At 47.7% G+C, this 246,267-nt stretch overlaps 50 protein-coding genes across 50 annotated transcripts; 27 read left to right on the top strand and 23 right to left on the bottom strand.

Moving 5' to 3' along the window:
* Positions 1 to 4,241: 4,241 nt before the first annotated feature.
* Positions 4,242 to 6,461, top strand: N7506_005379 (uncharacterized protein; the record flags this gene model as incomplete). The annotated part of the gene is made up of 6 exons (XM_056954673.1): positions 4,242 to 4,764; positions 4,820 to 4,936; positions 5,006 to 5,089; positions 5,148 to 5,192; positions 5,253 to 5,346; positions 5,396 to 6,461. The coding sequence occupies 6 exons, from the start codon at positions 4,242 to 4,244 to the stop codon at positions 6,459 to 6,461; spliced, it is 1,929 nt and encodes a 642-aa protein (XP_056813562.1).
* A 3,615-nt stretch (positions 6,462 to 10,076) lies between these two features.
* Positions 10,077 to 12,556, bottom strand: N7506_005378 (uncharacterized protein; the record flags this gene model as incomplete). Its single annotated transcript, XM_056954672.1, has 3 exons — positions 10,077 to 11,448; positions 11,509 to 12,200; positions 12,251 to 12,556. 3 exons carry the CDS (start codon positions 12,554 to 12,556, stop codon positions 10,077 to 10,079), a joined length of 2,370 nt encoding a protein of 789 aa, XP_056813561.1.
* Positions 12,557 to 16,297: 3,741 nt separating this feature from the next.
* N7506_005377 (uncharacterized protein) lies at positions 16,298 to 16,616 on the top strand (the record flags this gene model as incomplete). The annotated part of the gene is made up of 2 exons (XM_056954671.1): positions 16,298 to 16,306; positions 16,353 to 16,616. The coding sequence occupies 2 exons, from the start codon at positions 16,298 to 16,300 to the stop codon at positions 16,614 to 16,616; spliced, it is 273 nt and encodes a 90-aa protein (XP_056813560.1).
* A 60-nt stretch (positions 16,617 to 16,676) lies between these two features.
* On the top strand, positions 16,677 to 17,800 carry N7506_005376 (AAA family ATPase Rvb2/Reptin; the record flags this gene model as incomplete). Its single annotated transcript, XM_056954670.1, has 2 exons — positions 16,677 to 16,799; positions 16,871 to 17,800. 2 exons carry the CDS (start codon positions 16,677 to 16,679, stop codon positions 17,798 to 17,800), a joined length of 1,053 nt encoding a protein of 350 aa, XP_056813559.1.
* A 537-nt stretch (positions 17,801 to 18,337) lies between these two features.
* On the bottom strand, positions 18,338 to 19,272 carry N7506_005375 (Band 7 protein; the record flags this gene model as incomplete). Its single annotated transcript, XM_056954669.1, has 4 exons — positions 18,338 to 18,729; positions 18,778 to 18,875; positions 18,932 to 19,049; positions 19,098 to 19,272. 4 exons carry the CDS (start codon positions 19,270 to 19,272, stop codon positions 18,338 to 18,340), a joined length of 783 nt encoding a protein of 260 aa, XP_056813558.1.
* A 2,527-nt stretch (positions 19,273 to 21,799) lies between these two features.
* N7506_005374 (uncharacterized protein) lies at positions 21,800 to 22,701 on the top strand (the record flags this gene model as incomplete). Its single annotated transcript, XM_056954668.1, has 2 exons — positions 21,800 to 22,292; positions 22,313 to 22,701. 2 exons carry the CDS (start codon positions 21,800 to 21,802, stop codon positions 22,699 to 22,701), a joined length of 882 nt encoding a protein of 293 aa, XP_056813557.1.
* Positions 22,702 to 29,280: 6,579 nt separating this feature from the next.
* N7506_005373 (uncharacterized protein) lies at positions 29,281 to 32,660 on the bottom strand (the record flags this gene model as incomplete). The annotated part of the gene is made up of 3 exons (XM_056954667.1): positions 29,281 to 32,056; positions 32,104 to 32,369; positions 32,418 to 32,660. The coding sequence occupies 3 exons, from the start codon at positions 32,658 to 32,660 to the stop codon at positions 29,281 to 29,283; spliced, it is 3,285 nt and encodes a 1,094-aa protein (XP_056813556.1).
* Positions 32,661 to 34,162: 1,502 nt separating this feature from the next.
* On the top strand, positions 34,163 to 34,496 carry N7506_005372 (uncharacterized protein; the record flags this gene model as incomplete). Its single annotated transcript, XM_056954666.1, is given in 2 exon segments — positions 34,163 to 34,470; positions 34,481 to 34,496. 2 exon segments carry the CDS (start codon positions 34,163 to 34,165, stop codon positions 34,494 to 34,496), a joined length of 324 nt encoding a protein of 107 aa, XP_056813555.1.
* An 8,992-nt stretch (positions 34,497 to 43,488) lies between these two features.
* N7506_005371 (uncharacterized protein) lies at positions 43,489 to 45,128 on the top strand (the record flags this gene model as incomplete). The annotated part of the gene is made up of 2 exons (XM_056954665.1): positions 43,489 to 44,807; positions 44,870 to 45,128. Coding segments are annotated over 2 exons (1,578 nt in total), but the record flags the coding sequence as incomplete, so codon positions are not given.
* Positions 45,129 to 50,437: 5,309 nt separating this feature from the next.
* Positions 50,438 to 51,076, top strand: N7506_005370 (uncharacterized protein; the record flags this gene model as incomplete). The annotated part of the gene is made up of 1 exon (XM_056954664.1): positions 50,438 to 51,076. The coding sequence occupies one exon, from the start codon at positions 50,438 to 50,440 to the stop codon at positions 51,074 to 51,076; it is 639 nt and encodes a 212-aa protein (XP_056813553.1).
* A 5,429-nt stretch (positions 51,077 to 56,505) lies between these two features.
* N7506_005369 (uncharacterized protein) lies at positions 56,506 to 57,567 on the top strand (the record flags this gene model as incomplete). The annotated part of the gene is made up of 1 exon (XM_056954663.1): positions 56,506 to 57,567. One exon carries the CDS (start codon positions 56,506 to 56,508, stop codon positions 57,565 to 57,567), a length of 1,062 nt encoding a protein of 353 aa, XP_056813552.1.
* N7506_005368 (uncharacterized protein) lies at positions 57,564 to 58,320 on the top strand (the record flags this gene model as incomplete). Its single annotated transcript, XM_056954662.1, has 2 exons — positions 57,564 to 58,112; positions 58,261 to 58,320. 2 exons carry the CDS (start codon positions 57,564 to 57,566, stop codon positions 58,318 to 58,320), a joined length of 609 nt encoding a protein of 202 aa, XP_056813551.1.
* Positions 58,321 to 71,712: 13,392 nt separating this feature from the next.
* Positions 71,713 to 72,006, top strand: N7506_005367 (uncharacterized protein; the record flags this gene model as incomplete). The annotated part of the gene is made up of 1 exon (XM_056954661.1): positions 71,713 to 72,006. The coding sequence occupies one exon, from the start codon at positions 71,713 to 71,715 to the stop codon at positions 72,004 to 72,006; it is 294 nt and encodes a 97-aa protein (XP_056813550.1).
* Positions 72,007 to 72,066: 60 nt separating this feature from the next.
* Positions 72,067 to 72,517, top strand: N7506_005366 (uncharacterized protein; the record flags this gene model as incomplete). Its single annotated transcript, XM_056954660.1, has 2 exons — positions 72,067 to 72,173; positions 72,238 to 72,517. 2 exons carry the CDS (start codon positions 72,067 to 72,069, stop codon positions 72,515 to 72,517), a joined length of 387 nt encoding a protein of 128 aa, XP_056813549.1.
* A 7,285-nt stretch (positions 72,518 to 79,802) lies between these two features.
* On the bottom strand, positions 79,803 to 80,753 carry N7506_005365 (uncharacterized protein; the record flags this gene model as incomplete). Its single annotated transcript, XM_056954659.1, has 2 exons — positions 79,803 to 80,167; positions 80,228 to 80,753. The coding sequence occupies 2 exons, from the start codon at positions 80,751 to 80,753 to the stop codon at positions 79,803 to 79,805; spliced, it is 891 nt and encodes a 296-aa protein (XP_056813548.1).
* A 2,897-nt stretch (positions 80,754 to 83,650) lies between these two features.
* Positions 83,651 to 83,932, bottom strand: N7506_005364 (uncharacterized protein; the record flags this gene model as incomplete). The annotated part of the gene is made up of 1 exon (XM_056954658.1): positions 83,651 to 83,932. One exon carries the CDS (start codon positions 83,930 to 83,932, stop codon positions 83,651 to 83,653), a length of 282 nt encoding a protein of 93 aa, XP_056813547.1.
* A 2,061-nt stretch (positions 83,933 to 85,993) lies between these two features.
* On the bottom strand, positions 85,994 to 86,800 carry N7506_005363 (uncharacterized protein; the record flags this gene model as incomplete). The annotated part of the gene is made up of 1 exon (XM_056954657.1): positions 85,994 to 86,800. The coding sequence occupies one exon, from the start codon at positions 86,798 to 86,800 to the stop codon at positions 85,994 to 85,996; it is 807 nt and encodes a 268-aa protein (XP_056813546.1).
* A 448-nt stretch (positions 86,801 to 87,248) lies between these two features.
* N7506_005362 (hemolysin III family protein) lies at positions 87,249 to 88,237 on the top strand (the record flags this gene model as incomplete). The annotated part of the gene is made up of 3 exons (XM_056954656.1): positions 87,249 to 87,698; positions 87,763 to 87,993; positions 88,046 to 88,237. The coding sequence occupies 3 exons, from the start codon at positions 87,249 to 87,251 to the stop codon at positions 88,235 to 88,237; spliced, it is 873 nt and encodes a 290-aa protein (XP_056813545.1).
* An 838-nt stretch (positions 88,238 to 89,075) lies between these two features.
* On the top strand, positions 89,076 to 89,370 carry N7506_005361 (uncharacterized protein; the record flags this gene model as incomplete). Its single annotated transcript, XM_056954655.1, has 2 exons — positions 89,076 to 89,085; positions 89,165 to 89,370. 2 exons carry the CDS (start codon positions 89,076 to 89,078, stop codon positions 89,368 to 89,370), a joined length of 216 nt encoding a protein of 71 aa, XP_056813544.1.
* A 4,010-nt stretch (positions 89,371 to 93,380) lies between these two features.
* N7506_005360 (DUF3433 domain-containing protein) lies at positions 93,381 to 96,104 on the bottom strand (the record flags this gene model as incomplete). Its single annotated transcript, XM_056954654.1, has 1 exon — positions 93,381 to 96,104. The coding sequence occupies one exon, from the start codon at positions 96,102 to 96,104 to the stop codon at positions 93,381 to 93,383; it is 2,724 nt and encodes a 907-aa protein (XP_056813543.1).
* Positions 96,105 to 97,252: 1,148 nt separating this feature from the next.
* Positions 97,253 to 98,065, bottom strand: N7506_005359 (ribonuclease H family protein; the record flags this gene model as incomplete). The annotated part of the gene is made up of 1 exon (XM_056954653.1): positions 97,253 to 98,065. The coding sequence occupies one exon, from the start codon at positions 98,063 to 98,065 to the stop codon at positions 97,253 to 97,255; it is 813 nt and encodes a 270-aa protein (XP_056813542.1).
* Positions 98,066 to 102,246: 4,181 nt separating this feature from the next.
* Positions 102,247 to 103,395, bottom strand: N7506_005358 (Zn(II)2Cys6 transcription factor domain-containing protein; the record flags this gene model as incomplete). The annotated part of the gene is made up of 4 exons (XM_056954652.1): positions 102,247 to 102,507; positions 102,574 to 102,714; positions 102,768 to 103,280; positions 103,336 to 103,395. Coding segments are annotated over 4 exons (975 nt in total), but the record flags the coding sequence as incomplete, so codon positions are not given.
* Positions 103,396 to 111,768: 8,373 nt separating this feature from the next.
* Positions 111,769 to 112,834, bottom strand: N7506_005357 (uncharacterized protein; the record flags this gene model as incomplete). The annotated part of the gene is made up of 3 exons (XM_056954651.1): positions 111,769 to 111,904; positions 112,033 to 112,625; positions 112,775 to 112,834. 3 exons carry the CDS (start codon positions 112,832 to 112,834, stop codon positions 111,769 to 111,771), a joined length of 789 nt encoding a protein of 262 aa, XP_056813540.1.
* A 663-nt stretch (positions 112,835 to 113,497) lies between these two features.
* N7506_005356 (uncharacterized protein) lies at positions 113,498 to 114,663 on the top strand (the record flags this gene model as incomplete). The annotated part of the gene is made up of 2 exons (XM_056954650.1): positions 113,498 to 114,565; positions 114,619 to 114,663. 2 exons carry the CDS (start codon positions 113,498 to 113,500, stop codon positions 114,661 to 114,663), a joined length of 1,113 nt encoding a protein of 370 aa, XP_056813539.1.
* A 2,620-nt stretch (positions 114,664 to 117,283) lies between these two features.
* On the top strand, positions 117,284 to 117,609 carry N7506_005355 (uncharacterized protein; the record flags this gene model as incomplete). The annotated part of the gene is made up of 2 exons (XM_056954649.1): positions 117,284 to 117,539; positions 117,569 to 117,609. 2 exons carry the CDS (start codon positions 117,284 to 117,286, stop codon positions 117,607 to 117,609), a joined length of 297 nt encoding a protein of 98 aa, XP_056813538.1.
* Positions 117,610 to 118,577: 968 nt separating this feature from the next.
* N7506_005354 (uncharacterized protein) lies at positions 118,578 to 122,705 on the bottom strand (the record flags this gene model as incomplete). Its single annotated transcript, XM_056954648.1, has 4 exons — positions 118,578 to 120,738; positions 120,787 to 121,305; positions 121,358 to 122,572; positions 122,596 to 122,705. The coding sequence occupies 4 exons, from the start codon at positions 122,703 to 122,705 to the stop codon at positions 118,578 to 118,580; spliced, it is 4,005 nt and encodes a 1,334-aa protein (XP_056813537.1).
* Positions 122,706 to 133,776: 11,071 nt separating this feature from the next.
* On the top strand, positions 133,777 to 134,584 carry N7506_005353 (uncharacterized protein; the record flags this gene model as incomplete). Its single annotated transcript, XM_056954647.1, has 4 exons — positions 133,777 to 134,067; positions 134,249 to 134,296; positions 134,354 to 134,452; positions 134,552 to 134,584. 4 exons carry the CDS (start codon positions 133,777 to 133,779, stop codon positions 134,582 to 134,584), a joined length of 471 nt encoding a protein of 156 aa, XP_056813536.1.
* Positions 134,585 to 136,084: 1,500 nt separating this feature from the next.
* Positions 136,085 to 136,525, top strand: N7506_005352 (uncharacterized protein; the record flags this gene model as incomplete). Its single annotated transcript, XM_056954646.1, has 1 exon — positions 136,085 to 136,525. One exon carries the CDS (start codon positions 136,085 to 136,087, stop codon positions 136,523 to 136,525), a length of 441 nt encoding a protein of 146 aa, XP_056813535.1.
* Positions 136,526 to 137,719: 1,194 nt separating this feature from the next.
* N7506_005351 (uncharacterized protein) lies at positions 137,720 to 138,526 on the bottom strand (the record flags this gene model as incomplete). Its single annotated transcript, XM_056954645.1, has 2 exons — positions 137,720 to 138,201; positions 138,259 to 138,526. The coding sequence occupies 2 exons, from the start codon at positions 138,524 to 138,526 to the stop codon at positions 137,720 to 137,722; spliced, it is 750 nt and encodes a 249-aa protein (XP_056813534.1).
* A 1,824-nt stretch (positions 138,527 to 140,350) lies between these two features.
* Positions 140,351 to 140,864, bottom strand: N7506_005350 (uncharacterized protein; the record flags this gene model as incomplete). The annotated part of the gene is made up of 2 exons (XM_056954644.1): positions 140,351 to 140,700; positions 140,783 to 140,864. The coding sequence occupies 2 exons, from the start codon at positions 140,862 to 140,864 to the stop codon at positions 140,351 to 140,353; spliced, it is 432 nt and encodes a 143-aa protein (XP_056813533.1).
* Positions 140,865 to 146,896: 6,032 nt separating this feature from the next.
* Positions 146,897 to 148,126, top strand: N7506_005349 (uncharacterized protein; the record flags this gene model as incomplete). The annotated part of the gene is made up of 1 exon (XM_056954643.1): positions 146,897 to 148,126. One exon carries the CDS (start codon positions 146,897 to 146,899, stop codon positions 148,124 to 148,126), a length of 1,230 nt encoding a protein of 409 aa, XP_056813532.1.
* Positions 148,127 to 163,045: 14,919 nt separating this feature from the next.
* N7506_005348 (uncharacterized protein) lies at positions 163,046 to 163,432 on the top strand (the record flags this gene model as incomplete). The annotated part of the gene is made up of 2 exons (XM_056954642.1): positions 163,046 to 163,246; positions 163,328 to 163,432. The coding sequence occupies 2 exons, from the start codon at positions 163,046 to 163,048 to the stop codon at positions 163,430 to 163,432; spliced, it is 306 nt and encodes a 101-aa protein (XP_056813531.1).
* A 627-nt stretch (positions 163,433 to 164,059) lies between these two features.
* On the bottom strand, positions 164,060 to 164,924 carry N7506_005347 (uncharacterized protein; the record flags this gene model as incomplete). Its single annotated transcript, XM_056954641.1, has 2 exons — positions 164,060 to 164,680; positions 164,739 to 164,924. 2 exons carry the CDS (start codon positions 164,922 to 164,924, stop codon positions 164,060 to 164,062), a joined length of 807 nt encoding a protein of 268 aa, XP_056813530.1.
* Positions 164,925 to 165,628: 704 nt separating this feature from the next.
* N7506_005346 (uncharacterized protein) lies at positions 165,629 to 165,910 on the top strand (the record flags this gene model as incomplete). Its single annotated transcript, XM_056954640.1, has 1 exon — positions 165,629 to 165,910. One exon carries the CDS (start codon positions 165,629 to 165,631, stop codon positions 165,908 to 165,910), a length of 282 nt encoding a protein of 93 aa, XP_056813529.1.
* Positions 165,911 to 166,074: 164 nt separating this feature from the next.
* N7506_005345 (uncharacterized protein) lies at positions 166,075 to 167,776 on the bottom strand (the record flags this gene model as incomplete). Its single annotated transcript, XM_056954639.1, has 4 exons — positions 166,075 to 166,768; positions 166,826 to 166,947; positions 166,999 to 167,303; positions 167,368 to 167,776. 4 exons carry the CDS (start codon positions 167,774 to 167,776, stop codon positions 166,075 to 166,077), a joined length of 1,530 nt encoding a protein of 509 aa, XP_056813528.1.
* A 575-nt stretch (positions 167,777 to 168,351) lies between these two features.
* On the bottom strand, positions 168,352 to 170,422 carry N7506_005344 (catalase; the record flags this gene model as incomplete). The annotated part of the gene is made up of 10 exons (XM_056954638.1): positions 168,352 to 168,428; positions 168,484 to 168,912; positions 168,976 to 169,060; positions 169,114 to 169,401; positions 169,454 to 169,577; positions 169,676 to 169,800; positions 169,860 to 170,070; positions 170,119 to 170,142; positions 170,207 to 170,336; positions 170,389 to 170,422. 10 exons carry the CDS (start codon positions 170,420 to 170,422, stop codon positions 168,352 to 168,354), a joined length of 1,527 nt encoding a protein of 508 aa, XP_056813527.1.
* A 1,063-nt stretch (positions 170,423 to 171,485) lies between these two features.
* N7506_005343 (GMC family oxidoreductase) lies at positions 171,486 to 173,231 on the top strand (the record flags this gene model as incomplete). The annotated part of the gene is made up of 1 exon (XM_056954637.1): positions 171,486 to 173,231. The coding sequence occupies one exon, from the start codon at positions 171,486 to 171,488 to the stop codon at positions 173,229 to 173,231; it is 1,746 nt and encodes a 581-aa protein (XP_056813526.1).
* A 2,004-nt stretch (positions 173,232 to 175,235) lies between these two features.
* Positions 175,236 to 175,802, top strand: N7506_005342 (uncharacterized protein; the record flags this gene model as incomplete). Its single annotated transcript, XM_056954636.1, has 3 exons — positions 175,236 to 175,356; positions 175,432 to 175,670; positions 175,788 to 175,802. The coding sequence occupies 3 exons, from the start codon at positions 175,236 to 175,238 to the stop codon at positions 175,800 to 175,802; spliced, it is 375 nt and encodes a 124-aa protein (XP_056813525.1).
* A 7,672-nt stretch (positions 175,803 to 183,474) lies between these two features.
* On the bottom strand, positions 183,475 to 184,647 carry N7506_005341 (uncharacterized protein; the record flags this gene model as incomplete). Its single annotated transcript, XM_056954635.1, has 5 exons — positions 183,475 to 183,733; positions 183,794 to 183,957; positions 184,019 to 184,384; positions 184,434 to 184,558; positions 184,611 to 184,647. The coding sequence occupies 5 exons, from the start codon at positions 184,645 to 184,647 to the stop codon at positions 183,475 to 183,477; spliced, it is 951 nt and encodes a 316-aa protein (XP_056813524.1).
* A 1,981-nt stretch (positions 184,648 to 186,628) lies between these two features.
* N7506_005340 (uncharacterized protein) lies at positions 186,629 to 186,966 on the top strand (the record flags this gene model as incomplete). The annotated part of the gene is made up of 2 exons (XM_056954634.1): positions 186,629 to 186,824; positions 186,914 to 186,966. 2 exons carry the CDS (start codon positions 186,629 to 186,631, stop codon positions 186,964 to 186,966), a joined length of 249 nt encoding a protein of 82 aa, XP_056813523.1.
* A 420-nt stretch (positions 186,967 to 187,386) lies between these two features.
* N7506_005339 (ankyrin repeat domain-containing protein) lies at positions 187,387 to 189,249 on the bottom strand (the record flags this gene model as incomplete). Its single annotated transcript, XM_056954633.1, has 1 exon — positions 187,387 to 189,249. One exon carries the CDS (start codon positions 189,247 to 189,249, stop codon positions 187,387 to 187,389), a length of 1,863 nt encoding a protein of 620 aa, XP_056813522.1.
* Positions 189,250 to 190,724: 1,475 nt separating this feature from the next.
* N7506_005338 (uncharacterized protein) lies at positions 190,725 to 191,302 on the top strand (the record flags this gene model as incomplete). Its single annotated transcript, XM_056954632.1, has 2 exons — positions 190,725 to 190,896; positions 190,950 to 191,302. Coding segments are annotated over 2 exons (525 nt in total), but the record flags the coding sequence as incomplete, so codon positions are not given.
* Positions 191,303 to 194,186: 2,884 nt separating this feature from the next.
* Positions 194,187 to 195,548, bottom strand: N7506_005337 (uncharacterized protein; the record flags this gene model as incomplete). The annotated part of the gene is made up of 3 exons (XM_056954631.1): positions 194,187 to 195,314; positions 195,359 to 195,367; positions 195,444 to 195,548. 3 exons carry the CDS (start codon positions 195,546 to 195,548, stop codon positions 194,187 to 194,189), a joined length of 1,242 nt encoding a protein of 413 aa, XP_056813520.1.
* A 2,905-nt stretch (positions 195,549 to 198,453) lies between these two features.
* On the top strand, positions 198,454 to 199,257 carry N7506_005336 (ankyrin repeat domain-containing protein; the record flags this gene model as incomplete). Its single annotated transcript, XM_056954630.1, has 1 exon — positions 198,454 to 199,257. One exon carries the CDS (start codon positions 198,454 to 198,456, stop codon positions 199,255 to 199,257), a length of 804 nt encoding a protein of 267 aa, XP_056813519.1.
* A 569-nt stretch (positions 199,258 to 199,826) lies between these two features.
* N7506_005335 (uncharacterized protein) lies at positions 199,827 to 202,108 on the bottom strand (the record flags this gene model as incomplete). Its single annotated transcript, XM_056954629.1, has 2 exons — positions 199,827 to 201,209; positions 201,248 to 202,108. 2 exons carry the CDS (start codon positions 202,106 to 202,108, stop codon positions 199,827 to 199,829), a joined length of 2,244 nt encoding a protein of 747 aa, XP_056813518.1.
* A 1,765-nt stretch (positions 202,109 to 203,873) lies between these two features.
* On the bottom strand, positions 203,874 to 204,333 carry N7506_005334 (uncharacterized protein; the record flags this gene model as incomplete). Its single annotated transcript, XM_056954628.1, has 2 exons — positions 203,874 to 204,109; positions 204,162 to 204,333. 2 exons carry the CDS (start codon positions 204,331 to 204,333, stop codon positions 203,874 to 203,876), a joined length of 408 nt encoding a protein of 135 aa, XP_056813517.1.
* A 1,737-nt stretch (positions 204,334 to 206,070) lies between these two features.
* On the top strand, positions 206,071 to 207,858 carry N7506_005333 (ankyrin repeat domain-containing protein; the record flags this gene model as incomplete). Its single annotated transcript, XM_056954627.1, has 2 exons — positions 206,071 to 206,685; positions 206,836 to 207,858. The coding sequence occupies 2 exons, from the start codon at positions 206,071 to 206,073 to the stop codon at positions 207,856 to 207,858; spliced, it is 1,638 nt and encodes a 545-aa protein (XP_056813516.1).
* A 12,743-nt stretch (positions 207,859 to 220,601) lies between these two features.
* Positions 220,602 to 221,258, bottom strand: N7506_005332 (uncharacterized protein; the record flags this gene model as incomplete). The annotated part of the gene is made up of 1 exon (XM_056954626.1): positions 220,602 to 221,258. The coding sequence occupies one exon, from the start codon at positions 221,256 to 221,258 to the stop codon at positions 220,602 to 220,604; it is 657 nt and encodes a 218-aa protein (XP_056813515.1).
* Positions 221,259 to 225,338: 4,080 nt separating this feature from the next.
* N7506_005331 (uncharacterized protein) lies at positions 225,339 to 225,878 on the bottom strand (the record flags this gene model as incomplete). Its single annotated transcript, XM_056954625.1, has 1 exon — positions 225,339 to 225,878. One exon carries the CDS (start codon positions 225,876 to 225,878, stop codon positions 225,339 to 225,341), a length of 540 nt encoding a protein of 179 aa, XP_056813514.1.
* Positions 225,879 to 226,675: 797 nt separating this feature from the next.
* N7506_005330 (uncharacterized protein) lies at positions 226,676 to 227,171 on the top strand (the record flags this gene model as incomplete). Its single annotated transcript, XM_056954624.1, has 2 exons — positions 226,676 to 226,941; positions 227,006 to 227,171. The coding sequence occupies 2 exons, from the start codon at positions 226,676 to 226,678 to the stop codon at positions 227,169 to 227,171; spliced, it is 432 nt and encodes a 143-aa protein (XP_056813513.1).
* Between the last annotated feature and the right edge of the window lie 19,096 nt (positions 227,172 to 246,267).

Raw genomic sequence — 246,267 nt, 5'->3', positions numbered from 1 at the left:
TCTTAGTGGTAAAATACCACCCCTCAGTTCGACAAAATCTTAAGAGGCCATTGCTAGGCCTCGCCAAAACCCGCCCACCGCCCAAACCCGCCCGCGAAAACCCAGCCCATGGGCCGGGTTGGGTCTTAGTCAGCAAACCCGGGGGCGGGTTGTCATCCGGGAAACCCAACCCAAGACCCAAATGGGTACCCGCGATTACCCAAAAAAAGCAAAAAAAGCTGACTGATCATTTTACACTAAGTTATGCAGTAATTTTCGATTATCTAATTGTTTCGATGGCGTAACTACTAGCTTCTAGCTGAGAATATTTGGAAAGGAACATGAAGGGCTTGTAAAAATCAAATTGGCTAATTATTAAAGACTAGTATACCTCGTAACCTCGCAGTCTGCTGGAGGGCATTGTTACCCGACCAGAAGATCTCTTCTGGCTTCTATCACTCAATTGCATGATTGGAGGCGGAAGTAAATCTGCTTCGTCGTAATCAACCACGTCTTCCTCCATACTCTCTTCTTCTTGTTCAGGTTCGTGAATATGTCTGTGTATAGAGCTCCGGCCGGTCTCTACCACCGTACACTCCACTTGGTATGTCCCCTCTGGCTCAGAGTTACCCTCGAGATTCTCGCTCTCTTCAATCTCCTCATTGTCGCTGATCGGCTCTGCATCCTCTTCGATTGCCTTCAACGCTTCATCCTCTTCAAGTGCCTCTTGGCTCTCGCTCTCCAACGGTTTCTCCAGACGAATCAATTGCTGTCCCTCTAGTGTGAGCTTTTCTGAGCACATGTACATCATCAAGTCTTGAATAGTCCCTTCGTGAAGAGACCCTCGGCGATAATGACAAATGTCTCGTGCGCTATTGAAGAGCCTTTCTACACCCGCGCCGGTGGCAGGGACTGAAAGCAAGTCTCGTGCGAGCCGAGACAGCACTGGGAATTCGCGCTCGTGTTCTTTCCAATAAAGTCGCGGCGACACAGGGACATTGGCTATTCGAGGTCAGTCAGTTGTTCTAGTGTGTTGTACTGATTGCTCGTGCCTTCGCGAAGATACTGGTCCACTTCGTCATACTCTACTCCTTCATGGAAAATCGCTGCACCAGGTGGCTCGAGTAGCCGATCAAGCTCTGTGCTATGCGAATTGGAAGATCGCTGGACCGTACGGAATAGCAACTCGGGGTTCTGCTGCTGATACTGTGTGAAAGATGCTCTCAAATATTCACAGTACCTTTTTGACGTATCTTCATGGCAAGTTGAGTACTCTCGATCATCAAAAGCACTCAGTTTATACTGAGGGGCAAGTAATGTTCCAGTGCCATAGAGAAAACCGTGGTCGCGGTAGGTTTTTTCGTAGTACTCTTTCAGCTTCTGCCTCGCCACAAGCAACGCGCCATACATGTCTTTCTTCCAGGGTGTTGTCTTTCTCTTCAATCTTCGATTCGACCGTTCGATATGCTCCAGTAGTTTCCTATACACAAGGAACACACTATGGATTGTGACGTCTCTGGTCTTCATCAGAGCCATGGTGAACTGAAAAAACGGTTTGGTCAAATGAACGAGGTAGTCAATTTGCCTCCATTCAACGTCGGTAACCTTGAGCTGCGAGTATTCATGATCGCAGCAGTATTTGTCGATTACATTTCTCAGCCGGCGTGCTCGGCGAAGCATCAAAAAAGTTGAATTCCAGCGTGTCTGAACGTCATGTAACGGAAAAAGCCGAGTACCACCTGATTGGAGGCATAAAAAAGCATCACGCCGTTGTGGGCTTGCGTTGACAAAGATCGCAAAGGATCGAATCTAATGCTGTCAGTGCTCTGAGTATATTGAAAAAGTGAATATCTTGGCTCACCTTTGTCAGTGTATGAGCCACGTCTCCATAGTTGATCGAATCCTTCAACCCGTGGGCTTGGGTGTCGGACCAAAAGGCTCTGACTTCTTTATTCTTAGGTGCTGCCCTGATATGTCCCAGTAGCTGTTTCAGGCAAAGCTGGATCACATGAGCCATGCAGGGAACCCGGACTATTGATTCCCTGGAGCTAATAGCTCCGATAGAGAGCAGTCTCTCTTGCAAGGCGCGTATCATGGTGTCGTTGTTGGTAGCGTTGTCTGTAGTAACGCTAAAAATACGATCGAGAAGTTTTCGTTCCTCCAGTAACCGGTGCAAAACATCACTAAGGTTGTTGCCTGTATGAGGACCGTGCAACGGCTCAAAGCCGAGGAGCATTTCCCTATAGTTCCAATCTTTGTCGATGAAATAAACCGTGATTGCCATGAATGCCTGCTGAAATGGACTGGTCCAACAATCTAAAGCGAGGGAAACCTTGGCATCTTCAGGCAGATCTTGTAACTGTAACTCTTGCTGGCAATTGACTGCATCCCGGAGCCGCCTCCGCAGGGTCTTCGCTGACGGAAGTTCCAATTCTCCGGGACCAGAATATAAAAGGCTGAGTAGCCTCTGAAACACCGGGTTCTCCACCGTCTGGAAAGGCAAACGAAGACACGTAATTGTCTTCAATATCTGCTCCTCGATTTGAAATGTTGTCACTCTGTGGACACTGGGTGAGTCTCTCGTGAAATGGTTCTGCAAAGAATCCGAAATCAATGACTGATTAAATCCCTTTTTCTTCCCTTTACGACAAGTATTAGACTTTTTGTGTCTACTCATGGCGCTTGTCCCATTCCCTTTATACTGTGGATGATCAAGCACAGTGAGACAAGCCTGGCAGATGACTCGAGGACGCCCAGAATCAATATCAGCCACCTGGTCAAAGTGTTTCCACACATCAGCGTGACGCGATCCGGTGGACCATTTGATCTGGGATTGGCCTTCTCCGTTCAGCTTTTGGCCGTATTCTGTTTCCTTCCACCATTCAAGAAACTCTGTCTCTAGATGCGACTCGTACGCAATCCATTTCTTTCTGTGCTGAGGTCCCACACGTCGGAGTGTCGCTGGAGGTCTTCGAGTAGTTATGTCGTACGTTTTGCGGGGTCCTGTCAAAGGCTGCGGTCCATCTTAGTATACAAGTAGGTAGCGCCGCAACACTCAGAGGCTAGTGGAAAGGACCATTTTCTTACGGGGGATTGAATGTCAGAATCCAAGAAGCCGTCAGATGACGGCTCAATGGAGAGCAGTGGACTGAAAGGCCGATGTATTGATCGCGATGATGAGGAAGAAGACGCCATACTGAAGTAAAAGGCCACTGGTATTGGAAGAAGGGGGGATTTTTTTCATCTTGAGTACTTGATTGTGGATTTTGTTCCAGTCGCGTCGTGCGTTTGGATCTATCTATTCCTGAGTCGCGTAAAACCCGCGGGTACCCAAAACCCAACCCAACCCAACCCGCCCGGAGATGAATACGACTTTGGGAGGACACTGAGAAGGTCCAAAACACTGATTTTAAATGATCGAACTAAGGATAATATTTTTGAGCTCACTCGAAAGATTCTCAATTGATGAATTTACATAAAATCATCAATGTGGCCTGTAATCCCTTCAGATGTGTAAAGCAGGGCGATGGGGGCAGTGATCTACATTTAGAGAATATATATTTCCAGGTCGATGGCGTTCATAGTTTCAGTGTAATATCCACTCAAAAGCGTTACAGAAATAAATGACCAAAATTACACCAGATGACTAATCAAGTTTATCCACGATTTATGCATGTTTTTGGGTATTTTGGGCAACCCGCGGGTACCCGCCAAGAGCCCATGGGCGGGTTCATCAAGGCCAAAACCCGCGGTGGGTTGCCCATGGGCGGGTAAGGAAATTGAAAACCCAACCCAAACCCGCGTTTGGCGAGGTCTAGCCATTGCACGGACTTGGAGATATTCATGCGTATTTAGATCCTATAGCAAAATAAACGAATTCCTCTATGTTGATTCAGCATTTAATGTTTCGAAAATCAGGAATCAGTGAGAATGAAACATTTTACGACAGTAAAAACCTTCTTCTCTTCTACCGACAATTTGACCTCTTGGTAAGCATTTTGCTGTACCTAGGATTATCCTACTCGAAAAGGACTTAAGTAATAATGTGGTGAATTTGGTAGATACGCAGGTGTATTTACCCAGAATACCTTGATATCTTACGATATCAATATCAGATCTACCTCACTTCGGAAGGGCATATCATTATATGCCATCATGTCCTACAAAATTGCCAATTTCATAGGTTCTTTTCCAGTTTGGGAGTCTGATATGACCATTCTGGAACCCATACATAATTGGTCACTGAACTGTATCACATGATCATGGCACCCGTCAATGAAAGTCGTCCGCCGGAGATCGGTAAACGTCATCCCCACAAGATAGCCCCCAACTGCACCTCCGACAACATCTTTCCAATCGTTATGGCTAATCACTCGTTGGTATCCGTGGTGGCCATACTTCTGGCAATCATCGCAATCTATTACCAGAAGTATTCGAGTACTTTTTATTTAAGTCACGACCCTAAGGTAGTGGACTCCGCACGAGACATCACTTATCTTGGCAGTCTATCCCCTGCTGGAATTGAACATTTCCAGAACATCTTCTACGCAGAGGAACCCACGGGGCTGCGACGTTTCGCAGCGCCGGTTCCAATGAGACCAGCGAATGGGTCAGTCATTGATACCACCAGGGCTGGTGCCTGGTGCCCGCAAGGAATGGGGGACATACTTCCGTTCACGAGTAGTGTGACCAATATTAGCGAAAACTGTCTGAGCTTGAGAATTGCGAGACTAGCACGTACGCAGAAAGATGCGAAGCTTCCGGTCGCGGTTTGGATCCATGGGGGTAAGTCCACCGTTTGTGAGCGCGTTGACTGCTGAAGGCCCTAATGAGTGCACAGGTGGCCATGCTTTGGGCTCTGCGTCCGATGTTCTCTACGAGCCTGACGGCTTGGTAAAGCTGGCTGCTGCTGATGGGTTGCCTCTGGTATACGTGGGCATAAATTACCGCCTGGGCTGTACGTCATTCACAAGGGTCCATGGAATTGTGCGCACAGGCTGTGGACTACTTACTAATTCCAGTTTAGTATTTGGCTTTGCAACTGGCGAAGCATTTATTGAGAGGAAAGACACAAATGCAGGGCTTCGGGATCAGCGTGCTGCTTTGGAGTGTATGTATCTCGGAGCTCTTCGATCTCACCACGAAACGCTGAAACATCGAGGAACCAGGGGTTCGTGATAACATTGAGTCATTTGGCGGTGACCCTAACAGAGGTATACTCAACTATCGTGTCCTGGATTCAAGAACCAATTTGCTGATAGCCTATGGTGTAGTGACTGTTATCGGCCAAAGCGTAGGGGCTAGTGACATTGGTCTGCAGCTAACTGCCTTCGACGGCCATCAAGCTGTTCCATTTCAGCAAGCGGTGTAGGTAGGCAAAGGCCTGAAACTGTCCAATGCTGATCCGCGGCCTTAGAATGATGTCTGGTGGTCCAGGGCTGAACTTCAACAGCCAGCCAGACCTGGTTGCGAGTCACACGGCTGCCATTGCACAACAAGTAGGATGCGGCGGTGGCAAAGATTCGCAGACACTGAAATGTCTTCAGAGTGTTCCATTTGAACAACTGACCAATCTATCCGTGGCTGCATCTCGGGCAGCCCGTCCACCTTTCGGCGAAGCGTATTTCTACCCAACGATCGACGATGACTTCATTCAAGATAGGCCCTCGGAGTTGACACGTGCAGCAAAGTTTGCCAAGGAAGTACCTATTATAGCCTCCTGGGTGTCAAATGATGGCGCCTGGTACGCACTGCCGTCAATTACAACGGACGACGAAGTTCTGGCGAGTTTTGGACTATGGCTGCACAAGATTTCTGGATCCACGAAAGAGAAACTCCTACAACTGTATCCTCTGGAGGACTTTGAACACATGATCAAATCAGAGCACGAGGGACGACTTTCTCCGCAGTACTATCGCGCTGCACAGCTGAACCGCGACATCTGGTTCACCTGCCCTGTCCTTGACTTTACGTGGCAGTACGTCAAAAATGGGGGCGTGAAAGCCTCCCAGGTGCGGCTATATGAATTCAACGAAACCAGATACATGCCAGTCTTCGATTCCATGGGTGTATCGATGTGGGGTGTCGCTCACCTCAGCGATATCCCCTACCTATTCTACAACGACCACCTAGGGGCTGGGGCAGATAACTCGGACGCACAGCTTGCGTTGGCTAGATATTTCAGCCGGAAGATTAATCGGTTCGTGCACGGAACTCCTGGAGGGGCGGACGATAGGTTTCACTCATGGCCGCCTGCCTTCTCGAAAGACTTTTCAAAAGCCTCAACGGGGGACGTACCTAGTCATATCTCAGTGCAGCTTTTTGGTGGCCCTCATAGCTCGGAGTCCATTACATGTAGCGAAGGATCTGGGGCCGACATGGGCATCATCACCGACGCAGAGAATGCGCTTCATTGGGAAAAGTTGTTCAGTCGGTGTGCTTTTCTCAATGGAGAGCAATTTAGAGAAGAAGCAGGGGTGTGAATGAAAGTCCCCATTGAGGTCTCTCTGATAACAATGGTGCCGTGCAAACTACCTACTGAAGTGGGAAGAGCGCGCTGGCGGTCTGACATCGCAGACAAGACGACAGGGGTGTTCAGTGCTCGGCGGGGATCATGGGGAGAGAAGCAGGCCGACTGTACGACCAAAGTAGGAAAATATGCTGTTTCTCAGGTATGTGTAGGATGCTTGATTTCTACACTGTACGATCGAGAGCTAAAACTGCCATTCTGGACACTGTGGCGCACCTGAGGATGTGGCGCGGTTTCCCCATTACACTACTTACTCGCGCTACTCCCGCAACCTAAGTAAACATCGGACATATATCAGTCAGTTCGTAATGAAGCTCTCACAATCACGTCACATTCCTCTCATGGGTGTGCTTCTACTTAATGGCGTTTTTGATGTAACCTAGTTATAAAATACATGGACGAGGTGTAGAAATGGCAAAATCTTCTCGTGCCAGGGCAAAAAAAAAATATTTCACGGAGTTTCCAAGCCACTTAGTAAGAGCTAACGTTGAGCGAATTGGACCCAAGAGGACCGATCTTGGGCAAGTTGAGACAAGGATTTCAGGGAGATCGCCATGAATTGAGGGATTTAATCGCTATATTTACTTTTATATTATTACGCACACGCTAACTGGTTGTCATTAGGTTAAATGGAATCGGGTATACTGTCCGCCGTAGTCCCGCAGACTATCAGGTCTCAACGATCTGTCTCTCAACTGTACTGTTGCCTCACAGGCCTTACTACAGACCAAGTATCTTGAGGGTATCGAGGAACAATACCAGGTAGGGCGTCGAATAAATCTATACCAGGATATTGGTCGATTCGTAATGGTTGTCAAGTTATAATCAAGTAATCGAGTCTCTAAAGTTCCAAAAGTAATTATAAGTAACATATATAGATTGAAGATAAAGAATTAAACTAGATATATAAATAAGTATCCTTATATATCCAAACTTCTTCTTTCCTCTCGTAGGATAGATCCTATACTAGGATAAGTCCTATCCTACGATAAGATATGTCATATATAGTTCTAGACTACTCCCACGAACTACAGTACCTTACGTTAGATCCTATCGTAGGATATATTTAGTCACGTATACTAACAAGACGTTCCTACAATAGAACCCACCTTGCAACATAATACTTCCCACAACAAATCTAGTCGCAGGAACCGTGACATCGCAGAAATCTGCCGATCCTATGATGTCAAATACGTTCCACTAATCTTCCCGTTATTCCATATCGGAAAGGTACGACGAGAAGACCACGACTTTCTGATATTAGTCCACGTAACTATGGCTGACATAAAACTGATTGGCGCTCGATGGCCCATTATCAGGTTGCGTTCCCCGCAACTGATTGGTGACTGCATGTCCGTAACATATATTTGTCAACATTTATCTACTTTTTTATATACCTTTGTTATGAAATACGTATTCTAGACACCAAGTCGAGCCAATGATTTGGAATTTTGGAGGTGGATATAAAATGGTATTTCAGAATATATAGAACAAGTAACGAGTATGTACGTAACGAGTATATACGTAAGGTTTTGGATAAAGATCTATTAATAGCTTCAAGCAACATCTTGATCTGTAAATTTGCTCCCACGAAGGAGCAACACGAGTGAGCTTTTAGCTAGTCGATTTTAAGAACACATACTAAGGACCACTATTTTGTATGCTTGAATAATCTAAATACAAAATCAAACTCGCAGGTCTGTAGACTTCCGCACGACCCGGAAATGGGTCGAAGGTCCCGACCCAGCATCGGACCTAAGTTGGGTCCGGTGTCAAACCTTCCAACCCGGGCCCGCACTGGACTCTTTTTTTAGATTATATATTAATATCTATTTATTATATACCCACTTTTTTTAGCGAGGTAATAACCAGCTGTTTCTGGATGATCATTACATATTTAACTCATAAGGGAAGTAGACAACAGGTAAAAGTCGAATATCTTTGTCTTACCAGAACCGCCACAAGCGATACCTTCAATAATCCATTCACTTTGATAAAGAAAGACCTTCAATATCAGTTTCAAACAGATTGTGATATTTGAGCTATTGTAGAAGGTCATAAAAATACAAGATTTTTCATTCACTAGTACAGTAGAAATCGAAAGCAGATTGCCCCTCAAACACTCCTTTCTTTCTTTCCCGGCGCCCCACTAAGATCGCGCTAAACTGAATCGGGCTGGGGAAGTCCCAATACCTTTTTGTACTTTACAACGTAAATGTGTTTTTTTTTTCTTTTTTTCTGTGTGCTTCAAATTTTTATCAAAAAAAATTTCAGAGCTATTACAGAAAATAGACTGGAACTGGGCGGTGTATGAGCTTGAGGATTCAGCAAGGTAGAAAGGAAAGTCGACTTGTTGTGATAATGATTTTCCCGTGGAGATTCTGATAATCTGATTTCTTCGGGGATTCAAACAGTATTTTTAGCTCATCTTTGGAAGTAGTGACCGATGAAATACCCCTAATAACAGAATCTTCCACCTTCGACTGGACGCTTATTGGCGGCTGTAGTAGCTCACAGAAGCAGCTAATACATACTCCAAGGAGCTCATGTATAAGCCAAAATATAAATTGATGGGGCCCTATTTTACTCCCTCAAATCAAATACAAATTTTTGCTCCCAGGAGCCCCGAAACTTAATGTTTATCCTCTGCTGGCATTTCAAACCCGAAAAAACCCCCTTTACCATATTGGCATAGGGACATGAGACAAAGGCGTTCCATCTATAGATTGAGAACATATTGATGTGGGGTGCTAGTAAGAGCGGGCAACCCAAGAAGCCTAGACTTGCCTGCTGCGGAGACCCATTACTCCCAGTCTTGGAATCTACTGTACAGTAGTAGTAGTAGTAGTAGTTTCATTTACACTGACCCCTCGCAAAGCGATATGCAGTATACAGCGACTATATGTATCCATGTATGTACATGTAAAGTGTGCCACTTCCTGGAACGAACTTGGAGCCTCGCCAAGGCCTTTCGTGGCCTAATTGCCGTTAACATTGTCAAGCTGCCCTCGTGGCGCGCGACTGCGGAATCTTTGTGATGCCTCCGCGAAGTCCAATACAGCATCCACCGTCTTGGCTCGCGAGGCATGATATATCTGACCTCTCCTTTCTTCTTGAGAACCCCCTAGCAAGCTCGACACGTTATTAAACGCGTCGCCGACTTTCTCCCGTAATTCCTGCCGCAACTCCCTACTGTACAGTAGTTTTCAAAATCAGCTATACCACCGTACTTTCTCTTCTTGATTATCGGAAAAATAATTCCGAAGCATACTAACCCTTTTGAGTCGCCGCCCCAAATCATAGCAGAACGGCCATCGTAATTTTATGTATTGTCATCTATGCGTCATTGTCTCAGTATAGTAATATGACATGGAACAATCTGAAAATGGAACAGTAAAAAATAAGCTTGGAGGGAGCTCTGACCGCTCTCAAACCAGACATCAGTCAACTTCCATTGATTAAATATCTTTAATTGTCTTATAGTCTGGCGATCTGGCAATCTGGAAACGTTGCTAGCTAGTTCCCTCTCCCGTCAGCCATACGTTGCCTGTTTTCTCTCATTCTTTCTTTACCTGAGCAATTGTAGTAAGTCTTCCAGACTTGCATTTTCGGGGTCAGGAATGTAGTCGGACATGTCGATATCCGCCCTCAATGTGCCAACGGACGGTTCAATTAGATCGAAACTTTCAGTATACTCCGAGTGGTTGTCATGGCCACCGTTATTCCGATCGTACCCAAAGACCCCCGAACCAGCAAATTGAGAGTCAGAGACGTTGAGCTTGCTTCGACCCTGTCGATGGGTCTCATCATCGGGTACGTCCTGATGGGGCGTCCCAGATGGATCGTTCGCAGCGGCCAAATCACCCTGGTCGAAACACCTCGACTCTATACGTCGAACGCAGCTGTCGCATATTTCAAACGCCCGATGAGCGGAATCGTCCGTTCTTCCAAGATGGCACAGCCATGCCAAGCCTTTCTTGGTCGCGATACGAACAGCTTCATGATCGGCGGCTTCGGGACGCTCCATAAATTGTTCGCTACTCCAGTCGCTGGTTGAAATTGGGCTTTTCTGCATTTGCGATGAGCAGCCAAAGGAAAACTGAATAAGCAAGATAGTGATGGCTTGAACCAGAAAATGAAGAACGTTCCACCAAGGAGCAGAGCAAAGCCATTCTGAGACTGGTTCATTTGGGAAAATTTCAAGAATCGCAAAAGCCGATTGTAAGCAGGTTTTTTCAATATCTCTCCTCTGGCGAGAAAGACGACTCGTATCAGCGCTCTTGCCATCCTTTTTTCTTGTGAGACACGGCCTGTTGAGAATGATGCGAGAGCTGTAGTAATGCATAGCTAGAGAAATTCTAAAGGAATCCATGATGGGAAGGTTCGGGCTAGTGTCGAGTACCTCGAAGCTGAGACTATCCGGTAGACCAGAACGCCACTCGACCATCATGCTGTTGTAAAGATGGATACGTCTCTCGATGTCATCCAGTCCTCGCTTCACGGCATCGGTGCTGTAGACTTTGGTTGACGCGGTGTGCGATATAACAATCAAATCAGCGAGATAGAAGAAGTAGAGCTCGTTGGTCGCGTGCATTTCCTTAGTAACAGCTCGCTGAGCTTTGAGCTGCTCGAATTTCTGGTTCATTGTCCATTGCATAGGCGGGTTCTCAGAGGGCCGGTCTAGACGGGCGTTTGATGACTTATTGGTAAAAGGACTCATGTCTCCCGAGGCGAGAGGCGGGGGTGCTGAGAAGAAGCTGTTTCCTAAACCGGAGGCCCGCCCAGTCATAACAGAGAGAAGATTCTCTAGGATGAAAATAGACCACCAAAGCTTGTGCCGAGCTTCGAGAGCTTGCGCGTCTAACTTGTTATGTGAGGCTCGTAAGTGCAGACCCAGAGAGATGCTGGAGCGTGCCGCGGTGCCAATCATTTTCCACGCCCTACGGTCCGTCAGATGACTAATCCTGGTGTTCTGGTATATCTGTCAGCGTGCGACTCACCTGTTGACATGAGACGAGGTTAAAAGATAGAACGCCGCAAGTGTTTCAACCTGTACTTGCTGCAGGTCTTCATGGTCTTCTATCAAACTTTCAGATATGTTCAAAGTTTGTGCTCGAGAGAAGAATTGGTGACCCATGTCTGGAATATCTCGACCAGAAATCTGACAAAGCCTGTTGCTAATAGCGAAGATCAGGTTCAGCACAGCTAGCCATTTTCTTCCCGGATTTTTTGACCATTCGGAATAGAGTAAATTAAACTGGTCGATAAAAAGGTCCTGGCGAATTATAGGCAGAGACGGCTGGACACTGTCAAAATATAACCCCAGCAGCAATTGTGCCAGTGCTTTCGATGGCAGCTCATAGGAATTATTGACTTCGGAACCAGGATACTCGGCTGATTCGATATGATAATTGAAGGAAGCCATGGGAACAGACTCCGGGGGTGATAAGCTGCGTCTACCTTCCAATGCCTTTTCGTTGCCAGATCGATTACTAGCTTCTGTTTCCAGACCGCGCATCCAGGCAACCTCAGAGCTTTGACCTAGGTATCCGGTCGCTCTACTCTGTTTGCTCCTGTTTATGTCCTCATCTAGAACGTCGAGGTTGTCCAGTGAGCCAGCTGAAGAGGGCGAGGCGGCATTTGACGATATAGTTACACCTTCCTGTGGCGTAACCCTTTGAGACGAATGTCGCTATACTGCAAGTCAGTGTGAATGAACTGTAATTGTACCCTGAAACAAACCAATGCTTGCCCGATTTTCTTCGCCAAAGGAAGTTCAACTTCGTGAATTACCTCTCGAAGTAGTCCTTCATAAAGGTTCGCTTTCTGCTTTACACGCTCCAATTCTTTTTTATCCCTGTCTCTTTTCGGCTCAGAGTAAATGCAGAGTAACTCCTTGATGTCAGCACACTGGCCGCATTTCGGCCTACTGCCATCACATTTCCATTTGCGTATTCGGCACTGATCACAGGCGCGAGCTGTACGGCCAAATTTTCGACCTGCCTGTGGATCTGCCAAGCGGGGAATGGGAAGGCGATTGGACATCATTTGGCCATTGGAAAAATCAGATATTTTGTGTGTGTAGTGGCGTATACTCAGACTGAGCGTTGCGAAAGGTTTATACGGTCTCCTTCGCCGTCACTGAATTTACCAACCAAACCAGCCCGTAAGACTCACGTGGGCTTACGTCATAATTCGCCACCCCTCTTGTATAGTGCGGCACGTTGACTGCAGCTATATGCCATGAATTCGTTACTCTAGGCATGGCGACAAATCGGTCGGTAGGGGTAATTTCAGATACAGTAGATGATCCTAGAATGATATAAATCTTTGTTTGTCGAAAAAATGTTGGGTATTGCATACGAAGAATATCTATCTTCAACTGTGCCACTAGTCCTTTCCGTCATTTCGAGTTTAGCACGCGTAGATACTTCTGAATTGCCGCGGGCTTACGAAAACAATATAACTGGTCTCAAGGGCTATATAGATAGAGAGAGATTTCTCGGCTATACATTTGAGACGTAGTAAATAAGTGATGATTTGTGTCAACATCCCAACAAAAATCGGATGTAGCTTCAAGATAGGAAGCCTAGAAGCCATAACACTTGAAGTAATCTTAGATAATAGATTCTATATGTGTACGATAGCAGGGAAAGTAACTTTGCCTTAGATCGATGTACACCAGATAGCCTGCGTATTGCGGTTTCAGGTAAAATACATTATTTGTTTCCTTGAAATTGTATTATATTGTAAGGTAAATCAGCTAATTTGGAAAGCGGTTTAGAAAATGGGCCCCAAATAGCCCATCCTATCAGAACTCATGGCCGCCGTAACTACTTTCCAGAAATCAAGTCAAAAGAGTGCGATGGTATAACTGATTTCGAACATCACTGTACAAACAGTTTCTCTAGCCTGCATATCGCTTTGCGTAGTTGGATCCTAAACCATAGCCCACTAAGCTGAGTAAGGATTCGTATTTTGGTCCCTGGGTTTCGAGTAGTGACATTATGGCATTGCAAGCAGGGATTTGGTAAAGAGCGTAGTTTCTATCATTTTCAAAGAACTGCGATTGGCAGTTTGCTTCATTGCTCCGCCACAGCGGTATTTCCAGCCGTCTCCAAATCTTGCTCTGTGATTAAATGAGGGGCGGGGTAGTAGGAATTCTAAGATAGTTAGTCTTTATATCCAATGATTGATACCTGACGGCATACTAGTTGGGACCCAAGAAAGTCCCAAAATCCTGATGCGTCCGCTGAAAGGATGAACACTTGACCCGTCTCCCGTAGTCGTATTCCCAAGCAGACGTCTGCTTCACACATCCTACTATATTCACGTGCTTTCTTTATCAAATTGGACTTGCGACGGCATTGCTTTTGTCGCATTAATTTTCTCTTCGAAGAGGATCGCTGCGAAGTATTTTTTGGCGCCATGATACCTCGGGATATGTCTTGACGTTGTGGTTGTGAATTATTGGAAATTTGAGCAAGGAGGAGGCAAAGAAGCGGACTATACTATAGACTTCGCCTCTCTGGTAGCGATTTGTATTCTAAGAAGTCAGATGACGTTGATTCGAAAATAAGCGTGATTACAGTTCTCGAGGGAATTGAACACTGGTACGGTTCAACTGCTGGTTGAGGATTTGAAAAGGCTGCGTCCGTCAAATAATGCGTGGACCATTTTTTCACGATGTTTAAAGACAGGGTGGAGGCATCCCGTGTTTGAACATCGCCATGCCCACAGGATATTGGAAGCTTGAGAAATCGAGCAAGAGTTTCATGGTTGATTGGCTCATGATGAGTCGATGTAGAGAACCATCAACTTTGTAATGCTGATTTTCAATTTTCTAGAAGATGCACCAATACAGTATGTACTTTACAAGGACCGAAGTAAATGTACTCTCTAACAAGTATGAAGTCATGAAGCTTGAAACCTCCTCATGCATATTCCCGATACAACCATTTGTCTTTTCATATACGAATTAAAAGCCCATACGTAAAGTACTTTTCGAAATCAGCGATACCTGTACATTCTTCCTTCTTGGTTCCCGAGCAAGGATCCTACAAGCGCTAGTCCCAATGTGGAAAACCTGGGTGCCAATCCGCCCCTCAAACCGCTTACTTAGATAGGGATAGTATCTACAATACGATCCCGAACGTCGACAATGTAATTTACACGAAACTGCCTTACTTACCTATCACCCAGTGCTCCTCCCTTTCTTTGTGCGTAAACAACTATTCTTTCAACATCACACCGTCTATACTTTACCAAGAGCTGTCACAAGCCCAATTTAAATATTTGGCTCCGGGGCTTTCTGCTTCAAAGTTTGATCTCATTCGCGACATGATAGAGAGCCAGTCTTTTTCTACGTCTCAGAATGGCCGTTGAAGCAGCAGACAGCAAAGTTACGATCATTTATCTCCGCAGAAATTTACGGCAATTCGAACCATCTATGCGCAAAAAACTCGAATTGGCCGGAGACGAACGACACTGCATATTTTGTACAATAAATACTCTCATCACATGAAGTGAAGTCAGAGAACGAATGCATAACCTTCAATCAAGAATCAACGCGCTTTTCTGCGAAACAGCTGCTTTCCAAATACGCATCAATGGTCAGCATCTTATTAATCAACATGTCATTTCAACAAAGCCATTTATCGATACTGTTTTAAGTGAAGCGTACCTCATATAGGGGTGAGTCCCTCAGAACCCCTCAGATATCAAATCACGTCTGGTGACTGGACCAGGAAAAATCAAAACTCCGCCCCGATCGTTCGTCATATGCTTGAAGAAGTAACATCCCCCTGTGGCGCATTGATAGAAAATTGGCCGTGGGACTCTAGCTCTTCCACCGTCTGGACCTGATCTGCTGAATTGCATCCCGACCGCTATTTCTCCACCCCAACTCCGAAAACCGACCTACGCCTCGGTTATCCAAAATGCCCCCACATCTTTAGAGGAACCGACACCTATAAGTCAGAGTGAAATGATGGAGACTGAAGACTGTCAAGCGAGGCCCTCGATTATCCGATTATCGTGGCATGACCGATTATATATAGTCATGTTGGACACGCGCTCATTAGTGATGGAAGAGGCGGGGCTTATTTCTAAGCATATCAAGTAGCATTTACATCAAGTTCGTGAAAGGCTCGGATATCTCACAGCCATTGGTCTATGTCGATATCTGGCAATTGATGGAGAAGAACGGGCGTCGCGGATCAAGCTCACTTGCATGGAAAGGGCTATTGTCAGTCCAGCTCAATCGGGTGAAGCACTCCATTTGCAAGTAAATTGGGTTTTAGTAAGTGTAATCAGACCCAGAAATCAAGCTAGGTTTTGTTCCCTCTCAGATCTCAGTGGATTTCATGCTACTAAATTCAGTCAGCCACAGGCACCCTGCAAATTCTCGCGCTCCCCTTGATACAATGGTGAGTCACTGCGCCCGGGCGAAGCGGACATATCATATCGTTTAGCCACATAACCCTTGCAACAAACCCTTAAACTAAGGAGGAAAGGAACAGAGAGTCACACTCAGGAATTTGAGCCGCCGCCGACCGGACCAAGCAGGACTATGCGAGCCACCTAGTTTTGATCAATCTCCACGTTCGCCTGCCCCAAAAAAGCAAAATAACATTGATTTCTTTAGAACCTTAATCTACCGGGCGGTGACTGCACGCCGAACTGCGATCTGCCCTGTCTCATCCTCTTCGGATTTTTTGACCTCTGACGCAACTTCATCAACTTAATTTCCCTATCAGAAAGAAGGGACTTGCCTTAGATGGATTTTAAATGGACGTCGTGAGTTCTTATGTACCCATATTTCCCCTGTCGCTGATGCCAAAAGCCAATATCGATCGTCGCAGAAAGCAAGGAGCTCCGAGGACTAAACCTCATCGCCACCCATTCGCATGTCAGAGGTCTCGGTGTCGATCCGGACTCGCTCCAGCCTCTTACATTATCAGAGGGTTTAGTGGGCCAGGAGAAGGCCCGGAAGGCCGCAGCGGTAATTCTGCAGATGGTCAAAGAAGGCAAGATGGCTGGCTACGCCGTTCTGATCGCGGGACCTCCTAGCACAGGAAAGACAGCAATTGCAATGGGCATGGCATAATCTCTTGGAACGGATGTATCTTTCACAATTCTTTCTTCTTCTGAAATCTTCTCATTGCAAATGTCGAAAGCAGAAGCCTTGACCCAGGAGTTCCGGAAGTCCATTGGCGTGCGCATTAGGGAAGAAAGCGAAGTGATTGAGGGCGAAGTCGTTGAGATTCAAATCGACCGGAGTGCCACTGGCGTGAGTTTATACTCGATTTGGATAATCGGTGCCATTGTAACTGACCCCTACATGGCAATAAACAAGGAAAGCTCACGATCAAGACCACCGACATGGAAACAATTTACGAAATGGAAACTAAGATGATCGATTCCATGTCTAAGGAACGGTTAATTGCAGGGGAAGTCATTTCGATTCACAAGTCCTCGGGTAAGATCATAAAGCTCGGCCGGTCATACGCACGCTCTCAAGATTACGACGCAATAGGCGCCGAAACCAAGTTTGTCCCATGCCCCGAAGGCCGGGTCCAAATTCGCAGGGAAACTCTCCACACCGTTAGCCTTCATGAAATTGATGTGGTCAACTCATGTTCAAACGACTATCTAGCTCTCTTCTCTGGTAACACAGGCGAGATTCGGAGCGAAGTTCGGGAACAAACCAATATAACGCTGGCTGAGTTGGAAGACCAGGGCAAGGCAGAGATTATGCCCGGTGTGCTGTTCATTGACGAGGTACATATGCTCGATATTGAGTGTTTCTCCTACATCAACCGTGCTCTTGAAGCCAAGTTAGCCCCTATCGTCATTATGGCCAGTAATCGCGGCCAAGCACGTATCCGCGGAACTACCTATATCTCTCCTCACGGCCTACCTGTCGATTTCCTTGACCGGGTAGTGATCGTCAGCACGCAGTCATACTCGACTGACGAAATTCGTCAAATTCTAGCCATCCGAGCACAGGAAATAGAAATTGATCTTCCGCCTCATGCTCTAGAACTCCTCACCAAAATTGGTCAGGAGTCGAACCTACGATATGCTATCAACATCATTACTACGTCCCATCTTTTGAGCCAAAAACGCAATGCTAAGCAGGTCACTGTCGACGACGTGCAGAGCAGCTTCCGGTTGTTCTACGACCCAGCTCGGAGCGTGGATTTCTTGAAACAATATGAGGAGAGCTTAATTGGCGACCAGGGCTCTGTTAAAATCTCTACTGCCATCAATATTAATGCCATAATATAGTGAAAAAGCGCCCTGGTAGCCGACCAGTCTTTGCGGAGTTGTTCCCCTGAGAGAAAATAATATTTTCATTAAAACCATTCAAAAATTCAGAACCTAATATCCGTTCCCTAAGGTTAAGGCAAAGAGCTCCAGAGTGACTATTATAATTATTTTGATGGGTACAACCAGTTGAACGGAACGATGCAGCAAGTTTAATTTGCCGCCCCTCACCGCCCCACCGCGCCGGTCAGAGATAACGCAAAATTTCGTTGGGGTGTGTTGGAGACAGGAAATTGGAGTGTATTTAGTTCGGAACGCTGATCGGGCTACATTTTCGAAGTCAAGGCTCGGCGATGCTGTGTTTCAATCGCTTCAAGTTCAATCATCTAGATGCGATCGAAGATCAACTGGTAAATTTGGGTACTGAATGCTGTCGATTGGCAGACCACGGAACAGAGAATCGTTCTATTTATTTACAAAGATTACGCTCCGTTAGATATCAAATACTGTTGTTCTCGCCAAGCACTAAATATTATTAGTTGATACATCTACATAATGCTACCGGATCTGCATGGCCGGCGCTGAGGACAGAATATCGGCGGCCTGGCGCATTAACTTGGCAGACTCGACTTCGGCGTGTGGTAATGACCTTGCTCTCACCGATTCGCTTGGATTGCGCGGCCATGAAGAATGAATCTGCTGATTATGGCTGAAAAAAATGTCCTTGATGAGCATCGACTCGACCTTCACACCCCAGCCAGCAGCGACCTCTTCGATAATCTCGGACGTTGACTGGGCGATTTCCTCGCGGCGCTCGATCACATCCTGTAGCACGCGGGCACCAATCAAATGAATCACATGGCGCAGTGTAGTCTGGGTGTGCTCGACTCGTCGCACGTTGGTGATTCCGAAGGTGGCCTTGTGGGGAGAGACCACTTCGTAGTATGTGGCTAAGGTCAGATTGAGGGTGACGTTGTCCTTGGTCATGCAGACCTAACAGGACGTCTCGACGATCTGAATCTTGACATCGACGGTTGTGATATGTTCGCTGAGCAGGTTCACTTTGACCAGACCGGGATCGACCCATCGTTCGAAGCTATGGAGATCATATTAGTTGTGCGCGACACAGGGAGACAGACTGGAAAGCCTAACCGTCCGAGTCGTGAGACCAAGTCGACTGCACCTTGTTCGACAGGCTCGAAAGGGTTGGGGTAGCAGATACAGCAGGGAATAGCTCCGCAATAACCGATACATGCACCCATGCTGTGGACTATGGTGGTTAGAGAATGAATATCATGCGGATTTGGGTTTGACTTACTCAAACCGGCGAACCAGCCGTGCGCATCGGGATCGTTAAGATCGTGTTGGATTCTCTGTGCATACTTGGGCTGCAGTTCATTCGGACGGAGAGGTTGGACGTTGATGAGACGTTTCTGACGGATCTCGGCGTCCCCGGCCGGAGCCTTGCTGTTGCTTGCATTGTTTACAGACATGATAAGATAATGAGTCCTGGATACTTCAAAAGAGTTAAGCGAAGGGAGGGCAGGGGTAGATGGAATGAGGGGGTCGCAGGGTTTAAATGTAAACAGAAAACAGAGCTCTCGGGCAGCTGCACTTCTCCGCAGTGGGAGTCGTAGACTTATTGCTGTCTACTCTTTGACAATGTACTCATTAAATGCTCATTGGATTGATGATTCTAAGCCTCCCCTGGGGCAAGGCTGAGTCCGTCTTCAGGCGCACTGGTCCACATGCATTGCCGAGTAGCCGCGATCGTCATGGCTTGATTCAAATGATACGGGTTAATGTCTTCACTTACTATTTACATAGCTTCATGCACATGTCAACAACTAGAAATGCTAGATCCTTCCATTCCCATTCGGCCCTTGCGCCACATATCTGAACATTCTCCATGCAGCATGTCAAATGTGAGAGCTCAAGGCCTAGTTTATAGACGTCCACTATGTCTCTACCAAGGGACAATATTTGACTCAAGTCTATCGTGGCCATGCTAGAATCATAACATGAGCTAACGCGAGAACGAATACGTCCGTGGAAATGTGGCGAACCTTCTGGGCAACAAATCCTGGACAAATCAACTATCGACGGTTGATGAATTGGTAAGTTCTTGTACTTAGCAATGGATTATCACTAATCAGCTGCTCGTAGAGGAAAGATAGAGAACGTCAAGGTCCTCGTCGAGAATGGGGCGGACGCGAGATTTACGTGGTCAATCGTAAACTACGGGATCGCTGTCTTAGCTCAGGTTGTCAACTGTATGTTAGTTACCTAGGTTCTATCACCACCAAGCATACTGTAGTTGCTGTGGCAGGGAGTAATTGCCCCTGTGGATGCACGTTGTACCATGCACATTTTCTTCTACCATCTAAAACATTATTGAGAAGTATAAAGCGTGGTGAAGGACGATTATTATGATAAATCAGTCCAGTGACAGGAATATGGCATCCTGCACATACCTTCAATTAATACACTATTTTTTGAACAGGTATTTCCTTGGAATTTTATGCAAGCGTGCTGACAGGATGCCAGAGGAACAAGCACACACCAGAAGGAAAATCCTGCATAAGAAATGATCAGATGGCTTGACAAGGAGAGGACTAGAAGGGTGCAACTCACGCTAACCCCAGTTCATATCCCCAAAGCGAAAGTAAACGATGGCATGAATCAGTCCACCGCCAAGTGCGGGCTCTTCCATCCCACCATTTCCCGTGTGGGAGTACCTGAAATATAGGTCTGGTGCCTTCTGGGGGATTCTCTCCTGGTCGCCACTCGTAATAGTACTCACAGGACCCGACTGGAAGTGGCAAGTATTGGGCAGTGAGGGTAAAAGATGCGATCAAAATACCAGCAGTAATAATGCGGAAGATGGTCACTGCTATCCACCAAGATCTGCTTGTCCTCATTCTGATCTGGGGAATAAGCATCAAGACAGTCCATCCTACGCCTAAGCTACCCTGAGGCACCAGATTTGTCAGTATGTGGGTCAGTCATTAAACGAAAAACGAAGGGGACTGAACACACAGCGACAACAGGTGCGACCGCACTACTCCATATATACGGGCTGTACGGAGGCTGGAGAACTTTGGGATGATTTGCAAGTTCCCCACGGTATTTATTTCCTAGGTAGATCATAATAGGAAATCCGATAAGGAACACAAAAGGAAAAAGAAGTAACTCGAACAAAATCAGTGTGAGCTGCCAACCGCACTGTAGCCTTTCATTGCTCATCGTGGCTTGCAAATTATAATGATTTTCTACCTTATTGCTTCCTCTTTATATCTTGTCTGTCTAGAAGACGCCAAGAGCCATACCAAGACCGATCACCGAGTGTTGTCTCCACTATGGAAAGGGATCATCACTGAATACGAGGTCAACCAATTCCTAAGCGAACACAGTCACTTGTCTCCACAGAACCATGTTGCCTCGCAGCTGAAAGAAAGGAACAGGGATTTTGATTGTTAGCAATTGAATAGCTCTTCAGTCGCAGAGATTCAACCATTCTTAAGTATTGTGAGTCCAAGTACGGACCTTATTTAAGCTTAGGAATGTACCACAGCTATTTTGAAAACTTCGGAATAAATTTTGGTGGAGACACCAGGAAAAAAATCAGAAACATAAATTAGTAAGTTGTGATGGAAATAGCGTACATTTCCGTACGGAGCTCGAGGATCCTCATTCAAGTTTAACAAAATCCATCATCAAACGAGATCACCGAGTGCTTTGGCCTCGTATCCCTGACGGGAAGTGGACCAAGTGAACGACCAATTCTTGTCGTCGCCAAGTTATATTAAATAGGATCTAGTTTCCACTATGGTAGTAGCAGTTCGAATGACCACTCCCCATAACGACTGAGTCCCCGAACCCTTCGACCTCGAATAACTGTCTTCTTCACAGTATTTCACCACTGTTCACTCTATTCTCACCATTATCCAAGGGATGTACGAGAAAAGAAAAGCAATTGCTACCTCTATCCTTTTTTCGTGTTTCTGGTCCCGACCCGCTATGACTGCAACGACAAACTTGTCCAGCCCGGTTGGGATCGAGCTAGATGTCTTGTTCCCACGCAACACAACGTACAACAATATGACAACCCCGCCCGTTGTGTTTACCCTCCAAAATGCCCCCACGGCCGTCTTCTTCGAATACAGGATAAACTGGAAATTAAATAGTGACGACGCCTACTTCTTCCTGTCCAACAGTTTCGACGACAGCAACGGTGGCAAGAAATTTAATTATACCGCCGGCACAACCGCGCTCCTGGCAGACTCGGCATATTGGGGCGACAATCTGGATGCCGGCTCTTATACTCTCTCCTGGAGCTATACCACAACCACCTGCGACGATCGTGGCGACTCTACGCTCATTCAGACTAGCCATGTGGCGGCAGGAAACCTTTACTTCACCGTTGTAAATGATGGAAGTGGCTCAGATTTATCATTCAAGGAATGTCCCGATTACCTGGATAATGTCATGGCCAAAGCAGCTTCTCACTCGTGTCTATCACTCATTTCGAAGGGGGAGAGCCGCAGCCGTTCAACGCGAAACTGAACGAGAAGCAAGTGAAATGTCTAGACACATACTTTGATGGTCGGACGGATATGGATGCTTGTGAGGCTGGATTCGATGATATCAACACAGGGGACAAGGTAGAATGGAAATATGCAAATCAGGCGCGGAATACACACAGTCAAGCTGGGGACGTCAGCACGACATCTTCTGGAAGCAGCAGCAACAATATCTCCAGCTCTGCGGGCACGAGCAATTCGGGTCATAACTTGAATGGTGAAAGTGAGCCCAGCAAGGAATCGAATGACTCAGGTGACCGTTCACTGGGTATTGCCCATCGTCCAGGGTTGGGACTTGGGGTTGTAGCTTTGTTAGTGGCTGGGGTGGTTTTTTCATAAGGACATCTAAATGTCACGTTATAGTGGCTGAAGTTGACAACTAATTCAACTATCCTACGCTCAGATAACTCTTGACCTGGCGCGTATAGAAATATTCACAATGTAGCAATCTACTGAGTCTTAAGTCAAAGAGCTTCTTTTGAAAATAAGCTAATCTTTGTTGATTTGCTTCTCTCAATTGGCGTTTACATTTAATAACTCCCCCGGCAATTTTTGCGAGAAAGTTCCTTGTCGAAAAATGATCGTAACAGGGGCTGCGCAAATTCGCTATCGACCATCCAACCAATCGCTTCCGGTATTGAGCCATGACATCAGGTCGTACCCATACTATTGGTAATTAACATGCCCTTCATACTTTATCCGCTCGTCTAAAGTATTCCAGTAAAATCAATTTAGTACGATACAGTTGGTTGGGCCATTGTATATCGTTATATCTGGGTATCGCACTACAGTATTATAAATGTATATCTCTGGCTTAGATACAAATTTCTATAGGAAATAGCCCCTTTTATCCATCTGCTTTTGTGCTTTCAATTTCCTATCCTGCTTCAGCCTCTTATATCCATAGAGACTAGTTATTGACTGCGTTTCGCCTCGGTCCTGCTAATTGAGGCAAAAAATCATCATCCGCAGTCATCTGGGATCCGGCGTTGGTATGGTAACCCGCGAAAACTTAATAGTGGGTATATCTTTCATGGTGGACATCAAACATTTAAAAGCTCATGATTGTCCCATGGTGTACAGGTCCGCTCGAAATCAGTTTCACCATTTTATTCTCTGCGGTTGTTTCTTTTGTCTTGGCCAGGCCCACCTTGGCTTACATCTGGCCTCGCCCAGCCATAACTGTCGAATTGGAAAAAGGTAATAAATATATACTAGTCAAATAAGGCCTAGCGTCGATAAAAATAGAGGTTGTGAAGCAATCAAGGAGAACAAATTTGTGAAACTGATTTCGAGCGCGTGGGTATGCTATTATGCTTCTTTTGCACCAAAATATTGCCAGTGCAGCGCCGTCACTAGAAAGACCAAGCAGACATCATGGATAATGAGCTGTCGTAGGTACCAAAGAGGTCCAATACCCGAGACACAGAAGAACACAATGAACTGACATGGCAAACTGGTATTTTTATCTTAGATCCCCTTCTCGAGGAATCCATCAGCTGACAATATATCTCATGGAGGCAATGGATCGGCTGAAAAATTGCGTCGGATCGTTGGCAAGTTTGTCCACGGTAATCGCAGCCACACAAGCCAGGTTCTACGGCTGTCTGTTGACCAGTCCACTGGTTCTGTAGCTACAGAGGTAGCTACTTCTATTGCCAGCTCGAGAGGCTATAGGATGCCTTCAAACGCCATAAAGGCTGAAAATCAAGACCTGCCTCAACTGAACGCGAGAAAGGGAGCAGCCGAATCCTCGAACCTCTTACAAAAGCACCGTCGACACTCATACTCCGCCTCTCAAACACCGGGCTTCTCACAGCTGGCGACACAATTATCTCATCGAAAGAGTCCCCCAAGCCGTACAACAATCAGTAGGAAAATGGTTAGCGATACAATTCAATACCTACAAACGGTAGCGAAACCCCTCATTCTGCAACTTCCTTTCGGAGCTACTACAGCCGTTTGTTATAGAAACGTGCATTAGGACTAGTCACTGAGATAGTTGACCACATTTGCCTCGATAACACGATCTTAGGTGATTACAAGTGAGACTGGTCCAGAACATGCTGTATTGTTCGCAGACACAACGAATATAAGCTGATTTCCATGCTGTAACTCCTCTTCCAGTACGACGTCATTGTGATTTTTCTGCTTTTAAACAGTGCGAAGGATAGCTCCGAGTGGCCGATCCCTCACATTCTTCTTGCATTGTCCCATAGGCCTGCCAGACTGAGTCTGAAAGGGTGATTTCAGTCATCGAGTGCGCATATCAGCCTCTCCCGGGATAGTTCCAATGCCTGTTCGAAAAGGCGCAGCCTGGATAGCTGCTTGTCATGGTGAAGCTGAAGGCCGTCCCTCTCTTTTCTTAGGTGCGTACCAGTCTCCTTCAAAGCACGGTTGTCCTGCTTTAGCTTATGGGTAATTTTGTGTTTGGACACGCATGACTCCCATAATTGTTGATGAAGTCCGACAAGTCGAGTTGCTGGAAAGGCGAAATTGGGATCGTCGCGTTAGAGGCCTACTAGCAACTTCAGAATGGGTTGAAAGGCTCGGTCGCCAGGGTGTGTCTTGTTTCTGCTTCCTGTTGCGAAGTGGAGGGCTGCAATGGTCAGCAAAAGCATTTGAAGCCGAATCGTTTCCCTTAACAATGGGACATGGTCAGAGCTTTCCTGTGATTTGTCTTTCTCAACAAGGATGGGAAATTTACTGGGCTGCTGTTGCTCCTCTTTTCCCTGATCTGGGGAGATTCCCGCGACATCCATTTCGTTTGCTGGATGAAGTCAAGATCTGGACAATACCATTTCCACCAATCCTTGGTGTCTCTTATTGACTTTGCAAACACATGTGGCTATGGACTGAGTTTTACAATCACCACTACGGTCTGCTGACTTCTCGCGACAAAATTGTAGACGCTTTTCGATCATCCAACGTTGAATCGCTCACAGATGAGGTATCAGACCACGAAATACCAGCCTGCCATTGCGGATTGAATAGCAAACCAGTGCCTCGATTGCAGAGAGCCGTGAAGGATTCAATAGTCAGCCAACGTTTCTTGACCGACTCAGCATCCTTATCCTCAACACCACTCTTTACTCGTCTTTCTCGCTGAGAATCTAAAGGCATCAAGAAGGTCGCTGCAAAAAGTTGCAGGGCTCAGTTAAGAAGTTGTCACTCAATGCTTTCTACAAAGCAGCGCACTTACACGAAAGGACGAGCCGAGAAGCCTATAAATACATCCTCTACCTCTGGCATTTTCCTTTCCAATTCATTCCCCTCACTACACAAAGTCGGGGAGGGCTTGTCTGAGGCACTTGAAAAGGTGTTCCAGTTTGACCGAGTAGTGAAATCTCCACTGTGCTGACATTTATAGAATACGTCGTGGACCAGCAAGTCGAAAAATGCCTGGGAGAGACGTGCTTCCAGCAGGCCCTTTGTGCCATTCACGCTAGTCGATCAATAAAATGACTTTGGGGTTAACTGGACAAGGTGTCTATGAGAAAATGACTTCGCCACAGCAGCCGACTGAGCTGATCTACTGTACAGCCCTGTGTATCCCCGAGGAAACAGCGCCAATATCTGAGTCTTAGCCTGAGTTTTGTAAATTCTACTGACCCTGAAGACAATACGATTCCAATAGAACCGACATTCGACCACAATGCACGAGCGCAAGGACCGCAACTCTTTGCCGTTCTTCTTCATAGGCTTGGCCACCAGAATATGTGAGTAATGGAACAACTCGTCGATCTATAAGCTGATGAATGACAGTGAACCATTGAAATTGCACCAGAGTGGCCCCGAGGAGACAGCATCCCCTTTAGTGCCCTACACGCAGCCATGGCTTGCATAATATTTTTGGTCCGGTCGCTTCGGACCACGCAGCATACCCTAGGTAAAAGAGGAGCGGGCGGAATAAATGGTGCGAATACCCGGTTGCGAGCTTCGCTGCGTAGAAGCTTAAAACGTCCTTCGTTCCTGATAATGTGAGTGACTTATCGCCCTCTGCGGCGCTATATCCATTATTCGTGCAAATTTCTGTGCTCCAAAACAAAACTAACACCACTACTGATTTTCATGCCATTGTAGATAGGAGCAGCCCATCGCCGGATCCGAAATAAGACCAAGGCGTCACTAGGACGCGTGCTCCGTCGCGTCTTCCACGTCTTCCGCCCTCGACCTCACCACCTTCACACTGAACGGCTGAGTGTAAAAATCTCTCTCCGTCCGCATCGCGAGGTCTTATCCCATTACGACAGTACAATTGCCTGTCACAGGTAATTTACCACGCAACTTTGGCTCTCAGAAATTGCCCGGTACATCCAGCGCGGCTTATTCGAGGCGACAGCCGGGGGTGCGACGAATTGGATACAACAAAATGGCATGAAGGGTGACTGCATTGATGGAGACAACCGTAATTTATCTCTTCGGTAAGATATGACCACGAAGCTAATTGGTCGTATCGTCTTAAGTGAACATTCCGCGAACTTTATGAACAGATAAGCTAGGACAACTCGTCCAACTGGGTCAATCCTTGCTGACCGGGATCGTATAATAGGACACCCTGATATTCCCTCTACTCGAATTGAATGCGAAGGGAGCAAACTTCATGTCAGCTCGAGCTCGCCTATACCAATACGATCGCATGCTGTCTATCCGTTCCATATGGCTACTCGTGGCACCAACGATGAATCACCGAAAGGTCCATATCGTCTACCTCGGACCTTCTCCCAGTCTACTATGTACATTGGGTCATGTACTGATGTATTTACCCGATACAATTCCCAAACTCGAATGGGATTATAACACCGTGTGTCTCGGCATTCCAAAAGCTTGAACGAATAGCCCCTGGTGGATCGAAATTCTGGCGTCCAATGGGTGATCCTAATTTCCTTGGCTTGCATGTCGCATCTTTTCAAGCCACTTCGAAACACACCGAGGTATGTTGGTGGTTTTGTCTAGCTTGATGGAAGGTGATCCATAACTTCGCTGACAGCCAGATGGTCAGCCAAGTCTGTGTGCAAGGAGAAGGTGAGGCAAAGGTCCCGTTGTATTGAGCCCGCATATTAAATTTACTATATCAGCTACGAGCGAGTAAAAGAGACCGTCTAGTCCCGCTTCATAGCCGAGCCGACTCAAGAGCCATGAGCTACGAATCAGCGACCTTTACTGTCCTAACTGATCCTACTCCGCATTGCTGGACCGTTCGACGTATACGACGCAGCGGGAAGAGGACAACTGGACATACAGAAGGCTGCGCCGAGGGCGCTGTCAGACATCCTGTGGTGATTTTGGACAAATGTTGGGCAGTTTTGATGTCTTAGCACGCTCCTTTCTATCCAAGCCCGAGCAACATGTGCAAAGGTTATTTACCCTGGAGGTAACTGCAGCTAGAGCTTAGTCAAGTGGAACGTGTGTATCATTTTCTCACAGATATAGTCTTCTAACATATCGCGCGCAAGCAACTCTTTTCCAGGAAATGGCCGAGTTCTCCACGTCCCCTACCTCGACTGTCCTTAAGTGTCAATTATTTGTCAGACAAACTGCGCTTTGGACTGGTATATCACTTTTCAAGCAGATGCTTTGGGAAGGTGGCATTGATGTCCGTAACAACACCACCAGAACTATCCTGCTGCGCGACCTCTTTGACTATCTCCGACAACCTATGCTGGAGTTTCTACCCCTAATCAGCCTTCATGTGGTACCGTTCGGCGGGAATGGAATAGGGGCATATCTGTGGCTCCAAGCCATGTATATAATACCACAAAAGTCCGTCGTACATGTTGGTGAAATCGTCTTTACCCGATCTGGTCAAGATGGCGCTTGCTAGACCCCGATCTGGCTGCAACCGTGGTCCCTCGGCAGTAGAGCATGCTTGATCGCATAGACTCGAGTACTACGCCCAAAAAGCAGTGGCCGCAAATCTGAGTGCATTATTATTACTACATGGGCGATGTGCTCACATTATAAATCGTAGTTGTTGGCAGGGATTACTCACAGAGGTACGACGGTTCCGGTATGTAGAAGGAGCCGATTGGATGTTCTTGAGCCAAAGCCTTCATTTACTTAATTGTCTTTGATGCGAATTCATATTGACTATCGTCACCATTTTAGGATGTAGGCATTCTACCGTGGGGTGTTGAATATTTCTCGGGCGCACTAGTAAAGTTGCGACCCTCTTTTGTCGACAGTTGGCTACGGCTGGCCCACCTATGCAGATGAGGCCCGTGCCTGATTGGTGTCTAGCATGTCTGTAACAGGCACCCCTAAGTGGTCCACCCACCCACTAGGCGTCTAAGTAGACGGCAATATGGGACGTAGACTGTACGGTCTCAGCCCGTTTTCTTGCGGTCTCTCAGTCTGATCCGACCTCGATCTCCTTAAAGGGTTCGGCTCGCCATGGCGGTAGTGGTCGTAATTCAATTGTGTCCAGTTTGTCTTGTTGCTGTTTAGAGGTATGAGTTGACTTGTTATTTAAGCGGGACACATGAGCCTATATATATAGCAATGAGCAAAGTTGATTTCCGATCAACTTGGTCGTCCGTATAGACTACTCGGACTTAATTCCGACGGTGTGGCTTGGCTCCTGATCTGCGCCAGTTTTTTATCTCAACAGTATCCTCAACAGCTCTAACGAGGAATGGGTCAAGGGTCTGATCAAAGAAGATGCTTAACCTGCCTGATGAAATCTAATGTACATTTTACTACTGGTTGCCTGATCAGGTGACTTGATGGGCAATTTACATGGAATGTCTGACCGATGTTACAATGAAACTATACGCTAGAGCATAGAATTAGAATGAAGATTATGCATTGAAATCAAACTATTGGTATCGGTCTAAATGTTTCATAAAATCGAAGATCAACTATCTCCTAATGCAACGTATCGATAATCTATCCAAACAATGTCTCACTAAGTGCAATCTAAACCGTAGATTGCTCAACCTTCATACCACTAGCCTGGGCATCCGAGCGGTCCATGGTAGTGTATCGACTGAAGTCACTAAGACCCCGTTGCTCATCACCAGGCGTCTCACCCGCAGCCTCAGCCTTGCGAGCCTGACGACGGAAGTAAACCCGCTTGCACCACTTCCAACTCTCAATGCCAAGAAAGAAAAGGACAGTCTCAACAAACACAATACCCCATTCCCAGGAGATACTGCTATGCTTAAAGACCTTGTGGTTGATAACGGGGATATAAAGGATAGGGAATGCAAGAACAAATCCAGTCATGATGCCGAAGAAAAGGACCTTGTTGTGCCAGATATCATGCATCCACTGGGTAAAGCGACGCTTGGAGTCGGGCTGCATCTGGAAGAAGCTGCGGCGGAGGTTCATCATCTCCCAGGCGAGGAAAAGCGCGAACCAGGTCATGCAAGTGAAAGTTGTGGCGCGGGCACGGAAGACTGTGTCGCAGGTATGGGGTTTGGTCGGATCGTTGTATTTCGTGTTGCAGCCCGTGGCGAGGTTTCCGTCGCCCCAGCGGAACATGACAAGGGCAAATGCCGAGAGACAAAGGGCGGCCATCCAAGCTCCGTAAACCAAGGTGTCGATGATGATTTCCCAGGTGAAGATTCCTTGTTTCTGTAATACTGTTAGATTGACTCTAATTGTAGGGATAAGAGAACATAAACTTTGTGGGGGTCGGTCCATCACCTCTGGGGCGGCAGATTCCATTCCCAAGCCCATATCAGGAAGGCCGGAGGTAATCATGATAATCCAGATAATCTCAACAGGCGCGATGGGGAAGACAGACTGGTTGCTGTTATCCTTGAATGCCAAACCAATAAGCAAGGTGAGGGCCAGGGCAACGTTTTCAGCAAGAAGATGCAGAACGAACTTCTGGATGTTGTCGAAAATACGACGTCCTTCTTCGATACCGTTGATAATAGAGGCAAAGTTGTCGTCGGACAGCACCAATTCAGATGCATCCTTGGCAACATCAGACCCGTTCTGACCCATTGCAATACCGACATCAGCTCGCTTGAGCGATGGAGAGTCATTGACACCATCACCAGTCATAGCAACATACTTGCCACGACGGTGCAAAGCGTCAATCATGCGAACCTTGGTGTTAGGCGCACAGCGAGCAATAACCAATGGAAGAGTCGGCAAGTTGTCAATTTCATCTTCGGTCAACTTGTCAAACTCGGAAGCAGTCATCACCATCGCATCGGCGACGTCCTTGGCGATTGAATCCATGTTCGCAGGGATGATTCCAACCTGCGCTGCAATAGCACGAGCTGTTCCGGGGTGGTCACCGGTGACCATGTGGACGGAGATTCCAGCCTTGTAACATTGGCTGATGGCACCGGCTGTCTCGGGGCGAGGGGGGTCGTAGAGACCGATGAGACCATAGAATGACAAGTCCTTCTCAATCTCTTCTCTGGGAAGAGACCCAGCACCTTCGTTTGTACCAGTGTGCTCCCGGCCAGCCATGGCGAGAACTCGAAGACCTTCTTTAGCCAGGGCCTCCATGTTCTCCAGAATCTCACCCTTGGTTTCGTCGTCAATAGATACGGAGTTAGCGCCAGCCTTCCACTTGATCGTGGTACATGCCTCAAGAACCCGCTCAACGGCTCCCTTGGTGAATATCATCTCGCGAGTCTTCTCGGAGCTATCATTGCGCTTGGAGAAGATGACAGACATCTTCTTCACGCTCGAGTCGAATGGATACTCAGCCTTCTGCTGCCAGACAGGCTTGTCGCCCTTGGTCCAGCGGTCCAGACCCCAGTCAAATCGCGAGGCAAAGACTTGAATAGCGATATCTGTAGGTTCACCACGCGCTTGCCATCCTTCGTTGGCGGTTTGATGAATATGGGCCAAGTTAGCCATGGAAGCAACATCGAGATATTCCTTGAGGGCGTCATTGTCCTTCAGCAGGTCATCCGGGCTTGAAGGCTGGCCAGTAGACTTATCGTTAAGTCGAATGGGCTGCTCAGGTACTAAACTCAGATCACCTTCTTTGGGGTTAAGAGGATCATTCGAGGCGCCAGCTGAGTATGTTCCCACAGAAGGTATCCAAGCCTTCTTGGCCACCATGCGTCCTTGTGTGAGAGTGCCAGTCTTGTCGGAGCAGATATTAGTGACCGCACCGAGTGCTTCCAAAGAGTCCAATTTCCGGACAATGACGTGTCGTTTAACCATTTGCTTCGTTCCGACAGCCATGGTGATTGTCAATACAACAACCAAGCAAGCCGGAATCATAGCCAGACCAGTAGCGACGGCATAAATGATGACCTCGCTATCTCCGCGCCAATCGTTAGAACCAGCAACGACGATCGCAAAGATCACAGCAATGGCAAACAGCAATAAAGCAAGTTTAGACAACTTCCGTTGCAGCGGCGTACCAACATTAGTACCCAAAAACCGACCCATGGCATCGGTAGTAGTCAAAGTCCAAGCCAGGATATACCATCTCTTCTTGGTTTCTCCCTCAAGCCCACGCTTAACAGGGCGGCGCTTCGAGTCTGTTCCGCGCAGGGCCATGGCAATTGCTCCGATTTCGGTTCTCATACCGGTTCCAACGACAACACCACGGGCACGGCCGCGAGTCACAGTAGATGAGCTGTAGGCGATGTTGAGTCTGTCACCTGGACCGGTGTCGTTTTTGAATGTAGCATCAGCATCTTTTTGAACTGGGAGGGATTCGCCAGTAAGGAGGGCTTCGTCAGTTTCGAAGTTGAATGCTTCCACCAATCTGTTTTGGTTAGCTTCACCCATAGGGGGAAAAGGCTGAATTCATACCTGACATCAGTGGGAACTGTGTCTCCCGCTTTCAATTCAACCATATCACCAGGGACAATCTCGTTGGCTGGCACGGCGGATGTCTTTCCATCACGAGAGACAACGCCCGTTGGTGAACTAAGGGACCGTAGTGAGTCCATGGTCTTCTCTGCTGCGTAGTCCTGGTAAACGCCGACCACGAGGTTGAGGGCAATGACGGCAGCAATGAAACCGCCTTCGATCCAGGACTGGATGCCGAAACTGACAGCCATGGCGATAATAAGGACCTACACGTTGTTAGTTGGGAGTTTCCGATATTCCAACTGGTCACTTACCAGCATCATGGCATTGGCAATCTGTCGAATGACAATCTTGGCGAGGGAGACGCCTTCGTCTCCTTCCAACATGTTCTCGCCATACTTCTCCAAGCGAAGCTTGACTTCTCCTGAAGTCAATCCATCATCGGAGTTTGTACCCAATTCGCTGATGACATCTGTGTAGGTGAGACAGTGGGCAGGCTGGGACAGAGGCTGTTGGGTCTGATCACTCTGGCTTTTCTCAGCTCTATCCTGAGACATCGGGGTCCGGTCGTGTGTGATGAGTCTATAAGTCTCTTAAGCGTGGCGTCATGCAGAAGGTATCCGCAAGCGAATGAGAGTCCATAAAGAGCAGTTACTTCTTTTACGCGAGAGGAGTACAGAGTAAATTGCTTGAGTCCTTTTCCTTCTGTGGCGCCGGGGTGTTTCGGGGTACGAATAAGGTCCAGTCGGACCCGATGGCGAAAGACACCTGCAACCGGGTATCTCCTCCGGAGGTCGAAGTGGTTGCAAGTCTGGGGAACCGACCAATCTCCGATATCTCAGCCAATCACGCGCCGCAACCAAGTCTCGGTATCGAGCGGACTCTTGACGCTTTCAATTCGTCTTTGACTTTTGACCGACGATGACGACATGAATCTCGGCGTTGGCTCGGCGGCTGGCCACGCAAGGAACAGGGGGCGCTGATTGGTTGCGGGGTGCCAAGGGCCCCTCGGAGAGTTTGGGCGGAGGCTGGGCAGGCGGCGATTGGGCTGCAGTTCATCTATTTCCGTCGGGGCAACACGACTGGTCTTGGCGGGGAATGTCTTGGTCAGTCTTGGTTTCTTGGGGTTAAAGTCCGGGAAGGTGAGGTCCGAGAGTGCGTCCTTCGAATCTGCCTCGGTCTGCCGTTTGATTTTGGAGAGAGTATGGGTGTTTATATCTCAGCGCACGGCGGTGCTGCATAATACACCAGAGTGATCCGAATGTCACACCGTGCCCCTTGTCCCACACTCTCCAAAGCATTCCCATTGGGCCTATTGGGCAATACTTGAATCTGGTTGAATCATCGTGCTCTGAAACGAAGGAACGGAGTGGAACGGGTTACCAACCTCACGGCTGCGCAACGCCGACGTTGACGCTGCCATAAACACATCGAGAGACACACCCCCTACTCTCCCGCCAAGCCTCTCTCTCAGCCAAGCCTCTCTCTCATTGGTGTCAGTCGGCTCCCGGGTCACGTGCCCTTGATCGAACGAAGTGAGAGGAAGGAAAACGTCCTGCACGTGACAAAACCTGAACTTTTTGACGAACTGAGAGAGTGGTCAAATACCACTAGGACCCTTTGGGACGCTTATTCATCGATCACCCAATTCCCACTAGTATTTGTACGGTATTCCGGGCAGATTCGGAAGGACGGTGTTGTAACACGCCGAAGCTTATTTGTATAGACCCCTGAGATCGTTCAACCGATCTTTAAAACACCTACAATCAATCACCTGATTCTATTGGACATGTTCAGTACCAGCCAGTACATCAATTCCTCATCCTGACAGTTATGAGCCCGATCTGCCTGACTGTATAAAGGAGATATATCACCTACCTGCTCTGTATCTCGCAGTCAACGAATCCCCGAAGCACCCAACACGGTCGGATACCCCTGAACGCCCAGCCACCCCTTGTGAGCTCTTGCGTCCAGTGCACAGAAAATCCGGACCGACAAGCAGCCTTCGGAAACGTTTTATGAGGAGATTTTGAGTATCTGAGCTATATCTTGTGCGAAGATGTCCGATATCACGAGGGAAGATCTGATGCAAGTCCCGCTTGACCAGAAGCTTCAGTCGGAAGCGCAGTGGAGGGTCTGGATAGGCCATATCAAATCAGCGGCTGTTGCAGAAGATGTGTGGGATTACCTTGATCCTGAGAAGGCGGATGACGAAGTTCTGCAGGTGCCTGAGGCTCAGGAAGAGCCCTCGTTACCCCGGGATAACCGCCAGCGGGAGAGAGATATCATGGACCTAGAAGATGCGGAGCTCAAGAGATACACGTTCACTGTTCAAGCGTACGATCGCCGCGATCAGCGCAGACAGAGGTTATTAAAGACTATGTCACGATTAAACAGCCTCATCACCCGTTCGTTAGCCACGGATCATCACTACCTCGTCGTGGGCGAGGATTCACCGCGGAAGAAGTTGATGAAGCTATCCGAAACGTTTAAACCAAAGCCTCAGAATCGCCAGCAGCAACTTCGTCGTGCTTGGAGAGAGATGATCAGGCAGAGGCCTCAAGGGGATACTAACCACTGGTTGACCCAGTGGGTTAGCCTATTCGAAGAAGGCAAGATCGCGGGTATACCTGACTGCTCTAACGGAGACCATTTCGCGATACGAGACTTCTTGGACGCTATACAACCGGTTGATGATACTTGGTGCACAGCCTGGCGCGAAAAGCTCGCAGATCAGGAGAAATCTGTCACGTTTCATGAGGTTATAGCTAGCTACCGTAGCCGCCGGGGTGATCTCGCGATCTCCGGGGGACGGAAGCAGCCAAAGATAGCTCTGGCTTCGTTAAACGGTGAACCGGAGGCTAAGCCCGCGGAGAGGACCTACCGGAAGAAATGCCCGTGCGGTAACGCTCATCCTCAGCACCAGTACTCTACGTGCTTCTACCTCAATGAATCACTTCGACCGGAGGGCTGGAAGCCACGGGAGGGTACTCTTCAACGGATTCCTGAGTTTATCAAGCAGATGAGCCCTCAAGATCAAGAGAAGATCGCCAAAATACAGCAGAAGAAGGCTGAATCAGCTCACCTAGCTGGTACGGCACCGCCAGAGGGCCAGTCCCTAGCGTTCTTCGCTAACGATACTCGATCTATCGCTGCGTCAGAAGTGGACGATGAGCCACTCAAAGATAGCTGGATTCTTGATACCGGAGCCACCTGTCATATCTGCAACGATCTCGAGCAGTTCTTGACATACATGCCGCGAGAAAGCACCGTCAAGACCGGTCAAACAGTGACACCGATGATAGGCTATGGGCAGGTCAGGATCACCGGGAAACACCCTCGTACAGGCACTACGGTGTCTGTCACCCTAGACAACGTGTGGTACTCGCCCGGCTTCCATACAAGCTTGATCTCACTCTCTGTGATTGAGGATAAGGGCTTCTGCTTTAAATCTGATGAAAGAGCGATATTCAAAGCCAATGAAGCTGTTCTTAAGGTAGAGAGACATCACGGCCTATACACAGTCATCTACAACCCGAACCACCGAGCAGCGTTTTCCGTACGGCATTCGGAGAAGCCTCACCTCTCAGCAGCTTCAGCGAGGCGCTGGCATCGTCGGTTGGGCCACGCCTTTGACCAGAAGATTGAGAAGCTGCCGGAGATGGTTGATGGGGTCAAAATTGATAGAATCTGCGAAGATAATCATCACGATAATCCCGAGAAATGCGAAGTCTGTCAGCTAACAAAGTCTAAACGCCAAATCTCTCGAAGGACAACTGGCACACCGTACGGCAAGTATGGTCGTATCCACTTCGATCTCGTTCAAATTGACCCAGGGTATAACGGAGATCGCTGGATGACACACTTCTACCTCGAAGGCGTACGCCTCCACGCGGCCTATACCCATGAGAAGAAGAACGGCTGTCAAGATGCGGTTAGTCAGTTCGTCGCACTAGCTAAGAAGCAGTGGAATCTTCCGATACGTGCCTTCCGATATGATAACGAACGCTCTGCTGGGCGTACGGTGGAAGATTTCTTGTCAAATGAAGGCTTTATCATTGAGCATAGTGTAGTGGGCACCCCGGAACAGAACGGCTTCGCGGAGCGATCTGGGGGGGTGATAATCACCGTGGCTCGTACTCTAATAGCCGATGCAGGCCTCCCTAAGAATCTATGGCCTGAAGCTGTTAGAGCTGCTGTATGGATCATCAACAGATCGCCCACGAAGCTACCAGACGGCCGGTGGATAGTCCCTTACCAAGAGGCATTCTTCAATCAGCCACAACAGCGTGTCAACCTCGCAAACTTGAGGATCTTCGGTTGCCGAGCGTACGTGCGGAAGCAGGCTATTCCGAACGCCGCGAAGATGGAGCCACGCGCCGAGATAGGCTATCTCGTTGGCTATGAAGCCTCGAACATCTGGAGGGTGTGGTTTCCCCGCAGAGAAGCTGTACGATCAGTGCGAGATGTTGTTTTTGATGAGAACGTGTTCTTCAATGCTCGAGAGCTAGAGAAGGAGCCGGTCCGCGATATATTGGAGACCATGCCATGGGCTATTGGAGACGAGGATACTGACCAGGGCACCACTGAAATAAGCCTGGATATACCTCAACCAGTTGGAAACATCGCGGACTCACAGGGAACAGAGCCACAGAGCTTGACTAAGCCTTCCAAAGAGAAAATAGCCCCTTCGCAGCCAGCGGAGCCTCAGCAGATGATATCACCGTCGCCCACGCCGTCCGTTCAGCCAGTGCAGACCTCAAATCCTCGCACGGCACCAGAATCAATCCCAGGAGCCTTCCCGGCACCACCAGACCATGATTCTCAAGATCAACTCGCTGAACAGCTTCAGAGAGAGCTCTCGGCAGCCACACTTACCCGAGAGACTCGTACTGCGCCCAGGGATATAGTGGGAGATGTTTCGTCTCGCAACATCGTGTCGGGCTCACGCAAGCGAAGATCTAGAGATATCAGCAATTTAGCCTTCTCAGCGGACGACGAGGAAAATGAAGAGGGGGTACTCGCTGCCTTTGCAACCGGCCTCAATGGATCTCATTCACATACAAGAACACACCGCGATGAGCTACCTTCGGAGCCTCAGAATTGGCGAGAGATGATGAATCATCCATTCAACGAAGGCTTCTTAGCAGCTGCTGGCCTCGAGGTCAAAACAATTGAACGGAAGGGCACTTTTGAGGTCATACAGCGTCCGAACGACCGCAGCGTGCAGGTGCTCCCACTAAAGTGGGTCTTTAACTATAAGTTCGATAGTGATGGATATCTGGTGAAGCTGAAGGCGAGAATCTGTGTCCGAGGAGATCTTCAGAAGCTTTCTACGGAAGAAAAGTATTCAGCTACCCTCGCTGCCCGTACGGCCCGCGCCGTTCTCGCTCTGGTCGCTGCGTTTGACCTCGATACACACCAATTTGATGCTGTCAACGCCTTCCTTAACAGCACACTGGATGAAACAGTGATAACGGAGATGCCCGAGGGGTTTAGGCAGTCTGGATATTGCTGGAAGCTCCTCAGAGCTCTCTACGGCCTACGGAAATCCCCAAGGCTCTGGCAACGTGAGGCCACAAAGGTCTTGACTAAGCTAGGTCTCACAGTCGTTCAAGAAGATCTTTGTCTCTTCGCATCGGACGGCATCATCGTATTCTTCTATGTAGACGATATAATCATCGTCAATCACCCATCTCAGCGCCAGCGCGCGGCTGAGATCAAAGAGAAACTTAACAGCACATGGGAATTGAGAGACATGGGCGAAGCTGCGTGGTTCCTAGGGATCCGTATTGTCCGTGACAGACAGCAGATGGCCCTCTGGCTCTGTCAGGACTCATACATCTCCTCTATGGCAAGCAGATATCACCTGACCACCCATCGTCGCTTTGATACACCCCAGGCACCAGCTACGTTGAAGCCGTACGCTGGGCAGGCCACAAAGGAACAAATTCATGAGTACCAGGAGAAGGTGGGTTCCACACAGTATGCTACTACCATCACACGGCCAGATGCAGCCAAAGCCACCTCCACGTTAGCTCAGTTCCTCACGAACCCGGGACCGGAGCATCTCGAAGCGATCAACCGCGTGATATCCTACTTATACCACACACGTTTCCTCGCTCTCACCTATCGGCCGCGCCGATCCGATGATGATGAAGCCGTCACTTTCTTTAGTGATGCCTCGTTCGCCGATAACCCGGATCGGAAGAGCTCGGAGGGATATCTCTGCACAATCTTTGGCGGACCTGTTGACTGGAGGGCTGGTAAACAGCGTACGGTGACCACTAGTACTACCGAAGCGGAGCTGCTAGCGATCTCCGAGGCTGCGAGGACCATGAGCATGTGGAAACGTCTCTTTGAAGCTATTCGCTTTGATCCAAAGCACGAACTTGCTATCCGGTGCGATAACCAACAGACGATTCGGCTTCTCATCAAGGAAGCTCCTCAGCTGCGGACAAAGCTACGTCACGTTGATATCCACCACCATTGGCTCCGTCAGGAGGTCCAAGCAGGCAGGATTCTCATCAGATGGACCGAAACGAAAAGTATGGCTGCGGACGGACTCACTAAGCTACTGCCGCGCCAGAAGCACACAGAATTTATCCAATTGATGGGCATGGAGGATATTGGAAATCTGCTAGATTAGCAGAGGTTGTTGGGAATTGTGCAAACGCTGAGGGGGTGTGACGAACTGAGAGAGTGGTCAAATACCACTAGGACCCTTTGGGACGCTTATTCATCGATCACCCAATTCCCACTAGTATTTGTACGGTATTCCGGGCAGATTCGGAAGGACGGTGTTGTAACACGCCGAAGCTTATTTGTATAGACCCCTGAGATCGTTCAACCGATCTTTAAAACACCTACAATCAATCACCTGATTCTATTGGACATGTTCAGTACCAGCCAGTACATCAATTCCTCATCCTGACACTTTTTTATCGTGAATATCGTGAGATTGCCAGGACCCATACAAAAGTCGAGGCTAGAGTGGATTAACTCGTCGTGCTGCAGTGTTATTGGACGACTGCTCTCAGTGCTGTTGGTCAACTAAACTGTATGAAGATCATGAATCATCATCATTGATGTAATAGTTATAGCCCAAGAGATCCGTAAGTAGCTCCTGACGATGGGGCTATCGACATTCAGATCAGCCAATCAAAACTCTTACTTCCTGGAACGGAAGGTCACCTGGCCCGCATCAGGATTTAGCTAGGGCAGTTTTGTCATTGCCACCATTTGACAAATATCACGTGGTACTACCGAGTCTGGTATATTCCATGCGTAGGTGACTATAACACACATCTATTGGTATTTTAGATTGCTAGGGACTGTTAGTTACCCAATCAGTTCGATCGCACGCGACAATCGCTAGACGGAGGCAAAGCCGCAGGCTAGAGCCAAGTTAGGGGAGGCTTTAATCGTTGCTTTTACACTCCACCACCGCCGGGCAATATTGCTCCCACATTTGTTGTCCCGCGAAAGGCACCAATCGATGATGTCAAAGACGTTTACAATGTATATAAGACGGACTTAGCAGCCTATCTAAATAAATCCATGTCCAAATCGGAGTGGGCGGTACTGCTTCAGCGTGTTTCCAAAACCTTGTTGTATATTTTCTCTCATTTTCGGACGACGCAGAGTGGTACTTGTGAAGATTTTTCAACAAATTATTGCCATTTCCATTGCGGAATGGTTGGTTGCCATATACACCAGGTTGTCATTTATGTCTCCGCCTTGTTCCTCATATTCTTTCACACCCCATAAGTATAAGAACACTTGTAGCCTTTGTGTTCTCCAACCAATCCACGGTAGTAATGATGGCTGTTTCCACGCCAAATGTGGAGCTGCATGCTGCCAATAAAGTTCTCCAGGTCTCCTAACTCAGCTTACGCGGCGAGCACTCGAACGGACGCTTATATTGAACCGAAGTTTCCGTTGTGATCTGAAGCTGATGCAGATCAGGAACCAAGCCGCACCGTCGGAATTAACTCCAAGTTGCCTATACAGACGACCAAGTTGATTGGAAATCGCTCATTTTTGAATATATAGGCTCATGTGTCTGAAATAACAAGTCACTTCATGCCTCTGAACAACAACAGCGATAAATCACTCACATTATCAGGAAGAATGGATGTCTCAAGTTTCTATGCAGCGAAGCTCGCAATCGGATGTCCGGACCTGTTACTAGCCCGTTCCTTCTTCGCCTAGTGTACGCTGCGTGGTTTGAAGCGACGGGGCCTCGGCGCTCTTTGGTGCGATGTCACTAGTTCACTGTCATTCATTAGCTTGGGGATTCGCAACATAATCCATGACTCACATGCTCTGGTGGTCAAGTCTAGGGGCAAAGAGACGGCAAAGAGCTGTGGTCCTTGCCCTCGTGCATTGTGGTCGAATGTCCTCGGTTCTATTGAAATTGCATCGTCTTCAGGATCAGTTGAATTCAGACAAGTCAAGCTAAGATTTACATACCTACGACGTGGATATTCGAGCTTTCTCTTGGGAATGCACACACGGGCTGCACAGTAGATGAGCTCAGTCAGCTGCTGTGACGGAGACCTGGTCGCACGGACAATTGGACCAGCTAACTCAAAACTCGCATGTTTGATCGGCTGGGGTGAATGGCAGTGCATCTGGTGGGAATCATATTTCTTACGGGCACTGTCTGACTAGCTGGTCCACGATGTATTCTATAAATGTCAGGACTGTGGAAATCTCAGTACCGGGTCAGGGGGGAACTTATCAAGTGACTCAGACACAAGCCTGCTCGACTTTGCGTGGTCAAGTGAATAAATTGTAGAGCAAACAATTGGGGGTAGAGGACGTGGTTATAGGCTTCTCAGCTCGTCATTTCGCGTGAGTTCTCTGCTTGGTAGAACGCGTTGAGGGGCAAATTTCTTATATAAGAGGCCTGTTGAAACCCATGTCTTCTTTTACCACAGCTATTTGCAGCGACATTTTGATGCCCTTAGATCCTCAGCGAGAGAGACGAGTCGATTGGTGTTGAGAATAAGGATGCTAGGTCGGCCAAGAAACGCTGGCTCACTGTTGAATCCTTCGCGGCCCTCTGAATTTAGGCTTTGTGCGGGATATTCTGTCAGCGATGACAGGCTCACATTTCGTGTGCTGATCACCTCATCTATGAACGATTCAACGTTGAATAACTGAAAAACGCCTATGATTTCATATTGAGAAGTCATGCATTTTCTTTTTTTTTCCTAGCCTTGCTTTAGTGTTGTGTAGGTTGTGTTGAGCTGCGGGTCTGTCTGTCTAGACTGCAGATAGAGAGGCCACGGTCGAAGGTGCGGGTGCTCAACGCGTTGAAGCTTGGCTAATCGTTGTCCACCCTCGATTTTCGAACTTGTGACCATCAGACAGGAATGTTTTTTTGTAAAAATTTCATTTTTATTTTGATGACTGCAAGCTCTATGATGTGCCATTTGTTGATTTCTGAGGCTTTCAACGAAGGTGGAAGAAATCTCTAATTGATATATATATCTCAAAGAGCGTTCACATCTGGCCCCCAAAATCGTGAGGCTTGATCATTTACCGACCGACTAGTTGACCATTGCCCTTTGAGCAAGTGGACTGCCAACAGCCCACCGAAAAGCAATCAACCTGTAGCCAAAGGTCGACCGCACCAATTAAGAATAAAGACTCGTACATCGTCGAATGCGTCTGCATAGTCTATAAGAGGCACCAATGATCGATGAAAATAGTATTGCCCAGACTTATGACTTACTGCTGAAGACAAAATAAATACACAAAACAGCTCGACAGACTAGTAAATTAAAGGAGGTCAACAACCTAGTGAATTACCAATTACTAGCAAGAAAGACAACTCACTAGAAACTTCTAGCTATACCCCTTTGATAAGTGAAGTCAATCAACTCCTAATACTTTGCTGACCACCATAGCCCTCTTTATAGCAGGATAAAGATAAAAAATATACCCTAGCAACCGAGGCCTTTCAACCAATTCTAAAGATACTAGCAGACCTCGAACGCAACAATCCTAAATTCGCCTTTCCCGCAGCTCGACTTATCGAACGCTATAGACACTTATAGGAGTCTTGCGTGTCCAAGCACATCGATAACTAGAAGCTAGAGCAGAACAACCTTTTTTAAAGGAAGCTAGTACATACCTGAGAAAAAGGAGAGATGGTCTTAAGGTTCGCCACGATAGACAGCTATATCGACTATACTTTTTTAAGCAAGTACTAGAATCATCTCGAGAAGGACTGGTCAGGGTACTTGCTAACTGGAACCACCCTTCGAGCTTCGATCTGGTAGACTTATCGAACAATACAAGAGGAGAGTGAGTGATCGGCTATTCGGAGTTACCCTTGCTATTGCTTAGAAGCAGAGATACTACAATAAGGTTACAGCTAGAGCAGAACTAGAAAAAATTCCGATTGGTTAGCCATCACAATAATACACCGTATGTCGAAAGTAAAGGTTGAATAATAGACTTTGCAAGGTATTTACCCCAGAAAATCATGTGACGATGGTTCTGAGGATAAGCATGTCCATTGAGATCTGACGAACTGAGTGAGTGGTGAAATACCACTAGGGACCTTCGGAACAGGCTTATTCATCGTTCACCCAATTCTCCTAGTATTAGTATGGTATTCCGGGCAGACTCCTGGGATCGTTCAACTGGTCTTGGTTGTGTAATAGTGTTTGGTTTCCTTGCGATCGCGTCCATATTTTGAAGCTCTGCACGCTTAGAACATGACTCCATCGACATGAGAGTTAATCGTCCTGACTGCCCAACGTAATCATTAGAAGCAACTGCGCAGATAGTTTTCCGCTTTTAGGACGTGTATCTATATTAATTTCCCATCATAAGTTTAATCTAGTGCAGAGCACCGTAAGCTTAGCGAAATTTAGACGGATGCACAGAGCTAACGTTGCATGGAGATTGCAAACGTCATATCATAACTACCATGATCCTCACCAATAGCGTCGATTCTTGGCCATCGTTCGGTGAGGTCATCGGCGAAAGCTCGACAAACCTTCGCCACGCACTTAAAGATTAACCGTCAGGCAACGAATTAGATGGATTTCCGCAGTCCTATCCGTAAACAAGTGGCAGGCCACATAGTACGAGTGCCGTCACAAACTTCACAGAAGTTGAACCAAAATGGAGAAAGATTGCGAACGGTGACGTAGATGTGACAAGGTAGAGTTGCCGGCTCAATAGTTGTCGCGCTCTTACATGCTTCCCAAACTTTGTGCCTCATTATCATTATGTATGTAAAGTAAGTGAGACTCTCAAGTCCCTCACATATTAAATCTTGCTTCTCTATTTCCATACACTTCTTCGTACTAGCGATCCTAGAGTGCCTCTGCAGCTTTTGCAGAGCCCATGATCACAAAGATGCAAGTTCGCCGTCTACTTGTCTCTAACTCTCGTCGTTTTTCTTTTCCACCGGCGATCTTCCTTTCACTTCTGACCTTCTATTTTTCATTCCGGGTCAATACTTTGGAAGTTGATTCGCTCAACCATACGGGGCATTCAGTCTTCAGGGACTACACGGATAGGTCGCGCGTGGGTAGCGAGGCCACTTCTCTGCTCAACATCGCCGTTCTTGATACTCCACTCGGAGACGTTACCTATCACTCGCATTTCTGTGTTGCTTTCCGTACCTCAGATGAAAACCACTGGCTTAAGTTCACCTTAGAGCCCAGCCCTACTATTGTCTCAAATCCTGGCCAGGTGACTCATGTACAGGCTGACGGCACCACCAGGTCTATCAGAGCCATAAAGAGGTCTGAAATAAGTGCCTTCCAGGGGTCAGTGAGGGTCGACGGAACAGGCAATGGATGGAACATAGTTGGGTGGGCCAGGGTTCACTTTTGGAAGGATGGTCGTGACCTTCTATTTGAGGGCACTTACAGTGTCCAAGAAGTCATCCACGATATCAAGGTGCGGGTTGCAGGCATTGGCAATACATGCCAATCGGACTGTACCTTTGGTGAACCTGGACAGATATATAGCTATTCGGCTTCGGGGTCATATCGACCCTCTCGTCCCTCTCCTCCAGCCCAACGTTCAAATACCAACGCTGAAAGGTGTAAGTCACAGCCTCTGGGTACTCGCAGAGACAATCTGGAGATAGATACAACCTACAGAGATGTGCGTCGCCCCAGTTGCATAAGTCAAGGGGAAGGCGAATGTCATGAACCCATCCCGTCCCCACAAAGCATTTCCCGATGCGACTTCAGATCAACAATTGGGGATACCGTTGGATGCCCCTCGATGAATATGATTGCATCAGTAGGCATCGCCACCGACTGCTCGTACACGGCTTTGTTCAATTCTGTTGGCGACGTGGTACGTAATGTTGTCGGTATGATCAACAGCGCCTCGGAGGTGTTTGAACGTTCGTTCAACATTACGCTTAGACTGAGTGACTTGGAGGTCAGTGAGGGTACTTGTCCTACTCCGCAGCAGGACGCCAAAGATTGGAACATGCCATGCAGTAACGGGAGCCTTCTTGATAGGCTAGGTAATTTCTCCATTTGGCGTGCCACACGGGCAGATGAAAACGCATTCTGGACTTTGATTACGGGCTGCTCTGGTGCAGGAATTGGAGTCGCCTGGGTAGGACAACTTTGTAACACAGACTATGACCAGTCTCATGGTACAGGTGCTAATGTTGTGGTGGGCATGGGTCAGGCATGGCAAATCTTCGCGTACGTATTTATATTCTCTTTTTCTCCCGACGAATGTTCCTTGAATACTGATATTTGACAAGCCACGAAGCAGGCCACACTCTTGGAGCGGTACATGATTGTGAGGATGATGCCTGTCAGACGGACCCGAACAGATCATCTGCATGCTGCGCGTACTCGAAAACGACATGCAACGCCGGCGGGAGATACCTTATGACTCCTGTTTTCACCCAACAGACGAATAGATTCTCACCATGCTCTATTGGCAATGTGTGCGGGGCCCTTGGACGTGGGATCGTTAGGTCCGATTGCCTTGTTGACAGTGGTGGACCGGGGATCCCTGTCGGTGGGGGAAGCCATTCAAGGACAGATCCACGTAGGTCTTTGGTTGGTGGCCTCGCTATATGGCTAGGCATTTTGATATCATATTTGGCAGTATCTAGCATCTAACTACTTCGTTCTAAATGCTCGTTAATATTGTGATAAGTGTTGTGATATGAAGCTGGTGCAGATCAGGAACCAAGCCTTGCCGTCGGGATAAGTCCGAGTAGTCTATACGGATGACCCAGTTGATTGGAAGCCATCTTGGCTCATTGTTGCATATATAGGCTCATGCATCCCTCTGAAATTATAAGTCAATTCATACCTCTGAACTACAACAATCGCACCAGAGGGCCCCGAGGATACAACACCCCCGTTAGTGATCTGCACAAAGCCATTGCCTTCGCACTATTCTTGGCCCCGTCGCTTCAGACCACACTGTACTCACCAGCATCATCGCATTCGCAATTTCCTGGGATACTAATTTTCCAATCGAGAGTCTTTTGCTCTCATATAGACAGTTATGCCCGTAAGTTTCCAGACGTGAGCGAGCCTCACCGTTGGCCAGCCCGTCTTCTGCATCGGTCGAAAGTTGTTCTAAGAGTGCGGTGTAAGTCAAGTAGTGAGGAGGCTGGCTCAGTTCTGGTCCTCTCGACATTTCGGGCTCTTGGCGTGAACCATCCACTGTTAGCCGGCTTATTGCGAGAATTTGTAAGATGAATGATTGCTTTTCCGTGACAGCTAATCGTAAATCCCCGCATTGTAGGCCTCAAGGTGAAAGAATCCTGTATGCCCTGCAACAAAAAAAGGTAATTTCATGCCAAGGCTAATCGTCGTCATACTGAAATCATCACCAAACATTCAAGCTTAGACTTGCAAAACTCGTTGCTTCTACAATCTTTTTCCCAATCAAAGTGGGTCAATATCGTCACAAACCACTGAATCTAAAGAACCGCAACAACACGGTGGCTGGCTGATCTCAGAATAAAGTGAGTGAATGGATGCGGGGCCTTTTACCCTGGTCCACTTATATATACCGCTGTTATGAGTTGAATGGGACTTAGTAGCTAAAATGCCTGTGCGCCCAGAAAAGATGACGTCAAGTATGGCAGCGTTGCAAAAAAGCCAAAATTCAAGCGGACGCATGCAAAAAAACTGTATCCTAGCTAGTCGCGGGATAATTCTAATACGCCAGAGAGAATGCAAGGCTGACACAACCTGTTACTTTAGCATTGAACACCCCATGGGAAACCAAAGCCCTGAGTCCGAAGCTAGTACCTCTCCCCCAAGCAGCATTATGTGCTCCGAATGACATTTCTCTCAGGGAGGATCATTGGCTACTGCTTTATAGCGGCCATTCCTGTCCTTCTGTGCATAGTCATTGCTGCTTCGAAGTTGGCAGCTGCCCGACGAGTGCGCTGGGAATCTTCAGGCTCAAATTTAAGTAACAGGAACCTGAGTACTCCGGCCTCCTATCGAAGAAGCCGAAGAAAGACACTATCTAAAACAGCTTTGGATGAAATACCCATGTACAGAACTAGGAGCTTCCCTGGCAGCGGAACATACAGTGGTACTCCTAACGTGGAAAGAGGCATCGCCTACCAACAAACGAGCAGCAGCCATTCCAGCAGGACATTCAATCCAGAGCTCGCCAATCAAAATCTCTCATTATCGAGGCTGGATAGCTTGGTAGGTGGATCCATCTATCGTTCAATCATCTATATGGTATAATCACGTCTAATTTACAATAGTATGCTTTAAGCGGAAGCAGCAACTCGACCTGTGCTGTCTGCTCTGAAGATTTCACGGGAGGCCAGCTCCTACGGTATCTTCCCTGCCATCATCAGTACCACGCAAAATGTGTAGATGACTGGCTGGTTAATGTATCAGGATCTTGTCCACTGTGGTACGTCAGGCGTGGATGCTTCATATGAATCGTCTGAGAACTTAATAGGTTCTAACTTGCTTTTCTTAGCCGTATGAATTTGTGCGGTACCCGAAGTCTTGAAGAGACTAATACGCAGCAAAACCTCCCCAGTCAACCTTCACGGGCAGTTATCGCGCAGCATCCATATTCGTGATGGAACCTCCTTAGAACACCTTAAGCACGACGTGAAGGTTTTGATGACTTTTTAAATCTGCTTGAAAATTTCAGAACGCGTCTCGTAGGGTCTGACACATAGCTTTTGCGGAAACCAATGCGACGAGAATGGCATGACAGGAAGAACTTGTGAGGAGAGCAAGCATAGCGATACCATAAACGTAGGAACAATATTGGTTCATACGCTCGCTTCCACTAGCTAGTGGAAACGCGGAAGACCGATGAGGCGGAAAGATTAAACGAACTGGAGACGATCGACTTTACGACCACTACCGACGTGGCGAGCCGAACCCTTTGAGGAGATTGAGGTCGGGTCAGACTGAGAGATCGCAAGAGAACGGGCTAAGACCGTACAGTCTACGTCAGATGTTGCCGTCTAATTAGACGCCTAGTGGGTGAGAGGACCACTTAGGGGCCGCCTGTTACAGAAATGCTAACTTTAGGCACCAATCAGGCCTCATCTGCACATGTGGGCCACCCATAGCCAACAAAAGAAGGTCGCAACTTCACTAGTGCACCCGAGAAATATTCAACACCCCACGATAGAACGCCTACATCCTAGAATTAGGTGTTGAAATCAATGATTGTCTCATTGATTCAATTGATTGACTTAAGGAGTTATCTTTAGGGCTGTCACGGAGAGTTTAAAGAATGTTCCTACCAGCGTTCTCTTCGCCCAACTCATTTAGGAGAGCTCCTTTCACACCAGGATCCAAGACCTGTGCAGTATAGTATAGATCAGAAGCAGCCATGAAATTATAGGGCTTGATGTATTTCTTGATACTTCCACTAACAGCACTTGCAATATCCTCAGTAAGATCTACAAAGTCTTCCTTGCACTCAGCCAGATCATATAGTAAATCGTGGAGGCCGTAGTATATTGGCAAAACGAGACTGATCTGTGGTCTTTTCTCTGAGACAAACAATGGAAACTCATTGATCTCGAGAGAACATTGTGGATATGGGAAGCCGTATCCATTCATCTGATGAGAAGGAAAGGAAGCTAGTCTCATAGTAGATGAACGTCTCAAGCTGTCGCCCTGACTGTAGAGAGTATTAGTATTAAACATATATATAAAACGAAGGATCTTGCCTTTAACGCATCCCCTAATATGCAAAAAGGTTGAATTCCACCGCGTATCGACATCATGCTCGATAAACTTGTTGGATAAGTTCATCCGGTTGCAAGTATCGTTCCATGATTGCCTTCGTTGTGGACTCCGTTGAATCCAGAGAGCTAAGATCCGTAGCTTTGCAAGTGGTTCAATAGCCTGAAATTCAAATGTCTGGTGTTCTCCTTTATCAAGGTTATTACAAATAGAAGCAGCTTCTTCTGTATTACCGAGCTTCAGAGCCAGTAGAATATCCTCCACGATGAGGTTGATGATATGGGCCAAGTATCTTATATAACTATCCAAACCACAGAATAAGGAATTGGTCCCAAACGCTTTTTGCAGGTTATCGTGTAGTTCTGATGCCATTCGCTCATTGTTACTAGCATTATCCCCAGTAATTGAAAGCAGCTTACGCTCAAGATCCAGTTCAACAAGTAGAGCTTGAATAACTGCGGCCAAGTTCTCTCCACTATGGGGACCGTGGAGCTCTTTGAATTCAAGGACATTCTGTCGATAGTCAAATTTTTCTGCAAACCAATGGCCAATGACACCCAGAATTGGGATATAGTTCTTGCTGGTCCATACATCAAGGGATCGAGCGATTGTTTGGCATGTAGTCGCAAGCTCTTCTTTCAACTTAGCACGTTGTAAGTTGAAGTCTTCCAGAAGACGCTGTCGAAATGTATGTCGAGAGGTAAATGGGAGTGGAATCCCTGGTATATCCTTGAATAATTGCCGAAATTCTGGGGACTCAATGACTGTGAATGGTTGTTTGCTGCTAATAACCCAACGAAAAAGATTATTCTCAAGAAGTTGTTGAGCTGCAATCTTTCCCTTCTTTCCCCAGAGACTAATGAGATTAGGCTTCGGAGCTGGATCAGGGATGGAAACAGTAGGTGGCAGAACACCATGTTTCTCTTTCCAATGATGCCGAATGTTGGTGGTGGAGCCATGCCGTTTGGAGTCCGTTGTAGACCAGTTGCATTGTGTCCCATCTTCATTGGTGATAGCACAACAAATCTCTCGATCAGGGACCTTTTTCCTTTGACTCCTCTTCTCGATCCATTCGTTCGGAATATTTCTTATCAAGAGATGTCTCCACATCCAATCATTCTTTTGGCGTGGATTCGAGCTTAGCGAACCCGTGGCTGGTTGCTGGGAGGCGGATTCTGAAGGTAAAACTTCATCGAAAGATCCAAGAAGAGAATCAATCTTGGTACCGATTGCTGATTGACTATCGCCAAAGGGTGGGGAGGATGGGACCAGCTCTTCCTGGCTAGAAATCCAGTCTTCAGAAGTAGTCTAGACGGTTCCCACGGGTTTGCATGGTTGAAGTATGAGGGATAGAAAGGGTCAAGTTGGAACTCATTACCTATACTAGTGATGATATTTAGAAAAGTCTGCCTACTAGTCCTAATTTGGTTAATTTCGAATGACATGTGATAGTCTGCCGATAATTATCGTATTGACGAATATTCGCGAATACGATATTCGCAACTCAAAAGCCTTGCCGATATTTATCGGCAGCGATAAGATAACCGATAATATCGGCAATTTCGAATATTCGCAACAGCCCTAGTATCAATTTACTGAGTTGGTTAACCAGGTACCTCTCCCATCGCTGGTGCAGATTGAGATTGGCAATTGTTGGATAATGGACTGTGAACTGCGTACATTCCAACAGAAGCACGACCCGGATGATAGAAAACTGATCCTCCGAGGTGTACAGCTATACGCAAGTTGCGAAGCCAGTCCTCGTTGTATCAAATAGTACAAAATAGGAGTAGCTGAAAGATAGATTTTTTCCACGGTGTACAGTACAGTATACCAACTCTCTCTCTTGTGATTTGATTCCGGGAAAATGTATCCGATACGAGCTAAACCATTCTAGGTCACCGACTTTGAGTGACGGCAGAACTGTATTGGTAACAGCCGTACACCGATCAATGCGTAATTGCCCAAGACAAACGGGCGATCGCCAAATCTAGAGTGCGTCATCACTTATTTACAGCCAAACTGTCTTTGTTCATCTTTCAATACTCTTCAGAAGGGCCACGATGAGGCTCATCTGGATAAATGCCCAGAGACAAACCTAAAACGTTATTACACTTGGCATGGACATTTACCTCGATTCTCCTCCTAAATATCGGGCCCAAGACCCTCTCATAACTGCAGCGCTGTCGGAATGCAATGAGCCGGTGATCCTGCACATCTTTCGCTACGACGACCACAATTACGGCATCTTCTCAGGGGATCGCTCTTTGAAATTGCATGCTCAATTCCATCTCCAGAGTCTCCCAAAGCCAGCGTTGATTGTTTACGAAAGTGGGACTAATGCGCCCGATCAAGAATTGGCCCGTTGTGAATTCACCGAAACCGGCCTCAATGATACTGGCTACGCAAAGAGCCCGGGTGGCAAGCTTAGTACTTTGTGGTGGGCTGATAAGCATCAAAATACACCAGTTTCTATCCAATACCGATTTACAGCGTTGGTGTATTTCCCCCCACATGGAAGTGGTAGTTTGTCCAACGCCAGCGGACCCCGACTCTTCATCTGGAAACGTACATCTAGGCTGATGCTAGTGGATGAAGAGACAGATACAGTGGCTGCCATAGTCCATGATATTCCGACCGTCTCAACTAAATGCGGGACACTTCAAATCCAAGTGCCTTTCGGTGAAAACTTTTGCCTTTCAGCTTTGACCACTTTTCTTACATTTCGCGAGAAGCTACAGAAGGATTCTAAGCGTTGAATGATTATCCAAACTGTACCATCCGCTATATGAATCGTGCTTTTTTTCGCGGGTTTTCGCGGGCACTCCTGATGAATCCCACAAGGTATGTATGAGGTGATTTGGCCAAAGTGGGTGTTGCGATTGAATGAAATGTTCGACAAATTGAGCAGGTATGACCTGAGTATTTCTAATACGAATTTCGTTTCCAATCATGTGGCAGCGTAATTTTTGACTGCTACAACCTTAGTTGGCCAGGGCTGCAGCAGGTTGGAATCATGGACTGAAACTCATGTCATGAGATAGATATCCCATCTAGGTAGTCGTTCTTGAGGCACAAGTAATAAACGGCCACTACTGTGTCATTGGTGACCACAACCCTTTTCCGACCCATTTTGTTTTGATGTCCACGTTTACAGTTGCAAATGTCTCTTTTTCTAGCGGGTGTTTATGTTCGTAGGGCTATGGCATTCGGCTCTCTCGGCTGAAGATCGGATTCTGCCGCATCATCCAACCAGGACCTGCACATTTTCGGAATTATCTTTCGGGATTCAAGGCGCAAGAGTGTCGACGTATAACTGATTTTGAATACTACTGTATGTTCTCTAGATCAGCCGAGGGCAATATTGCCAAGATCCAGTCCGAAGACATCCCCCGCATCGAAGCATGGGCCAGAAAAACTGGTTCCCTTTTTGCTGCAGGAAAACAGAGCTTATTAACCTAACCCGGAAGAAGAGCTAACAACTTCAAAACCACTTAACCACGACCGGCAAGACGATCAAACCGACAACTACCACCAAGCTGCTGGGTGTGATCTTCGATCAGGAGATGCGATGGAAAGAACACGTCCAGCAGGCAATCAAGCGCGCAACTCAAGTGAATGTTGCACAGGATGGGCTACGGCACCTCCGCCCAGAACAGATGCGACAGCTTTATGGGGCCTGTGCCACCCATGTACTAGACTACGCGTCGATGTCTGGCACGACCCACTCGGAGACAAGACTCACCTACGGCATCTGCGCACGGTGCAACCGACTGCACTCATTCTTATCCTATCGGATTTCAGAACAGTAGCCACCTCAACACTAGAGGTTGAAGCATACATATTACCAACACATCTCCGACTGCGTCATCGCGCACAAAGCACAATCACCAGGCTTCACACACTCCCGAAGGATCACCCAATAAGGAGTACATTACAACGTGCCCCAAAATGAAGGAACAATATCGGGTCGTATTCTCGATTTCCACTCGCACAGGCGCTGGAGGCAATGAACCTGGAAAGGTTGCAAGATCTGGAAATGATTGACCCTAGACTACAACCACCCTGGAGAACAGAGGCATTTATAGAGATCGAGATTGAACCAGATAGAGAGATGGCAACACAGCGAGCTGAAGCCATTCAGTCTAACTCAGACATAGTCGTCTATTCGGATACATCGGGGCGTCAAGGTCATCCAGGCGCCGCTGCCGTGATGCTCAGCAACAACCTAGAGGTGTCCAAGTCCTTACAAAGCCAGGTCGGGCCTATGGATCGATGGTCTGTACACGCCGCTGAACTGATCGGGATCCTGCAAGCCATCAATCTTATCAACAAATTTTCTTTTTGAGCACCGGCGGTCAACCGGTGAGCAATTCAGGCTGGCTACTATCCTCAGTGACAGCATCTCGGCGCTACAGGCAATCCAAATCCGGGGAACAAATTGGGTCAACAGATCATCCATGCTATCTTACAAGAGGCTACAAATATCAAAACACACGGAGTTACCATTCGTCTCCAATGGATACTGGGGCATTGCGCAGCACCCGGGAACGATTCAACGGACCGTTTGGCCAAAGAGGCAGCCTTACCGGGCAAACCCACACTTTCTGCCCCTTGCTGTCCCGAGAGAAAGCTTTCGTCCGCAACAACATCCACGTCCGGTGGGAAAAGGAATGGAAGGAGTCTGGAGAAGGCGGCCACCTCCATACTATTGACAACGCACTACCTGCCAAGTACACCAGAAGGCTCTACGGGCCTTTACCGAGGCATCGAGCCTACCTACTCACACAGCTACGAACAGGACATTGCTGGCTGGCGACGTTTGCGAAGGCATTCCGCATCCAGGACAATGACCGATGCGGCTGTGGCGACCGGGAAACACTGAAACACGTCCTATGGGACTGCCCTGATCTGCGGGAGTTGCGGCGGGAATTACTGGAGAGTCTCGGCGACGCGTTTCACAACGTGTCGAGCTTGCTAGGGGGTTCTCAAGAAGAAAGGAGAGGTCAGATATATCATGCCTCGCGAGCCAAGACGATGGATGCTGTATTGGACTTCGCGGAGGCATCACAAAGATTCCGAAGTCGCGCGGCACGAGGGCAGCTTGACAACTTGAGCGGCAATTAGGCCACGGAAGGGCTTGGCGAGGCTCTAAGTTCGTTCCAGGAAGTGGTACACTTCACATGTACGTATATGGATGTATATAGTCGTGGTAGCCTGCATATCGCTTCGGCAGTTGAACCCTGGATTAAGGTACAAGTGTGATGATATTCTCAATGGAAGATCTAGTTATTTATTGTTCCAGCAGCTCATCTCCCTGCTGCCTAGCGTAGTGTCTGCCTAATAGGCAGACACTCCTGCAGATCTATATATATCACGTGACTTGGATTTAACTTCGGCGAGGGATCAGGGTAATTAAAATCTACCTACCTACACACCTACAGTATCCAAGGTCTCATACTGGCAAAATATAGTATATTGTAGCAGGAAACAATTTTATTCGTAAATTATCTCGGTCGCCAGATTGACGGTCAAGATGCACTGGGTGCTTGAAATAAACTTTGTGGGTTGGCCGGGACCAGTCGGTTTCTCGGGCCCTAAAACACAAAGCGGAGACTTTGTTTAGATCTACGATCTTGTCCTTACACAATTGAGGTTGATTTCGAAAACCATATGCTAGAGTTGGCAGACTTGCCATCGAGGTGGAGCAGATAGGGAGAGGATAGATCCGGCTCAGAGAGTATACTTTCTACGAGGAAGGTTTATGCAAGACATAGCTTCTAATACGTTCTATAGACCAGATAGAGAATGCAGCATCTTCCCACTTGACGGAGGATCAATCACTCTCTTCTCTCTTGCGAGGGCAAATGAACCGCGGATCAGATCTCGTTGCAAAAAGTTTGTGATATTCCAAATACCTCATCTGCCCCAACCGACTTCCCAAGCAACAAAGACCTGTTCTATCTGTACTCTGACGGCCCGTCAAGACTAGGTTGTGGATCGTGTCTGGACCCTTGCAAATCATTCTAATTTCTCCGGGCCACATTGAGAACCTCCGTGATCTACTGTCCCGTGGGTCGTCCCTGGGATCTGCATCGCGGAACCGTACTTGCGTCTATCTAAATTCACACGCGGTGCTTGATTGGTCCGTTGGGTGCTGTTTGTATCTAGGGTCTCATCAGTGTGATAGTAGCGTTGCAATCTGGCGAGGGGGTGGCGATCACCGTGAGCCATGGTAGCTGAAAGGATTCACTTTATTGTCCTTGAAACTGGACTCGGGTTTCTATTATAGGCTTTCCAACAAAGTCTAGACTTTTGATTGTCCGTCAAGGAAAACAACTAATACCCTGGATTTGGGAGTATGTTCATAGTGTCCGCACCGACAGGTAGCAGAAGTACTAGTAGAGGCAACATCAGTTGGTTGCGAGCAACACAGAAAAGTACCGTTAGCGTGAGGCTAGGCAAAGAGGATTGTAGAGGGATCAATGGGAGGCACGTCTTATGGCCAACTGAGGGTACAGTCGAATGTGACTTTCTGCCACAAAGTCCCCAACCCATTATTGCGGCACGTGTTGAAGCACTTCAACCCTCATGACAGAGACGGTGACCGTGCCGAGTGACCATGGTCAAAACAGGCAGAGTAGTCTACCACCGCGTTGAGCGATTTAATTGCAAATTCAATGATATATGATAATCATATTCTTGCGGTATCAATGTCTTTTCAACAGTTGATGAAAGTCGTTCACCACACTCAACGCAGGCTTTTGAAAGCAATGAATTCAGGTTGAAACTTGAGTCTGTAGGCCACAAAGTCTCCAAACACCATTTCAACGTTGTTCAAATGTCCTCAACGACAATAACGAGACAGTGATTCTCGCTACCAACTGCGCAACTGGTTCCTTGGTCGAGACGTCGCCGAAAAAGATAAAAGGGGCCAGATTCCCACCCCAAAAACATCAGGACTTCGGTCCTCACACTCCGATGTGTCATGGTGCCCCTCTCGTGCCTACGGGCTTGAGAGCTTCCATGACCACGGCGGTCGCTGCCACGAGCCGAGCGATGTAAGACTGTGCTCCCTCGCTGCCACAAGCCCCGCGAGTGTAAGAAAGTGCTTCGCATGATAGGTCTGCGTCAACAACAATCCTCGCAGGATAGGCTCTGCGTCATCAATTGTGTCTTGCAGGATAGACTCTGCGTCAACAACTGTGCCTCGCAGGATGGGCTCTGCGTCAACAACTGTGCCTCGCAGGATGGGCTCTGCGTTATCAACTGTGTCTTGCAGGATAGGCTCTGCGTGATCAACTGTGCCTCGCAGGATGGGTCTGCGTCAACAATAATCCTCGCAGGGGGGGGGTGCTGCGAAACCAAGGACTTCAGAGCTTCCGTGACTACGGCTGTCGCTGTCACGAGCCCAGCGATGTAAGACTTGCGATCCCTCACAGCCAATGAGCCCTGTGATTGTAGAAATGTGCTCAGTCATGGCAAGACTTGGCTCACCAAGGACTTGTCATCGCTCTCCAGCGATGTGCAGGCACCTCTCCGTGGTGCTGGGGACTATTATTCGAGTAGCCCAAGGGCATTCGAAGAAGCAAAGACGTGCACAACATCTTCCTCTTCTTCGTATTCCGAAGTATCATCATTGGAGAGATAGAGTGAGCCCTGGATAGATGCCTATCAATTCTTCGCTATCGAGCGCCGTATTCCCCACCCTCCTGCCTTGGTAGTTTGCGGTCTGCTAGTCCATCCGCCCCAATAGAAGGCATCCGCCATCAGAGCGTAGAGCGAATAGAGACTTGAGTGTTTGGGTGCGTCGCGGATGTTGTTGATGGTAGTTGATGAGCGTTAATGGTCGTTGATGAACGTTGAACGTTGATGAAGGTTGGTGAACGTTGATGAACGTTGACGAGGGTTTTTGTTGAGTATCACGGTGGTCAAAGCTTGTGTGGCGAGACTAGCGATGCACATTTAAATAGACGGGTTTCCCACTTTTGATAGCAACCACAATAAGAATATTACAACTACCTATCTCAACAGGTTATGAGCCCGAGTGGCTTTACCTTTGGGCATGCAGGCATCTAAATACCAAAATCCCTTGCCTATGATTACAGCTAAGCTTCTCTGTCAAGAGACCAACTCCATGAACTTCAGAAACTGATCATATATTCTCAGTAACTTGATGAAAAATACGATGTCATATTGCTCAACCCTCTCTCGAAGCAATAATTTGGAGGAAATTCTTTTCACTGAAGAGCTACAGACAGCATGCTATCATTGCTACTGTGACAAGGGCACGCAGTATCGCAAGGTTGCCTCCATACCCGGGACATGTCGCCGTTTGCAGCAAGCCTTAGGGATTTCTCCGCCAAATAGCCATAGACAGTGTGCCATGATTGCTACAGTTACACTATGGACTGCCACGAGGTACTGCAAACGTTACCTACTGCTGAGACATGTCACCATTTTCAACAAGCTCGGTATCTATCTTCTTGGAGTCACCAGCCACAAGGCCATTTCGGAAGGTAAAATGCGAAAAACACTACAAAAGAGACACTCTTGGACAGACGAGGAGCGGAAGATTCTTTCGTACCTCCGACGCACTTGCCACTGGCACTTCAAGCAAATCCAAAAGTCATACTTCCCATCACTTTCTCTGAGCGCACTCCGAGGAGCCTACTGGCACCAGTCTACCGAAGACCGCATACGCCGAGCATCGAACGCCACTATCCCAATCATCGATCCTGGCAACTCGGTCAAAGGCTTCTCAAGTGCCTCCAAAACCCATTCCATCTCGGATAATCTCAGTCGATCAGAAAACAGTATTGAGGCTTTGGCATCGACCCCTCCAAGTCCCGTGGATAGAAACAGGCTATTCATTTCCAACGAGTGCAACTCGAGTCGCTACGAACTCCGGCCAAACAGACCCTCAAACTTCCCTCCAAGAAAGCCGCAATATCTAGTTGACCGACGCCGTTTCCCCCACTTCTTTAGATCGTACAAGTACTCTCTCAATCGACAGGGGATCCCAGACAGCGACTATACTCCTCCATCTCGGATGCCTACGCCAAGCTCATCAGATCGAAGCGTTTCCATTGTCTCAAGCCTTCCTAGTGCCACGTCAAGCCTTGAACTCTTCGGCTTGGAGGTGCGCTCTCCTCGGTCATCAAATAGTGGCTCGGTTACCTCTGATCGGCCCAACGACATATCTAGCTCTGAATTCTTCAGCTCCGAGGAGCATCCTCTGCCGACATGACTGAAATCGCAAAGTTCGAGCAATTCGGAATCAATACGTTCTATAACGGAATTCCAACATTAGACAATGCCAGCGACTGGTTTCGGTGGAATCAGAAGGTCAATGAGTTCATTCGGATATCTGCGGTTGCCGACGATGGAGCGACTCCGCCGACAGAAGAAGAAGAAGCAGCACGGCAATGGATTCACCGCCAAAAGTTCTATTCTGCGATGATTACGGCAAAGTTGACACACAATGCGGCGCAAAGAATCAATGCTTTTGAGATACCTCGAGTTCAAGCACTGCTTAAGGCAGTCCAGGACAACTTCAAACCGGAAGGCTCCGGCACGTATGTTAGCCTCCAACGACGATACATGGCCCTCACAAGAGACAAGTGTGGGAGCACCCAAGCGCTGGGGGCAGAGATCAGGAAGATTCATGCTGAAAAACTCCTTCTTGACCCTGATTGCGTGACCTCCGAAATTGAGCGAACATTTTTCTTTGTTCATGCACTCGGCCCCGAGTACGAGAGCTTCCGCGATCATATCTTCCGACAAATGGACCTTGTCAACGAAAGAGATGCAAATGGGAGTATTATCAAAGCAGCACCTACATTTGACTATATCGAGAATAAGGCCATTGAGGAAGAGCATAGAAAAGGGCAATTGGGCAAACAAGCAATGGAGTCGCAAGCTCTTCCTGCTCTTGCCCTAGTCCGTGGGCCAGGTGACAAGAAGCTCATACCGTCGTCGGACGGAACTACTTGTCGGATAGAGATTGATAACGTCCCATATTGCTCCTTCTGCCGAAAACCTTATCACATCGACGCCGAATGTTTCACCAAGAACCCGAGACTGAAGGTCCAAAGGAAGGACGGAGACGGACCGAAACCAAGACCAGGCAGAATTCACATAGGCGGACGCAGACAGTCGAAGAGGCGGACCTTGACGGATGACGAGGACGACGATGGGAGTGGCCCAAAAGACCCGAAGAAACCAACCTTCATGGCGACGAAAGTCTCCGGAAAAGATGTCAACGAAGCATTTGGAAACGATATCGAGGGCAATCTCACCCTGTTTGACCATGTTCCCATTATGATGGCGATAAAGACCCCCTCCATCCGTGACGCGTGGATCGTGGATAGTGGATGCGCTCAACATGTTTGCAATAGCGCCTCCAGGTTTGTCCAAATGGCTAAATATCATGGGCCTTCACTGAGAGGCATTGATACCTCAACAGCTCCCTCGGGCGTGGGAACAGTAAATATCCTGTGCAATGTACGCGGCAGAAAGAAATGGCTAGTGCTTGATAACGTCCTGTATGTTCCATCTGCACATGCCAATCTCATATCGGTGCTTCAGCTTCTCCAACGAGGGGCAAAAGTCGAATTCTCAAGCCGGGATGCTATCCTTCGCAACAAGTCAAACGGAAAGAATCTGTTTACTGCCAGTGAATATCATGGAGTCTACGCACTCGATCTGTGGGCAAGTCTGACTTTCCCCTCTTACCATGTTAGCCCACAAATGTCTCTGTGGCACAGCCGGCTTGCCCATATGAGTGACGCAAACCTTCGGCGACTCAAGCAGCAAGCTCATGGCGTGCGGGACATGGAGGCACGTCATCCATGCAATCCCTGTCTGCAGGGGCGAATGATCGAAAGGTCTCACAGAAGATCAAGGGTCAGCAGGAGAGGAGAACACACAATGGACCTCCTCCATATTGACGTCGCAGGGCCATTCGATGAGGGCGTAGATGGCAGCCGTTACTGGCTAACCATCGTTGACGACTTCACGGGCTGGATCGAGATTTTCCCGATACCGCGAAGACAACACTTCGTCATAGAATCACTGCGGTTCTTCCTCGACCACAACGAGCGCCCCGAGCGAAAATGCAAACGAATACGTCTGGACCGGATATCTGAACATATGGGAGACGAGATGAAATTCATGTTGTTCTCGCGCGCAATCCAAGCGGAGGTGACAGGAGTGGATCAACATCAGCAAAATGGGGTTGCCGAAAGAGCTCATAAGACAATCTATGACCGTCTTGGGCCTACGCTGGTACATGCAAGGCTGCCGTCTAAGTTCTGGCCGGAAATTGCTCGAACTGCAGCTTTCCTCTCGAATCGGTCGCCGTCATCCAAGCTCAACATGACTCCGTACCAAGCGTGGTACGGCGACAGACCTGACCTCTCAAGACTAAGAATCATCGGATCAAAAGGAGAATACTTGATTCCGCCAAAGCAAAGAAAGAAGCTCACGGATCCACGAACAAGGCCATGTATTTTGCTGGGCTACGAGGGCAATACCAACTACCGTATCCTCCTGGGAGACGGGAGAATCATTGGAACACCAAACGCTGAATTTCAAGAAGTCCTTACAACTCCCTCCACACAGAATTTACAAGATGTGGGAGCCAGACAAGACGGCTCACCTGAGGCAACGGCTGCTGTCGCAGGGGGAGTGGGACGGTGGGACTAATAAACCAACCGTCGGTAGGAATACGGCAAGCATCCGTGCCTGCCTCGGGGCGCCAATTGTCGATGGATCCCCCAGAGCGGGCCCTACCTAAGTCGAGAAACGATATCTCGCACACACTGCCTCGGAGTGATGATAACTCGCGAGTGCTTACCCAGCCGAGTGACGATAACTCGCAAACTCAAGCGTTGTCCCAAACGAGTGACGATGACTCGCAGCCAGCTGTTGCTGTACAGGGAGACAGGACCTTGTCGCGCACACGGAGTGAGAACACCTTCGGACCTCTATCACCTGCTTATCAGGATTCCGTCCTTGGGATTGAATCGCCACCCGGTGGCGACCAGCAACAGGGCGACGCGGTTGCTGCTCAAGGAGACATAACCTTATCGTCCATACGGAGAGGGAACACCCTTGGGCCACTATCACCTGATTATCAGGATTCTGTCCTTGGGATTGATTCACCATCCGGTGGCGACCAGCAACACCAACGAGGGCCAATTTTAGAACGGCAACGATATTCAGAGCTCCATCGGCCGGTCCATGAAGTTCAACAAGGAACATTAGATCACCACCCTGAACTAAAACTTCGGGCTTCGGAAGCCGCATTGGACAAACCTGATGGGGACGAAGAGCTTGCGCTCTTGAACGTACCTGAAGAAAACGTCATTCCAACCTTCTTGGCCATGGCTGCAAAGGAGACGGAACCATTTGAACCCAAAACTCTGAGCCAAGCAAAAAACGACGCAAGCTGGGTGGATTGGGAAAAAGCCATGCTTGAGGAAGTGAATTCACTCCACCAAAATCACACGTGGGAGCTTGTGGATCCTCCCAAAGACCGGCGGGTACTCAGCGGTAAATGGGTCTTCAAACTCAAGCGCGGACCGCATGGCGAAATCATCCGCCACAAAAGCCGATGGGTAGTGAGAGGATTCACACAAGAAGAAGGAATTGACTATGATGAAACTTTCGCATCGGTTGTCAAGCCAATGAGCTACAAGGCTCTCTTCGCCATCGGAGCGGCCCTGGACTTGGAGATTGAACAAATGGATGTCAAAACCGCATTCTTGTACGGAGATATCGACCACGAGATCTACGTCGAACAGCCCCACCACATGACGGACGGCACGCCAAGGGTCTGCAAGCTTCGAAAGGCCCTCTATGGCTTGAAGCAGGCCCCTCGGATCTGGTACCAGACCCTGACAAACTTCCTTCGCAGCCTTGGCTTCGAGCCAATCACCGCCGATCTCGGTATCTTCGTCCGGAGCAGTGTGTACATCGCAGTATACGTTGATGATATCCTGATCGTGGGTCCGAGTATCGCTGAGATCAAGAGGATCAAGCGGAGCCTGAGAAACCGGTTTCAGATGACGGACCTGGGGCCATGCAGCTACTATCTCGGGGTGTCCATCCAGCGAGACCGTCAAAACAGGAGACTGCTCCTAAGCCAAGAGGCATACATTGACAATATCGCTCATCAACATGGAATTGACAACTGCGCCCCCGTCAGTACGCCGATCGAAACCTCACCACTTCCGGAAAATAGTCCAGACTACACCTGCACTCCAGATCAAAGGACCTCTTACCAACGCATTGTCGGATCACTAATGTACATCATGCTTGGAACCAGGGGGGACATCGCGTATGCGGTCTCTGTCGCTAGCAGATCTCTCTCAAACCCTGGGTCCCAGCACATGAAACTGGCCCGTCGCATCCTGCGGTACCTCAAAGGAACAAAGAACCTCAGACTCACCTACCAAGGTCAGCTTCAGACCCTGAGAGGCTTCACAGATGCGGATTGGGGAGGATGTCGCGCCACGAAACGATCCACAGCTGGCTATCTCTTCAACATTGGAAGCGGGGCAATCAGTTGGCAATCGAAACGCCAGGGCGTTGTTGCCCTTTCAACCTGCGAAGCCGAGTTTCTAGGACAAACGCAAGCCACCAAAGAAGCCGTCTGGCTGAGAAGACTTCTCAATGAATTGAATATGGATCAAGGAACAACCGCCACGATCATCTTCGGTGATAACCAGGGTGCCATCGCTCTTGCTTCAAATCCACAATACCACTCCCGCACAAAACATATGGAAATCCAACGCAAATGGCAGGGAGAGATCCAAGATAGCGGAGGAGTGCAGCTTGACTATGTCCCAACCACAGAACAGATTGCTGATGGTTTTACCAAACCTTTGACTCGGCAAAGATTTGAGTGGTTTCGAAGAGAACTCGGCATCGAGTAATCACGTCTCCATTTCACTCGAACCAGTCCAAGGTGCAGGATACCCTTTCCTTCTTTTCTTCTCAAAGGAAGTTTTTGGAAGGTTTTAATGGGACCTGTCTCAACCGCGATTGAAGTGTCACCGGCACCATCGGAGATGGTTGCCATCGAGTGGGAGTGTTGAGTATCACGGTGGTCAAAGCTTGTGTGGCGAGACTAGCGATGCACATTTAAATAGACGGGTTTCCCACTTTTGATAGCAACCACAATAAGAATATTACAACTACCTATCTCAACAGTTTTTATGAGCGTTGATGGTCGTTGATGAACGTTGATCAGCATTGATGAGTGTTGATGAACGTTGATGCACGTTAATGAACATTGACGAGGGTGTGTGCTGATGAGCGTTTAAGGTCGTTGATGGTCGTCGATGAACGTTGATGAACGTTGACGAGGGTGTTGATGGGTATACGGCCGGGCGGTGGTGAGAGGTCAACGTCTCACGGCCTTAGCGCTTAGCGCGAGCCCTTTCTTGCCATCTCACCCATATGACAGCAGGTGTATCAATTTTGTTGTTGTTTCAATTCTGCGATATTTCTTGTTCCCTGATGGTAACTCAGTGAAGTTCGCATACAGCCTCCATTTGTTGTCTCAAATAAACATTGTGATGCGATGGACTGTTCCTTGCGTAGTCAAACTTATCGCTTCAGGCGGGTTGCAAGTCACTCAATCCTACCCTACCCTACAATGCCTACATCTGAGAACGGTCGCGATAGTCAAATTGGATTCGCAACAAAGACAACCAATTTAGGCTTCTTTGGCTTGAGAATATCCGATCGGCTCCTTCTACAACTGGGAGCCGTCGCAGCATTGTGAATAATCCCGTCAGCAACTGCGATTCATATCGCCTACCCATCAGCATCCACTACTGCACTCAAAGCGATGGCCATTGCTTTTTGGGGCGTAATACCCAATTTTATGCGATCAAGCATGCTCCGCTGCCGAGAGCACACTGTTGGAGCCGATCAGGGGTTAGCAAGCGCCATCCTGACCAGATCTGGTGAAGAAATCTCCGCCATCATGTACAAGGGACTGTCGTGAGGTGATATCCGCTGAAGTGGCACTTGAGTTGACCTCTAATTGCAGCAGATATACGACTAATCCATTCCTCCAAAGGCGAACATGACATGAGCGCTGATTAGGGGCGGAGGCCTCTTCGCATAGACATCTTTAATCGGCTGCCGTTTGAAGATTGCTGTGGATGATTTTCCAACTTGGGCTCATTTTCTGCATCTTGGGATACCCGACGCTGTCTCTTGGCTGGCCGGTCACAAGGGGAAGGCGAAGTGGGATGGTCCATCGTGGCCTTTGGAATGAAATTGATGAGACATTGTACTAGAGAGTCTTTTATAGCCCTGCAAAGGCACACTGAGGCTGTTGTCATTGCCACCCATGACCGTCCCGGCCTGAGTCCGACCGCCTTTATAAGAGTCAGTGAACGGTTACCTCACCTATTGACGCTTAATCTCACCCACTCACCCCGAATTACTCAATTTAATGCGAGAATGAGCAACAGACGAAGCCTTCAAACAAAGACTTGCAGAAGCCTACCTCCTAAACGTAGTTTGCAAGTGTAATTTTGATGCACTAGATGCTATAAATCAAGTAGAAATCGTTAAACTTTTACCGTGACGTTATTGTGGATGAAACCCATTCGAAGCGTGTGGGTGCAGATAATCGATTCCGAGTGTTGATATCAAGTGACGCTGAAACAACCATCTCGCATTGCGTCACGAGAGCGACCTGAAGTAGATGTCGCTAGCTCTTTACAGACCACGAAACCTTCTCTTCGGAAACCGCTTCAACAATGTTCGAAGAGTGTTGTCATCTTCCATTCTGCGTCCAATTGCCCTCTGGATGCAGTCGTTCCCTGCTAGATCCAGGGATGTCTTCAAACCGAGGTAGGTGAGTCTCGGATTCACCAAAAGTGCATCAATAATTGAGAAATGTCCACCCTTAACTGCCAACATCAATGGACCCTCAAACCATCGGTTCCTAAGGTTGACATCAACTTGAACATGGCGTAGTAGTGCCTGAACCATCTCTAAATCACCACCACGGGCAGCAATACAGAGGGCAGTGTCGTGAGGTGCGATCGTGCTTTCATTGATGTTCAGACCTGCGCCTTGTTGCACTAATAGCCTGACCACATCGTGATGGCCATGTGCGGCCGCTCGACAAATCGGCGGATCTATTAAACCCCTCCCATTGATCTCCATGCCCTCCATACCCAACAGACCAGCAACCGTGCTCACGCATCCGTGCGATGCGGCAACAAAGATTGGAGAGTGGCCTGCTGGTCAAGGGAAGAAGAACGATGTTAATTCCTTCACCGTTGAAGCTATTGCGTGAGGCGCTATGGTTGCTTCGGGTTTTTTTGTTTGAAATTCGTCACATCATGACCACTCCGTCATCCGAAGGCTCCTCATTGAAAGGTAATGCGCCACTCGTCTCGTCCCCGTCGACGTATCTAACCCCGAATTGTCTTCGAAGTCATGTTCGTTTGACTATGAGGCCGAGTCCAGGAATGTACTGTTATTCACCCACTCATCAACTAGAAGATAAAAATCGGTCCCAGATAATCCAGAAAGAAATGAAATGCTACTATGAATCGCAGCTAATTATGAATGAAAGTATCCACATGATTATTTTTGTGCTGGTCCAACGATCTGAGAGCAACGCAATAGTGTCTTACGGGTACATTACTGAATGGGGAGAAATTCCCAGGCGCCTTAGAGATGTTCATTTTGTAATGACAGGGTGCTTGGTATCGGACAGTTCCAACATTTCTCGTCAATCCAGTATAATGACACATTCCACCTATCGCCGACTAAATCTTCCATCTTCGTGCAAGGCATTTATGCAAGTTTCGACCTTATTATAAGTACCAGTCCGACGATATTGGTTTACAAAGTCCTTCACTCTGCATACCACGAGGCATCAGCACTTTAGTTGGAAAGGCAGGTACCACTAGCACAAAACAGGCCACCACAACAAGGCGGCTGATTTTGTGCCCCGCAAGAGTTATACTTGGATCCACATGCCTATGGATTGAAAACATGTTCGTCAGTCATTCTTCAAGGTAGTCGCAAGTTGATGTGTGCGTAATGAAATACATACTCTCTCTTTCAAACCACTTAGGCCGCTCGCGGCCTTGCTAGGTAGGCAGGTACCGCTAGCACAAAACAGGCCACCACAACATGGAGGCTGATTTTGTGCTCCACAAGAGTTATACTTAGATCCACACCCCTGTGGGTTAATATCATATCAGTAAGCTGTACTAATAGATGACCGAAGGTAACAGGCAGTCCAATGGAATACATACTCTCCTCTCAAGCCTGCTTGCATCATCAGCAAACCCAGAGTTGGGCGCCGCCAGAGCAGAGCTAACAAGAGCTGCAAGAGCCAAGTTAAAGAGCTGCATATTTATCCTCTCCTTGATGGTTGCTTTGGTTTCTTGAGACAAATGTTGTTTGGGTTGATTGATGCGGGAGAGATTTTATCGCTAGGGAAGAGGACGGTGCCATTGGCGATGGCTTTATAACTCTTTTCGTTACCCCTCCGGATTTCCATCCCGAGAGCTTCGCTCGCAGTCTGTGAGTATTTCCTCCACTGCCTCCGGGTTGCCTGATCTGACAGCCCCGCACAGACTCCTCTCTCCTCCCTTCGACGATGCTGCGTGACCCAATGCATTCACTTATTTTGATAAAAAAGCCACACTTCCTCACGACATATGCATCATTTTATTGGTTCATGACTGCGAAAGCGGAGGAGTATTCTTCTTGCTCTGTTTTGACCACTCTTAGACATGAGTTATGGACCACTTACCTGCAGCCTTGTAAAATCTTAGCCTGGGTAGTGATACTAGCTCATATTTTGTTTCTTCAACCCTTGGTGTACGTAGTGAGCGTACACATGCAATCAGCCCAAATGAGGACACCATGCACATTGAACTTGAGACAACTAAAATGATTTGCTCTTTTGCCACAGCTACAACACCGTCGATCTCCAGCGAAAGGAACTCATGTTATTTGAGTAGACCGTTAGAGTGGTTCTTTGAACTGAGACTGTATCGCGTCTGGCGACCTAGCTTCGGATCTTGCTTTGGCATGAACAGCTAGAATCTATGGGCAAAATGGCGAAGATCGGATCGGTTCTCTTTGTACCGCGATAAATCCAAGTATTTTCTAAGGTCTGGCTTTTCGTGGTCATCATGCGTTTTTAAGTTTGTTACTTTTCCCGTCAGAAGGAAATTTGATCGGCATATACCAGTCTCAGACTAGCGTTGCTATGACCTGCAGAACAAACACGCTACCAGTATTGAGGATATGTAAAAGTAAAATGCGGAAAACATCGAACTGTTACAAGAGCGATGAGCGGTGAAAAAGTGAGGGTCAATGGACAACAGCAGGTTTTTTTGCTCATAATGGAAAATCAAGCAAATTTTATGCTCAAAAACCGGAGTATAGAGGACAGCATGGCCGAACAGACTAATGAATTGATTAAATTATTGGGGACTACAAAGTAAACAATTTGGGTGGCCATTGCATATGATTGGCTAAATGCCCCCCCCTTTACTACAGGGATCATTTCACCGTAAACTGGAGTACGGACGCACTGAGTAGTAGCGATTGGAAAGAGCCTAACCATCATGATTCACGAAGGCAATTAAATTGTCGACTGGACGCCTGATCGGCAGTAAAAATTTCAATACGTCGTAGGCTTGGAATTTATTCCCCTTTGCTTGGGTCACATGGTTCTTCGCCATTTAATAATGCTGGATTTATCAATCGCTCATGGTGAGGCTGTCAGGAGACGAGCTCTGCTATTAGTAGCGAGGGTGTCGATCGTCCCAACATGAACATACCCCACAATTCGTTTGAATTTTCCAAGAAATCAGCCTTCCATAGGCACTTCCAAACTCATACGTAATGAGACTCAATCACTCCACAAGGACTAGTCCTGCGGTGTTCGAGGACTACATGGTGTGACCCTGGCCGTCCCAAATAAACCGCACCCTTGTAACAGCTAGACCAAATGGAAGCATTAAGAAGACATTATACAGATAAAAATAACCATAATTGTCCTATCTATTATAATTCTATCATTTTAAGCCGTGACATATAAAATTATTGAGGCCTAGGGAGCTAGGCACCTTGCACATGGGCCTGGGCATGGCTAATCAGATGTAATAGCATGTACTCTACCAAAATCATTTCGAAGGTCATTTCGCGCCTACAACGGGGGGGCTAAAAAAGGTCCCATCTAGCTAGAGAGGGGGCTAAAGAATCCATGTTCATTGCTAGCGTATTGCCCTATCTAGGTGGCATCGGGAGAGCATAAATCAAAAGCGGGCAACAGACACCTCAGCTTGCGGGTGTCATATGATTACACCATGGATGAGCCCTATACATATGCCAAGAAGCCGAGAGATTTGGAATAATGAGCTGTCGTTTCCCTGCATATTCCACTTAGGCCGATAGGCCAGCCACGTAGGCATGCCGATCTTCCGTACTCCACCCGACCTGCGACACAAGCCCCAGAAATGCATGTAACCCCAAGTTTTTTTTTTTACGTACTGCTTAGCCCGATGGTTTCCGACGGTCATTATGCGACAACCCGATGCGTGAGCTAGCTCAATGGTCTAGATCAACGACCATTGGTATGGAAAAGGGAGGGTTTCGGGAAAAAGGGAAAAATTGAGATTCAGAATCACACTATCAATTTTACAGTTATTCTCGAAATCGACTTGACTAATACATTTGACAATTATTTTCTGGACCGCCCCTAGTGCAGATCAAATTTTGAGCGGGCCGCATTTACCAGATACCGTAATATGCGGCTTGTACGGTTACGGTAGAGTAACCGTTAACGTTTGTTATTTTGACGGTTGGCCAGGACCGAGTTCCCAAGAGGCATATCGTGGAACATTACGTCGCAAGATACAGGACTGTACAAGGGGTATCTTACTACGGCCCTCATTTTAATGCGGCCCGCTCCATGAAAGATTCACGCTAAGGCTTAGGTGATGGCTGCAAGTTCGTTATCCACCTTGTATTGGTCAAGCCGATTTCGAGAATGACTGCAGACACCCTCCAGCAATGGGCAAACACCTTTACTTGGTGCTGGGGACAAGTACTCAAGCGGTGGTGCAGCCACTGCCTGGAGAAACCAAGATCTGCTCGGATGACGAATAGCAACCGCGGGGTATCGCACAAATCCACCCATCTAAACGACGACATAGCCAAGGTGTCCGCCGCCACCCTGCCTTGCTAAAGTCGAATATCTCGGGATCTCACATGCGTTCTCATGTGGGTGGTAGCTAGGCCTTGCCCTCAGCCTATCGTGCTACCAACGCGTAAACCGAACCGACATCGCTACACTGCCTCGTGTTTTGCAAGCCTTTCCAACGAGACCGTGAAGTGGCTAATGTATTACAGAGCCTCACCGCGCCATGAACGATTCGTGGGCCACCGATTACGATCGTATCCCCCTCAAGTGACCTCTAGTGGACCGCACCTGCGGTATAACATCGGGATTCGATAAATCAGAACTCAACTTCTTGAGTGTTCAATATTCAACGCACTTGATCTACTGTCAACATCATTTTCTTGAACGGATGATGTCATTGCTTTGGGTCCGAACTTGCTTTCCCGTTACGCATCAATAATTCGATCTGCAGTTGCTGCAACGTGTTTCCAAGGGTTCGTGCCCATCGGAGGTGAGTTCCAACCGTGATGACCACCTCGGAAACGCACTTTGGACCCGTGCTCTCGCATCTTGAGCTCTCATAGTTTGTCACCTCTTGTTTTCATGTTTTCATCTCTTGTTTTGCTCCATGTTTCATGAGCCCCCCCACAGCCACGCCATCCGGGCGGTCTAGTATCGCCAATTGCAATGCCACAGCAGGCCTTGGAGAGGCTCTAAGTTCGTCTAAGAAATGGTACAGCGATTTTCGAAAACAGTTTACCCCTTAGACACTCACACGTTGTTTCTCGGCCCGTATCTAAAACCGGCTTAATCCTCATTAGGACAAGTGGTAAGACTCTATCCACTTATAGATCAGTTTCATTCGGCGAGCTAGCCAAGTCTGGCCTAGCGTTGTCTCGGGTACGGGCCGAGAAACAACGTGTGAGTGTCTAAGGGGTAAACTGTTTTCGAAAATCGCTGTATCAAAACCAGCTCGTGTATATATTAATCGACAATCATTGTTAATCTGAATCTGGGAACTAATACATTGATCCTGGAAACGCCAAAAGCTATTCTCGGAGCTGTTTATGCTCTGGGAATCCCTCCTTAGGCCATTTCCTGTTTCTAGGAAGTAACTTCTACCCCTGGGATCGTCACTCTATTATCCCGAGTGAATATTGCGCTCCTGAGACCCTACTTCTGAATCCTAAATTCAATATTCTGCCTTCTGAGGTCGCGAAAAGCCCTCACAAATGTCTTCGCCGGACCTGCGCACAAATATGAGTCATTCGACCACTCCCAGAAGGCTTAGCCATAGGCCGAGGAACCGCACTTGGGGTTCCAGGAGTTGATAAGACCGTCAACAGGAACATGACTTTGGTTCCTCGAGGTGGAGGCACAAGACCCCAGAAACTACGTCGGGTTTCCCGGGGGCTATGTGGCTCCTAGAAGTTGTTTCTTTGCTCCCAGAAACGGCACTAAAGTTTCCAGGAGCAACAGAGCTCCCAGGGCCAAGATGTGCATTCCCAAGGCTGGTAGGGCTGTCAACAAGAACGTGACTGATTTTGTGAGAGTGGGAATGGATAGTCTACAAGTTACGTACGATGTTCTGGGGCTATGTGATTCCTGGGCAGCTCACATGTTTCCGAAGTCGGCTTTTGAAGTCTTCACGACCAGCAAGGTTGATGGATATTTATGCAGAGCAGGTCGTCAACTATCACATATCTGCTACATCTAGCCACTCAGCATACTGCTCCAATATTGGCCACGATCGGTTGGCTAGTCAGATCAAGCGATGAAAATGCTTTGATTGCGATCAGGAAATTCAATTGGTGGATTGGCTTAGTAATTATGAACTGTAGTAAAGTCGATTCCTCTGCATGACGCTGCCCGTTGCATCTCTCTAATGTTTTTTTAATCCACCTTCCTCTCTCATTCTTCGAAAACCATCATCAAAAGCGATTGTTTCTATTCGTAATTCCCGCTGACTCGTTCTTCACACCCCTACCCAAGGAGGCAGTTGGAACCGCCTCTTTGACGGTTTTGTGGCTCGGTGCGCGTACTCTGCTAGTGACCGCGTAAGCCACATGCGGCAAAACACACGAGAGACCTGATGACCAGTAGAGATCCGAAAGCGGCCTGGCCAACGGCTCCATAATACATAATATTGTAGTATGGAAAGTGGCCATCACGGTCAAAAAACTCGAAGGATGTCTGAAAGCCCTGGACGTGGCTGGCAACATAACCCCCTAAGGAGAGAACGATCAAGCTCACGACGATTTGAATGCAACTGTAGTATAACCTAGCGGCGCAGTTCTCTTGTAGCCACTTTGGGTAGATCACAAGGGCAAACCCGAAGGTGGAAATCAGGGCTGAGACCAGGGCCACAATCACCATGCCCTCGACAACGTTGTCCATGAGGTTTTGGAATGTGATGTCCAGAATAGAGTCGCTCGAGGTGACGAGCTCCGATCTTGCACGGTCTCGAAGGACGACCGCAAAGCGCGCAGTGGCCGAGCTGAGACTGGCAAGGGCCAGCCATGTGATGGTAAGGAAAATGATGACGAGACGCATCCGAATCAATGCCGCGGCAGTACTCAGAGGCATTTTGTGTTCGCAACAACAGATTCATAGATTGTAAGAAGGTGAGGCAGGTCTCAGCCAAGGGAACAGTTGAACAAAGCAAAGAATAGCAGCAGAAAGATGTAGCAGGTCAATCTCCGGGCACCGTGAATTTATATGTGCTCTTCACACAATTGATGCCTCAGCAAAGAACAGCTCAGCTGATAGTGAGCCGCGCCAGATGCCTTTTTCATGCTTTGCTGCCTAGTGGCAATCCTTATAGGCCTTTCTCGGTACAATGGCTCAACTAGAAGCACTAATTCTATCCTTGAGATCGACGGCCACAGAAACCGTCTCCGATCTCGTGGTAGTAAAGCAGCTCCTGGAATCACCCTGTGAGCTCCTGGGGCCTGCTGCCTTTTTAAAAACTTGCGTCAGGAATTCATGGAATGGATTGGTCGCTGCACATAGCCATATCAGGGCACCTTATGGAAGAACATTTGACCCGGACGCGATGTCGTGAGTGTAGAAACACATAAATACATGTACCCCATCCTACCCTTTGCATATCTTCTATCCGTGATATCACACGACACTTGCTCCCACTGAGTGATCTATCATTCCTTGACACCAGAATCCAACTGCTTGTGTTCTCAATTGACAATGTCGTTCGATTTTACTTCAAACAACCATTACGTCCAGATGGGAGTCAACCACGGTAACATCTATACGTGTACCGACCCGATTTCAGTCACTTATTCGCAAGACACCCCGACACCCAATGTGGGCGGCAAAATTGATTCTGCCACTAAAGTAGCTCTGTTGCAGGCTCTGGTCAAAGCTCGAAGATGCCTTGACATGGTTCAGCACGCAGTGTCTCAAAATACCCAGACTGCTGGGGCTGCGGAGCGCCTGAGCAGCCTTCTTCTGGACATCAAAGAACTCGACCCTGAATAGTGGGGCTCCCTGGATAACGGGGTTATAACCACTGTCTTTTCACTTCTGTACTGCTGCATCATGGAATGCTACGAGCTCGGACCTACTCCGCTGGCAATCTTGTCTCTAGGCAATCAACTTGACGCCTGCAACTTGGCTCTTCAATGCGTGTATGGCGCAGCTATGATGTATGTTTCAATTTATCTATCTGATGTTAACAGTTTGAATATTCTCACAAGATCGGTGTTCTAGGGATCATGATGACAGAAGATGGGTATCCTCACGGCAACAGAAAGTCACGGAGGCCATCGAGAAAATGGACAACCTAAGAGTCAAGTATTTGAACGAAGTGAAGCAACCCGAGGCGGCCATATACCATTCTCAGGCGATTCTTGATTTATTGAAGAAAAATCGGGAGCAAGATCGTGCACCGAGATTTGGGGGCATGCATGTGCGCTTCGGCGGAGAAAACCGTGGTATTCAAGCCGCTGAGTATCATGGAAACATGGGAAGCTTTACCTTTTCTATCTAGATTTGAATAACCTTGGCGATATGTTCATGTTTAAAATGTATCTGGATAAATCTAATTTGCTATTTATATGGCCGGGCGTAGAAAGCACAACCCCGCCAAAATTTTACTTTCTCCATCATCTCATCCTTGAAAGAAAAGACTGCCAAGTAAACCCCATATTAGACCCAAATAGCCCTGAAATTTGTTTCTTCTAGAGACAGTGATGGGTAGGCGTCTTTCTGGCACCGATTAGAGGGTGGCTGGAGCGAACCACCGAGATAAAACTCCTGTAGGTCCTATACGTAGTGAACTACAGAGTACGGCGAATCACGAATCACTAACACTAGATACGTTCAAGCTAAATGAGAATCTTCCTACTTGTTCACATTAGTAGGATAGTAATTTGATAAGTACAGTACCTGCAACTCTGGAGGCCTCAAAGCGGGGACCACGAAGCAGGCCTTGCAAAGCCTCGTAGGCGCAGCTGGGCTTGACGCAGTTCGACTCATTAGAAATCCCGTTTTATCTACTATAGCGAAGACTGGTTGCTTTCAGCGCCACCGTTCCATTTCTTAGTATGAGATGTACTATGTACATGGTTTGGCCGAGTGGCAGATGCAGGAAATGAAAAGTGGCCAGCAATAGATGCGGCCTTGGCTCTTAGCGCATTCTGTCAGGCTTACGAGAGTTGATTTGCTCGGTGTGTATCTTGATCAGGGTCTGAACCTCACAAATCCTTGAAGCCAGCAATTAAACACAAAAAATGATGGCAAAAACGAAGGCTTGGTTTTCAACAGGCCTCAGTTAGGATAGGCAACCGTGCCCTTCATTTTCTGCTCTTCACCAGATCTTCTAGGTGACCGGGCAAGCTTGGAAAACTGATCATAAATATCTCCAGACCCTACGTATTTCCTAGAGTGATAGCCTTCTAGCGACCTAAACAGTCAAGAAGGCCTTGTGTTTGAGGCGACTTGATATTGTCTTCCTCTTTGATAAGTCCACTTTTCTAAATCTTGGCGAGCTTCTCATTGATCCTTGGCCAAGTCCGTTTGAGACCTTCTTCACGTTCTCTCGAGATCTATCCCTCCACGCCCGATTGCCTCGATGAGGATGGAACCCATTCCTGCCTGTTCAGACATTGGCCCCGAGTTTGACCGTCTGAAGGCCGTCAGCGAAATCTCTCTCAATGCAAAGCTTGTGGCCTTTGTCGAAAAGGCTCACTCGTCGCTTCAGTCACGAGGACGTTTCAAGCAACGGGATTGTTACAAGAGATACAAATATCAAGGAGTTTCTTTCGCCACAACTACATCCCACGTTGGGGCTACTTTTGAAATATGAGTCATGGGTATGGGTATGACGTCATATATGTATCACATTGATCCTTGTGTCGGAACGTGGTCGTTACAGTGCAGACTAGTACGGACATAGCCAATTGAGTACTTGAGAGTGTGATTCTTATATACTATAGAAAGTGCAGAATAAATAGGGGATGAGCTTAGTATGGTCGTTGAGAGCCTCAGAATCATCAGGCAGAGGGGGTGCTGAATATTCCTCGGGCGCGCTAGTAACATTGCGACCCTCTTTTGTTGACATAACCCATTACCCCATGGGCCGATCTCGACACAGGTGTCATGAAGCAGCGGGCTCGTGAAGGCTACGACTCAATAGTAAACAGCCGGGGCCTACAAGCACAAATATCCTTCGGCGGAGATTCTTTGCTCACTAATTTTCAACTCTCATTGATTTGAACTGTCAATGGGATTTCGGATTGATGGCTAATGGAGAAATGTGCAGGCGCCAGCCACATTTGGAATGATTTAGTAGGGCTGTTGCGAATATTCGAAGTTACCAATATTATCGGGTATCTTGTCGACAGCTCAAAAACCTCGCCGATTATTATCGGCAGCGATAAGATATCCGATAATTATCGGCAAGCTATCACGTGTCGTCCGAGCTCAATCGAAATAGGTCTAGTTGTAAACAAATTAGGACTAGTCTGCGGATCCTTCTCAATACTATCATTAGTTCCACTTTCCCCCTCATATTTTAACCATACAGACCCGTGTGGGCCTGATCTAGCCTGATTTTCCCGCATAATCTGTTGATTCATTTTTGTTACTTACTGTCACGGACATGTAGTCACCAATCAGTTGCGGGGAGCGCAACCTGACAATGGGCCATCGAGCGCCAACCACTTTTACGTCAGCCACAGTCACATGGACGCAGATCAGAAAGTCGTGGTCTTTCCGTCGTACCCTTCCGATATGGAACAACGGGAAGTCCAGTGGACATGGGCTGTGCCACAGGGAAGCCATATCCGCAAGACATCACGGTTCCTACGACAAGGCTTGTCGCAGGAAGACCCTCGTCGCAAGGCGGTTCCCATGATCCCATCACAAGAACGACTTGGCGAAACCACGTGACCAAACACGTCCTACGTAGACCTCGCCAAACGCGGGTTTGGGTTGGGTTTTCAATTTCCTTACCCGCCCATGGGCAACCCACCGCGGGTTTTGGCCTTGATGAACCCGCCCATGGGCTCTTGGCGGGTACCCGCGGGTTGCCCAAAATACCCAAAAACATGCATAAATCGTGGATAAACTTGATTAGTCATCTGGTGTAATTTTGGTCATTTATTTCTGTAACGCTTTTGAGTGGATATTACACTGAAACTATGAACGCCATCGACCTGGAAATATATATTCTCTAAATGTAGATCACTGCCCCCATCGCCCTGCTTTACACATCTGAAGGGATTACAGGCCACATTGATGATTTTATGTAAATTCATCAATTGAGAATCTTTCGAGTGAGCTCAAAAATATTATCCTTAGTTCGATCATTTAAAATCAGTGTTTTGGACCTTCTCAGTGTCCTCCCAAAGTCGTATTCATCTCCGGGCGGGTTGGGTTGGGTTGGGTTTTGGGTACCCGCGGGTTTTACGCGACTCAGGAATAGATAGATCCAAACGCACGACGCGACTGGAACAAAATCCACAATCAAGTACTCAAGATGAAAAAAATCCCCCCTTCTTCCAATACCAGTGGCCTTTTACTTCAGTATGGCGTCTTCTTCCTCATCATCGCGATCAATACATCGGCCTTTCAGTCCACTGCTCTCCATTGAGCCGTCATCTGACGGCTTCTTGGATTCTGACATTCAATCCCCCGTAAGAAAATGGTCCTTTCCACTAGCCTCTGAGTGTTGCGGCGCTACCTACTTGTATACTAAGATGGACCGCAGCCTTTGACAGGACCCCGCAAAACGTACGACATAACTACTCGAAGACCTCCAGCGACACTCCGACGTGTGGGACCTCAGCACAGAAAGAAATGGATTGCGTACGAGTCGCATCTAGAGACAGAGTTTCTTGAATGGTGGAAGGAAACAGAATACGGCCAAAAGCTGAACGGAGAAGGCCAATCCCAGATCAAATGGTCCACCGGATCGCGTCACGCTGATGTGTGGAAACACTTTGACCAGGTGGCTGATATTGATTCTGGGCGTCCTCGAGTCATCTGCCAGGCTTGTCTCACTGTGCTTGATCATCCACAGTATAAAGGGAATGGGACAAGCGCCATGAGTAGACACAAAAAGTCTAATACTTGTCGTAAAGGGAAGAAAAAGGGATTTAATCAGTCATTGATTTCGGATTCTTTGCAGAACCATTTCACGAGAGACTCACCCAGTGTCCACAGAGTGACAACATTTCAAATCGAGGAGCAGATATTGAAGACAATTACGTGTCTTCGTTTGCCTTTCCAGACGGTGGAGAACCCGGTGTTTCAGAGGCTACTCAGCCTTTTATATTCTGGTCCCGGAGAATTGGAACTTCCGTCAGCGAAGACCCTGCGGAGGCGGCTCCGGGATGCAGTCAATTGCCAGCAAGAGTTACAGTTACAAGATCTGCCTGAAGATGCCAAGGTTTCCCTCGCTTTAGATTGTTGGACCAGTCCATTTCAGCAGGCATTCATGGCAATCACGGTTTATTTCATCGACAAAGATTGGAACTATAGGGAAATGCTCCTCGGCTTTGAGCCGTTGCACGGTCCTCATACAGGCAACAACCTTAGTGATGTTTTGCACCGGTTACTGGAGGAACGAAAACTTCTCGATCGTATTTTTAGCGTTACTACAGACAACGCTACCAACAACGACACCATGATACGCGCCTTGCAAGAGAGACTGCTCTCTATCGGAGCTATTAGCTCCAGGGAATCAATAGTCCGGGTTCCCTGCATGGCTCATGTGATCCAGCTTTGCCTGAAACAGCTACTGGGACATATCAGGGCAGCACCTAAGAATAAAGAAGTCAGAGCCTTTTGGTCCGACACCCAAGCCCACGGGTTGAAGGATTCGATCAACTATGGAGACGTGGCTCATACACTGACAAAGGTGAGCCAAGATATTCACTTTTTCAATATACTCAGAGCACTGACAGCATTAGATTCGATCCTTTGCGATCTTTGTCAACGCAAGCCCACAACGGCGTGATGCTTTTTTATGCCTCCAATCAGGTGGTACTCGGCTTTTTCCGTTACATGACGTTCAGACACGCTGGAATTCAACTTTTTTGATGCTTCGCCGAGCACGCCGGCTGAGAAATGTAATCGACAAATACTGCTGCGATCATGAATACTCGCAGCTCAAGGTTACCGACGTTGAATGGAGGCAAATTGACTACCTCGTTCATTTGACCAAACCGTTTTTTCAGTTCACCATGGCTCTGATGAAGACCAGAGACGTCACAATCCATAGTGTGTTCCTTGTGTATAGGAAACTACTGGAGCATATCGAACGGTCGAATCGAAGATTGAAGAGAAAGACAACACCCTGGAAGAAAGACATGTATGGCGCGTTGCTTGTGGCGAGGCAGAAGCTGAAAGAGTACTACGAAAAAACCTACCGCGACCACGGTTTTCTCTATGGCACTGGAACATTACTTGCCCCTCAGTATAAACTGAGTGCTTTTGATGATCGAGAGTACTCAACTTGCCATGAAGATACGTCAAAAAGGTACTGTGAATATTTGAGAGCATCTTTCACACAGTATCAGCAGCAGAACCCCGAGTTGCTATTCCGTACGGTCCAGCGATCTTCCAATTCGCATAGCACAGAGCTTGATCGGCTACTCGAGCCACCTGGTGCAGCGATTTTCCATGAAGGAGTAGAGTATGACGAAGTGGACCAGTATCTTCGCGAAGGCACGAGCAATCAGTACAACACACTAGAACAACTGACTGACCTCGAATAGCCAATGTCCCTGTGTCGCCGCGACTTTATTGGAAAGAACACGAGCGCGAATTCCCAGTGCTGTCTCGGCTCGCACGAGACTTGCTTTCAGTCCCTGCCACCGGCGCGGGTGTAGAAAGGCTCTTCAATAGCGCACGAGACATTTGTCATTATCGCCGAGGGTCTCTTCACGAAGGGACTATTCAAGACTTGATGATGTACATGTGCTCAGAAAAGCTCACACTAGAGGGACAGCAATTGATTCGTCTGGAGAAACCGTTGGAGAGCGAGAGCCAAGAGGCACTTGAAGAGGATGAAGCGTTGAAGGCAATCGAAGAGGATGCAGAGCCGATCAGCGACAATGAGGAGATTGAAGAGAGCGAGAATCTCGAGGGTAACTCTGAGCCAGAGGGGACATACCAAGTGGAGTGTACGGTGGTAGAGACCGGCCGGAGCTCTATACACAGACATATTCACGAACCTGAACAAGAAGAAGAGAGTATGGAGGAAGACGTGGTTGATTACGACGAAGCAGATTTACTTCCGCCTCCAATCATGCAATTGAGTGATAGAAGCCAGAAGAGATCTTCTGGTCGGGTAACAATGCCCTCCAGCAGACTGCGAGGTTACGAGGTATACTAGTCTTTAATAATTAGCCAATTTGATTTTTACAAGCCCTTCATGTTCCTTTCCAAATATTCTCAGCTAGAAGCTAGTAGTTACGCCATCGAAACAATTAGATAATCGAAAATTACTGCATAACTTAGTGTAAAATGATCAGTCAGCTTTTTTTGCTTTTTTGGGTAATCGCGGGTACCCATTTGGGTCTTGGGTTGGGTTTCCCGGATGACAACCCGCCCCCGGGTTTGCTGACTAAGACCCAACCCGGCCCATGGGCTGGGTTTTCGCGGGCGGGTTTGGGCGGTGGGCGGGTTTTGGCGAGGCCTAGTCCTACGATAGGATTTGGCGCAGGGCACTATAGTTCTTGGGGGTAGCCCATAACTACACGTGACCCATCCTACGAGAGGATAGGAAGAGCTTGGATATATAAGGACGCTCATTTCATGTATCTGTTTAGTTCTTCGTCTTCAATCATACATTGTTACTTGAGTATACCTTTGATTACTTAGACTCTTTATTTGATTATAACGCGACAACCTCGACGAATCGATCAACACCCCGGTTTAGATCTATTCGGCGCTCTACCTGGCATCGCTCCTCGATACCCTCAAAAGGACTTAGCCCGTATAAGGCCTGTTAGGCAACGGTACAGTTGAGAGACAGATCGTTGAGTATTGATAACTATGTTGACTTTAGATACAAGACGTAACGCGAGGAAGCAAAGGAATGGTAGCTTCCTCGCGTTCAGAGGAAGCCATATACACTATGTGGGTTCCGCAGATCACCCCTGGTGACCGACTGACAGCGCTTCACAGCTGTTGATTTGTACAGGCATTGCTGTGAAATTGAGCTAATCCGGAAGGTCATGGAAATTCAGTCATGGAGTGGCTCGTACCAGAAAAACCACGTTAGACTTACAAAGCCACGACTGGTGGATGGACCTGGCTCACGCGACCATGGTCGCCTTTTCGAAAACTCCTTCACCCGCTGGGACCAAGCTCCATGCAGTTTTCGGCCAATTTCTCGTAGGCTTTGAAATTTGATCCTTTTGGCATCTCTCAAACAATTTCTCTCGTCCGCTTTCTTTTGATGATTTTGTACCGAGGCCCACGTTGAGAAGTGCTATTGGGTAAAGGCGATGAGAGTGAAGGGCTGTGGCTCATTTCCCGAGCCGGTCGTATGAGGCTGGGCTGACCGCGACTAAAGGATTCATGATGGAAGGCGCCCCCGACCTTATGAAATCCAAAGTAATAAAGCCGCCGAACAAGAGATTGGTGGCTTTTAGAGGACATCCTTGAAAGTATATGCGCAGGAAATTTGCTTTCTGGGGCGACGAAGAAAGATTGCCCATTCTCTGACCAACGCATTGCCTCCCCATTCGTCGAATCATCAAGGATTCTATAATATATTAATTCACAAGGTAACAGTATTGATGTTCCAATGGATGCTTCACTTACTCGCTCAGGCTCTGAATGAAGTCGGATGCGTGTAGCCTGAATCCTGGTGTTGCATTGTTCTCAACGGGACCTTCTGGTAGAGCTGGATCATTCAGTTCTTCATTAACCGTTTGACCCGACCAGGCATTGCTAGCATGCTGGATAGTCGTAGTGTTGGATGGTGAATCTTGATAACCCGAGCTTTCATATTCTGCCGAGGCAACAGGGCTAAAAAAGGCTTCATTTGGAACAGAGGATTGAGCAACGTCAAATGATAAAGCTCCTCCCCCGTGGTTGGCGTGTTGCTTATTTTCAGAAAGTCGAGAGATCAGGTCGCGGTGATTCCGGAGACTTCGCGCAACAAGCGAAATTTGTTCCAAGACTACATTGCTCGGCCTTAGCTTCCTTTACAACATCGCAGGTCAAATCGTTAGGCACTCACCTTCCCCTATTACTTTCCGAGCATCAACAAGCTCCTGCAATACCGTGTCGTTTGATTGGAGCTCCTTCATGCAATCGTCTTTATCTGGCCAAGGGAAGAGAAATCGCCAAGGCCTACCAGATCGTAAAAGTTTGAGATCATTTTCTGATAGCTCAACGCTAGAATTCCCAATCTTAAGATGCGCTAGGCCCTCAAACTGGGGACCCGCAAACAGAACAAGCTTCGTCCAGGTCAACGGTGGTCCTTCCCTCACGGGCGGTGTGGCAATCGAGAAAAGGCTCTCTAGGCTTTTGCTCAGGCTCTTGCTAGTCAAATCCTCTCCACGACCAAAGGCAATACTGCCACCTTCGTTTAGTACTGACAAATGGTTCGACAATTCGGTTGAAAATTCGGAAATGGAGATATCGGCAAGCCTGAGAGGGCTAAGAATTTTATCATGATGTTGAGGAATAAAGTTGTTTGCTATGTTCTCAATAGTTTGGCATATTCCATCGCTGGAATCTTCGTTGGAAGGCGTGGCCATCATTTCAGGACCATAGGCTTGAGCATCCCTCGGACTCGAGGAGAAGAAAGAATAGGAGAATATGCAGTGGCGTAAATTGTTTGCAGAAGCGGGTTAAAATTCATCCGTATTACTAATTTATTGACCACAAAGGGTCTACATTCACATGTTCAGTGTGTTGCGCGACTACAATTTCTGCCCAGACAATTTCTGCCAAGTAGAAATCAAAATTGTAGCGGTGGTATGGGAAATGGCGGACAGGTTCAGGCGTCCAAGTAGACGATGTCCAGCGAAACCGGCGGGGTCTGTTCCCAGCGTTGTTGGGTTGACAATACTGTCTTCCACGAGCCTTGGCGCACGTGATCACTTGAATCAGTGGTAGCCTGTGTGTTTTCAGTCTATCAATGTAATATTGAATTTGAACGGTACATAAACTGCTATCGCTAATATGCCCCTTCTATGTCATATATAGCTCGGGCGCCATTGCCAGTCCTTTGAGTTCCTGTTTTTTAGTGACGTCACCACATCAGAACAGTACTCCTGCTCCTCTTTCTCGACATCTGGTATTTCAAGGCAATTTCACGCACCGTATATCACAAAGCGAGTCGTCACCCCCGTGTTGAACAGCGTCAATAGCATATCACATCACCAGCCGCCGTCTGTCTCGGGCTATGTCTACCTGGAAGAGACGTTGTGTCATGCAAGACGTTAATTTTATTACAATGATGCTGAGATATTTTACCAATCAGATTTGTTGACCATCCAAGCATGATCAGTTCTTGATCTGACTACCTTGCCCACTTTGGTCAATCTCAAAGTATTCTCACGTTCATTCTCACCCTTGGAGTAGCTCGATGTATGAGAAACGTCATGATCATCGACCTTTTCTGCTCATGTGCACCAAATCGGTGTTCGTGAAGACTTCAACAAGCTGATTGTGGAAACATGTGAGTCATCTAGGAACGAGAGCCACAAGAAATCGAATGTAGCTTGTGAAGCTTTTCATCTCGATTGTCCGCAAAACTTCACGTACCTGGATAGGGTCCTATCAGCCCTGTCTTGACCCTGGGAGTTCTCCTGCTCTGAAAAGCTTTGTTTCCGTTTCTGGGAGCACATGCGCCGCTTCTAGGAGCCATATAGCCCCCGGGAGACCCTACGTAGCTTCTGGGACCTTATCCCTATACCTCAGGGAATCAACGTCACGGAGGCTTGAAATTCATTCTAGGATTCAGAGATACGGTCCTGGGAGTGCAACGGCTTCCGGGTCCAGGCAATGTGTTCCCAAAGCCAGTTTGCATTCAACCAGGATCGTAGAGTGAAGATCCCAGGGGTAGATTTCGTTTTTCTGCAACTAATAATATCCCCAGGATCTCAACTGTATTTCCTAGAGAATCAAAACTTCCTAGAAATGCTTTGAGGTTCCCAGAGTCAAGCTAAATAACCAGCACAGAGGTTTGTGTCAGTGGTAGGGCTGTTCCCGATGTCGGATTTTACCGATAATTCCGATACAAACCTGTACCGATATTATCGGCCGTTAGTTATTGTCGGGATGAGGAATTGATGTAATGGCTAGTACTGAACATGTCCAATAGAATTAGGTGATTGATTGTAGGTGTTAAGGGTCAGTTGAACGATCTCAGGGGTCTGTACAAACAAGCTTCGGCGTGTTACAACACCGTACTTCCGAATGTGCCCGGAATACCGTCCGAACACTAGGGAGAATTGGGTGAACGATGAATAAGCCTGTCCCAAAGGGTCCTAGTGGTTTTGACCACTCTCTCAGTTTGTCACAATTTACCCAGTGTAGAGTAGATGGAGAGTCTAATCTGGCTAACGGAGAATCGACTAGAATAAGGCTCCGCCCGGACGTGCTCTTTCCCAGAAAAAAATCCAGATCTAAATCACAAAATACTTGCTCTAACCAAGGTGCTTCAAAGTAAGCGATCAATTGAGATACAATCTTGATGTACTGATACAATGTTATAGATGACGTTCCACTTTCTATAACACTCGCCTGTTCCAATACTACGAAGAACAACCGCGACTATGCGTCTTAATAAATATGGCCTCCTTGCAGCAGATATCTCACTCCCGCCCCCCCGAAAGAAGTAAATGGTCCGACCCACCCCTAGGTCACCGACTCCTCCGACTCTGACTTCTTGCCATTGTGCATTGAGATCTCCAGTTTCGCCAATTCCCACCAGGCTATGCAGAACCCTAGGAGTATGAGTGGAAACGTGTACCAAATATTAGGAATGAAGCACGAGAGTGTGCACAAGATGTGCTGATTGTCCGTTGAAGTTCGCAGAGCCAAAGATTCAATTTCGATGATGGGAGAATGTTAGAACTTCAGCCTCACAGCTCTGCTTTCCAGGATTTGCCACCAGTTAAAGGCTTACCTCCGGTAAACGGCTCAAAACCGGATTGCATCACACTCAACAGGTCACTTCTACCCTCGTCATGGTATGGTGCGAATGCTGCCAGATATTTGTCATGCGCTACTTGTGTACTCTTCGCGGGAGAAAGTCACGGGTCTGGTTAATACGATCTCCAGCGATCCTGAGTTTCCCTTCTAGAGCGGATTGATCGTCAGCTAGAGAAGAGGTTATTAATGAAAATTGATCTTGTTCTGATGCCAGCGATGCTCATTGGTGCGTATCTTCATGGCTTATTTACATTCCATCGCTAACACGGTACAGGTTATGGGTTGGTATACCACGACAAGGTATATTTTGGATCCAATGTGGATATAAACTTATCAGCATAATCGAGACCTCAGCTAACACGTTTTGTTCTGTCAAGGCACTTGTTGGTAACACAGCCCTTTTTGGCATGACGGCCGATCTTAAGCTCTCTGTGACCAACACCTCCATATTGAACTGGGTCACATCTATCTTCTGCTTTGGCCAACTGTCTGGTTCCTATCCAATAACATATAGACTGCAACACTTCAACAATAACCATGTCCTCGGTCCTATGTTGATGATCAGGGATATAATCTGTGCAGCCACTGCAGGCGTGACAACCTGGCAAAGACCTTTGGTCCAACGACTCTTGCTAGGAGCGAAATATCCTTTGGTATCATTTTCATTTTTGCGGGTTAAAAGAGACGGCGAATTGGTGTCAACGATGACAGCACCACTCCACTCAGCTGCCGGCTGGCCGACATGTAATGAGTTTCCGACAACGGAGCTGTGATCCATTTTGATTGAGCTGGCATCAAATGCAATATTGACAGTTATGAAGGGAGATATTAAGTGGCAGCCATGGATTTGCTACGATCTCTGGAGGGCGGAAATCTTGATGGGCATTTAAGGTTCCGACCTCGGATGACATGGGACCCGTGGACCACGTTGTAAAGAAAATAGAAGGCGCTGATCAGGGGAGAGCAACGGCTCAGTTAGCAGCTGGGTCTCTCGGTGGGTTAGGGCGGCGAGGTGATTGACTCAGCCTGTCATCCGGGAGCCGATCGCAACCCGAAGCGGCAATTTTACCATCAACATTATTACAGCTTCAATAGTCAAATGAGTGGCGAACAAGCGACAGTGACGCCTTTCTGCAGCTTTGGACTGAGGTATAAAATTCGTAAGCTTTCTGTTTCTCGTGTTCGCCAGTGGCTTTGGTGTCTAGGCCAGGCTATCAGAGCATGAGGTCATTTAGCGGTCATAGTCGAACCCCAGGCGAAACCTCGATAATTGAGAACGGGGAGAGCTGTAGCTTTTGTATAGTAGCATTTCTTCCAGCTAATGACCAATTTGCCTGTGTTTACGAAGCAAATGGCATCCATAACCACGTGAGCTAAGATGTATTTTCCTTCGAAATTGGCGGATATGGACTGATGACTTACGTAGGGTTGGCGAGTTCCAAAATTTGGTTGAGCGCAAAAGATATACAATACTGCGCTTCTTCAATCCTGATGATGGATTGCGATCGGCAGCGAAGGCTACCTACTCGCATATCACCACCGCAGTACCTGCCGACCTCTTATACGTAGTAGGTATCAACATTAAAAGATGTCCTGCTATCTGCTCGAATGCCAACGTTACTGAAGAAATGATCTTGGTCTTCAAGAACGGTAAAGAGATAGAAAGGCGTCTTGGCACTAAGCCTGATCAACTGGAATACATTGTATCCAAGACCTTATGTGGGCTGGGGGAGGCCGGTGAAGATTTCTCAGAGATCGCTTGCTTGGGAGATTGACGATTTTTAATCTTTCTCTTACCAGCAAATAGCATTTTCAAGGGTGGCAGCATGTCACATGTGCTCAGATGTGCCACTTTTTCAGCTCTTTTTCTGCCGGCATACAGATGCCATTCGGATTTACACCTTTTTTCTCTATACCAGATAATAAATAATATGTGTTTCTAATCAGCAGCGGTCCAACGCAGGAACTTTTTATTGAAGAGAAACATTGCAAGAATGTTCACATTATCTCTCATAATACCGGAGTCAAACGATAATAACAGCAACAACAAGAAAAGAGACCCGACTGATAGATATCAATATCATAGAAGTACTCGCTTTCGGAAATACACCATAGCAAACAAGAACTACGATATTTGACTAATGGTGATAACTCTTCCCTGTGCACAAAATGATATGGATCGAGAGTTAAGACATTCAAATGTAGTTAAAAAGAGAAACCGCATTCTTTGGGGATGACTTGTGCGGCATCATGCTGGAGTCGTTTCGGCCTCAGTCGGGAGCAATTTCGTCTTGATTTGCTTTCATCTCTGCAAATGAAGACACTAAGATGGCCAGAATTACCAAAAGTCTTGACTGTTACAGGTATGCCCCCGAAGTCATCCCAGAAGGGGGGAGGGGATGGAGATGTTGGAGGGGAAGTAGAAAAAGACGATGACGATAGCGATTCTGACTGATGTTGTCACTCCTTCGATTCATATAAAGAATTTTCAATCTTCCTAATTTTCCAGTGTCATCTGGCATTTGTAGGACACAGCGAGCTTCTAAGAGTCAGGACACGCTCAAGGCTTTTAGATGAAAGAGGTCCGTCCCCAAGCACTTTTAAAATAGTGATTTAACAAATATGATACTATTATTCAGCATTTCAAAGCTTCCATGAATAACACATGAAACCTTGACCCGGAGGCTTAATGGGCTATCTACAAAATAGTACGAATACTCAGGAATATCGTCGAAGTTATGCAAGTCACGTGTATTTTTATGGTCTGCTTTTCCTGTCATGGGGCCTTTCGAGGTCTATCTGACGGCTTTCCTCCCAATCAGTATGGTAGATTTCAATGCTACCAACCCGTAACGTGGTATTCCCACGTTTCGTTATCAAAGCACTGATTCCATAGGTGAATCTCGTGAGATTGTCCTAATGATGAATGAGCATTAGGTTGTCGATTGAGAACCGCGTTGGCCGTGACGCTTTTCTGTTTATGCTCCCAGTACATATAGTCTTTGAGCGACTCATCGAGCTCATCCGCCAGCATATTCCATCGAGTAGTAGTAGGTGATAATGCATTCGAAAAGGAGGATGGGAAGGTTGAAGCACCCGGATTAGAATCTGGAATACGAAGAGCGCGCATCGTCTGAATATTTTCACTGCCATCATCGTCCTGTGGAGTTGTCAAAGAAGGACCAGTTGGTTCAATAGGTAACCGTCGAAGTGCTGGTGGCGAGTCAGTCCTTCCTGTGTCTGTTGTCTTGGCAGGGTGACCAGTCAATGGGGGAGACTGATGCATAATCGCGGTGAGCAGCGATGGCCGCGACACAACGACCGGCTGTAAAATTTGCATCGGAAAGGTTTCTTTCCCATCGATACTGGGCAAGACATGCTCGGAGACCGAGTCTTCCCAGTCCAAAGAGCCATCGTCGTCGATTGAATCTTCAGAAACTCTTTTGCCATCAATTTCGGCTTCCTCGTCATCGTTTGCTAACGAACCACCCAGACACGATTGATGACTTTTCTTTCCCGTTATAGGACTTTTGGAAAGAAGAGTGCTTCTAGAAAGTGGAAAATCATCCGCAGGTGGCGGACGAAGCCGGTACGAAGAAGAGGGTTGTGAGGCAGAAAAACCATGAATGATACTGTTTGAGCCCATGAGACTGAACAGACAATAGTATTTAGAACAGTGGATGTGCGATCCCTGTCGTTAAAGGCCAGTCCAGTAAATAGACTGGGCTTAGTTCTGCACTCCTGGAGAGCTTTTAGTAATGGCCGTAGCGGTCTGAAAGATTTATTTGAATGACTGCCATCGGGGGGGGGGGTTCGTCTTGACATCAAAATCAATTCTATGTACCCACTTTGAACCCTAATACAGGCCTCATAAGAAAAGAGAATATCAAGAGTAAAAACCTGTATTTTGAAAGTGACGTCACTGTTGGGCTCATTTAACCTCATGTTATCATAGTGAGCAGTGGGCTATTCGATCACACTTACAAGTCAGCAATATTTTCATTACATCAGCGGCATTTATCCGGGATGAAAACGACCTTCTAACCTCACCACCAAAATATCAGAGCAGAGTAAATCTACAACAACGTGTGAAAATGCCATTACAATGGGATCAACTACCTTCTTGGCAACGTGACAACCAATATATCCTCAGCGGTTATCGAACTTCTTCCAATTCCTTTGGCAAATCATTCGCGAGCCTCAAGTATCTCCATAATGAATCCGTTAATATATATTCCCACCTCATCCCTGCGGTCATCCTTTCGTTCTTCGGTATCTCATTTCACAAAGCGCTTTCACGCAGGTATACAAGCTTCTCAACAGCAGATACCCTGGTTTTTGGCTGTTTCTTCTTAGGAGCTGTCCTGTGCCTGAGCATATCGGCATTTTTTCACACCGTTCAGAACCATTCGTCACACATCGCACGCATTGCGAATCAAGTTGATTATATTGGTATTGTATTGCTGATCGTCGGGAGTTTTATTCCGAGTATCTTCTATGGGTTTTACTGCCACCCTCACTTGCAGAGACTCTATCTAACCATGGTCTGCCATTACTATTCTTCCCGTTCATCTATTTGAACCAGAAAACTAACAAATACTTGACTAGATTACTTCCCTCGGCCTGTTGTGTGCCACGGTTTCAGCAAATCCTCAATTTCGGCAACCCACGTGGCGACCCTTTCGGGCGGGAATGTTTATCGCCCTTGGACTATCAGCACTCTTCCCCGTCATTCATGGGGTTAGGAAGTTTGGTATTAAGCAGATGAACAAGCAGATCGGGCTTTTCTGGGTTGTCCTACAGGGTTCGCTTTATATTGTAGGAGCCTGCGTATATGCTGTGAGTCAAGCAACGTGTCTTACGAACAAGAATTTAACGTGCAAATCCTCAGATGCGCATACCGGAGTATTTATATCCTGGCCAGTTCGATATCTGGATAAGCTCTCACCAAATCTTTCATATCATGGTAGTACTGGCTATATTATCTCACCTCCGAGGACTGGTCAATGCCTTTGATTACAATCATAGTTTTATGGCCCCACGTTGCTGTTGCACGAACTCTGAAAAATGCAAACAATCTTGAACATGGAAAATGTACTAATTACGAGAATCGCTCCAAATTAAAGGTATGTCCATGCCATGGAGTAGAGTGGAATGATAGCGACTGACTGCTTTAATCGGAAAGAAGCGGGACGGGGCTGTCAATAAGTCTCGGTAGACAGGTGAGGGGAAGGAAAGAAGTTGCAAAGTCTCAGGGAGACTGTATACATGGTGATTCCTAGCCTTTTTGTCCTGGTTAATATGGCAGGAAGAAAAATGAAAGTGTTAGCAGAACCTACTTCTATCCATATCATATCTCGATTAGTTCTATATGACAGAAATCAGTGACCAGTATTGTATGGGTTCCGGAATGGTAATATCAAACTCTCTAATGACTAAACTAAGAAATTGACAATGTAGGACATGCTGACAAAGAGTAATATGCACTTTTTGTGAGGTGTCTGATATTGATGTCGTAAGGTATTCTGAGTAAATACCCAGAAATCCACATCACATGCAGAATCAGCATATTTCTGACACCATATCCAAATTATTATTTCATCCAACATTCTCTACGTAATCTTCGAGTTGCACAACATCCAAATAACACCGGAATATCAGGGACTTGAGTAAGGTCCTTGAGAGCCGTCTACCCTTTCTAGAAAACAGTATACCTGTAGCGCAACCGACCAGACGAATTTTGAAGAATTGCAGTTGATGAATTTCACCCATGACGGAATGCATTTGGTCGTGACGTCATCGCCTTTTGGACGGCAACTGACTACTATGTTATATTGTTCATGCAGTGAAAGCCATGCAGCGTGTATGAGGTCATAAGTTGAAGAGCAAAACGAGAACCTGATAAGAGCAACAGATTTACAATGCCCGAAGGTCTGCCGCCGATTTTTCAATGTGTTTTCTTGCAGATCTTACAAGGGGCTAGACTCTCACCCTCCTGATGAACACATAGAGCCTTTCACTGGAAGGGACTTCGAGCACCATCATCACCACAAGCATAGAGATGGCCCCGCAAGCGCCAAAGAAGACGACCCCCAGCATAATGAGGGTAAATTGAAGACCGATGATGACTATCTGAAGGATTACAAGAAAGGTCTCAAAGAGTATTACGGGGAAGACAAAGAGTTGGAAGTTGAAGAGCCACCTGTGGGTGCTTGATGATTACTTGTTATTTGGCTGGACACATTCACCTTGCAAAAGAGTTTATGTAACTAAGTGGTGGTTAAACCAACATTTTTAGCCATGATCATCTTCCAACAAAATTTGATATGCACATGGGCTTGATCCTCTTGGCCCCCGCATTATATTAGAGTAATCTTTGTTCAAACAATAGGCTGTTGCCTCCGGCGTTTGATTTCTTCGATTCTCTGGGAAAGATGCAAGCAACGGTTATTGATTCATCTGCGCCAGCATTTAGTCCATTCTGTTTGGAAAACACATGGATATATATATGGTCAGCCAGCAGGCCGCGCGTTCCAAGCTTTCACAGTCTTACCACAAGAGGTTTAGTAATTTCCCGCGGTTTCTCGTTTTTCCTTTCTTCTGCAATTTTATGACATTTGCACACATATGATTTTTGTCGAGATTGAGATCCGATCATAGGTTTGCTAAGAAGCATAGAGATGAGGAATAAAGTGTCAAGTGATTTTCGTTATGATGATTTCCGAGAAAATGCAAGGCACTATATATGAACATCAGGTCCAGATCTGTTTTCAGCCCACTTGACTCTCCGTATAGATCATCCAGCAATTAGTTCCGATGTTGCGGCTTGGTTTCTGATCTGCACCAGCCTCGTATCGCAACAAGAGACATGGGGATAGGGAGGATTTCAGCTAGAAAGGAAATGGTTGCCGTCGGCCCGTAGATTGTTGAGATTCATGGGACTATAAGATCTCACTGCCTGATCGATCAGGCCTGAATCGCATTATCAGCACTGAACCACCATGAAGCTCGCTATCCATGGAAGACTTCATAAAGGGGACCGCAATTCATCTCGCTTATGAGTGGGCACACACCATGTCTATAAATACTAGGTGAACTACATAGTATAGATAGACAGACTTAAACACTTTCTCAGGGCGTATGCTTCACATAGGTAGATATCATATTTTTAACATAGTATCGTTAGGGGTCGGCACGAATAAGGATTTTCCATATTCGTATTCGTAACTAGTCGTGAGACGTCATAATCTTTTGGGTCGTAGAACGTGTCTATCCTACTTTGGATTTTGCCAATCGATAGTGGGGAGTAGTTGAATGTTACTCCTGCTGCAAGATATATACTTCAAGCAACAAGTAGCGGCTCAGGGCGTTCCCAACCGCGACCAAAAATTCCCGAATATTCGTGGTTTTATTCGAACAAATATCAAAAAGCAGTGAACATTTTTTTATTCGTATTCGTGCCGACCCCTAGATATTGTATCTGTAAATAGCTGCAAAGTTGCGCGAGTGTAGAATTGTCAAAAAATGCAGCGAGATGGAGACGTCAGCGTCCAAGCAACACATTATAAATATAGTTTGGGAGGCGGCCGAGAGACGGTCAAGGACGGCAGTATCCATTTGGGGCTAGCGCTAGACACCATGTTGGAGCACCTGTTTTGATGGTATTGTTATGTCATCCTGATACGCACTACTCATGCATTAGGTTTAGTGTCGGATTGACGGATACTGGTATGTGCTAGTATTGAGGTGTCCCATTGAGATGCCTTGATTGTTCTATCTGGATCTTGCTGTTGAAGTGTTATCAGATCTCAGGAGTCGTTCCTAGCGTGTTACAACGCTGGTATGCCGAGCGTACCCCGTTTACCATACAGAGACAAAGAGGGAATGGGTACTTGATGAATAACCCTGTTCTTAGTGGTAAAATACCACCCCTCAGTTCGACAACATGTATCACCTTTTATTTCACAGCTAGATAATGTTACCTGCCGCCGAACTAAGGGCGTAGAAGGTAAATTAGGCTGAGCAACCGGTTTGCCGGTACCCATGGTGAACATATTCTTTGCTTTGATTCCTCATCGTCGAGAATCATATCATCTCCACCACCCTCTATTGTAGAAACTAGACTGCCGCAATAGGCCGGGTTGGGCCTAAACTTCGAGCCCACGGCTCATTAGTGGGGGCCCCCATTAAAGCCCATCTCAACGCTGACAATCGACCTGTGTAATCGCTGTAATACGAACTTCAACTAGTCGTACAAAGTTCAAATTTGAAAGATAGATTTATAGTACAGTAGTGATACTATTACAAGTTTCAATTTTGAGTTGGATCCGACCGGTGGAAGTCAAGATATCGCGAAAAATGTTGATATTCATGTTTTGATCTTGGATATATATATGAGGTTTATGCGTGAGTACCACCACTTTCTAGTGAACCTCTGTAATTTATAAAATTCCTAAATACACGCGTCTTTTCGCGACTTTAGACGTGATATAAAGAGTTAATAGGAAACTAATTCTAAAATAACAAAATTAACTAAAAATTATCTTAGTGATAAGGTAGAAAAACAGTGGTAAAACGGAAGGTAATTGATAAATCCGAAAAAGAGGGTTCAACTTTGCTTGGCACCTGAATTCTCGGCATGTTTGTACTGTTTGGGGCCCATCAACCCATCATCGTGACTAAGCACCCACCGACGGTCGGTCCCCTCCTGTCAGTGAGCCAAAGCCATTTCACAAACCAAAGAGGGTAGTAAATTATGTTGAATCACTCGTTTTTGGTCTGTTTCTTGCTGGTGCTTGTTCGAGTACTAGTGCCTGCATCCCTCGGATCCGACAGATATTGTCCCTTTAACAATATACCACAGTCCACAGAGCATGTATGGGGTACACAAAAAACATAGCAAGATTTGCTAGCAACCCAAAGAGATTGAATGTCATACAGAGCTGATATATTGCTTCAGCGACTGCGCTGAGATCTGCTAACTCTCGAATCCCACTGTGCACCAAAGTGAACTAAGTAGGCGCAAAAGGGTTCGATGATCACGAAAACATGCGACGACTATTCTCCAAAAGCTGCGCTAGAGCTTCCCATCTGTTGTATTGACGAACTGGAGCGCAGAGAATGGGGAGCTCTTTGTCGACTGGCTGAGCAGAGGCCATGGAGCTATAATAGCGAGGCGTTCGAACAACAGTAGACTTGGAGCGTATTTTCTTTCACCAATCAGCGGCAAATCACCATTCCTTATGTCAACATCGTCTTACCATGTCTTCCCTGGAGGGTGGAGGGGTATCTGGGTGAGAGTGATATGTGAAAATCTGACCATCAGGCGATTCCATGATGAGCCAGCTCTTCATCCCATATAGAAGCCAAAATTCATTGTGGCGCCGTAATAGATTGTTGCGGCGCTTGCGGAGTTGCTCTCGCTTGACCCGGCGCTTGCGGAGCTCCTCTCGCTCGACACGGCTTAGAGCAGGCGCCATCTGTCAATTAATTTACTGCAATCAAACAGCAGCTTGCCACGGCTGCATGCAGCATTTATGTATGTCGCAATGCCATGGTCTGAGCACCGAAGCTGACTTCAACGATGCTCACCGCATCCGCGGATTTTCCCAACGATTCTCACCTGTTACGATTTAAATTGCGGGCTAGACTAATTGCGGGTCAGAGAATTCAAGAAATGCGGCTCGGCGTTGATCTTTGATATGCAAGATGCAAGATTGACATTTTCTATCCCCAGCATGAGACATAAAGCAACAATGTGAGTCTACGTGCCTTGGATCTTATCTCAAATTCTAATGTTGGATACAAGGAATCATACCAGCCATTTGGCAAAGACCCAACATATTGGGCTAGTAAGCTTATATCAGTATGAGACTAAGCGGAGAGATGCTCTAGCCTTCCCTTGCTTGATTGATTTCACATCAAGTACGTGAAGCAACTTGCAATGGAAAAAGGCAACTACCGCCCAGCTAACGTATGTATCGTACGTACCTCTCTCCCGACTTCCCCTTGTTTCCTACGACATCTAGAGATCAACTGTCGCTTTTCTGGGAATATGGCTGACAACAAGGCACACGCAGGACATTTGCTTCGCGGAAGCCTACATCCAACCATGACACTGGCTCTCAGATAAGCCAGGTATCACCCGAGGACAGTTCGAGACTTCACGAAATGCCAGTCTCAAAACAGTCTTCCTCGCTGACCTTGCACCGGCCATTATATTGTGATCATTTGCGATCAAAGTCCAAGCCTCCATTCAACACCCCTGCCGTTGCATCTGCAACGGAAGTAGACCATAATGGAAGAGTGACCGGGGTAGATTTCTCAACTGGTACCACAAGAGGACAACACATCAACACTGGCTCCCACCAGCCCATTGAGAACGTGCGTCCATCAAACACCCCTCGTTTCTTCCATTCCTCGGAAGAGTGCCATGCTGCACCAGGAGGAAAGATAGAGCCTAGGACACGGGAGCCATAGAGCAAGCTAGCAACGGAAGCAATACTCGTCGGACTCTTAGGAATGATTCTCTTGGTGCGCATGACATATAGTGCGATCAGCGCGCACATAACCATGCTACCAAGCACGCCATCTAGAATTCGAGTTGATATCTCGCTTTGCACGAGATATTTTCTTCCGTCGTGGAAGTTTCCCGTATAGATAGGTGCTTCCATGGTGGCGGGTTCAACAAAGTATGTCGCATTGAAAGGATCATTGAAAGATTCCCTTGCGCCGGTATTGAGTAATTGGGCCATGAGAACTCCCCAAACCGTGTTGACGCGATCGATCAGTACATCAGGGTCGAAAAGCTCATTTAACGGGACACCGTTGACGCCCTTCGTAAGCGTTTCTAGGGAGGCATTATTGTAACTAGGGTCGGTGTTGAAGAGGAAACTTGATACCTCCGCGAATAAGGGGAATGAATTGCGATTTGTCGCGAACGGTGTGCGAGTAGAGCCCTCGACTACGCGAGGCGGGTTTTTGGGGTCGATTAATAGCGAAGGAAGTTGGAGTTCTGTATCGACATCTACCTCTTCGATGGTGGCGTCGCAGTATATGAAGCGGTAATCGGTGGAAGTGCGATTCTGGCTCTTTTTGACGTATAGCATAGCATGTGTGGGGCAATTTGGAGGTGGAACGCCTACAATTCCGGACGGAAATCTAAGAAAATAGTCTTTGTCTGTTGCGGTGGCATCGGCATACACTTCCCCGAGGAGGCAGCCGGAGTCAGACCCACACCACAGCCCTTGACTTTCTCTTTGGGTGCAGCTACCGTTGGCCGGATCTGGCGCACAAGTGAGGCGACTACGCAGAGCGGGAATCCGCACTTCAATGATTCCCGTGTCTGGTAGCAAGTGGTCACTGCTAGTGAGCGCGACTTGCGGGAAGGCCAGATTGTTATGTGTCCATTGTGGATCAGAGAGGTTGAGGTTGAGAATGAGACCGGCTGTGTGGTCGGAATCGAAGTCTTGTGGCTCCCAGTATCTCATCACGCGATCGGCAGAGGCAGAGTCCCCAAGTTCCAACGGGTGATCTGCGTGAGATTCATAGGGGGAGGTAGGCCCCGAGGCCTTGGAAGCAAAGAGACCTGACACAACGATAGGGTTGATAGCCGCGAGAAGGAGTGAGATAGAGGCCGCAGTCAGCGCCCACTGTTTCTTTCGGAGCGTGTCAAAGACGGCATAGGGGGCGATCTTGCGGAGTTGGTTCTCGAAGATGCTTGTCTCTGGCGGAGCAAGGCCCTCGCGGAGGCGGGAATAGGGCTGTATAATGCGTGTGCTAAATTCGATGGATGTGAAAAGACATCGAATGATAAACATAATCAGCGCCGGGATATATGCCCAGATATAGTGAATATAAGGTGATTTCCCATCAACCAGGGTAATCCCACGCCGACTGGTAGAGATATGATAGACGACTTCGAGGCCAATGATCACAGTGATAGGAAGAACGACCACAGCAATTTGAATGAACCAAGTGGATGCGAACGGTTGCCACCAAACTGGTGAATGGTGTTCGCTAGGCTCGACAGGTTGGGGCGTAGGTTGATCCCGAGGAAGAAGCACAAAGGCTCCCTTTATATCACTCAGGGTACTATACTGTGTCTGGCCCAGCGTAGACTTCGCCATCTTTGCTTCTGATTCGAACTGTGTTCCGCCAAATGCGGTCATAAACTCCGGGCTTTGGGAAAGTATAGAAGCGACTCCTCCAATAGACCCTGTGTCTTGTGGGCATACAGCGACGGGAACAAAAAAGCAAAGAAGAACGACGACAAGAGCAATCAACACGGTCAATAGGACTGCCATTAGCCAGAACGACATTTGACGCACAAACAGCCGGTCCTCAAATGATTGCTCTGTTCCCTCGACATAATGCAAGTCGTCTTTCAGGAGCTTGTTCTTCGCCATCTGCTGCATCAGACATGAGAAAGAATCAGTAATAGAATCAGTGAACAGTGCCATATCTGCCCAAAGCAGCTCCCTCGAAGTACCATTCGCTGCAAAGGTATACTCAGACCCCACTGGTTGGGTAGATGACTGATCTATTCCCTTCGATGCCGACTGAAAACCACTGTACATAAGCTTTGCTGCCTGTATACCAACAATCCCATCTGTGACATTCAACCTCTGCCGTTGAATCTCCACCGAAACGGCATCTTCCCCAGCCTCACGCCAGATTCTCACAGGGCCCTGGTATGCAGTAAAGCGGGGCTTGCACGCAACAACATGGATTGGGTGCTGATCCCAGTCCATGAAATTGTGTCTGTCATTCACTGGTAAATCGATGGTGGCTGATGGAGCAATGGACGCCCAGACCCGCCAGTCAATGTCCCAGTCGTTCGAATAAGGCGGGAGGCCGGTCGAAGAGTCGTTGTCTTTGGTTTTGGCATCCTCCAAGCTCGACCTGAATACCGATCTTGAGGTTTGAGCGATACATTGCAAGAGGAACATCCTGTAATTGATAGCGACAACCGTCCGGGGTTTTGTACACCTGCGTGGGCTTTGTTTGTTGAAATCTTTCGAATAGAACGGCTCATATGAGACTGTCACGTTCTGGCAACAAAACGAGACATTTGAGGGGCCTCGATCGTATAAGATCAGGATGACTTGCCTAGCCAGCGGAGATAGGGGATAAAAGAGGTCAAAGTTACAGAACAGCATTTATTCAGACGAAATGAATGGGAGTTGATCATTGGACCGTGGTGAGGCTGAGCGTAGGGGGAGAGCAGGTGAGAATTAGACTCCGTCGCCCGAGTGCCGCACTGAACTTTCAAGGGAGCAGTCGTTGAGGAATAAATATCATTGGCCCATATAACTCTCACCAAAGAGTCACGTCTCTTGGCATCTTCGAATCGCCATATTTGTGAACACGAGTAGGAGCCTTGCTTTTTTGTACCCCTAAGTGAAGTGACGACTTGTATGGTTCAACTCAACATTCACGTGCGTCATATATGCGATGCGTAGAGACCTGGGCAAAATGCAGAGCAAGATAGGGTAGATTCGCAATCTCAGCCGCAATCCCAGCCGCAATCCCAGCCGCAATCTCGCACTTATTTCCTAAACAAGAAGAAGCAACGACGATCTTAGCGTTTGGCTTTGATTGTCGTTAATGAGCGCTTCAAACCGCGGCCCGGATTTTCATGATGCTCAACCGCATGAATTTGTCTATAAGCTATCTACCATGATGATGATGATGATGATGATGAATTCATTTGCCCGATGTAGCTCGCTTCTGCTATGCGGGAATGCTGTCAGGTCTGCCGACAGCTGCAAGACGGTCGCCAGCCCACTAGGCGATCGTCAAGGAACTCGTCTTACGAACTTCTGGTCAATCGCCCTCGAATGGAAAGATGTAGTTTCTAAACAAAAGAAATGCACGAATACAAACATGGTAAATACAAAGCCAAAGTGAACGAACGTCATTTACAGGGCCCTGGTCGAGGGTAGGACCCGGGCCCCACTTCACCGCACACCATTCCCACGCCCTCTTCTCTCCAACCGTCCAGTCTTGTCGGCTGCCGCTTGCGCGCTTGCTTGGATCAAGGGAATACAGTGGACCTGGCACTGCGCTCCTAATGGGTGCCATCCTTCTTCTTCCGTCACACTGTCTGAGGGGTCATTATCTCCGCTCGTTTGTCGTTCCCTTCCTCGCCCAGAGCCGTAGGGTCGACTGTCTGAAATTGGCCTTGCAGGCCGGTCTTGACCATAAATTCGGCCACGACCGTGCGAGCCTCCGGTCGTGTCAGGAGTTGGTCTCGACTAAGAGTAACTCGCTTGTCGGAAAGAGCGTTTTTCATCCAGTCTCGCTCATCCTGGTGCAAGGGGCATTCCAACAGGACATGGATCACTGTTTGGTTGCCAAGGACGCAACCACATCGCGCTGTTTCGCGTCGGTTGATACGGTTCAGGTAAGCCCCTAGGCCAATTCGCCCTGTACGAAGCTGCATCAGAATCGATGTCGTCGCTTTGCGCAGGCCCGACCAGTATTCTAGCGTCTTCTTGGTTGGTACTTCAATCAGGCATCTCGTCGGGTGGCTGGTCGTTTCCTTGGCCCACGTCCTGTCCCACTCCAGATTCGTTTCTCTGCGACTTCGCCGTTTCGCTGCGGCTGCGAGGCATATACCACAGTTGAGAGGGTTCTGTGGGCCGTCCGGTTCTTGGGCTGCTTCTTTTGCGTGTTGGTCCACAATCTCATTGCCAATGACCCCTTGGTGCGCGAGAATCCATCTGAGCTCTATCCGGACGCATCTTCTAGCAAGCCGCTGGATCAGGCCGAAGCATCCTGCTAGATAGACCTGTCCTGACAGCATCCGCGGTTGCCTCAGCGCCTTCAGCGCTGCTTGGCTGTCTACAAAGATGACTACCCCGTTCTTCGCCTGCTTAGCCCATGGTTCTGTGCTTTCCAAAACCATTTCAAGTGCCACCTAAATTGCAATTTATTGTTCATCAACGACATGTCTCTTCAAATAGTGTCTTTGCGCTTTGCCCGCGTTTTAATTTGCATCCCAAATATTAATTACCCAGACCAGATCCCGCTTTTTTTTTTCTCGCGAGACACTCAAACTTCTGGGATCATATTCGATTCCAGAATCCATGGCATGGTTCCTAGGCACGCTCTTGGCCGCTCACAGGAGGAACGACCATGGTCCCAGAGGACCTATAGCTCCCGGGGTGGACTGTATAGCTCCGGGGAATGAGAGGTGATACCTTGGGAGCGTTGGTTACTACTCGGTCGGATTAAGGAGGACACGGTGAATAGGAGACCAGAAATGGCCGCTATTGACGCCGTTTTAAGCCGCCCGCTCACCGTGGTCTTGGTGTCAGTGGCCCCGAAGCCCACGGCCAACCTCGTTCGCTACCACCTGTGGTTCGGGTAGGCCCGTGCCTGGTCCCTGAGCCCATTGATCGACCGGTGTCCATTCGTGCTGCAGCCGCTGCGCCCATCCTCGTTCGCCCTCAGTCAGTTGATGTCTGTGTCTATCCAATGTCCGGAAATGTGATTACGGTAATTTTTGGTGGTATACTAGGAAGATATCTTCAAGACTAAACGTTTTCCCCTGCTACCTATAAACAGCGCTATCAAGCTCAGGTGGCCTCCATCCAGCCAACTCCTGAGGCTGCTGATGATCCCCTTCCATCTCCTGCACATTAGGATGGGAACCTGGTAACTCAAATTTTCCACTCTGACCCGAGAGCTCTTTTGGGAGATTCACGACCTGAGCTTCCCTCCGCCGTCTTGTTCTTCCGCGATGCATTTCGGCCCTGTTGATCACGATATCGTCGAATATATAAAAGAATAAGTAGACCAATAACAAGTAGAACCCCAACAGCAACCCCAACGCCGATTCCTGCTTTGGCACCTGTGCTCAGACTGGCGGAGTCAACATGTGACTTTGTTGACGCTAACGTTGGGCGCGGGCCAATGTTCAAACCATATATTGCTGGTACGGTCACAGTGAGAGTATTTCGTGATGGAGAAACGGTCTTTGTGATTAACGAGAATGAAGTATCCGCCGACCCCGAAACTGTGCCGGAGGCCAAGCTAGCGTATGTGACCGTATTCGAATTGCTAGCAGAAGAAAAACACTTAAATTCATCGGGTTGTGACAGCGTTTCGGGGGATAGCGCATAGGACCTAATACGGAGGGATCAGCATAATACCAAGCAAAGGAGTATAGGAAGGCAGAAGATGAAACGTACGAAGGACAGCATATACTCCACGTAGAAGACAGACTCGGAACAATCGAAGTGGCCACCTCCCATCCATCAAGACAATAAAATGGCGCCAGCATAGCTGTTGACGTGAAATGACTTGTGCCATATCCCTCATATATCTCCTTGACTAGAAAGCTTCTGAACCGAACGTATTCATCGAATTGTGGAGGAAAACAGGTCATGCTTTGGTTGACAGCTATTTTATAGTACTCAATCCACGCCAAGCCAGCACGTAGTGTTGTGGTGCTTGATCTTGATTCCGTGCCGACAAAGTATACAGAGCATTCTTTCGGAGCTGTGAAGGGTGTTGTCATCGGGAGATATGTTGTTGTTGTGCCATTTGTTGTTGTTGGTGGGTGCGTGGTTGTCATGTTGATGAGAAACCCTTTAAACCCTCAGCCTATGCAATAGAACTGGAAGGCCTTTGATCGTGTGACTATGACGGGATTTGAGGAATTAGCAGGAAGAAAAATCTCAATGAAACGTGGAGGAAACCTGGAGCCCCGGGGGAAAGGCCAAACTCCAAACCACAAAAGTGCAGATCGCATCTGCTGCCAGCTGATCGACTAACAGACCAATCGCGGCTGATTTCCAATAGGGGGCTGATTTTCAATAGGGGGCTGGTTTTCAATAAGGGGGTGAACGATTGTAGGGGGCTGGATAATTGATTGATCATTGGCTCTGGCTGCAGAGTACATGGCTGAATAATTCTGTCCCGAAATATTTGAACATTGGGAGGGTGCTAGTGGTATTCTCAACTCAACAATCGATCTCGCCAACAGGGATCAATCTTTTTTTTTTTTTTTTTTTCTTTGATTCCACACCACGACCTAGAGAGCTCATGATGATGCTCATGCCCATGTGACAATCGATCAGAGAGCAAATAATTCTGAAATGACTGGGAACACAATTCAGGGCTACGGAACGAGCCGAAATGGCTCCTGCAAACCCAGCGAAACCGACTGCGGTCACACATTCGATACATGGCATATGTGTTGTCCGGGCGCCTCCCACTGCTTCATGAATAAAGGAAATAGCGGCGGTGTATGCTGTCCAACAAGCGAAAGAGATTGCTGGCTGGACGTCGACGGAGAATGTGCCGACAAAACGGCAAAATACTTCCATTATCACACAGAGGGGATCTGTTGTACGAACGAAGAGGTCGGCTTTTACCTCAAAACAAGCACCAGTGATCTAGCAGCCGATTCTGGCTGTGCAGCGGATATTAGGGATGTGGCGCCGAATGCCCGGAGAATGGACACCCCTGAGACTTTTACCTTCACAAGTGCAATCGGTTCGACGGCAACATCTATCGAAACAAATACAGCTGGTCATAGGAGCTCCCATTCTACGGATCTTGGTGCCATTGTAGGTGGTGTTATTGGTGGGGTTTCTAGTGCTGTTATCTTGGTTGGATTGGCGTGGTTATTGCTTCGACGCAGGAAAGATAAGAGCCAAAACCAACAGGATGGGCAGACTGCGAAATCGAGGGAATTGCCGGCGGAACTCGACGAAGAGAACGCAAGAATACAGCCGACTGTCAATGAAGCAAGTGGAGAGATAATACCTGAAATGGATAGCAGGCAGGATTCAGCACCGAGAAGAGAATTGGATGATCCTAAAGGGGGGGTTATGAAAGTGCGACCAGAATTAGTTAGCCACAAAAATAGTGAAGCCGTGGAATTACCCTAACGCTATCGAGTGGGTAAAACATGGCTAACTTTTGATATCCCTATTAAATATCAGCTTAACACTTTCTTGATTTAGGCGTAGTAAATGATAAGCATAAACATATTTAAAATAAATCTGAGGATTAGCTAGTTTATACGTCAACAGAGGATATATGTATTTAGAGAGAGAGAAAAAAAATGTATCGGCATGTCTAGTAATAACTGTAATATAGTCAGACAGATGTGCAGATGTGGACTTCCAGTAAACAAGCCCCTGAGTCTGAGTATGTATGTAACAGGTGGACGGATGTATTAGAGAGGAACAGCTGTTTGATGATAATCCATTACTACGTACGAGACCTTACCGATTCATCGGTCGTCGAGAAGAACTTTTTTTTGGCTGAGAAAGGTGCTGAAACAACGCAAAGAATATCATCCTGACGGTCTTACCTCTGAAGAGCTCGAGAAAGCTTGTGTACGTGACGTGTCAATAACCTTTCTAATTGCTCGTCTCTCATCGAGACTTGTGGCATAGAATAAAGCCCGAGATTTACATGCTACAGATACCTTTGATATGACCACATAGATGAGATTTTCATTTCCCTTGCAGGCTACACTTCCAGCTCCAGTGAAGGTCAATGCTTGTCTTTCCAGGATGAGATTCGCCCAGTCCCTGCCCAGGTTTATCATCAGGCCACCAGGTCGAAACAATCTCATGGGCACGAGCAGCGACATCGTAAAACTTTGCGAGGAAAGCTAAGAATTTTAACGTCCACTGAAATTTGTCGAAAGCTCTGGCATCACTGTATGTCTTGGCAAGCTGTCGTAACGCTGAAATCAGGGAATAGGTACCTCGCGCATTGATACCAGGCTGGGTAAAATATGGAAGACTCCGTGCAATCCTATCGGCATAGACAATAGAAAGTAGATAATCCTCATCTTGTGATGGGTCGGTGTCCAAAGTGGACTCCGAGGTTGTATGTGAAATAATCAGAGCTCCTGCGCGATGTCGTAATGAATAGAGGATTGTTGATGCGTTCCATAGAAATATATGAAGCTTAGCGTTATCGAGCGACGAAAATCGATAAGCTGGTCCAAATGGTTCATGTGCCGGCCATAGTCTGGAATCTAAATCTCCTAAATGAATGGTTAGCCTGAAGCGATTTCATGTTATTGATAAAAGGAGAAAATTTTACTCCTATCCTACCTTGGTCATATAGTGATGGACGCCCACCAATTTTCTCTTCCCATCGAGCATACCAAGCTTCATGCTTATTTTTTTGAATGAGGCAGGCCAAGAGCAGACCCTGACAGGCCCCATATTCAGAGACACATATGGCGCTACTTTTTTGACACAACAAGGAGAGATCAGCGAGTATGTGTATCAATTCAAGGAAGGGTTCATTTTTGGTGGGCTGAGAAAGATATCCATAATCCTCTTTGGACATCTCCATGTAGCCTACGAGGAGCTAGGATTTGTCAGCCACTTGGAATTAGAAGGAGTCAGATTAGTGATGAAGAAGAACAAAGCCTACCACTTTTAGCTTTTGGTGCTTGTGGTAAATGGCGGCCGTTAAAGGATTTACAAGTACCAGATAACGATACTGCTTAATGAGAGAGTTCAATCCAGCCACATGTGTGACATAAGCCGCCAGGCCATCGGGACAGTATATGGCCTAAGTCGGTGTAAGTAGATTTGTTGGGTTTGAACAGAGGCATCGGACATTACCTCTAGCTCTTGAAATATCACAGAAACGTATAACAGCTCACCACTGTAAATTTTTCGTTCCAGGTGACGTGACATATGCCGGATAGCGCTGCTGTAAAGCTGTACGCCATGTTGCAGCATGCGAGCGTCGCTATCCAGCTTTCCTAGAAAAACACACGAGATAGCGGAAATGGCTTGGTCAAGCATCAATGTCTTCTTGGGCAGCGCTGCTATACTCGTGAACAAAAAGTGAAAGATGTCCACTGCAACTTCATGCTTCGCATCTGCAGGAAAATGGAGGTCAATGAACGATGAAGTAACTTGAGCTCGCGAGGACGGCCCCGAAGGAATGCTTTGACTTGGATCGACAAAGACATGTTGGTGTGGCGCCAGACCGGACAGGTTTGGTTTTGAGGAAGAAAATGTCTTCCCTTGTTTCCCATGATCATAAGAAATTATTCGTGTGCCCTCATAGCCTGGACACGAAATGCCATGTTTTATACATTTTTGACAACTTGGCTTCTGCTCATCACACTATCAGAGACATTAACACCAAGCTTTGCCAAAGGGAAAAATAAGTGTCACCGACTTTGACTTTCCGTTTTCTGCAGGCAGCGCATCCTGTGGACTGAAAAGGTTTACCACCCATTATGTGCTCGTCAGGAAGAAGGCTGGTGGAGGGGTAAGGAAAAAAAATTGTCGGCTGTTCCTTCGAGAGTGAGAGGACTGTTTAGTGAAATTGAGTGGTGCACTTAACTTGAATCTCTTTGGAGGCTCTGACGTTGTATGGTTCGAATATTTGCAGATCGCTGGTGTTCAAGGGGTTGGAGGGCAGTGCAGGTGTTAACTATCGGCAGCAAACGTACACGATCACGTAAGCGCAGTATGGTCATCACGTGAGGTAATCCCAATAAAACTACTTCCACTGAATTGTCTTACACTATAGCCGGTTGGCCTCAGGAAATATTTTCGATACGTTAAGTTACATTTCCACTGCTAATCCTAAGCTTTTGTGTAGCTTGGTAGAGAATTTGTAAAACAAGAGGTCTCAATGCACAATGACAAGATAGTATAGGAGCTGTCTTTAGGATTTTGGTGGGGATAACATCCGTTGCCAGACTCAGGGGTAGGAAAGTATTACATAGGGAACGCACGGATCTCTTGGTTGATGCACATCGATCGTAACAGACACCCGGCGGTCTGATAAGGCACCTCATTAAAGGCAGCACGGAGGTGGCTTAGCGGGTCGTGTTGTGATATGAGGCTGGTGCAGATCAAGAACCAAGCGGAACCAAGCCGCACCGTCGGAATTAGCTCCGAAGTGTCTATACAGACGACCAAGTTGATTTCCAATCAACTTGGCTCATTGTTATGTATATGGGCACATGTATCACTCTGAAATAACAACTCAATTTATACCTCTGAACTACAACAGGTTATGAGCCCGAGAGCATAATCTCGGGTGCCGTCTCTACTCATCTGAGAATCATCTCATCAATCTTGATTGTATATCTACCCCGCTTTCGCAATCATCACTATGTCTGCTCTGGTCCATGACTCTCCTGACCGAGCCGTCACGGCCATCGAGCCTCTGACGGGAAGCGATAACTTCGCGACCTGGAAACGTCTCATGACCTCCTACCTGAAAGCCAGGCAGGTCTGGGATGTCGTGTCGGGCGACCTTCAGCGTCCCGACTGTCTATTCAAGTACGCCAAACCTATTACGGCGGACATCCACCCCTTGGTGGAGCCCCACCTCAATGGGGCGGTGAGGCAGCGAGCCATTGAAGCGCGCCTCGAAGTGGAGGTCCAGGCATTCGAGCGCCACCGTGAATGGTCGCGCCGTGAAGCCGAGGCCTACCACACCATCTTCCGGTACCTGTCCCCCCACATCAGCATTCATGTCGCGGGACTAGAGACGTCCCGTGACCTCTGGAATGAACTTGAAGAACGATACCGGCGAATGGAACTCGCCACCTTCTGCGAACTGTATGCTCAACTTCGCGAGACTACCGGCGAGCGCTGCGGCAGTGCGCGCGAATTCACCGATCGTGTACGGTTGCTCGTACATCGATTGAATGCCATCGCGCCCGGATCGATTGGTGATCGGGCACACATCGCGATCATGCTGACGCAGATCGGACCGGAATACATCCTGGTTGTGGATGCGATCCAGAATGACAAGGATCCGGTCAACCCGACCACGATCGGAAATCGGCTGTCCAATGCCGAGCAGACGGTCCGACGAAAGAAGTCTCCCGCGCCCCCCGCAGGGATCCCCAGGACCGTCGATCAATGCAGTGCAGCGAATCCCCAAGAAATGTACCTACTGCAAGAAACGCGGCCATGTGGTCGCGGAGTGCTGGAAGAAGCAGCGCGAAATACACCCGCCTAGGGACTATGCCCTGAAGGCTGAACGGAGTGCTTCCGGCTCACCAAGAAACAACATGCAAAATATACCGTCAAGCCAGAGAGAAGATCGGCAGGGCCCGCCAACTTCCAAGAGACCGAGGATCAATATCGTGAGGGCGAGGGTGACGACTCTCTATACCCACGCACCGCAACCCCGGTGGATCCTGGACTCGGCCGCCACCAGCCACATCTGCTGGGACCGGAGTTGCTTCAGCAGTCTGCGGCCCCACCGCGAGATGCTGGACACGGCGGGCAATCCAGTAGAAGCCGAAGGGATTGGTACGGTGAAGCTCACGCTCCGGGGGAAGTTCAACCAACCCCTGGTGTTAAAGAATGTATACTTCGCGCCACGCGTCGGGATGAACCTGATCAGCGTGCCGAAGTTATTGCGAGACCGCTACTCGGTGGTGGCGCACCCGCAGAACGTCTTTGTGCAACGCCGAGGACGGACTGTGGGGACCGCCTACCATGCGGAGGAGGATCTGTTGATCCTGCGGTGCCATGTGAGCAGAAGATCTCGAGAGCGAGTCCAACTGGCGAGGGCGCCGGCGACCTGTGGCCATGCAGATTCCCTGGAACCGCAGGCGGTGGCCATGGACGTCGACGACCCTCAGGAGTCAAGTGACGCAGAATGCGCAACGTCAACCTCTGAACTCGGTGGTGAAGCTGTGATACTCGAGGAAGATGCGTGCAAAGGGGTGGACCAGGCCTCCGAAGCGTTGTGGCACGCTCGGATGGGACATCTGAACCGGGGAGACTTGAGGGTGGTCCTCCGGCAGACCGGCACTCCGTACCGACCGCTGACGCAGGCGCAGCTGCTGGCAACGCCGCAGTGCCCAGCGTGTATGTCGGGTAAGCAGCATCAGAAGAGGAACTCCCGTGCAAGACGGCCACGTCTGCATTCAACGAGAATCTTTGAAATGATCCATTCGGACATCATGGAGATGCCGATCGCCCAAGATGGCTCCAGGTACGTGATCACCTTTACTGACGATTATTCTCGCGGCTCGTGGGCATATGCCATGAGATGGAAGCATGAAGCGCTCCAGAAGTTCCAACAGTTTGAGGCCTGGGTGCACCGACAGTTCGGCGCCCAGATCAAGAGGTTCCTCACCGACAATGGGAGAGAATACCTGCCGATCGGAACACACCTCGAGAGCCAGGGAGTTGAGTTCGACACCTCGCCGCCATACTGCAAAGGGAAGAATGGTTTGGCCGAACGCACGAATCGCACTATCCGGGAGCGGATCAACACGCTCCTGTCCGATGCGAAACTTTCTCCTTCCTGGTGGACCGAGCTTGTGGACACGGTGGTCTACCTGAAGCTGCGCGCACCCGCTGCGCGCACCAGCATCGATTTTACAGAAGAAGACACCGTTCGAAATATTGTACGGGAAGCCGCCCTCGTTGTTGCATCTGCGACGGATCGGCTCCCGCGCATGGGTGTTGATTCCCAAAGAGCATCGAGCAAAGCTCGGACCCAGGTCGTCCGAGTGCCGAATGCTAGGTTACTGTGAGCCGAACCAGTACAAACTGTATGAGATTCATTCCGGAAAGACAGTCTTTTCCCGTGATGTCGAGTTCGATGAGAGGACCCCTGTGGCGCCACTCATCGAGGGGGAATCAGGCAACGACCTCCCGGACAACGCTCCTCCATCATCGGTCTTTCCGTCAGTACCTTCCTTGGCTAATGGGCTGCCGACACCACCGGTATCGCCTTTGCCCTTTTCATCCGAGCAAGAGAAAACGCCGTCTCAGCATGGGGAGGAAATACCTCCACCGGTCAATCCAATTGAACAGGAAGCAGAGTCCACACAGGACCTCGGCTATTCCGTCTATGGCCGCAGAAGACGACCTTCACGGCGTCTTCTAGAGTCATTAGGCAAGGTATACTCGACAGGCACATTGAATCCCGCACCGGCCAGGCAAGTCGACCCGGTGGCCTTTCGGGAAGCTGTGTCGGGTTCAGATCAGCTGGAATGGTGGGCTGCCATCCAGAAAGAATATGCGTCGCTTCTCGAACACGGAACATGGGAAAAGGTTCGACGAGAGGACGTTCCCACCGGAGATCATGTGATTGGCTGCAAATGGGTCTTTAAGACCAAAGCCAACGGAACGCGTAAAGCGCGACTGGTCATCAAAGGCTACCGGCAGAAGCACGGCATCGACTACCATGAAACATTTGCTGCGGTGTCACGCATGGACTCGGTCCGCTGCATCATCGCCAGCGCCGTGTTACGAGGATGGAAGCTTCACCAATTTGATGCGGTCACTGCATTCTTACATGGTGACGTAGACTCTTCCATCTACATGGAGTTGCCCGAAGGCTTCGAAGAACCAGGATATGTTTGCCGGCTTCGTCGTTCCTTGTATGGACTCAAGCAGGCCCCTCGGATTTGGTACCAATGCGTCCACCGTGTCCTGGCCGCCCATGGCTTCACCATGGCAGAATCGGACAACTGCGTGTTCTACAAATCCGATCGCGTGGTCTGTGTCTATGTCGATGACTTTCTCATTACGGCAGCCAATTCGCACGAAATCAAACAAGTGCAACAAGCATTGGACAAGGAGTTTCAATTGAACGACCTTGGAACTCCGCGTTCATTCCTCGGAATCCAATTCGACTATCATGCCGACGGAGGTGTTTCTATTCACCAACACCAACCAGTACATCCAAAAGATTCTGTCTGACTTTGGCATGGAAACCTGTCAGGCGAAGACTACCCCGATGAATCCCAAGCAAGTTTTAATCATTATCCGGACGAAGCACCTCCAGACGAGGAAGCCAAAGCACGATTTGCAACCGCCATCGGTTCGTTGATGTATCTGATGGTTGGAACGCGACCGGACATCGCGTTTGCGCTGGGCACGTTGAGTCGGTTCACGTCTCAGCCGCAATCGCACCACCAAGTCGCCTTGCAGCGATTGCTTCGCTATGTCAAAGCCACACAATACCATCGCATCACATACCGCAGCGGACAATTGATTGGATACACGGATGCCGACTTTGGCGGCTCTGTCGTCACTGATGGAGCCTACTCGACGTCCGGGTACGTATTCCAACTTGCGGGTGCGCCGGTTTCCTGGTCGTCCAAGAGACAGGGGGAAGTAGCCACGTCTACAACTCATGCCGAATACATCGGGCAATACAATGCCATTCTGCATTTGCAATGGCTCCGCACCTTTCTGGCCGAAACCCAACTGTATCGGTCTCCAGTCACCAACATCATGGCTGACAATCAGTCCGCCATTGCCCTCTCGCGCAATCCCGAGTTCCACAAACGGACCAAACATTTCAACGTGAAATTCCATTATCAGCGAGCCGTGCTGAATGCTGGCGAGATTGGTCTTCAATATGTTCCTACTGAGGAACAAGCCGCTGACGGTCTCACCAAGCCGTTGGGACCTACGGCTTTTGTCAAGTTCTGTAGTCTTCTAGGAATCGAAGCCTTGGAGATTCAGAGGCAACAAACGTGACAGCGCAGGCGCTCTTTCCACTTTATTTTCCCACGAAGGTTTTTGAGTGGTTTTACCGAGGCTTGCCTGCACAGCGTTAATCCAGTATCGCCTTGCCAGCAAAGCGATCCTGAGGGGGAATGTTGTGATATGAGGCTGGTGCAGATCAGGAACCAAGCCGCACCGTCGGAATTAACTCCGAAGTGTCTATACAGACAACCAAGCTGATTTCCAATCAACTTGGCTCATTGTTATATATATAGGCACATGTATCACTCTGAAATAATAACACAATTTTATACCTCTGAACTACAACATTAGAAAACACTTCGCGTGGATGCCATCTTATAGAGTGGTTGTTGATCCCCGGTAAGTAGATATAGATGAGGCGACACAATCGCCTGTTTATATCAAAATACGATATTTCGATGTTCCTGTGTGTAGCTAGTGTTGTTTTTGTCGTTTTAGTTAATAACAAAAAGGGAAAAATGCTCAAGGAGGCTTTATTTGTGGCTCGGAGCAGAGATTTTCAGGACTTATAAAGGTCCACACACGATCCACAAGCCCAGATTTGACGGGCCATCTGTGTGTGGATGGAACAGTTCCTTGTTGCTTCCTTTGGACCACTGAAGGGGCCACCCTCGTGGTTACGGTTGGGGCAAGTGAGGGTTGTATCTGGAATATCACGTGGACTTTTGGCAACTGAAGGGGTGGTATTTCACCACTAAGGACAGGGTCGCCATTTTACTAGTGCGCCCGAGGAACATTCAGCACCCCTTCTGCCTGATGATCGTAAGGCTCTCAATGACCTGACTAAGCTCGTCCCCTATTTATTCTGCACTTTCTATAGTATATAGAAAACACACTCTCAAGTACTCAATTGGCTATGCCCGTACTAGTCCGTACTGTAACGACCACGTTTCAACAGATTCTTTTCCGAATCGGGATTAGTGGTAAACTACCATTGATAGTTTATCAGTTTAAAAACGTGTCTCAGAGACTGAAGACAAGGTGTCGGATTGACGGATACTGGTATGTGCTAGTATTGAGGTGTCCCGTTGAGATGCATTGATTGTTCTATCTGGATCTTGCTGTTGAAGCGTTGTTAGATCTCAGGAGTCGTTCCTAGCGTGTTACAACGCTGGTATGCCGAGCGTACCCCGTTTACCATACAGAGACAAAGAGAGAATGGGTACTTGATGAATAACCCTGTCCTTAGTGGTAAAATACTACCCCTCAGTTCGACACAAGGCAATATATGCTGGGGAAATTTTGGCCCCAAAACAGCACCAGATAACGATATTTCTCGTCAGAGAATCCTTTCGCTTGTATACCCATCCCCGGTATCCAGGCATTTGAAGGTCAAATTGAATTAAGAATGTTTATTTAGCTTGAAAGGTCAAGACAGTGTTCCAAAGATTATTGATGAACGTTTACTCACGGGTGGTAACAATAAAACCAAGCGACAAAAAATATAATTCTATGCCACTGCAACGAGCATCCTCAGAAGACAAATTCCACTCGACTCGGGAGACAGGATCATTTCTTCAGCTCCCTCATGCCTATGCCAAGAACAATGAGAATTCTTATAAGCGCAATGGTTGCATTCCTATTCCAAGGCCCTCCGCAGAATCCACACACCGAAGGTGCCAAGTTTCCAACCGTTGTGTTTGTTGAATGCTTCAAATGCCTGGGAGCTAAGGATTCTTTTCATAAAGTCTGCTCCCCGAAGCAAGTTCAATACTTGTTCATTGTCTTTTCCTTCACGCAAGACCACGGCGTGATCTAAAAGCATGATCTTTCCGCTTGTCGGGTAGATCTTCTGCTCCCTTTCCCAACAGAAGTATGATGACTTCAAGGTGTCCTTGTTGCACAGTGTATGCTAACGCAGTCATTCCTCCCTCATCCTGATCGTCTCGGTCAAACCCTGCGTCAAGCAAGTGTTAAACTATTTGTGCATGACCAGAGATTGCAGCGGCGTGGAGCGGAGTCCAGTGAAGCCAAGCGAATATATTCTTCCCAGTTAGTGAGGATAAAATCTTCACAACCTCAAAATGGCCCTTTTCCGCTGCCTGATATAGGGCATTCTGTTTTTCAATCTCAGTTGTAGCATTCGGTCTGCTCCTCTCCACAGAACTAGATCCAGCCGCCCTACCTTTGCAGCGGCAGTCAGAGGTGTTCCTTACAGCGAACTTTCGTCTATTGGAGCAAGTTTTAGGAGTGCATTGGCATCTTCTTCACGCCCTTCCAAAATGGCATCGACGAGTGAATGTGTCTAATTTGTTGGTTAGTGAATGTCGGGAACGAACTCAATCATCTTCAAAAGAAACTTGTTTCCACCTTTAAGCACCAAGGGTTAAGGTTTTCGGATGAGGGGCACTCTAGAGTGGTAGAAAATGTCGCTGCGCTCAAGGTAGCTCATGTATGATGAAATTTATTTAAAGATAATTGAGTTTGTTCGGAATGCTCATATAACTGCTGTTTTCTGACCCACCAAGCGCTTAAACAAAGTCATTTCAAATTTTAGACCAATAAGGCTCAAAATCGACAAATTGACAAGGCGCTCCTGGTAGGTACTTTTGATAGTAAGCTATTGGGCACAGACCTGTTACTCGCGTTGGGATACAGAGACGAGAATCAAACCACCTGTAAGTCTCGAACCCCTCTTTCACTCTGGTGGAAGAGCGATTTAATTCGTGGTGGCTGGGATGCAAAGGACGTGTGGGTCTGTTTCAGGTTGGCGGCTAGCTCATCAGCAAGTTGGGTGGTTATAAACGGTATCGAACTAATCTGAATATTGCAGATGGTGATGGAAGAAATATGTGGTGTGTATCGGTAGCTCTACCACAATGTCAGGGTCTGCTTCGTGTTGCAGGAGATGCGGAGTGAGTGCTAGCTCGTGGTATCAGCAGAGTAGCAGCACCGTGTATAGGGATCTTGCGCATTACTATTGCGGCCAGCGTCCAGCAGGAACCGCATTGCCTTCCGAAGGAGCACAATCAGAAAATTAGAACGGATTTTGGCACAAATGAGCGGAGAAGAGCCATGGGAGGCAGAGACTGGGTTTCAAGGCCTCGGTTTGAGATCAAGCTGCAAAGCCCCTTTAGACTCCCCGCAACAGATACAGAGTCTCGAAGTTCATGCTCAATTATTTTCAAGTCTCCTTGGTAGTGGTAGGGGTGCGAAGAGGATTGCCATGCGTGCGGGTGTCCCAGGCTGCCTGTGTCGGGCTGGAAGTTAGATGTACGAAATCGGCGAAATTGAACTGTGGGCTCGAATTTCCTAGGGTCCTATACATCGCGCCATCTAGTATGCGAGTCTTTGATGGCAAAATTGCATGCTGACTTGGAGGACTAGAAGGGGGAAGACCTGATTACTTCCAATTATATGGGCGGGGGTGGGGGAGTCGACCACATACGGTGACGAGTCTGACGTATTCGCTTCTTCAACATACCGGCCCGTTCGTGCCAGTCGTGAGTGCTTTTGGGGGGAAATGAGTGGTGGGGAGGAACCTATGGTCGAGCTCGCATTCTGGCGATTAGGCAGCGGCAGCTCAGAATCGGTTTCTTCGTCAGACAGTTGATGAACGACAGACGGTGTTTCTGGAATCAAAACCGCAGCCATAAAGGCTGTAGGATACCCCTGCGCGCCAGGAGAGGATTTTGCCAGCCGGTAAGACCTCTTCCGCAAGACTCGGGGTACCTTTTTAGGGCGCACAGAGGCTGGATTCGACTGGAGACGCTTGCGACTGGCAAAACTCTTCGGCTGCATCACTGGAGAGTTGAAGGAGAATGCATGCTTGTTGCGAACTAATTGAGGTGGTTCCTGGTAGGTCGAGGCTTGGAGAGGGGGAGAAGTCAACAGGGTTCCGCAACGACTGCGTAGAATCTCCGGCGAGATGTCGAGGGGCTTGTGGCCGTCCAAGAATTGGCTTGAGTGCAGGCCGTGAAGCGGACCATGTTGGTATTTGAGTTTGGCCAGACCTAGTCGATGCCGCAGATTTGAAGATACCTGGCGCAGAACAAATTTAGCTAGGCTTCTTCATAAGGAGTCCTTGATGGGCGAAATGCTGGCTATATTGGAGGCTTATGATGTCCAGATTCATTGCTGCAATCCAGAAATCCCCGATTGGTATATATATATTTTTTTTCTTTACTTACCTGAGCGATGTGGGTTTTGCAAATGGTCTTCTCAGCCGAACTAGGCTGCAATGTTGTCATGGTGGGCGACGAAGAGAAAAGCTGTTCGAGTATACGAAGGGAGAAAGCCAGGGCCTTCGTGGGTTGCAGAGGTAAGGGCGGCTGCGTAGGAAGATGTGGCATCCAATCGGCGAATAAACAAGGAGTCCCTAAACTTAAAGCTGAAGACCGCCTCGGCAAATTCAAGCAGGTCAGATTGAGGACTGTCAGATTGAGAACTGATCGGATATTGAATTGCTCAATTGTATTCCCGGAAGAATAGTGATTGTATCGTAAGTAAGAATTTTATCCAAGAAACAGAAACAGCGTGTGTGGGAGCAAGTGGCGGCGAACGCACGCCGGGCTCTAATGCAATCGCGTCTCGCTCCGATCAGGTGGGACAATATACGTGACTTTACAACGATGGGCGTATGTAATCTGAAGGACCCTTGGCAATTGGTTTGCATAATGAAAAGTAACGCGGAACATGTTACATAATTTAAAAACTATGAATCCGATTTCAAAGGTACGATAAATCCGTGAGGATTTATTCGCTAAATGGTTGGTGTGGATCCGGTCGCATTTACGATTGACCGAGATTGCTCTGTTTCTCTCGTTTCAATCATGATGCATCCGTGGCTGACAACCCTTTGAAGGAGCGAAACTACTGACGCTGCAACATTTTGTCAGGCTGGATATTCATCAATGCCTCTTACAAATCCGTCAATTTACTGTCCATTGTGCCAATGTGATCTGGATGCAGCTCAAACGTGGCATTACCTGCTCGAGGAAGGGACGGAGGAGAATGGCAGTAGAACGGGACAACCGGTACACCGTCATTTCATGGAGATGATTCGCTTGACGGAAGAGGAGCGATTGCAAGAAACAACTGTGCATGACTATTGTTGGCGGATCGTCAAGCGCATCTTCAGGAAAGTCAATTTTGACCAGGCTTGGATTGATCAATTTAAGAGCTACAGTCATCTCCTCTCTCCTTTTATGCAAGAAGCCCCTTTTTGCGACGAATCCCATACCCTGGATCTCGATGTGTTCATGACTTTCAAGGCAGCCAGCCGTAAGGAGAAAACCCAAAGTCCGCTCTACATACCTTTGCCCCCCGAGGCCATTCAACGAATTTATTGCTTCCTCGACCGAGAAGAAGATATTGTCAACCTTGATGACGCCTTATCCGTTGGCCCTTGTCCCAAACAATGGAGGGAGCTCGGGTACAAGTACATGTTGGCAGATGATCTCGACCCAAGAGAAAATATCAAAACTCTTATTCGCAATCTGCAAGAGCAGCCAGAAAGCCGCTTCCCAAAGACCACTAATTATCGAATCATTTGGGCCAACGCTGAGATTTTGTGGACCGTTATGGATACCCTGTTGGTGATAACAAATGTGCCAGCAGATGCCTCAGTGACGCATGGTATAAAAGTCGGTGATTACCAAAACTCTGTACGATACGCGATTGGGCTTTGTGGGGCTCACTACATCGTCTTCATGTTCAATGAGACTCAGAATATTCAATTTATTTGTGGAATCGCTATCAATGGCCGAACCATTGGCCATGAGGGCCCGATATGGCGGTTTGTTCATGTGACATCTTTGACAGGGCTCAGGATCGCAAGTGTCGAGAACCATTTTGTTGGCATCCAAATAAAGGATACTCTCAGTTGGCAGGACAAATGGTACGGGGAATGTCCGGAAATCAGTGCTTGCACCACATTTGAATGGGATTCTAGAAGCAGTGAAGTTGTGGCATCACATGATGTAGGTTCTTTTGCTCAACTATACTGCGAGACACTTTTGCTAATGGTCACCAGGGTAACAAAATCACAGAACTCGGCTATCGGGTTTCTCCTGGGTAAACACACTCTACCTGAATGGCGTGTAAGTGAACCGGACGTTGAGCTCGCTTTCCAGAGAGTACACAAAGCATCGCACATTAATTGCGCATTTTATTCTCCTGTTCTCTACTAACGTATTTGTCGAAGGAACTATACTTTGGTCAAAATGGTACTGCAGATTGCCATCAATGTACACTGAAGATACACTGGCGGTACAGTATGTATTTGTGTGCGTGTGTGCGTGTGTGCGTGTGTGCGTGTGTGCGTGTGTGCGTGTATAATTAATGTATCCTGACTCGTCAAGTTGAAACCCTGAATTGAGGTACAAGTGGAACACTCCAATTCAACCTATGAGAAATTATCCAGTACTTGTAGTCGCAGTAGCTCCTCTCTCTTCGGCATAGCGGACTGGCAAGAGGTTGGTTTTTAAGGGCCCGAGGGCGCTTCGATCATTTCGCGTCCTCCGAATCATTGACATTCAAACGGTCACCTAAGTCATCCCACAACATCTTGCGTCACTACTGTGCCGCGAACATTTGCATTGTCCGAGAATCCTGCTAGATTGAGTCTCAAGGGGTGATTCCAGTCACCGAGTACGCTAACCAGCCTCTCCCGGGATAAATCCAATGCCTGTTCGAAAAAGCGCAGCCGGAATAGCTGCTTGTCGTGGCGAAGCTGAAGACCGTCACTCTCTTTTCTCAGGCGTGTGCCAGCCTCCTTCAAGATACGATTGCTCTGTTCTAGCTTCTGGCCATCGATGTGCTTGGACACGCACGACTCCCATAGGTGTCGATAGAGTCCAACAAGTCGAGCCGCAGGAAAGGCGAAATTGGGATCGTCACGCTCGAGGTCTGCTAGCACCTTCAGAATAGGTTGAAAGGGCTCGGTCGCCAGGGTGTGTCTTGTGGCTGCTTTCTGCTGCGAAGGAGAGGGCTGCAATGGTCAGCAAAAGCGTTTGAAGCCGAATCGTTTCACTTACCAACGGGACATGGTCAGAACTTTCCTGTGAATTGTCTTTCTCGCTAAAGATTGGCAACTCACTGGTCTGCCAATCCCCTTCATTCTCCTAGCCTGTCGAGCTGTTTTGGGAGTCCATTTTTTCCGCAGGAGAAAGTGAAGGGCGTGCGCAATACCATTTCCATCGATCCTTGAATTTTTGTCGAGTGCGCAGACGCAGGCGACTACGTAGCGGATTTTACGATTACCACAACTGTTGATTGATGCAGTCGGATTTTGACTATAGTTTTCGGCGGCCTGTTGACAGTGTATTCAACAATAGGGATAGTCGGTCGGGGAAACTGATCAAGCCTCATGATGTTGAGAGCCAGAGGTGAATGCTCATATATATTTCGCACACTTCCACTTTCGTTGAAAATCCATGATTTCTAGGGATGAAATTGTAGGCGCTTTTTGGTCATTCAACGTTGAGTCGCTCACAGGTGAGGTGATCAGAAAATGAAAATGAGCCTGTCATTGCGGACGGAATATCTCCACAAAGCCTCAATTTAAGACGGCCGTGAAGGATTCAACAGTGAGCCAACGTTTCTTGACCGACTCAGCATCCTTTCTCAACACCACTATTGCTCGTCTCCCTCGCTGAGCATCTAAAGGCAGAAAATTGTCGCTACAAATAGTTACGGTACATAGAAGACATGGGTTTCGACAGGCCTTAGTTATAAGAGGTGTCCCTCAACGCTTTCTACCAAGCACTTACCCGACAGGATGAGCCGAGAAGCCTATAAATACGTCCTCTAACCCCCGGCAATTCGTTCTATAATTCATTCACCTGACTCTGCAAAGTCGAGCAGGCAGTATAGAACCTGGTCGTTTTGCCTTCTTTCTTGCATCACAGAACGACTGGTGCTTAGTATGTGTGTAGAGAACAGGGCGGTGCTTGCCTAGAATAGAAAGGCCGTATAATTTCGGACCTGCGTTATCGTGGATGAAGCGATTGGCAAGCGGTCCTAGTCCTTGCCGATTTAGGTCGCCACTTACTAGAGGGTGTCTGCCTTATTATCTCGTGCGAGCAAGGCGCAAATGACCGTGAGAGTCATATAAGTATGGGCTTTGTACGCATGTTTATCTAGCATCAAGAGTTCAATTCAATCAATTTTTCCCTAAGAGTCATGATATATTCTCAAACAAATATGACACAAGAAAGCCAAGGTATGAGAATCAATTTTCTATAGAGATTCTTGACTTTACTAACCAGGGTAATAGAATCCTATTGTTCTGCGGAGTGTGTGATTTGTGATGCGATTCGCCTGGCATATTGCCGTAGCCCCAATTACGATCCTATCGCGTTTGTCAACGAGAGCCATTATGACGACCGTGTCTTTGACCATAATGGCTGGCGTAGAACCGACATCATGCAATCACCGGCCTTTTCCTTAGGCTCGGTTCCCAATACTCTCGCAGTTCCTGAGGAAAGCTATGGTTATTATAGGGACTACGGCACCGACACTGGATTTTCTAGGCTCCAGAATGACTTTCCTGAACCAAACTTTGATCTCTTTCTTTCTGTTCCTCCTTGCACTCAAGGGCTTCAATCTCTTGATTTGGGCCACCTGGATTATACTTTTGACACCCGGAGTACGATGACACCAGAACTCTATACTCCTTTCCCCTCGGTGAAGATACAATGGATCTGAATGTAGCCAACATAGATCATTCTGGCTTTTATACCGATGGTAGAAGCCAGACTATCTCCTTCCCATTCATCCCATTACCGAGTGGAATGCTAGCCTACGAAGACTATGGAAGCCTTCAGGTCGTCGGGCAATCACCTATAAGCAACCCTTCCCTAGTGGATGAAACTCTGGATATTACCGACAGTTTTGATTTGCAATCTTATTACTACGGCATGGAGGCTAGCCCGCTCCAAACGTCTCACGCTGGTAAGCTGAACCTAAAGTCATATACAAAGCTTTCGTTGACAAGTCCCAGAAGGCAGACACTCTGGGTTAACAGACGAAACTATCACGTCGGAAGAAACTCACGAGGTTATTCCGTCAACGCTTCGACGATCACAGCGTTTGATCGAAAGGTCTAGAGCTGTCTAACAGCCTTGCTCATTGTGTCCTCGTTCCATTTAATTTGTTATTCCGTTGTTACTTGAATACTTGTTGCATTTAGACCTGCTAAATAAAGAAGATATTATCACAGCCCAGATAAGTAGCAATAGAGTATGGAGTATATTCTCGTGGTTATCTCAGCAGTTGATTATATCCATGGATCATGTGTGGTTTAAGTTTACAAAGATAAGAGAGTGATTATGTGTAATGGACTCACTATGTACGCCTTTCTATGTCAAAGAGGTGGTTTATCGTTTCCACCACCCCACCATCACTTGTGTTACCGAAGCACGCGTGTTGCCGCCACGAGCCCGCGGCGTAGTTGAGTAAGGAGCCAATGGCTGTACGCCACCACTTCTGACTCTTCATATACCTGAGCCCGAGCTGACTAATAAAGCACCACTACAGTTCGTTACATTCTGAACTTTCTACCTGGGCCAGACCTCTGGGGCAATGGTCTTCATTCATCTAAGTGTAGGGCTTAAATCATTGTTTGGCAATGTCAACTTCCTTTATATTTAGAATGACTGCTGTTATAACTCCGCGGAACGGCAGTTTTCCAGAATTATCATATGGTGTACTGAGGCCGTCGTCACTTGTAACATTTCAGGATCGGGGGCGTTTGTGCAATGTATATGAATTTCACGATTCCTTGTTTTGTTAATCCCTCGAAATTGGTTGGCAAAATATGTTGCAGCGGCACACAAGTTTGTATCAGGACCATTGAAGTCGGTGAAGTATTCCGAAAGAGGCGAAACTGCGATCTTTTTCTCGAAAACATCCAACTTATTCAAGAACACGATAATGGGCTTGTGCTTGAATTGTTCACCGTTAGCCAAAGAGTCAAAGAGCATCATTTCGTCATGCATCTGGTGTTAAACTTGAGTCAGTATCGTCACTACCAAATGAGAAGCAGAATATTATAAACGTACAGCGTTCTGACCTTGTCCTCGGGTTCCAGAACGTTTCGCTCCATCTTTCCAAGAACTCTAGAGTGATTCGGCTGCCTTCGCGAGCGAAATTCTCATCTTCAATCTGTTCACTGGCACGTTTTTCTGCGTATATAAGCGGTGTCATTCCATCAATATCAGGCTGATAAAGGTCCGAGCCGTGGTAGTCATGCAGGGCGGCTACTACTTGTTCGCCAAGTGAACCATGTATTGCTGCGTGATGGAGTATGCTTTTGTTGCTGTGGTCCTTGGAAAATATATCGACACCGGAATGTTTCAAAATCCGGAAAACTTCGCAATCCTCCACGAAAGAATGCATGTGGACATGAGCCAGGTTTTCTCCCAGACTGTTTCTCCATAGCGGGTCAGCACCTTTTCGTATCAACAGCTGGCACATTTCCTTTTTATTCCCCAAATGGGATGACTGTAAATAAATGCTGAGTGGCGAATCCCCTTCGGCGTTAAGAAGGTTCACGTTCACTCCATAACCCATAAGGAAACGAACCATTCTTGGGAAGCATAACGGTTCCTCAAGGTAGAAGTGCAGCAAATTGTTGCCTTTGTCATCCACCTCGGTACACGCGCTCCGACCTTGCTTGTCAAAATGGGCTACAAGCGCTTTTACCAACTTCTTGTTTTCGGAGCGGATGGCACAATGCAAAGTGTTGTTCCCTTGTAAATCGCACTCGAATGCGGATGAAGAATCCAAGCGTAGAAATTGGCGCGCTATCTTCTCATCCCCTTTGAGGCAGGCAATGTGTAACGGCGTTTGTCCTTGCATGTTGCGAATACACGTCCGTGGAGACTTCTTAGCCAACTCTGAAAAAACAGCGATAGAATCATGTTGGTCGATAGTAATAAGGTGCATTGGGGTCTCTTGATTGAGATTTCCCAAGTTAACGTCGATGTCGGGGTGCGTCACGATGGAACTAAGAACCTTCATTCGCTCTTCAGAGATTCTATCATATATTTCGGCGACTTCTTCGCTTTCATGGTCGTCAATTAAGTCCTTCAGGCACTCAATCTTCCATCTATTGTCAGACCACGCATCTTGTATTCTGGGGATGCTACCACACACAAAGTCTAAAGGACTTGATGGGGGCGTCCTGTCCAGATCCAACACAGCCTTGCGAAGAGTGAGATGCAATGGGGTATCCCCATATTGGCAGCGCGCATTCACATCTGCACCTTCGGAGAGAAGAAACTTGGTCATAGTTGAACTTCCTGCAAGTGCAGCGAAATGCAACGGGGTCAGGCCCCAAGTGTTATGATCGCAAGAGGGTTTTCCTTGGCTGGCCTTCAATGTACACTCTGTCGTATGGTGATTCCCCATTGGGTAGCCTGCGCAGTTCCTGTGGATCCCAAGATTTATGTCTGCTCCATTCTGAAGTAGCAATTTGGCGAGCTTTTGGTGACCTTTGGCCACAGCATAATGAAGTGGTGTCATGTTATCCAAGTCGCTTACACCAGGGCCTGGACAATCGTGGTGGGAGAAAAGCAAGGTTATCATCTGGAGTGCATCATCCCTCCCACCTAAGGCAGCCAAGTGCAGAACATTCTGCTTCATGAGGTTTAAAGCCCCAACTTCAGCTCCCATCTCTAATAAGATCTGCGTAGCTTCCACTGCCATGGTCTCCACTGCGTTTAGGAGAGGTGTCTGACCTCTGTTATCCGCAAGCTCCAGGTTTGCACCATTGTCACCAATAACTCGAAGCAAACGTGCCTCCCCTTTATTGATAGCATGATGGATCGCACCTTTTCCTTCTTTATCTACCAAGTTGAGGCTGGAACCGTGTTGCAGGAGGAGTTCGACTGTGCTGATTTGCTCGTTCCGGGTAGCCCAGTGCAATGCAGTCTGTCCGTCATCGTCTATATCATCAATAACAGATTTGTCCGTCAAAAGATCCAAAATGCACTCGTCAAGCCCAAACCACGCAGCGGAATGCAAAGCCGAAAACTTGCTCAAGATTGTGTTCTTATATATTGGGAAAAGTCGATCTCCCCGCAGAACCTGAAGAGAGTTCTTGAGTGCGAGGTGATTGTGAAGAAATATTTTGACCACCCCTTCAACACTGGCATATGCCTGTCGCGCATGATAGCCCTAATTTTCAGCGGAGTACGCATATAGTGGATATTGTTTTTGACGAGCTAGGTATTCACGACGCGACTCAGGAGGCTCTGTTTGAAAGCTGTCCAGATAGAGATAGGCGAGACATTTATGGGCAATTTGCGAGTGCGCGTCCGAAAAGTATCTTTCTCGTTTGTCCTCCAAATATTTCTGCGCAGTGTAATGGGCCAATCGAATAACATCGGTTTGCTCATCAACTCTGACCAGACCTGCACACAGGGAAACCAGGTCATCTATATTGGTGAGTTTCCCTTTGCCAAGTTTAGATTCCCCGACGTTGACAGCGATGCCATGCTGCACTTCATGTGGGCTCAATGGCCTGGTTGTACACGCTATCCAGAGCAAGACTTGTTTGGCTTTTCGGACATTTTCATGGGATTGGCTTTTGATCCTTTCCATGGTCTCTGAGTATGCCTCATCTAATCCCGGAGGGAGATTGTTTAGTTGGGCGCGGACCTCATCTGGAGACAGCTTTTCTAAGGAGCCGAGTTGTAGACTGGCAAGGAGAAACCTGGCGTATCGTTAGTTTTCTATAACCGAAAACTGAGGTTCGCTTTGCTCACATCCCATCAGCTGCATTTATGATTGCCGCGAGTATTTCTTCCCGTAGATCTGGTGACTCTTTGACGCAACGGAAATGATTTAAAGAGGTTTCCAAAAATGCTTTAATATCCGTGTCTTTTGCTTCAACCCTAAGACGTGGACAGTTCGGGAACATGTCTGAGATGTCTGGGTTGTCTCTGGAGGTGGCCAGGAAGCCTAAGTTGTGAATATCTTGGAACTCAGAGATGCGAGCGAGTAATTCTTGTTGGTGGATGTGAGGTAATTGGCATTCATCCGAAGCATCTATGACAATAAACACCTTCGAAGATTCCGAAATTGTAGATTCCAGGAGCTCCAAGATCTCCTCCAAGGTAAGATGAGTTTCGTGCTTCCGGTGACTCTCATAGAGAGACTTCAGTCGATATGGTACCATTGCGTCCAGGATAAGTTGCTTAAGGAGGTTGGCGAGTATTTCCTCAATTGTAAATTCCGCACGGTAATTGAAATAGAAGTATGCCAACCGGATCGTACTATCATTCCGTATGCGACGACGGAGTTCGTCAATCACAGTGGATATCATCAGCGTCTTTCCAGTTCCCGGAGCACCCTGACAGAAAAGGGTGTGTCGTTCCCTTTGATTTTGAGCTTGATTGAACCAATTGGAGAATTCATCCGTTTCGAGGAACCATCGCCCGGTACCTTTGTGCCGAAGCTTCAAAGTATCCGCTTGTTTTGCTGCACTATTAATCGGAGAGAGCCACTTCATAAGATCAAGTCGGTCCTTCTCATTGACATGCTGCACGATCTGCTCGACTCCTTTCCGATTGGAAATTGTCAGGTCTTTGGTGTCTTGGATCCCTTGCCTAGTTATAGTTAGAACTATCCAACTCAAACCTCGCCAAGGATCATACCAATTCAGGTGTGCCAATAACAGAGTTAGGTCCTTCACCCTTTGACTAATCTGTTCTCGAAATTCTGTGACTTCTGTTTCGTCCCATAAAAAGCGCTTCCAAACTAGCTGCACTGCGCCGCGGAAATTCTTGGTGCCATCAAATTCCGCGTAATAGTCCAGTTTCTTTCGAATCTCCCCCAGGAGAAGTTGGCATCTTTTTGTAATGTCACTGAGAGTACCTTTTTGCTGTTCACTCAAATGATGATCATGATGCTCCGCTGTTATAGATTGGAACATATTTGATAATGTTTCGACTCTGTTCTGGCGTAAGTCTAATATCGCACTGGGACTAGGTGGATATCTCACTCCTCAGAAATGATCCTATACTGCGACGGCGCATATTTGAATCGTTTCCGCAGATCGTTCGCAAGCCTGATGCAGGTATAAATATCACCGGGACTATAACCAATCTGCATGTTATTGACAAAAGTACTTCAAGACCAATGGAATACTATAGAGATTTGTGAGTTTCGCACATAATGAGGTTATCCATGTTATCCATGCCCTCTTATATCTCCACTGGCAAGGAAGCAGCTTGTAGCGCCGAGGCTTTCATGGCGCGAGAGTACTTCCAGCCTAATTCTATTGAGGCTAGATCGGGATACATTTCGTCACTCTAGCCAGTTAACGCTATCTGTTTGGCGCCCAAGTCAGAGGTTGGGAGGCAAAGCGCTTAGCCAGACGATGCCATTGTACTAAAATTAGCTATTCTAAGTAAGTTTATTTCCTTTCAAAAAGAAAATTAACAAAATCTATATACGGAAATATACCATGTTAATCCAACGGTGCGCTATCCAGCTGGCGAGAAACTTGATGGCTATGACGGGAGTAGACCCACCCGTACCGCCCTGCTCTCTTTCGTCGACGAATGCTACCCGACCCAACGCACGGCCCAACTCTCCCTGGGAGTTGGGCCGTGCGTTGGGCCGAGTACCTGCTGACACAGTCACGCACGGGCCACAACTGGTTGTCCACCTACCGCAAGAACATTGGCTATTCCGACGACAATCAGTGCGTCTGCGGCGCGCAAGAAACCGTCACGCATGCTCTGGTGGACTGTCCAAGGCTAGTGGATTTGCGGAGGAAACTCAGAACAGAAGTGGGGGACGCGTTCAATAGCGTATCGAGCCTGCTGGGAGGCTCAAAACAAGGTGAGAAAGGTAAACCAGACACCGTCTCGCGAGCCAGGACGGTCCAGGCCGTGCTGGACTTCGCTGAGGCGTCACACCGGTTTCGCAGTCGCGCGCCACGGGGGCAGCCTAACAATGGGAACGGCAATTAGGCCACGAGAGGCCTTGACGAGGCTCTAAGTTCGGCTTCAGGAAGTGGATCACTCTACATGTACATACAGAGATATATATCGTTGTGGTAGCCTGCATATCGCTTTTCAAGTTGGACCTTGGATTAAGGTACAAGTGTGATGATATTCTCTATAGAAGATCTAGTTATTTGTAGTTCCAGCAGCTCATCTCCCTGCTGCCTAGCGTAGTGTCTGCCTAATAGGCAGCCACTCCTACAGATCTATACATATCACGTGACCTGGGATTCAACTTTTCATTGCGAGGGGTCAGGGTAAATGAAACACACACACACACACTCCTGTACCACACGAGTCAAGTTTCCGCGTTCATGAAATTGAAGGACTGTACTCCTTCCACGCATTGAGGCGAGTGATTGTCATGATAGGATTTGCCTGTGGCATGGCGAATCATTTCAGAGGGCCGTTTGTCAGGCAGCAGGGGATTCGTCAATTTGTGGGGCATCAAGGCACCTCAGACGCCTGCGCGTGTTGCATCGCGTCCCGCACCACATCCTAACTTTACACAACAGTCACGTGCCGTGATATCGGACCGTGAATAGTCCGCAATTTTGGCAACCAATTAAAATCGACTTCAGCATGTCTCCCTCCACCACGTTAAAAGGGGTAAATGGCCACGATGCATCCGGAGTAACCATTACCCGTCTCCCTTCTCCGACAATGGACCTCCTCGCGATTCGTTCCACCGCGAGATCATGTATCCATTTCTGTCCCTCTCCCTTACTGCAACTTGAATGAGCATATAGTCCCCCGCTCAGCATCCGATATCCCGTATTCTAAATGAGATTCCTAGAACAATAGTGGCTTTGCGACTTAATGATTGACTTTGAGTGGCTGGCTCTACACTTCTCGAGATAAGCTGTGGCATCGAGTCCAGGCTGGACAGCTTCCTAGCTCACTAAATTGCTAACAACTCACACAAAAGATGGTCTTAGTAGAGCCTCGGAAGATGCAGCTCGTACACTGACCAGTATGGCGAACCTGGCATCGACGTTTGGAATCGGGAAAAAAAAAAAGTCCCTTGAACACCTCGACACTGTACTATGTAAAACCGAGACTTTGCTGCAGTGGAAATTCGAGGGACTGAATTCGAAGGACCGAATGTTGATGTACAAATTGTAGCTCTGACTAGTTAGTTTTCATAGACGGAATATTTTCCTTATATATATTGTGCTGGTCGGGTCTCTGCAATCTCGCGTTCCGGAAGATGGACCACACGAAACGGCTTGGTCTTCTTGCTTAGGAAAGTCGTTAATTGAAGTAGAGTGGCTACGAAACAGAAAGATGAATGCTGATCATCGTGTCGTTTAGCATGGGTGACTTGCAAAGAAAACCTCTGCACATTGAGAGGTTCCCATTCACCGCCCGGCTATTCAAGGCCCCCCCCCAGTTTTGTCCAAGACTGGCTACCCTAGACGCCGCCTTCGTCAAGTTTCTGCCGAACCCACTTTTTGTGATTGGCACTCTGCCCTCTAACCGCCGAATCATCACTTTGCCAAGATTGTCTATCATTCACCAAGGTTTCTCCGGACAGCCGAGTGGCCTGCTCAGGAACAACATGTGCAACGGGCATGGCAGTCAGTGTCGAACCGGGCTCAAACACTCTGCCAGTATTGGAGCGTTCTCTTGGCGCTACAATCGTTTCGGATGTGTCATGGACGAAAGGGTCACCGTCTGCCCACCACTCACGGGAGGGTTCCAGCTCCAGGTCAATCAATCGACAATCACCACTCGTTCTGGAATGAACGATGCGGCGTACTGCTGCGCGTGTCGCCTTGCTTGCGCACACTAATACCAGTTAGCTTGGCAAAGCCCAAGTGGGTAAACGGGGGAGCGCTCATACCCGAAACCGCGGTCGTTCCGCCTCTACCGTCGTCCCTTAGTCGTGCCAGCTCCTTGTCGATATTGATGGCGTGGAAATGGTATTTCAAGCGCGTACGGTTGCGATAACGAATTCGGTCCACGAGCTGGGTATCTAGGATATGTGTGGTGAACTGCAGGATCTGCCACCGAGTTAAGGCCGACCTGCAATAGGGGAATGGAAAATTTACTCACATCGAATCCCCGGTCATCACGGTGTCTATGCTCGGGACAATCGTTTCGGTCAAACATACGGTCGAGTTCGAGGATTTGCGAGATTTCATCCCCCACCCAAGGGGAATGGTCTATTCCGGTAAGCACATGACGCCGCAAAGCATCCGAAAAGGGAGGGGGGACTCACTGAAATTCTTCAGTCTAATTTGCCACAGGACTTCTAGCCGTCGCACCGTATTCTTCCGGCTTCGACTTTCTTGAACGAGATGTCGTATGAACGGCAACGCGCGGAAGAGTCCAATATCTTCATGTACAAAGACAACGGTCCCGTACTGGCCAAGGCTTGGTGGATGCCCATACGGACCCAGCACGCAGACCGGGAATTGAATCGTCGACGACGTCACATGATCTGCAGCTTGTGCGATCCTTCCAGTCACGCCCGGTCGGGATCGGGTCACTATGCGTAACATGCGAGTGGTGGGTGCTCCTGGCGTATTGTGCACTGTGTCCACGGATGCCACGTAGAATGCTGGAAGCTGCAAGGAGGACCTCAATCCTAAGCGTGGCATCCAGAGCTGTACATACTGCCCCGGTTGAGCCACCCACTCCATGGGAACCGCAATGTCAAGCCATAAGAGCCGGTTGAAAGACCGCGCGAGCGCCCGTCGAGAGGTAATACGCCACGACCTGTGGAACCACATGGTATGCAGACATGTCCCAGCACTCCAGCCCAATCCGGTGCAAATACCGCCCAGTAGAACCCAGCGGTAGGCCGATGCGCGATCGATTAAATGGTAGGCAAGGGCGCCGGTGGCGACGGAAGCAAGCACATGGTGGACCTTGAGGCCGAGTTGGGGCCAACGTCGAAGAATCGCAGCGAGCGTCCAAGGCAGGATCGACAGGAGACTACAACCAGCCTGTTCAACATTAGCCAATTTTCTAGCTGGCATATCGCAAAAAGAATTGGGGGTGCTGCCGTTCTCTGGCTCGCTTCACGCACCACGAGCGGAATGACGAGGGGAGCTGCAAGTCTTGTATGCCGAGCGACTGTGCCTAAGACGGACCCATGAAGCAGGCAGTGCAATGCGCAAATGCGGCCTAGCCACCGATGGGCCCATTGCACCGTGCCCCGTTCCACGCGGTAGACATGGGCCGGGAGACTGAAGCTAAATCCGGAGTAGAGGGGAACAAGATGTGTGACCGCCAAGCATCCAGCTCGCTTCTGCACTTCCGCCCATGATCGAACATGAACACTGACTGCAATGATGTTGGCAATTACCAGGGCCGCAACTATCCCCCCTTGCAAGTATGATGGGATATCCAGCCACTGGAGCGGGCCTGGTGTTGGCGCTTGGAAGAAACGTCTCCAGGATATCGCGTGCTGCAACCTCAAAAGCCCGTGGCTGTATCGGCGCCCGAGGCTATAAGACAGCCAGCATACGAGAGCGAGAAGCCCACAGAGACTGAATATATCTTGGACGGAAGCTCTCGCAAGCCATTCGGCAAACTTTGAGGTGAGGCGGGGCATGCTTTTACGAGAGGCAGCACTGGACGTTAGCAGGTTTATATACTGTTTTTTCAGTGGTTGTTCAAACAACGCTGACCTAGTGCTTTCATTTGGACAGTCAAACGCAGCTTGGGGGGGATCATGCGGCAATACTCGACACTGGTGAGAAACGATCAGAAGGCTCATATTATGGCTTCTTAGGATCAGGCGACAGATCAACAGTAGTGACACACCATATGTCGATGGCAAAAGGTACGTACCGCAAAATTCATATTCAACGTTGAACCACAATTCTGCGGCTCCCATGTGCCTACAATATAATGCGGTTACCAATTATCCGTCATTCCAGTTCCAAAAATCGAAGTCGGTCAATATGCTGAGATGCGAGGTCGTTTTTCTGATTAGGTGGTGCTGTCTTTCTTACGAATACCAGGGGAGGCGCCTGCTGCCAGCAACGGTGAGGAAAGCGCAAAATAGTACGTATGCAGGATCGAGCAGGATATTGATTCTATATTTTCTAGTCTCTTTCCGGCCGAGCAACTCAAACAAACCAGTTGAGTGCAAAAAGCGGACGGGGTGCAATGCGATCTCGACACTGCCGTAGAAGGCGAAGTGGAACCTACCGTGTGACCTTCCACCTGGGGTTTGCTAGGTAGGTTCTTTTAACAGATCAAGTCATCTTGACTATCGAATCAACCAGCCGATGACTTGAAGACGCAAAGAACGTTGTTTTTATACAAGGCGGCCATGTTGCAGCAAACATGCCTTTGAGCTGCATGTCCAACAGAAAGTTAACTTAGTCTAGATCCTTGTATCGGGACCCCTGGTCTGCAAGCCTCCGGAGGAATCTCTCCGGCTCCATCCTCTACTTTGGAGCGCCCCCAGGCGCGAACTAGATCCAGTTGGAGAGTACAATTGGCTGAAGACGATTCATTCCAAGCATTCTCTGATCCAACAGCGACGACCAGCAAGAACAACCCTCTGTCAAACAATCTGAGTTCTCCAATTGAATCTCTCATTTTGGTAACTTACAATACATTCAAGAAGAAAAAGAATTGAGAAAAAGAATACAACAGAATCAGACATGCCAACAGCGTTGCTGCGAGCCACCAACCCCTCCAACACCCACCCTAGGAGTGAGTGATGGGTTTATGAGAAGAGGTGACCTGTATATGAGAAACTTGTAGGATCTCAGCTAGAATGGTGTAGGATCTCAGCTAGAATGGCCGCTTTCTCTCTACTCGACCTTTCGAGACTGAACACGAGCTTTGCCCTAACAAGCCAAGATTTTCCGCTCATTCGTTTAAGCATGGAGGAAACTGAATGGTTGGTCGAGGTATCAGATTCACTTGCGTGTATCTTGAAGTTTGTCGGGTCCACTGCGGAATATATCCAGATAAAGCCGTTGGAGTACTCGAAAGAAGCGGCACTCGCGTTCCATTTCGATGTCAGCGTGTTGAATAACGGCCCGAAGATTGTGACTGGAAGGCCAACACAGACATATACTGTCTCATCGAGGCTCTCTGGACGCACTGCCTTGAGTACCAACCCGGCCTCCTCAGTCAACTTTGAATCAATAACAACCGAGTCTGATACCCAGAATTCAGTTGACCAGCTATTGAAAACAGGACGGACTCTCTCCAACAGGGAACGCCGGAGGCGAATGAGGCTACCCCGGAGACTTTCCGTTTGGCTCTCCTTTTTCGCACCGAGAAGGATAATCTTTAGGTTCGCTGAATCTGCTGTCTCCAGAATTCCAAGCTGATAGTTGTGCGGTTCCAGGTTCGTGAGCTGTGCTTGAGGGAAGACATGAACGACGCTATCTTCGATAGAAACGAATTTGCCTCGGCTATCAGCTTTGTTTGGTGGGTGACATTGTGAAACCATGGTGGAAAAGAGTGTGGTGTTGATACTCTGGCCACAGAGCTTTGACTGTTCCCACTTCCAAACGAGCTCCTCGGTCTTTGAATATACGAAAGGGGCTTTGATGACCGGGATTTTCGAGGAGCGATCAATATGGCGAACCTGCTTCCTGCTGCATTTAGCACCTTTCAAATGGTCATTGGAATTCAAAAGACGTACGCTTTCGCACGCCGGGAACGCGAGAACAACGGACGTTCGATTACTTGTAACATCAAGTGCTGCATGCATCAAACAGTCCTTCTCCCCAGGAAGAGCTCCCGGTAGCAATCCGCATATACTGGTCTTCTTCGACGGTTAGGTGCAGAATCAGCGCTGATCTGCTCGAGTTTGGCGATGATATCTGTGTATGGAGCTGTATCGGGAGGTCTTAAAGATATCGGGGATAAAGGACAACGCAATCTAATGGGGATCAGGCGGAAGCAAGGGTTTTTCTATCACAACTTGAATGGGTTCAATGGAACCTAAAAGAGCTTGCATTTTCACAGGGGCTATCCGGGTGACAGTTCAAATCGCAAATGTTGATAAACTGCCTAATATCACGTGCTCATTATTGGTCAACACTTCTGGCTCAACTTTCAGTATGAGCTGTTGAACATACTTATTCACATAGCCAGAGACTAAGGTCAAGGTGAATAGGGTTAAACATCTAATTTGGTCACCCGACGTACACACAGGAATTATTTGATTTTCGAGAAGCTTAGAAGAACATCAATCTGCCTTGATATTGTCGTTAAAAGCCCGGTCAACCTATTTGAAGATTGATTCTGATCATCAAGAGGGGTGAATCTCTGGCTATGGCTGAAATTGTAAGGAAAACTGAACTGCTTCAATGAGATGCTTCCAAACTCAGATTGTGACTGGATCTCCTAGGATTTATAGCTTTCTTGTGGATGAAAGCGGTTGTTTCGAGCGGACAGAAGGTGTAGATGCTGGGCACTAGCCTACCCTTTGCTACGGCGCGAAATCAGACGCATGCAGCTAAAAAGAGAAAGGCTTCTCAGATTGGAGGTTGGAGACAAGATACCGAAAACCTATCGGTTGGGATACTTATCATTCCCCGCGAATGTCCACAGGGCCAAATATAGTTGGGAGAAAAAGTAGGATCACGAAGCCATTCGGTAAAGAGCGATGACATTGCTTCGCACGCGTCAACATAGGGACAGCTGCCTAGCTGGAAGATGGAGATATGCACAGCTTCAATTTCAAGAACAGATCAAGTCTCCTCGGCCATACCATTTACACGCGGCTTTTCCGGCTCCCAGGACCGCCATAAGACCAAATACTGTACAGCAGAACTATCACCCTGGTGGATAACGCGTTTGGCAATGGTGCCTATCGGTATTTTCTGGCCAATCTGGGGATTTCAGCTTATTCCCCGAGTACGATCTCCCCATGCAACTTAATAGGTCTTCAATATGTTCCTACTGAGGAACAAGCCGCTGACGGTCTCACCAAGCCGTTGGGACCTACGGCTTTTGTCAAGTTCTGTAGTCTTCTAGGAATCGAAGCCTTGGAGACTCAGAGGCAACAAACGTGACAGCGCAGGCGCTCTTTCCACTTTATTTTCCCACGAAGGTTTTTGAGTGGTTTTACCGAGGCTTGCCTGCACAGCGTTAATCCAGTATCGCCCTGCCAGCAAAGCGATCCTGAGGGGGAATGTTGTGATATGAGGCTGGTGCAGATCAGGAACCAAGCCGCACCGTCGGAATTAGCTCCGAAGTGTCTATACAGACGACCAAGTTGATTTCCAATCAACTTGGCTCATTGTTGTATATATAGGCACATGTATCACTCTGAAATAACAAGTCAATTCATACCTCTGAACAACAACAGAAATGTGACGAAACACGTCCCGCTTGTCTCAGATGTACGAGCACAGGCAGGCAATGCGACGGTTATGGACAAGCCGTTGATAAGAGAAAGCGCGAGTGGCGTGAATCCAGAGCCAAGAATCAGAACAATGAAGCTCTGCAAATCCAATGTTGCTCGAAAGTTCGGGCATTGGTCACGACTGTTCCTCTGCCTTTGGCAAGTGCCTGCCAGATCGACCTCAATCAGAACGAGCTATGGTATCTGGATTTCTACCACAACCGCACAGCAGTACGATTCTCGCAATACTTTCAAAACTCATTCTGGCAAGGATTGCTTTTCCAAATGTGCGAAAATCATCCTGCTATCCGTCATGCTTCGATCGCTATGAGTGCGTGGCATACCCAGATGGAACCCGTTCCATTTAAAAAGACCGGGGGCCCAGTCTGGCTCTTCAGCATTCTACAAAAGCCATTGCTTGTCTTCGAGAAAGTCTCGCTCGGGAAGATCCTTGCAACTCAAACCGCACCCACCAGCAAGTAGTGTTAGTCACATGTTTGACTTTTACCCTCCTTACTATATTCCAGGGAGATCTGTATTCTGCTCGTCGTCACCTTGTTTCCGGCTATAAACTTTTGAAAGTCTGGGATGATCAGCGAGATACTGATGCTATTGGTCTAGCCATAAGACAGGCTTTTTCTCAGATGCACGTTTACTGGTCCTTCTGCTCTTATACCGCGTTATTTGTTGAAAATTCCGAGCAACTCAATAGCGGGTATCGGACATTCCCAAACACAACAGTCCCCCCTATCAAAGATTACCCCGCCTTCGGGTGCTGATCAGATGGACCTTGTCCAAAACTTCTCAACTGTCGTCTCGGGATTGATACTGGACTACAGTACTTGCGGTTTTGATATTGGACCAGCAAGCTCCATCGGCCGCGGCGCGGCACTAGTTTTGACTAAGCTTCGGCTCTGTAAAAGTCACCTTCTAGCCGTGCTCGCTGAATTGAATGGTCTTGCGCCAGAGGACTGCGATTCACTCATGGTTTTCTCATTGTTGATCGATGCCATTGGAATTAAGCTAGCTGTCGCTAGAAGCCAACCACCAAATGAGATGGTTTACGATGATCACCTGGATCAGTTTCAGAATATCACAAAAATTGCACGAACCCTAGCAGACTCAACTACGGGTTTTAGTGACATCACGATTTCGCCGTTTAGCTACAGGTACTCTGTTTTGCCTACGCTTTTGTGGTCTGCGGCTAAATGTCGCGATTGGCAGGTCCGTCGTGATATCTTTTATATAATGGACAAACGACCAGAAGATGACTACTGGGCATCTGCGACAATTGTGGCCTTAAAGAAACTTATTGATATAGAGTCAACTGGAGTAAAGCCGGGGGACATCATTCCTAAATCTGCTCGAGCCTACTGGGTTAACGTGAAGATGCAGTCTGAGGGATCCAAGGTTGAGTTACGGTATCGAAGGCCTCCATACGAGTCACACTTGAAGCATGGAAGTTATGAGTGAGAAAAGACAATCTCGGCGTTGATGAGAGTTTTTGGGTGATTTTCCAAGAGAAAAATGTCTTGACTGCCTTGAAGCCCTGAGCATCCTGGGAAGCCTACCACCAGGCATAGTGGCTATGCCAAAGCGCGAGAGCTACTACAGGTGAGTGATTGCTCATATACCTAAGCCATCTCCACTTCTGACATTGGAACTACTATGAAAAGTGATTCATGTACCCTCTTACATGGAGTTCAAGATGCCTCCCGATTCATTCGATATCACAAGGTAGCAATTGAAATAGGCCCCCTTCAGGTATACCATTCGCCTTTGATATTTAGCCCCATGTCAAGACCCACTAGAAATGTTATCAAAAAGGTGCCAATGCTCCACCCCTCGAAGCTAGAGGTTATCCGGGACAGGATGAACTACGTCGGAAAGGGCTAGGACAGATAGTAGTGTCCTTACTTTTGGAAAAGGCCAAACAATGCTTCCAAGACGGTATGCCAGGCGGCGGAGACTCAGATCTTACCTACAGATCTAACGAGGATTTCTAATCAGCAATTGGTGGGCAGATCCGCGGAAGAACGCTTGATGGCACGGGTTCGAAATCAAACCGGTGATATTGAGTTTTGGCGATCGTGCGGGTTTCATCGAACGGGAGCATCTCGCTGTTTTGCATTTTCATTCGACCTCCAGTATCAACCTGAGGTCTTTGTGACAGTTGCCATGATTGGTTCGGACAATGTGAGGTGGAGTTTTTGGATATCGTAGAGTAGCGCACGGGTCCAAATCTCGGGAAACCCGGCAACGATACATCAAACTCTTCAAACCAAATTTAACAATACCAACAGCACCTCATTTGACCACCCCTCGGCTTTCACGATGCCTCCACACGCCTTTATAACGATATCAAACACAAAGATCACCGATGCCACTACCCCTTGTGTCGCAGTTTTCATCAGTGCGACGGCGGGTATTGCAAAGGCCACCTTGACACTTGATTTGGAAAAGCACACCTATCAAGGTTTCCATCCACGGCCACAATGAGAAGACGCATATACGACGGATATCCTGCATATTTATGCGGCGACCGTACGATCTGAAACCCCTGCTACTTTTCTTGATATCGAGTGCTAATCTAGAAACTTGTATTAGTCAAGATATGTGAGAAAGATTGACCAACGAGTAAAAGAGAATATGTTTGACGTATCTAAAGATATGAAAGGGAACTATAACCTACCTAGTTCCTTTCCATTCTCAATTCGGATATCGCGGCTCTCTTGTTACCTCAGCGGACAACTCAAACCTCGCATCCTGTAGACCAGCCGGTTTCTCATTTCTAACATCCAGCTGCCCGAGTTCGTAAGGCTCGGGAAAAGTCGACATGGCATCCGTCACATTGACCGATTTCGCACTTATCCGTCGTCGACGAAAATGGAACAAAAGGAAGGCAATGACAAAAATAGTTCCCGTGCCCACTCCTACACCTACACGGAGTCCGGCTTTGCCGCCACCCGAGAATCCTGAAGACTTCGAACTGGAGGATGTTGCCGAGAGACCATTTGAGACACTAGTAGAAGTCGACATCGACATTGTCGAAGAACCCGTTGAAGTCGACGCTTGCTCGCCCAATTACCGAGTTATCGTGATGCTATTTGTAGTATTGCAGCAAGAGGTATCATCGCCACAACACCAGGTTGTAGAGTTCGCAAATCCGTCGCAAGGGGTTTTCTTTGGAGTGCCGCCAGAAAGTCCTACTCCTGGGTTCTACAGAAAATTATCATCAGCCAGAAGCTCATTTGCTCATCAACCTCACCAGAAATCATACTGTTTCCTGCGTACAGACATTTAAATAGCCATCACTCGTCCAGTCCGTGGTCGTACACTGGTCGCGCCAGTATGTGGTATGTGTGACTGTTTTCTCCGCTGCTATCGGTGCTCTTGGCTTCATTTTTGCATAGTCCGTTCTCAAGACATTTGTCTGCGGTGAGTCCACCATCGAGGTTTCCGCCGCTCGGGTTTGTGCGATTGGTAGCGCAGCACATGCTCGTCGTGCCACTGTAAGAGACGCATGGTTGGTATATTTTGGAGGTGGTGCTGTAACCGTTGGGGTAGTAACAGACGGACGTTGCTAAATGAGTTAAGCTGAGGAGGTTTAGAAAGAGAAAGAGACAGCCTGGAAGTTGGACTAGTTTCATGGTTCTTGAGGAGTACCCAGGCACAAAATCGAAACCCGGAGGGTGTAAATCATTAAAATCAATATAGGGGTCGGCACGAATACATATTCGTAACATTTTGAGATATTCGCTGTTGAGTATCACGGTGGTCAAAGCTTGTGTGGTGAGACTAGCGATGTACATTTAAACAGACGGGCTTCCCACTTTTGATATTAACCCTTAAAAAAAAAAAAAGAACATCACAACTACCTATCTCAACAGGTTATGAGCCCGAATGACTTAACCTTTGGGCAATCAGGAATCTAAATATAAAAGATTCCTGACATTCCATTACAGCTAAGCTTCTCCACCGGAGACTATCTCCATGAACTTCAGAAACTGATCACATATTCTCAGTAATTTGATAAACAGTATTAAGTCCTATTGCTCAAACCCTCTTCGCACAATAACGCGTATGGACTTCCTTTCACCAAAGAGTCACAGGCATCATGCCATCACTGCTACTGGCACGGAGTATCGCAGAGTTGCCCCCATAGCCGGGACATGTCACCGTTTGCAGCAAGCTTCAAACGTTTCCCTGCCAAAAGGCCATAAGCATTACACTATTATTGGTACGGTCACACTATCGCACTGGCACGGTGTACCTCCGAGTTGTACCTAAAGCTGGGACATGTCACCAATTCCAGAAAACTCAGAAGCTATCTTCTTGGGGCCACTAGCCACAAGGCCACCTCAGTCTTTGGAATAGAAATGCGAGAAAAACTACAAAAGAGACACTCGTGGACGGACGAAGAGCTGAACATTCTCTCGTACCTCCGACACACTCGCCACTGGCGCTTCAAACATATCCAAACGTCATACTTCCCATCACTCTCTCCAAGCGTACTCTTGGGAGCCTACTGGCGCCTGTCCACTGAAGACCGCATACGCCGAGCATCGAGGACAACCATCCCAATCACCGCTCCCCGCAACACGGTGAAAGATTTTCCAGGTGCCCCCAAAGCTCAACCTGGGTGTTCCAGTATCGAGCAGGGGACAAGTCGCTCTAGTTGCCCCGCCTCTGGCACTCTCACTCGGTCAGAAAACAACATTGGGACTTTGGCCTTGAGCCCACCAAGTCTTGCGGGTGGATGCCAGCCATTTATTTCCAATAACAGCGAATTGAGTCGTTACGAACTTCGGCCAAACAGACCCTCAACCTTCCCTCCAAGGAATCCGCAATATCTAGTTGACCGACGCCGTTTCCCACACATTTAGATCGTATAAGTACTCTCTCGATCTACAAGGGCTCTCAGACAGCGACTATATTCCTCCATCTCGGATGCCTACGCCAAGTTCATCAGATCGAAGCGTTTCCATCGTCTCAAGTCTTCCCAGTGCCGCGTCGAGCCTTGAACTCTTCGGTTTGGAGGTGCGCTCTCTTCAGTCATCAGATCGTGAATCGGCTACCTCTGATCGGCCCAACGACGTATCTAGCCCTGATTTCTTCAGCTCTGAGGAACATCCATTACCAATATGACTGAAATCACAAAATTCGAGCAATTTGGAATCAATACGTTTTATAATGGAATCCCGATACTGGATAATGCCAGCGATTGGTTTAGGTGGAATCAGAAGGTCAATGAGTTCATTCGGATATCTGCGGTTGCCGACGATGGAGCGACTCCACCGACAGAAGAAGAAGAAGCACAGCAATGGATCCACCGTCAAAAGTTCTATTCTGCGATGATCACGGCAAAGCTGACACACAATGCGGCACAAAGGATCAATGCCTTTGAGATGCCTCGAGTTCAAGTACTGCTTCAGGCAGTCAAGGACAACTTCAAACCAGAAGGCTCAGGCACGTATGTTAACCTCCAACGGCGATACATGGCCCTTACAAGAGACAATTGTGGGAGCACTCAAGCCCTCGGGGCAGAGATCAGGAAAAACTCCTCCTTGACCCTGATTGCGTAAGTTACGGTGTTCAGTATTCAAGCTAGAAAGTTTGCCTTGCTTGATTTCCTCATAATGCTTTCTTCGGACTTCTCCAATTCTAAGTCTGTAATTAAGAATGGGGTCGATTAATAGGAGCCTTAGAAAAGCTAGCCGATAAATACTTGGCCCGTTTCCCTAAGACGAATTCCGATGCAGACGGGTTCACACCACTTACTATTTTCGCGTGCCTTTTTCATCAAGTTGAATTTGCGACGATTCTGTTTTTGAGACATTGAATTTCTTTTCGGAGAAGAACCGTTTGAACAAGGATGGCTCATAATCGCCATTTGCCAGTTTTTAGCCTGAATTATGCCTCGTGAGTCTAGATTTGGACTTGCTAAAAAGTAGAATTAAGAAAAATAAAAGATTCTCTTATAGCCGTAGGCTCTAGATTTTAAATGATGTCAAACATCATGGAAGTCCAAATAGCACAAAAGCGCAAAAGTGCAATGGCGATTTTTGAACCGGCAGCAGGCCAATATTTTTGTGCTCAAGCACGGCGCAATATTAGACAGAGGGCTACTGATGTTTCAGTTCGTGGGTGAACATCTGGAAAGTCCTGAATAGATATCTCCCTTCATCCTCTCTGGTTTCTCTCTTTGTCTGTTTTTGATGGCAAATACCATACTTTATCTGAAGATCCTGTATATGTATTTGGCTCTCTCCAGAACATGTCATAAGGGCATTACCCTAGAATTTTGACGGTAGATCGGCTGTCGAAAATGGCACCACAGTAGACTTCTGCCGAGCTACTGTAACTTTCTTGGATAACGTACATACACGGCCAATGTTGTTCCGGAGTCCAGGTTTCTGAGGGGCGTTCAAGTACATTAGACTTGGTGCGTTTCTATGGCGGGCATGAAAGAGAAGTTCTTATTACAAGAATGTTCATCAGAGGCGACCAAGAAAAGGCTGGCTGGCTTCTGTATATTAAATGGCATTACACAGCCCTATTCTCCATGCCCATATTAAATTACCAACCGAATCCTGAGCCGTAGTGCCTTTAGGATCTTGAACACTCTTGCCCGCATATCTCCGATAAAATACAAGACTTTAACTGATGTGGCGGCGAATATCTTTTCATCGAAAGACGCACTCATAGTCTACTCTTCTAGGTTGGCTGAATGAGTAGTAGGTATTCCCAAAGCCCAAGGTCAATAGGATACCCTCACGTCATCTCCCAAGCGTCGATGCCAATTCAGCCGGTGACAAAGATCCTATGGATAGCTCCTGTGGCGGCGGCTTAGGCTTCTGGTAGAAGCCGTCAGCCGGTGTTTGTGCCGAGCCTAGATCAGAAGACTCTCTAACCCCAGTCAGCTCTCGTGATGATGGTCGATGTCGCCGTCGTAATAGAAAAAACCCCAATGTAGTCAACAACGCCAAACCACCCATACCGATGCCAACGCCGATTCCTGCTTTCGCGCCAGTCGAAAGTCCATCCGTACCAGAAGATGCAGATTTCGAAGTTGCCGTTGGAAGAGTTGCTGACTTGGATTGGATGCGGATTCCCGGTGAATATATACGATAGCCGTCGGTGGAATAAACCATTCCATCAGGTATGAAAGTAAAACCGTATTCTTTGGTCTGTGATAGGTATTTGCCGTCAACTTCGACCTTCCAATCATAAGATCCATGAGTGGAGATGTCGTTCGAGGCTATTTCGCAAGATTGTTAGCCCATTGTCCAGAAGTCTGTGACTGGCGATCGCGTACATGTAAGGATTTTGGAAAACGAGGAGTAATCAGAGTTCCATGCATTCACGTATAGGTTGGCTTTAGTCTCGTTGTTCATCCAGTGATTCGTGTAGGAAGAGTCCCAGCCCGCCCACTGAATCTGCAATGAATCTCCGATGAAATAGGTCTCTTTGAAGTTTTTATCGTCTCCATCGGGCCTTTGCCAGTGACTTCGGGCAGTTTCCGAGCTTTGAGCCAGCTGTGACACCGAGATCAAGAGCAGCCAAACCCACGCGAGGTTGCCCATGAAGCACAGCAAAAATGGTAGATTCCCGTTATCTCTTGCCCGAAGGTTAATGATTCTGTTTTGACTTTCAAGACGAAAGAAAGAATTGTGGGGTGAAAGTTTGGGGAGTTATGTTCTGGGAGTTAGAAAAGGAAATATAGTTTCAAAATATGATCCCTGAGAGGTGCGCGGCCGATCAATCCTGCAATTTCAGTTGTGCGCTGACTGGCAAGGGCCGAAACACTGAGAGGAGAAAACTGGGTGTAATGTTTATCGACTCTCGATTGCGTCGATCGGTAGCGCCAAGAACGGGGCAGACGTAGGAAATACGCCCTGGCCTATCAGAGTCGATCCAAAGTCTGATCGGCAAAAGAACTTACCTGATGTATAGTAACTAGTCACATGTTTCTCATCTAGACGCTTATCCATTCGCATTTCAACAATCTTGCTACAGAGCGGCCTGTTGCTTCGTATCATCCGGGGCGTTCTTCCCTTGCATAGGGATCCACTTTTGGTAGTGGTAAAAGGGGAGAAACTCCGTCGAATCCCCAAAAGTCCTCTCTTATCTCGTCTGAGTGCATTTTGAGTATGAATCGCAAGAAGGGGTGGTGCTTTAGCCCTTCGGCGACCGGTGTAGTTTGGACAGAGATAAAGAGGTCAAGAAACCTTGAAGATTGTGTGTTGCCGAGAGACCTGGTCAGGAAGACCTCGAATGATTGTGCCCATATCATATGTCCTTGCGCCATATCTATTATGGTGTAGTGAAACTTGTTGATAACGAACCGACGTGTACAGATCCTTCGGTAACTAATATAGCTCGTGATTGGAGGAAATTCGTGCCACCAAAAAGGAAAGGCTCCACTACAATGCGAAGTTTGAAAGCCCGCTAATAATAAATAGATCTCAATTTTCGAGGGATCAGAGAATAATTTCATCACGATCCGGTGACGCATACGACAATTCAAGGATAAAGCATCGCCAGGATCACCCAGAAACTGGCTACATAATATTGTCCCTGTGCAGCCTGCTCATATTTAGTTTGCGTGGGTATGAAAATGTATTTCTTTTTTTTGGATACTCAAGGACTGCGTATTTCCAGTACAAATATGCCTTGATAAGTCAGCAATATGAGACCGGATTACTGGGTCCCCGGGGCCTATCGCCCGATCTCACCCCTTAGCACTCTAGGTAAACTTCTCGAGGCGTCTAACATATCTCTTCCTCTCAAGGTCTAGCATTGAATGTAATCGGAGAATTCTAAGCATGTCTGCTTCGGCAGTGGCTCACCGACATGCACCCATCAGCCGTTCATGCGGTGATGGAACAACAATCGAACCATTTTCATTTGATATTTAACTGCATATTTAATTCAGGGGGAATATTCCGTATTGGGAAGTGTTCCAGGTTGAGAATTATTCCAGGTCTTTTTATTCATGTAGGAATTAAGGAAATGAATTGGCGACATTCTATTTACGCCTTCATTTTGTAATCTCGCTTAAGAGCATCGAGTGCATAGGTTCATGAGTGAGGTCTCTAGGAACAGTTGTATTTTTCTAACCACGGAGGTAGTTAATCCAATCAGAACTCGTCGGAGCTTCTGCGAAAATGTTGACAATGGGAGGTACCAAGGGAACGTGTATGCGAAGGTTCACGAACAAATATTCAGATGATACCATTCTTAAACCCAATATCTGTCAGTCGGAAACTGTCTGATCTCATTGCCAAATGACATGTTGAGCTGCACCCGACAAGGAGACAGGGGAGAGGCTGAAGTACTTCTCGAAACGCCTACAACGCACTTTGCCTGAAAGAGGTATAGTAACCCCCATATCGTGATCTGCAGATTTAGGGGGCCTCAAATGAAGACCCACTTAAACCCTCAATCGCAACATGAGCGCCATCTTCATTAGTTCTATCATGTTGTTCATGCGGGTCTATAACATCCAGTAGAGGATAGGGGAAAGGGAGATTCACAATGACAACGCCGATCTCTCGTATTTTTAGCAGCTTTTCTGGCCACTCATATGGATGATCTGCCGGAATAACCACATGACGTGTCCCATGTGTCCCAGGATATGAAACGGTTGTTCCTGTCGGGGATGAAGATCGCATAGCCGCATCCAGACCCGCGGTGTTGGGCAATGCCACATGGCCATCCTTCAGCCTTGCATTTTCGATGATCCGGTGATGCTCTGCTGGTATCAGCTTGAACAATAGGACAAGTGTGACAGTAAGGCAGTAAAGCATTTTTAGCACGTCTGCTGCGGGATGGCATACCGGCTTTTGAGTGTGCCTTTTGTTCCCAGGTTGGTTCCAAGCACTCAGACACTAATCCAAATCCGGTAGTAGGTACAGTCATTATGAACCCTCAGGCCAATTCCCACCCGCAGGGATCCACTGGTGATCGGAGTCTCAGATTGTGGAGAATGGCTCATCAAAATATGTCCCTGGCGGTGGTCTATTCATCTAAGTTCTAAGGTCTTACTAGTTGCTTTCATTCTCCTACTGAAGTTAGCCCCCGACTACCTCGTAGGGGAGTTATCACATTTATAAATACTAGAATTCTTCTTCAATCAACCAAGTCTTATATCAATGTTATTTTGTATTTCTATCTACCTACTCTGCCTCTCTTCATTCCTTTCTAACGCATCCCAATCACGAATCAGTTGCATAATGGCGTGTTCAGCATGCAACCACAATGACATCCTCCAACCTTCAGAAATCGAGTATTCCTGGTCCACCATAGACCTGACCGGCTGGAGAACAGATTTTCTCAAACAAGCCCAAGCTTTCTATATGTCTCCATCACCTGAGCCACCATTCACCACGAAATCAAGCACTCATGAGTTGCAGCTTCCCTCAACACCAAACTCTCAGGGAAAGGTACCATGTTCCTGCTTGACTTATTCAGGCCCAAATAGTACCAATGAGTCTATCAGGGGTATTGATCCCGAGCCCTTCGTGCTTCAGCGAAATGACGTTGCTATTTCTCCTCCGAGCTCCCACGAGCTTAGGGATCCTAGGCTATGGGATAATCTCGTTCGACAGAACAGCACTACGACTCAACCGACTGGCTCTATCAACCCATGTGGGGCCAAATGCAAACCTCCCCGTTCGTCTCGCATTTCATCGAGCAAGAGCAAGACGTATGTTTCTTTTTACATTGCTTTATTTCAATCATCGCATTCTAATCATTTTCTATTTAGTGATCACAAATACGGCACCTTCAAATGTGAATGGGAAGGCTGCAGCTATGACCGTATGTTCTCACGCAAAGGAGTCTTGATGCGGCATATCGCGATGCAGCATGTCAACCCACGATCGTTCAAGTGCCCTTCCTGTGACCATGCTACAAGTCGACGCGAAAACTTGAAAGCGCATAGGCTAGCAATTCACAAAGAACGCTTGTGATTATTATGGTAGCCTGTGTTGTGTGTACTGATTTGTGATTTGGTCTGGTTGTATTCCCTAAGTGCCCTTGTATGGTCGCTTTGTTTTTGAACTCTTTGTTTAGCTTGTGTTAATGTATTAATGTATCATATCAGATTCATCATATATATGTCTTTCAGTAAGAGAAGCCATTTATGAGAGTAGCGTGCGTGACCCAGGTACCTTTCAAGGTGCACATGTTGGGGTGTTGCAAGTAGGAACTATTGGGTCGGTACGGCGTGCAGTGGGGTGAACCTCCTCAATTCTCTTTCCTCTTCATCTTCAGATTCTAATTTTGCACATGGAAATTGATCATCATTTATAAGTCTCTGGTACCTGGTTTAGAGCTTCGGAAGAAGGGCTTATATTAGAGTAGAATCAAATTGTACCTTAGTCGAGCTAATGCGATCTGCAATTGTTCTGAAGGAAAGTGAGGATTACTTTTACCATTCAGGATAAAAGTCTTGGCTGAGACAATACAGAAATCGAATTTCACGAAGCTACATGACCCTGGATCGACTCTGATAGGCTAGGGCGTATTTCCTACGTCTGCCCCATTCTTGGCGCTACCATTACAAATACCGAGTCAGTTTCGCGACGATCATACCCTGGATCGACTCTGATAGGCCAGGGCGTATTTCCTATGTCAGCCCCATTCTTGGCGCTACCGATCGAAGCCGATGAATCTAGTCAACGATGCCTACAGCTTACAGATCAGCAAGAAACAACAATCTCTCCAAGAGCCGCACAGCCTGGCCCCATATCACGTGCATTTCTCAATACAACCTCCAGCCCCCTTCGACCTTTAAGCAAAACTTGTTTCTGTTGTAATTCAGAGGTATGAATTGACTTGTTATTTCTGAGGGATACATGAGCCTATATATATAGCAATTAGCCAAGTTGATTGGAAATCAACCTGGTCGTCTGTATAGACACTTCGGAGCTAATTCCGACGGTGCGGCTTGGTTCCTGATCTGCACCAGCCTCATATCACAACATTCCGCCTCAGGATCGCCTTGCTGGCAGGGCGATACTGGATTAACGCTGTGCAGGCAAGCCTCGGTAATGAGCAAGGGTGAGCAGATGGAGTCGCTCCTCGCACCCTGTCAGCGGTCTCTCACCGCTCCCTGTCAAAACTCTCCTACATCACCATCTAAATTTCCTCGCAACATACAATGACATAATATATGTATATACTACTTGCAACAAAAGTTACTCTGCCAGCCCTACTTTTGTGTATGCACTTGTGGTTTAATCGTTAATTCAAGGATTTGCATCAAACGGAAGTAGTTTAAAGGCCAATCTAGTGTGTATACGAGCACCTCCTTACACCCTCATGTGGATTCAAGCTGCGGCTTGCGTAGCTTGGTCGTCCAGCGTGACATTTCTTACAAACTGAACCCATTGGCCAATATCTCTCGCGAATTGGCGTGCAATACCCACCACAATCCCATTGTCGACGAAGAATGAGGGATCTTGGTCCTCGTGAATCAGTCTAAGATCAAAACTATTGACTAACGCCACATTGCATGCTTGGCGAAACTGTGCTTTCAGATTTTCGTCTCCAACATTCGATTCGTGCTATGCGCCGTAATCTTTGACAGCTTCGTCTCTTAGTCTGGAAAGATTGAGGTCTTCTATGACTCGGTCATTGGGTGGCAGAGCTATTGCTGAGGCTGTGGTTGGTTGCATGTGTCTTGTTGTGGGAAGGATTGCATCCGGTGCCTACTATCTTGTTCTTCTGAGATTGTTGACTATCCAGTCTATGCCGCTCTTCCATATATAGTTCTTCACAGAAATCATCCGGAACATCTTCATGAGACAGCAAGGCGCCGCCTTTCTCCACAAAGGCAATCAAACGCTTTAATTGATGGCTTCTCAATTTATAGTGCTTCTTTCCGTGGGGGTCTTGCCAGCAATATGGGCCGAGATAGCATGAGGAAGATAGGCAAAGCATTAAATTATATACACCCCGCCATATCGATTCTTGCCCAGACACACTTCGACATCCAATCAAGCGTCTCGCTCATTAAGCATTCGTTTAGTAACCGATAACCTTCCCCTTTTGTCGACCCTACCCGAGATAATTTTGCGGAGAGAGTCGTCCTCAACATATTTAAAAGTAATACTTATCCTCAGTTTCTTGCCTCGACGAAATAGTTCGCCCCACTTCAGCAGCTGCTTTTCAAAAGCAGTTTAATCGATATCGAGACAGTCAAACCGTTTCATCAGGTCACGTTAGGAGCGATCATTCACCGATACAGCGATCGAGGTGTCGTCCGACTTTACCCTTCCTTTACCGACTGTCTTTCCCTCTAACAACTTCTCCAACTTACCCTTCAGGGTCATCGGCTAGTAGGCACTCGGAGTCAGGGCTACGTCCTCTTCAGTGTCTCGCGAGAGCACCTTCTTATTCACTATAACTTTCCATTCAATCGTATATTGGATGCAGTTTGCCGGAAGCTCGTTACTTAGCATCCTATCGTGCCACTCGGATAGCTGAAGCAGTCTGGGTCTTTCGGGCTTGTGTTAGCACAAATCTTCGAGATCGTGCTCGGGGTGATAGTCGGGGGAAGGGCTGAGCCCACAGCTTGACCCAGGTATGCGACCGTAGTATCCTGGAGTGGGAGCATATTGTGAATCTTGGTCTCCGGTTTCAAGGACATGCGGTTGAAAATATGTTTCATCGGGATATGAATCAGTAGTCATCGTCTTCATCTGAACGCTCCAAAGATTCCAACGTCAGCAAGATCACAACCACTCAGTCAAGCAAATGCTAGTCTTCCATTAATCAGAAGGTCAAGCTTGCTACACAAAGCAATAAATATTACCCACTAGTGGCTGAAGACTAGGTGATGTGGCAAACCTCGTCTTTGTCGATCTTCGCAGCCGAAGGATATAAAAGCCGAACTCCTACCCTACACCTTCAAAGCTCTTTCCCTACACCTTCAAAGCTCTTTCGCTGCTACAGTATCTTGCACAGTCGCCAGTGATCCTGTCTTCCAGCGTGATAATCTAAGTGACCCTGTCGTTACTACAATGCAAAAAAAACCTCGAGGAGCTGAAAGAATGAGGTAGAAAACAGAGAAAGCTATCTTGGAGGCTTGGAGTAGAGAAAATAATTCCAATTTATAGTTCAGTAATTTGATATACAGTCTGTGTGTGTGTGTGTGTGTGTGTGTGTGTGTGTGTGTGTGTGTGTGTGTGTGTGTTGCCCTGAAACGAAGGAACGGAGTGAAAGGGGTTACAAACCGCGCGGCTGCGCGAGGTTGAGTTAACGCTGCTTAGAACGCTGCGATTCACACAGCCTACGCCTCCCTATCATTGGTTGTTGATTGGATTCATGATCACGTGTTCCTTCTCGTCTTTGTTATGCCTCCTTTGATGGGACTGGTCTCGAGTGGTCTCTCGGCCTGCCCGTTTCACAAGGAACATCCTAGTATGTTGTCCCTATCAACCTCTTCCTGTCCGCTGTTCCAATCATCTGCCAACTTCCGTGTTACGATCTCGCCATATTTTTGGTTTTCTGCACTCTTTCTACTCGGCCCTTCCTTTCCCTTTATCCTTGCCGTTCTTTTCCCGCGCCCGCCTATCTAATACTTATACCAGTGCTTTCCCATGCGCTTATTATTATAGTTGTGTTTTGCAGTATAAGGCGAACACTTTTGCTAATTCCCCAGGTTCTATCCTGACAACGACAGATGATGGAAATTGCATACTGTCCTCCACGCCTATAAATTGGACCTGTCGGTTGTTTTATCTGCTACAAAACCAATCTTCTACAATCTAGTCTTCCGAGCAATGAAGAAGATACCGACACGTATTTCATGCACTGTCCCGAGGCTGCCCAGCCAATAGTGACATGTCTCGGTGTCGTGATTGGTCAATTGAAGGATGGGCCCACTCTTCTCTGCCGTCTCCAGCCCACTGTTTACAACAATTCAACCTGAACCCATGACACCTTGCCTGTCACCACATACTTCAAAAATGGTCAGCGTTGGGCCAACTTTCCGCCACTGAACATAATCACCCATGTTTTCTTGACCCGTCGTATTTTCGGCCCTCACAAAAGAACATTGCCAGTTAGCTATCGTATCGGTACTAATGATATACACTTTCTCCCAACACCAAATAACCATTTGCCCGCTACCCCTTCCTCGACTGGTAAGCGGAAGCGCGTGTACCGTTGGCCTTAGGTGCTAGATTTCCCGAGCCTTTACCTCAATATTGATTGTTAAATAGAGAAAATTGCAAGGAGTTCGTTCAGTACATATATATTTTTCCGATGGGCGATAAACCGCACGTGATGATATCTTATCACGTGGTCCAAGACACGATGGATAATTATACACTAGCCCCCACTCCCCTATTGTCCCAACTCTCTATACGAAATCCTCGGTGACATATCGCCCATCCTGTACCCGTCCTCATTACACAGAATTTGGAAGGCTGCAGCTGAGTTAGATTTTGTACAGATCCTTCCATTGTTTGCAAGCAGAATGTGTGAGAACTCAACGCGAAAAAGATCACAGCACTCAAAATCGCGCTCAGGATGTGGAACGTGCAAGTGAGTTCCCCATATATGTGAGCTTATGCGGGAACTAAACGCTGTAAAGGATACGACATAAGAAATGTGACGAAACGCATCCCGCTTGTCTTAGATGTACGAGCGCAGGCAGGGAATGCGATGGTTATGAACAAGTCATCGATAGGAGGACGCGCGAGTGGCGTGACTTCAAAGTCAGAGGCTCTGCCAACATTCACAATAATGTAGCTCTGCAATCAGGATATCGCTCGAAAGTCCGGCCATCGGTCACTGCCATTCCTCTGCCTTTGGCCAGTGCCTGTCAGATCGACCTCACCTGGAACGAGCGATGGCTTCTGGATTTCTACCGAAATCGCACAGCGGTACGATTCTCGCATTACTTCCAGAATTCTTTCTGGTACGAATTGGTTCTCCAAATGTGCGAAAATCATCCTGCCGTCCGTCATGCTGTAATTGCTATGAGTGCATGGCATACCCATTTGGAACGAATTCCAGCAAGCCAAAAAGAACACCCAGATTCCTGTCTGGCTCTTCGTCATTCTACGAAAGCCATTGCTTGCCTCCGGGAAAGTCTCGCTCGAGAAATTCTAACTCCAAACAGCTCAAGCCTCACCCACAAGAAAGTAATGCTAGTGACATGCTTGGCTTTTACCGTGCTTGCTCTATTCCAAGGAGATCTCTTTTCTGCTCGCAATCATCTTGTCTCCGGTTATAAGATTTTCAAAGAATGGAATGTTCAGGAAGATAAAGATTTTACTGGGGTGGCCCTGGGACAGGCTTTTGCACAGATCCACGTTCACTGGTTTTTCTGCTCTCATCCCGAGATATTCCTCGAGGGTTCTGAACTTATTGATGGCGAGAATTGGATATGCCCGAACACTACAGCCGCTCCATCAAAGATTACTCCACATCTCTTTTCGGGTGTTGATCAGATGGATAGCGTCCAAAAATTCAGATTCCTGGTCTCGGATTTAATACTGAATTACACCACCTGCGAGTTTGAGATTGGACCAGCAAGCTCCGTCGGCCGCGGCGCAGCAGCAGTTTTGACCAAGCTTCGACTCTGTAGAAGTCGTCTCACGGGCACCCTCGTCGAATTGGGTGGTCTTGCGCCAGAGGACTGCGATAACCTCAAAGCCTGCTCATTATGGATCGGTATCATTGAGATTAAGCTGGCTGTCGCCGAGAGCCCAAATCCAGATGAGATGGCTTATGATGACCACTTGGAGCAGTTCCAGCATATCACAGATATTGCACGGATTCTGGCAGACTCAGCTACGGGCTCAAGTGAGACTGATTTTTCGCCGTTCAGTTACAGGTACTCAGTTTTGCCTGCGCTCTTGTGGTCTGCGGCCAAATGTCGCGATGAGAAGGTCCGTCGTGACATGTGTTCTATAATGCACAAGCGACCAGGGGATGACTACTGGGTATCTGCGACAACCGTGGCCTTGAAGAGACTGATTGATGTGGAGTCAATTGAAGTTAAGCCCGGGGAAATCATTCCTGTATCTGCTCGGGCTTACTGGGTCAACGTGGAGATCCAATCCGAGAAATCCAGAGTTGAGCTACGGTATCGCAGGCCTCAATACGTGTCACAATCGAAACATGATGGTGATAAATGGGAACGCGACTCAGCGAAATACTAACATCACCGAAAATACATCCGCATACATGCGCCACTTCGACCACTGTTCTCATAAACGGGGGGGCATGGCAAACCTGCGGCGCAGCAAAACTTCAATAGGATACCACCGAATGGCCTTGGTGAGGAAAACTCGTCAATGAGCTCAATGTAGTAAAGTTGTTGGTGGGATTTCATGTCAGCTCATATTGAATCCATGCCTCCTAGGGTAACAGTAAAGTATTCAGCTTATCTTCTGCTTCTCGGGATCGAAGAGTTCCTCTCTCTTGCTGTACAGTAGACATTATTGGGGTTAAAGCTCTCACAGCTTACAACATCTTGTGATCATGCTCATTCATGATCTCGTGGTAGACTCCCTGTCGAACTGAGGGGTGGTATTTTATCACTAAGGACAGGGTTATTCATCAAGTACCCATTCTCTCTTTGTCTCTGTATGGTAAACGGGGTACACTCGGCATACCAGCGTCGTAACACGCTAGGAACGACTCCCGAGATCTAACAACGCTTCAACAGCAAGATCCAGAACAACAATCAATGCATCTCAATGGGACACCTCAATACTAGCACATACCAGTATCCGTCAATCCGACAGTATCTATTAGAACAGGAGATCGCAGCATCAGCCGAAGAACTTGACATCCAGACGCACTTTTTCGACGCTATCAGTGATAACGAGGAAGATGTCGACCATGTCGAGGAATATCATGATACACCGTCACTCTCCGCAGTTGCCGCTGGTAAGCGGCCTACTGTCTCTTCTGGTGATGTAGACTCTGATACCGATGAACTCGCGTTTGTAGATGCCAATGGGAACCAGTCTACACCCCTCCATGATACGCAGCCTCGTGTATCAGGTAGGATACGGAAGAAGTCAAGACGCTTGGATGGGTATATAGCTTAATGGGTTGACCTTTAAGAGTCTATGAAAAGAAACTGTATAATCAATATTATGAAAATATGAGAACTGATGGCCCTAATACACTATTTAAAGATATGCCCATGATATACACTAAATCCCTTTGTAAGGCGATACTGTAATGAAGTTTTTCAAAGATGATACAGCCTATTTCTACCTGATTTATGCAATTGACCCACAGTTACGTTTTTTACCTGTTTGTCTGGTTTGAGGAACCTCCATGGACCCTTGGATACCCAAATGGAGGTTCCGGCCTCCTTGGAACCTACCCGCGGGTCGAAGCCAGGCCTAGTCCTGCCGGCTGGAAGTGCTGCACATCTGTCTGACTATATTACTAGACAAGCCGATACATTCTTTTCTCTATAAATACATGTATCCTCTGTTGACGTTTAAACTAGCTAATCCTCAGATTTATTTAAATATGTTTATGCTTATCATTTACTACGCCTAAATCAAGAAAGAGTGAAGCTAATATTTAATAGGGATATCACAAGTTAGCCATGTATCACCCCCTCGATAGCGTTAGGGTAATTCCACGGCTTCACAATTTTTGTGGCTATCTAATTCTGGTAGCACTCTCATAACTCCCCCTTTAGGATCATCCAATTCTCTTCTCAGTGCTGAATCCTGCCTGCTATCCATTTCAGGTATTATCTCTCCACTTGCTTCATTGACAGTAGGGTGGTAAAATACAGGCACCGTATGAATCATGCTTATTGGGTGAAGCATCCAAGACGGATGAAGATATGATCTGTGCGGGACCCACATAGTGCAACTAGGCTCCCCTGCCCACCCCACTCTGCTCGACTAATACCCCTGTCTCAGGTAATTTCGATGAGCTAGCACCAACCGAAATCTAACTTGGTGCATGGAGATTGGATGCCAGCCATTGGTGCTACCATGACTTTGTTGCGGGGCGACGTTTGAAAACGAATCGCGCTTCAATGGCTCGCTGCCTTACCGCCCCATTAAAGGTGGGGCTGGCTCGACCAAGGGGTGGATGTCCGCCGTAAAAGGTTCGGCATATTTGAATAGTATCGTAGTATCCAAGGAGCCCGAAAAGGCAGTCGAACATTGAGTAGGGACAACAAAGTCAAAGCGGATATGATTTTTCGGTCACTACTGACATCCGCCGATAATCTAAACTTTCTGATGATCCTCCCAACGTTGCTTGGCAGCCTTGAAACAAAACCTTGCAGAAACTACCTTCTAAAAGTGGTTCAAATGTGTAACTTTAATTCACTGAATACTATACATCAATTAGAGTTCGTTGAGGTTGGAGGTGACGTTCTTGTGACTGCGAACTATCCAAAAGGTGGTGATGCAGATATTAGATATTTCCGTTCCAAATATTGCTATATAGCAACAGACGTTAAAGTAATGAATATCACTCGCTCTTACAGATCAGTATCCATGCTTCCCCTTGGCGAATGCGCTGAATTTCTTTGGCCGGCGTTATGTTCTTCAGTCCCGTTCCGCACGATTATTTGGAATACCTAACAATTCTACCGATTTCCTACAACTGCCATTCTTTCAGTCTTCTATACACCAAAGCGCGAAGAAAATATGGAGATTTCTCAAAAATCTATTCACTCGTTTTCAAAGGCTTAAGCGGCAGCTTCAACATCAAATCCAAGACTTCTTTCCCAGCCGATCAAAATCTCTCCCGGGTCCATCTGCCGCCTCTTCTGAATCGGAACGCACACGACAATCAGCCGCCCCGTCCCCAGAGGCATCCCCCAACGTAGATAATATGTCACATAAAGGAAACAACGGAGATCTCGATCGGTTTGCATTTTTCCATGAAAGGGCTCTCAGCGGACACTCAAACTAGACTGGTCTTCAGTCTTCAGCTCCAGGGCCTGCGAGAAGAGCAACGAGCTAGGCGGCTCTGTTATGACAGAACAAGAGCCTTCGGGTGCCCACTTTCGTGCAAACCATGCGACAGTTGCGAGAGGATGTAAGTGATTATATGCCAAGCACGAGTACAAATTTTCTTTATCAGTGAACCCTATGGTCGTCACTGGAGGAATGTCATAGATACTGCCCAAATGGGGCGGTTTGTCGTCTTGAGAAGATCCTAACGATTGACTTCCACGATTCCAGCCTACGTCCACCCAGGTTTTGCAGCTATATTTGCTCCCTTGGGCAGTCTCTTCTGGTTTCTGAGGCCTTATTGGGGCATATGGTCACGCCATCGCTGTAGAACATCCTGCTTGGCCATGGATGTACCAAAAGAGCCGAATCATGAGTTTCCGATTGAACCATGAGAGTTTTGGCTTGATCCAGGCGAGCATTCAACAAACGCAAAATTCGGTTGGCCCACACTTTTGGTCGAGAGCTATGGCATCTGCACTCAAAAAAAAAAAAAAAAAATTGATTTGCAGCCAAAGATAACCTATGTTCTGGTGAATATGCGCAAAGTGGGGCTCTGGAACAGCTGAAAGCACAATACTCCATTTATCCGGGAGTTAATTGACACGGAGTTTGGACAGTGAGATCCGTCATCTGCCACCCATATGGACTGCTCACGGTGCAAGGAATCGCCCAAAATTGGCCCAGTACTTGTTGAGTCCCAGGCCATAATGAGGAAATTTTCTGGAAATACGTTCGGGGTGATGTGATATTCGGGGTATAGTCTCCCGGCTGAATAGGATTATTCCCGAGTGGTACCTGTAGTCATATAGGAAGAGTGCAATATATAAATGCTTGGGAAAGCACATTATGAGGCTTTTTACCTCACTGGGACCCTATTACATACCTGAGCAATGACTTCTGGGCTTAGTTGGCCACCAAAATTTCTCGTCCCATTATGGAAAAGAGGGCGTTGATTCCTGGCAGCTCTAGTGGCAGTTTTCAGGTGTGAAGCATACACGATGCGTGGAGAAATGATATGCGTGACGCATCAGGGTTGGCAACTCCTGAACGCAAGAAAGCCGCCTTTCTTCTGCTTCCCTTGCGTTACACCTTGTACCTAGGGTCAACTATAGCAGTCTAAAAGATCCATTTGCTACATGAAAGAAGCTGCCCCAGTCTATGTATACGTGAGACCCTCAATATAGACTTTGAAACCCTGGGGACCCCCAAATCTTTCTAGGAGTGTGTCAATGGCTCCCGGGAATTGGTATCTTGACTTGCGAAACACATATTCCACACGTCACATTAAGAGCCTTCTGTTCCTTGAAGCGAGTTACAACTTAACACGCACTGGGAAATCCATAGAAATTGGCAACCTTGCCAACCATGCTACCTACAGCAGCAGCTAGCCATTCCACCGATGTATGTTCGCCGTAATATAGCAGTAGTGATCTAGAATTCAAATGAGGCATCACGCACTACGGTAAAGTTTCAAATTCGCAAGTGCTAGATGTCAATGCTACTTAAATTCTATTGGGAGTTAGCTTCATTCTAGAAATGTTCTTCCTTGGCTCGGCGTTCGGCCACCCCTTCTGAGAGATATGTATAGTCTAGCATATTTTGCTTCGTATTCCTCGTTTTCTATCAAAACAATGCTGTGATTCGTGGTTGTCTGATCAAATTGACCAACGTGCTGGCTGCCTCATGCGCAGAGGAAAAACCATTCACCGGTTTGATTCTTTGCCACAAAATTGATCCAAAATCTCATTGTTTTGATTCAAATGTATGGAACAAAAGTTGCCACTATAACTTCACTTTTGACTGGTTCCACAATGAACTACATTTCCATTTGCTGACTTTGTAGCATGATTCGACGTCCAGTTCACACAAGGCGAAAATCAGCTTCAAGGCAATCCTTAGGCAGTATAAATATTGCGTATGACACTGTAACAGTAAAATTCGAAAGCAGTTAACACTCAAGACACTGCTTCCTTTGTCGGCCCGCGAGACGGTGTGGTGTTTTCCTTTTTCACCTTGTTTTGAGCCTCCCAGCAGGCTCGATACGCTATTAAACGCGTCCCTCACTTCTCTCCTCAAATTTCTTCGCAACTCCACCAGCCCTGGACAGTCCAAAGCACGTCGGGGACTGTTTCTTGCGCGCCGCAGTCGCAGCCGTCGTCGTCGCCGTAACCAATCTTCTCGCGGTAGGTGGGCAGCCATTGTGGCCCATGTGCAGCTGCGTCAGCAGGTAGTGAGAATTCGTGGATACGCGTAGTTCAATTTTCCTCGCGCCTCAGACACTACTTTCCCCTGCAAGCAATATTCAGGGTCGTCCCAAATCATATCCGACAAGTTCCGCGTTCGATATTATTTGTCTTCTGTTTTTCTTGGCTCTGCCCTACGAAGAACCTGGATTTCCCCGCCTAGAGTATGTTCCAGCCCTTAATTCATTTCGGATATCATAAAAGCCCGGGCGGATGTATCAAAAAAGATCCATAGTAGGTATCGCGTGAGAGCCCTCGGAGATTAATGCAAAGTCCCGGAAAGCTTCCATAGGCTATGCAAACTGAGCGGGCAGCTGGATTGTAGACTTTTGGTATTACACACTGCCACTAGTCTGCCGCGTAGTTATATCCTTTTTTTTTTTTTTTTTTTGCTCGGTACGATGATCTTGCATTTGTACGGGAGAACGACAAAAATCGGGGGTGGAGTGCTGTAGCTTGTGACCAATTCCCTTTACTCCGGGCTTAGAATGAAAATTCAGCGGATCTCAGGTTCGATGTCTCGGACTATTACAGATATACAGTAAAATTTTTGCGCTTCGGTGTGGAAGCTAGGCAGGAGGTGTTCTCGGAATAGATCCAACAAATAGCAATTCATATGCTATGACGGCATTCATACCAGCCAAGGCCTAGGGAAATTAGGGGCGAACGCTGAATGTGAGATGTCTAGGAGGTACGCAACAAGTAGTAGACATTATGGTTTAAAAGGGGATAAAATAGTATTGCTCCGCTAGGGACCGAGGGATTGCGAGATCTCGAGCGTGTTAACGCGGAGGTGAAGGCCGATTCTCTAACTGGTCATTTCTCTTTGCCGGAACATAGTGTCGTTCATGGCTGGTATATGCTACACGCAAACATTTCCCTCCTCCACCGTCGGCTCTCGGTCAATTAAATGAATACACGAAAGTGTATTTAAGCAATAAATCTAATTGCCTAGAACAGCGAACTGTTCAAGCCCATTGAATCGTGAAGTTAAGAATTAATAATCAAGAGGCCTCGGAAGAACATTATTGTTGTATTATTCCAAATATCAATTTACCATGCGAGGACTGTATCAAAGTGTGAATCAGAAAAGCCTCAAACTGCTTGTGGTAAGCGCACTGCGGTTTAGGTCTGCGCCTACCGGGTGGCCACGCAAGGGATAAAAAGAAACCGATCCCTACATACGCAGGTTTTGTTGGCTCAAAACCTTTGTTGTGCAGTATTTAGTGTTCTCTCTGATTTCCATTTTGCCAACGCAATCTAAGATTCTTCATACAAATTCTCATTCAACCAAGCCTGGTGTATTCTTGCGAAGCATCATGGCTGGAGCTGACATTACCATTTTCGAATGCAATCGCTCTTGCTGGTGCCGCAGTCACCATTGCTTCAAGGTTCTCGCAGTCCCTGCATCCTCGTCTACATCAACTTGTTGGGAGGCCACCAATGTCCAAACCCGCAACAGTCAATCTCAAATTAAACATATATTGGATGGCCCCACAGTCATGGATCCATTGCATAGACCTTCTTACGAAGTCTTGCCTTCAATTTATCTGCAATTGAAAAATTTCGAGCCAAATGCCAGTTATAGGCGCTCTGCTCTTGAGCAAGCCTCCGTCGGTTATCTGATAGGCTCAAAACGGCACCGGATTTTGCACCGTCCAAACTCGAGCAGCCAACAATCTGTTCCAGAACTGGTCGCTACGAGGCACCCAAGAGCGCCCAGTCCCCTTGCCTCAATTCTGCTAGCAGATGATGGGGAAAGAAACGAAGATGCAAAAAAGGGGTTGAGTTTGCCATTCAAGAAGCAAATCCGTCGAGTATTTTCGGATCTCAAACTGAGAATTTCCCCGAACCAACTTCTACCAGCAATCAACCGGCGCCAAAAAAGGAATTTTCAGAAAGGACCATCTGGAAATGATTTGGCAGCCAAGAAAGACACTTTGCACAATGGAATGAAGATAGATGAATTCAATGCTTATCGGTGTGGTGAGCGTCATAATTCGCCTTCTTGGAACCCCAGTTCGACCAAAGCTACGTCTTTCCCAATGCCTAGAACCTCTGATGTTATTTCGGAAATGAGTGTCCCTAGTTTCAACGAGCCATTTGCTTCTTGTGCCGGCAACGGCAGCCTCTCCACTACCCATTCATTGAGGAGCTGTCCGAATGATGCTCTTACTCAGTTTGATCACAGCTCACTACAGGCTGAGAAAGGTGTTCATATCCAGCCCACGGTATGGAGCGATACGTCTCATCGCGGACGTTCTGATTCGTTTGTCACGGAACACTCGCTTCCTCAATACCTGTTACAACATCCTGAAGCCTTCTCTCCGCTGGTTAGCCCACGAAGCAAAAGCCCTGTGTCAACCCCGGAAGGTCAAAGTTACAGGTTCAGCTTTGAGTTGAATAGCTTTGAATGCTCGCTCTATGAGGCTTTGCTAGAAGAAAGGTACAGGGCCAGTAGAGCCCCACACGAGAAGATATATGAACTGCCGGATCAATGTGATGATGAAGCTAGCCTTGATGATTACAACGAGGTAGCCTTTTTGTAGGGAGCCCGTGGAGAAATTATGTCGACACTGTTGATAGTGCTTCTTGACAATAAGTCATGCGGGGTCACCCCAGATACGTACCACTTTTTCATACATGACACTCCAGTAGAACTTCTACAGTCCGATACTCATTATGATCTTTATTGGAAAGAGCTAAGTCAGCTTAGTACCGCCTTGAAGCAGACTGCAGCGGCTTTCCAGTTGTAGAATCCTCAAGAATCCTCAAGTTCCAGATGAGTCACTGAAAACAGGCTGTATAGGAGCAGCAATTTTCAAACTACTTCCGTGGTGGGTATTTCAAAGAATTTAACAAATGACTTGTTGTTCAAGGTAGGATATTTCCACGTATAAGTTCTCATCAATATTTGTCCCGCGCTCTCGTGTAGGCTTCGCTCTATCTGCACTTACGAAAATACTATACATGGAAAAGCGAGAGGTCTGAACCTCAGTATACTATCAACATAGTAGGTAGTAGCTAATGCCTCCAAGTTCCCATTCAAAAGCCTTGGGCTCACTCATCACATGCCGAAGTAGAACACCAGTGACGACCATGATCACATAGCAGTAGAAATGCCTAAGGCTCTACTTCATTTATTGACAGACAGAACAACGGGATATGTATCAAATAGCCAATGAAGCGTCTCAAAGAATAGTCGGTAGCTCGAACATTAACCTGAATTCCCGAGACGTCCACATCGATACCGCAAGCGCCTCAGCCGCAGCCACAGGGTGGTCCAGGGCGGGATTGATGGGTAAGCGGAATGAGTTCCAATTATTGGACCGGATAGAGCGATAAATTGTGAATGCACGCGCCGATCAACCATCCTACCGACCCGAAACCGGCTGAAAATAGGCCAGGTTGGAGTTGAAGAGCACATTTGCTTCCCACTCTCAGGTGGGTTATTAAGTTGGGCTAGAACTAGAAAAAGTCAGATGCTTGTGAATCATGACAAATTTCAAACAATATGGTTGGTGGATGCAATTAGACTATTGGCACGTTAAACACCAACCGATCTAAATCAGCAATCGAAATTGTTGGATTGCGCTATATGCTCTCAGCCACAGCCCCGCTGTTATTTGATGGGGGTTGGAGGGTGCACTGACCATGCCATTTGCCTACTTGTGGCTAGTGAAATGGAACTTGACTTAAGTGGATCCGCAGCAGCGCATTGAACCCAAATCTGATGAGTCCATTGCACGAAGGTCCTTTTTACGATTGGTAGCAAGTCTTATCTAGCCACGGCACAGCCACTCCTGCACCGCAACAGGAGCGAGCGTGATAAACCACCGTTCAACACAAACGGGTTCCAAAACAAAAAGGAAAAAATAAAAAGAAAGTAAGAAAAGAAAAATCGAACTTCAAACTGCAAAATCCGCCATTTGTTGACATCGCCAAGCGCCCTGTGGTCATCATGGCCCAAGTATTGATTTCATATTCCATTGTACCGTGACAACTTGAAAAAAGGTCGATATTAACATAACACGTTTTCCTTTTCTGTCCCGCTGGGTCTTTTTTATAGAGTTGTGTGAGGCGAGTCTAAGGCAGTATACCAAGTCTAATTGTGTGTCTGAGTAGGTTTTCTACCGCAATGAAGTTCCACCAGAACATCTCCCTATTTGTCGTGCCAGCTTTCGCAAAGTTCCATCTTTTCCACGTTTCTACCTTAGATACGTACCGTGTCCCTACTTCTGATCACGCGCTACATGTAGCTCTCGGTCGCATCTAATCATTTTCTGATTCACCAGCTTCCAAAAGGGCATGGCTCTGGCTGCTAGAAAGATTAGCAGATGGGTCGTCGGCCACACAAGTCGGCAAGCCGTGATTGACAGATCATCGGCAAGGGGTGGGGTTTTCCCACAGCGGAAATTTCGTGACCCAGAGACTATTTAAACCCAAGTACAGAATATCTCCGTGGATAGAAAGGCTTACTTACTGTTTACCAGGAACATTTGTCACGTCAGACACGAAGAATATGAGGAAGCAAGGACATCCCCCGATACAACATCCTTACTATGCACTCGTCTATGCCGATCTAGATGGCAAGCTACACCAGGAAACGTCCCCATCGATTGCAGCTAGTCGCGATTCGATTCTCAACCACCACTTGATAGACATGTTCGTGTCATCAATATGCGGTTCAGTTGGAACTACAAAAGCCGAAATTGATGATGTGTCATCGCCATTCATTGAATGGGGAGTCCTTGTCGAAAGTCAAGCAAGGATAAATGATTCGAGAAGAACATTTCGAGACGAATCGGAGGCGAGGGTACCGTTGACGGCGAGTCATAGTGGCAACAAATTTAATCAGCAATCCCCATTGTCGAACAGGTTGACCGAGTGGTCTTGGTCACTCGAAGAGATTATCGTTGTCATATATTTCACTTCGCGGTACATCATACCAAGTACGCTACGTTGTCTGCTTGCACACCGTGGATATGACCATACTACTACGGCGATTGAACGCATGATAAGGAAAATTGCCGACCACAAGCCATCCCTACGTCTGGCCCGTGGCCAATGGGATGTGAGGGCCGTAGACGGATGGATCGATGGCCTACTATCTGACCCTGAATCCGTCAACCACATCATACGATTTACTCTACAGGATGCTGAAGCCGTGGCCAGTGTAAGTTATATTCCATTTGTAACCCTCCCATGCGTTTTCATTCTGACTGATGAATCATAGAACCAATCGGTTGATGATCTGTTGAAAAAGCTCGATAGTCTGAGCCCAATGCGTACTGGTTCAGGCATCTTGTCACTGAAAGGATGTATATGAAAGGATATATATTAATCAAACAACGACTTTTTTTTTTTTTTTGTATGCCGAGTTGTGACACGAACATGAAACTCACGGATTTCATTTTTCTGTGGATATAATCGCCACTTACTCATTCATATGTACTTTAGATGAAGACAAGGCCAAAAAGTACAACCGAAAGGCACCGTAGTGGGGTATTCTGAACCGTCCAGGATGCGTTCGATTCGGAGAAGGGGGTAGACGTATATGGCTGAACAATGTGGGCGTTTTAAAAGGTACAGTCTGTGGTGGAGAGAACGTCAATGCACATTTGAGATGAATACTCAAGCCCTACGCCCGTTCGATTACTGTCCCTTGTTTCCATATTTTTCAATGAAATAGACCAGCACCCGGCACTAGGTCGCTTTTTTGAAGCACTCCATGACGATTCCACACGGTTTTGAAGTGCTAGACACCTACGGCACAATACCTGCACCCTGCATGAGCTGCGCGAGATATCCAAGTCCGAAGCACTAAAATATTTACACCACATCCTATCTCCATTCGTAGCGAGGGAGTTGCATGGGGCGCCTTCAAATTCAATTTTTGAAGGCCAAATCAATGGTCTGCTGCCCGCATGATCCATATCACCCCGCGACACATTGTCCCATTATATACTTCCTCGGTCCCTCTACCTTGGGGCCCTATTTCCGAGCTAGCAAACTCATTTTCTTTCTCTATTTTTTCATCCAGCTAAATTCAGATATCGCTTCCATTTTCTGTTATTTTTCGCCCTGTGCCATGCTCTATATAGACGTTAAACAATCCTCAAACGTTCATATACTTTGGGCCCTGAGCCCAGTCTTACCCATTATACTGTTATATCTCACCACATCTAGAGACTTCATCGCTGCCTCGCGGCGCAAGGACCGCAGCTTGGATGCGCCACTGAATTCTGCCAATTGAGTTTAGGAGGTACATACGAGGTGCACCGGTAAACCTTTACGCATTACGAAAGAAATTGTCGAGAAGGAAGACATATACGCAGAAATCGACTAGCGAGATAGCGAGAACGTGACCGCATGCTGCGGGCACAGAGCGTGCATATTGAAAAGCAACTTAATCGCTATTTATTGGCTGTACTGTCTGCTCACTCGAGCAGTACCAACTCTGACTCTATCTCCATCCCTCGTTCACGATGAAGTCATGCAGGGCGCATCGATCGATGATGCCCCTGCGAGTAAGATCAGACCTAGCATTCTGGAACTTTCCTCCAATACTCGTGGTATGGACTCGAACTCGCCGTGGAGCTGCATAGAGGTCAGTAACCGCTACACGACGTCGCCTCCGGTGGCGTTCGCAGTGTTTCCTCAGTCGTACACTTCCTGTGTGAAAGACCTCGTGAGGAGGCAAATTCCTTTCGATTCGACTGAAAAATCGGTCCTTTGATACGAAGAGGATGGGGAGAAAAGAGAAGAAGATTGAGAGTCAACACAAATTCCTCTCTTCTATACCCACTCAAGACCTCAGGAGGCCAATTCCCCCATTTTCCACGTCTTCAGTGATCAACCTTTGTTACTTTCTGACCAATCAACTGTTTGCACTGCTCCCAAGCCCTGGACTGTCACAGACCCAAATGACCATACATATTCCAGAAGGGTAAGATCTTCATAGCTATCCTCTTCAAACAAAGCCTTACATATACAAATCGAATCCCAACACCGGTATTGACGCGGGCCATGCCGATGCCTCCGTCGTGGACGATTATGTAGCAGCAGATGATGGATGTTACAACAAACCGAGTTACTGACTCAACTCTGCAGGCACAACGGGCGGGAATCTACATAGCTTCTGTCATTAAAATGGCGCGGCCTACTGTGCCTAGTAGCGAGGAGAGCGACACGATGCTGGTCTTTCGGAGTCAGATCCGGACTTCGAAGGTTTTAGCAAGGATTTTAGCAAGGATCATCTATATAGAACAGTACAGGAACATCGTAGATCAGTCTCGTACGTATTTCGCACGTCAGATCAGTGCAACCGTGGTCTGGTTGAATGCAGTTCTCGGGACGCATACCTTCTGACAGAAGGTCAAGCGGCAGATTAAAAGCGATAAGCAACCCGTGCCGAGAAGAAGAAGGGTAATTAGGGAGCCCGGAGTAAACCATCTCGGCCATAAAGCAGTATCCTGCATTCAAGTCCCCTGTGGTATAATTTGACATACATACGATTACGAGCTAGCTCAGGGGTCACGAGGGAGAGGACCGGAAATGTGGGCTTGAGCAAACCGAATCTAGTGGTCCAGACCAACTATTGTAGATAAAAGTTATCAACTGCAGTCGTTCTGTCTCGAGTGGTCAAATATGACAAATATCTCAGGTAACCTTCTCATATTCCTCTGCTATCCTGCCATTTTAGTAGAAGAGAATATCGCGGCCACCTGAACATTTTATACCTAGGCTAAAGATAAGCGCGAAAGGCCTCAGATGTGCGAATCCAGCCAGCGAAATCTAAGTGGATTAAAGTGCCCTGCGCGAGTCAGATTTCATGGTCGCTTGGAACAAGTCTACTCTGGGCTCCATTATCTCCGGAGATTAGTCGGGAAAATCTTCGACGAACTCGTTTGACCCGCCAATAAAAATAAAAGCTGTGCACGTAAACAGGAAATTTCAATTCCTATTGGGATGATACATTTACGGTGAACTCCGGGCCTCTAAATGCACGCTGCGTCAACACTAAGCCTCGCCTCATGTGGAGTTGAGAGCCCAGCAACTCAAATCGGAACAAGTGGTTCCTGTAGGTAAGCAAGCAAAATGAGAATCTAATAATTTGGCGAAATGTTTGGATCGGCTTACTAGAGCTGCAAGGGAGAAACGTCTCTGATAGTGAATGTCGCCGATCGTCTTAGTTTTCTTGAATTAAGGTAGGACGTAGGACAGCTCGGAGACCGAGAAAGATCTGCCGGGCCAGAAAACTAGAATATTTCGTCTTTTGCCGGAATTTAGTATGTCTCCAAATTGTAGCAGCCAATAGTTGAGAGAGAACGTTAGCAGAATAAAATCAATAATCCACGAGGCTTCGTGCCTATTCCAACGCTATATTATATCTACAAACGCAGGGGAATCGACACAGCTCATATCGGACTGAAATTTATAGGAAAATTGATCGGTCGAAATTGGCAAAAGGCTTTTAACTCGACCCTTGTGGGAAATAGAACAGTATTACGGAGTAACCCAGGCTTGGTTTGTGCCAATAAAGGCGAGTCGTACGAGAGGGGCATTTCCGACTCACCGAAAGCCAACGCTGAAAAGACGCCCTAGGCAAAGCCGAACTAGCCCCGTCGGCCGAATCATGGATCCGCGTTATGATCTGGCCCACTATCCAAACCGCAAATTCAAGTAAAGAAATACTATACTTTCCTTCCAGGACCATGACTGATCACTAGTGAATGTCTTTCACGTTCAATCGTTCTACTGTGGGCCACATATCGAAGGCCGATTTCCATCTTATTTAGCACAGTGCGCTGATGGTGGAATTTTGCATTGGGATGTTTGGTTCGTTCATGAAATTCCGGATTCCGCGAGAACGCCCGGGCGGACTGATTGACGTCCATGATATTCTTGATCCGACGCCGGTGCAGATGTTTGTCGCAATCACCACTCGCGAACTATTGACCATTCTTTATAGATTCTATTTTAATATACTTTCTGGGTAGTGTGTGATCGATAGCCTTCCGTTGTGGTTTCTCCAAATTGCACATATTCGCTGCAAATGAGTCCCTGTTCTGTTCTGCAAGAGTTTCATTGCTACTTTGCTACTTCCTTTCACCGAAAACGACAAATTCAGCTTTCTGATTATCCACTGCCTCATGTTGAACTGGTATTTTTTGCTCCTGAGCCGTTTCCAACGCCGTGCACTATTTTTCTTCGTAGAGAGCATGCGTGTTCGTCTCGTCTGTAATTAGAAAATGGCATTAAACCTGACCAGCTCGTCGGAAAACCGGCATCGTGTCTATAATCACCCTCAATGCGTCACCGAGAGTGGGCGGGTCACCTCCGAGCTATCTTGCCTTTTCTTGCACTCTGCGGAAGTCATTCTCCGCTGTTCTCCGCTCTCCGTTAACACCCTTTCTACTTAAAACGAAAGTCAATGTAGAGTTAGAGTCAAGAACTGATTCCTCTTTACTTCCCGCGGCGAACCATGGAATAGGCCACCCATTTTTATGTTTGACAAATTACAATAAGTATTTGGTATTGTCAAACAATCTCATCTTGTGCACCGTAAGCTTATATCTCCAACAGATTACCGCTTTTTCTGACGACTTCAGTCGATTCCATAGGCTACTGCAGCGCGGCCCAATTTACCACCTTTTGAAATCCATGCCTTTGGCCTGCAGTAAATGGCGTTGAGATTTCCTAAACGACAAGGTTAGTATGGAACGGGTTAAGAATTTTCTTACCAGGAGAAAGTGTTTTCTTGCTTAATTTTTGAAGATAAAAATGCAAGAAAGAAAGCGATCCTAGCTTAAGATACTTGTTTGACATATGCATCTTGCCAGACATATATTGCGCCGTATTCACGCCAACCAATGTGCACACGATGCCTGCGATTCATTCGAATGGCCTAACAAATTCGCGAATTGATAGATCGTCGAGTAACGGCCTACTTGGCAAATCTTCCGGCGCTATTGTCTCTTCAAAAGGTCGAACTGTGGCCAATCCCACAACCTGGCAGCCTGCTGGAGGAAACTCCAAAGGTAGACAAAACCCTGCGCAGAAACCCCTGCAGCAACCGCACTGGGTATGTCGGAAAATATCCATATCAAGTCGCTCGAGCCTAATCTTGGCTCACAATCCAGATAACTCATACACACTGTCACAGTTGTTCGAGGGTCGAAACCCCAGAATGGCGCCGCGGGCCGTTCGGTACCAAGATCCCGTGTCGCGCTTGCAGTCTACATTATGCGAGCCTCTCCCACTTATTTGATGAGACTGACAACGAAAAGAATCGGAAATCATGAAATAAGACTGAAAAATAAGCTTGAACTAAAATCTCACAGTAGAAGTGGGTTTAGTGATTGATGGGGAGGGTCATGATCTGCTCGCCTTTTGCCATGGTGATCCTTGTTGAAGGCTAAGGTTGGCAACGGCATACTGGCAGGAGGGCCAATGGGAGGAGGCCAAGCAGCTCGAGGTGCAGGCGACAAGTCAGCTCCGAGTGTCGGCTTGTGATGAATGACTTACGGCATTAATCTCTTCGCTATCTTCAGAGGTGATCCTGGTCCACTACATATTTCGATTTCATTGCGTCATCTTCGTTTCTGTCTTTTGACTCTGTTCGCTTGATATGTATCAAGACTGCGTTGCGAAGTGACCATTTCCAGCATTAGTACTTCAAGCGTTGTTCTTGCTCAGTTAGATTCTTTCAAAGAATTTTCACGAACACATAGCTACAAGGTATGCAAATGAACCGAGGATGATGAGTTACATGCAGTCTCAAGGCTTCATTAGCTGCCAGTTCCGCCCTCATCGTCCATCAAGGCCATCCAGGACATCCGCCGACGGCGCAAAGAAAACAGAGCCAGTCAACGGCTTCCAAAAGCAAAGCAATCGATCATGTAGCCCAGGCGGATGTCCACAAACATCCGCTCGAGCATTTTCTCAATAACCCACAGCCTCCGTGTCTACCCAATACAGTAAGTCCGGACTCGCCGGACGCCGGAGATCCAACCGGCATGTTATCACGTAAGATATCGTGCTCGTTACCCTCCTGATCTTCAATGGTACCGAGTATTTTGTGAGACGCCTGCTTTCCGTCCTCGGCGTCATCGAGTTCAATATTATCGGGCTTTGTGCGCCCGATAATCTGTTCTTGTTGTTCTGTTCCGATGCGTTTCCACCCAGGCAGATCGTTGACGTGTTTCTGAACGACGACGTAGCTACCCCCTTGTGCGTGCGCATTGTCGTCTTCGGTCGCGACAAGGACGGAGGTTGGGACATCGGGACTGACGGGGTTCGCAGTACCATCGACGAAACCGAGAAGATCGCGCGCGTCGAAATAGCGGAATCCGGTGGTCTCGTCTTCGAGATGTACCGCATCACCAAAACTATCCATGAGCTTCCGCTCGAACTCAAAGCAGAGATCGCGGCGTTCGGAGCGCATGTGGAAGAGAAGATCGCCCGGCGTTGAGATAGCAGTGTGTTTGGCGCCCTTGACTTCGTGGAAGGGGTGTAGCTCCGTAGGACGTGGGAGTGTTTGTCAAGCTGTTCCAGATTGAGGCGCCAATGCCCACGGTACAGGCAAATTTGGCGTCGTCATCACGGAAGGACACGTTTTTGGTGAGTCTGGAGACGTTGGCGAGCATTGAGCGGATAGTTAAAATTGCGGAGGGGGATGTGACTGTCAGGACGAGGAAGGTTGCATGTCGTGTGATGGGCGATGTCACGGGCCGAGTGCTTGCAGTTGTTATGGCACTCATTGTTCGTGTGGATGTTTTGAAATTTCTATAAGCAAGAATTGCCCCGGTAGCTCTCAATGTCCAGACGCTGGGTCGGAACGCTGGGTCGGATGGAAGGCCATTGCTTGAATGGCTCTGATTGGCCAATACCACTACCGGATTGACATGTCAGATCTGGACTCGTGACATCATCGAGTCGTCTCCCCGTTGATCGACTCATAGATTAAGTAAACAGGGCAGATAAGCAAGTTCTTGGCAAATACGGCTTTATATGACCTTGCCCAAGGCAGTATTTCTCGCCAGCTTGTATCTTACAGACAGTCTTAGGCTGTGGGTCTGCATTAATCGTATGCCTACCTCGCTTCTGCATGGCATCACAGTTATCAGAATATTTCTATTTTGGCGAGTTTATTTGCTCAAAATGCGGGATATCTTCCACTTTCAATCACTGGTTTCATGCAAAATGTTACAAATGAATCCAACAATTAGTCACCATCAGACCACCAAAGCCTATGATTGGCCCATTAGTACTACTGGCTTCGGACGTACTTCAGATCAACAACGTCATTCCACTTATCTCCGCAGTCCATGCAGTAAACTATGAAGTACTTAAGATCTAGAATTCTATCGCACAATATGGAGCGGCACAAACTGGTCTACTTGGTTATTCTCCATCCCTACACAACGCAAGCCCACCTCATTTCCCATCCTAGGACCTATTCAATATGCCCGAAGGTTTGGGACCACCGCTTTTGCCTGCAAACTCAATTAATGATTGGTTGATGATAGATACCCAGGAGCCTAACAAGCACAAGGAAAATTTGCTAGAAAAAATCCTCGACCACCACCATCATAAAAATGGGAAGGAGGACCAGGCCAATGACAAGTCCCCGCACGAGGGTGGGCTACGCTCCGAGTTGAAGAAGGACGAAGCTGGCTTCAAGAAATACATCCAGGAGGACGAGAAACTGGAAGAAGAGGGCAGGACCTACGGAGGTCTGATGTAGATACATGTGCTTCGATGTTTCGAGACTGCTTTAAGACTTCATTCCGACGCACCGTACACATGTATGGATACTGGTCACTACTAGGATATGGTCTCACTTGGCTGCGTCCATGACGGATGTATGTCACGGATCGATGGTTGATATAATTTGTCAACACACACTGTCTAATGGCCGTGAATTGACGACAGGAGTGAGTCTGGTGACCACCCATCATCCATGAGAACCGATTCTTTGTTGTTCCCGATCTGGTAGAGGAGGTTCAGGAGACATCTTTCAACTCCCTGGCGTGCTTCCAAGCTTAATGTGCGAAGGACCTGCACAAGATTGATCGCGTAATCCATTTTTTGGGGTTCCTCCTCAAAAAGGCTGGTCTGACTTCCATATAAAATCGAGTGCAGCTCGTGTACCGAATTCCCCCATCTGTGATGTGATACTGCCAGGAGAGCTTCCAATGCGTCCAGTCCGGTAGGGTACACAGACACGGTGCAGTCACCTTCTGGAAAAGTGGAAATTAACTCTTGTACCAGTACGCTGATGGAAAACAAACATATCAAAAGTTCGCTTTCCCGTGGCGTGACGCAAGATTCTTTGAATCGGGTCTCAAGAGAATTTTGAAAGTCTCGACGTAAAAGTCCTACCGCGGCATGGGTGAATAGGAAGGGAGAAAGCTTCCTGGTGCGGAAAGATCCCATGAAAGTCCTCATATCCTGGATGAACGATATTAACCAAAGGCAGCGAACTTGATGAATATCCACAGATGAGTTCTGCTGCTGAAAAATAGGAGACAAAGGTGGGCGAGAGATTTGTTTAAGATTGTTGGTGGGTTCGAGCCATGATGGTTGTGACATCAGCGAGACGCTAAGAGTTAGTTAGTACCATGCATTGGTCGATTAATCTTTTCCCTGGGTTACAAACAGGTAGATCACAAGTTCTAGGCGCCAGTTATTATAAAGAGATTGTACTCCACCCTTGGCATCAATCATTCCCTGGAGACCATCGCGGTGAATCTTCCAGTTTTCCACTGTACCCCAGTACCGCTGGGAAAGCTGATTAGTCAATGAAATCAGATTCCCGGTATGAAAACCCACCTCGAATGTGAGCAGCCGAACAACGGCAGAAAAAGCGTCCTCACTAAGTTTTTTCTCAGGATCGTTCAGCCAAAGCCGTAGAATTCTGACAGCTTCAAGCTTATAGTTGAGAGCATCAAAAGAGCCTGTTCCTCGGCACGGGGGAATACCCGCGTATAAATGAGATAAATGCGCAGCCGAATGCGCCATGATGCAGTTGAAGGAAGAAGCATTCGAAAGGTCTAAAGGGAACCAAACATCTCTCATTGGGTTGAACCCTGTGACATCCAGATCCTCGAACATCATGGCGGCATGGGCGCCAATCCCTAGAGTCTCGTCAGCCAAATACGCTAATTGACGGTAACTTGAATCTCCGGGCTGTCCACGCACAGTGGTGGAGAAGCTTCTGATGCTGGCCGGTCAGATGAATTGGACAAGTTTGAAATGGGTCAGGTCTTGCGCTTGACAGTGCATGGCTCAAGCCACTGAGCAGCTGGGAAGGAATGCCCGATTGAGTTGCTTGGTTCTCCATCTCAGCTTCGTCCCTATCCGGTTCTAAGCCCGAAGAGCTACTCGCTCTCACGGTTGGTGAATTTTTCCCACTAGAGGAAGATTCTGATCTCGGAAGCAGGGTCCGAGAGGATTGGTTCCGGTGATGTAATTTTGCCTCATGTTTGCACTGGTGTCGTCGTTTCCAGTGCTCTTTCATCGCATGACTTCGAGCCTCTGATTGAACATTTTGAGCGACAAATGTGTACTGCGGTAACACTTTAGAGAAGCTAGAATTCGGAGGGGACATGGTCACTTGTGCGATAAGTTTGTGCTGTGCGATACTAGATAGAAATAATTGTGGTATCCCAATGTGGTTTGAGATACTAATAGGATCGCATGGTTGTTATTCGCTAGACCTACAGGCGGTAGAGTAGACTAAAATTACATAATGCGCCGGCAAGCGAGAGCCTTTCAATTGCCCGAGTGTGTTGGCAAGTGCCTCTCTGCCTGAGGCATCGATAACGTAAGCCCTGCAAGCCGCAGGCGATCACAGGCTGAGGCGACGCAGATCACAAGATGGGGTCGCTCTATGCAGAATGAGAATAACAAGAGCTGATTTGTGGACCGAACTGGGCTTAGTATTGGCTTGCGCCACGGCAGACTCGTGAATCTTCTATTCTATCTACCTGGAGACTGATTATATGCACAGGCCTGAGTTGGTGGAGATCAACCGACGGCAATATGATTCCAAGTCCTAAACATGTATGCTAAAAGCAAAACATTAGACAAAAAGGATTGCCTTGGCATTCTGGTCACCTAGAAAGAAGATTTGAAAATATACTAGCCTACTGAAGGAAGAGAAAAAAGTCCAAACAGACCTTTCTACATGGCCTTGATCTCTTCCTCGGTGCGCTTTTGCACTTTCGACCCCAGATCCTGGTTGACGCGACTGAAAAGGCCTGCGTCTCGCATTAGTTTATGAAGCAAATGAGTCATAGCGGAATGGGTACGCACTGTAGACAGCCTTGCGTAGTTCGGGATATCTCACCCTGATCAGACTGCCTACGAGGTTTTCGATCACCCTTTCTTGGTGACCAGGGTCCCTTCCGATGACCTCCCATAACTCTGCCGGCTGAACAAAGTCATCGTCGACGATGTGACTGGTGAATGCCGAGACCTCTCCCACCCACTTTTCATGTTCACCACTGAGGTTCAGTGCCTGGGGGGTTGTCTTCTTCACGTCTTGGTAGAAGGTGGTGGGCTGAATCGAGGATCCAACGTAGTTAGGATCGCCGCCGTAATTGCCGTCCATTCTCATCGCACCATCCCGCTCGAAAGGGCAGTACACCTGCACCTTGGCGGCGTTGGTAGGAATTTGCTGGTAGTTCACGCCGAGTCGGTAGCGGGCAGCATCGGGGTAGGCGAATAGTCGCGCTTGAAGGACTAGATTGAACATGAGTTATCAGAGTGACTGAAAAAAGAAGGCAGAAAGAAAGGGAGGGATACCTGGGTCAGCCGACACAGCAAAGCCGGGGACCATGGTCGAAGGGGAAAATGCAGCTTGCTCGATATCCGTAAAGTAGTTATTTGGCTAGTTTAGGTTAGCTCCACGATTCCAAAGAGAAATCAGTCAGGGTCACATACGTTTCGGTTCATCGTGAGACGCCCAATTTCCCGTAAAGGAAAATCCCGATGCGGCCAGACCTTGGTCATATCGAAGATGTTCCACCGGTATTTCTCTGCTTCCTCGGGACTCATCAGCTGCACGTACACTTTCCACGCTGGATAGTCGCCTCGTTCAATAGCCTCAAACATGTCCTGGATCATATAGTCTGGGTTCTCGCCGGCGAGCCGCGTGGCCTCCTCACGATCGAAATTCTCGATTCCTTGCTCTGATTTGACGTGGATTTTGGCATATTTGAACGTTCCATCCTGACAGTCTGGTTAGCGCGGCGTCTGGGTACTCCGTAGCGGCATGAATTACCGGCTTGGTGAATCGGTACGTGTGGCCACTGTACGAGTTCATGTAGCGAACCGATCTTGGGGTGCCACGGTCGCTAAAGAGAACCAGGAGCTGGTGGATGCCTTCGGGATTGCCAACGTGGAAACTATATTCAGTTAGATTTGCAGTGAGATTTTTTTCCCTTTGGGGAGCCCCAAAACAGAATATGTAACCTACTCCCAGAACTGTTGCTCTAGTTAGAACTAATCATTCCGTGTGGGAAATTGACGACTTGCCATATTCGGGTCGGGAAGATGACTTCGAGGGTGCCGCTTGTGGGATCTGTTCATTGACGGGAATTTGATCGGATCTCGAATGAAAAAGACGGGCTGTAGGGAAGAATGTTAGAAGAAGAACCAAGAGTTTTCCAAACATCCTCTACGCGTACCGTGTTGTTAAACACCCAGTCGAGGTTTCCCTCGTCCGTGTAGAACTTCATGGCCCCCCCATGCACATCGCGAGAGGTATCCGCGGATCCCGACTCGGGTCCGACGGTTGAAACGCGCTGGAGAACGGGGGTCTTCTTCCCAACTTTGTTGAGAAAGCTGGCACTGGTGAAATCGGTGCAATCTTGAGTGACTTCGAATTCTCCATAGGATCTGGACAGTCAACCGCGAGTTCTTCCGGGAAGGGGTTTTCCAACGTACCCGATAGCTTTGGCGTGGACGACCCTGTTGTCGAAGTGAACCGTTAGTATATGTTGGCTCTGATCACCCCGGGATAAGATGGATTTACCGCTCAGGAATTCTTTCGCGAGAGAAATGGGCCAATGTCTCGATGAGCTGTGTGTCTTGGAGCAGAGCGAGCCCACCACCCTGCTTCCCTTTCATCAAAACCGCCGTGTTGTTGCTGGCATAAGGGCAGCCTATACATAGTCAGAAATAGATCGTCACGCGAATTGCGGCAAGCCCGGATACCTTCGGCCAAAGTGTAGTATCTTTTGTCGCCCATGGTCAATGTGGAATGGCTGGGTAGGAGGAATTGATTGGAGCTAGATGGAAATACACCAGAATGATACACGGAGGAAATTGAAATCAAATGGCATGGGATTGGCTCTCACTATTAATATTACGGACACATTCATTGGATCTCCAAACACGATGACATCTCTATTGATCTCAGCTCTCGTCGCATTTCTCCGCACAAGGTGACGCAATGATTAAATCGGTATCTACTGAGTTTAGGAGTAATACCGAACAGGGTAGTAGGAAAGCGAGCCTCTGATTGGCTGAATGGTATTTCCCAATCCAGTCGCAAACAAAAGACGCAGATCATCATTGCCGCGTAGGGATTGACAGCGGGAACTTTAACCTTTGGCTTTTGGTTCTAGATCCAGGGCATTGCGGTTCCGGCTTCTTCTGGACAGGCCCGCAGCTTCATGTCAACGGTTCCCTGCAAGTGCACACTTACGTTCCAGCCGATTGTTCACCGACCATTCACCTACCATTTCGAGTGCAAATTCAATTGAGTTTTGAATGGCGTTGCGGACACACATAGCAGTAATTGAACATGTTCCAAGCCAAGAATTTCCACAGGGTAGATTGATGGATTTCTGCCTCCGTGAGTGCTACGATCACAGAGTGCGTGGTTTTGGCCACTTCGGTCTCACCCGGAGCTCTCTCGGTCGCGGCCCATGAGCTTAGCTTTCTCTCCCCCTCGGCCAATCAAGATATGACATCACCTTCATTCCCCGTCGTCGGGATGAGGGGTCAAGGGATGCAAATCAATGCCCCGTAGACGCCACCTGCCCTGTATTGGGGAGGACTATGACACCAATAAGAAATGAACAGAGCATTTTTGTGGAACGATGCACTCATCCACCACCTCGTCTTTTCAAGTCAATGACACAAACCAAAATCCAGGTGTTGGTTCTACATGGTAACATTCGGAAATCCCAATCCACCAGTAGCATTAAATCCTCGGAAGTCGCCCTGGAAACAAGCTCTTCATTCTCTACAATCATTTCACACTTCTCTTCTCAATTGAAATAAATATTTCATCCTTGAACTCCAACATGCCGATCCAGGACAATGCTAGGTTCGACTTCATTGTCGTGGGTGGAGGCACGGCCGGTAACGTAGTTGCTGGTCGTCTGGCTGAGAATCCCAAAGCCAAGATTCTGGTCGTGGAAGCTGGCGTTGAAAATGCCAAAGACCTTGAGCCCATCCGGGTTCCGTCGAATGCAATGGAGCTCCGGGACAGCGAGTATGACTGGTCCTTCAAAACCACCATGGTCAAGCGAGATGACTATGAGCGCGTCGAGAAGCCCAACACTCGCGGGAAGGTCCTTGGAGGAAGTTCCTCCCTGAACTACTTCACCTGGGCCCCGGGTTCCAAGGGCACGTTTGACATGTGGGAGGAATACGGTGGAAAAGAGTGGACATGGGACCCTCTGGTGCCCTACCTGCGGAAGAGTGCTACCTACTACGATGACGAAAAGGCGTATTCGCCAGACCTGAAGAAGATTGGCCAAGGTGGCCCGATTCCGATCTCCCACTCGGAATTAATTCCCGAGATGAAGCCGTTCAGAGACCTGCTTACCAAGGCTTGGAAGTCTACCGGTCATCCCGTCACCGAGAACATCTTCGACGGAAAGATGTCTGGTCTGACCCATAGTGTCAACACCATCTATAAGGGCCGGCGCTCGGGCAGTTTCCTTTGTGTCGCCGATAAACCAAATATCACCATCCTTCCTCAAGCGCACTCCAAGAGGCTGATCATCGATGCCGCGGACAAGACTTGCAAGGGTGTGACTGTCATCCTGACTTCCGGTCAGGAGCTCAACCTTTTTGCGATCCGTGAAGTCATCGTCTCGCAAGGTGTCTTCGAGACTCCCAAGCTGCTCATGCTGAGTGGCATCGGGCCCGCCGCGGAACTCAAGAAGCACGGAATCCCCATGATCGTCGACAATGCGCACGTTGGACAGCATCTCTTGGATCACCCCGGTGTTCCGTTCGTCCTTCGCCTGAAAGACGGCTTCGGCATGGACGACTACATCCTGCGGAAGGACACTCCACACAACAAACAGGCCATCAAAGCGTATGAGTCCAATCACCGTGGTCCACTGGGCTCTGGATTCCTCGAGATGGTTGGGTTCCCCCGAATTGACAGCTACTTGGAGAAGGATCCTACTTATCGTCAAGCCAAGGCCTCGAACGACAACAAGGACCCATTCTGTCCATACGGCCAGCCCCATTTCGAACTCGATTTTGTTTGTCTGTTCGGAAGTGCATTCCAGTGGCACTACCCGACCCCAAGCAAAGGCAACTACATCACCGTCATGGTTGACCTCGTTCGGCCTGTCTCCGAGGGTGGCGAGATCACGCTGAACAGCGATGATCCCTTGCAGCAGGCCAACATCAATCTCAACTACTTCAACAACGATCTCGACATCATCGCCATCCGCGAGGGCATCCGCTACGCTTACGACGTTCTCAAGAATGGCGAAGGCTTCAAAGATATCATCGAAGACGAATACCCCTGGCCCATGCCATTGCATGACGATAAGCTCATGAGGCGAACTGTGCTCGACCGCTCCCAGACTTCTTTCCACCCTTGCGGTACCGCCCGTCTGTCCAAGAACATCCAGCAGGGTGTGGTTGACCCCGGTCTCAGGGTCCATGGCATCAAGAATCTCCGTGTGATCGATGCGTCTTGCATCCCCGTCATTCCTGACTGCCGGATCCAGAATTCCGTGTACATGATTGCCGAGAAGGGTGCTGACGCTATCAAGCGTGATCACTTCGACTTTTACAAATAGGTTATCATAGGTGGGACAACTGACACTTTCAAAAATAGCTTATCTTGGGTAGCATGAAGGGAAAACTGTCTTTAGTCTAAGGCTTAATTTGGTTGATTGCAATATACGTGATCTGGTGTTGGATTGACTCTCTTATATTGACAAATTGCACTCAGCTCTCCATCTACGTCAGTTCTGGGATTGTCTACGGACCCCAATGCTTAGGTAGTCCGAGTATGATGGAGAGGGAAACAAACTTACATGAGAGTATGCTATGAGTCACCTAGCGTCGACGTATTCCGCACGCCTCTAGTAAACAACATTCTGGTTCGGGAACCAGTAATCCCAAACATCTGGATATCTTCGGATTCTCATCCAGGCTTGTCTTGTCGTTGAGAACAATTTGAATAAGTGGGCCCTCTGCGCCCTAGTCGACACCATTTTGACAAAATCTATTTCTCACCTCTTGATGTCTTCTCACCAAACTGCCGGCGATAACGTATTTCCCTACCGAGTGTGCCACCCCTACCGCGTGGGCCACCTACAGCGGTCTATTCATTTTAAATGCATTTATCTCAACCAAAACGCCATTAAATTCAATGAGCTAAAGTCGAGGTCTATTAGGACATGTAGTCATTCTATGACCCTGGATTCCACATACACTACACTTCGTTTTTGCCCTCGTACGCGGCTGAGAAGGTGCCAGAGCTGGCCCTACCTCACGGGATACTTAGGTGGCCCACTCGGTAGGGAAATACGTTGTGATTTTCCCACATCCCCTTGTGCGATCACGCATTTCATCGGTTGCTTATAAAAACTTCATGTGAGTGGTACGACTTAAAGGTCATGTGTGTTCCTTAGGGGTCGGCAAGAATAACGAATATTCGGAATTCGCATTCGTATCCGCAGACATTTTGCATGACGGATGCGAATGCGAATAAATTTTCTATTCGCTGCGAACATTCGCGCCAATCATATTCGGAATTATGAATATCCGTAACAGTCCTATTCGTCTAGCCAACAGACCCAGCAGATCCTGACAGGTAAAACGTAGTATAAACGCACGAAAAACGGTTGCCTCAACTGTCGCCATCGACGCATCAAATGTGATGAGACCCATCCATCCTGCGGGCGTTGCCAAAAAAAGTAGCAAATCACATAGTTTTCGGCGACGATCGCAAAGCATCGATTCTTCCCGTAAGATAACGACATGCAAAGACAGCCACCATGAGATCACGGTCAATGAGGGACCAAGCGGTATTCGATCAATTTGTTCGTTGTCCTCGCTATGCAGTAGCCTCAACCTTGGTCCCAATTCTCGTAGGGTGCCCAAAGAACAACATTTGCTGAAGAACAGCATCAAACAGGCGCCGGAGTTCAGCTTTCTTCCCCATCCGACCGAATCGCATTGGACTTCCAAAAGAACACTTTTGCAGTGGGCCAACACTAGCCGCACTACACTCGACCTGTTGAGGTCGAGCCACCTGTCGGGAATTCTACTTTTCTATCTGGAATTCTATCAAACCTTTATTACGCACGAACACTTCTCCCTAAGGTCTACAAGTGCCCTCTATTTCCGACACAGTATAATGGATCTCGCTTTGTGGTATACTCCATTACTGTATGCCCTAGTGTGCTTATCGGCATACCACCATACACTTCACAGCCCGGAGGGAGAACTCTGCAAATTTTTGATCGTTATCATGAAGCTCTGGTCTTGCAGGGCGAGGCTCTTCGCTCCGGGGAGCAACATACGGAGGCAACATTATGTACAATCCTCGTTCGAGTAACGCTGGAGATATTTTGAAGCAAGATGGTCTTATCTTTGAATGTTCACTCATAAACTTCCCAAACCAGGAATACCTCGGAGATTATGCGAACAGGATCAGTCACCATCAAGCAGCGTACTCATTAGCTCGCGAAACACTGACACCAATGCCTTCTAATTCTATAAAGTTACACGCGAACATATTCCGATTGTACGCACGCCTGGACATCCTGATCGGGCTCGTACGTGGCACGTAGATGTCTCTCAGTCGCGAGTGGTACGTCGGCAAAGGAAACTACGACTCAAGGCAAGCGGCTAATAACCCAGATGATCTTGCAAAGCAACTCGCACTGGTTGCGTCCATGAACCGCCGGTTTGGTATGGAGATGGTATCGCTTTAGGCAAAAATATTTGGGGGAATGGTATTAATGAACCGCCTCAATGAATAATAAGACAAATTCGGCCAATTGATGGGACGGGCAAAAAGCACTTTGGAGCATCATGTCACTGGAGGGAATATGGTACACTTCATCTTGATTGAACAAGACTTGAGGACAGATAATATCATAGATGCTGTTGCGCCAAGGTGCCTGTGTAATGATATATCGCTGGAGGTGAATTATACTTGGGTTGATCTTCTCTCGACCAAAATGACTTTCAAGTACCTGACGATGCTCTTCACGAAGCAACCAGTTGACTACAATAGAAAAAAAAAAAAAAAAAAAAAGCTAGGCTCTTCTTTTAAGAAAAAGCTTTCTGGAAAAAGGTTGACATGCAGAGAACCACCATACCCAGATGTATGTGTGCAGATCACAAGGCATTGAGATAAGGACTCGAACACGTTCTGCTTGATATTAGCAATGGTATATACAAAAAAGTCTTTCTCCATCCCGGCTTCGAGTAGATGATCAGGATCACGATGAATTATTCCAGATGACCACCAAGGTGGTTTCGTCGCCTCTGGATTAAACTACATTATTTTGCCAGCAGAAGACACCCTGCCATGATATGGATGATTCACCGGTTTATCCGGCTCTATGAGCTTGATGTAAGCCTTCGCAAAGACCCTGCAATCTGTCTGTTAGAGATCCCCAGAGGCTTTTTTCGAAGAAAAGTTCGTGGTTGTTCGTCGTTGCCGATGGACATCATAGAGTCCGCCCTCTGGCAAGAAGCTCCAGACATCGCTCTCCGATCAATTCTTCTCCTTTTTTGGGGTGGCAGACCTCCACAAGATCCATTTATTTTAGGGCGCGTATGTCTCACTGCCGCTGCCAAAAGCCATTTGTCACTTTGTCAGATAGGATCGAGTGGCCGTCATATGCAATTGAAGGAGAGAAGTTGTGATGAAGGGTTCCGTCTTTATCATTAAACATAAAAGCGCAAAGTGGACACTCCATGAGAATACTCTGCTCCGACAAAGCCAATTTTATCGCAGCTGAGTTCTGAATTGTTGAGGATATGGTGGTTTAGTTGAATGCGCGTGGAGGAGACCCAGACCGCCTGCAACTGAACGCAAATGGAAAACAGCCTTTAAATCCCTGATAACAGTCGCAAGTGTACACCCCTCCATACATCAATGCACTCTTTCCGTGTACTTTTGCGACCGGACATTATTAGTTTCTAAATTATTGATAGAGCCAGCAGCCAGAAGTCCGTCCACAATCATGATGCCTGAAGACCTGCTGTTGGGCGAAAAACGGACGATTATTTGCCAATGCAAGCGTACACCAAGGGAAGGCCGATCTGGAGAGCTGACAAATTGCATCCTAAGCCCCTGCCTATGGAGTTTCGCCGCCAGACTGATCGAATCCTCCATCACCCAACTCTAGCAGCTGTATCAAGTCTGGAAAATGAAAAATGACGTTCCTTTGTGATTGCTGATATACATTCAAAGTATGGCCATTTCGGTTTCGCGGGACCTAGCCAACTGACGAAAACAAAACAGAGCTCGACAGGTGGTGGTCATGACGTCCTTTCCGACTACTGATTTGGGAGATCCACCGTCAATTTGGATACAGTGTCGACGGTCGAGGATTCGGAAAGGTCTCCTACGTAGCAATGAATCATCACTCAGTCGCTGTTCCTTCTCTTAACTCTATCCCTCTCTCCGTTCTTCATACATACAGGAACTCAGGGGCTTGCTTCTTATTAAGGTCCGCTTCTGTAGATCCTCTCCGAAACGGGCTAGTGGTAATCTACCACTAATACAGAACAACGATGGCTCTAGGATCCCGCACGTCGATTCAGATATAATCAAAGTCTGCAGGAACGCCGCTGTTTCGCCATTCCAACCTGCCTCCTTGAACTAAGAGTGCTGTGTTTGCTGCCGGGCTTGCAACGATCAACATCTTGAGACGTTGGCATGCGATAATTTACGAATGAGAAAGTTTAAAAAGAAGATGGGTGATTGAAGTAGCGTTCTCGTTTTGCCATCCAGGAGGGGGTTGACCGCCTGCTTGTTAAGATTGTACACGGCGCGTTAATAAATCTCAATTATTTCTCAACCAAGTCGAATAGTGCTTATCTTTCGCAAAATCACCAACAATCACAGCGTTGCCTTGAATTCGGGGAGACGTATCAATCACGTCGATCGTCCGGAATCCGTCAGTAGCTCGGAACCGACTGCCTGAGCCGATGTGTAACAGTCTGGGCGGGCCAAAAAGGATAGTTGATTTGTCGGAAGTCAGCACCGGACCAAATTTTAGATTTGATCTGCAATAGTAGTCAACTCTTTTGTTAAGGAAGAGTGCCCCACTTTTTCATTTGCCATATTGGACACAAACCATCCCCGAGCATAAAAGAGCGAAGCAGTACACAGTCTCCCAGTATGCGATCTGTCAAAAGAGCTCAGTCCACTTGCCATGTTGTTTAAATTTTAGGGCGTTGTAGTTGCCTATTTTCAGCGAAGCGTAGCAAGGGTGAAGGGCACGGAGGATCGCAGGGACTTTATGAGGAGTTAACCCATAAAACATTTAGGTGGAGGTAAAACCAAAAGAGATCAATAACCAAAGCACTCTTTTTTCCCTATCAACAACGTTTCCATTATTTGCTAACATTGGGATCATGAGCACAAGAGTTCGAGTGAGCATTTGCGCAATGGACCACCACGGGTGGTTCGCATGAAGACAAACAAATATTGACAATTTACACCGGGGAGTATGATCGAGCAAATGGCAAAAATATCGATGTTGATGCATCCAGTAGGTCCATAGAATGGCACTACCTAGTAATCGTGCCCTTGCAAATAGCCAATATGGGCTGCATGTATGATGCCGTGACGTATCGGTTGTATTGACAGACTCAAGGTAAGCCGGCTACGACGGCCGTTTCCATCGAGTTCTGGCCAAGAGCAAAACGTTAGCATTATCTCTGATTCATGTTCGTGTTCCTTGGCTGTACGTGATGTTTATGCTACACGGAGAAAGTTTCATAACAAGAACACACGTAAACAGCGTCCACGTACGTAAAACCCACTAGACAGGAACACGGCTTGCAATAGTAAGAATTCAAGCTGAATTGAATGGCGATGTGCCTTGCGTTCGTGGCTAAACAGAAACCCTGCCGGCATCGAGAACATCGTATTAAGTCAGATTTCGATGGAGCGGTTGCGGGGATGAACAAAGATCGAGACACGCGCTCAGAGCGCATTCCAGGTGTTTTTGATGACGAGTATGTCTTCAAAGAGGTCATGCCCTTTTGCCTGTTTTTTGAGCGGCGTATCGGCTTGCAGGCTCGGCTTTAGCTGCGGTAAACTGGCAAGTTCCACAGAACAGACAAATGATGAGACTACCAGGTCATGAATGATATCAGCAATAAGAATTCAAAGTCTTGCATAGAATGAAATAAAGTATAAGACAAAGTGCAGCAAGCAGAAATAATTCGGCAACCTCGTCAGAAACCACGGATGACAGTCGTAATAGGGAAGAAGTTAGTGATCCATCACAATTCCCACTTTCAACGCCGATATTAATCACAGGCTTCACGGTCAGTTCACTACCAGTCGCTTACTTTCGCCATGCTAGACGGCGGGGGTGCTTTTGGAGTTTCATGCCGATGAATGAGATACTAAGATCTCGGGAGTAGATTCCCACAAATGAAAAACGCGTAAGCCAAACGATGCTAACCCGCTTCGGTCTATATCCGAATTAGAGTTCTTCTTCCAATTTGATCAGCGTTGTATCTTTCTCTCCGGTCGTTGCTTCCAAAACGCCCTTCACAATCGAGTGACGGCAATACGAGGGGTGTCCTGTTGTACGATCCAAGTCAGCAAGGCTTGAACTACTTGGACGAATTGTTATGACTTATCTGTTCATTGATTTCGCAGAATGTTCGCTTGAGACGAGACGATCAATTGGCTTCGTGGTCATATCTTACCGACGAGATCACTTACAGTTGTCTCCATCAATGCAGTCACCATTCATGCCATATTGACGTGATGTTGTATCCAGTTCATCGCACTCCCCGGCTGTCGCTTCGAAGAAGCCGCGCTGGGTGCTGGACAACTTCTGAGAGCCAAAAATGCGTGACGAATCACCTGTGACAGGAAGTTGTTTAGTCGTAATGGAATAAGACCTCGCGATGCGGACGGCATGAGGTTCATGCACTCCGCCGTTCAATGTAAGGCGGTGAGGTCGAGGGCGGGAGTCGCGGAAGACACAGTGGAGCACGCGTCGTAGTGACGTGGTCTTATCTCCGATCCGGCGATAGGACTCCCAACGGGTATCTTTCACAGTGGCGATGGCTGCTCCTAACAGTGGCATAAAAATCCGTAATGGTATTGGTGATTTGGAGCACAAAAATTCGCAACAACTGATATAGCGCAGCAGAGGATGCGATAAATCACTCACAATGCCATGAAGAATGGACGTCTCAAGCTTCTGCGCAGCGAATTCGCGATCGGATATCCGCACCTGTTATTAGCCCGTTCCTTCTTCACCTGATTCTTTGCTGCGTGATTTGATGCGACGGGGCCATGAATAGTGTGTAGGCAGTGGCTTTGTGCAGAGCACTAACGGGGGTATTGTATCCTCGGGGACTTCTGGTGCCATGTCGATGTTCACTATCGTTCATTGGCTTGTAGATCGGCGACATAATCCATGACTCACATGCTCTGGTGGCCAAGACTAGGGACGAAAAGACGGTAAAGAGCTGTGACTCTTGCGCTCGTGTATTGTGGTCAATTGTCCTCGGTTCTATTGAAATCGCATCGTCTGCATGATCAGTAGAATTTGGGCAAGTCAGGCTGAGAATCACATACCTGCGACACGGATGTTCGCACTGTCTCTTGGGAAGACGTCTGTACAGTAGATGGGATCAGTCGGCTGCTGTGACGTAGGCATCTTCGCATAGACACTTGGGCCCGCCAGCCTAAGTCTTGTCTCTTTAATTAGCTGGGGTGAATGGCAGTGCATCTGGTGGGAATCATACCTGTATCTCTCACAGGCACTGTCTAGCTTGCTTATCCACGATGTATTCCATAAATGTCAGTACAGTGGAATTCAGTACTGGGTCAAAGGTGGAGAACTTCTCAAGTGACTCAGACACAAGCCTACTTGACTTTTCGTAGTCAAATGAACAAATTGAAGAGCAAATTTCCGGGGGTAGAGAACGTATTTATAGACTTCCCGGCTCATCCTGTCGCCGAAGTGCGCTGCTTGGTAGGACACGTTAAGGGACAACTCTCTTAATTGAGGCCTGTTGAAATCCATTTCTTCTTTCTACCGCAGATATTTGCAGCGACATTTCTGATGCCTTTAGATGCTCAGCGAGAGAGATAATTAAAAGTGGTGTTGAACAACAGCATGCTGAGTTGGTCAAGAAACGTTGGCTGACTGTTGAATCCTCCACGACTCTTTAAAATTGAGGCACTGAGTACTATTCAATGCGCAATGACAGGCTCATATTTCTTGTTCTGATACCTCACCTGTGAGTGACTCAACGTTGAATCACCAAAAAGCGCCTACAATTTCATACTTGAAATCATGGACTTTTTTCCTAGCCTCGCTTTAGTGTGGTGTTGGTTGTGTTGAGCTGTGGGTCTGTCCGACCAGACTGCGGAAAGCGAGGTCACAGTAGGGTGTGCTCGACCCGTCAACCCGTTGAAGCTTAGCCCAACGTTGTCGACACTCAATTTTCGAACTTGTGGCCATGAAAATACATTAAATAAAAAAGTTCAGTTTTTTCCCTGAATTTCTTTGTTTAATGACGGTAAGTTCTACAACATTCCATTTGTCAAATTTCTGAGGCCTTCAACGAAAGGGAAAGAGGTTTCTGATTGAAATATATGTCCACACCAGGTAGGCGTTCATCTCTGGCCCTCAACAGCATGAGGCTTGGTCAGTTCCCCAACCGACTATCCCTATCGTTGAATAAACTGTCAACAGCCCGCCGAAAACTAACAAAACTTTTGTCAAAATCTGACTGCATCAATTAACAGTTGTGGTAATCGTAAAATCCACTACATAGTTGCCGGCGTCTGCGCAGTCTATAAGAGACACTAAGGATCGATGAAATTGTATTAACCAGACCCGTGACTTTCTTCTGCGGGCAAAATGGATGCCCCAAACAGCTCGCCACACCAGGAAAAAGAAGGAGATCAGCGGCCCCGTGAATTTCCCATCCTCGATGAGAAAGACAAATCAAAGGAAATTCTGACCATGTCCCATTGGTAAGTAAAACGATTCGCCTTCAAACGCTTTTGCCGACCATTACAGCCCTCGCCTTTGCAAAAGGAAGCTGAAACAAGACATATTCTGGCGACCGAGCCATTTCAACCCATCTTGAAGGTTCTAGCAGACCTCGAACGTGACGATCCCAGGTTGACTTTTCCCGCAGCTCGACTTGTCAGGCTCTATCGACGCCTATGGGAGTCATGCGTGTCCAAGCACATCGATTTCGAGAAGCTAGAGCAGGAACACCTTGTTGTAAAGGAGGCTGGTACGCACCTGAGAAAGGAAAGGGACGGTCTTCAGGTTCGCCACGACAAACAGCTATTTGGCTAGGCTTTTTTGAGCAGGCACTGAATCACTTCGGGAGCGACTGACTAGCGTACTTGATGGCTGCAACCACTCTTTCGCACTCAATCTGGTAGGGTTACCGGACAAGGAAAGAAGAAGGTAAAGGACTGTCCCTCGGGCACTTTAGTGCGAGTCAAAAGTTCACTTTCATTTATTAGCTGGTTGATCGGCGACATAATCCATGACACATGCTCTGGTGGCCAAGACCAAGACGAAGAGACGGCGTAGAGCGGTGGCTCTTGCGCTTGCACAGTGGTAGAACTTTCTCGATTCTACCAAATCGCATCGTCTTGACGATCAGTATGATTCCAAACAGATCAGGCTAATGCTGTTATATCTGCGACATGATGTGACGACGATATTCGCGCGTTTTCCTTAGGAACACCCACCGGGCTATACAGTAGATCAGCTCAGTCGGCCGCCATAGCGCAGAAATATTCGCATAGACACCTTGACCAGCTAACCCAAGCTTCGTATCTTTGATCGGCTTGCATGAATAGCAATGCATCCAGCGAACATCAGATATCTTACAGGCCCTGACTTGCTGGTCCATGAGGTAGTATATAAATATGTACAGTGGAAACTTCCATTTTGGCTTAATGGAGCACAACTTATCAAGTGGCTCAGACACAAGGCTTGCTCGGCTTGGAATAGTCAAGTGGTTCAACTCTAGAGCAAATTTTCGGGGGTAAAGAACGAATTGATAGATTTCTCGGCTTCGTCCACTTACGTGCTTGGTAGCAAGCGTTGTAGGACATCAATTCTAATTGAGGCCGGTTTAAATTCATTTATTCGTTGTACCGCGACTGTCTGCAGCGACTTCTTGACGCCATTATAAACGCCTACCGAGAGAGACGTGATAAAATCGTGTTAACGGAACGTGATGCTGGGTCGGTTAAAAACATTGGCTCAGCTAACAGTGGGAATCTATAACGGCCCTCTTAAATTGAGGCTTCGCGGTGCATTATGAGCCTTCTCAATCAGCAATGATAGGCTCATGTTTTTTCTTCTGACCATTTATTTCCAGCCGCGAGCGGCTCAACGTGGAATCAGCAAAGAAAACTATAGAATCTTATTCCTAGGACTGGCGAGCTATTTTCTCTCAGCCCCGCTGTAGTTTTGATTGTGCTGAGCTGTGAGGCACCGACCCGCAAACCTCGTGAAAGCGTAGCCCTACACCGACTCAATAATCTGGAACCTGTAGATCTCTTTCAGGTAATATGGCTAGCGTTTGTTTCGTACCGATTTCTAGCTATTCCAGCCTTTACCCCTTTCAACTGTTAGAAATTGGAGATGCGGAGGAAGTGTCGTGTTTCAAATAAAGACATGTTTCTTACCAAGTGAGCTATTGAAACCGATGAACAATGACATCAAAATTCACCTGCTAATGCAGGCCATACCTAAAATTGAGCATCGACCAGTCCCACATTCATGAGGCGTCAGTTGTTCTGTCTGAGTTTGCAAGGTATAAATGACGGTGTCAAGTTGACACGTTGCGCCTGAGACGGCCCGCGTAGTATGAGCTACCGTTCCGGAAGTATGGGTGCATGCAGGCCTGCTTCGCCGAAATTCGGTGGGCAGGGTCGTACTCGAGCAGGGCCTCCAGCAGATCGAGGCCAGCAAGCTCCAGACCGGGGACAATCGAGACATCGGGACGTTTCCATTTGGGGAAAGTGGCCTTGTAATCGGGGAATGAGGTTATATCTGGCCAGAGCGCTTCATCGGGGGTGCCGAGGGTACTGAAGAACGAAAAGCACATTTAGTTATTGGTTAATCACCAAGCGAAACGAAGAAGCTACCGGAAGATCTTGAAGATCTCGTCGATCTCCGAGTCACCGGGAAATAGCGGCTTGCGTGTGTACATCTCGGCAAAAATCGCGCCAATGGACCACATGTCAACACCGGTAGAATACTGGCGGCCACCAAGCAGAATTTCAGGGCAGCGATACCACAGTGTAACGACCTGAGATAGAGAAATGTCGGTGAGCTGAAAACCAATCCGTGCTTAGAATACCGGTGCTTACCTCATGGGTGTAAGTCCGTAGCGGCACACCGAAGGCTCTCGCCAGACCAAAATCGGCGAGTTTCAGGTTACCATCCCGGTCAATGAGCAAGTTCTGGGGCTTGAGATCGCGGTGCAGCATACGGCGACTATGACAGTAGCGAATACCCTCAACCAGCTGGGCCATGAACTTCTTCACCATGGCATCGCCCAGCCCCAGGGTTGCCATCGACGTAGATTCATCGGGAAGGGGCTTACCGCGACCACCCTCGCTAACCGGTAGAGCTTCCATGTATTTCTTCAAATCAAGATCGAGGAACTCCATGACCAGATAGAGACTGTGGCTATCGGCATGGACGATGTTCAGCAATTGGACAATGTTCGGGTCCTGCATTTTCTTTGAGTAGCGAGATCTCGCGGATAGTGGTGCTAGGAACACCCTCATCTTCGGCCTCTAGTCTGATTTTTTTCAGAGCGACAACACGGCAAGGATGGTTCAGCTCGCGGGCCTTGTAGACGACACCGTATGTGCCTAGAGACGAATCGACGCGTGAGCTGAGTTCTGACAGGAACGTATCAACAATACCAAAAACCGCGTCAAAAATCGTCCGTACCTTCGCCGACTTTCTCAATCTTCCGGTAGTTCTCCATGGAGATCTCGACGTTTGACACTTATTTAGGTTGGATCGTTTCAAGAAGACGAGAGCCGACCATTAGAGTAGCGCAGATGTATGGATGGTGGGAGGAATGAGGGAGAAGCAAGGAGGGGAGGAGGCATGGGAAACCAAGGGACCTCACATATCATCAAACATTGATCTCCGAGACCACTAAGCACGTCAAGTAAGGTTTCGACACAAAAAAAGACCCTCTTTCGAGTCCATGTTCTCAGCCGAGCGCAAAACCGCCCTGCGGAGGAAGGAGAATATTTACTTACCGCCTTCGCGGGGACTTGTCTAGACCTGCTGCTGCCACAAATAACATTATCTATGGCCTGGTCTGCCTATTTGCTATCGTACAGTATTTATGTCTGCCCATTATAGAACGGCGAAAGATTCTCGCTGTTGCTTGCTAGCCACTTATTTGACTCTTGAAGCTATCACTGCTCTTCCTTAAATCCTGATCGTTAACCCCACAGAGCACTTGGCCACCGATTCACATTTGCATGTGCTGGATGTTGATGAGCCTAAGAATGCTATTGGAAGTTTCCCATCTGAGATAAGTATGCCTTAGCTCGGAACCGAGAACCAGTAAATAAAAGTTGTTTGTACATCATACCCAACGGCGGCGGCTAGAGTAATGCCGACAGCGAGTTCAGCTGAGCCTTGTGGAGCGCGAAGACGGCCCATGTTGGCAGAAAACACAGCTGGCGGGTCGGCAGACGACTCTCGACGATTCTATCCGTACCGCCTCACGACGTAACAAAACTAGCTCATCCATATTAATCGACAATCATTGTTAATCTGATACTGGGAACTAATACATTGATCCTGGAAACACCAAATGCAATTCTGGGGGCTGTTTGTTCTCTGGGAACCCGTCTTTAGCTCCTGGGGCCATTTCCCGTTTCTAGGAAACTGAGTTCTACCCCTGGGATCTCCACTATACGATTCTGATTGAATACGAACTGGTTTTGGGAACACATTGGCTGGATCTGGAAGCTGTCGCACTCCTGAGACCCTACTTCCGGATCCTAGAGTCAATATTTTGCCTTCTGAGGTCACGGAAAGCCCTCACAAGACACCTTCACCAGGCCTGCGCACAAATTTGCGTCATTCGCTACTCCCGGAAAGGCTAAGCCATAGCCCCAGGAACCGCACTTGAGGTTTCAGGAGGTGATGAGACTGTCAACAGGAACATGACTTTGGTTCCCCGAGGTGAAAGTACTAGACCCCAGAAGCTACGTCGGGTTTCCTGGGGGCTACGTGGCCCCCAGAAGCTGCTTCTTTGCCTCCAGAAACTGCACTAAAGCCCCTAGGAGCTTTCTTGCTCCTAGGGCCAAGATGTGCTTTTTAAGGGCTGATAAAACTATCTCTAGGAACGAGACTGATTTCTTGATAGTTACAATGGAAAGTCTTACAAGCCACGAACGAATGCCGTGCTGTTGATTATAGTGTCACATCATGGCCTAATGTTTTTTAATTCTTCATATAGGTGGCCTCGAATGGTGTTGGTATTTAATGCTCAACGTTCAGTATCAATCAACTATACAACACAAATACTGCATGCATCCTAGGAGACAACAGGAAGAACAAGAGGATATCCCTTGCTGTTTCCTTTTGTCGGGTTCAGGTCACTTGGTGCCTCAGCCTAACCGTTGAGGAACGTGAGTGGACCTCGATCGATAGCAAATACATATATGCGTGTCCCACCATTAGTATATATATCGTATCCAACCCCAGCGAAAAAGCAGACAACCACACTCAAATTGGCTGAATTCACACCATTTTATGAGAATGCGTTGCAAAGATTCCCCACCCCGGGCTAGATATGGTTTGTATGTCCCTGTGGAATTAATACGCCTTGCTAACAACAATCAGATTGGAAACGTGCGGAGCACTATTACTCGTCCTTTGAACCACAATCTTTTATGAAAAGGTTGAGAGAGGTTTATCGTATTTCTAAAGCGGTGTTGATGTTCAAGCATCTATATGTGTCATCTTATGCCCTTGATGATAAGAAGGCACGCTACAAATATGCTTCCTGCGAGGTCAAAGCCTTCCGACATCAGGTCAAACTTGGCCTTTTGACTATCGAAGAAATGGAAGAGAAAAGAAAAGTTGTCTTTAGTCTCTATGCTGATGGTATGAATGACATCGAGGATTGGACCGGTAAGCATTCTAGATTATTATCAAGGTGACACTGGGAAACTAAATTTATTTCAGATTACCGATTTCCATTCTATCGAGCATGATCATAGATTACCGTCAAAAGATCCTGCGGGTTACCTCGCTGTCAGTGAATGCGGTCTGACATACCACTCTACCTTTAACCTGTTACCGCCCGTGCAACGACCCTGACCTACCAATAGCGTAAACCGAGCAGAAGGTTAGATTCAAGTCTGCACATTGTAGGGTGGATAAACGTACAAGCAAACTACAATGGAGAAGTAACAAATCGAATGCGACAGAAATATTATCGACCGCATTTATAACTATATTCAGGGGAGATACGAGTAAACTACATCTTTTGTTAGAGCCCCGAACTTCTTCACTATACATGGCGCGGAATATATGGTGAGCTGTAGCTTGAAGTATGACATCTTTCCGTTCATCGCATAGTCTGCCTTCCGCAAGAGAATGTGGTGCAAGTAGAGCCAATTTGAGAAGAGTTGTATGGTGCCGGACGCTGAAAGAATGAAATCCAACAAAGCAAGAACAGCCTGTGTATGGTTCAAGGCCAAGTGCAAAAGTTGCCTTGCTCATTCAAGTGACCTTCAAGGTAGAGCGCAATTCTACAGTTGGAAGCTGCTTCAATCGCCCTTCTCACATCACTAGCACATTTTGCACGAGTGTCTCCGTAGAGACGCTTGACTACCTGTTCGTGTCCATTCCGAGCTGCTTTGCATAACGCTGTGTCCCCAAATTTATCGGTAGCGGTAACATTCAGTCCACTTTCTTCCAGCAAGAGATTGATGATAGCCAAATGGCCATGGTAAGCGGCCAAGGAAAGTGCCGTGTCTCCCATATAAGTTTTCAGATTGATGTCGGGTGGTGTTGTGTGTTCAAGGAGTAGCATTGTAATTTCCGGGTGGCCCATCTCAGAGGCAACACAGAGAGGCGAGCTGTTCCAAAACTGCTGATTGATGTCGATGGTATCACAGGAAAGCAATCGGCGTACAACTTCCAGATGACCTTTTTTGGCAGCATGAAACAGTGGAGGGGCCTGTTGCACATTCACTTGTATATCTTCTCTTACGAGTAAGAGTTCCACCATGCGTACATCACCGTTGGAAGCAGCGTAGGTAAGAGGAGCCCATCCATGGTCATCACGAACGTTGGGATCGAGATTTTCAGTGCCGAGAAGGACACATGCGACCGGTATGTTGCCCGTTTTCGCTGCATGATGAAGAGCTGTCCTGCTAGTTTGACCGGCCAGGTTGACGTCCACATGATCTTCTGCTAGAACCTGTAGAGCTATAGCCGTGTGTTTTGCGTCGGCAGCCAAGCAGAGTGCTGTGGCTCCATTCAAATCTAGGGCATTGATGTCCACAGCATCATAGGCTAAAAAAAGCCTTATGATCGATTTCTTGCCATATTCTGCTGCGATGTGGAGGGCACTCCGACCGTATGTGTCTCTTGCGTTGGAATCTAAGCCGCATTTGTCCAGCAGGCACTTGGCTACCGACGTGCATCCATACTCTGCTGCGATGTGGAGAGCGGTGCAGGAGTGCCTGTCCGTTGCATTAATGGAGATCTCTTCATAGGCAAGCAATTGTTGGACTATCCCGCTATCGCTATTTTCTGTGGCTTGGTGCAACAGGGTCCGGCCATCTCTATTTCTAGAATTGGGATCTGCGCCATGGGCAATCAGTAGCGCGACGAAATCTTGAAGGCTTGCCTGTATCGCCTGGCAGAGCAGACGGTTTCTGATAGTGACATTCTCCAGCAGGGTCATTCGTAAATTTGGATCCGAATGGAGAAGTAACAGTCGAGTAATTCTCGGGGCTTTCTTGGCAACAGCAAGCCTGAATGGTGAAAATTGTTTGTAATCTGGCGTTCGTATATCACTGCCCCTTTCCAGAAGGACTTGCACCAGGTTCTCATCGCAGCGAGCGATGGCGTACCAAATAGCAGTCCGGTTCTTGACATCCCTTGTATTCAGACTTAGATCAAAATCTAGTAAAAGTGATGCAGTAGACAGTCGATTCCTTGCAATGGCGTATACCAGTGGTGTCTGCCTGCGGTGGTCTTGCCAATTGATATCCGCTTTGTTATCAAAAAGAAGCGTGCGAATCATGATCTCGTTCTTAGTGCGAATTGCATAATATATTGGTGTGCGAGATTTATCGTCTGTGGTATTGGCATCCGCTTGATAGCTGTGCAACATCATTTCCACAAATTCCGACTTGCCTTGGAGAACACCCCAGAACAAGGCAGAGCTGCGTTGGCGTCGGATGTTGAACTTGAACAAATAGTCGAGCAAAAGAGCATTTGTTGCTCGATTGAGGCAAGCCAGCATAAGCAAATCTCTCGCTTGATCTAGCTTGTCTGCTATGCAAAGAATAATCTCAGGAGGGAGATCGAGGAGAAGCATCTATAGGTTACGTTAATATCAACTCACGTATCAAGTTGTGCAGTATCAGGGGCCGGGTATATTCACATTGGGGTAATGGGCTAAAAGGAGCGGGAGTACGATTTGTTTCGTGTGGAGTTGATCTGGTGGGTGACTTGGACGGAAGACCGAGAGACGGAAGATAGATCTTTATTGTCTTATATATATTCGAACCCCAGACGCAGGATGATGTTGGTTCCCGCGTGGTATGAAGTATCGGGAAAAATCAAGGAACGGTTCAGGTTCCTGGGAAGCGGGAATTGTTTACCCGACCCTTACTATGTGAATCATTCTCCTCACGGATCAAGCTAGGTGGTGATCTTAATGAAAATCAAATGACCCCTAGTCACCGATAAATGGTAAGGGCCTAGACTTCCCGGTATGGATGTCTGGCTTCTAGGCTCAAGTACGAGCTCCTATAGGTCCCTTCTTTGCGGTTCAAAAGTTCCACAGGCTTTCGGGAGAAAGGCAGCTCCCAGGGTCAAGATGAGTGCTCCTAGCACTGATGGAGCCGTTAACAGGAACGTGACCGGTTTCTTGATAGTGATGGTGGAAAGGTAAGTACGATTTCCCCGGGCTACGCTATTTCGTGGATCACTGTTGTGATTTCTTTGAAAACACCAAGTTTGATGGAATTTGACCTAGCAAAAAATCAATCCCCGGTCCCGGAAAATGACTGCGGTCTCTTGTGGGTGATCAAGTAGATCAGCTTCTAGAACCCCAGGAACCCCTAGGTCTGCTGCCTTTCTGAATTCTCGTATCAGATATTCTAAAACTGGACTTATGGCTACTTACACCATATGAGTGCATCTTCATGAAACCGAGGCTCATAAATTAGAAAGTACTGATGTAGCAGGGCAATAGATAAGACTACGCTTCTAGACATCGATATGCTTTATTGTGGGGCTACAGACATCCTACACCTCAACACTCCACCATGTATATCCTGCCCTCAAATTTAACCCTCAATGACATAGAATTAGGATAGGTTTAGTCATAGGACTTCAACAGGGTGGTGAAATGGGAGCTGGTGAGATGTTGAAAGGTAGCCTCAAAATTCAGGAGCTTATCATTTCAAAATTGGTTGCCCACATATTCTAGCCCCAGACATGGCACGGCATATTGGCCAGATGCTATGTCTAAGCTGGCATCGATTGGGTTGGTATGTTTTGAGCTGGGCTTTCGGCCTCAATAAATGACCATACTTGCAAATTCATGGTCTCTGACGCACCTCAACTTTGGTCAGATGAGACTCATACTTCGACTTTCGCCTCCCCCACGAGCAATCCGAAATCTGCCGGAGATCATAGAAATCTATAAAAGGCACTGCTTCCGCCATACTTTTGCTTGACTTCACGCATGCGAGATCACGCCAGATACGTAAGTCAAGAGCAAATAGCGCACACGACAGAGCAAAAAAACTTCAAACATACCAGGTTCGCCGGGATAAAAAGAAAATGCGTTTCTCTCTCATTGTGATCCTCGCGAGTGTGTATGCACGGGCGTCCCTCGGTGGCACTCTTGAGATCATTGATATTGATAACAAATGCGCGATATGGTCCTATGACAATCATGGCTGCACAGGGTCTTCCGCATTCTTCAGCCAACTTGATGGAGATGACTGTTCAAGTAAGTTACTGCCTAGCATGCAAATCAAGAAAAATAGACTAACGGATTTGTAGGGTTGGACAAAGTCGCCAACAGCACTCATCCAGGTTACCCTATGGGGGGCGCGGAGGCTTGCGGCACGGAAAACAATTCATCAGCTGCATGGGTTAAGGTGGAAAAAACCGGGGTGATCACCTTCTACAATTTTCAAGGAGACAGCTCGACATGTACATTGGACAATAGACTCAAGCATGGCAGCCGCTGCACCACCTCAGACTTGATACACTCTACCAAGTCGTCATCCACCGAGTCGTCTTCCACCAAGTCGTTTTCCACCAAGTCGTCTTCCAATAAGTCTTCCTCCGCTTTGACGACGCTGGACTATTCGTCATCGACTATGGAGCCATCCTCGACTACTTTCCAGACCGTAACTATTTCTGATTGTTCCTGATAAAACCGTAAAAAAAACAGTTGGTAAGAAGCCATCGCCCTTCGGATTTACAGTCCATACCTCTCTGTGTATTGGGTCCATGGTAGATTGGGAACTGCAGCAACGTCAAGAAGAAATCTTATCAATGTTGTAGTAGACTGATGCTGGCTCATGTTTAGAAATGAATTGATATTATGTTATGTTGTTTTAAATGGGAGTTGTTTAGTCTAGAGAACGCATTTGCCCTACCTTCCACATTTAACCTGGTTCAGGGCCCTTAGATCATCTCATATGGTTGATAGTGGCGTCAGTGATGGCTCAACTGAAGCATGTGTTAGTGGTGTTTTAGTGAGAGTTCTGATATATATACATGTAGATTTTGTTTTACAGATGTGTAGTTTATCAAAATCCAGATGGCGATTAATGCCCGCATCGTATCAATCTTCGCCCGTCTTCGGACCTTTATAAACTATATACCACGAAATCATGATCTTGTGGCTCAGTGAGTCCCATGCCCGAATTTACCAATTAAATTCATTCAGCCATTGTCGGAACAGCCATGCCAGCCAAGGGATATCGGCCAAGTGATCAGATATACTATTAGTTTCTAAGTCGTGAAGCCACTCTTCCGCAGCAGCAGCACACTTTCAGCCCTGGCATTTCGGTTGTGTCCATTTAGAAGCCAGCAGAAAAGGACATAAGTTACCACTTCGACTGCTACGAGGAGCCCCAAATCCGAAGGCGTGGTTCCTTGTTAGCGGGGCTTGAAAGATCATCTGGTAGCAGGATATCTCGACAATTAAACGGTTGATGCCTTCGCGACTAAATTTACCTGGCTGCAATCATGGTACGTATCTACAATATCAACACCTACTGGCTAAAAAGTCGCCCAAACAACATTGCTCCCAATCATCCGAGTCACAGGGATTCTCGGGTTCCTAGAGACAGATAGCTCACTTTTAGGAGGAATGAAAAGCGTTCATAACGGGCATCACAGAATCTCCGATTGAGGGTAAGATGACCAAAAGTCATCAGGGCATTTCAATTTCACTAGACACTTAGGTCATCTAATCCCTCATAGTTCCATGGTGGCGATTAGACACGATCAAGGAGTTTCTCGGTGTCTCGCAGAATTGATACGTCTTGTGCCATTTGGCAGAGTTCTTCAACCTATGTAAGCACAAAAGGGGATATGCGGAAAGCTACTCACAGTTTGCCATCCTTTACCTTGGCCACTCTTCGCCTCGCTTGAACGGGACACGACACGGACCACGCAGATTGTGTGCTTGGGGATCGCCCCGACCTGCGATTTTCGACACAACAGATAATTGCTTCAGGTTTAGTCTTCAGCTGGTATCGCAGCTGACGATAAAGGAAATGGGGTAAAAGTCTCGGGCATGTTGTGATATGAGGCTGTTGCAGATCAAGAAGCTTCCAGTTCTTTCTGCGTGGAATAAATACATGATGCAAGTAGATGCCTTCACAGTATATATATATATAGCCTCGTGTCTCCCCCTAAGAGAACAATTAATGAATCTCTCTGAATTACAATAGGGTAGACATACCTGATTGCCTGCGAACAAGCAGCCACACAAACTCGCTGCTCCAGCGGCTGTGGCAGCATGCGCATGCAGTATTGTTCTGAGGCTCTGCTCGAATTCTTGCATGGGTCGAGACGACGATGATTTCATAGCCTTGGTTTTGCAGTCTGAATCTGGCGGGGTACATCGAACAAAATTGAGACGCTGGGGCCTCGCTGGGTCTCGCTGGGTCGCGCTGGTGGCACCATCTGTAAAGTTCCAATTAGCAAATCGATCCAGCTCGAGGCTGTGACTCAAATAGAAAGCTGGCTAACAGGTTCTGGGGCCAACAAGTGATATGGCTATTGGCCACGGCTGGCAAGTGGGTACAGATTCTCGTCATGCTAACCTAGATCGGTTCAATCAGACGGACCAGGCTGGTTGTAACATCTGCTGTTTGAAGACAGTCTCGAATTTTATTGGGCTGACAAGGGACATTCCTGTACAGGAAGCCTTGCTTGTAATCTCGTGGTCTAGTAAGCTGGTGAAAAATACAATGATTAGCTCGGCTCGGCTCGGCACAAAGGGTACTGCAGTCTTACTAAAGGGATACCTAGCCAGGACTTAGGGTCTGGCTGGCGAACATGAACAGAATGAAGTAAAGCGAACCAGCATGTCTGACAAGAGATGAGTAGGTCCAGTGGTCGGGGTTGTCGCCGTGCTTGTCAGCAATCTGAAGCACTTGTAGAGTTATAGGTGAAAAATTTATCATGGGTCTGCGGTAGGAGGACACCTCGAATCCCGAAGCGAGAAAACCCATTCGAAATGAGTATGTACAGTTATATTCGAAATCAGATTTACCTCTACACTCTTCGACTTTAACTCCCGGGTCCTCATTTGAAACACGCTAACCGGATAGGGTATCTGCGTCAATCGCCCTTGTTCCTAGAATAGAAACTGTATTTTACATGACGCGGGTGGGACCTTGTCCTTGTAAATTACAGGAAACCTCTATACATCTGATACCATTCTACCCCTCTTCCCTAAGCAACCAGAATTTCCCCCGGTATATGATTCAGTGCATCGAACCCAAAGAGCTCGTTCCCACCGTCAGTGATTGAATGCAATTCAAATCTGTTTTATTGGGGTGATTTAATTTACATGGTTCCTCTTTGCAATAGGTAAAGCCCCGTGACCATTTGACCACTCACCGTGACCACATAGCAACGTATAGCACCCAAAACCCCTAATCCATACAAAATGGTTGGTATTTGGCGGATAACAGCGACCCCATGGGGTAGAAGACACAATCATCGTGGAATCTAAAGATAGCATTCGGTCTTCCAAATGTTTGCTGACATTCATGAGGTCCTGGCATTTGTGCTTTTTCTTTGTAGTTTCAAATTACCGTCGTCACAAGAAGCCCGAAGCTGCACCCATTCGCCTATTGCCTCCTTTTCCATGCCACTGGCAGTTATACCATTGTCTATATCAATCTCGACTAGACCATGGTATAGGAAGGCGAAAACGGATGATTTCCACAGCACAATCCGCTCGTTTGAGATGAGAGCAAGGAAAAAGAAAGAAACCCCAGAAATCACCAGTACACCAGGTAAGATGAGCCAGGGCCATTGCACCACAATGAAGACTTCCATGCCATACGCAGTGCCATTGACATCCTCCCCGTCCCGTATTAGCACCATCTTATTCAGGGAGTTGGCAATGTTAGACATGACGTGCTCAATACCGGTGTTCGAAATGCGCTGAGTGGATGCAGCTCCTGTGTTTCCTACCTGATAGTTGAACGTACCTTTTCCGTTCTCTAATTCATAACTAACAGGGCTAGAGCCCTTGAGAATATCTTGAGGCAATTCTGTGACGCCGCTGATTCCACAGTATGTAAAGTCGACTGGGCTGATCGCAAAGTTATCCTGAAAGGCTATGCTTGGTGGGCTGAAAGTTGGCCTCCAACACAACCAATTCACCTCATGACCGAGTGTTACGTTATTCTTCACAAATGAATAGCCATAATCGATGTTCGAAGTATCGATCTGGGTGTTCCCCTTTTGAACAGAGACTTTCCAATCACTCACACAAAGAGAAAGGCTACATTCAGTCGCCATTTCAACCTTGAATCCTTTCGACGGATTGGATGAGTTGAAGAACCTTGCATCATATTCAAGTTTCGCAAAACCGAAGACAGACAAAGGATTATGAATCCCCGCAAACGTGTAGTTATCGAAATTCCCGTGAAGGACTTCTTGAAAAGACGTATTGTTATACCAAGAGTAGACTGGCCAAGTTATGTTCTGGTCAAAGGTCGTGTCTGGGCCGAACTCGGTCGTGTTGGGGTATGGGATGTTGAACGTAGAGAAGGAGATTGAAGACTTTCCCACTGATGGGATAATTTGGCATGATGCATTGAAATGTGTGGCCCCGTCTCTATCATCCACGTCACTCCAGAAAGTCTCATTATCTCGTGGCAATTTCTGGCAGCTCATGGACACCGATTTTGTCATATCGGTACACTTACTGCAAACGCCTGCAGAACGAAATGTAGGCCAGGTACAGTTTCCTGACGAACAATATGGTTGGAAAAAATTATCTTCGGACCATACCCCAGATGCGTAGGCTACATTGAACTCTGGCGGGGCGGCTTCTGGATTGAAGTAACTGAGTCTTTTGGTTGATGCAACGCCAGTACCGTCGGTTATAGGTGCCATTCGAGTAGAATATTTCGTGATTTGCTGAACAAAAGGGTCGAAAGCAAGCAACATAAAAATAATTGCAGCTCCAATATTTGCAGAAGATTTTCTTCTCTGGAACAGCATCATCAGTGAGCCAAGTGGGCCTCGGCTAGCACTGTCGAAGGTCTGCATGTCCCGGAGAGACCGAGGTGATCCACGAAACCATGTCCATTTGGATTGGCTAAGAGCTTCTCCGATCGCAAATAGCAGTGAAGACTTGCAGCCGGCTGCAAGTATGGAAATTATTGCATTGAATGTTAAGCCATATCGTAGGTCGGGTTGAGTCTTGTCCGCGTAAATTTTCAAGAGAGCGCACATCGCGATGAAGCAGACAACACTGAAAAAGACAGCTATTATCTCGAGTAGCCATGTATCGAGGCAACGAGCATTCCAGCTTTCATGTCTACCAGTCGTGGCTTTCCTCGAAGGTGCTGAAGTTTTCTTGGGCATGATGAGACCCGCACATTAACAAGACAAGATGGTGGAAAGATTTAGGAATGGGAAGCCTGCGAAGGCGTCAGATGGTGTGAAGAAACAGGGTTTAATGAGGATGAGGACTCTCCTTATGCCCAGCCCCTGCATGATGCTAGCACTAATTGGTATGTGATCGTCCCCCCCCCTTTTTGGGGTAATGGTGGCCGCCCATCGACTGCCCGTCTGATTACGCCGTACTCCAAATTACGGTCGCAATTGTTGAAGATTTATACAAAATCGTGCACGATAGAGAAAGTACAAGTTCCCTAGAAGATCAGCAAGTGACTTGTCATAAGGTGACTTTCCCCACGTGATTTGCAGGGATACACCATAGAGTTCCATAGGATTCCATGGACTTTCTTTTCAAATGCATAATGTAAAACTTGCATCGTAGATTACTGTAACATGCATGACGCATTTTACTGACCCCCTCGGTTTAATGCAGTGTGCTCAATAGATAATACTATATGGGCTAAGGGCTTGGCGGTGGGGCCGGGAACAGTTTGTCAGTGTTTGTTGGTCAAGGCGATACGCTGCCGAAATGCCGCAATTTTCGGTGAATAATTATTATCGTGACCTCACTGTATTCGGCTTCTTCAGCCATTTAAGACATGTTTAGTGGCCGGCTCTCTATCATGTCTCAGATGAGATGCAGCTTGGAGGGGGAAGTCTCAGGGCCATATTGCAAGTCTAGTGTAGGATGTCACTCAAGAATCATATACCGGGGGAAATTCTGGTTGCTTAGGGAAGAGGGGTAGAATGGTATCAGATGTATAGAGGTTTCCTGTAATTTACAAGGACAAGGTCCCACCCGCGTCATGTAAAATACAGTTTCTATTCTAGGAACAAGGGCGATTGACGCAGATACCCTATCCGGTTAGCGTGTTTCAAATGAGGACCCGGGAGTTAAAGTCGAAGAGTGTAGAGGTAAATCTGATTTCGAATATTACTGTAGGAATAACTACTTCTGACAGATATCAAAAAAAGTGACCGAATTTATAGTGTTCGACTTGCCTCGTGGTCACCTGTCTCACTTACCCCCTGCGTGGAGTTGTCAGACTATTGCCAATTTCGAGGGGCTTTGATGATACTTGCGCAAAGCAAGGTCTGTTGAGCTTCTTCTGACTGGAGTGAAGGCGTAGTCAACAAAAAACTACAGGCTGTTGAGCCAATTTACGCATTTTCCAAGAGCCACAACCCTGTCAGCGGCTCTTCGTGTCTATATCTGCTGTAACAACGTTGATCAAGCTCCAACGTTGAACCAGCGACCACCACTTCAACAATTGTGACCCATGTGTAGCAGATCACCAGTTCACCGCATCGAAATACGCTTTTAACTGCCATCAATTTGCTTTCAGTGTTGGTTACTGGTTGAAAACTAAGGTCGGTGAGAGTGTTGTTCGTTGAGTAGGTGTGTCAACGTGCCCTCACTTGTTAAGGTTGGTCGCGCGGTAGCCTAGCTACCATCCATGTAGATGTCTCCCGCGAGTGTAGCTGTGCCACATTGACTGTCAATATTGCAGAGATCGGGGACTGCATTCCTGCTCTGCTCGCCGTTTGGCAACGCTTCGTTTCTCAAAGGTCAAGAAGGTATATTATTTGGTCGCTGAACGCACGAACACGCTATGTGATATATGTGCCTTTGCTCTGATAGCCTTGGCCTGGCCGCCCAGTCTCCTCTCAGCCCATCACTCGCGCTACGGATGGGACATCATGCCCCGAGTATATCTAGCGATGATGGCGCGCGCCACTGTCTGTTGTGCTACGGTCATATGGCATGCGCAGCCTAGTCCCAGGCTCTCAAGACTCGTGCTAGGACCTCGCATACTGGTCCCAGGAGCGACAACACTCCTGGAACGCTTCTTCTCGATCCCGAAGCCATTTTTAAGGTTTCAGGGATCCATTTGGGGTCTCCTAGGGACAGAGAAGCTGATTTCACGCGCATACCGAATTACGTTCGGCAGCGGTCTTGATTGACTGCTGTAGTGCGCTAGACAGCTGACAACGCTATCTCCGTCCTTCATTCCGCAGTGCAACCATGATGGCTACTCTTGGGGGCAGAGTTTCTTGAGCCATTATATTAAAACCACTTTGCAAGTATTTGACAGCTATTCTTTGATCGACATCATTTCCTGTTTCTTCTCATTCTCGGCTTCATTTTGGGCTTGGGACATGAGGTAGATAATGTTCATAGCAATGCGCGTCACTTCATCTTCGCCAATGTGATCCTGATGATCGAGAATGCTGAGGATATTCCTGAAAACTGGCATATACAAATAGAATTATCTAGGTATAAAGAGGGACTATGCTATCATCGTATCCATTACCAGCCTCCTCATCTCTGTTCCAGACGCTGTCCCCATCTACAGCCATCTGTACAATTTTCCAGCATCTTGCTCAAAGCATCATGTCCGTCAAAAGTGTACCAGCTCAAAAATTCAGCATGGACATGTACAACCATGACCTCCCTCCGAGTTTCGAGTACTGCCTATGCTGCACACCCCCGTCTACGACTGAAAAAGACAGTCTGGAGGTGATTGATTGGCTGATGCAGCACGACCGTGTGCTCGCCTCGTGCTCTCGCCGGGCCCCAAATGCGCTCACCTTGGCCATCATACAGGGCAAGAGCTGCGTCGTGCGACACCTGATGAAGCGGTTTCCTGTATGCGTCAACGATCCAGATGGGAACAACCAACGACCAATTTTGGTGGCTATAGAATACCGACAGTACGAGATTTTACACTCGCTCCTACGCGATCCACATACCAACGGGAACGTCACAGATAAGAGTGGGCATACTCTTCTCCACCTAGCCGTGATTTACGATGATGTGACCGCCGTCAAAATTCTGTTGGCGAACCAAAATGTCGACATCAATGCTCGAGACAGGAAAGGCGATACTGCACTTCTGCTGGCTGCCAAGATCTACGGGAGCGACCAGCCCAATAGCAGCCAGATACTCGATTCTCTGTTATCGCATAAAGACATTCGGCCCAAATGGCTTGACTGCGCCGGTCGCTCGGCGTTCTGGCACGCAGTGAACACCTGCAACTTGCAGCTGATTCGCCGTCTTGCAGAATTTCCGCGGGCTCAGATCAACGTACCTGACCATCGAGGTGTCAGCCCGCTTGCTCGGGCCGTGATTCGCAGACGACTTGACGTTTTCAATTGGCTTCTTGCTACCTTTCCGCAAAATATTACCCGAGGCTGACGGCTGTTTGCTTGTATATTTGGTGACAACAGTGCATCCCAATTCTATAGCTTGCTGCATTACGTGCAAAACCACCAAAACCGGCGTCGCAGAAATTCTCCGCCCTCTCTGTCAAATAATGTACTTCTCACAACACAAAACTTTCATATCCTAAACGAATCGTGATTTTTCATTCCGTAGGCGCATTTCCGACAAGGCTGTATTATGTGATGGTATTCTGAGCATATTCGGCCGTATTAAACCAGAGCTTGATTATACACCTAAAATTGATCTACTGATTTTTGATTAATTGATCATTCTATTAAACGGGCTCAGTGCTAACCAATAAATCGTTTGTCATCTTGGCCGATGGCCTCCTAGAAGTTGGCATCATATGAGCGTTCCAGGTGCTTTCATAGAGGGGACGTCGTCGATTACAGCCTCCCATTGACCCAGCTTGCAGAATAATTCAGTCGTTCCAGGGCAAAGATAGAGGAGTGGACTTTGCTTCTGGATAAATGGGCAACAACTGAAATCTGGGTATCACGAGCATGTTCGAAGATTCGACAGGCCGAAAGAGACCTTCCCTCTCATGACACACGAAGACGTTTCGCATCTCTTGCCTCCACTCGACACGGTCGTCGTTTTGCGGCACCCCGTCGCTGCTTGGCCGGTCGGCATCTCAGAGTCGAACGGTGAAAATCGATGATCAAAGCACGCCCGAGCTCTTCACTCCAAAGGACATTTTCTCGCCTCAGGTCGTCATGTATTATCCCAAGAGCTCTGATTTCCTTGTTCGACTTGTGCATCTCGCGGCAAAGCTGTTGCGTCAGCTCCATCGTCGCAGTACACTCACCGCCCCAGCCCATGACGAGCATGTGGCGGATTTGTGCGCCATGAAGAAAATAGATTTTTGCCAAGTCAATAGTACCCAAGAAAACAGGCACAGCAGATCCTTGGGCCTTGTGCAGCACTCGATACACCTCCGCTTCGCGGGAAACTTCTTTCCACAACCCCACAGTGGTGCCTTTCCCGATAACCGTGTAGCCATATTCCATGCATGTAAGTTTGAATGGAGCGCCGTACGAGCCGCAATCGCCGAAGGGTATGCAACGATCCATGTCTTCGTCCAGCTGGCTTTTCAATGAGAGCATCAAGTCCTCGGCCGATATCGGATGCTGAGTCGGATCGGTCTGGCCTCGGCGATGATGATCCACGTTTGGACACCGCTCATCCAGATCATTTCTGGTCTGTAAACCAAGTAAGCACCGCTGCGTGCAGAATTGCGCAGCGCGGCGCTGAGAATGGTCGTCTTGGCCGTGTCCTGCGCTTTGCTGGCGACCTGACCGCCGAGCGGACGGTGAAGGCGTGACCTGACTGATCCTCCGCTTATGGCCGGCTGCTTGATTTGTGTCGGAGCCGGACGAGCCAGGTGACTGCGACCGCGGTCGAACCTCCGAAGGTGCACAGCTCGCTTGAGATCGTGTAGGGATTCGACGGATCTCTGAGGGAGCTGGTAACGGAGATGACGATGGTAGTGAATAGGATGAACCAGTATCTGGACTCGGAAATTCGGGGTGGGTGCTGTCGGAGTGGGGAATCTGCTGCAACTCTTTTCCTGGGATTTGTGAGCGCGTGTGGTCAAAGCTTGTTTCCCATTTGTGAAGAACTGGGTACGCTCGGTTTCTCCATTCTTGCCCTCGGGTAGGTGAACAGAACGCCATCAAACAAAGGCACAGAACCCTCGCAATAGAGGATTTCCATAGTCGGGAAGCAATATCGCTTTCTGGGGTCATTTCGCTGTGGGGATCACAGAGAAAGTAGTAGAGCGTGCTAGGCTGGTCGAGCGGAACACGGAGGAGAACGCGGGTAAGCCCATTTGTCAGATATGAATATTCAAGTCCTTCTTGAATCATCACATGGTATTCCTGAGAAATGGCGGAGCAAACAAGCCGCTCTGCGTTGTGCTTCACCTTTTTTCCTGGTCGGTTGATGTTTTATTGGCTCGGACCATATCCTTCCAAAGGTCCATTGGTCGAAGTCCCATGCGCATGGTTGCAGAAGGCAGCTTGTGAGGTGGCTTGTACTCGACAGTCGTCAAAATGGTGGTCGAGTTGCCGTCGACACGGTTGATGCAGAACTGGTCAGGCCGTGGTTGACTTGTGCTGGGTAGCTCGTTTGCTTCAACCTCCGTGGGTTCATTTTCGTTCAGGGAATTCTTATGATTGCTGAACTGGATTCCATCTCCGAGCCGGAACTCCTCACGAGCAGCTGGCAGTTTGCAAAGCTCGGTTATAATATCGTGAACATGTTCTTCAACGCCAAATCGCTCGTAGGCCTCAAGCTCTTGCTCGCTGCTTAGTGGGCTGCGAGAAAATCGACGGCTAAGCCCTTCTATTTCAGCTACAGGCGAAAACAGACGAGGCTGAGGTCCCCGCTCCGGGCAAAGATGTTGGCACACGGACTCGTAGACTTCCGAGAGCTGTTTTGGACAGTCGGTCCAGTGTTCCAATCGAGTGGGGCAGTATTTTCCCTTGGGAAGAGGTATTTTTCCAGTCGTTGAGCGAGATGGTGAATTGACTCTCAGTGATCGGGAGAGAAGGACATGGCAGTGCTGAATGAGCTCTGTGAAAGTGGTCTGTCGGGTGCGCTCTTCTGCCCGTCGTCTCCCTTCTGCTTCCCGCTTCTCGCGCTCTTCTGCCTGCTTCTCGCGCTCTTCTGCCTGCTTCTCGCGCTCTTCTGCCTGCTTCTCGCGCTCTTCTGCCTGTCGCCTCCCTTCTGCTTCCTGTTTCTCGCGCTCTTCTGCCTGCCTCCGTCTCTCTTCCGCCTGCAGATAGAGAGTTTGGTAATCTGGGAGATTGGGACTGGCCATGTATTTGTAGATAAAATAAATAAATTCGGGTCCCTAAGAAAGTTGTGACATGCTAGGTCCCGGTCGGCGGTTTAGTGTTGTTGTTGGCGGACGTCAGCTGATCGCGGCCTCGGCAATAGTATTCACCCGGAGACGCACATGACCTGCCGACAACTTCATGTGGCTAACTAGTTACTCGGATCCTTGAATATTCGAAATTAAAGAAGATTCCCGACACAGAAGACAAACTTCTTGATCCGAAAATGTCCACGGCGTGATGGTCGTCTTGAATTGCCGAAAACGTGGCCTGTTACTGCGCAGTATATTTGAAAGCGATGAATCAGTGCCTTTTCTAAGTGAAGCTTGCCGAAGAACTGAGTTTTGTGCCCTTGTTGTCTAGGCGCTTTGCTCTCTGAAGGTAGTATGAAGCTGCAGATCCTACATAGTTTTTTGCACATCCCAATAGTCCAGCCGAAAGCTCCCCGGAGCCAGGGCAGATCTATTGCTACCAAATTGATCACTGCCCGATGGATCATTTGATCAACCTTGCTTACCACCTCAAACAGACGAATGGCTACTTAATTTACATAGCCACAGCGCATAATGATGCAGCTTGTAGATGGTCTACTTTCGCGCAGTCCAACTGCACATGAGATCCCGATGGTCCTCTTCCGGTCCTCAGGTTCCCGGGGCCTTAGAACCTTGGGGCACAGATGCCACATCAAGTTGCTATTGTCAATTGGACACACCGGTAGAAGATGTGGAACAGATGGGACCGGGTGTGTGTTCATAGTATCTCTACGTGCACGCCGTCGAGTCCGGGTCAATATTCGTCCGCCATGTGCACTGATGTGATTATGCGGGTTATGCGTCAACTCATCCAGTCCATGAATACCTGGCACAAGTTGTTTGAAAGGCAGTCAAATCGGTAAATCAGCTTGAATTCAGGCAGGCTTTGACTACTAAGGAATCGGGATCCATTTCCGCAGACGTCCATCTCAACAATGATGAGATGGTTCTGAGTAGAAGCACTATTCTCGAGGCGATGATGCGGATGCGTCTCGTTTTCTTTCTCTCGTCGTAATCTGGTTGGTCTTTGGTTTGTGGCCGGTCTGCCAAACCGCACAGAATTTGAATTCCACACCCTGGTCGACCCTATCGGGACATCGCATTCTAAACCCTGAGGGTCAACATGCTCGTGCGCATGTTGATTGCAGCCCTTGCCTCAACTCTAGTTTCATCTTTGAATTTGCTCTTAGGAGCTTGCACGGTCAACATCAGAGCACGCGAGTCAATATTTCTACAAGAAAAAATAAGCAAAAGCAAAATCAGTTCAAGTGGCGGTTCCGGCTTACCTTCAATTTAGGGCTGTGAAAAAAAGAGTCAGCGGGGAATTTTGATAAGGGGTATCACATTTGGTGATTGTGTGCAAAAATGGACGGAGTTGGATTTCCAAAGCATCAAAGAAGTACGACCATGAAGGCCATACGAAGGTAAAGGAATGACTCCAGAGCAGACATATCTATAACAAATGACTATTTTTATGGGGTCAAAAGCATCCGAATCGCTTGGCCTGTCTGGCTTGCCAGCCGATCATGGCCGGTGTTGGACCCAAGAGATCTTTAATAGTTTGAATCTCTCCATTCCCACACAAATCGGTCACATTTCCGTTGACAGTCCCATTGGCCCTGTAAAAGCAGACTTGGCGCTTGGAGTTTCTTTCTCCCGGAGATCTTGTTACAATTCCTGTGAGAGAAAAGCTTGGCTGGCAAAGTGCGAACCTTTTTCAATGTAGAGTCGGATTCCAAAGAGCTTCTGGAGCCACAGCATCGCATGTGCTGCCAACCCTCAGCCCGTCACTCAATGTACAAGCCGAGATGTTTCCTTGCTTGTTGAAAAAAGTGACCCGACCGGTCTTTTCCAAAAGGATCCACACCGCTGGCAGACCCTCTGCTGTACTACATGCCTCGACGGACACCATTGGCAAGTCGCGGCTGGTGCCATTGACTGCTCCGCCCAATTCTAGAGATTCGTCAGCCGACCGATCATAAAATGATAATATGAGGGCTCTTACTTGAACAATCTTCTTCATTTGGCAGGGCAAATGGACTCGAATAACCCGTGCAGCCATGGTTGCCATTTGACCATATCATGCATTGGTCCCCAACATCAACAATGCCCAGAGTGCTAGCAGCAGAGTGCTGCGCGTAGAGGATGGCAGGGAGTGCAAATAGAGATAGATGCATTACGTCAATAAGTGCTTTGATGAAACGAACGGCAGGGAGATAAAGACGCTATCTTGAAAGAAGCTGGCAGTCTCAGTATCGCTCGTCTGGTCTAGCAAGATGAAAGAGCGCGGCTTTGCACGGGGCATTGCCTCGTATTTTATATCCACTTCATTATAAAGCACGAATCCGTTGATGAATCGAGCCAGCGAAATGATGGAGGTGGTGAAAAAGTGAGCAAGCAAATAAATTTTTTGAGGCGTGTGGTGGGTGGCTGTTGTTTTGTTGCGGTAATGTTTCTAGGCATATTCACCATTATACGCAGAAATTGGAGGCTGGTACAATCAAGCTGTGTTCAACTTGCTCCAAAGATTCATTGTAGCAACTGGTAGCCGCAAGGAAGCGTGTGGAGCAAAAATTGGCCACAGGGGTTCACCACACCGACGAGTCAACATCATCAGCCATCACCCTCGCCAACACACCGTAGGAATCAGCCAGTTTTCTGACTGAAGACAAGGCACATCAGACCACCAATTTGCAAATATGGCCGATTATTGGGGCTCAAAATGCCGCTGGAAATGTACCAACCCAATTGACATTGGCTTAGAAATGGGATCTGACCAATATTCCTTGCCGTTTCTGGGGCTGAATTTTGAGGCTACCTTTCAACACCTCACCAGCTCCCATTCACCACTCTGCTAAAGTCCCAGAATCATTTCTTTATTCCGTGTCATCGTAATTGAAATTGAGAGTTAGGTAAACATCGTGGAGTGTTAACGCGTAGGATGCCGGTAAACCCCACCAGGAAGCATATCGATGTCTAGAGGTATAATCATTTATCGCCCTACTCCATCAATTTTTCTATTTAATATACAAGCTTATCTTCCATGAGGATATACCAATAAGTTCTAGTGGCAACGAATCCAATTTAAGAATACTTCATGCAAGATTATGGAAAGGCAGCAGACCTAGAGGTTGATGGAGATTCTACAAGCTAATCTGCTCAGTCACCCACAAGAGACCGCACTCGTTTTTCGGGACCGTGGATCGATGATATACTGTATTAAATTCAAAAAATTATAATTTTCAAATAATTCCATACAGTGGCTCACGAGAAAGCGGGATCCGGAAAGATCGCACTTACCTTTCTACCATCGCTATCAAGAAATCAGTCACGTTCCTGTTGACGACGCCACCAGTGCTAGAAGTATTAATCGTGATCCTGGGAGCTTTTTTCTCCTGAAAGCTTGTGGAACTCTTTGAACTCAAAGAAGGGGCCTATAGGAACTCGTACTTGAGCCTTAGAGCTTGACTTCCATGCCGGGAAGTAGGCCCTTAACATCTATCGGCGACTAGGGATCATTATATTTTCAACACACCACCACCTAGTTGGATAGTGAAGACAAGGATTCCATAGGAAGGGTCGGGTATAAAACTCCCCTCTCCCAGGAGCCTGCACCATTCCTTGATTTTCCCCGATACTTCGTACCACGCGGGAATCAACATCATCCTGCGTCTGGGGTTCGAAAGAATATAGGACAGTAAAGAACTATCTTCCGCCTCTCATTCTTCCATTAAAATCACCCGCCGCACCAACTCCACACGCATTACCCCAATGTGAATATGCCCGGTCCCTGATACTGCACGACTTGATACGTGCCTTGATACTAACGTAGCGTATAGATGCTTCTCCTCGATTTTCCCCCTGAGATTATTCTTTGCATAGCAGACAAGCTAGATCGATCTAGAGATTTGCTTATGCTGGCTTGTCTCAATCAAGCAACAAATGCTCTCTTGCTGAAGTATTTGTTCAAGTTCAATGTCCGACGCCAACGCAGCTCTGCCTTGTTTTGGGGCGTTATTCGAGGCGACTCGAAGTTTGTGGAGATGATGTTGCGCAACTATCGAGCGGATGCCAACACCACAGACGATAAATATCGCACCCCAATCTTTTATGCAATTCTCACTAAGAACGAGACGATGATTCGCACGCTTCTGTTTGAACAGAGAGCGAATATCAATTGGCAAGACCACCGCAGGCAGACACCACTGGTATACGCCATTGCAAGGAATCGACTGTCTACTGCATCACTTTTACTAGATTTTGATCTAAGTCTGAATATAAGGGATGTCAAGAAACGGTCTGCTATTTGGTACGCCATCGCTCGCTACGATGAGAGCCTGGTGCAAGTCCTTCTGGAAAGGGGTAGTGATATACGAACGCCAAATTACAAACAATTTTCACCATTCAGGCTTGCTGTTGCCAAGAAAGCTCCGAGAATTACTCGACTGTTACTTCTCCATTCGGATTCAAATTTACGAATGACCCTGCTGGAGAATGTCACTATCAGAAACCGTCTGCTCTGCCAGGCGGTACGGGCAAGCCTTTAAGATTTCGTCGCGCTACTGACCGCCCATGGCGCAGATCCCAATTCTAGAAATAGAGATGGCCGGACCCTGTTGCACCAAGCCACAGAAAATAGCGATAGCGGGATAGTCCAACAATTGCTCGCCTTTGAAGAGACCTCTATCAATGCAACGGACAGACACTCCTGCACCGCTCTCCACATCGCAGCAGAGTATGGATGCACGTCGGTAGCCAAGTGCCTGCTGGACAAATGCGGCTTAGATTCCAACGCAAGAGACACATACGGTCGGAGTGCCCTCCACATCGCAGCAGAATATGGCAAGAAATCGATCATAAGGCTTTTTTTAGCCTATGATGCTGTGGACATCAATGCCCTAGATTTGAATGGAGCCACAGCACTCTGCTTGGCTGCCGACGCAAAACACACGGCTATAGCTCTACAGGTTCTAGCAGAAGATCATGTGGACGTCAACCTGGCCGGTCAAACTAGCAGGACAGCTCTTCATCATGCAGCGAAAACGGGCAACATACCGGTCGCATGTGTCCTTCTCGGCACTGAAAATCTCGATCCCAACGTTCGTGATGACCATGGATGGGCTCCTCTTACCTACGCTGCTTCCAACGGTGATGTACGCATGGTGGAACTCTTACTCGTAAGAGAAGATATACAAGTGAATGTGCAACAGGCCCCTCCACTGTTTCATGCTGCCAAAAAAGGTCATCTGGAAGTTGTACGCCGATTGCTTTCCTGTGATACCATCGACATCAATCAGCAGTTTTGGAACAGCTCGCCTCTCTGTGTTGCCTCTGAGATGGGCCACCCGGAAATTACAATGCTACTCCTTGAACACACAACACCACCCGACATCAATCTGAAAACTTATATGGGAGACACGGCACTTTCCTTGGCCGCTTACCATGGCCATTTGGCTATCATCAATCTCTTGCTGGAAGAAAGTGGACTGAATGTTACCGCTACCGATAAATTTGGGGACACAGCGTTATGCAAAGCAGCTCGGAATGGACACGAACAGGTAGTCAAGCGTCTCTACGGAGACACTCGTGCAAAATGTGCTAGTGATGTGAGAAGGGCGATTGAAGCAGCTTCCAACTGTAGAATTGCGCTCTACCTTGAAGGTCACTTGAATGAGCAAGGCAACTTTTGCACTTGGCCTTGAACCATACACAGGCTGTTCTTGCTTTGTTGGATTTCATTCTTTCAGCGTCCGGCACCATACAACTCTTCTCAAATTGGCTCTACTTGCACCACATTCTCTTGCGGAAGGCAGACTATGCGATGAACGGAAAGATGTCATACTTCAAGCTACAGCTCACCATATATTCCGCGCCATGTATAGTGAAGAAGTTCGGGGCTCTAACAAAAGATGTAGTTTACTCGTATCTCCCCTGAATATAGTTATAAATGCGGTCGATAATATTTCTGTCGCATTCGATTTGTTACTTCTCCATTGTAGTTTGCTTGTACGTTTATCCACCCTACAATGTGCAGACTTGAATCTAACCTTCTGCTCGGTTTACGCTATTGGTAGGTCAGGGTTGTTGCACGGGCGGTGAGAGTCTAGAGGTAGAGTGGTTTGTCAGACGGTATTCACTGATAGCGAGGTAACCCGCAGGATCTTTTGACGGTAATCCTGCCCATGCTCGATAAGAATGGAAATAGGTACTCTAAAATTAATTTAGTAGGGGTCGGCACGAATACATATTCGTAACATTTTGAGATATTCGCATTCGCATTCGTAGTACACAAACCTCTACGAATATTCGTATTCGCAAGGCCTGTTGAGATAAGTGATTGTCTGATTGACTTTGATTGACTTAAGGAGTTATCTTTAACAGGGGCGGGATGTCTCATATATATCTGTTCCTAATCCCTGCCATCAGGTTCAGCCACCGTGATACTCAACACTCCCACTCGATGGCAACCACCACCAAGAGTGCCAGCGACCATCCATCACGGTTGGGACGGGCCCCAGTAAAACCTTCAAAAAACCTTTCAAAGGAAAAGGAAGGAAAGGGTACCCGAACGGCCTCTGCCCGAGATCTGGAAGCGGCGAGGTGTCATTCAATGCCAAGCCCTCTGCGAAACCATTCAAATCGTTCTCGCGCAAGAGGCTTCGTGAACCCATCAGCAATTTGCTCGGTAGTTGGAATGTATTTCAGCTCCACTGTTCCAAGGTCTTGAACCTCTCCTTGCCACTTGCGTTGGATTTCCATATGCTTCGTGCGGGAATGGTATTGCGGGTTCGAGGACAGGGCGATGGCTCCTTGGTTGTCACCAAAAATGATCGTGGCGGTTTTTCCTTGTCTCATGTTTAACTCATTGAGAAGTCTTCTCAACCAGATTGCTTCCTTGGTTGCTTGTGTCTGGCCTAAGAATTCAGCTTCACAGGTCGAGAGGGCAACGACGCTTTGGCGCTTCGACTGCCAACTGATTGCTCCACTCCCGATATTGAAAAGGTATCCAGCTGTTGAACGTCTAGTGTCGCGACATCCACCCCAGTCTGCGTCTGTAAAGCCTTTCAGCATCTGGGGATGACCCTTGTACGTGAGCCTGAGGCATTTTGTGCCGTTGAGATATCGCAGGATGCGTCGAGCTAGTTTCATGTGTTGTGGTCCAGGATTTGCTAGATACCTGCTCGCCATGGAGACAGCATATGCGACATCCCCCCTGGTTCCAAGCATAATATACATCAGAGATCCGACAATGCGTTGGTAGGTGGTTCTTTGATCTGGAGGGCATCTGTATTCTGGACTATTCTCTGGAAGTGGCGAGGTTTCTATCGGCGTGCTGATGGGAGCGCTGTTGCTGATTTCGAACTGATGAGCGATCTTGTCAATATATGCTTCTTGACTTAGGTACAGTGTCCTGTTTTGACGGTCCCGCTGGGCGCACATCCCGAGGTAGTAGCTACACGGTCCGAGATCTGTCATTTGAAAACGGTTTCTGAGGCTCCGCTTGATCTTCTTTATTTCTGCAATGCTCGGTCCTACGATCAGGAGGTCATCGACGTACACCGCGATGTACATATTGCTCCGGACGAAGACCCCAAGATCAGAGCTAATTGGCTCGAAACCAAGATTCCGTAGGAAATTTGTAAGGGTCTGATACCAGATCCGAGGAGCTTGTTTTAGGCCATAGAGTGCTTTTCGAAGCTTGCAGACCCTTGATGTGCCGTCGGTCATGTGGTGAGGTTGTTCGACGTAGATCTCATGATCTATGTAGCCGTACAGGAACGCCGTTTTGACATCCATTTGCTCGATCTCTAAATCTAGGGCCGCCGCGATTGCGAATAGAGCTTTATAGCTCATTGGCTTGACGACCGAGGCAAAGGTTTCGTCATAGTCAATACCCTCTTCTTGTGTAAAGCCTCTCACTACCCATCGGCTCTTGTGACGGATGACTTCGCCATGCGGTCCTCGTTTGAGTTTGAAGACCCATTTTCCACTGAGGATCCGCCGATCTTTGGGAGGGTCAACAAGCTCCCACGTTTTGTTTTGGTTGAGCGAGTTCACTTCTTCAAGCATTGCTCTTTCCCATTGGAGCCAGCTTGCGTCGTTCTTGGCTTGATGCAGAGTCTTTGGCTCAAAAGGTTCTGTTTCCTTTGCAGCTACTGTTAAGAATGTTGGGATGACGTTCTCTTCAGGTATATTCATTAACGCAAGCTCTTCTTCGCTGTCACTAGATGTGTTTAGTGTGACGTGCGGAGCGCGAATTCTGAGTTCAGGGTGGTGCGCCAGTGCTTCTTGTCGCACTTCATGAACTGGGCGGTCAATTTGGAGTTCTGGAGATCGTTGCCATTCTCCTGAAACTAGACCTTGTTGAGCGTCGTCTTGTTGCTGGTCGCCGCCGGGTGGTGAGTCATTCCTCTGGATGATGTCTTGTAAATCACCTACAAATGATCCAAAGGTATCATCACTCCGTGTAGGCGACAAGGTCCTGTCTCCCTGTACAGCAACAGATGGCTGCGAGTCATCGTCACTCGATTGAGACGACGCTGGTGTCTGCGAGTCCTCGTCACTCGACTGGGTTAGCACTCGCGAGTTATCGTTACTCGATCGAGGCAGTATGTGCGAGATATCGTTCCTCGACTTAGGTAGGGCTCGCTCTGGTGGTGCCATCGACAACTGGCGCCCAGAGGCGGGCACGGACGCTTGCCGTATGCCTACCGACGGTTGATTTATTAGTCCCACCGTCTTACTCCCCCCTGCGGCAGCAGCCGTTGCCCCAGGTGAGCCGTCTCGTCTGGCTCCCACATCTTCTATAGTCTGTGTGGAAGGAGCTGTAAGGACTTCGTGAAATTCAGCGTTTGGGGTCCCAACGATTCTTCCGTCTTCCAGCAGGATACGGTAGTTGGTATCTCCCTCATAGCCTAGTAGAATGCATGGCCTGGTTCTTGGCTCTGTGAGCTTCTTCCTCTGCTTGGGTGGGATCAAGTATTCCCCTTTGGATCCGATCACTCTGAGTCGTGATAGGTCCGGCTTGTCGCCGTACCAGGCTTGATACGGAGTCATGTTGAGCTTTGATGACGGCGACCGGTTGGAGAGGAAGGCTGCGGTTCGAGCAATTTCCGGCCAGAATTTAGGTGGTAGTCTCGCATGTGCTAGCGTAGGTCCAACCCGATCATAAATTGTCTTATGGGCTCTCTCGGCAACCCCATTCTGCTGGTGTTGATCAACCCCTGTGACCTCGGCATGGATTGCCCGTGAGAACAGTATGAACTTCATCTCTTCTCCCACTTGCTCAGGGATTCGGTCGAGGCGTATTCGTCTGCACTTCCGTTCAGGGCGTTCGTTATGATCGAGGAAGAAACGTAGTGACTCTATGACAAATTCTTGTCGTCGTGGTATAGTGATAATCTCTATCCACCCCGTGAAGTCGTCGACGACGGTGAGCCAATAGCGACTGCCGTCAAGGCCCTCGTCAAATGGTCCTGCGACATCAATATGGAGAAGTTCCATTGCATGTTCCCCTCGTCTGCTTCGTCTCGAGCGTTTGTGGGGCTTTTCAATCATTCGTCCCTGGAGGCATGGGTTGCATGGTTGACGTGGTTCCATGTCCCGGATGCCGAAGGCCTGCTTCTTAAGCCGATGTAGGTTCGCATCGCTCAGGTGAGCCAGCCGATTATGCCAAAGAGCCATTTGTGGACCGACATGGTAAGAGGGAAAGGTGAGATTCGTCCATAGATCAAGTGCGTAGACTCCATGATATTGGCTGGCAGTGTATAGGTTCTTTGCGTTTGACTTGTTGCGAATACTAGCACTTTGGCTTGAGAATTCGACTTTTGCTCCTCGTTTGAGAAGCTGGAGCACCGATATGAGGTTTGCATGTGCCGATGGGACGTAGAGGACATTGTCAAGCACAAGCCATTTCCTTCTGCCTCGTACATTGCACAGAACATTGGCTGTCCCCACTCCCGAGGGAGTCGTGGAGGTATCGACGCTTCTCAGTGGTGGTCCATGGTACTTGTCCATCTTTACAAATCTCGAGGCGTTATTGCAGACGTGCTGAGCACATCCACTATCGACGATCCATGCGTCACGGATCGATAGGGTTTTTGTAGCCATCAATGTGGGGATGTGGTCGAATAGGGCGAAGTTGCCTTCAACGTCCTTTCCAAATGCTTTATTAACATCTTCTCCGGAGACCTTTGTCGCCATGAAGGTGGGCTTCTTTGGATCCCTTGGGCCACCGACATCATCATCTTCGTCATCCGAGGTGGGCCGCCGCTTCAACGGCTTGCGTGCGCCTGTATGTGAATTGCCTGGTTTTGACTTGTGACTCTTTCCGTGTTTCTTTTGATCCATCGGTCTGGGGTTCTTGCTGAAGCACTCAGAGTCCACATGATATGGTTTCCGGCAGAGGGAGCAATATGGGACGTTATCGATCTCGATTCGACATGTCGTTCCGTCGGATGACGGTATGACTTTCTTGTCACCTGGCCCTCGGATTATAGCGAGAGCAGGAAGCGCTTGCGCCTCTGTTGGTTGTTTGCTCAATTGCCCCTTCCTATGTTCTTCCTCAATTGCCTTGTTCTCGATATAGTCGAGTATGACTTCTGGATTTGTGTAAAGCGCCAGCGACGAAGGTGCCGAAGGTACGAAAGAAGATTCAGTTCCTCGTCTGTCCAAGAGTGTCTGCTTTGCCGTTTAGTGCTTCTCCTTGGAGGTTGAGATGACCCTTTTTGAGGTCGAGACGGTAACCGCGAGGAAGCAGTTCTTGAGCTCGCTGCAGAAGGCGACATTGTTTCATATGCTCTTATACTTAATATTGTTGCGATAATTTTGCGTCGAGGGCCAATGAATTAGGGGTTTCAACTCCCTTCCGTCAAAGTGTCGTTTCACTTGACGAATCACAGGGGGCGTCACTGTGATATCTTGCGACGATGTGATAGTGATAGTGATAGTGATAGTGCGATAGTGTGATAGTGACAGTGATGGTGTGATGTCTGTGATTATCTAGTGGAGGAAAGTCCATCCACTTCATCTCATCCAGAGGGTTTGAACTCTTGATTTCGTTACCCCTTCGCCATGTTCCTGAATCCATATGGTCAGATCTTGGGGTTGATGAAGTTTTCACTTAATGGGGAAGCTTAGCTGTAGATGGCAGTCAAAGAGTTGTCTGTTTGAATTCTGTTGCCGAGCTGGGCGCCTAAGGGTTGCGCCACTCGGGCTCATAACCTGTTGAGATAAGTGATTGTCTGATTGACTTTGATTGACTTAAGGAGTTATCTTTAACAGGGGCGGGATGTCTCATATATATCTGTTCCTAATCCCTGCCATCAGGTTCAGCCACCGTGATACTCAACAAGGCCATTATTCGTACGAATATTCGTACGAATATACAGACTCTGGCCAAGACCATGGTGGGTCCGAGAACGGGCCTATAGAAGGGTGTATATCACGTGCAGTATCTTACCAGTCTTGGTACTATAAGGAAATTTTTCTTTGCCAGCATTTTCCGACAGCGTCAGACATGATAGAAGATGAATGCATCAAATTCATCCTCTATCTGTTGAGATAAGAGATTGTATGACTGATTCAGATTGACTTGAGGGGTTATCTTTCACAGAGGTGGGATGTCTCATATATATTTGTTCCTGTCGATCGGTAAGGTCTCGTACGTAGCATTGGATTATCACCAAACAGCTGTTCTTTTAAATACATCCGTCTGCCTGTTATATACATACCAGACTCAGGGGCTTGCTTCTTAGTAAGCTTCTCTTGTGGATCCTGTCCAAAACGGGCTTAGTGGTAAACTACCACTGACAATCAGCAAGGACGCTCATTTTTGAGAGCACAAGAGCCCGCACAGAAACTGACATAGCCTAGCGCAAGCGATGGTCACTCACATTGTCAGAGACAATGAACGCCTCAAGCTTTCATGCAGCGAGCCTTGCAATCTAGTATGTGCACCTGTTATTGGCGGGCTCCTCCTTTGCCTAGCGCATGCTAGATAATTTGGAGCGACGAGGTTGGGACCAGTAAGGAGGCCGTGGCTTGTACTGAGCACTCAAAGGGTGCTATACCGTCCGGTCATCTGATGAGATGTCAATGGTTCACTGTCATTCATGAGCGTGCAGACCGGAGGGATATTTCATCACTCACATGTTTGGAGGTAAGCACCAAGGTCGAAAGGACGGCAAACAGCTGTGTTCTCTGTGCTTGAGCATTTGCTCTAATGTACTATATTCTAATTCAATCGCATCGTCTTCAGGGTCAGTGAGACAGGCCAGACTAAAATCCACATACCTGCGAAGCTTTGCGGTTGAGGTTTTGCGGGGTCACAAGGCCATGATTTCTTTCTGACAGAGGTCATTGGGCTAGTCCCCTGCACCATACTTTTGCATGTCAAAGCCGTATTGTCAGACATTTCGTGCCACCTGGCTGGTGAAAGGGAGGGGGGGATTTGATCGGCAGCTGCCCACTACGCTGATTTCTAGGATAGTGGGAACCAAGGCATCTTTTGCTCTGAACAATTTCAAAGGACCGTGACAAAGAAACGACAGAATTTGGGAAGAGGACGCAATTGGCGCTCTTCGCCACATCGGAGGGTCCCATATAGTGGTTGATTTGGAAGAACTTGAATCATGTTAGGGCCATTTGATATTGAAATCATCATAGCAAGGTGACTCACGGAAGAGAGCAGCAAGGAAGGCTCTCGTAATTCAAGCTGCGCATGTCTTCATACATTGCTGACGTACCTGCGATGCGATATCTGCCCATGTCGTGGTAGCTCATACAGTGGCAGTGCAGTGGATCAACTAGCGCGCTGCTGTAAGGGACTTATATGCGAATAGAAACTGTGACTAGCTACCCAAGGCTCGTACCTTTGATTAGCTGGCTCGAGTGGCAGTGCATTAAATGAAAATCATACCTGTGCCTGTCACACTGTAATGTATCCTATCAATGTCAGGTGGAAATTCTTTTGGGCCAAGGCAGAGAACTTATCAGGCGACTCCGACACAATCCTGCTCGACTTTGGGGAGTGAGGTGAATGAATTGTAGAGCGAATTGCCGGGGGAAGAGCACGTATTTATAGGCTTCTGGGCTAGTTCTTTGCTTGTGGACTACGCGCGCTGCTCGATTGAAGGAAACACCTCTCCTAATGGAACCCTGTTGAAGCCAGTGTCTTCATTTTACCGCAAATATTTCAACAACAATCTTTGTGCCTTGAGATTCTCAGCGAGAGTGACAATTGAGAGTGATGTTGAGAAAAAAAGTTGAGTCGGCTAAGAAACGTTGGCTAGTTCAACTGTTGAATCTTGACGCCCTCTTGAACTGAGGCGTGTGGGAAATGCAATGTCAGGCTCATTTTCATTTTCTGATTTCTCATATGTGAGCCACTCAACGTTGAATCACCGAAAGGCGTCTACAATTTTATCCCTCAAATTTGCGGACTTTTTTTTTTTGCCTCATTGAAGTGTTGTGTGGTTGTGTTGATGTGGGTCTGTCTGTCCTTTCAGACTGCAGAAAGCGATTTGCAGTCACGGTCGGATGTGCGGGTGCTCAACCCGTTGAAGCTTGGCTACGCGTCGTCAACACTCAATTTTCGAACTTGCGCACATTAAAGTATTTTATTTTATTTTATTTTATCTTATTTCATTTTGTGATCATAAGACCTAAAACTTCATAGTAAATTTCTGAGCCGTTCATCAAAGGTGGAAAATGTGTCTGGTTGAAATGTACATCTCAAAGAGCGTTGATACCCTGACCTTTAACGTTGTCAAACTTGATCATTTTCCCCGATCGACTCGTTGAACATCACCCTTCGATCAAGTCAAATGATAAAATTCCAACAGAGAGCAATCAACTTCTAAGGTTGACCGTATCAATCAACTGTTAGAAGCCCATGCATAGTCACATGCGTCTGCATAGTCTATAAGAGATACCGAGACCGGTGGAAATGATGCTGCCAACATACTTGATTTTCTCTTGCGGACAAAATGGAAACCCAAAACAACTCGACGGAAATTGGGGATCGGCAGCCCAGTGACGTGCCCAACCCTGGCGAGAAAGATAACTCAGTAGAAACCTCTGACCACGTCCCATTGGTAAGTGGAAGAAACTGTCTTCGAATAATTTGCTGACGACCATAGCCCTCCTCACAACAAAACGCAGCAGCCAGACACCCCCTGGCCACCGAGCCCTTTGAAGACATTCTGAAGGTGCTTGCTGATCTTGAACGCGACGATCCAAATTTCGCCTTTCCAGCTGCTCGACTTGTCGGACTATATGGACGCCTATGGGAGTCGTGCGTGTCCAAGCATATCGACGGCCAGAAGCTAGAGCAGGAGACTCTTCTTTTGGACGAGGCTGGTGCGCACCTGAGAACAAAGAGAGATGGTCTTCAGCTTCGCCACGACAAACAACTCGCCCGGCTGCGTTTTTTTGAGCGAGCACTAGCATCATCTCGGGAGCGACTGACTTGCATACTTGATGACTGGAACTACCCTTTCAGACTCAGTCTGGCAGGGCTCTTGGATAATGCAGGAGGAAAGTGAAGATCGGCTATTTGGGATCATCCTCCCTATTTTGTAGAGGTAGATACAGCACTACAATAATATTGTAATTCAAAGAGAAGTACAACATAAGCAGTAGGTTTTTTTTCTTGTCGGCGAACAATCCCTGTATTCTAGACTGACTTGATCTGTAACCCCCCACTATGTTATGCACAAAAAACTCCGGATCCAGGGACAGTGTCGTCGGTAGTGCACCTAGCGGAGAAAGTCACGATTGAATTGAACATTGAATAGGCTTCATGCAAGGCCACAGAAACAGTTGAAAGCCAATGCGTGTTGCGTCAAATCCGTGCCAGGAGATCACATCTAGCAACCGTTCGCGTACCCACCGGAGATTCCACGCGGGCGTCTCAAATTGGGGGAGGAAGAACAGATACCCTTCTGTGATCTCGCCAGACTTCCGGTCAAATTGGACCGGTCGAAACTCTATGCAGTGCACTTCTGTGGGGAAAGCGAACACTGACATGAAGAAGAAAATGTCGCTAGCCTGAGTAGACACGGACAGAGGATCTGGACCCATCCACTTGAAGGCCGACAGCTTCTCGCAAGTGGGGTGCAAAAAGCATTCGATCACGAAAAAACCTTGAGTCTCATATACTGAAGGATTACCCGTATCCGAGAGAATATGCCGAGGATTTCCGGAGTCGGTAGCGAGACAGGGAGGTGGTATCGGTATGCCAGAGGACTCTTGCCAGATGGCGTGAAGGTCGAGATCCAAATCAAAATCAACTGATTTTAACACAGAACAAGCATTGACACGATGGGTACAAACCATTCTTGTTCGATTCTTGCATTTTTGTTCAAGACCCGCCGTCGAAGGCTGCGGATAATATACAGAAGTATAGAAAGTAGCAATTTGATACGGGTTGGGAGGAGCAGAATGACGCAGAGTAAGGGGGTAATTTATTTATCTTAATAACGCAAGTTTATGGCAAATTAAGAGGACTTAATGGCCAGATGCTAACTTGTTGAAAACCAAACGCTTGGTCTATCAACAGCCGTGAAACGTTGACAACCCGTCACCAAACCCAACGGAAATTCACCGGCGGTTATATGGGCCTCTAAAAGAGGGATGGTATTTGGGATAGAACGCAGTGGATAGCAAAACTACTTAGGTGTCGTCATCGCCCACGAGCGCTTAACAATACTGAGGTCTCATCAAAGCCCATCAACATGATAGGCTTGAGTATCGCTCGCTTGCAAGGCTGAAACGACGCCGTTACAAAGCGCTTGAACTGCTCGCTTTCGATCCAACAGTATCAATGCCTGCTCATCGCAGAGCTGTAGAAAGATGTCGCTGTTGCTTGCTAGCCACTCATTTGACTTTTGAAGCTGTCGCTGCTCTTCCTCGAGTCACATCTTCTCGGCAGATTTGACAACGTAGCATTGCCACAGGCAGAAGTACAGCTCGAGCAGTTTGAGGGCTAGAGCACCGAGAGTGTCATTATAGTGGAGAAGTTTCTTGAACTCCGCCGTAAAGGAACCGGGTGTGCGCACTGGAACCTATGCAGTATTAGTGACCTCGTTCATTTGCTATCGAAAAGGGCCTCAAACTTTATTTTCGAATCTTGCACCATTTGAAGCTTGCTGTGGGCGGCTTTCCAACTTGTTCTCATCTTCTGGGTCGTGGGAAACCAGGCACTGTCTCTTAGCTGGCCGGTCATATGGGGAAGGCGAAGTAGGATGGTCCATCGTGGCCTTCGGAAGGAAATGCAAGAGACGTTGTGCTCGAGGGTCTTTTATAGACTGGCAATAACACTGAGGCTGCTGTCATTGCCACCCATGACCATTCCGGTCTGAGTTCGACCGTCTTTCAAAGAGTCAGTGAAAGGTTACCTCAATTGTTGACGCTCAATCTCACCTGCTGCTCACCCCGAATTACTCAATTTCACGCGGAAAAGAGCAACAGATGAAGCCTTGAAACGAAGACTTGCAGGAACTACCTCCTGATCGTAGTTCACATGTGTAATTTTTGAGGCATTAAATACTATACATCGAGTAGTGTTTGTTGAAGTTGGAGGTGACGTTGGGTGCGAACTATCCAAAAGGTGGTGATGTAGTGTTAGATATTTCCGCTCCAAATATTGCTACGCAGCAACAGATGTTGAAGTAGTGATTATCGTTCGCTCTTACGGACCAGCTCTGACTTGTTTTTTTCTTTCTCTAATTTCTGCTCCCTGGCGACAGCGCTGAAATTGTTTGAACTGAGTTATATTCTCCAGTCCCGGTCCGCATGATTCGGAGGTAATAGTTACCCGATATCCTACAACTTCCATTCTTCAAGTCTTCTATATGTACACCAAAGACGCGAAGAAAATGTGGAGATATCTCAAAAATTTATTCTCTCGTTTTCAAAGGCTTAAGCGGCTGGTTCAACATCGAATCCAAGTCTTCTTTCCCAGCCGATCAAAATTTCTCCCAGATCCATCTGCGGTCTCTTCTGAATCGGAACGCACACGACGATCAGCCGCCCCGTCCCCAGAGGTGCCCGTCAACGAAGATAGTATGTCACAAAAAGGAGACAACAGAGATCTCGATCGGTTTTCAATTTGCCACGAGAGGGTTCTCAGGGCAGACTCAAAATAAACTGATCTTCAGTTCCAAAGCCCGCGAGAAGAGTAACGAGCTAGGCGACTCGGTTATGACAGAACGAGAGTCTTCGGGTGGCCACTTTCGTGCAAAATATGCGACAGTGGCGAGAGAACGTAAATGATCATATGCCATGCACGAGTACCAAATTCCTTTATCAATGAACTTCATGCTCGTCACTGGAGGTATGTCATCGATACAGCCCAACTGCAGCGGTTTGTTGTCTTGAGAAGATCGGAACGACTGATTGCCACGGCTCTGGCCAACCTCAGTGCATGCGGGGGATTGCCGTTAGATTTACCCCTTTGGATAGTCTCTTCCGGTTTTGAGGCCTCATCGGGACACATGGCCACGCCAACGCTGTGGAACATACTGCTTGGCCATGGATGCACCAAAAAAAGCGAATCATGAGTTTCCGATTGAACCATGAAGTTTTGGCTTGATCCAGGCGAGCATCCAACAAACGCAAATTCGGTTGGCCCACACTTTTGGTCGACGGCTATGGCGTCTGCACTCAAAACAAAAAGATTGCTTTGCAGCCATGGATAACCTCTGTTTCTGGTGTATATGCGAAAGGCGGGCTCTGGAACAGCTGAAAGCACAATACTCCGTTTATCCGGGAGTCCATCGGAACGGTGTTTGGACAATGATTTCCGTCATCTGCCACCCAGATGCACCGCTCACGGTGGAGGGGATCGCCCAAAGCTTGGCCCAATACTTGTTTTAGGTGGGAAAGATTCCAAACCATGATGAGGAAATTCAACTCAAATGCGTTCGGGGTGATGTGAGATTCGTGATGTATTCTGCTGGTGAGGAGATGTATTTTTGAGTGGTTACCTATGACCATGTAGGAATAGTGCAATATATAGATGTTTGAGAAAGCAGTAGTCAGGCAATTCATCTCGCTGGGTCCCTATTACGCGCCTGAGGAGTGAAGTCTGAACTTAGTTGACCATTGAAATCCGAAATCTCGTCGGATTCCTGAAAAGAGGTTGCTAATTCCTGGGAGCTGTGGTCGCATTTTATAGGATCATGCACGAAGTCGCGAATGGAGTTCCGTGTAGTTGAACCTAGGTTCATACTACGGCCCGTATCAATGGCTTCAGATGGTGTCGACTTCGAATATGAGACGTTGCGTATCAGCTATGGAACACAATGTATTGCGGGGTCATTTCACTGCCTCATGAGGAATCAATTCCACGGGTTTTCATCAGCAAAACCATGTATATAACATTCTTTACATCAAATGGTCTTTACAGCAAATGATTCCATAGCTTCTTGCCCATGTGGTATCAAGCTCTCCATTCAGTTTCCCAATCTTGTCCGAAATCGCCCGACCACAGATCCTGAACCTCATCGTGGGTATCCTCAGTGACGTCTTCCCATTCTCCATTCATCATTTCTAGCATGCCAGCATCTACAATGTCGAACTCATGACCAGCCCAGTCACCCTTGGCCAGATATCCTCCTCCCGGAATGCCGGTTGAACTATCAGACGACCAACAGATACGCATCAGAACAATGTGACCAAGGGTGATTCCACATTGAAACTTGTCCTCTAACACATATTGACGGGTAGTCAAATTCCTCAGGACTCGATTTTTGCGACTGACAGAGTCTTCCATGGCCGCGAGAGCCACTGAATCCTCTTCTTCGTAAGACCAATGTTCAAACTTCTCCTGAACGACATCGTACCTGAGAGGCTTTGATGTTACATCGCTCTCAGCGCAAACCAGGTGTAGGTTGTCTTGTTGAATCGTGGCAGGGAGATCGTCTGGATTCAAGTAATCCCCAATACAGATGAGTCGGCTGCCAGCCCACTCGTATTCAATCAGGTCACACAGAATGTTGGGCCACGACGAAAAAAGCAATTCTGACAGCTTTCCGCCGAAATCCTGGGTTGTGTACTCGCGTCTGGATGGAGAAACTACCAGCCAGTATTGGCCCATTGTTTGTTTCTTCAAATGAAAGGATAGGACGGAACCCCTAGGTTGTGAAGTGGGACCGGTACTGTAAAAGATTAGAGCAAATCTGAAGGTTCCAGAGATGTTGATGTTGGATGCAACGAAAAGGCGGTAATTGTGGATTGGATGAACTTGTAAGTGGCCTGTCTGGCGAAGCGCTTGACCTTTATATGTTGGTCACGACTCCTCAGTCGTACCTTTCGCTGAATAGCTCCTGGGAATGCCTTAGACAGCTCCCGGATACAGCACGTCGGTCGCGTGGACCATATGTGACATTTCATGGATGCTTGAGTTTGACATCTTCGCCATTTGGCCAAAGATGCACAATGTTTGGCCAGCGACCAATTACCGAAGCTACTATGCATCCTTGAACTCGGACACGTACATATGAGCTCCAGGGAGCCTTGAAGACCCTGAGCTCCGTATAACTTCTAGAACCTACACCTGTTAAAATGCCATGGGGCTGGTAAGGGAGCCGGTGGTATTGTGATATGAGGCTGGTGCATGTGAATAAAGCCGCCCCGTCGAAAATAGGCCCGAGATGTCTATACAGACAACCATGTTGATTTCCAATCAACTTGGCTTCTTGTTGTATCTATATCCTCATCTGTCCCTCTAGAATAGAAACACGATCTATACATTTGAACTACATTAATCACCAGCAAGTCACTAATAGGAGGCACATTCACCACTAACCATCAACACCGCGAGATTGATCACCAGCACCATCATTGAATGGACTGCTAACAAAGTGCTGAAATCAAAAAGCTGACTACGCTGATTGACTTTAATGGTGAAAGTGAGAATGAATACAGTATTTTTTAATACTATTGCGAAATTATGGGGCAGCATCAAAGCATGGACAACGTCTACGCTGGGTGAGAGAATCGCCGGAGTCTAGCTTCTGGAAACACCAAACCGATTCCTGGTATCGTGTCAATGACCCCTGGAGCCCGAATCTATCTTGGGACTCACTTCTCGCATCTAGCGCCATAAGCATTGAAGCAAATCACAACCTACCTGCACTCCGAAATATTTAGAGGCAACTCGCAATTTTGCCGACTATGCTACCAACAACAGTTGCCAATCCTTCTGAATGCATGGTCATCGCAATTCACAGCCACAACTGTAGGTATTTGGACAGCAGCGATCTAGAATGATATCTCTTCTCGCAGCCCACTGATCGGCCTATATTAGCACATACTGCATCCTAATGCATTCTTCGACGCATCGACTGTTTCAAGAAAACATTCCATGCCAGCAGCCACGCAGACATGTAGGCAAGGAGCCTACGGCGATGGCATATAAAGCTGGCGAGGGAACGCCGCAGAGAATGCCCAACAGCACCAACAATCGGAGAAATTTTCTACCTTTGAAGATCGCAACAATGTCCACCACGCTGCCTTGGAATCCGTTTTTTGTTTGCGAGATAGAAGTCAGCCCCAATGGCAGTCCTGGCTTCTGCTGCGGGATGACGAAGAAAGGCGCTCCGTGCAAAAACTCGATCAAATTTGAGGACACCAAGTTAGGCCACCAAAAGTTGAACATTCTCGCCAGAGAGCCGTTCGGCATTTCAACTTTGCAATCCAAGCTCTGCACTATTGCCAAAGAATTCCTCTGCGCGAGATGGCACCGGCAACGGCAACAAGGTGGCCAGCAGTGGTATGAAGCAGCCGTCCGCAACCAGGCGCGAGTGCCTCATGACTCTAGAGTTGCCACTCCACCCATTGTGCATCCGCGCCAGCGTCAGATATCGCCAGCCTCCAGGAGACGCCTGGCGGAACCAGACAACACTAACCGGTCATTCTCTCACGGGCTCAGGCAAGACCAGCCGGTGCGCCTGTCAACAAACCCCGAGCCAGTGCAATCAATCAATCCCTTTGTGACTGCCGAAATGCTGCGGACCAACAGTGTATCATGACACGTTTCGCCGGCTCGACCAGCTATCCTGACCTCGGTCACTAATATCTGGGCCGGTGTCCAGGACTTGTCGCTGCAGAACCTCCGCTTGAGTGAAGATGTCGACGAGATTCACTGTGTGTTTTGTTTGGCTGAGGACGAGGAACAAGGAAACGAGTGCGTGATCCTGCATTGCGATCAGTGCCGAGCGCATTGCCATCTATCCTGCGCGGAAGAGTGGTTGGAAAAGCGACGCACAGGCTTTGGCACGTCATGCTGTGTGTGGTAAGTATGGATGATCTTAGTTCTGCAATGTCGGGATGCTGATAAATGCAGTCGAAACGAAGGAAGTCTAGACGCCTTGATTCGTCCAGTCCGAGTCCCCTCGGCAACCGAGCCATCAACCGATAGAGAGCCTGTCATCGTCAGACATTCAGTGCCAAACGAACCTCGTCGGAGTCAGCTGCCTCAGCGATCAACGGGATCCCCACGGGTGTCATTCGAGCAGAGTGGGCCCCGTCGCTCAGTCAGAGTGGTAGGGGCTCATCTACCGGAAGACCCGTCTATCTCTGCACCGCTTCGCCGGTCGGCACGACTGAATTCCATTCAGCGTAATTGATCATCCTTCACAGCGAATGAGAATAGGAGATTAGATTAGCGATGCAGTGTTCTGATGCACGTGACATCACGTGACCAGACCGCGGCATTCGGACCAGCAAGAGAGATATGGAGTTTTGGAGCAAGCTTAGCAACCAAATGAATGAAATCCTGATCGTTAACCCCACAGAGCACTTCTCCACTGATTCACATTTGCAAGTGCTAGATTTTGATTAGCCTAAAATGCTACTGGAAGTTTTCCTCATTTAACACGTTACCGAGAACCAGTAAATAAAAGTTGTTTGTACATCATACTTAACGGCGGCGGCTAGAGTAATGCCGACAGCGAGTTCAGCTGAGCCTTGTGGAGCGCGAAGACGGACCGTGTTGGCAGAAAAACAGCTCGCGGGTCGGCTGGCGAGTCTCGACAATTTTTCTATACTGCCTCACGACGTATTGTAACCAGCTCATCTATATTTATCTACAACCATTGTTAATCTGAGTCTGGGAAATAATACATTGATCCTGGAAACGCCAAAAGCGATTCTAGGAGCTGTTTTTCTCTGGAAACTTGTCTTTAGTTCCTGGGGCCATTTTCTGTTTCCAGGAAACCGAGTTCTACCCCTGGGATCTCCACTATATGATCCTGATTGAATACGAACTGGTTTTGGGAACACATTGGCTGGATCTGGGAGCTGTCGCGCTCCTGGGACCCTACTTCTGGATCCTAGAATCAATATTCTGCCTTCTGAGCTCGCGGAAAGCCCTCACAAGACACCTTCACCGGACCTGCGCACAAACCTGCGTAATTCGCTACTCCCGTAAAGGCAAAGCTATAGCCCCAGGAACCGCACTTGAGGTTCCAGGAGTTGGTGAATCTGTCAACAGGAACATGACTTTGGTTCCCCGAGGTGAAAGTACTAGACCCCAGAAGCTACGTCGGATTTCCTGGGGGCTACGTGGCCCCCAGAAGCTGCTCTTTTGCCCCCAGAAACCGCACCAAAGCCCCTGGGAGCAAGAGAGCTCCTAGGGCCAGGATGTGCATTCCCAGGGCTGATAGAGCTGTCAACATGGGCGTGACTGATTTGTCATGGTGGGAATGGAGAGTCTACAAGTTACGTACGATTCCCTGGGGCTATGTGATCCCTGGCAGCTCACATCATTCTCAGGTCGGCTTTTGAAATCTTGACGGCCGCCAAGGTTGATGGTTATTTACGCAGAGCAGGTCGTCAACCATCACCTGCTTGCTACACCAAGCCACTCAGCATACTGCTCCAATATTGGCCACGAAAGGTTGGCTAGTCAGATCAAGCGACGAACATGCTTTGGTTTCAATCAAGAAATTCAATTGGTAAATTATCTCACCAGATCTGCAGTAGAGTCCATTCCTTTATCGTTTTCATCGCACCTCTAATGGGTTTGGACTCCACCTCCCTCATTTTTCGAAATCATCATCAAATTCTGCGACTGCCTTTGTTCCGCAAATCCCGTTGACTCGTTCCTCACTCCTACTTTAGGAGATCGATGGAACCCCTATTTGCCTGTTTATAGGTCCGTGTGCGCACTCTGCTAGTGTCCGCGTATGGCGCATACGGCAAAAGGCACAAGAGACATAATGACTGCTAAAACTCCGAAAGCCGCCTGACTAACGGCCCCATAGTACATAATCTTGTAGTATGGAAAATAGCGCTCACTGTCAAATAACTCAAATGATGTCTGAAGACCGTGGACCTTGCTGGCAACATAACCCCCCAAAGATAGAACAATCAACCCGACAACGAGTTGAGTGCAGACGTAGTAAAGTCGATACTTGCGGTCTTCTCGCAGGCATCTTGGGTGGATCGAAAGGGCGATCCCGAAGATTGAAAACACCGCTGAGATGAGGGCCACGATCACCATGCCCACGACGATGTTTTCCATGAGATTTTGGAAACTGATGTCCAAAATAGAGTCGCTTGAGGTGGCGAGGTCGGATTTTGCGCGGTCTCGTAAGATGACCGCAAAGCGTACAGTGGCCGAACTGAGACCTGCAAGAGCCAGCCAGGTGATGGAAAGGAAAAAGAAGGCAAGACGCATTCGAATTGTGGCCATGGTAGTATTCAATGGCATTGTGTCCGCAAGGAAGGATTTTTCCGAATGGAGGAAGGTAAGACAGGTCTCGTTAAGGAACAGCGGAATGATGAAGCAGGTCAATCTCCGGGCACCGTGAATTTATATGTCCTATATGGTCTTTTCACATAATTTTTGCCTTCACAAAGAACGGCCCAGCTGATAGTGAGCCGTGCTAGGTGCGTCTCCCATCCTTTGTTGCCTAATTGGTAATTGATAATCCTTGTAGGCACTGTCTAAGAATGTTTCAGGCCAAATCGCTATTCTTATCCGCTGGGTCGACGGTCTCGGGGAACGTGTCCGATCCCTCGGTAGTAACACATGTCCTGGAATCGTGCTGTGAGGTCCCAGGCGCTGCTGCCCTTTTTCGAAAGTTGTATCAGGCATTCTGAAATCGGATTGGTCACTGCACATAGTCATATCAGTCCACCTTATGGAAGAACATTTGAACCGGAAGCGAGGTCGTGGGGGTAGAAAAACATGAATACAGTTTCCCGTCCTACCCTTTTGATATTTTCTATTCGTGATATTAACCGACCCATTCTCCCACTGACAGGTCTACCATTCCAAATCAAAGTCCGACTGCCTGCGCTCTCTTTTGAAAATGTCGTTCGATTTTATTTCAAACAACCATTACGTCCAGGTGGGAGTCAACCAAGGTAACATTATACGTCTACCGAGCCGAGACCAGTCAGTCATTCTCAAGACACTCTAAGCTCCAATAAGGGGACAACACCGATGCTGCTACTACACTAGCTCTGTGTCAGGTTCTTAGAAGAGCCTAAAGATGCCGAGACATGGTTCAGGACAACGTATCTGAACATGCTAAAATTGTTGGAGTTGCAGAACGCCTGGACACCCTTCTTCTGGACTGCAAAGACCTCAATTCTGCACAGTGGGGCTCTCTAGAGAATGAGGCTGTTATTGCTGTCTTTTCACTCTTATACTGCTGCATCATGGAATGCTACGAGCTCAAACCTACTCCTCTGGCAATCTCGTCTGTATGCGATCAATTTGACGCCTGCAACTTGACCCTCCAATGCGTGTGTGATGCAGCTATGATGTATGTTTCAGTTCACCTACCTGGTATTCACAGTATAAATATTCTAACCAGATCGGTGTTCTAGGGATCTGAACTACAGGAGATGGGCATCTTCACAGCAACGGAAAACTGCAGAGGCCATCGATCAAATGGACAAAAGGGCCAAGCATTGGGACGACATGAAGCAGACCGGGCCGGCCGTATACTATTCTCGGGCGCTTCTTGATCTGTTGAGGAAAGATTGTGTGTGAGATTGTGCGGCGAGATTGGGGGACATGAATGTGAGCTTCGGCGGAGAACATCGTGGTATCCAAACCGTTGAGTACCATGGAAGGACGGAACGTTTTTTTACCTTTCCTTTCTAGATGACCTATGTTGAATAACCTTAGTGAGATGATCATGTTTTATGCTGTATAACGGGTGAATCGATGAATACATATTTGCTATCTATAGGACCGGGCAAAGAGAGCACAAGCCCGACACAAATTTCACTTTCTCCTTGATTCTAGCCTTGAAAGATATAAATGCCAAGTGAAACACGATGTCAGACCCAAGTAGCCCCAGAAGCAATCAGCTTCTTGAGACAGTAATGGGTGGGCGCCTGCCTGGCATCACTGAGATTAAATCCCTGCAGGTCCTATACGTAGCGAACTAAAGAGCACGGCGAAGCACAAATTACTTCATTACATGCATTGATTCTACTCGTTCACACTAGTAGGATAGTGATTTGATATAACACCTGCGACCCTGGAGGGGACCACGAATCAGGCCATAGAAGGCCTGTAGGCACAGTTGGGCTAGATGTAGTCCGACCATTCCGAATCCCCCGTTTATGGACCAAACCGAAGACAGGCAGCTATCAAACTCATATTCCTATTTCTTGATCTGAGATGGATTATGTACATGGTTCAGCCAGGTGGCAAATTCAGGAGACGAGAAGAGCTCTAGCAAGATATGCGGCCCTGGCTCTTGAGCGCATTAAATTGGACTTGCGACATTATTCTTTGCTCTGTGTCTTGTTTAGGGTTCAAAACTTCACAACTCCTAGGAGCCCGGGCCTCGTATAGTTTAGGCACCCCGGGCCCTTCATTTTCTGCAGCCAACAAGATCTTCAACTGACCCGACAAACCTAGAGGGCTATAAATCTCTCGACCCCGACGCCTTTGCACTATATGATAATTTCGAATCGCTAAGCAGTCGAGCAGGCTTTGTGTTCGAGACTACCTGAGACTTCTTGACCAGGACCATTTGAGTTCTCCTTTACATGCTCTCGAGCTTTTATTCTCCAAGCGCGGCTGCTTCCATGAGAATGAAACCCACCCCTGGCTGTTCAGACATTGGCCCCGAGTTTGACCGCCTGAAAAGCATCAAGAGGATTTCCCTCAATGCAAAGCTTGTGGCCTTTGTCGAAAAAGCTCATTCATCGATTCAGGAACGAGGACGTTTCAAGCAACGGGATTGTTACAAGAGATCTCTCCTTCATTACGCTGCCATGGGGAACTGTACAAACCTCCTTCAACATCTCCTACAAAGCAAGCCAAATATTGATTCTCGTGATCAGTGGGGGCGGACACCACTCTCCTGGGCTGCTGAGTACGGCTCGTTGGCTGCTGTGAAAATTCTACTGGAGCAAGGAGCAAACGTCAATGCATTGGATTATGAGGGCGGCGCACCGTTGACATGGCTGATACACGCCGGCAACCCTGGAATCACAAGCCTAGCGGCTACTGAGGCGTACTTAAGAGAGAGGGGCGCGAAAGAAGGGAAATTGAGAGGCATCAAGTTCGCCTGGGTCTGGTTTTTGACTAATTCTCACTTACTCCGACACGTTCGCCCGCACATCTAAGGCTCCCGATGACATAGAGCCAGCTGATATTGTGCTCTACTATGACGGCCATCAGATAAGGGTCATAGTTGTGGAAGGCGGGTTTCACAGACACTCTTGCTTTCTTTTTTTATTTGAGTTCAGTATTTTTGAAGTGGAAATAAAAAGCAACAATGCAGATTTGCGCGGAATGTTTGGAACATCCGTATGTATTCTATTAGTAAACATCCTATTCTTGCATGGCAGTCCAAGATAGTAGGGCAAGGGATACATGTGCTAGTTTCCACTTTAGCCCGTAAAGAAACTGGTATGTTTGACCCCAAACTGTCTACTAGAAGACTTTGAGTTCATGGTCGTTTGCGTCGACAATTTGCGTGAGTGCATCAACTAGAACTAGGTCTTGCAAATTTTATCTCGTATGGCAAAGCCCCTGAGCGTTGCTTGAAAACAGGATGAGACGACATATTCATTATTTATTCTTTCTAGGCTATAAAGCCAAGCTAGCTTATCATATAATAGATAGAATGAGATATGTCCTGGAGATGACTCCGTGTCTGATAGACTATGCCAAAGCTTCTCTGAGGTAGGGTGTTATGCAACTTGACCGCCAGCCTATTTCCTGGGCTGGACCACAATGGTAAAGGCTATAAGAATTCCATCCCTCTTTTCTTGAATCAAGCATACACTAGACTTTCCCAATGCGTTTCGAATGGGCTACTGTACAGAGATAGTAGTCAATACTATGCACTGCTTAATATTCTACCGTGACGTGCCTTCTAGAGCCTCGTGGGGTTTGCTATCTCATTCATAAATGGATTGCGAGTTCTCATATTATCACTTCGCTGGTGCTTCTAAGGATTTTCATTTCCTTCGTGGTTCCAATATACTCGTAAACAAGGAACGATCCATTTCCTAAGGCAGAAGGCGAGAAGCTAAAGCTGTACTATAGAACGCCCGGGGAACACTTGAATGATCATCCTCTTGATCAAAGCCCGCGTAGCACCTCTCTTCGTTGCGCCATTCCTTCTCAGATAATCTATTGTGGCTGCTTGATTTGGGCCCCTACCCGCTTCTATCAGCCACGACAACGGTGATGTATACATATCGTCCATGGAGTTAATCTCCACCCCATTGTCCAGCAAAAGTTTCACCGCACGCAATGCACTGTATTGCGCGGCCCAGGAGAGAGGCGTCCGCTTGTTCTGATCGAGGTCATCTTTGGCTGTCCCATCTTGGAGGAGATAAAGAAGGAGCTCGGCACAGTCACCCATTGCAGCATAGTGAATGAGAGACCTTTTGAAAGGTCCTCGCAGGTTGTATATCCCTTTGTATTTGAGTGTTGCCTGTGCATCTTGAAGAAATGCCATAATGTCTTCATCAAAGCATATCTCTTTGATGCCTTTTAGGCGTTGAAATTCACCGTCAATGATGGTCAAGGAGCGAGAAGGAATTGTCATAGTGATCGCAGGCACTCCGAGAAGGAGATATGAAGAGAGAAAAGAGGTTATTTGCTCATCAAGGAAGTGGAAAGATGGAGGATTTTAGAGACGTTGGGATCTTCCTCTTCGTATAGCGAGTGTTGAAGGTGCACATCCCTCAGATGTGCTAGAAAAGGCCTGTGTAGCAACGCAAATTGCATAGGTGATGGATATCGTCAATTTAAATCGTTATTGATTTTGCCTCCGCGAGGTAGGTATTTAAGTATTCAGATTTAACGAGTTACTGAGGGTTGGCACACCGGATTCAAACTCAATGGTAAGGTAAAAGAGGAGGGAGGTGATCATCCCTTCATTCGTTTTCCAGCGTGAGTATCAAGCCCGATGAACAACCTGACCGGTTCGATATCCAAGTTCTAGCATGGTCTGAATTCTGCGTCTGCCTCAGCGCGGGTAAAGTGGCGGACAGTTATCGCCGCACTTGACATTAGTGGTGCTCAAGAGTCGTGCCCGCTATTATCGAATGCTTTTGGACCGCATGAAAATAGTGAAACGTTGTCTAGTTACATCAAATTATGACCATTGGCGCGTTGAGAAGTTGAGGCGAGACCTGCCGGATGTTTCTAGCAATGATAAGGCTTCCACAATATCATGCATTTTACGGATGGCCATTTTTCTGGGGCAGATAGATGGTCAGAAGATCAATCGTTCGCAAGATCCAGTGAGAACCGCAGATGGTATATATGCTTAAGACTCTTCCATCACCACTGGCGAGGACTTGCAGATATTGTCAGAAGCCTCTCCAATAGCCTCACCTCCTGCGACTATCGATTCAATACTTTGTGACCTCTAAGTCGGCTGCGGGATGGGTACCCGCAAACTGATATCACCTACGCCAGACACCAAACAGCACCGGATACAGAGCGTTCATAAACAAAACCAGCAGATTGTCCAAAGCCAGGACCATGTCAAATCTGAGCGACTCTATGGCACTCATTCCCCAGCAAAGATACTTGAGCTCCCCACCGAGTTGCTATATGATGTCCTAGATTATTTATCTACGGAGGATTTGGTTTCATTCGCATTATGTCGATGGGATCTGTTTCAGGCTCTGATCGGCTTCATCGAAAGCAAGGCAAGACCATCACTGCAAAGCCTTGGCCATCTTGTTACATTGTTCGAGAAAACGTGGCCAAAGAAATGGCTTCGAATCATCGTCCCGATCTGCGCCAGATCCGAACAGCCAATATTGAGAGATCTCGGGACACTTGTGGAGTTATTTGAAGATAGCCATTGGCCCAAAGAGCAGCTTCGAGATCTCATCCTAGAATCAGCTAGATATGATCAGCCGGCCGTGCACAGTTGTGTTGGGCTTGGATTTGAAGAGGTGGCTTGTCGGTATTTGCGGAAAAGCCCTCACGCACTATTCGACACGAACATTCTCCACATGACAGTTTTGCACATCTCTGTCCTCAAAAGTTTTCACACTCTGATCCAGGAAATTGGAACTATAGCTCAAAACATGGCTGAGTTTGATCGGGTGGAATTTGTCAATCGGCCCGACGACGTTCAAAACACTCCACTCGACTATGCTATTACGACCTCGTCTTCGACTATTGTGAATATTCTTGTTAGCGCTGGAGCTAGAATCAACGATACAGATCGCCTAGGGTATACTCCGCTCATGAACGCGTGTCATCTCGGACGAGACGAGGTCGTCCACTGCCTGGTTGATCGCGGGGCGGACATACGAGCCACAAACAGTTTCAACCTCTCGGTCTTGGAATGTATAGTGATTGGTGAAAGCCGAACGAAGGAGGCATTGTTGCAGCGCATATGCCCCCATGCTACCCAAGTGCAACTGAACAGAGCACTTTGGCTTGCAGTCAACGAAAAGAAAGAGCTTGTGGGTGTTCTCCTCAGATTTGGCGCAGACGGCCAATACGCCGGTATCCTAGAAGACGTTTCGTACGATGCAGAAAGAAACGGGCATACCAGACCAACCACACATGGACCGGTCGAAGCAAGCATGTCATTGTCCCGACGGCCATGATATCAACGATGGAAGAAATCCTCCCAATTTTGACGTTCGAATCACTCAACTGAGGGATTCCAACGACCGCGGAAAGCATTGGCGGTATTCAAAAGATAACGTTCTCGGGATTTGCGGAGTTGCATTCGAAGAGAGAAAATTCCCAGACCGAGTCTATAAGCTACGAAGAAGCGTCTGGGTTAAAATCAAGTGGAGAAATATCGTGACGGCAGATAAGGGATTACTTGAAGGAGATTGTTCCTGGATTCCGAGAGATGACTTTACTCGTTTGTGTGGCAGTAAGAATGTGGCAGAAAGCAAACTGAGGGAAGCCTGGAACAGGCAGGAGGAACGCTACACTAACTGGAACCACAGACATGAATTTCAAGCGCCGCGTACCTGACAATGGCCTGCCCCATTTCCCTGGGATTTGACGTGAACGGCAGCTAGACTGGTCCATCAGCACCAGTTTGTGACCAAAGGCAGATATTAGGCTCCTCGAGCATTTGAATTGACAGCTGGGTTGTTCATTGGTCGCAGCCCGGCACCGAGGATTCCAGCACCGATTGTTGGTGGTCTGGTGTTCGTTGATCTATCAAAACAACGATTTTTACCAGCGCTATGTATCTAGCCTATATGGTAGTCAAGGCAAATGAGCATAGCTATGAACATTCGAAGAGTTACAAGTATATCAGAGACTTTATCAACCTCCGTGCATGATTGTGCTTGAGACAGTCGCGTTTTCTCGCGTGCTAGAACCGAAATGTCGGATCTGACTGAGGGCGGCAGGTCAATGCTACCGAACTCAATTCCCAGCTTTTCTTTTTGGTATTAGACTACCATTAGGGTGCATCTGTGATGGTCTGTGGTGGGAATGGGTGCTGGCCAATCGCATCGCAACGCAACTCTGTCATAAATCCCAATAACTCTAGCGGTACTAAATCTCAGAACTGTGAATTGGAGGATCTTCCATATGCAGTTCTCTCATAATGGATTGACCCGACATTTCCTCCTGCAAGGGGGTGCAGCTTTTGGATAAAGGATAATGACTTGGTTGTGCGCGCGCACTGCTCTCACAGGCGAGGCAGGTTGGTTAATTGTAGCAGATTAAGACTGGACGAAATCGGTGACGCACGCTACTGGGTCACTGTCGTTCCGCCTAAGAATTTTCTTCGGATCCTATTGATGAGCCACGTGACAGGCGGAGACAGGAATGAGTCTTCGCCTTTATCCACCCGACCCTGCTCCAGATCATCTGTCGGTGGGCTTTCCAGTATCACTGTGGCTGCCTGGTTATTTCCGTCATCCTCCGAGCGCTCGTCAACACTCATCTCGCCTGAACTCCACTCGTCGTCGCTGGTCGGTTCAGGCCTTTCTGCCTCTTCTTCGAACTCCTCCCATTCTTCATCACTTGCCGTGTCACGTCCCACTCGGCTAATCAATTGCTTCCCTGATTCGGATACCTCTGAGTACGCGTACATCACCTGGTCTCGCATAGTCGACTCATCCAGAGGTCCCCCACGACTGTGGCAGATATTTTGTGCAACGGTGAAAAGTCGTTCCGCGCCAGCTCCTGTAGCCGGAATGGAGAGTAGATCTCGAGCCAGTCGAGTGAGAACAGGCCATTCGCGTTGATGGTCTTTCCAGTACGCACTGGGAGAGATATTAACGACCCCTGTTGTGTGTCAGTAGTCAACAGAAAACATTCGGAGGGATTGTTCAGACCTTCGCGGAGATATTGATCAATTTCATCTTGTCCACTCCTTGAGCCACCCGCCAGACCAGCTAGTGGGTGCAAAAGCCGGTCAAGCCCCAACAATTGCGGGGAACACGACAGTCCATTCACACAAGACAAGCTCGTGGGCATTTGCGGTCGGTACTGTAGGTGAAAGATCCTCAGATACTCGATGTAGCGCTCGGGACCGCCCAAACCTTGCGATGATGTGGCCTCGTCGAATGCGGACACCTTATATTGGGGAGCAACGAGAGTTCCAGGGCCATACATGACCCCAAAGCTTTTGAATGTCTTTTCGTATATTTCTCCAAATTCCATCTTCATGATAAGCGATGTCTCAAGTAGTTTGCGCTTCCACGGAGTTGATTTTCTTCTCAATATTTGGGTTGACTTGTCGAGATGGTCCATTAGTATCTTGAACACGAAACAGACCTTGTGGACCGTTGCCTCTTTCGAGACCAACAGGGCCGTAGTGAACTGGATGAATGGCATTATCAACTGGACAAGGTAGTCGACCTTGCGCCAATCCGTGTCTGTTAATTTGTACTGTAAATCCTCACTCTGTTGGCAGTATTGGTCGATAAATCTTCGCAGTCTGCCGGCTCGTTTCAACATCAGGAAGACCGAATTCCATCGGGTGTTCGCATCGTCTAACGGCAAGAGTCGAATTCCTGCGGGCTGAAGAGACAAAAATTCATCGCGCTTCCGAGGGGTCTCATTAACAAATTTTGCAAATGATCGAATCTGCAAAATGCAATAGTCAGATTTTTTTTCTAGTCAGAAGGATGAAATGCATTCACCTTTTCCAAAACGCGCGTTATTTCTTTGCCATCTGATGGGTCGGCCCAATCATTGGCGTGTGATGTTGCGCGGACATTCTCAACCCTTTCCGCTTTTGTGGAGGTTGTGATGTTTTCGATATACCGCCGAAGACAGAGCTGAATGGCCTGCACTGTTCCAGGAACACCAACAAAGCACTGCCAAGAGCTGAGCCCACCAGAAGAAATGAGCTTCTCTTGTAATGACAGCACCAGATTCTCATCGACCCTATAGTCGATCGTGACGCTGAAAATCCGACGAAGCAGCCCTTTTTCCTCAATGATTCCAAGGATTTGATCGCTGGTGTCAGTCCCTGTCTCGGGCCTGCAAAGTAGCTCGAATCCAAGCAGCACCTCTCGGTAGCTCCACTGTTTGTCAAAGTAATACGCAGTGATAGCCATGAAATCCTGCCCGAGCGGACTTTTCCAACAGCACAAAGCAATCGATACTTTGGAATCTCCGGGCAGGTCCTGCAGCTGTGACTCTTAGTAGGTGGTCACCATGTCGTGCATATGCTGGCGGAGCTGCTTTGATGAGGGAATCTCCAAAAGTTGAGGTCCGGCATAGACTAGATCCAACAATTCTCGGAATGTGGGTTCTTCCATGAGCTCAAAAGAAAGGTGTGCCGACGTGATTGTCCGCAGAAGCTGTTCTTTGAGCTGTGTCTTGGTAATGCTCCCCCCAATGGGCGGGAAGCTCGCACGGGCCGACTGGGTTGGGCCTGGGGTGGCAGCAGGAACGGACTCCTTCTCCACGCTTCTGCGACATGACTTGGACTTCAAGTGCTTACCCATAGTACTTGTTCCATGGGATTTGTGATTTGGGTGATGTGGGTGATTAAGCGGCGTGAAGCAAGACCGGCAAATTACCTTGGGTCGACCAGACCTGAGCTCTGCCACCTGGTCAAAGTGCTTCCACACCTTGGAGGAACGCGACTCAACCGACCATCTGAAATTGTATCGTCCATTTTTGGTCAGCCGTCGCCCATAGTCGGTCTCCAGCCACCACAATAAAAATTCGTTGTTCTGGGCGGTGTCGTAGAGCACCCAATCTCGGCGGTCGGGTGCAAACCGCGTGAGGTTTGCCGGGGGATCTCTGGGCCGGTCTTCCAGCGTGCCAATGCTTGAAGAGCCAGTGAATGGCTTTAAGGTCGTAAATTAGTTTAAAATAAGTTGACTGGCTCCAGGTGACGACATACCGAAGATCGCGAGATTGGGGCTGACGACGAATGTGAGGCGGTCCTAATTGCAGACATCGCGCTGGAGGGGTGTAGTATTGACGACGAGAGCCGCCAGAATAAACAGAATCATGAGAAAAGCAAGCGAGACTGGTGCTAACTTAGGTTTTTATTGGTAAGTGACCAATGCGTCCCAGGAATCAGTCATCGCGTCAAACGTTACATACCGTGACCTTTTGACTAATGCGTCCGTTCTTTTGCCTAGAGTGTTGAAGCTGATGCATTATTTGAGCAGGTTGGGGAACTATCGATGGTGAATTCGAGATGGTAAGTTTAAACGTCAAGAATGTAAATAGCCCGTGAACTGAACCACCAGTGGCCCCCAGTCTCAACGCGGGCCAACGTTGCAAAATATCTCACCACATCCCCGTTGATAATTCTATTGAATAGTTTATCTCTCACAGGGTTCGGGATCGTCAGGTTGTAAATGAACCCTGCGAGATACATTGGGGGTATCTTGAGCGGTGAAAATCAATGACGTCAACGATTCCCAACGCCTAATTGGGTCGACAGACGTGTTTAGTAGGTATTCAGTTGAATCAACATGCTATTATCTTTGAGCCATAAGCAGTGGCAAAATTCACTCGCATATCATCGAGGCTTTCACCGGCCTTTTGAACATGCCTCAGTCGTTCAAACACTAGTTAGACATGGTATAATCGAATAGACTCTTGAGCTACATAAGTGGGGGTCGCACCAGGATTGAAGAGGAAAATATACACTCTTTTACATCTGTTGTGAGAGAATCAGGCACCATACTCTACCTTTGATGGCTGCGAAAGAGGAAGATGAACTTTTCGAAATCATGTCTTCGTACAGTGAGCCCAATGACTCTGAAACGCAAAATTCAAACTCTGAGACCTCGGAGGATGATATCTCGGAAACAAGTGAAGACCGCGCATTCGTGGTGTCGGATGGAGATCAATCGCCCTATTCGAACAGATCCTCTGGGTCTTCCGACTATAGCCAACACTGCCCCGACGTGCAAGACAATGACTCTTCTGACCTTGTAAGTTGCATGGGGAGATCGTAATCAGGGAATAAGCTGACATCCCCAGATTGGCCAGAAAATACCGATAGGCACCATTGCCAGACGCGTTATCCACCAGGGTGACAGTTCTGCTGTACAGTATTTGGTCTTATGGCGGTCCTGGGAGCCGGAACAGCCGCATGGAAATGGTATGACCGAGGAGACTTGATTTTCACTTGAAACTGAAGCTGTGCATATCTCCATTTCCAGCTAGGCAGCTGTCCCTATGTTAACGCGTGCGAAGTAATGTCATCGCTTTTTACCAAATGGCCTCGTGATCCTACTTTCTCCCAATTATATTTGGCCCTGTGGACATTCGCGGGGAACAGTGAGTATCCCAATCGATAGGTTTTTGGTATCATGTCTCCAACGTCCAATCTGAGTAACCTTTCTCTTGTTGACTGCATGCGTCTGATTTCGCGCCGTTGCGAAGGGTAGGCCAGTGCCCAGCACCTACACCTTCTATCCGCTCGAAACAACCACTTTTATCCGCAAGAAAGCTATAAATCCTAGGAAGTCCAGTCATAATCTAAGTCTGAAGGCATTTCATTGAAGCAGTTCAATTTTGTTCATTACAGTTTCAGCCATAGCCAGAGATTCACTCCTCTTAGTGATCAGAATAAATCTTCCAATAGGTCGACCGGGGTCTCAACGGCAATCTCATGGCAAATTGATGTTCTTCTAAGCTTCCCGAAAATCAAATAGTTCCTTTCTGTGACGCCGGGTGACCATATAAGGTGTTTAACCCTATTCACCTTGGCCTTAGTCTCTGGCTATGTGAGCAACTATGTTCAACAGCTCATACTGAACGTTGAGCGAGAAATGTTGACCAATAATGAGAACGTGATATTAGGCAGTTTATCAACATTTGCGATTCGAACTGTCATCGGGATAGCCCCTGTGAAAATGCAAGCTCTTTCAGGTTCCATTGAACCCATTCAAGTTGTGATAGAAAAACCCTTGCTTCCACTTGATCCCCATTAGATTGCGTTGTCCTGTATCCCCAATCCCTCTAAGACCTCTCGGTACAGCTCCATACACGGATATCATCGCCAAACTCGAGCAGATCAGCGCTGATCCTGTACCTTACCGTCGAAGAAGACCAGTATATGCGAATTGCTACCGGAAGCTCTTCCTGGGGAGAAGGACTGTTTGATGCAGCACTTGATGTTACAAGTAATCGAACGTCCGCTTTTCTCGCATTGGCGGCGTGCGAATGGGTATGTAATCTGACTTACAGTGACCATTTGTAGAGATGTTAAATGCAGCAGGAAGCAAGTTCATCATGTTGATCGCTCCTCAAAATCCCTGGTCGTCAAAGCCCCTTTCATATATTCAAAGACCGAGGAGCTGGTTTGGAAGTGGGAACAGTCAAAGCTCTGTGGCCAGAGTATCAACACAATACTCTCTTCCACTACGGTTCCACAAGGTCACCCGCCAAACAAAGCTGATAGCAGAGACAAACTCGTTTCTATCGAAAATGGCGTCGTGCATGTCTTTCCTCAAGCACAGCTCACGAACCTGGAACCGCACAACTATCAGCTCGGAATTCTGGAGACAGCAGATTCAGCGAATCCAAAGATTATTCTTCTCGGTGCGAAAAAGGAGAACCAAAAAGAAAGTCTCCGTAGTAGCCTCATTCGCATCCGTCGTTCCCTGCTGGAGACAGTCCGTCCTGTTTTCAGTAGCTGGTCAACTGAATTCTGGGTATCAGACTCGGTTGTTATTGATTCAAAGATGACTGAGGAGGCCGGGTTGGTACTCAAGGCAGTGCGTGCAGAGAGCCTCGATGAGCCAGCATATGTCTGTGTTGGCCTTCCAGTCACAATCTTCGGGCCGTTATTCAACACGCTGATATCGAAATGGAACGCGAGTGCCGCTTCTTTCGAGTACTCCAACGGCTTTATCTGGATATATTCCGCAGTGGACCCGACAAACTTCAAGATACACGCCAGTGAATCTGATACCCCGACCAACCTTTCAGTTTCCTCCATGCTTCAACGAATGAGCGGAAAATCTTGGCTTGTTAGGGCAAAGCTCGTGTTCAGGCTCGAAAGGTCGAGTACAGAGAAAGCGGCGATTCTAGCTGAGATCCTACAAGTTTCTCATATACAGGTCACCTCTTCTCATAAACCCATCACTCACTCCTAGGGTGGGTGTTGCAGGGGTTGGTGGCTCGCAGCAACGCTGTTGGCATATGATCTGATTATGTTGTATTCTTTTTCCTAATCTCTTTCTTGAATTTATTGTAAGTTACCAAAAGTTCAAAGGAGAACTCAGACTGTTTGACAGAGAGTTTCTCTTGATGGTCGTTGCCGTTGGATCAGAGGGATATACTTGGAGTGAATCGTCTTCAGCCATTTCTCCTCTCCATCTAGATCCAGTTCGCATCTGAGGGCGCTCCAAAGTAGTGAAAGAAGCCCGAGAGATTCAATCATGTACATGAACACAGCTCCTCCCGATGCTTGCAGACCAGAGTCCCGATACAAGAATCTAGACTTAGTTAACCTTCGGTTGGAAATGCAGCTCAAAGGCATGTTTGCTTTGCTGCAACATGGCCGCCTTGTATAAAAACGCTCTTTGCGTCTTCAAGTCATCGGCTGATTGCATCGATGGTCAAGATGACTTGATCTACTAAAAGAACCTACCTAGCAAACCCCAGGTGGAAGGTTACACGGTAGGATCCACTTCTCCTCCTACGACAGTGTCGAGATCGCGTTGCACCCCGTCCGCTTTTTGCACTCAACTGGTTTGTTTGGGTTGCTCGGCCGGAAAAAGACTAGAAAACATAGAATCAGTAGCCTACTCGATCCTGCATACGTACTATTTGCGCTTTCCTCGCAGTTGCTGGCATCAGGCGCCTCCCTGATATTCATAGCAAAGACAGCACCACCTGATCAGAAAAGCGACCTTGCATCTCAGCATATTGACCGACCTGGACTTTTGGAGCTGGAATCACGGATAATTGGTAACCGCATTATATTGTAGGCACATGGGAGCCGCAGAATTGTGGTTCAACGTTGAACATGAGTTTTGCGGTACGCACCTTTTGCCATCGACATATGGTGTATCACTAGTGTTGATCTGTCGCCTGATCCTAAGAAGCCATAATATGAGCCTTCTGATCGTTTCTCACCAGTGTCGATTATTGCCGCATGACCCCCCCAAGCTGCGTTTGACTGTCCAAATGAAAGCACTAGGTCAGCGTTGTTTGAACAACCACTGAAAAAACAGTATATAAACCTGCTAACGTCCAGTGCTGCCTCTCGTAAAAGCATGCCCCGCCTCGCCTCAAAGTTTGCCGAATGGCTTGCGAGAGCTTCCGTCCAAGATATTTTCAGCTTCTGTGGGCTCCTCGCTCTCGTTTGTTGGCTATCTTATAGCCTCGGACGCCGATACATCCACTTGCTGTTGCGGTTGCAGCACGCGATTTCCTGGAGACGTTTTTTCCAAGCGCCAACACCAGGCCCGCTCCAGTGGCTGGATATCCCATCATACTTGCAAGGGGGGATAGTTGCGGCCCTGGTTATTGCCAACATCATTGCAGTCAGCGTTCATGTTCGATCATGGGCGGAAGTGCAGAAGCGAGCTGGATGCTTGGCCGTCACACATCTTGTTCCCCTCTACTCCGGATTTAGCTTCAGTCTCCCGGCCCATGTCTACCGCGTGGAACGGGGCACGGTGCAATGGGCCCATCGGTGGCTAGGCCGCATTTGCGCATTGCACTGCCTGCTTCATGGGTCCGTCTTAGGCACAGTCGCTCGGAATACAAGACTTGCAGCTCCCCTCGTCATTCCGCTCGTGGTGCGTGAAGCGGGCCGGAGAACGGCAGCATCCCCAATTTTTCAGCGATATGCTAGCAAGAAAAGTGGCTAATGTTGAACAGGCTGGTTGTAGTCTCCTATCGATCCTGCCTTGGACGCTCGCTGCGATTCTTCGACGTTGGCCCCAACTCGGCCTCAAGGTCCACCATGTGCTTGCTTCCATCGCCACCGGCGCCCTTGCCTACCATTTGATCGATCGCGCATCGGCCTACCGCTGGGTTCTACTGGGCGGTATTTGCACCGGATTGGGCTGGAGTGCTGGGACATGTCTGCATACCATGTGGTTCCACAGGTCGTGGCGTATCACCTCTCGACGGGCGCTCGCGCGGTCTTTCAACCGGCTCTTATGGCTTGACATTGCGGTGCCCATGGAGTGGGTGGCTCAACCGGGGCAGTATGTACAGCTCTGGATGCCACGCTTAGGCGTGAGGTCCTCCTTGCAGCTTCCAGCATTCTACGTGGCGTCCGTGGACACAGTGCACAATACGCCAGGAGCACCCATCACTCGCATGCTACGCATAGTGACCCGACCCCGACCGGGCGTAACTGGAAGGATCGCACAAGCTGCAGATCATGCGACGTCATCGACGATTCATTTTCCGGTCTGCGTGCTGGGTCCGTATGGGCATCCACCTAGCCTTGGCCAATACGGGACCGTTGTCTTTGTACTCGAAGATATTGGACTCTTCCGCGCGTTGCCGTTCATACGATATCTCGTTCAAGAAAGCCGAACCCGGAAGAATACGGTGCGACGGTTAGAAGTCCTGTGGCAAGTTAGACTGAAGAATTTCAGTGAGTCCCCCTCCCTCCCTTCTCGGATGCTTTGCGGCGTCGTGTGCTTACCGGAATAGACCATTCCCGCTGGGTGGGGGATGAAATCTCGCAAATCCTCGAACTCGACCGTATGTTTGACCGAAACGATTGTCCCGAGCATAGACACCGTGATGACCGGGGATTCGATGTGAGTAAATTTTCCATCCCCCTATTGTAGGTCGGCCTTAACGCGGTGGCAGATCCTGCAGTTCACCACACATATCCTAGATACCCAGCCCGTGGACCGGATTCGTTATCGCGACCGTACGCGCTTGAAATATCATTTCCACGCTATCAATATCGATAAGGAGCTGGCACGACTAAGGGACGGTAGAGGCGGAACGACCGCGGTTTCGGGTATGAGCGCTCCCCTTTTACGCACTTGGGCTTTGCCAAGCTAACTGGTATTAGTGTGCGCAAGCAAGGCGACACGCGCAGCAGTACGCCGCATCGTTCATTCCAGAACGAGTGGTGATTGTCGATTGATTGAACTGGAGCTGGAACCCTCCCGTGAGTGGTGGGCAGACGGTGACCCTTTCTTCCATGACACATCCGAAACGATTGCAGCGCCAAGAGAACGCTCCAATACTGGCAGAGTGTTTGAGCCCGGTTCGACACTGACTGCGATGCCCGTTGCACATTCTGTTCCTGAGCAGGCCACTCGGCTGTCCGGAGAAACCTTGGTGAATGATAGACGATCTTGGCACAGTGATGATTCGGCGGTCAGAGGGCAGAGTGCCAATCACCAAAAGTGGGTTCGGCAGAAACTTGACGAAGGTGGCGTCTAGGGTAGCCAGTCTTGGACAAAACTGGAGGCCCTGAATAGCCGGGCGGCGAATGGGAACATCTCAATTGCATAGGTTTTCTTTGCAAGTCACCCATGCTAAACGATATGATCAGCATGCAGCTTTCTGTTTCGTAGCCACTCTACTTCAATTAACGACTTTCGTAAAGCATTAAGACCAAGCCGTTTCGTGTGGTCCATCTTCCGGAACGCGAGATTGCAGAGACCCGACCAGCACAATATATATAAGGAAAATATTCCGTCTATGAAAACTAACTAGTCAGAGCTACAATTTGTACATCAACATTCGGTCCTTCGAATTCAGTCCCTCGAATTTCCACTGCAGCAAAGTCTCGGTTTTACATAGTACAGTGTCGAGGTGTTCAAGGGACTTTTTTTTTTCCCGATTCCAAACGTCGATGCCAGGTTCGCCATACTGGTCAGTGTACGAACTGCACATTCCGAGACTCTACTAAGACCATCTTTTATTTGAGTTGTTAGCAATTTAGTGATCTAGGAAGCTTCCAGCCTGGACTCGATGCCACAGCTTATCTCAAGAAGTGTAGAGGCCACTCAAACTCCAATCAACAAGTCGCAAAACCACTATTCTTCTAGCAATGCCATTTACAATACAAGGTATCGGACGCTGAGCGGGGGGCTACATGCTTATTCAAGTTGCAGTGGGGCGGACAAAAATCGATACATGATCTCGGTGGAACGAATCCCGAGGAGGTCCATTATTGGAGAGGAAGACGGGTAATGGTTACTCCGGATGCATCGCAGCCCTTTGATCGAGAGAGATGCGGAGGTTGATTTCAATTGGTTGCCATTTTTACGGAACATTCACGGTCCGACATCACGGCACGTGATTGTTGCGTAAAATTAGGATGTAGCACGCGCAGGCGTCTAGGTGCTTTGATGCCCCACAAATTGACGGATCCCCTGCTGCTTGACAGACGACCCTCTGAAATGCTTCAACATGCAATGGGCAAATCCTATCATGACAATCATTGCCTCAATGCGTAAAAGGAGTACATCCCTTCAATTTCATGCACGCGGCATTTTGACCCGTGATGAGAATAAGAGTCCCAATTAGACCTCGCCATATTGCTTTTTGGGCCCATGGGCTACCCCCAAGCCTGAAAACGCCCATTCATAGATATAAATACAGGATTTATATACAATAAAATGATATCGACTTGTAGATCCACGATGTATTCTCTCTTTGTTAGATTAGAATATGCCCGCGGTCAAGCTACTTAAAATGAATTCATTTCACCTCAAATGTTCCAGCTGCTCGGGCTGAACAGTCATGAAATTGTCTTGTTGGGCGGAAGTTCTTGGGCAGAAGAGGTATTTCTGGACTTTTCATTCGTCACCTGCATGCTTCTGGTCGGTGTCAAACGTTCAAGCACAGTTGTACGGATGGCTACTAAACCGAGACCTGTCGGAATATCTGAATTCGGTTCTACTGGCTTAAACGACACGTTCAAAATCACATTCTGGCGGGTGACCGAAAAGATAGGTTATTGTGAAGAAACATTGACCGACTGGAGGGCCCAATGTTGATCCAACGACCCACCTCAAAGCATCACAAAGTGGCCTGCGGTCAGGTTGACGTAGCACAAGAGGCAGTTTCTTCGTAGATAAGGCCGCTAGATAGCGCGAAGAGGCCGCGAAAAAGTAGGCATGGTAGAAAAACATATTCACAGTATGTTCCCTTCAACAGCCGTGCCATTCGGAAGTCTATTGTTGTTCAACAGTAGCAAGATGAGGACGCTGGTAATGACATCGAGCATTTTCATTGTCACCACGGTCACCATAGGATCAACGTAGCAGTTTTCCTTCGGGCTTCTTTTTCTTTGGCCCCTCAAATTTCACGTCGAATGGTGAGCAGAAGTTACTACGAAGAATATACAAATCGACCAAAAAAAGTAGTCGGTGGCTCCAGATTCATAGTTGAAGATAGATGTTCAACGATTTTCTTTACATGTATTGAGTTATTGAGTCACCTTGAACGATTCCTGCCACCCTTGCAACAGCGTTGAACTAACTGTTTGACTCTGGACATGCTATAAAAGAGACCAGTGCCAGGCAGAAAGTATACCTTTGGACGATAAATAATTGCAAGTGAAAACGATGGATACCCCAGAGCAACTACCGGACCAAGATATGGCAGACCGCCAGCCGAGTGAAATGCCTATCCAAAGTGATGAGGCCTATCCGCAGGCTGTTTCCGATCCCGAACCCCCAATGGTAAGCTAGGTGCGACGACACGTTCAATACCGTGGCTGATCACTACATTCTCTCGTAGCAACAGGAAGAATGCCCAAAGAAACCCCCGGCGATCGATCAGTTTCAACCCATATTGGAGACATTGGCAGATCTCGATCGCGATGACCCGAAACTCGCCTTTCAAGCGGCTCGAACCGTGGGACTTTATCGACGTCTATGGGCCTCGTGTGTGCCGAAACACCGAGAAGGTGAGAAACCAGACGAAAATGACAAAACTTCGAGGGAAGTTACCACCGAACTGAGCAACGAGCGAGACGGGCTCCAGCATCGTCCCGGTGAGCAGCTATCTTGCCTGTATTCCTTTGAACAGGCTTTGGGACAGACCCAAGAACGACTGGTTGGCGTTCTGAAGGGCTGGAATCAATGCTCGAGAAGTGATCTGGCTGTGTTGATGGATATCAAAAGGCACGCGTGAGGGTCTGCCAACGGAAGGGTGCCATGTCGTATACGACAGTCAACAGATATATCGATCAAAGTCAGAAATCGTGAAATTTAAAAATGTGCTCTTCAAAATTAGTATCAACTTTTTGACCGACTAAATCTTGGAGTATTGTGTACATAAAGTAGACCTTGAATATGTGTTACAATTGAAAAACTTGACAGAAACCACCAAGCACTTTGGATTTAGTCACGCTGCATTCACCTATACTTTACCGGAGATTACACAAAATGAAGGATCCAGAGATGGCATCATGGGTAGTGTTGCTAGCGGGGAAAGGGTCGAGTGACCGGAATAAGGCAGAGGTTCCATTCGCGGCCTTAAAGACAATCGGGAGCATAGGGCTGTGGCTCCAAATCCAGTTTGGGAGACCATGTCCTGCATCTGCTCACGCATTCGGTGCAAGTTCCCCATCTTGGTTTCAATCCTTGGCAAGAATAACAGATGCTCTGCTACCGTTTCCCCGGTTGATTGATCAAATCGTGCGAGTCGGAACTCTACCCAGTACACCTCATCGGAAGGAAAATATGCTGAAATGTACAGGAAGAGGTCATCAGCTTGAGTAGAGATGGAGAGAGGATGCGGACCGGTCCACTTGAAGCCCGACTGGTCCTCGTAGTTGCTGTGGAAGAAGCATTCAACCGAGAGCGGTCCTTGAGCCTCATGTGCCCCAGAGTCTGCTACCTTGTGAAAATGCAGCCCAACATCTTCGTTATCTGCAGAAAGAGCTGGAACTTTCGCCGATATAGGAGAAGACTCTCGTCGGATTTCGTGAATGCTGAGATCGAAGTCGTTATCCAATCTGCTGTGAGCACAGAACGACCGTAAAATCAAGTGGTACGAACCATTCTGACCAAACTCCGACATGTCGTTTGACTGGTTGCCCGCGCGGCTGTAGGGGGAGGTGACAACAGTGTTTGAACTGGCGGTACAAGGCTAACTGGAGGTTTAAATATACTGCCGGATGCCGATAATTATTTCCAATGTGGCAGAGAGAAAAGCAAACTAGGCATGAATTACTCAGAGAAAGAAAACTGGCAATGTACTGAATAGGCGTGAAGGGCTGGTACCCGGTCAC

This window comes from Penicillium brevicompactum (assembly GCF_028827555.1).
Source record: "Penicillium brevicompactum strain IBT 35665 chromosome Unknown utg000003l_segment0_segment0, whole genome shotgun sequence".
In the NCBI taxonomy this organism is placed as follows: domain Eukaryota; kingdom Fungi; phylum Ascomycota; class Eurotiomycetes; order Eurotiales; family Aspergillaceae; genus Penicillium; species Penicillium brevicompactum.
The sequence above is the reverse complement of the archived record's forward strand: the minus strand, read 5'-3'. Positions and strand labels throughout refer to the sequence as shown.